The sequence below is a fragment of the Mesocricetus auratus genome, unplaced genomic scaffold, assembly GCF_017639785.1.
Source record: "Mesocricetus auratus isolate SY011 unplaced genomic scaffold, BCM_Maur_2.0 Super-Scaffold_100022, whole genome shotgun sequence".
Taxonomy (NCBI): domain Eukaryota; kingdom Metazoa; phylum Chordata; class Mammalia; order Rodentia; family Cricetidae; genus Mesocricetus; species Mesocricetus auratus.
In genome coordinates, this window is record NW_024429203.1 from 19,278,516 (window position 1) to 19,519,416 (window position 240,901).

General features: G+C 45.3%; 3 protein-coding genes and 4 non-coding genes across 7 annotated transcripts; all 7 read left to right on the forward strand.

Moving 5' to 3' along the window:
- Positions 1-35,086: 35,086 nt before the first annotated feature.
- On the forward strand, positions 35,087-139,939 carry LOC101826251 (CXADR like membrane protein). Its single transcript, XM_040729747.1, has 7 exons — positions 35,087-35,448; positions 115,214-115,371; positions 127,553-127,754; positions 128,628-128,795; positions 130,568-130,690; positions 135,480-135,621; positions 136,749-139,939. Exons 1-7 carry the CDS (start codon positions 35,424-35,426, stop codon positions 137,047-137,049), a joined length of 1,119 nt encoding a protein of 372 aa, XP_040585681.1. The 5' UTR covers positions 35,087-35,423; the 3' UTR covers positions 137,050-139,939.
- Positions 139,940-149,781: 9,842 nt separating this feature from the next.
- On the forward strand, positions 149,782-153,909 carry Hspa8 (heat shock protein family A (Hsp70) member 8). Its single transcript, XM_040730192.1, has 9 exons — positions 149,782-149,935; positions 150,538-150,747; positions 150,991-151,196; positions 151,287-151,439; positions 151,524-152,079; positions 152,300-152,502; positions 152,707-152,905; positions 152,989-153,221; positions 153,467-153,909. The coding sequence occupies exons 2-9, from the start codon at positions 150,543-150,545 to the stop codon at positions 153,650-153,652; spliced, it is 1,941 nt and encodes a 646-aa protein (XP_040586126.1). The 5' UTR covers positions 149,782-149,935; positions 150,538-150,542; the 3' UTR covers positions 153,653-153,909.
- Positions 152,146-152,231, forward strand: LOC121133576. The gene has a single exon (XR_005870459.1). It is a non-coding gene; the product is annotated as a small nucleolar RNA SNORD14 (small nucleolar RNA).
- LOC121133575 lies at positions 152,547-152,634 on the forward strand. Its single transcript, XR_005870458.1, has one exon. It is a non-coding gene; the product is annotated as a small nucleolar RNA SNORD14 (small nucleolar RNA).
- Positions 153,288-153,373, forward strand: LOC121133577. Its single transcript, XR_005870460.1, has one exon. It is a non-coding gene; the product is annotated as a small nucleolar RNA SNORD14 (small nucleolar RNA).
- A 31,773-nt stretch (positions 153,910-185,682) lies between the features above and the next one.
- Positions 185,683-185,843, forward strand: LOC121133590. The gene has a single exon (XR_005870472.1). It is a non-coding gene; the product is annotated as a U1 spliceosomal RNA (small nuclear RNA).
- Positions 185,844-221,475: 35,632 nt separating this feature from the next.
- Positions 221,476-226,200, forward strand: Bsx (brain specific homeobox). Its single transcript, XM_005069397.3, has 3 exons — positions 221,476-221,883; positions 223,795-223,991; positions 224,943-226,200. The coding sequence occupies exons 1-3, from the start codon at positions 221,622-221,624 to the stop codon at positions 225,180-225,182; spliced, it is 699 nt and encodes a 232-aa protein (XP_005069454.1). The 5' UTR covers positions 221,476-221,621; the 3' UTR covers positions 225,183-226,200.
- Positions 226,201-240,901: the final 14,701 nt, after the last annotated feature.

A 240,901-nucleotide genomic window follows, 5' to 3' on the forward strand; every position in this document is an offset into this window, starting at 1 on the left:
TGAGTAGCGCATCAGAATTGCACATAGCTAATGCTATATTCATATTCCAGCCAAGCAATCTGCCCTGCCTGCCCCATCTCACTAGAATATGGAATATCTCTTTTGTGGAATATCTCTTTTGGGTCTCCCCACTCCACCTCTTCATCAGCCTGGAGACAAAGCTGTGTCCTTCCCAAAACTCCCCTGCCCACCAAGAGGTGTTCTAGGTTCCTCTTCTCCTCCCAGAACACCCCAAACTAGCATCATGGGATGCCAGCACAAGTTCCCCCCTAGACTGCAAGTTCCTCAAAGTCACTCCAACCTTCACAATTTCTGGCCTTTAGCTCAAGGTCCTTTCTCAGTAGTTGTTCCCAGGCTGAGTTTTGATCTTTCAAATACAGTTACCATAAAGAGTCCCATAAAACAAATGTGTGTTTTGTGTAATACCCACTTACATAGTCACAACCAATATCCCAAACATTTTTCTTAGGCATTCCAGCTCCCTTTTGGTCTCCGCCAGCTCAGGCTCCCCTAGCACAGTACCAGAGACTTGGGAAGCTTGTCTGCAACAAAAATGTACTGGTTCTGCAGCTGAAGCCTGAGATCAGTCTGAAAAGATGGTCAGGCTTCGGCCTCTGCAGGTCACAGCCTGCTGTCGTCTGCATGGACCCCATGTGGTAGGAAGCATCTGCCTAAGAACACCCTGGGGTCCTTCTTATACAGACACTCACTGAGATCACCTCCCCATCATCCATTTCCTAATATGATCATCTTGAAGGTTAGGATTTTCTTTTTTATGCATCCCAAGCCAAGGATGGCCTTGACCTTCTGATATCCCTGTATTTACCTGTCTCGTTCTGGGATTAGAGATATGAATCACCACACCTGCTTTTTGCAGTATCGAGGACTGAACCTGAGGACTTGTGCATGCCAAGTGAGTGCTCTATCAACTGAGCTGTATCTTCAGCTTAAGAATTTTCAACATGAATTTGGGGTGCCACAAACACCCAGCTGATACACTCCTCTCAAACTTGGTTATAATTACCCTTCCAACTCCCACTCATTAAGTTCATTTAGAAAAAAAAGTGGGTTTAATTCCTCTCCCTTAGAGACAGTGAACTCTCTTCTTTGTTATTCATATTTGTTTGTTAGAGACCAAAAATTCTAAGAAAGGACTGAATCATAAATTTGGCAGAGGCCCTTGATCCTAATATACGTTTGACAAATGAGTAAATTGAATTATCTTTTGACCTCATACTACACACAGCTCTGCTGTTTGTTTAAGAGACGAGCATTCATTCATTCATTCATTCACCCATTGACTAAATTGCTAATGCACACAAAGTCATTTGTTACCAACTGGGACATGAAAAGGAAACCTATTAACTTAACCTTCAGAAGGCAAGCATTTAGGGCTGGGGATTTTAGCTCAGTGGCAGAGTGCTTGCCTGGCAAACTTGAGGTCCTAGGTTCAGTCCTCAGTATCACTCATGTACACAAAGGCTTATGCCTTTAAACCAAAGAAAGACATACTCAACTGAAAATAAAGGGTGTCCTTTGACCGTTCCCATCTGGTCAGATAGGGGAGATTTCACAGAGGGAAGGACTTTGTACAAGGCCATAAGGATCAGGAATCTTTAGAAACTTGGCAAAGCAGGCAACAGAAGGACATTCCAGATGGAGCAAAGAATCTAAGCAAAAGCAGAAAGTAGGAAAGCCTGGGGCGTGTACTTGGAACAGAGCAAAGTTCATTTTGCTGGGACACGAAGTCAGGGATGAAGAAGGTAGAGAGGGCAGGGAAGTGTCTGTGCAATCTGGAAGATGAAGCAATCCCAAAGTGACCAGGACAGAGATATCAAGCTAATGGAAGAATTCCCCTAATTTACATACTCATCAATTGTCGTCTGAGCCAACCAATGATGACTTTGGCCCTGTGGCATGCATGAGCTGCTTCATATTTTCTAACTGTCGTTACTTCCTAACAGACACTTTTTTTTAATCTAGCAAACATTTCACTACTGGAAATGTCACCCATATTATATTGAAAGATATCTTTTTTGCAGCCCGATGTATGTTAGGATTTCCTAATTAATGTCTCATTAGGAGTTCCCACAGCATCTTGAGAAAAAAGTGCTCCCTATACTCTCGACCCACCACTAAGTCTTTCCGCACATTCAAAACAAACTCCAGCATCACACTGCAGAACCAACGTCTCTAGGAACTTGGCCTCCCCTGTTGCAATTGGAGACAATATTTCAGATATGAAAAGAGAAAGGAAGTATTTGAATAGGGAAGCGTTGTTATCACCACTAGACTACAGAAACATCCTATGTGGGCTTGGGGGAGTTTTCTTGCCTCTCTAAGCCTTGGGCTTTTCTTCTATAAATAGTCGTGGTAGAGGTGGGTGTGTCTGGGCCACAGAAGGTTGCTATAACCCACCTTTAAAGAGTATTATAAAGCTCTATAAGACAAGTATAAGTTTATATGGTTTTCAATGAATGATAACTTATTGTCAAGTTTTTAGTGTATCTTAGAGTATGTCTTAGTATATGTGCATATTTACACATGTGGACATCTATGCACAGCCATATAGATTAAAAGTGTGTGTGGTCTTGTTTTATTTGTTAACAATGTCCTAAGGAACAATTCCTAAGGAGACCAGTACCACAGGACAAATGAGGCATTCACCGAAGGCCAGACAGCAAACTGATGATGGCTTGGGTTAGAACAAGTCACCCCTTTCCCTTATCCCTGATTCATTTTAACATAGCACAGTACCCAAGTTCTCTTCAAAACCATGTGTGTAGAAATGTAAGGGAAAATCAGGAAAGGAGTGGGTAGGATCCTATGACAGAGAAGGTAAGAAATGCAGCAGTCAACTCTCCTTCGGGAAACTTTTTGCCAACTAAGTCTGTCTAGGGCTTCTACTCCTTTCCCGTGTAACCCACCCTCTTCATCAGCTACCAGGCATATTTCTCTCCTCTTTTCTGGGCACCTTTGAATATTTAGAAAGTTCCTTCAAACGTGGGTTTCCTCACTTGAGTTCACTCTTCTAAGTAAAGTGGCTGAGGCTTCCTCAAGGCCAAGGTGCATATATTTTTTTGTGGGTTTTTTTTTTTGTTTTTTTGTTTTTTTTTTTTGAGACAGGGTTTCTCTGTATTGTTTTGGAGGCTGTCCTGGAACTCGCTCTGTAGACCAGGCTGGCCTCGAACTCACAGAGATCCGCCTGCCTCTGCCTCCTGAGTGCTGGGATTAAAGGTGTGCGCCACCAACAATCCTTTGTTCCCCTATCTCCCACGACCTTGTGGGCAACTGTGACATATTCACAGTGCACATTGACAGGCTTCTGGGAGTCAGGTTTGAGGATCAAGGCACACTTGTCTAGTCACATTGGGATTGACTGGGGGCAGAACTGACAATGAGGAGAAGACACGGGGGACAGGAAGTGGGACAGGACCCTGAGTAGAGCAAGAGTAAGTAGGTCATACCATACGCAGTCTAAGAGAACAGCCAGGGGCCTCTCGGGAGCTGAAAGTGTGTCTACAGGGTCCTTGTCCTTAGGCCAGCAATTCTGCTGACAGCTGCTCCAGCTGGCTTCCTGCCTCCTTTCTTCCCAAGCTGAGATTTGGGTCAAGAAGAGTAAAAACAGGAAGACCTGGATGTCTCAGAGCACAGAGGCAAATATATCCAGGGGAAGAACAAGAAAGGACAAAAAGGGGAAACCAAGTCAGACATCTATGGCTAGAAGATTGAACCAAGTTGTCCCCATTGTTAAGAGTGGCCCACCCAAGTAAGCACCTGTCCGGTGGTGAAAACTGGGGTCTACACTGGATGATCTTTTCTGACAACACTGTGATTCAAGAAGCTGTAACCAGCCTGGCTGGCGCGAAAATACAATAGAGACTAAATATAAATATCAAGTTGGACCTGACTTGGGACACAGGTTGTGACCTCCAAGTCTGATAACAAAACCATGAGGATGAATTAGAAATGTTACATTCGGCAGCTAACAAAATATTAGCTGAAGGAAATCAAGTTATAGCCTTAAGAGATTTGTGCTTGAACTTTCGAACTTGGCCTTTTTTTTTTCTTAGCTTGACTTTGGATAAAGGAGAAGGTCAGAGAAGGTGACAGAGACCTTTCCACTCAACATGACCCCTGACAGTGCCACTTGAGCCCATTTCTTAAGCAGCATCTAGGAAAAGATGGAGCCCTGAAACCGCTTTTGTGTCTTGTCAGGCCGGTACCCGGCAAGGACACAGGCAGAGCAGGAGCACTAGAACCTCCCTAAAACCCCACCTTCCTGGTGAGAAAGAGGCTCAAATTAAAGTGTTATCTTGTCTGAAAAAAAAAAGTGTCAAGAGCTGCTGTGCCCTCTCCCAGCAATCCCAGGCAGCTTATGTATTTTCGGTTTGAGGTGTTAAATATTGCCAGAGAGAAGCCATTCTGTGGACATTCAGGTCAAATGCCACTATGTCTTTTTAACTCTTTAAAATTCTAGCCTAACAGAAGTTGGCTACATTGGTAGAGTACTTAACTAACATGTACAAAGACCCGGGTTCAATCCCATAAAACCAGAGATGGAGGTGGGAGATCAGAGGCTCGGGAACTTTCCTCAGCTGCATGACCAATTTGTAGCCAGCCTGGCTATATGAGTCTGTGAATGAATGAATGAATGAATGAATGAATGAATGAATGAATGAGTGATTCTAGCCCAATTAGGATGGTGCTAAACTGAGACCCTAAAATTGACATAAACCTTTTCTAGAACCTTAGGGTAATGAGAAGGGGTGTCTACCTAGATAATGGATTCCAAAAGGTTTTTACCTATCATTCACAGGGGGTTGGTTCCTTCTAACACAGAAGTAGGCAAGGAATGGCTGGCTATTCAGGAGGCTAAAGGTAGCCCAGAATTAGCCTCTGGACCTGCAACATTCCAACCTCTACAGCTCATTGCAGTTTTAATCAGTCAGTCTTTGTAGACACAGCTTCTCCCCCCCTCCCTCCCTCCCCTCCTCTTTCCTTCCCTTCCTCCCTCTCTCTCTCCCTCCCTCTCTCTGATGTAATCACCAACATATTTTAAACTTGCCTTGATTTATGATTTGTTTTTTTCTGTAAAACTATAAACCTGGGCCACGGTCACGCAAAATGGCTTCAGAATAATCTGTCTCTTATTCTTTTCAGGAAAGAACTGTGGGCTTCTGCATGGACGCTAGCTATAAAAAGATCCTTGCTAGTTTGACTTGGTGCCTGGGACTTGGCATCTGAGCCACTCAGGGGGGGTGAAGGACGAGGGTCACACACTGGAGTCCTGCCTGGGCTACTTAAGTTAAAGGTTGATCTGAGCAGTTTAATGTACCTCTTCTTCAAAAAGAAAACAAAGGATTTTTCAAGAAAGAGAAAAGGGGGCTCAGTGACAGCATGCTCGCCTAACATGCAGGAGTCCCTAGGTTCGATTTCCAGCACCGAAACCAAAACAAAATAAAAATGACCAACCAAACAAAGGAACCCAACAACAAAACACTCTTTCTTTACTGTGTAATTTCCATGGAGCTTCAAAACTGCTGCTAAAGGTTCCTCCCTTCTCTCATTTTCCAGTCTCTTCTCACATTTAGACTGCAAGCCTCGTTAGTCAAGGATAACCTTCCTTGCTCGGTCCCTCCTAAGAGATTTCTTTTTCAGATTTTTAAAGAAAGAAGAAATGAATCCCTTCTGCTTCCTTACAGAGCAGGTCTCAGTGGATTGTTTAAAACCTTAACCTTGGCATTAAAAGCCAACTCTTCAGTAGCTCCTGTCTCCCTCAAATTAGTAATGATCTATTGCACCAGGAAAAGATAAATAAAATCATCCCTTCTGTGTTAGCCGAACACCAACTGTTAGGCACCGGAAGACCTATATTGTCTGGCTCCCTCACCTCTGCACACAGTATCTGACAGAACATCATGAAAAGGGGGTTCACTTAGCTTCTGTTTCAGAGATGTGTCAGTTCATAATGGTGGGGAGGGTTTGGTGGTGTGGGAGCAGACAGGAAGCAGAAAAAGGGGAATACTGAAAGGATCGCCCCCAATTATGTCATTATATCATGAATCCATTAAGGGATCAGTCCATTCATTAGGTAACAGCTCTGTGATATCATCTCTGAAAACTGTCACAGAAATGCCCAGAGGAGGGTTTTACTATTCCTCTTGGTATCTCACAATAAACCCCAACACCCCAGAAGGCACAGGAAGGTCACTTGTTAGCACCTAACTATCTCCAGTGCCTATGTTAGAAACAGACAATGAACACACAAAGGAATACACAACATAAAAGCAGCTCAGCTAGGTAATTCTTCATGCAAAAGGTGTGTGCCAAGGTTCAAACCCAGCTAGCAAGCATACCAGGGCCAATATCTCCTGTCTTTTATCTCTGCTGAGAGTGGTGACTGCATCTCATCCCGGTGGTGGGAGCTTGACTTCACAATCTAACTATAATTGGCTAATCATGCAAAGTGGGAAGTTCAGGGAACACAAATTCTTGCCAAACTTTAGGCTAGGGTGAGATGTTAGTAAGAGGGTGAAAACTCTCAGTTAGCTACCTCATACATGGTTAAGAATCGAACTCAGCAAATGTCATGGTACAAACAACACACAGAAGATATAAATAACCATTTTATAATATCAATAATAGATACCTGAAAGTAAACTTAAGAATTATGTAAAGTGAATAAAATTTTAAAATGCTAAAATTAAATGGAGGAAACCTTCACTGAATGCAAAAACATACCATGAAAATAGCGAATTATTAAGAAATTTGTTCTCCCAGCACATTTATACATTTAATACCCTCCCAATGAAATACCAACACTGACTTTTTAATTCATCAAGCTAATTACAGAGTATAAATATTCTAGAAATGTTTCCAAAGAGATTATATAAGGGCTGTTGAGATGCCTCAGCACATAAACACACTGACAAGCCAGCCATCTCAGTTTAGTCCCCAGACTCCACCCACAGTGGAAGGAGAGACCCGTCTCCCCAAAATTGTCTTCTGCCCCCATACAAGCACCATAGAATCCATGTATCTACATGCACATACGCGCGCGCGCACACACACATGCACATGCGCACGCACACACACATGCATAGTAATGACAAATTGGAAAGAAATATGAGGGTACTAGCTTTATAAGATACTAAGTATATGTTTGCATGTGAAATATGGGACTAAATTTACCATTAGAAACCCAAAGAGCACTTTTATAATCCCATTTAGGGCCAGGCATGGTGGAATTTATCTGTAATCCCAGCATGTGAGAGTCAGAGGCAAAAGAATCAGAAGTTCAAGACCACTTTGGGTTTTGTTTGTTTGTTTGTTTGTTTGTTTGTTTTGGTTCGTGTGTCTTTTGTTTTTGAAATAGAGACTCACTATGTAGACTCAGGTAGCCTGGAATTTATGAAGATACTCCTGCCTTTGCCTCCCAAGTACTGGGATTAAAGTGCTTGGGGTACCACCATGCCTGGTCTGCATACTTTTCTGGTTTGGTTTGGTTTAGTTTTTTGAGACAGAATTTCACTGGTCTGGAACTTGCCAAGAAAGCTGGACTGGCTGGCCAGAGAGCCCTGGGGATCCTTCTGTCTGCCTCCCCAGCACTGAGAATACAGGCTTTCACAATACCTGATGTGAAAGGGGGCATATGCCAGGGCGTAAATGTGGAGGCCAAGGGACAACCTGCAGGAATTGGCTCTCTCTTTCCACCACTCGGCTGCCGGGACCGAACTCACATTATCAAGGTTGGTGGCAGGTGCCTTTACCAGCTGAGCTCTGCCACCAGCCCTTTAGAACAGTTTTAAAGGAAGGGTTTTGGTATGAAAATGAGAAAACACTGATCTTCCCCCTGCTTCCTTTCCAAGTCTTGGAACACTGTGTTTTACAGGCGGAAGAACCACTTCCTATTTGTGTGGTTAGAGGTTGTTTAACCTCTGTAAGTTTCAGCACCTGGTTAGTAAATGAGAATTATAAATAACTCTTGCTCTATTTAGTTCATCGGGTTGCAATGATTACTTCATAAGAGGTGTGTCTGACAGTTTTATACACTGTTAAATCCTACACAAAACTGTGCAAATATTTAGTAATGCAATGTAGTTTGGGGAATTGAATTCTGAAATTGACTCTTTCCTTCTCTCTCCATGTTTCTCAGTCTTTCTGTCTCTATCTCTATCTATCTATCTATCTCTATCTCTCAGAAGAGGGGATTATGAGACAGAATCCTGTGTATCCCAGGCTAACCTTGAACTTGCTACAAAGTTAAGGATAACCTTGAACTTCTGATCTACCTGCCTCTACTTCCTGAGGGCTGTAATCACAGGCATGCACTACACCCCACCTCTCCAGCTGTGAGAATTGGTTCCCTTTCTCAGAGGAAACTTCCTGGGGAAATGACCTTGGATTGCATCATGAGAAGAAGACATACCTTATGTTTATCAGCAGGTAAGACATTGTCCCAAGCATAAATGACAGTTTGGACAAAGGCCTGAAGAGAGGGAAAGATTAGCCCATCTCAGGAGAGCAGAGGAATGCTGACTCCACAGGCTGTGAGAGCTCAAGCTGACAAGTCAGGTGAGAAGAGACTTCAAAACTGTATGCATGGATCATCAGGACGTCACCTGTCAAATTTCACCCAAATGGATGTAGGGAGAAACTATGCCATTACCTTTAGAAAAGTTTTTAAACTCTTGTGTTCATCTTTTTTTCTTTTTTTCTTTTTTTTTTTGGTTTTTATGAAACAGGGTTTCTCTGTATTGTTTTGGAGGTTGTCGGTCCAGCCTGGCCTCGAACTCACAGAGATCCGCCTGCTTCTGCCTCCCGAGTGCTGGATTAAAGGCGTGCACCACCACCGCCTGGCTTCTTGTGTTCATCTTTACAAATCCATAAAAAATACATCTTTATCATACACAAACTAACGATTTCTTCCTCAAATGAAAAAAAGAAATTCTTCAATAAACTGAACTCCATCAGGACATTCCATATTTTTTTTCTGTGGTTCCCAAAGCCCAAAAATCAAAAGCGTAGTAAGTTTAGCATTTGGTAGAATATCGTTTCTGCCATCTCGATGATAAAGGCCACTACACAGAAGACTCTGCACTCTCCAGAGACCCTCTTCTGACTTCGGGAAGAAGGCTCTGGGGTTGGGTTCCACAAGAGGACATTCCCTGCATAGAATTCCATTCCAGTCTGGTCCTTCCCTGTCTTCTCTGCAGCTTTCTCTTGTGCACGCCCCGCCAAGCGCGCCTTCAGCCTGCCCCCTGCCTGCCTCTCACAGGACTAACTGGCTTAGGGGCACTCATGACTGCTTGAGTTTTTCCAAAACGAATTCTTTCGCCACTTTCGTGTTTCTGCTCCACAGATTGGGTGTGGGGGTGGTGCTATGGGGGATGGGCAGTGCACGGGAGGGCGGGTTCCAAAGATGATTGCCAGAAGGCAGGGTTCAAGACCAAAGAGCAGACTCTGGAGCTTGTGACCTAAAGACCACCCAGGCTCAGAGGTTCCCATGCTGGTGACAGCTCTCACCTATTGAGCTGTGTGTCTCTTGGGGAACATGATAGGCTGCTGAAGGTAGGGTGTGCTCTGCTGAGTCAGCATGAAGTCCTTCCCTTCTCTACAGGTCTAGGAATTAGCTCTCTGTGCAGGGCCTGGGATTAGAGTCTGCATGTATACCTCAAAAACTTAGTGACCAAACTTGGGATGATGGTGTACTCCAGGAATTCCAGCTCTCAGGAAGCAGCTGCAAGGGGATCATGTGTTCTGGACCAGCCTGATTTGCATAGCAATACCTGTCTCAAAACACAGAGGATAAGGGAGCCTGGTGCATTTTGAAGAAGCAACTTGAAGAGCCTTGTCCTTTATGTTCAAAATGAGAAACAGAGGGAAGTCTGAGCCTATCCCATCTTTGGAACTTGTTTTATTACCTGCTAAGGGGCTACTAGAGTATGAAAAGATCACAGGGCAAGGTTGGGTTGATCATCTTTTGCCTGAGAATGGTGAGGATGGAGGAGGGGAAGCCAGGAAGATGAAGCAGACTTGGGCCAACCCGTTGCAGCTAACAATTTGAAGTAGGGCGATGGGAACCCCGGGGGGCCTGTTTTACAATCCTTTCTATAGTTTTGCTTACATTTGAAAATGTGCAAGATTCCAAACAAATTCCTGCGCTTGTAGAGTTTATGTTCTCCATAAAAAGAGGCCGGGCTGGGGTGTAGCTCAGTGGCAGAGCATCGTCGTGGCACAGTGGAGAGGCAGTAGGCTTTGCTCTGGCCTAGCAGTGGAAGACTCTGTGGCCAGACTGTCTTCCCCTCCGAGATAACTCTCAGTGGTCTGGGATCAGCTCTTCACATTGCTGTCTCATCTCCGATTTCAGAAAAAGAAAGCTAAGCTCTCATCAATCAGCCTCGTAGCAACAACAGGGCCAATTCTGAGCAGTGACAGTGTTGTGCACCTCTGAACTAAGTAACCTGAATGGGACAGAAAATAAAAAAGCAACAGCAGAAATCCGCAGGCCCTATCTCAGACATAAAGACTAGGGAATCAGGGAGAAAGAGTTACCCTAAGGCCAGGTCACAGAGTCCTGGGTGAGAATTTCTGTCAGGCTTAGACTCAACAAGTTGAAAGATTACCATCTGCCTCTGCCTCTCTGCCTCTCTGCCTCTCTGCCTCTCTGCCTCTCTGCCTCTCTGCCTCTGCCTCTGCCTCTGCGATGCTGGGATTAAAGATGTGTACCACCACACCTGGCTAAAAGAAAGTTTTGGCTCTAAAATTGGGTGTAACTGTTGTGGTTTGACTAAGAATGACCCCCATAGACTGTTGTGTGTGAATGCTAGGTCCATGGAGAGTGGCACTATTAGGTCCATGGAGAGTGGCACTATTAGGAGATGAGGCCTTGTTAGAGGAAGTGTGTCACTGTGGGGGTGGGCCTTGAGGTCTTAGTAGTTTTTCTTTCTGCTGCCTGTGGATCAAGATGTAGGACCGTTAACTCATTTTCCAGCACCATGTCTGCCTACATGCCATCACGTCCTATCATGAGGATAATGGAGTAAACCTCTGAAACTTTTCATCAGGCTAAGGCCCATCCAGTGGGACGGTGCCAACCCACATTCAGGCTGAGTGTTCCCATGCCAACTAAACCATATGAAGTCCCTGACCAGAGGCCTGTCTCCATGACAGTCACAGCAGCCCGAGGTCTGTCTCCATGACAGTCACACAGCCCGAGGTCTGTCTCCATGACAGTCACAGCAGCCCGAGGTCTGTCTCCATGACAGTCACACAGCCCGAGGTCTGTCTCCATGACAGTCACACAGCCCGAGGTCTGTCTCCATGACAGTCACACAGCCCGAGGTCTGTCTCCATGACAGTCACACAGCCCGAGGTCTGTCTCCATGACAGTCACACAGCCCGAGGTCTGTCTCCATGACAGTCACACAGCCCGAGGTCTGTCTCCATGACAGTCACAGCAGCCCGAGGTCTGTCTCCATGACAGTCACACAGCCCGAGGTCTGTCTCCATGACAGTCACACAGCCCGAGGTCTGTCTCCATGACAGTCACACAGCCCGAGGTCTGTCTCCATGACACTGACAGTCACAGCAGCCCGAGGTCTGACTCCATCACAGTCACAGCAGCCAGAGGTCTGACTCCATCTCACTGACAGTCACACCAGCTTTACTGCGTCCTGCTTACTCCTGAGTTTCCTGTTTCTTCTTCTAGTGTGAGCTGTAGATCCACCTTGCTTCCTGTTCCTAATGTAGATAGCTAACTGTCCAAATTCAGGCTAATACACCAGGGTGCACTTTGCTCCCCTCCCTAGTACATTTCTAACACAAAGTCACAGTCACTTTCTCTTATTTCTGTGTTTTGTCTGATAGAGTCACCAGGGAAGCCTTCAGGGAAAAGCTAACTCTAGAACTGGCCTTGAAAGGTGGGCAAAATCTTTTGGGTTTTTTGTTTGTTTGTTTTTGTTTTGTTTTGTTTTCTGAGACAGTAGCCCTCTGTAGCCCTAGCTGTCCTGGAACTCACCTAGTAGACAAGGCTGGCCTTGAACTTGCAGAGATAACCCTCCTACCTCTATCTCCTTCGTGCTGAGATTATAGACATGCACCACCACTGCCCACCCAGCTTGGTTTACAACCTTAATGCTGGAATAAGAAGTTGCCTTTTGGCAACTTTGCTTGAAGTCAAAGCTAAGATGGACTTTCTATCTGTCCTATGCCCCAAGTAGCTCTGTAATCAATCAACAAATAATAATTAAGCATGCCTTTACATGTCCTTAAAAGAATACTCACACATGTCTTGCTTGCAGGCATAGTCTCTGGGCTGCACTTTCTTAACTCTCACCCAGAACACTGAGAGTTTAAGACTATTAAGCACCTGTTTCTCCTGTCATTTTCTTTCTTTCCACTTCGACCATGTACTTGGGCATTTTGAGAAAAAAACTGAGTCTACACACTGAGGTATAGCAAGCTTTCTTGTAGGACTGTCTTTGAACCACCAGTCCCGAAATTACAACACAAGGACTTCTTATTAATTATGAAAGTTTGGACTTTAGTTTAGGCTTGTTCCACCAGCTCTTATAACTTAAATTATCTCATTTCTAGCAATCTACGTCCTGTTGGGTGATTTTTTACTTCTCTGTGCCTCATTGGCATCTCTCTTCTTCCCAGAGTCCTGTCTTTCCCTGGAAGTCCCCCTATTCTCTCCTGTCTAACTATTGGACATTCAGCTCTTTATTGAAGCAATCAGAAGGCTCCTCAGACAGAGACACACTTCACAGTGTACAAAAAGATTATCCCACGACACTGAGGTCCTCCCCAGGTCAAACAAATATCATAGCTCCCTTACTCACTGAGCAGAGCTCACACATAGACCTCAATCCTTCTTCTCAAACTCACTCTACTGGGTTCATATCCACCTGTATTTTATGATCTCCCAAACATTAACACTCCACCTTTAAAATCCCTTCTATTCCTATCCCTCCTCACCCCCATCTGGCCTCTGGGTCTCTGTCCTTGCCATTTCCTGTCTCTGGACATCTAACATTTCTCCGTCTTGCACTAAAATTGACCCCATCCTTTAAGACCCCCTTCTTGAGTCACCTTCTCCATGAAGACTTCAATAATGACTCTAGCCAAACGTGACAGCACACTCTTCACCCAAGCACCATCCTTCCCTCCGTCCTTTATTTCTTTCCTCCCTCTCTGTCTTTATCTCTTTCAGTTCTGCTTGATTTGTTGTCGTTGTTGTTGTGGTGGTTGTTGTTGAGTGGTGTGTGTGGTGTGTGTGTGTGTGTGTGTGTGTGTGTGTGTGTGTGTGTGTGCTCTTCACTCTGGCGTAGCTAGCATGTCATTCTCTGAGTTACATTTTCAGCATGAGTGTACTTTCTTAAGACATTTCATATGTGCCCTTCCTGCTAAGGCTACTTCTATGTCTCAGATCCTTTGTTAGAGATTGAGTGATTTGGGCTATCTTTCTTATTCTACCTTAAATCCTCTAGTCTAACACTTTGGACAAAGAAGCTGCTTTAAAATCCAAGAGTTGGTGAACTAAATAAATGAAGAAATAGATTATATGGGAGTGAGGAAGGTATATATGCAGTTGTACATCTGCTTCTGTATTTAATAATACCTATTATTATTTTCTTGGGTTTTTTATTTTTTTATTTATTTTTAAGTTTAAATTTAGATTAGAAACAAGGTTGCTTCACAAGTCAGTTCCAGGTCCCTCTCCATTTCCCTCCCCTCCTCCCGTGCCCTTCCCCAACCCCCCCCCAATATCCCCTCATTTCCCCAGGGAGGGTGAGGCCCTCCATGGGGGTGTCCACAGTCTGTCATTTCATCCAGGGCAGGGCCCAGACCCCCCCCCCCAAGAGTACAGGGTGAGAGTGCACCTCACATTGTTGGATGGGAATCCAAAGTCCATGTGTATACTCGGGATGAATACTGATCTACTGCCCAAGGCTCAATAGATTACCTAGGCCTCCTCACTGACACCCCCATTCAGGGAGTCTAGATCAGTCCCATGCTGGATTCCCAGGCTGATGCCTGGGATTCAAGAGTTAACCTTTGTCAGGTCAGCTGTTTCTGGGTGTTAAACCAGCCCAGTCTTAATCCCTTTTTTCTGCTGAATAGTAAGTACTCCATTGTGTAAATGTACCACATTTTCTCTATCCACTCTTCGGTTGAGGGGCATCTAGGTTGCTTCCAAGTTCTGGCTATTACAAATAATGCTGCTATGAACATAGTGGAACAGACATCCTTGTTGTATGAATGGGCATCTTTTGGATATATGCCTAAGAGTAGAATTGCTGGGTCTTGTGATAGGTTTATTCCCATTTTTCTGAGGAATCAACATACTGATTTCCAAAGTGGCTGAACAAGTTGGCACTCCCACCAGCAATGGAGGAATGTTCCCCTTTCACCACATCCTCTCCAGCATAAATTTTCATTGGTGTTTTTGATTTTAGCCATTCTGACAGGAGTGAGATGGTATCTCAGAGTTGTTTTGATTTGCATTTCCTGGATGGCTAAGGCTGTTGAGCACTTTCTCAAGTGCCTCTCAGCCATTTTAGACTCCTCTATTGAAATTTCTCTATTTAGTTCTGCAGCCCACTTTTTAATTGGATCCTTTGGCGTTTTGGAGACTTGCTTCTTGAGTTCTTTGTAAATTTTGGAGATCAACCCTCTGTCAGATGTGGGGTTAGTGAATATTTTTTCCCATTCTGTGGGCTGCCTTTTTGTCTTGCTGACTGTGTCCTTTGTCTTACAGAAGCTTCTCAGTTTCAGTAGGTCCCATTTATTAATTGTTGATCTCACTGTCTGTGCTACTGGTATTATGTTCAGGAAGCTGTCTCCTGTACCAATTTGTTCAAGGATACCACCCACTTTCTCTTCTAAGAGGTTCAGTGTGGCTGGATTTATTATTAAATACAGAAAAATATCCATTCTCATTGGTAAATTTAAGTAACTACTGTCCTGGGATCGCAGAGTCCCCCAAACTCTGAGAGCCCCCAGCCCTCTTGTGCGATCCTACCACTATAGAGGTGAGGCTAACATAGCCAAGGTCTCCAAAATTTATCGACATCTCCAAAGCAATTTTGAGTATCATCCCTGGGAATGAGCAGTCTTAAGCAAGTGCTAGAGTTCTGTGCCCAGCCTGTAACTGATGAGGCCATAGAATAGGTTGCAGCCCCAGATCCATGGGCAGCACTGTGGGTCACAATGATAGATTGCCTCAAGGAGCAGAGCAACGAGTTGGAGGCACTGAAGTCCCGACTCCTGTTAAAACATCTACCTACCTTTAGCACTTCTATGGCTTTGAGACTGGGGGGGGCAGGGGGCAGGGACATCACTTCTGTCTAGATTGCCTTCAAGTTTACATGCAGCTAGAAACACCCAGATGAAGTTCCCCCTTTGTGACATATTCTCCCAGGGAAGTCTAGAGGATAATGATGTCTCTGGCATTTTAAAGTTTATTAGCAGTGCAAGCTGAGGGAAATGCGGGCATGGTGTTGATCTCTGCTCAGTGACAGCTGTCCAGAAAAATTAGATGAAACAGCAGGGGGGATAAAAACTGAAAGACAGGAAGAAAAACAAAAAGAAAACAAGAAGCAGACGGAGCAGAAAGGAAATGATTTCATGAAGGTCCTCCTACAGTTGAGAATTTCCTAAATGGAAGGCCCTATATGAGATCCTATCTGATTAAGAAGAAATGGGAGTAACCAACCAATATCTGATTTGATTTAAGGCCCACTCCACAAGATTGAACCCATACACAACACTCCTTGGGTAGCCAAGGACCTGAGACTAGAATGGCCAGGGATCAGGTGAAAGGCAAATACTACTATTTTGTCAAAGGAACGTAGCAATAAATGACTTCTAATGGCATTCTGCTATACTCATAGATCAGTGCCTTGCTTGGCCATCATCGAAAAGCTCCTTCCTGTAGCACATGGGAACAAATACAGAGACCCACAGCTAGACATTATGCTGAGAGTGAGAGACCTTGAACCGCTCATCCCTAAATGGAATCAAATCCCTCCCCTCCATCAAATCCCTTCCCTCAGAGCTCAGGAAACTGAAAAAAAAAAAGGAGGCGGAAAGAATATATGGAGGACATCAAGGAATCAAGGCCTTCTAGATACTACAGGGCTGGCGCATGTAGGAACGCAGAGACGGAGCCAGCACATACAGTGCCTACACAGGTCTGCACCAGATGGGCTCCTAGAGCTGAAAGAAGTGAACGCACCTGTATCCCTAACACAAAAGGTATCTCAGTTATCCAGCTGATAGCCACTTGCAAATTAAAAACTTAGTTTTCTACAAGGGAGTCTCACTAGGGAAACAAACTACTCTTAGCAGTAGGCTCCATGACCAATAGTAGATGTTCAATAGAAAGCAAACTCAAAGATATCTTTGCGGGTTAGTTGTCTCATACTGTTGAATCGGGGCTTTTTTTTTTAACCTCACAGGTCCCTTGTGCATATATTATGGCTTCTAGTTTTATTTTTTATGGGATTCTTGTGGGTGAAAATAGGTGTATTTCTGTGTGTGTGTATATATATATATATATATATGTGTGGTTGTTTTTTTTTTAAAGCTTTTGTTTGGCTCTTTTCCTTCTGTTTGTTTATTTTGTCCTATTTGAATTGTTTTGTTTTCATTTTATCTCATTATACTTTATTTGTTTATTGTTATCCCTGACATGCCTATTTGTTTTCTAAGGAGAGACAGAAAGGAGATGAATTCAGATGGTAGGGAGGTAGGGAGGAGCTTCAAGGAGTCGGGGGAGGGGAAAACCACATTTAGAATATATTGTATGAAAAAATGTATTTTCAATAAAATAAAAACAGGTTTACAGAAACATGCTAGACAATAAAAGGTGATTTAAAAATTATCAAAAAAGAAGAAAAAACAAAAGAAATGAACGGCCAAATAGTGGGTTTTTTAAAAATCCACTTTAATCCCAGCACTCAGAAGTAGAGGCAAATGGATCTCTGAGTTTGAGGCCAGCCTGGTCTACAAAACAAGTTTCAGGACAACCAGGGTTAACAAACAGAGATCCTGTCTCAGAAAGAAGAAGGAGAAGGAGAAGGAGAAGAGGAGGAGGAGGAGGAGGAAGAGGAAGAAGAAGAAGACAAGGAGGGGGGAAAGAGAGAGGACAAGGGGAAGATAAGAGAGGAGAGGACAGATAGCTTGGCATTGGTGGCGCACACCTTTAATCCCAGCAGAGGCAGGCAAATCTCTGTGAGTTCAAAGCCAGCCTGGTCTACAGAGTGAGTTCCAGGACAACCTCCAAAGCCACAGAGAAACCCTGTCTCAGAAAAGAGAGTGTGGGGAGAAGAAAGGAGCAGAAAGGAGAGGAGAGGAAAAGAGAGGAGGGGAGGGGAGGGGAAAGGAGGGGAGGAGATTGAAACAAGTGCAAGAGAGCAATGGACTATGAAGTGGGAAGCAGTTGCTTCTAGAAGACTGTATTTGAGACAAGCCCTAGCTACATGAGACCCACCCCCACACACACACTTCAATAATAAAAATAAAAACAATACAACTCAAATATAGGAGGTCTGGGGTGATGGCTCAGTGGGTAAGATTCAGGCATAGCTGCATATATCTAAAACAGCTCCTTACGGTGGAGACAGACTCTAGGAGTGCAGAGGCTAACAAGTCTAGATGAAACTGAACTTCAGATTCAGTGAGAGACCTTCTCAAGGGAATGAATAGGAGAGTGATAGAGTGGACACCAAACAAGACATCATACCTACATACCACATGCACACGCGCGCACACACACACACATATACACACACACAAACATACCACACCACACATACACACATATATGCTCCATACACAACACACACACACACAAACATACCACACCACACATGCACACATATATGCTCCATACACACCACACACACACACAAACATACCACACCACACATGCACACATATATGCTCCATACACACCACACACACCCTCTACACTACACATCACACTACACTACACACACACACACACACACACACACACACACACACACACACACCAATTCCGTAGGAATTAAATATGAAGCTTAAAAGAGCTAGAATTACAGGCATCACTCTGGTATGTTTTCAGTAGAAACACTGCAATGACAGAGGATGTGGTGGCAAACACTCATGTGAAGCCTGCTGGAGTGAGCAGAGAAACCGCAACAGCAGTAGCAATAATGGCCAGCATTTGATGTTATGCTTTTATACTAATAGACTAAGAACTCTTGGAAACAAATGGTATTACCTCATTTTACAATCCAGGGACCAGACAGACAGCAATGTGTCCAGGTTCCTGTAAGAACACAGGCCATCTTAGTTCACACAGCTTCTCAATGATGTCATGCTGCCCCAGTGTCAAACAGCAATGCACCCCTTGGTGGAAAGAGAAGAAAGGAAGAAAGAGGATGGGCGTGGGAGTGGGTCCATCAGACAGGAACAAAGAGGAAGAGGAAGGGAAGAAAGAGGAAGGAACATCAGAGGCTAAACAAGGAGCTAGAAATGGAGGGAAGAGGAGGGAGGGAAGGAGTAACAAGGAGAGAGAGGGATGAGCGAGAAGAGGAGGAAAGAACTGAGAAGGAGAAAGAAGACAGAAAAGGGAGGAAGAAAATGAAAGGGGAGAAGGAGGAAAAACTCATCTGCAGTGAGCAGAAAAATCCTAAGGACTTCAGAAGCCAACCATTCTACATCACAGTTAGTAGACTGAGATAGACTCAGGCTGGGTATGAGCTCAACACTCAGGAGTCTAAGGCTGGGGAATGGTAAGTATCAGGCCATCCTGGGCTAAACAGCAAGACCTGTGGCAAATAAGCAATAAAATATGTCCTTTAAGCAGGGTGGTGGTGGCGCACACCTTTAAGCAGGGTGGTGGTGGTGCACCTTTAAGCAGGGTGGTGGTGGTGCACCTTTAAGCAGGGTGGTGGTGGTGCACCTTTAAGCAGGGTGGTGGTGGTGCACACCTTTAATCCCAGCACTCCAGAGGCAGGCAAATCTCTGTGAGTTCAACCATGGTCTACAGAGTGAGTTCCAGGACAGCCAGAGCAACAGAGTAACCCTGTCTTGAAAAACCAAAATGAAATAAAATAATGTCCTTTACTGAGAAATATTGCAATCTTTACCCTTTTAATCTTGAAATTCAATCCAAGAATAATTCCTTGGCAATAATTGCATGGAATCAGGACTTTTTGAAAAAAGGGAAAACTTACCTATAAATTGTCTTCCAGTATGTTAAAAAATTCTCATAATCACTAATGTAGCAACTAATGAAAATGGAATTACATACCTTTGTAGAAATGCTTGTTAATTAGTCAAGCACTCACTTCAGTTTCATGAGAATTTCTTCATTGTGAAACTGATTAGGTCTTCTACATGTGTTGGTCTCTCACCCAAGGGGATAAACAGTATTGGTTGCCAGGGTTTCACTAGGTCAGCAGAGCCCAGCTGATGACTGCATGAGGATGCTTAAGGTTACCATGGAAATGCTGTCAGCCACCCACTCCTCAAGCCATCTTCACACATCTGCACAATGAAAGCAAGCATTTGTGTCCACCGGTGGAGCTAATGGCATCTCTCAGAGGCCTCTTTGGAGACTCCCTCCCCACTGGTGATCTTGCAGAGCTGCTGAGAAACAGAGCAGCAGATGGGACACTGAGTGACACTAGGCACAGAAAACGAGCGCCAGAAAGGATCTAGAGACATAACGTGATTACTAGTGTCCAACACAGCCAACCTGAGCACACCCAAGGCCAGGCTGCAGTCAAAGGCTACACTGAACAGCCCTCCTTTGCTTTTGGGGTTGCTATGACAGCCAGGAATTTGCAAACCAAAGCAGACCTGGAAAAGAATTTTGTCCTTGGCCCCAAAAGTTTGTATTTCCAAATTGTTTGCTGAGGGTTCCTGCTGTCCCCTTTGATACCTACCAGATGGAGGGCTGGCTAAAACTGGGACCTGGAAACCTCCCAGCAGAAAGGTTATTTCAATCTGAAATAAGTGAAACTTTGTAAGATGGGACGTAGGTGTGATAGGAGGGACTGCTTGGCAAGAGAAGTCGGAAACTATTACAATATGTCCCATAGAGAACCTCATCGTCTTCTCGAAGAATCTTCTGTATCCATCTAGAGGACTGTGGCTTGCTAAACACATCCACATAAATTGTCTAATTGGATTTCTTCATCTGCTGGGTGAAGCTATTTCAGTAGATATTATAATACTAGCCAACTGACAAGGAAAATTAAATCAAGTAAGAACAAGATTGAACTGCTAATAAGCCACAGAACAAAGACTTGACTCTGGCTTTTCTGCCTTGATGTCCTACTCTTTGAATTCTACCACAATGTGGGCTGGGGATTAGCTCCATCTGTAGAATGCTTGCTTACCACACGTGAAGCCCTGGGAGCCACCTGCAGCATCACACAGACTGGGCATGGTGGTACAGGACTGTAATCTCAAGACTGGGGAGGGAGGAGGCAGGAGCATGGAAGGTTAGAAGACCAATGCCATCCTTGGCTACATAGAAAGTCTGAGACCAGCCTGACCTTAATGATTCTGTATCTGACCTGGATGGTTAGAACTCGGTTCTGGTTTGTTTTTGTTTGTGTGTTTTGTTTTGTTTTGTTTTGAAGAATGCAATGTAGATAAATTTGGGGGGTTGTGGTTGTTAATGTCATTGTAGTTCTGAAATCGAATCTACTCTAACTTAAACTGATTTTAAATTCACTGTATAGCTAAGGATGACCTTTTGAAATCTGGATACTCCTGCCTCCACCTCTCACATGCTGTGATCATGTCTTCTTACTGTGGTACAATACACAAAAATTTCCAGTTGAGATTTTTCTTTTTTGTGGCAATGAGGATGGAACTCAGGGTCTCACACATACATTCTACCACTGTTACACCCCTAGCCCAAAGCAAAGAAGCTTATTGTTCAATGACAGTAAGCACATTTGTTGTTTTATGATCACTATCATCCATTGCCAGCATTTTCCTTTTTTTGTTTTTAAGATTTATTTATTTATTATGAATACAACATCCTGCCTCCATGTTTGTCTGCACACCAGAAGAGGGCACCAGATCTCATTGCAGATGGTTGTGAGCCACCATGTGGTTGCTGGGAATTGAACTCAGGACCTCTGGAAGAGCAGTCAGTGCTCTTAACCTCTGAGCCATCTCTCCAGCCCCTTTTTTCGTTTCTTTCTTTTTTTTTTTTTTTTTTTTTTTTTTTTGGTTTTACGAGACAGGGTTTCTCTGTATTGTTTTGGAGGCTATCGGTCCAGCCCAGCCTCGAACTCACAGAAATCCGCCTGCCTCTGCCTCCCGAGTGCTGGAATTAAAGGCGTGTGCCATCACCGCCCGGCTTTTTTTGTTTTTTTGAGACAGGGAAGAACTTTTCTTTTTTCAAATGGAAATTCTGTACCTCCTAAGCACTGTATTCATTACTTTCTCATTACTGTGAGCAAAGTCCTGACAAGAAGCAAGGTTAGGAGAGAAAGAGTTTATTTTGGCTCATGGTTTAAGAAGGGAAACAGTCTATCATGGTAGGAAACCATGGAAGCAAGCTGGGAGGCGGCTGCTCATGCTGTCACAATCAGGAAGCATAGAGATCACAACTGGTACTCCCTTTCCCCATTGGCTGGTGCTGCCCACATTCATGGTGGATCTTTTCTTCCCAGTTGAACCTTTCTGGTAATGCCCTCACAGACACAGCCAGAGGTGTGTTTCCATGGTGATTCTAATTCCAAGCAAGTTGACAATCAGGGGTACCCATCACAAACAAGAACCCCCGAAGTCTCTGCAGCTCAGTCTCCCGAAGCCACCACTCAGCTTTTTGTCCCTATGGATGCAATTATTCTACATACTTCTTAAAAACGGAATTGCATAGCACTTGTCCTTTAGGAATGGCTTGTATCCTTTAGCACAATGACTTCCAGGTTCATTCCTGTTGTCACGAGCCTCAGGCCTTTCTTCCTTTGTCATGCTGAATAATGTTCTATGTATGGGACTGGGGTGTTGTTAGGATGCAATATATGGTACTCAGTGTTATCATTAGAGTGCTTCCGCCCCACAAGTAGCCCTGGGTTCAACCCCCAGCACTACAATGATAGCTAATAATAGGCATTGAAAACACACTCATTTCATTGTATAGATAAACACGTTGTGTGAATCCATTCACCAGTTGATGGACACTTGAATAGCTTCCGCTTTGGGGACCATTGTAAGCAGTGCTGTTTTGAACATGGATACGGAAGCATCTCTTTGAGATCCTGTTTCCAATTACTGGAGGAATACATTCAGAAGTCCATTTTCAATTTTTAAAGGAAATGCAGTATTTCCTTCCATAATGACTGTACCATTTTGCATTCTAACCAATACCACACAAGGGTCTCAATTATGCCAACACCTGCTATTGCCTGTCTCTCTCTCTCTCTGTCTCTCTCTGTCTCTCTCTCTCTCTCTCTCTCTGTGTGTGTGTGTGTGTGTGTGTGTGTGTGTGCGTGTGTGTGTGATCTTAATGGGAATACAGAAGGATGATTTTTTTTATTTATTATGTATATAGTATTCTGCCTGTATGTACCCATGCAGGCCAAAAGAGAGTACCAGATCTCATTACAGATGGTTGTGAGCCACTATGTGGTTGCTGGGAATTGAACTCAGGACCTCTGGAATAGTAGCTAGTGCTCTTAATCTCTGAGCCATCTCCCCAGGCCCAGATGGATTTTTTAAATACATACTTATTTAGGTTGGCTTATTCATAGGGTCTAGAATATGGACTTAATTTTTCTTTTGTTTTGTTTTTGAGACAGGGTTTCTCTGTGTAGTCCTGGCTGTCCTGAAACTCACTTTGGAGACCAGACTGGCCTCAAACTTTCAGAGATCTGCCTTCCAAATGCTGGGATTAAAGGCCTGCGCCTCCACTGCCCAGCTTAGAAAATGGTCTTAATGAAGCCTCTTGATCTACTAGTTCCTGATTCATCCAGTAATCTCCTGAAGATCCACTGGTTACCAGGGGAAGCAGCACAGTAGCTGTGCTGAGGGACAATGAACCCAAAGCACTGAATTCTCCCGTAAGAAGTTCATGGCTTTCCTGTGAGCATGAATTCACTGCGCAGCTGGGAGACCTCTCCAGGCTCCTGAACCACGCACGTGCACACAGGTGCTCTTCCCAAAGGACTGCAGAGTTGTGGAATGAAAGGAGTCTGTAGAGTGTCCTCTTCCTTGGCTTCAGAGGGACAGTTTAGATTAGATCTTTAAAAGACATCAGAAGAAAGTGCTCTAGGAATGGAAGATGTAATTACATCCGATTACCTCCAGAGCTGTGATTGCATGACCTGGCCAGGACATTTGAATTCCCAATATGTGGTTTGGAATAGCGGGGAGGTTCAGGCTGTTTTAAGGTGAGACTGGAAACTCTGTCTTGGTGTCCCAACCTTGCACAATTCAAGTAATTACCGTCAGCGCCAGTAAGCAGTGTCTATCCACATCTCTTCGTTCTTCCCCTGGGTAGGAGAGGTCAGCTCTGAGTCCTGAACCCAGCTCAGTTTCCTCTGTTTATCTTCTGTGTCTAGCCCAGGTGCACACCAAACGCTTGTGAGCTGAGTGATTATCTGCTGCAGCTGAGTAACACGAGGAAGAACGGTGGCCTCCATCTGGGTTCTGCCCCACCCACAGCGTGTTCCTTGTCATGCTTAGCCCACTCCCATAAAGAACGGAGACTTACAAGGCAATGGCTTCCTTGCTTTCCTTAGATAGATAAACAAGACACAGAGATTCATAATTTGTTCAAGCTGGCTCAGTAAGGGTGATGCCTGGAAGGGCCCATTTTGGTTGGCTAACATCCACCCACCGCCATTGGCTGTCTGTTGAGCACTGTTGGTTTTGGACCCAGCTGTCATTTACCTTCCCCCAGCTCCTAGGAATGGTACTTCTGGGGAAGACGCAAGGGCCTGGTTCTGAGTCACAAGTCTCTCTGCTTGCGGGGGTTGGGAAATGTCCCTCCCCATCTCCCGTCTCCTGAGCTTGGCCACTGCACCCATCAGTCTTGTCAATGAGCAGCTGCAAACAGCTGCTGACAGCTCAGAGCATCTCAGTCACAGACCATAAGCTTCTCACAGGCTGGACACCAAGACCTATCCAGGCTCTGCGTGTGCAGTATCCTCCTCAGTCTTGTCGGGTGGTTTCAGCCTGATCCAATACTAGGGAGAGGGAGAAAAACAATCCCAGCTCTTCCGCCAGCCCAATCACACCTGCGCCTGCCAGAGGCCACCATCTAGTTTTTTATTCTCATTCCTGGTCCACTGGAAAGAGGCAGAGCCATTCTGTGAGATATCTGTCCACACTCAGGAAGAGAAAAGCACTCATGACTAGGTAGTTTGGCTGTGCCTCCAACTGGAGCCTAATCCTGAGCTAGAACTTCCCTTGGGTGACTCTCCAGCTACAAAATGAGGAAGTTGGATGGAAAGGCATCCCCCCTGAACAGCTGCATAGCTGCGGAGTGAATGTGGACTTGGGCTGGAACTCATTTTTCAGGCCCTCATGCTGGCAGGAACCTCACTGATCTTCCCTGCCGCAGCTGGGAAGATAAAAACCTTTTCTGTCTCCCAGGTTGGTAATTTCTGTTCTCTTCCAGGTGCCTACATAGCAACAGAGAGAAATGGTGTTAGAGTCTTAGGGGGAAAAAAATCAACCGGTCACAGTTCAGTTACAGAATGAGGGTGGCCATGGATCCCACCCTCCAGGTGGCCTTTGCCTTGGAGGAGATGCCACTCAGAAACCACAGCAGGTCAGTGGGAGACAGTTGCAAGAGCTTGCAACTAGAAGTCAGAGGAAGGTACTTAGTGCCTCCACGCTGTCAGCTAGCTGGGTGGCCCTGGAACTGCAGCTGTCCCCTCTGACAGTGAAATAAGGTTCTTAGGTCAGGTCTCTCTGATATTCCTGTTATCCTGAGAATCTGAGGCCTGGTGCCCGAGCTTAGCTCTGCCATGTATGTCCTGGGGACAATTCTGGGCAAAATCAACTAGAAGGAAGCCTTTCTTTCCTTTCATGGCCAACTCCAAGATGCAGATCAAGAAGAAAGGAACAACACAAGGACACTCTTTTCAAACACTTTTTTAAAACTTTATTATTTCTTTTTTACCTCACATGCGTTGGTGTTCTACTTGTATGTATATCTGTATGAGGGTGTTGGATCTTCTGGAACTGGAGTTGCAGGCAGTTGTGAGCTGCCATGTGGGTACTGGGAATTGAACTCAGGGCCTCTGGAAGAGTAGTCAGTGCTCTTAACTGCTGAGCCATCTCTCCAGCCCCTTAAAACACTTTTTAAAAATAACTATTTTTTAAGATCAGGTTTCTCTTTGTAGCTCAGGCTAGCCTTGAATTCACGAGGCTTCTGGGACTACAGCGTGCACCACCATGCTCTGTTTAGGAATATTCTTCTGTATCCCTTTGGCTGTGTGCTTCTTAGGAGGTCACCAGACTCTACTTGTTTGGAAAGGAAGGAGAAGGTGCCGCCCTCTCTTCTGAAGAGTGAAAGGATCCTCGGCTAGTAGGAGCTAAAGGCAGGAGGACATAGACTGTTGCACTCCTTTGGAGGAAGAAGGGAGCTAAGAGGTCCAAGCACCTTCTGGGACCCTTCCTTATACACTCAACAGCCAAATGAGAAATGCTACTGTGAAATCACACAGGCAGAACGGGGTGAGGGGTTGTGCTCAGGTGAGGGACAATGGATTAGAGCAGTGGTTCTCAGCCTTCCTAACACTGCAAACCTTTAGTACAGTTCCTTGTGCTGTGGTGACCCCCACCTTTACCATTATTTCAGTGCTACTTCATAACTATAATTTTGTTACCGTTATCAAGTGTAATGCAAATATCTGATATGGAGGATATTCTGATACGTGATCCCCGTGAAAAGGTCATTTGACTCTGAAGGGGCCATGACCCACAGGTTGGGAACTTCGGGATCAGATGTTTTTCTCGATGCTGTGATGAGATACCTGCCCAAAGCTGCTTAAGGAAGGCTTTGCTTTGGCGCACAGATTGAGGATAGAATCCATCATGGCAAGGAAGGAGCGCGAGTCATCTCCTTGGAAGCAAGAGAACACTGGTACTCAGCTAGCTTTCTCCTTTTTATTCAGCCGGGGGCCCCATTTTATCGGAATGTGATACCCACGTTCGGGATGAGTCTTGCGTCTTCAGGTTAACCTTTTGGGAAAGACCCTCATATAAGCACTGAGGTGCGTTTCCAAAGCGATTCCAACCCAACCGTGCTGATAATGAAGACTGACTATCAGAGGCACTTTGGATTGTCAAAGGCACTTTCAGTTCCATAGGAACGAGAAGGGGAAGGACAGAAGTGCTGGAAAGCCCCGAGAGTGCGCACTGCTCCAGGAGAAGGATAGCAAGGGCTCCAACTATGAGTCAGCTCCTCCTGAGTCGCCCATGCCCCCCTCAAAGCCCCACCAGGCAGAGGGGATAGACTTTGAGTCCTGGGTGTTGCTTAACAGACTGGTTAAGATCTTTTCTGCATGAACAAATATCCTCTGAGAAACTGCAGGCCCACAAAGTCCCTATCTCTTCAGACGACCCCACGGTTGGGAGATTGGGGCTTCCTCCACGAGTTGGGAGAATACTACAGGATCCAGACACTCTTACTTCTTCCTTGTCCTGGCTCTTCAGGAAGAAACCAGACACCTTGTATCCCAGGGCGAGGAGAACACTTCATTACTTAGGCTGTCTTAGCATGCAGCCTTCAGGCGTAGCCTCCATTAAAGTTACCCTGGCAAAACCTGGAAAGCCAGCTGGGGCCTCTTACTGTCTAGCCATAAAAAGAAACACACTGAATAGCCAAGTTGAGAAGCATCCTTGTAGGACAGGAAAGAATATATAAAGATAACCCTGTTTGAGTAGAAAAGGGAAATGAGACAGAAATTGGCTCTGTTTACTGCACAGAATGGAATTCTATGAACTCCACTTCAGCTTTAGTTGGAACAAATATTTACCGAGTCCCGTATGTGTTAGACACTGCAGCAGGCGCCTTCACCACAAAGTCATTTCTTCGCCATAGCGATGCTCGGGAGAAGACAGGAAGGTGCAGTGAGTCAAGGGACCTGTTCATAGCTACCAAACCTGCTGCCTCCAACCCAGAACCCTTCCTGTCACCCCCTGGCTCCAATCTCCCAAACAGCCTCATGAGTTTGCACCTCATCTGTGAGGATACCATGCAGGTGGATCCAGACCCACAAAGGCACTGAAAGATATATACATTGGTGCTGCAGATATCTCAGCTGCACACATTGTCCAGCGTGTGCAAAGCTCTGAATGTCTTCCTCAGTACTGGGTGGGAGGTGTGTGGTCGGTCCATGGTTCCCAGTGGGATGGGAAAATACAGAATTCTCTGTCTTTCCACTGTGTCCTTCTCACCTGCAATCTATAGGCATTCTTTTCTTTTTTACAATCAGCCTAAATGGTTTACAGGGTATGAATTTCACAAGCATCACTATGTTAATAATAACAGTGGAGTTTGAAAGTGTTGCGCCTTCTCCAAGCTTCACGGCATGATGAGTCGTCAGCAGTGTGGTGCAATTTGTGACCCCTTTCCAACTCTTGAAACTTGGTGTCAGTTCACCTTCTCTATGTAGGTGGGCTTGGTGATCCACTGGGTGTCGGGATTTCTTCCAGGTCGCTTTATGGAATTGATAGACAAGGACAACCTCAAATAATTTGTATGAGGAATCTACCAGCCCAGTAAGAATTCAGGACTCAAAGTCCCACAGTGGCTATTCCCTCCACAACAGACTGAATGGAGGGAAGGCTTTGGGAAAACTTTAGCTAACTGGTTAGCACTGCGGCACACAGGCTGACCGTAAGTGGCATCCGTAGGACCTGGTTGTTTGCTGGCACCACAGTGCACAAGAGTCTTGGATAGCCATAACCTTGCTTGGTCTTTGTTTTCCAGCCTGTATACTTTATCCTGCTGGGTGGTGTGTTCTCTGATGCCAGCGGGAGATCCAAAAAGAAAGCTCTTCTTAGTCAGATTGCTTCCAGATGTCTGTGTGTACACCCAGCTCGGTTCACCTGGTGGATTTTGTGATGGAAAGGAATTTACAGGCTTTTCTCCAAGACTTTTGTCCTTGACACTAAGAGCAGGTTCCTACTATGAGCTCCACTCTCTCATTTCATGGACTGGTTTTTACATCATCTCTCTTAATTCACACCACACTCTTGAGAGCAAGGACAACTTTTCTTTAGTCACCATTGATTTTTAGTGCTTGGCCCATACTAGGCATATAACGGATTTGCTGAGGGTTTTTTTTTTCTGTTGTTGTGTTGTTTTCAGTAGGCATATTCTTTGCCACTGAGTTACACCCTCAACTCTGAATTATTGATTGAAAGAAAACAAACAAGAATATCGACAACCATGATTGTCTTCCTTCAATGCTATCATCTCTCAAAGTTATTGAGTCATTTATCCTTAGCCTGACAAGCTGACTTTCTCAACTTCCCCAGTTTGTCAGGTTCAGTCCAAAGGCAATGAGGTCTAAGAGGTTTGGCTCATCTGACTTTACATCTTGCCTTAATTCTTTGCTACCCATGGCGTGCAGTTGGTTTCATTCTCCAAACCCAGCCTCCTCACTGTAATGTGATATTGTGGAGCACATTGATGGTTGTCATTCATCGTAGCACATAGAAAGCCTAATACAGTGGCTAATGCCTGCAGTCCCAGGACATGGGAGGCAGAGAAAGGAGGACTGTCATGAGTTTAAGGCCACCCTGTGTTATATAACATATTCTGAATTAGCCAGGGCTAGTCGCAAGACCCTGTCTCAAAACAAAATAAGCTTGGCATACAGAGCACTCTAGCAGGTCTCCTACCCTCACTTTTGGTGCCTCTTCCGTCTTCCTCACCCTCTCTCATACATGGTAATTATTAGACACGTTGCCCTATCTAGTCTCTCTTCCCTGTACCTTCTGTTTCCCTGTGTTCTTGCTATCAAGAGTTAAATGTAATACATTCTCCCATCCAAGTACTAACCAGGCCCGAACCTGCTTAGCTTTTGAGCTCAGACAAGATCAGGCATGTTCAGGGCGGTATGGCTGTAGACTAAATGTAATACATTCTAACAAGCTCCTGGGTCACCTCTAAGGCATCATGCACCACACTCAACCCCATCCAAGCCCCAGGACTTTCCTAGGATGGCACTCTCTGGCATCCCGGAGAACAAGAATAAGAGTAAAAGATGTGTGTCTCTGCTTTGTTTTGAGGTAGGGTCTCACTCTATAGCCCAACCTCAAACTCGCAACAATCTCCCCTATACAGAGATTATAAGTACATGCCACCACAAACAGCTAAGCAACAAGTGTTTCCTTCCTTCTTCATTCCCTTTATTCTTTTCTTCCTTTTTCTTGGTCTTCCTTCTCCTCCTTTCCTCCTCCTCCTCCTTCTTGGAGGGCAGGATCTCATTCATGTAGCCAACACTGACCTCAAACTTGTCATGTAGCTGAAGATGACCTTGAATTTCTAATCCTCCTGTCTCCTATTCCTGGAGCTCCTGAATTGCAGGTGTGCACCACCATGCTTGCTTAATGTGGGATGCTGAATTGGACCCTAGGCTTCTTGCATGAGATATATCTCCAGCTAATCGATTTTTGAAGCTATATACTCATATCACTTTACAAAATCTGGAGACATCTGGTCTTTGAGAGTGCATACTTGTAATGCAAACACTCAGGAAGTGAAGGTAAGAAGATCAGAAGTTTAAGACGTAAGTGGAGTTTCTTGTCCCACCAGGTTCCACGGCCCTTCTCAGCCCCAAATAATTATAAAATTGTTGGCTGATGGCTAGGGATTCTTATTGGCTATCTCTCTCTTAATTACTAACCCATAACTACTAATCTATGTATTTCTACCTGGCCTTATCTTACCAGAAAACACCTGGTCTCTACATGGCATCTCTCTACAGGCTCTATCCTCCTGGTCTCTACATGGCATCTCTTTGTGACGCCTCTCTGCCTACCTTTCCCATAATTTTCCTTGTCTCCTAGTCCTGCCTATCTTCCTGCCTCTATTGACCAAACGGTGTTTTATTCATCAACCAATAAGAGAAACATATACACATAAGGACATTCCTAACCAGGCTGTGGTGGCGTACGCCTTTAATCCCAGCACTCAGGAGGCAGAGGCAGGAGGATCTCTGTGAGTTCAAGGCCAGCCTGGTCTACAAGAGCTAGTTCCAGGACAGGCTCCAATGTCACAGAGAAACCCTGTCTCAAAAAAAAAAAAGAAAAAAAAAAGACATCATTTAGGTCTTCCTAGCTATATATCAAGTTTAAAGTTCAGCCTGGTCTACATGAGACCTTGACTCAAAAGAAACAAAACCAAAACCAAACAGAAAACCAAAACAGCGAGACAGCGTCTAATGTTCACATGAAAGCCTGGAGTGGTAAGATGGATGGTCATGAGGGAGATGCTGCTAAGGTTCTCCATTGCTCACCAACCTTGTGGTCCTCAAGGCATTTCCTGTTAACATGGTTTTGATGAGGAGATGCTGAACAAATTCCAGAGCACTTCGCCTGGCATTCAGAAGCATTCACAATCTTACTTCAGTACCATGTTCCGGGGCATTTTGCTTCAACACTCAATTTTCCTTTCATTTTTCTCTTCAGTCAGTGTGTCTAGATGTGTAGACTCCATGTCTTTGACCAGGAATTCCCACCCAAGATCCTTGCCAGGTCCTCTCTCTAACTCAGTTCTACTTATCCTGGAGACCGAGGCATTGTTCTTCAAACACACAGCGCTTTTCTTTCTTGGAATGCCTAACATTTGTTTGTTTTTATTGCCAGAGTTAACTTGGAAACTTAGTTTCTTGTGTGGTTGTTGAATCTGAATTTCACATGTTGAAGTGTCTCTCCCACTGGACTTGATGGTCCACTAAAGGTAAGAGTGTCACATACATCCTTGGATTCTCCCAAAGGACCCAGCACAGGTAGGCAGTGGAAAACTATTATTACAAACTGTCTCCAGAAGTTCTACTTTGGATTTAGGTCAGTCATCTCCTGGAGTAGGAGAACCCCACCCAAGAAAGATGGATCAGCTTCCTAGTGACCATAGATTTGGACCTGGGGAAAGTGAGCGCTAAAGATCACGTGTCCGTATGATCTAATTAGCCCAGCTGATGACTAACAAGCTAGGGCCCAAGGCATCTTGATGCCCTCAGCTTGGGTGATGCGGATGCAGACACACATCTGCTGGACTTACGCATCTGTCTGCAGGCACACGTCCCTCCAGCCGGGGCAGCAATCAGGAGAAAGGTAGCAGTGGATCGGAAGTGGTGCTCTAGAAGCATACGAAACGCCCCTTTCCTAAAGAGCAACAAAGAGGAGGGACCCAGTAAAGGGCATCCAGGGACTTTTCTACTGTTTCCACTACTTTCCGGTATGTCTGAAATGATGTCAAGCCTTCCTAAAAACTGTGAATCAGAAGCAACAAGAAAGTATCTTTCCTATAGTGCCCTTCCTACCTCCCTCGGCTTTTATAAAGAATTCACTTCTCAACACATTCATATACAATCTAGAGTTATGGATACACCCTATTGGTTAAGGGGTTAGAAGGTGAAAATTTTGCCTGCTAGGGTGCCACATGCCTTTAATCCTAGCACTCTGGAGGCAACTGCAGGGAGGCTGTCTATGAATTTGTTATCAGCCTGACTACATTGTGAGTTCCAGGCTAACTGAGACTGTCATTCAGTCAGTCTCTGTCTCAGACACCACTACCACCACCCCCAAAAATTACTCCAGAATCAAAGAAACCTTTTAATATTTCATAATGTCTGTGGCTCCAGTTACCACCAAAGACCAAATGAATGCCCAGGGTCTCGTCAGTCAACTGAGACTATGTTGGTGTCCGAGGGCCAAGCTGCCACCAGGGACAAACTGATTTAAATGGCTTGTGCTGTCACCCTGGACCATGGTGATGTCTCCGCCATGAACTGCAGCCAAGGGCCATGTATAGACCCATAGTCCTACAGCAGCCAGGGTCTCAGTTGATGTCCATGGCTCCTATTAGCACCAAGGACCATGTGGATACCTGGGGTCTGGTCAGCCACCTGAGACCATGTTGGTATCCTAGGGCCAGTTGTTGCCAGGGCCATGCTGATCTGGTGGCCATAGTGATATCCAGGACCATCTGCTGCTGAAGGACCATGCTCCTTCAGCATATCACCACAGGAAGCTATAGGAAACATGCGTGTGGAAATCTGAGAGCTGCAATGAGCCAGCATTACACTTTACTGGCCCTGGGAAAGCTGGGCCCACTCTTCACTGACCCTTGCAGCAGAGGAGCTGGCTCTGTCCTTCACAGGAGAGTTGGTCCCACACTCAGGAGAGCTGGCCCACCCCTCGACACAGGCATGGGAGAGCCCGCCCTGATGGCATGGGGCTAGAAGAGCTGGCTCCTCCCCTGTGACCAAGGTAGGCAGTCCCAGAGGCCCCAGAATGACCAGCTCAGCTACCATCCAGAGCCACAGCCCGGACTCACATCCAGAGTCTTGAGTTGGCCCACCCCAGCATCTACCCCGTCGATGACCTGCTGGAATGTGTGATGGGACTGGCCCTGTGGAACCATAGCCACAGGATCTCTATGAGTTGGGGCAACATACATCTGAGAGGAATTTTGTTGAGGGTCCAGTATTGACGGTGTACTAGAAGTCAGAGGCCTTGAACCCGATCAACAACTCACTGCAATGAACATTTACAAGTAAAGCAGAGTGGATAAAGCTGTGTGACACACATGCATCCCAGTGACACTGAGATGTAGGGAGAGGTCTTAGAGAGGTAGGAAAGATGGAGGAGCGAAGTGATTTTTTTTTGTTTTGTTTTTCACTTTTTACATTTTCATTTGTGGGGGACGCTATGAGGGTGAGGGGTCTAGGAAATGAGTGGTGTTGGGGTTCGTGATGTGAAATTCCAAAAGAATCAATTAGAAATGTGTTAGAAAAGTAGTACATCTAAGCTATCGATTATTGGGAATGACAGGGTGTTAACATTTTTCAAGTCAGAGAAGAAAGATAATTTTCCCTCCCAAGAGACAATTTTCTACCCTTTAAAACAGAGTTAGAAGCCTAGATTGGATTCTCAGGACAGAGTCTGGGGAAGGAGAAGAAGGAGGATTAGAGGAAGGAAGGGTTGAGGCTAATATCCCCAAATCCCAACAACAACCCAGGCTTTTGACAACAATTCTAAGTAACATAAGAGTTGTGCAGTCTCTCCTGGACTCTGCTTTCCCCATCTGTGAAATGGGACTGACTTTCAGTAAGCCGGTCCTAAGGGAGCCAGAGAGGAGGGATCAGCCCCCAAGAGGTGGGTGTTAGCTGCTCAGCTGAACACTGCCTCTTCTGGTCCCAGCTCTCAATTTAGGTGGTGGGACTAAGGGTGAGTGGCAGCAAGCCTCAGCCAGTCCTCCAGGGACAGAAATGGGCTGGGACTAGAGAGGTCTGATCTAGCACTGAAAAGAGCCAGCGGAGAGCTCTGAGCCCTTGAGACCTGAGCAGCTCCCTCGTCCCTTCTCTAGTCCTTTTCCACAGGAGGTTAAGCAGCAAGGGTGACTAGAGTCTCCTCTGTGGGCCCACCTTGCCCTCCTGCCCTCTGCCCACCTCCTACGCAGTGTTCCTGGGACAGGAAGGGGAGATTTACTCCACGCAGTCTCACTGGCAAGAGGAACAGAGGCAAACACGGTGCTCTCCCTCAATCATCTTCGGTGTTCTGGAGCTGAAGTTTAAATAGAGCCTGTGCTGTTCTTGTCTAAGCAGTTCCCAGATGAGTTGTGGGCCTGCCCATCACTGAGTTTCTGTCTCTGCAGCAAGGTGGTCTGACAAATAGAAAATTCTTTTCCAGGAGAAAAGTTTGCTCCTAGCATTGGGCTTTTTCTTCTCCCAACATGAGATTCAGCTTTCCAGGACTTAATTGCCTGACAGCCAGGTTGCAGGATTCGCATGTGTTATCATTTCTTTATCCCTGCAAGGCTGGATACATCTAGCTCAAGGCTGGCTGGGAAACTCACCAAATAGCCCAGGGTGGATGTGAACTCTGGGCTATCCTCCTGCCTCGGTCTCCCAAGTGCTCGGATACAGGTCTGCATCACCATGATGCTTCTTAAGGCACCACCATTTCCTTGAACCCGGGATTGCCACTTCTCTGTGAGAGGGGCTGGCTCAACCGTGTGCAGATTTCACAGCAGGTAACTGTAAACAGCAAAGACAAGGGACAGACACAAAGCCCCACATGTGACAAACGGCGAACAGGCAAAGGGTCCAAACGGGAAGGCCAGAAAAACGGTTTTAATGATCTGCTACGGTACAAACCCACTGTCCTCATGGTGGCCCTGGTGACTTCATACCAACCTAACCAGACCTGGGAAGGGACAGGAGAGGAGAAATGAGAGGCTGGAGAAACCAGAAAGGAGAGGAAGAAAGGAGACAAGGATAAGTAAGAACGGGAACAAAATCTGGTGTGGTGGTGCACTCAGAGGCAGGTAGATCTTTGTGAGCTTTGTGAGTTCGAGATCAGCCTCATCTACATAGACAGCCTTCCAGGCCAACAAAGAACTACGTGGTGAGACCCTGTCTCTCCCCGCCCCATCCTCCCCTCCCCCGCAAAAATATGAATGGATGTGTGTGTGTGTGTGAGAGAGAGAGAGAGAGAGAGAGAGAGAGAGAGAGAGAGAGAGAGAGAGAGAGAGAGAGAGAGAGAGAGAGAGAGAGAGCATTGTGAGGGAGAAAACATATACAAAAGAGTAGAGAGATCAAGGAGAGAAAAGAAGGAATCGAGAAGGCCGCATCCACCGGTTCTTGGCCGAAGTGCTGCAGATTCTCTCCTGTACCGCATCAGTTGGCACCGAGCGCCCCCCTCGATCACCCCGGGCCGCGGCCCTCCCTCCCGGGTGGGAGGTAAAGCAGCCCCAGCAGCTAACCCCAAACGCAGAGAGGGAGGGCGGGAGCGAAGGGAAGGGAGGGCGAGGGGAGGGATGGAGGGAGGGGCTGCGGTAGGAGGCAGCCGTGTGGTTCCAGCTCAATTTTTTTTTTTCTCTTTCTCCAGTCGGTTTTCTTTCCAAACAGGGAAAAGTGTTCCACGAAGCGGTAGCGCCTTGCCGCCTCGCCTTCTCCTCCCTGACCCTGGGCCCGGCCCCCGTCCCGGCGCGAGCTGGTAGAGCCAGGGCTAGAAGCCCTCGGTGCCCCGGGAGCGCAGCGCGCTAGGGACCCGGGCGCGGGGCCGGCGCCCGCACATGGCTGCAGCCCCCCGCGCGCACCCCAAGGCGCCGCGCCCTGCTAGCAGAAGGTCCGTCTGCTGCGCTCGGTCGCCCTGCAGCCAGGCAGCGCTGAGCCGAGAAGTGCCCGTGTCCGGGGATCGGGATGTCCCTCTTCTTCCTCTGGCTAGGTGAGTGCTTTAGGGAGGGCGGGAGTTTGGATGGCCCTGGGCAAACGCCACCCTGCGTTTGGGTGGAGACCCGCCTTCAGCACTGTGGTCCCTGCAGTCCCGGAGTGCCGCAACCACTCGGTCCCTGCCTCCGCGCCACCGAGGGGCGCATCTGGCAGCGGAGGACCGCCCAGTCGGCCATCGAAATGTCTCACACATCTGGGCCCTCCAGCCAGCTACGGGGTGGGGGCGTTTCCTGGTGGAGTTTGGCGGAGAACCGTTTGGTGTGGAGGGTACTTTTCAGCGCGTGGTTTGGTTTCAGGAGTACCAGGGGAAAGTGGAGAGCTGGGGAGGAAAGGTTCATCCAGGGTTTTCTGTGCCAGGTTTTGAGGGTGGGGGGAGCTTTTTGTTTCAAACAGGCGCCTCTGAGCGCTCAGATTAGAAACAGATGTGTTGAAGGGGGATGAGGCGGGGGAGAGGGAGGAGAGAAGGAAGGAGAAAGGGGTAGAGAGGGAAACAGAGCGGGGTGCAAGGAGCACCAAGAAGCCAGGTGACCGCAGAAGATGCAGGCTGAATGAGACCCCGAGAAGGAGAGAAAGGAAAAGCCAGAGAAGCAGAGAGAACGGAAGGCAGGAATGTGAAGCCAAGCCTGGGCAAAGGGAGCCTGGAGTCCTTGAAACCGATGCAGCAAAGGAGGCAACGGAGGGAAAGGGCAGACTCTGCCCCCTCCTGAACCTGGCTGGGGCAAAAAGAGCCCTTCTGGGTGGTCCTTACTTAGACAGTCGCTCCCAGGAGGGTCTCCTGAGGCGGGGATGCCCTAAGGCACAGACTGGCGTGCCTGGGCTGGACCCTGGCAGCTTTGTGGACCAGGGCACAGAAGGGATGTGTGGAAAGAGCTGGAGGAGATCCGTAAACCTGTGACAGACCAGGCCAGGAAGGCAGCAAGACAACTGAGCAAAGTTCAAGTATGTGCTGGGAAGCAAGGATCTGTGCACCTGGAGTTCAAACCCAAAGTTAGCTGGAGTTCAGAAATCTTAGAGTAGGCCAGGTGTGGTGGACCTGAGGATGGAGAACTAGCCCGTGGGCCTGAACTGACTAGCCAGGTGACCCTGGGCAGCTTATTACCTGGGGCTTTGTTTCCTTAGCTCTCCTCCTAGAAAATGAGATAGTTTTAGGGTGTTTCCAGGCTCGAGAGCCAGTATCTCCAGGAGTTGAATGGATGGAGGCTGGAGACCAGAAGAACCAGCAGAGGTGAGGGAGAGCTAAAGAGCCACCTGGCGTGGTGACCAGACCTTGCAGACATTCTCTGAAAACTTACACAATGGTTGGCATGCCTGTGTACCGCCCTCAGGCTGGTAACCACTAAGGTAGAGGAAGAGGAGAGCCCAAGGAGGGAAGGGGAGGGGCTCTTTTCTAAGCTCTTTGAGATACTGGCCAATTGTTGCAGCACAGCTGGCATAACTAGATGGCACCTTTGTCAGCCTTCCAGGGTCACACCTCCAAGCAACCAAAACTCAGATGTGCATTAGAATCAAACTCAGAGAACTATCATTCGAGTCCTTTGTCACTGGGCACTTTAATGTGGATGATTTTGTCAACGCCTCTGTTCTTCCCACCAGCCCTGCTGGACACCTGTTAGGTCTAAACTCATCTTGCAGATGAAATCAAGGTGCTCAGGGTTCAGGTAACTCCATCGAAGCCACAATGAGCAGAAGTGGGATTTGAAGGTGCATGAGGTGCCACGCTGAGTGACTTTCTTTGATTCACGTGGTTGGAGTCAGCTGTTCGGCCCGGATCTGACCCTGGATGGTGGTCATTCAGTTTAGGAGAAAGGAGGGTCTGACTAAGACAGAGGTCAGAGGATATGACCTGTTCACTGTTTCTTCTTCATTTGTTTTTACATTTTACATTAGATTTACTTATGTTGTGTGTATGAGTGTTTTGTCCACATGTGCATTATGTGTACCATGTATGTGCCTGGTGCCCATGGAGGTCTGAAGAGGGCATCAGATCCTCTGGGGCTGGAGTTATGGACAGTTGTAAACTGCCACATGGGTGCTGGGAACCGAGCCCAGTCCTCTGCAAGAGCAACAGGTGCTGTCAACCATCAGGCCAGTCCTCATTCTTTCTTTACGGAGCTCTTACTAGGTGCAATCATTTCTTTAGTGAGAAAAATAAGCTGCAGAGTTGATTCCCCACTTGATTTCTTTCTTGGGTCTGTCTTACAACTAAAGGCCAGGGAGAAGAGAAAGGAGGGTAGTTGACTGGGATTCTCATAATTGAGTCTTTATCTATGCCTGCTCTTTCCCTCATCTGGCTATTAGCAGATTCAGACTTGTGATGTCCTGGATCTAAGTTGCTTAAACTATTCAAATCAGAGACAGGCATTGAAAAAGTGATTTTAAGGGAACCCCTCTCCAGATGACATCCCACCTTGGGTCACAAGCACACAGGGAAAACAATTGTGCTGGTTGGATCTGCTCTTCTTTGCAAAATGGCTTTGAGCCTTGGTATGTTGAGGACTCTTCACCAAAGCCAAAATTGAAATCCAGACTTGCCTGAAAAAGAAAATCCTCTCTTATTCTACTGGTCCTTTAAAGGGGGATTTTTTTTCATGCTGTTTTCTCTCATGGGTGGCTGCTTTGGAGCCTCTTTTTTTTTTTTTTTTTTTTTTTTGGTTTTACGAGACAGGGTTTCTCGGTATTGTTTTGGAGGCTGTCGGTATTGTTTTGGAGGCTGTCGATATTGTTTTGGAGGCTGTCGGTTGGAGCCTCTTTTTGTAGAAAAGGTACAGACTGGCAGGAGAGCTAGGAGAGATGGGAGAGTTTAGTATTCTGAGCAAGGGTGGGCCAGTTGGCTTCTTGCTTTTTTTTTTTTGAACCTGCTAGTGAGTGAGGCCAAGGACCCCACCTCTTTGCTGTGAAGATAGGCAGTGGTCTCCATGGAACAGAGAAGAAAGGCCCTAGCCCCTCTGATAGCATCCTGAGCCATCTCCTGCTACTCAGGTCTGCTTTATTTTTGTTTGGCTGGTTTTGTTTTTTCCCCTGTTAATGTCTCTCCTGGCTCTCCTGTTATAATTGTCATGTTTGCATCCCAAATGGTCTGCACCTTCCATCTACACTCTGCTGTGTCTTGTTGGGTAGCTGATAGGAAACAAAGAGCCTGGGTTGGAGAGTGGAGCGCTCTCTGGGTTATGGTTCCATCTCTCTTATGACTGTAAAGAGGGGGTGGGTGGAGGATTGTTCATTCAAATTTTTTCTATGATTCTATGACCTTTTGTTCCCCCTAAGTCTTTAGTAGTCCTCACTTCTTTTTCTTTTCTTTTTTTTTTTTCATTTTAAAAACTTAACTTTTATGTTAGCATGTAAGAAAGCCATTGTGGTTGGCCTCTCTCTCTCTCTTCCCCCCCTCCCTCTCCCCCTCCCTCTGTGTGTGTGTGTGTGTGTGTGTGTGTGTATTGCTGAGAATCAAACCTAGAGACACATCCTCATCCAGTATCCATTGTTTTTAATACTGCGTATAAACACTTCATTCAGAGAGGACAGGGGAGGAGCTTGGCTCCCCAGCAATGAACTTAAGGAAGGCATGCATAGTCCATGCGTGTGTAGTGCAATGATAGATCCGAGCGGGACCACATGTCATTCCCTATCTTCCCACATTAGTGATGATGGTCGCAATGGCATTATGATCCCAGTGGACTCGTGTCTTGTCCGGACTTATTTATGTCTTATGCTCAGCTGTGCAACACGTGAACGTATTTCATCGAAGTACCTAATGATGGTGAGCGATTGGACAAATGTCTTGAAACATAGAGACCGAGATTGTCACAGCTGGGGGGGGGGGGGGGGATTTAAGCTACTACCCAATTCCCTGATTCTTAAAATTTTGAATTCAGACCCCTCAGAGAATCTAATGAAAACGACTTCTTAGAACAACAGTTCTCAAACTGTGGGTCATGACTCCTTTGGCAGTCACATACCAGATATTCCACATATCAGAGAGTCATGACAGTAGCAAAATTACAGTTTTTTTTGTTGTTTTTTTGGTTTTTACGAGACAGGGTTTCTCTGTATTGTTTTGGAGGCTATCGGTCCAGCCGGGCCTTGAACTCACAGAGATCCGCCTGCCTCTGCCTCCCGAGTGCTGGAATTAAAGGCGTGCGCCACCACCGCCCGGCCAAAATTACAGTTATTAATAACAACAAAAATAATGTATGGTTGAGGGTCACCACAACATGAAGAACTGTATTAAAGGGTCGCAGCATTCAGTAGGTTGAAAACAATTGTCTTAGAGGAAGACACATGTACATACATCAGATTTTCCAATGATCTCCAAGGGTTTGCTGACTTCCAGGTAGCCTGTCTTGGAACCCAAACTCATCCTTTATCTAAATCTACATATTCTTTTATGATGAAGAAGGAACGAAAGTTCTGAGAGAGTTGGCTAAAGTTATCCAGTTGGCTTAGTAGAAGAGGCAACACTGATACCCAGATTCTATGATGTGTCCTGTCACACATTTGTGAGGTAGAAAGTTTCTTCCCTCCTCTTTCATCTTGTGCAGTTAAGCTTCAAGATCACAGTTGGCCTTCCAGTGTTTCAGTCAGATGAGCTAAATGCTGAGTAATTGGCATGGTTTTTCATGTTGAGAAATTGCTTGAGAAAAATAGGGCAGATGTCGAAATATTTCAGTTTAACCATCATAGCTGGAAATCTTGGAAACTTTCTGAAGTGCCATGTTTGATGTGTTCAGAAAAGGAAGAATTAATGGCCAGAGTTCCAAACATGTGGTTGTGCGCACACAAGGAACAGGAAGGGATGTCAGTTGCTCCCATTCCTTCCTAAGTTTGCCGTGTTATTCCAGGCTTATTATACACACCCCGCCCCAAGTCTTCAGTTTCCTCCTAACATTCCTCTAAAACAGAATGCTGGACTAAGCTCATCTCTGGGCTATCTCCTGCAGTTCTCTGAGGCTTTTAATTCTGGAAAGGATGTGGTTACCACCACATTTGCTTGGTTTTTGTTGTTTTGGTTTCAGGTACTGCCCAAGTGTAGCAATTGGTGGCCAGTTAAGAGTCAATTAAGTACTAGGGACAAAGCAGTCTGTGACTTTCATCCCACAAATTCCCTGAAGTTCTGAGAGTCAGGGAATATCTTTCAAGGTCAGAGTGATGATCAGATCCTTGTGCCTGGGGACTTCATAACCCAAATACTTACCAAGAGGACTTTGTCCTAGGCAAAATTACCTACAAAAAAGCCCAAAGAAGAGATGCCCAGGAAAGACCTGTTTTGAGGGTTTGTTGTACAAAACTATTTATAAGCCTTAAACCCTTCTGGAAAAAAAACAACAACAAAAACAAAAACCACATCTATTTGTGGGGCAGGGAGAGAATGTGGTTGGCCATGGGGAGCATGCAGAGTTCACAGGACAACCCACAGGAGGTGGTTTTCTCTTTCTGCCACATGGGTCCCAGGGACTGAACGCAGGTCATCAGGCTTGACTTAGTGCCAAGTTGCTTTACCTCAAGCTGTCTGTTGACTCCCTCCCCACCTCCACTTTATTTTTCTTTATCCATAGTTTACACATAATAAAGTGTAAATAAAGCTCTACCATTAAGGTGTAGCACTCAATGGGGTCCTTGCATAGATTAGAATTCATGTTTGGGTTTGCAAATGTCATCCTGTATTTTTAACCTACTTGTGCTACATTAAGTGAGGATTTCTATAAGACATGATACTAGTTAGGAATTCCAAACATTTTTGATGGCTGCTTCTTCGGGACAAGGTCTTACTCTGTAGCCCAGTCTGGCCTCAATTTACAGCAACCATGCTGGAGCCTCTCAAAATCTGGTCACCACCCTTGGCTCAGTTTCCAGCATCTGAACAAGGCTTGGGATTTCGTGACATGGTGGAAAGAGAGGGAAGTGACAGTTGGTGGGTGGGTTCAGGAAAAGAGCTGACGTGAAATTATTCTTCAGGGATGAAGCCAATAGAAGAGAGAGGCTCCCAGCCACAAGAGCCATAACTGGGCCCCGAGGTGGGAAATGGATAGAAAGGGACAGTGTACTGTGTCAGAGCCAAGAGGACATGACTTAAAGTGAAAGGGACTTCCCTCTAAAACTGAGGAGGAGGAGCTCCACTGCAGAAATAGGAGAGAGAGAGAGAGAGAGAGAGAGAGAGAGAGAGAGAGAGAGAGAGAGAGAGAGAGAGAGAGAGAGAGGGCTGTCAGTGATGAGGGGAGACCCAGAGGAGAGCTTCAGAAAAATGTCCCCATCAGCTGCTGGCTGGAAGTTTCGTACCACATGATTTAGTCTGGGGTCCTCTACAGGACAAAGAGCATAGAGGAGCCAGGTACAGCCAGGACCATAAATTAAGGGTTGTTAAACCCTGTAGTAGCACATGGTTTCTCTGTCCCAAAGAAAGAGCTGCAGGGGGATGTGGCCTGATTTCTTCAGGCTGTGAGATCTGGCCACTCAAAGTGACCAGTATCTTAAAGGGACGGGTACAAGGGTTCACGCAAAGTCTGCTTGCATACCTTATATCGTCCTCGAATCGTTCTCCGATTGTAAAGGTCTTATTACTCTATTCTACAATAAATAAACCAAGGCTCTGAGAAGTAAAAAATGAACTTGCAAGAATACCCCAGAAAACAGCTGAGCAGAGACACTAGCCTGGGAGTGGGGATTCCCAAGGCTGAGAGCTTCCCTTTTTCCAGGAGACACACAGCTATTCTACAAGGCTCAGTGCTACCCACTGACAGGGTCTAGATATTGGACCATTTGTCACCCACCCCTTCCCCCACCCCATTCAAAAGGTCTGTTTGGATTGCCAGCTGTTGTTTATGAGTGAGTCGCTGTACACATCCGTGTGCATCTAATTGTCGGCTCTTCCTAACTCACTGGAGGCTCCTCGCTGTCCTCAAGATTGTCGGTGAGGTGGTGTGCCCCACTTTCGGGTCAGGCACCGGAGCCTCCTGTATTACACAAGACCCTGTGGCTATAGGTGTGAAGGCTTGGGAATTCTATGACCTGCTTGTGTACTGCGCTTTCTAGTTGAATCCTGCTTTTAGCAGTTCTGACTTCCTTGTATCCTAAAGAAAGACTGCTGACCTTTAACTCCCCTGGAAAAAAAAAAGGTTTGGTTCTCTGAACTCCAACTGTCTGGATTCTGGAAACATAAAAGTTTATTTCCTTTGGCACCCTACAGACCAAAATGGGGACGAAAGCTGAAATAAACCTTTATTTTGTGAGCGGCAGACGGTTGGATCAGTCTGTGTGTAGCCCCAGCCAATGTCTGGCTGTGATAAGGCTGAAAACCGCTTTGTCTCAGGAGAAGCCGGGGAAGAAAGCTTTCCTTTGGGCCCCTCCTGGGAGGAGAGAATGGAACTGTTCTCCTCAGAATAGTTCCTCGGTCAGTGGAGGCTTTTCTGAAGAGATGGCAAAGCAGGTCTGAAGAGGTCGGGTCATGAAAGCTAGCTGTGGAGGAGAAAGAGGATGAGGAGGGAGGAGGAAGAAGGAGGAAGGGGAGGAGGGGAAGAGGGAGCTTAGAAATAGCAGAGTGGAAAGCTAAACTGGCCTGGTGTCAGCAGGGGGCCTCTCTGCACTGTCCTCAAGGATGGCCACAGCTACCCATCAGTGTCCTTTTAGCATCTTTGATGTTCATGTCCATCATAGGTCCTTCTTTATTCACATCCTCTCCCTCACAAACAATTACAGAAGTAAGTACCATCCCTGAGATTCCTATCATATGGAAGACCAGGTTCTACCACCTAAGCACTGAACGGTGGAGGAGACATTCAGAAACACATAGGAAAGAGCGAGCATGGGGAATGTGAGGTGACCCCTGGGGGTCCTGAGAAGTCAGAACTGTGTGGCTGCGTGGGAGTCAGGGTCTCCTCTGATGCCGGTGATCTCCGGTCTCTCACTACACTTCCGCATTATCAAGGTTGGTGCTAAGAAAGCAGCTGGCAGGCTGGTAGGGTGACCCATCAACATCAGAAAGGCTGGATTAATCAGTGTGCGTCCTTGGCACCCTGCCAGGTGCTCCCTGGAGGGATTGAATCTCCCAGCATCCTCTGTGTCCTTGCCTACTGAAACGTATGGTGTCATTCTTCATCCCTTGTGGGATGTTAAGCAGAGAAAGTCGGAGAAGACAGGTATCAATCAGTAAGCCGAGGTGTGTTCATTGAGACTGGTGGACTCCTCGGCTGGGCTCCTAGGTGGTTTTCCTCTACATGGAAAACCAACAGGATTAAGCGCAGAAGGAATTCTCTGTTCTCAAAGAAATCCATTGCGCAGAAGAGAGCTTCAGCCCCTGACATATTCTGATTTCTCTTCTGGGGGATGGAAGGGAGCAGGAAAAATCAAATCCCTAACAGCGAAATTGTTTTGTGACTTCATTGTTTAAATTTAGGCTTGGGTTTGAGGGGGATCGTTCAGACTTGGAGCGGCGTGCCTTCTAACCGAACCCCTGTCACTTCTCATTACTTCCAATGACAATTCCAATTATTTGCAATCACTCTTCAGGGGAAGAACAGAGGGAAGGCACATAATTCCACGTGGACCAGCCAAGGAACAACTGCTGTGAGAGCCAGGCCTTTGGGGTCCCAGATCCTGACTTGATGCTGGCCTGGGGCACTTCATAATTGTATGACTTTGAGCAAATTACTTCACCTCCCTAACCTCGGTTTTCTCAACAGCCATTGCATGTAGTGACAATGTCATAGCATTCTTTTTGGTGTGTGTGGAAACTAAATGAAGTAATGCATTTCCAGTCTTAGCTCCCTGCCTGCTACATAATCAGCAGTTAATGAATGTCTGCTGTCATTATGGCGACTGTCTTTGCTCAGAGAGTGTCATCCCATGGGGTATTGGGTGGGTGGCCTGCTTGAAGTCAGTTGACACCAGGCCATTAGAGCCAGCCTGCAATGACCAGTGCTGTTCCCTTATCCCACTGGCAAGTCCTTTAGTGTCCTTTGGGAGGTATCATCCCGCTCTAGGACCTCACAAGGCTCATAGACCCATCTGTGCCCCATCTGTCTGCTGTTTCTCCAGGAGAATAATTCTGTGTATTCCGTAGCTATGGTCAAGATGGTCCTTCCTTGACTGCTTAGCTTCCTGTCTGCAGGTCCCTGAAGCAGTAGCATGGCCTGTAAATCTTTTCCCATCACCTCTACTGCACCCTCCATCATGCCCGTCTGTGTGGGATAGCCCAACCACGAGTTGGCTCATTTTGTTGTTTTCACCATCTAGTAATGCTTTATGGAGAAACTACCATCACTAGCCATCGTGTTAGGGATGCATGCAGGTAGTCTATTGTGTAACAACCTCTGGGGTGGTTATTCTTCTTTTCTGTTAGGAAGTGAGATGTGCAGGTTACACTTGCAGGTGACACTGGACTGCTTGAGTACATGTGGTGGTAGGGTGCTTTCTTTCAGTGTTGATACAGAAGGACGAGAACAAAAAGGCAGGCCTGGGAGATACTCAGGAGGGCAAGCGCTTACTCTGCAAGCCTGAGGGGCTTGGGGTGGATCCCCAGCACCCATGCAAAAGCCAGTGTGGCAGTGCGCTTCTCTAACCCCAGTGCAGGTGGAGCCCCAGGTCCAGCCAGCCAGCCAGCCCCAACCGTGAACTCAAGACTCACCGGCAGACCATGTCTCAAAAAGTAAGCGGAAAGTGATAAATACATCTGAGGTTGATGTCTGGCCTGCACACATGTGTGTATGTATGCCTTCCAGCACACACAAACAATTAAAGAAAGAAAGAAAAGACTGAAGAGGCAGCTTGGGTAGCATATGCTACCTAATGACGGGCAATTCAGTGTCTGGTTAAGCATCAGACATGGCACTTATACAAATAAGATGGCTAGGAGATACGTCCTAAGGATCCCTGTTGTGTCATCTATCCTTGTCTGTATCCTTCCACGGTGCACAACTGACTGATACACAAACGGGTGACAGTTCGGGGTCTGACCTCACACAAAGCCACAGTTCCTTTGTTCTCAGCTGGTCGTGTACTCACCAAAATTAGACTCCAAAGAGCCCAACACTCAGACCCAAGACGTGCTGAATTATAGTTCCTTTTTTAAGTTTGGGGTAGGGGGGGACAACAACGACAGGAAAACTGCTAGGTGAGAAGAAAAACCTGCTTTTTGCCACTGACCCAAACGGCAAAGCAAAGTGTGATTTTTTTTTCTCCCTACAAAAGGCAACTAGGCTGGTGTCCCAGATTCCCACAGGCCAAGAATTCCCGCTCAGAACACATTCTGGAGCCAGGCTGGTGGAGACTGGGTTGTTCTCTGAGGCCTGGTCCCCATCTGCTTTCCTCTGGGGGGAGTTCTATCTTCCATTCTGTAGCCAACAGGCAGGAGCAGCAGGCTTTGCCTGCCTCCCTCCGCTCTCCGCAGAGAGGCCGGAAACCAGGCCACCTTCTCTGCCCCACCTTGTTCCCAGAGCTCTGAAATTCCCCAGGCCCCAAGGAATCCAAGTGACTGTCCCCTGAACACTGACACAATAGCCTAATGGTCTCCTTACCCCCTCCTCTCTCTAGGCTCCAAATGACCTGCTCTTCGGTGTGGGGAGGGCGGTGGCAGGGAAGGGGAGATGGGGGGATCTGTGAAGGTCACCTCCCTTGCACCTGTAACACTGAAGCAGCTCCATGCAGGGCACCCCCCACTGAAGGGCCCTCAGACCATTGTGTGACTTTGCCTTAGGTCCCACACATAACTCACAGAGGCCTTCACCATGATGTCCCTTCTAGCTTCTTCACCGTACACCAAGCTCCTTCTTGGCAAAGCCTTGCCTGACCCCCAGTCAGAGAGCTCTGTACCCTAGAAACACCCTGTTCGTACCTTCTTAGTACCTTGTGTCACAATATAGTAGCCTGCAGGCTCTTGGCTCTGTGGTCATATGGGTCACCGACTCATGTTAGCTACTTGGAGATGAACGGAGCAAGAATGGAGAAACATATGAATGAATGGGGAAAAGAAAGTAACTTAGAGAACTTGAGATGTTTGCTCTCCCAAGCGTCCCTTCACCACCCTTCACCATCAAAACGTCCACAAAGAGGAAACGACAATGAAGGTGCTTTACAAAGATGGCTGGAACGTCTGCGGGGGGGAGGTTGAGCTAGCCTCACCATCAAGACCCCACAGGCCTTGAAGTCTCCATTCCATCCAGTCTCCATTCCATCCCGGAGAGCACTGACTGCGGGAGGGGATCGCTGCAGCTGTCCAGCAGCGGGATGGAGGAGCGCGTAGGGCTTCACAGTCCTCTGTGGACACTTGTCTCCAGAGCCAGGAGCAGTTCAGCGCTTCCAAGTGGTTCATTTCCATTTAATAACTTTCAGGGCATGCGGCTTCTCCTTCCAACAGTGTCTTTAGTGGGCAAGGCCAGCCCAGCAGTGTTGACTCCGATCATCCTGTTTTATTCCTTTTTGGTCCTGTGGGCCAAGTAGCAGAAGGGTTGAGCTTAGGCTCCTAGCTGGTACCCTGGTATATAGAGCTTAGGGTCATCTTCCTCCCTCTTTCTCACTCGTGTGTGTGTGTGTGTGTGTGTGTGTGTGTGTCCATTCATCCATCTGTCTGTCTGTCTGTTTTTGTCTCTGTATTATGTCTGTGTGTGCATATGTGTGTTTGGGGATATGTGTGCTCCTCTATTCATGCATATATAGGAGACAGAAGACAACGCTGGGATGTCTCCCCCTGTCACTTTTCACCTTGTTTTTCATGACAAGGTCTTCACTGAACCCAAAACTGTTTGGGGATAGGCAGCCCCCTCAATCTACCTGTCTCCATCCCCTAGCACAGGGATCACAGAAGGGTGTGAAAACATCCAGCCTTCCCCTGGGGGATGGGAGTCCAAATTCAGAGCCTTATGCTTGCCCAGCAAGCACTGTGCTCACTCAGTCATGTCCGCAGCCCCTTCCTCTTCTGCCTTGGTAGTTAGTCCTCCTCACTTATCACTAACCCTACCAGGCTTTCACTGAGGCAGAACGAGCAGAAGAAACACAAGTCAGGCAGTGATCGCCAAAGGCTGGGGTGGAGCTTTAGGAAGGAGTACATGCCCTCCTGCACACCTGTGATCCTTGTGAGAACACCGGGAGGCAGAGAGTGTCAGCATCCATTACACAGATAAGGATCAGTGAAGCCAATTGTCCTGATGCAACATAGTGAGTAGTGAAATCAAAACAAATCTCGCAGCTCCCAGACCATTGCTTGTCCCATTTCACAAGACCATGGGCAGTTGCTCTTCCGATGATATCTCCTCTCCACGCAGCTCATCAAATGGCCCTTCAGGGAGCTTCCTCTGAGAGGCAAGCTTTAGGCTTCCCCTCTGCTCCCTGCAGACTTCCTGTTTAATGGGTAGATTCACCAGCTTCTCTAGTCTGCTCAGGACTGTGGGATTTCTCAGGAGGTGGGGTGTAGGATTGTCAGGGCTGAAACTCGGACAGCGTTGAGAGAGCCACTCAGAATGGGGGCCTCAGACCACAGTACTGGTTTTCCAGGCAAGCTTGATAGACCTGAAGATCCACACACATCCGCCCCCAATGAGAATCTGCATTTTAGCAAGTTTCCCATGAAGTTTAAGGGAGAAAAAAAGACATCTGAGACCCTCTAGAGAAAAGCTCACAGCACCTGTGGCACTGAGGAATTGGAGGTTCACATAGAGATTATATGAGCATTGCTGTGGCCACAAAAACAAGACCTTATGTCCACACACAGAGGAAGGAAGGAGTCCCTCATTTGACCCAGGTGGAAAGAAATCCCAGGGACACCTAGTGTCGTGGGAGGTGAAGGGAGAAGTGGTTAAGTTTTTCTACCGCACCATCTGGGGTTTGGTACCTCTGATGACTCTCATCCTGAAAGTATGCTCACCTTCTAAAAGTATTGCCTTCCTTGGTCCCCCGAGCCTATCCCTTGGACATGAGTGGAGGCTGGACCATGACAACTAACAGCAGATGAGCAACGTGTACAGCAGGCATAGAGATGGGAAGAAAAGCATAGAGGAACCAGGGAAGGATTGGACCCCAGACGGAGTGATGAGGCTGTAAAAGCTGTCCAAGCCGGGCAGAGGTGTCTCACGCCTTTAATGCCAACACTGAGCGGGAGGGGAGGGTAGAGGCAGTCGGATCTCTCTGTGAGTCTGAGACCAGCCTGGTCTACAGAGTGAGTTCCAGGACAGACTCCAAAGCTACACACACACACACACACACACACACACACACACACACAGAGACAGAGACAGAGAGACAGAGACAGAGACAGAGACAGAGAGAGAGAGAGAGCGCTATCCAAGCCTACACATGTTCCTCTTACTACACGTCTAGCTCCACTATAACAAGAAGCTATCAACAATGACACAGCCTGTTCTCCCCTCGGGTGATTACCTGGCTTGGGTATAAACAGAGGGAATAGAATTGGGTTCAGGTGAAGGACTTTAATAATTTCTCTGGGTTCTGACCAAACATGGGCGGAACAGCTGTTCAAGTCTCCTCAGAGATAGTGGGTGTCATCTTCTGTTCATCTTAAAAGAAACAAAACCATTTATGAACTTTTTGTGTATATGTTATGGGGCACACTAGAGGGACCAACGTGAGGTCGGGGGATAACCTGTAGGGATTGGTTCTCTCCTTCTACCATGTGGGTCCTGAGATCAAACACAAGTCTTCGGGCTTTGCTGCAAGTTCCTTTACCTACCTGGCCCCTGTTCATCTTTTCATTTTACTCCAAGATCTAGTTCGACAATCAGTGTTGGCATAACAAGCACCAAAAACAAAGGTGGGAAAAGACATCTGTATTTCTGGTATTGCCAAGCTGACTCGCACTAAAACAAGCAATAACCCACACTTGTCAACTTCTCTCGGGGTTCCAAGTTACGTGCCCAGTGGGCAGCTAGAAAGGAGGACAGCCTGGGGGTGGGGGTGGGGAGGTGACTGGCAGGTTCCGAGACAGATGTGTTTGTTCACAGCTCAGTCAGAGCTGTTTGAGCCTAAGCTGATCTTTGCAGTGATATGAATCCTGCCAGGACACCAAGAAATCAAGCTGTCACTTCTCTCGGAGGGAGAATGTCTCTAACCTCAGTTTGGTTTACATGACAGCTTTTTCCGTGCATGTTTTTGCCTTCGGCCGGAGGTGGATCCTTTGAGAGGGTACAATTTTTTCAATCAGGTGGCGACTCTCTGTGCTGGGTCCTGCGGGTGGATACCGGAACCACACATAATTCAAGACTGGGGTCAGGGGACCAGGTTGACAGAGGAAACTAAACGCGGTGGACAGCGTCACACAGAGAGCTAAAATGTTCAGAACAGACAAGGATGGGACTAGGGGTTTTGCACAAGGATGGTTAAGAAGATGGAAGATTCTTCTGCTAGCAGAGAGTACGTAGTATGAGGAGAGAGCACAGTCACATGAGGGCACTGCATGGGGGCGTGGACGCAGGGGCGGGGTGTTGCAGCGTGGAGCGTGGACGCAGGGGCGGGGTGTTGCAGGGTGGAGCGTGGAGCATCAGAGAGCCTGGAGCAGAGGGTAGAGGGAGGGACACGTGGGAGGGGAGGCTGTTGTGACATCCTGGTCTGACTCTGGAAATAGCACACATTTGTAGCTCACAGACTGGGGAGGGGCGGGCACCTCAGGTCGTGCTGGGGAGTGTTGGTACACACTGTGGCGTAAATGGGGTTTTTCTCCCAATGGTTCCAGGGCTAGATGTTTGGTCCCTTGTGTGGCGATGTTCAGAGGTGATGAGACCTTCAATGGTTGCTGTCCTTGGAAGGGAGGAAGGTAGTTATTGAGGGACTCTGGAAGATTCCTACAGCAGAGACATGCTAGAAGAGTGATCCTGCTTCCTGCCTCACTAAGTGCTCTCTCTCTCTCTCTCTCTCTCTCTCTCTCTCTCTCTCTCTCTCTCTCTCTCTCTCTCTCTCTCTCTCTCGCATTCACTCCCGCAATGGCACAACCTGCCATGAGAACAAAACCAGAGGAGCTGCTCAACCTTGGACTTCAGGAAATTCACTTATAAATAAACTTCTTTTGTTTGCATATTAACCAGCATTACCGTTTTGTTATAGCAATGGAAACTGACAAAGCTACAGGGATTGGAAGGGAGAATGGCTAGATCCCTTCCCAGGCTGCAGAGCGCTGCAGAGCTCCAGCGTGTTCTTTAATAGGAGAGCTGCAGCCCAATGCCTTCTGTCCACTCTAGGTGAGAGCCAGGGCTCTCGCTGTTGGAGTTAGAGCCGCAGCCCCTGTATGCTGTCACCTGTATGTTGGTAGCCTGTGCCTCTGCCCTGCCTTTGCTCTCTGAGACTTACCTTCACTAGGGACAGAGCCCTCACAGGTTCCCCAACCTGCTAAGGCCTCTACCCGCAATGATGCCATAGTGGCTTCCGCCTCGGGGTCTCTCCACCCCCGACTCCCCGCCTTCAGGAATGTTCTTTCCCCAGATGGTTTACAAGGCTGGCTGGCTGCCTTTCAGGTTTGAGGGCACACATTGCCTCACTGAGACCTTCCCTGAACTCCCTCTGCAGACTCACCAGAATGCCTGCTTGCTTAAGCATCACTGTCACTTTGCCTGCTGTATTTTCTCCCTGACGTTCTCCGCATTCTCGAATATCTTTTTTCACGCCGTTTCCCGTGTCTTAGCCCATTCGGGCTGCTGTAGCAAACTGCCGTAGATTGGTAGCCCATAAAGAACGAAAATGTATTTCTCAGTGTGTTACAGGCTAAGATCAGGCTCCTGGCAGGCTCAGTGTCTGGGGAGGCCCATCTTGTAAATTGTCAGTTGCCGCTTTCTTTCTGTGTCCTCGTTCACGTAGTGGAACAAAGGGACTGCACACCTTGGGACCTAATTACCTCCATAGGCTCTTGGCCAGAATCATCGCACACAGCGCTGAGATTTCCACATGGGAACCTCACAAACATCTGTCTGTAGTAAGGCACTTTTGTCTAGTGTCAATTTCTCTTTCCTGGAGCTGAGGACCGAACCTAGGGTCTTGTGCTTGCTAGACAAGCGTTCTAACACTGAGCTAGGTCCCCAGCCCCTTAGTGTCCATTTCTACCACAGCCTAGACGCTATCTCTATCTTTTCCTCTATACCCCCTGAGCCTAGAGCAGTATCTGACAGAAATACTCCACATATATGTGGTGGGAACACAGGTGCTCTTGTTTGCACGGCTCATAGCAATCTGGTTCAGAATTGGAAAGTCACTAGATAAGCCTGCAATGTTCTCAATGTGTGATTTCCCTTGAACCTTACGCACATCTATTGAGCAGGTACCATCGGGATCCCATCTGGTAGACAAAGCTGCTTTAACACAGGGTTAGTCAGTCAGATGTTAGTCAGTCAGTCAGTTAGATGCTGAAGAGCTGGCGAGTAAGCTGTCATGTCATGACAGAAACCCAGGCCATCTGTCTCACTGATGCATGTTAAGGGTAGCCTGCTGAGACCTCTTCCAAGACTGCCTGTCCCACCGTCTACCCAACTTCTCTGTCCTCCATTTGAGCACACAAGAAAGATCTCAGGACCTTGAGACAGCTCTCAGTAAGGTGGTGGTAGCACACACCTTTAATCCCAGCACTTGGAAGGCAAAGGCAGGCAGATCTCTGCGAATTCAAAGACAGCCTGGTCTACAGAGCGAGTTCCAGGATAGGCTCCAAAGTTACACAAGGAAACCCTGTCTCAAAAAACAAACAAATAAAAAACAAGCAAACAAAGACTGTTGTCAGCGTGAGGAATGACTTTCTTCTCAGATTGGGAGTCCCCTTTCCCAGCAACTGCCACCAATTGAGGCCACCGAGATTTATCACCTTGCAAGTGAAGACAGATTTTAAACCTTTATGACAGGCCCTATGTCTGCCATGTCCGTGTGTGTCATCTCATGTAAAACAACTTCCTGAAGTATGCAGTGTCCATGAACCTTTAGCAAATGTGGAACGGAAGCACAGAGCAGATTGTCCTTTCTGTTCCATCATTCCTCACATCCTCCTCCTATCCAGAAACCCTCTAAGTCTCACTGCGTGGCTCTGGCTGTCCTGGAACTCCCTATACAGACAGGAGTGGCCTCAAACTCATAGAGATCCACCTGCCTTTGCCTCCCAAGTCAGAAACCCCTTAAATAGCTAAAGAAGACTTTTTTGTTTGTCTTCTTCCCTCTCTTCTCATTCTCCTTGACACTTTTCTCCCTGATTTTCACAATCATAGTACCAGCCATCATTAACTCGGGTCACGTTACGTGCCAGCACCCAATATGAAGACCGAATTAATGTCTTATCAGAATTCTGAAGTAGTGGCATTTTGCAAAAAAGCCACTGGGGAAACTCAGAGAAGTCATGTTGCCAGGTGTGCTCAGGGACAGGAAGCTAGGCATGAGCTGGGGTCTCTCTGAGTGAAATGAAAAAGGCACTAAAGTGAAGTGGGAATCCTCGAGGGGGAAAACGCAAACCTGGGTGTCCAGTGTCGGAGCGTCTTAATTATACTGTCGGGTTTGGCCTCCTTCAAAGAGTGGCGTAGAAATGCCGTTCTTCCCTGGGGCCCAGTGTGTATCAGAATCACTGAGGGTATCCCTCTGTGGAAGACGTTTGATAATAACTCAAAGTGGTTTTGGAAAACAGCTTCGTGGAGATGTAATAGGCATACAATATACTACATGTATTTCAAGTATACAGTTGGATAAATTTGGATGTGTGTACACAGTCATGAAACCATCACAACGATGGAGTTGTAAACACCAAAGTCCAAAAAGCATGGGATGGATTTTTGAGGTTCTTGTCTTCTTTTGTTTGGTTGTTTGGTTGGTTCATTGGTTGGTTTCTGGTCTTTTTAGGTTTGGGTTTAGAGTCTTTTCGAGACAGTGTCTCACTGTGTAGTCCTGGCTGTCCTGGAACTCGTCATGTAAACCAGGCTGATCTTGAACTCATACCTATCAGCCTTTGCCTCCCAAGTGCTAGAATCAAAGGTGTGCACCACCATGTTGGCTGAGGTCTCATCTTCATCTGAGGGATGGGAGAAGGATTCAGGAAGGTGGGTGAAGGCCTGTCTCTGACCCTGCCTGAGCCTTGGGGAAAGGTAAGCTGAAGCTCAGCTACAGTCCTGGTTCTGCAGCACCTTCCTGTCAGCTTCCCTTAGTGTTGTTGCTTTATATTTACTTTATGTGTGTGGATGTTTACATGAATTCATGTGTACCACGTCTGTGCAGTATTCATGGAGACCAGCAAGGGCATCTGATTCCCAGGATCTGGAGTTATAGATGGTTGTGAGTGCCACATGGGTGCTGAGAATAGAACCTAGGTCTTCAGCAGGGGCAGCAAGAACTCTTAACTGGGGAGCCGTTTCTGCATCCTTCCTTTCGGGTTGAGACTGGTTTTCTGTTTTATTTTCATCTCAGGGCCACAGGCCACACTTCCAGTCTCGCTTGGCTTCCTTGGATCCCTCGTGACCCTTCTTCTGAGTTCAAGAATAAATTTACCATCACACTCTTTCACTGGAGGTTAAGGGAAATGGAGCCCAAGCGGGATAGAGCCTTAGCTTATAGTCTCCTCTTTCCAGGATCCTCATTTAGGTGATGCAGAATGACATACCAGGGCCTCCCAGCAGACGCCCAGGTGACAGGACATCGCATCACTTGTCCCAGGGAGATGTGAACAAATAAATGTCTGTTCACCTGAGATAGGGCACCAGTGATAAACCAAAGAAAAGATTCCACCCAAGCCTAGCTTAGTGATCCAGTGAGATTACGAGGCTTACTTAATAGGAGGGTGGGTGGAGGGTATCATACAGGAATATAGGTGATCTCCAAACAGATGCATTTCTGAACAGTCCCATTCCAACATAGGGGAAGATCCTATCTTAAAATGGCTTAGATGGGGTTTTTGATTTCAGTTCATTTTCCACTTCCTGTGTCCTCTAGAACCTTCCAGACCACAGGCAGCTGGGGCCGAATTGCAGACAGCTGGGTGGAGGAGTGCTGGAAGGAATGAGTAGAGTGTGACTAGTCTTAGATGAGGTCTGATACTGCCCCTGTCCTCCTTCTGTGGAGGTGTGGGGGGGGCCTCCTGAGGCTGATCACAGTTGCTCTGGCGGAGATGGCCACAGACATACGTGGAGCAGACAGACAGCTTTTATCAGCATAGGGGGGTACTGGGTTGATGCCCACTTCCTACCCTCCCCTACACTGCTTCCCCTCACTTCAAACCCCAAATGTGCTACACCAAAAGAAGGAAAAACACCCTAACACACTAAGGCTGTCAAGGGAGGGCTCCGAATTCAAAGCTTAGGCTTGCTCTTAGACAGCCTTAATGGCCTAAACGCCATCTTTCCCCAGGGGTCTCCCTCTCTCCCCCCTGCCGAAAGATCTCCAACTAAATTCCTTCTTTAGGTCCGAATTTCAAGTGTAATTCTTCACAAGCATGGCTTTTTTCACCTGCTGGGCTGTGAGCTCTCTGAAGGCTCGGTCCATCTCTCTGACACTTAAAGCTCACTGGGTGCGGAACAAGTGAACGACCCACTCACGCGTCCTCAGCGTCGGGGAAGGGCTTGACCTAAGGGTCTCACAAAGCTGCCACGCAGCACAGTGGTTCTCATGTGTGTGACACGGAGCCAAGGAGGCACTTACACTGTCTTCTCCCAAAGGCTGTTTACTGCACTTGGTGTTTCTGGCCACTTCTGGTGGAGCTGCCCTGCGGGGGATGTGGCTTCCATCTCTCCCCATCCCCCGCAGGTGCTGAGAGCAGGTACTTCTCAGGGAGATGGGGGCAAGGGTCCGGGGAACTCCGCAGTTGGGGTGCCATTGGTTCTTTCTTGGCCTTGGACAGAACTCCAAAAAACACCTAGTTTGCTGGCTGTCGGCATCTCTTTCACCTCCCAGACACAGCCATTCCTTGTGAGTACCTGTGGAAAGACCCACATAGTCTTACATTGCTCAAAAAGAAATCTAGTTACTAGATTTTATTTGAAGCAGAGTCCTGCCTGGGTTGTGTTTCTCAGACTTATATTTCAGGGGGTCCATAAAGTTTCAAAAATAAATGTGGGCACAAGGCTGTGTGTGATGGTGCACACCTTTAATTCCCACACTTTGGAGGCAGGTAGGCAGATCTCTTGAATTCAAGGTCAATCTGATCTATAAAGTGAGTTCCAGGACATCCACGGTGACACAGAGCAACCTGTCTCAAAAAATGTGGGCACAAGCTGGGCGGTGGTGGCGCATGCCTTTAATCCCAGCACTCAGAGGCAGAGGCAGGCGGATCTCTGTGAGTTCAAAACCAACCTGTTCCTAGTTCCAGGCCAGCCTCCAAAGCTACACCGAGAAACCCTGCCTGGAAGAAACAAAATCAAAAACAAAATGTGGGCACAAAATCAGAACCTCACTGTTAAAATATTGCTATTGATGTAAACAAAACCATAAATCGGCATTCTTTTATTAAATTCACTCCTTAAAAAACATGGCATTCCAACCAGCATAGAAAGGCGGCAGGCCATACATGAGCAGCTTTTTTTGTGTGCAACAGCTAGCATTTATTAAGTGCTCACTGTATGCCAGGTGCCACTCCAAGTATTTTACGATATTCTTTCATCTTCCATGTACACGCATGGCGCTGTCTTTATATTTTTCTCCCCTGTGACACTATGAGACTATGCGATGCAGCTATGTGATACTATTTCATCTGGACCAGCTGGACCAGTTTATACCCTACTGTCAGCATCACAAAATGATCTTTTAGGTAACTCACTGCTGGAGGATCCAAAAATCTTATGAAATTTTCTACCTGAAGACAGAAATCAGGATGTGACCCTTCAGAGTGACTTACTCTGGATCCAGATGACAAACATCTGCCTTTGAAGTTCTCTTTGATGTATGTGGCCCATCAAGTTCCGCCCCTAGAAGACTCCGCATGCTTTGCGGTCTTTGGTGACAAATGCAATGCCCCCAAGCAAATCGGAGTCCAGCCAAAGTGAAAATATTTCCAGCCGCCTTTGAGAGGTATGGAAACCGAAGGCAAAGCTACTGCAGTAGAAAGCCCTCTGCCCGCTTCTCCCTGCCTGTACTTTCCAAAAGGTAACATCCTGCTATCATCTTTCACAGTGAACACAAACCAGATGGCTCCAGCCAAGGGGGGAATCGTGGGGCTGAGTGAGGAAATATGAATTAAATAACTCTCAGGAACTAATCTTTAAAAATCCTAAACTTTCCCCTGATGTCTAGACCAAAGGCGACTCTCAAGGGCTTTAAACAGAAAGACTCGAAAGGGCTTTGGGTGCTGCCTGTGGACAGAGGATTCTTCAGAAGACACACGCACAAGAATGAGGCTGTGCACTCCCCAGAGACGGACACTTCTTCCGGAGGAGGCAGCAAGCGGGAGATTGTGTTTATTTTTCAGTGCTTACCAAAACAGCTCAAGGAGACCCAATGTCAGGGATGTGGAATATCGCGCTACAGGGACAGTGCTGGTGCACACAGATGACAAAGGGGCCATATATATGCAAAACGGAATGAGTGTGGCTTGTCCCGACCATCTTGGCCGACATCTTCCCTCCCGGTTGGTTATCTTATTTCTGTCAAAAGAAAAGATGAAAACAATCACAGTTTTCTATGATGCATGCTATTGCAGAAAGCACTGCCTAACTACTTCCTATCCCTGGAGCGTGACAAGCGAAAGGTCACATGAGGTGACATATGTGGTAAGAAGAACACTCAAATATGTGCAAATATGGGAACTCCAGTGTTACACAGTAGGAAGTCAAAGCTCTGAGAGGTAACAGCGTTTGACCAGTCTCAAACTATTGTATATCTGACTGCCAAGCCTTTGCTCCTCCCCTTTGTCACTCAGTTCTCCAAATGAGATAACACATAAAAAATGTAACCAGCCAGGCATGCGACGGTTCCCTTGTAGTTATCATGTGCAACCTTCCTTCTGGCACGTGTGAAAGAAAGATCATCCCGCATCTTCTTACGTGCGTGAACACATTCATAGAGAACTACTAGCATCACTGTTACAGTCTGGCCCACATAAAGCTGCATAAAGAACAGGCCAAAGGTGCTAAAAAAAATGGTTCAACTGTGAAGAGCATGCATTGCTCTTCCAGAGGACCTGAGTTCAATTCTCAGCACCCACATCCAGTGACACACAACCCCTCATAACTCCAGCTCCAGAGGGATCCCACACCTCTGTCTCTTCAGGTAAAATTATGTGCACATGCTCACCCTGTCCCCTAGCTAAAATTTTAAAATAAAATGAAAGCAAGCAAGGAAGGAAGGAAGGAAAGAAGGAAATGCTAGAACCAGGGATTTTCCAAGAGAAGCTGGGTTGTTGTGTGATGTTCCCCACCATGAAGCAGTCTGCATCTGACACTAACTTGTCCCCTAGGTGTCCTCCATAGAGGGATATGCGGCTTATTCTTAAGTGGTTAAAATCTACCACTCTGTCCCAGGAGGGAAAAACAAACCATGCCTGCCTTGTTGATAATTATTCTAGAAAAGTTTGGGGAAATACTGTGGGCTTTGAAGCTCCTGGCCCAGATCCCGGGGGAAATTGTGGGCATTGATCATGTTCTCTGAAGAACTGACATGCAAAATGGTGAGGAGACACAGTCCTTTTGGACTGTATCTCCAGAAATATGGATGAGGGAGAGATGTCAAACTGTACAAAACTTTTAAACGTTTAAAAGTCTGATTCGGCAATTTAAAAAACATAATTTTGGCCCATTGATTCCATTGTTAGAAACTTACATTAACGGCATGATCTAACATGATGGCCACAAGACTGGAAAATGTAGTAGGGGAAGAATCTGATCTATCATGCATGAGGATCTACAGCATGTTTAAAAACAGAAAACTTTACGTGACCCAAAAGCTTATATACAAAAAAGCAGCAATGCAAAATACCAGCATGAACTGAAAACTCCCAAGTAGGAAAGAGGTTCAGTGACAGCTGGTCCCCAACCCAAATCCCTGAGTAGGGTGTTTCCAGGAAAACAGATAAGAGAGAAATTCTGCAATGTGGAAAACTGCTCATGACACAATGCTGATTAATAAGAAGACCCCAAGACTGGAGGGCAGGAAACCTGTTACTCTGGATGAGAAATACAATATGAAAGAAATTTAAAGACTGGAAGGATATGTGCAGGGAAAAGTTAAGAATAAATGTAGTTGATTATTATTTTGTTTGTTATTTGTCCTTATTATCCAAGTTATTTAATAATTGCTGAGTGTCTATGTGCCTCTCCTCCTCAAATACTTTTCTTTTGCTTGAATTAGTACAACCACCCTCTGTCCCCTGGGCCCACCCTTCCTAGTGCTACTTGTCGTGCAGAGGAAAGTCCTCTTGGCTCAGTGATCAGACTGTCCATGGTCTCAGTGGACTGGCTGCCTGTTGCCTCCAGAGTAGGAGGTACAGTACCACCTTATTCAGTACTTGCTGTTCACCACACAGGCCAGACCCTTTCATGTCTGGTCTTCAACAAGTTCTTCCCTCTACTGAGAGCACCCTTTAATCTCCCACCCACCCGAGTGCATGCATGCGTGCGTGCGTGCGTGCATGTGTGCATGTGTGTGTGTGTCTGCATGTGCACAGAGGAACTTGCATATAGTTCAGAAAGTTGGTGTCAATGTCTTCGTCGATTGCTCTGTACCTTACATTTTGACACATGGTCATCACTGAACGTGGAGTGCACCAATTTAGCTGGTCAGTGAGCTTCCAGATCCTGTTTCCCTGCTTCCCCGGTATGGGATTAAAGGGTAATCATGCTCAGCTTTTCATGTGGGTGCTGGGGATTAGAACTCAGACCCTCATGCTTGCACAGCAGACACTTTACCAACTGAGTCATCCCCCCAGCCTCCTTCCCCCTCTTTTTATACCTCAAAGATGATTACTTGTCCCCTTTAGGGACAAGGTCAGGCGTTAGCCTCCCTGGGAAACCTTACTAATCATTCCCAAGCAGAGTGGTTACTGCTTGCTGTGCTTCCCAAAGAAGACTTGTTCATCAGGCTGTTTCAGCAACCCCCGTAACTGGTGAACATCCCCATGTCTTATATTGGGAGGAGGAAGTTTGACTCATTCCTCTCACTATGTCTGGTGCCTGAAATGGACCACTGACCTGGAACCAGGGTGGCATCAGGCAGCACCAGGGAGATGGCCTATAAGGTGACAATGAACCTTCAGACCCCATGTCAGAGAACAAGAAAAACAAAGATTTGAGGTTAGCAAAACTGGTCTGCTGGTGGGGTTGGGGGATGGGGGTGGGGTGGCGGCTTCCACGGGGCTTGAACAATATAAAGGATGGAGGGGGCAGGGATTCCCCTACCATGGGGTACAAACTCCCCATCTAATAGAGGTCAGACACTGCCTCTCGGACCCTGGGAGATGGACAAGCTGATCTCAGTCAGGCTGAAGATGCAGCATTAGGCTCTGCTTCCTGCTGGAGCCCCTCTGATTCTGCTGTAGGCCTGGCAGGTGTCCATGTCAGCTGCACTTCCAAGCTCAGATCTGCAATTTGAACCTACGGCCCTGCACACAAAGAAGCTGATTTCAGAGTAGACCCAACTGCTCACAAAACACAGTGGGGTACTTGGCTCCACAACACTCATTAGCATCTTAAGTTCACATAAATATATATGAGGCCTGTGGGTTCCCCTGGGAGTCCCAGAGTCCCTCATAGTCAAAGAGAATATCCTTCCCTTTGTACCTCCCCCCTGAACCTCTGAAGTCCAGCTGTGTCTGGGAAGCCCCAGGGTTGTAAGGATAGTCCCCAGCAGGGGCCCAGCAGCTCATTTTCAGAGTGCAAAAATTAGACACATGATCTTTTGGGGAGACAGAGTTCCATGTTCTCCCTCCCTTTCTTATGGTGGGCCTTCGTTGTAAAGGTCTCTGGAGACCAGGGAGTTTCCCCATTATCATCTCGGATGCCTGATCTTGAAGGATGCATGGAGGCAGCATAGCCCTCACTAGATTCTGTAGTGTGGATGGCAGGAGCAGGGGAGAGGCAGGGGAGGAGCAGGGCAGGGGCAGGGGAGGAGCAGGGGAGAGGCAGGGGAGGAGCGGGGGAGAGGCAGGGGAGGAGCAGGGCAGGGGCAGGGAAGGAGCAGGGCAGGGGCAGGGGAGGAGCAGGGCAAGGGCAGGGGGTTGGAGAGATGAGGAGGATCAGAACTTTATGTCCTCAAAATACTTCTGGTCTAATGGGAGATATAAATCAGAGAGGAACACAATGTTAAAAAGTGTGGTCCAGCGTCGACACCAGAAAATTGTAAATGGGAACACAGTTAGCAGTTCATGAACCTTGCAAATTTCACCAGGATGGGGCAGGGCCAGAAGGAAGTGTCTCTGGGTCTGAGCTCATCCCAGAGGGCTCCCTGGAAGAGGAGTGCTTGGAGAGAAAGAGTGGATTTGAACGGCACTGACTACAAACAAATGACCTGCGTGGGCGGTGCAGGACCGCTGAGTGAAGAGAAGAAAAACAGTCAACCCCCAAGTTCCAGACCCTAACAACCCTTCCTCTAACACAAGTAGCTCTGTGATTTCCACTCCTGGAAAGCAAGGATCTCAGAGAAAACTCCTAAAGAAAGATATCAAATCCACTGTATGGAGAGGGTCCATCTTACGGCTGCCCCTGGGCGCTGTCTACTGAAGCCAAGGTACCCCGGCCCCAATGTCCGTTTGACATTACAGCATCGTCGGAGCCATATTGTGCGCCTCCCTCTGCTAGGGGCTTTCTAGGGAAAGTGCGCAAAAGTCAGTAGACAGGGCGTAGGGTGGGGGGTGGGGCAAGGAAACGAGCCATAGGTGTGTATTTTCAGCTGAACTGTTCTCGGATCTGATGCTGCTGAAGGAAAAGGTTTCCCCAGCCCCAATTTCGTTGCTGACCTCAGCAAGTTGGCAGCTTGCAATCATTTTTACAAAGTACTTGCTGGGGCTGGAGAGACGGCTCAGCAGTTGACACTGCTTTTGCAAAGGACCTGAGTTCAGATCCCAGCACCCACATTGTGCCCAACTGCCTTTAACTCCAGCTCCAGGGGATCTGATGCCTTCTTCTGGACTGCAGGCATGTGCATACATACATACATGCATAGACACACACATGCACATAATTAAAAATAAAATATACATACAAAGGGATCTTCTAAATTCAGAGCATCAGGTTTTTATCAGCTGTCAAACAAAAAGGAATAAAAATATCTCGTTGAACTGATCAGTAAGGTTATTGATGAGGGAACCAGGCACAGTGGCCCCTGCTTTTAAACTTAGCACTTGGGAGGCAGAATCAGGCACATCTCTGAGTTTCAGGCCACCTAGGGCTACATAATTAGACCCTGTCTCAAAAAAGCCCATAATTAATTAAGTTAAAATTTAAAAGATTAGCCGGGCGGTGGTGGCGCACGCCTTTAATTCCAGCACTTGGGAGGCAGAGGCAGGCGGATCTCTGTGAGTTCGAGGCCAGGCTGGACCGATAGCCTCCGAAACAATACAGAGAAACCCTGTCTCATAAAAACCAAAAAAAAAAAAAAAAGAAAGAAAAAAATGTAAAAGATTACTGGCGAGGGTTACAAGATAGTTCAGTGGGTAAGGTTGCCACCAAGCTTGGCAGCCTGAGTTTGATCCCAGGACCCACATGGTAGAAGGAGAGAACCGCCTCCCGCAGGTTGTGCCCTGACCTCCATGTGTACTGTGACACGCGCACGCGCGTGTACACACACACACACACGTATGCAAAATAAGGAAATGTAATTTTTAAATTTTTAAAAGGATTGTTGATGGACTGGAGAGATGGCGCAGTGGTTGCAATCCCAGCCGCTGACAACTCCAACTCCAGTTCCGGGGGACTGGACAGCCTCTTCCTGCCTCAGGCGCTGCCAGCACATGGTGCACAGACTTAAAGGCAGGCAAAACACACATATACTAAAAACAAATCAATTATGGGCTAGAGATCCAACGCCCAATTCTGACTTCCACAGGCACTAGGAACATCTGCGGTGAACATACATACATGCAGGCAAAATACTCGTATACATAAAATAAGTAGATACATCTAAGTTAAATAATTTCAAAAGGTTTTAGAAATTGTTATCGATGGCAGTAGCTACCACTTTCTGAGTTTTTTCTGTGGGTCACGTACAGTGGAATTGCTATATGTTCATTACCCTCAAAGTGCTTAGCACCAAGCTTGGCCCACAGTAATGTGAGCTGTAACGATCACCGTCCTCGGACCCAGAAGTCCCTATCAGTCCTGAACAGGTCTGACTTAGCAGATCATGAAAACCGTACTGACCCGTTTCTGAAAGTCAGACAGACCTAAAAGCAGGAAAGTTTACCACTTTTACTGACCTGCTCTCCCACACTGGGGGAAAGGTCACTGTCCTCTGAGTGCAAAACCAGCCTGCTCTCGTCCTGTTTAAACAAGGCCCGGAGGCAGGCAGGCAGCCTGTGGTTGAGGAGGAAGGAACCACGGCTATTTGGGATTCCTCACAGAATCTGGGCTATTGAAGCTGTCAGGCCGATACACAAGTTCTGTCAGGCTCATAGCTCTTGGCATTCTGGCTGCCTCCCCTGGATGACCATTTATAGTCAACCCCACTGAAGAAAGCGGAACCCTGGCATTGGGCAAAGAGATGAAGTTGGAGAAGAGGCACCTGGTGCCTGGGGAGGCGGGCAGTAACTACGAAAAACCTTCTTACACCCAAAATCCTATTTTACAAAATGTGGGCCCAGCTGCTCCCCCTTTGGGCCCTGGGGGCAAGAACAAGCCAGTTGCAGACCTGATATTTTTACACAAGGAGGCACATCCTGCCTTGTCTGTTGATATTGTTGCACTCAGGGTCCAAACCATGACAGGATCCTGGAAAGTGGAAGGAATGGAAGGGCCAAGCTTAAAAATAATCTTAGCGAGTTCGAGGCCGGGCTGGTCCAACAGCCTCCAAAACAATACAGAGAAACCCTGTCTCGTAAAAACCAATAATAATAATAATAATAATAATAATAATAATAATCTTAGCATATGTTAATCATACATAATAATAGGTTTCATTGTGGCATTTTCTTACATGTACATAATGTATTTTCATCATATCCATCCCTTTTCCCCTTCCCACAAGTCACTTCCCTCTTCTACTTGGTGTGTGTGTGTGTGTGTGTGTGTGTGTGTGTGTGTGTGTGTGTGTGTGTGTGTGTGTTAGAGATGCTGTGATGGTCTGAATGAGAATGGTACCATTGCATGTTTGGTTCTGAGTTAGCAGAAGTGTTTAGGAAGGATTAAGAGGAACGGCATTGTTGGAGTAGTATGGCCTTGTTGGAGGAGGTGTGTCACCAGGAGTGGGCTTTGAACATTCAAAAAACCAAGCTTTTTAGAAGGCAGTTTGGAGGGCTGGTGAGATGGCTCAGAGGTTAAGAGCACTCACTGCTCTTTCAGAGGTCCTGAGTTCAATTCCCAGCCACCTTATGGAGGCTCACAACCATCTGTAGTGGGGGTCTGATGCCCTCTTCTGGCATAAATGTGTACATGCAGATAGAGCACTCTTAAACACATAAAACAATTAAATAAACCTTTAAAATATAAAAAAAGAAGAAGAATATAAAAAAGAAGGTTGTTTGGAGTTAGAGAGATAGCTCAATGGTTAGGAGCACTGGCTGCTCTTCAAGATGACCAGGGTTCAATTCCCAGTATTCACATGGCAGTGTATGACTGTCTATAACACCTGTTCCAGGGAACCCAAAACCCTCACACAGATTTACATGTGGGCAAAACACCAATGTACATAAAATAAAAATAAAACAATTCCTAGCACCCAGCACCCACATGGTGGTTTACCACCAGTAACTCTAGCTCCCCAGAATCTGATGGCATCTTCTGACCTCTGAGGGCGGTACACATACATACACATAGGCAAGACACACATAAAACGAGATAAATAAATCTGAAAAGGAAAAGGGAGAAGGCAGTGGCAGCGGTGGTTTGATAGGCAGGCACATCTTGCCAGTTTAGTAAACCAATAGCAGTAACTTCCCCACTGGCCCGTGACTATGTCAGAAGTTCTATCAGGATTTTGGCATGTGGCAAATACACATGGGTTTGTGGTAAGGAATTCGGACTTTATGCCCCTTAATAATTTCTTCCATTTCTCTTTAAATGTAATTCAAGACTGTTCTATACATATAGGAAGTAGCAAACCTGCAGCAGAGCTTGGAGAGGAGAAAGACAGATAGGCAGTGTTAAACAGTCTGATGTGACCACTGGCTGGGAAACATGCTCTATGCTTTGCATCATTTCCATTTACAAGGATTCGAGAGCACGGGGTTGCAGGGACTCTGGGTTGACCCTGTGCTCTTGGGCTTCTAGGATGACAAAAGATTAAGGGGAGAGTTTGAAACTCCCTGGAGACCTGGGGTTGAGTAAAAAGAACAAATGGAAACTGGGTGGTGGTGGCACATGCCTGTGATTCCAGCACTTGGCATTTAGAGGTCCGGGAGAGGTCCAGCTGGGCTACACTGACTACAAACTGAGATCCTGTTTCAAGAAATAGTAACTGGGGGTGAAACAGCATAGAGTGCTCCCTGACCATCTTCAAAGCTCTGGGTTTGATCTCCAGTAATGAAAACAAAAAGGACAACAAACCACTGTTGGATAAAAGAAACAAAACAGTAGATGTCTGGATTTCTAACAAGGTAGGAAACGTCAAATAATGCTACTAAGAGGAGGAAGGCTTGCTGGCTGCAGAGGCCACAGGGAATCAGTACCTCAGGACTATCACACAGGGCCCCTGTGCCCCTGCTAGAATACAGAATAACAGTCAGCTCTTTGTTAGTTGTGAGCCACACGTCTAGGACTGGGGTGAAGTACAGCCAAGGGCAAGGATGGGTAAGTACCAGATCCTGGGTTTGTACACATCAAGGGGGCTTTATACACATCTTTTCTAAGGCTGAGAAGTTCCGTTAGTTTTATTCTTATTTTACATGTGAATAAGAAAGGCTCCAGGAAAAGCTCAAGGTTTCAGATTGGTCACATACGGAGCTGGACTGCAGACATCTTGCTACAGTCTAGCTGTTTTTAGAAGTCTGTTTATACCAAGGTTAGACCCTTGCTAAGGTCATGCCCTCCTGGGAGATGCCATGTCCTCAAGAGGATGGTGACAGACCAGAAGTTGCTCTGGGGGCTTTGGGCGGTCCTCTCACAAGCTAGTACAAAAGAGAGAAGCTGTCTCTATTTTTGAAGAGGTGTTGGGTTTTGTTAGTACACCCTGTCTCATGCCTAGCATTGAGCGATGCTGTCAACATCACATTTTTATAGTTGCTTTTTCTAGAACTTTGGAGCGATCATGACCCTGTGTTATGACATCCTTTCTTTCTCAGCCAAATGATAATATATTCATGTTGCAAAATTCCCTAGTTGGGACTGGAGAGATGGCTCAGTGGTGGGAAGCACTGATTGCTCTTCCAGAGGACCCGGATTGAATTCCTAGCATCCTCATGGCATCCATCTCACAACTGTCAATAACTTCCGCTGCAGGGGATCTAACATTGTCACATGCAGGAAAAACACCAACCCACACAAAATAAAAATAAATAAATCACCGGATGTGGTAACAGATGCCTTTAATCCCATCAGTCAGGGAGGTAGAGGCAGGTAGATCTCTGTGAGTTCCAGGACAGCCTGGTCTACAAAGTGAGTTCCAGGACAGCCAGGGATACACCAAATATCTCGAAAAACCAATAATAATATAACAACACTAATAATAACAATAAATAAATCATTTTTTTAAATCCCCTAGTTAACTTCAAGTCCAAGGAGCCTGTGGTCACTTTTATTGACTTTTAAGGAATTTATTATCATGTTTTAAAAGCCCCTTACTACAAATATGACTTAATTTAGTGATCCAAATTTATTGTGCAGTTACTATATTAAATTGCTGACGCTGTGTTCAACCTTGGGACTGGCATGCAGGCAAAGGTGTCTCTTCTCCGAAGAGGCAGATTCTAAGCAAGAATGATACGGCACATGTCAAAGCGCCAGTGTTTCATGGGCAGTGCTGAGGGATGTACTCTTATCTACATCAGCTTTTTGTTCATGACAAATGCAATCAGTGAGTTACCTCTACTTCTAATGTTTTATCTGGAATACTGAAACCCACGGGAGTCTGTTGAGGGCAGTGAACAAACAAGTAAGATGGTCCAGAGGAAGGATCAGCTGCAGCTAAGAACAGAATTTTGAGATAGGGTCTCAGGTGTTCTTGCTGGCCTTGACTTTAACAGGTAGCTGTCAGTGGCTTGAACTCTGACTCCTCCTGGGGCCAGTTCCTGAGTGCCCGCCTCTGAGCTTGTGCTAGGGATCAAACCCAGGGCTTCACACATGTTAGGGAAGTACCATCCTTCCTACCGCCAGAACTCCACCCCTAGCTCAAGCACAATTCTTTTTTTTTTTTATTTAACTTTATTTTTATGTGCATTGGTGTGAAGGTATCAGACCCCCCTGGAACTGGAGTTATAGACAGTTGTGAGCTACCATGTGGGTGCTGGGAATTGAACCCCGGTCCTCTGGGAGAGCAGCCAGTACCCTTAACCTCTGAGCCATCACTCCAGCCCCTCAAGCACATTTCTTAATTGGCACATTAGTATTTGTTTGTCTAGAATTATTTCAGAGCAAACACTGAAAGCATGGCAGAATGTGTTACCACACTACTATCAATGTTAGCAAAGAAACAATGGATAGGTTAATTTGGACTATATATATCTATATATTGTAACAAATATATGTGTATTTTATATATGTGTGTAAGTTTTGGACAATATTGTCATTTCTCTGTTTGACAGAAGAATTCTATACACCATACAGTGTGAATAAAGTAGCTTTATTGAACAATAGTCTGGCATAAAGATACAAAATTAAGCATAAATACCCTTATCCATTTTGGCTATTGGTCTCCGAACTCGTCAACCAGCCATTAGTCTGGCCTTCCAAACTTTAAAACAAATTATTGTGATCCTCCAAGTCCTTACACCTAGACTTGGAAATAGCTGACACTCTCTCCTATTCCTTGCACACGCAGTAGGCTATCAATCCCCAATAGCCAGATGGGACTGTTTATTTTGCTATGCATCACTTAGGGATTCAGTAAAAATGCAAGTTTGAATTCAACTGAATCCGGATGGTACCAGAGGTTTTGCAGTCTCCCATGCTCCCCAGATGAGGCTGGTGCTACTGGTTATAGGACCACACTTGAAGTAGCAAGCTGTAGATGAAAACACAAAGTGTATAGGCCAGACTCAGTCTCCTAAGAGGTCTTCCTACATACCCCTGTTTCCGCTTCATCCTATGTGTGTCTGCAAAATGACTCTCCCTATATCATAATTTTTCTCATGTTTCCCCCCTATGCCTCCCCCCACCCCCACCAAATTATCAGTCGTGAGCTGACTAGCAAGCTGGACTGAAATTCCTACAACTGAAGATAAGATGGCCTTCCCTTCATTAGGGTTAGGAACTTCATGACCTTTCTTCATCCCGCTGATACCCCTTCCTGCTTCCAACTGTAGCTCTGACCCCTTCTTCCTCCCGAGCTCAGCCTTTCTCCCTTCAGCACCGGTACTGCTCTCAGCAGCTCGGGATGATCTTGCCTATCTGGAAGGTTCCAACGCCCTTTGCCTGAATGTGGTTACTTATGTACACTTTCGTCCTCCCTGTGGGCTCTTAAGCTGCTTCCTCTCACTCAATAAAACCCACAGCACCTCTGCAGTGCTTGCTCCCAGCAAGCTTTCAATTAATTCATCCCAGGTGCCTGATTTCCCCAGAACCTCTTAATGGCTCTATGTTCTATTTACATTACTTATCTTCCTGTTTGGGATGTGCTTTAAACCACCCCAAATCCTTTTTCGGAAGTCACTGAACAATGAATCATCAATGGTCAGCTGTAAAAGTGGAAAGTTGGGTAATGTTTGTTGAATGAATCCATGAATGCCCTCAAGCCCTTGAAAACCAGGCTGCTGTCTGCTCTTCTTGCTCTTCCCTGCCTCTGGCCCTTTTGTTCATCTTTCCTTCTGCGTGGATTTTCCCAAAACTCTAGTGTGAGCCCTAGCTCCTCTGCAAACTTCTCCTGGGTAGAGCTGTTCTGTAGCATCTAGTAGCATCTGAATTGATATCGTTAAACTGCAAGCTTCTCCATGTCAGGGGCCATGTTCTCTGCATCTCTGAATTTGACAGCATGACGGCCCCCTATGCTGGCTCCATAGCCACATATTCTGCACAGCCTTGTGAATATTCCGGTGCCAAAATCTCCGCCTTGCACAGCAGTTCACTCTCAAATATGAGCTTGCAGATATCCTAGTGCCTGCAGGGTCACAGGCTGCTGACACCCGCTCCCAGCAAGACTGAAGCCAAGAGTTCACAGGCAGAACAAGTTCCCAGATGATCTGGGCTCTGAAAACTGCTCTCAGAAGACAGCTGCATTGAGGGATGAGATCCAGTCATTCATATAAGACAGACGGATAGAAAGAAAATCAGAGTGTCTCACTTGCAGGCTGAGCTCGATGAGTCTGGCACATGGCAAAGGTTTGATAAATATTTAATGGGTTAAATTACTTGCTCTACCTTTCTCAGTGCCACCTCCCCAGACAGATGACAAGTCCTTTACAGTTGGAGATTCGGAGTGCCGCTTTTGCAGATGCCAGCGGGAGAGCCCAGGTAGAGACTTTCACTTGAACTCTGGAACTGCCTCCCCTGATGCCTGTGTGGTGTTTCTGGTGGAGGAAAGGAAACCTAACCCCAACTGTTTCAGAGAGTCAGGATGGGGAGGAGAGGCGAGGGGGAAGCAAAAGAAGAGGCATGAATCAGGACCCGGACGATCTACCCACCTTAGGAAATGAGTGAGTCAAAGGCTGACCTTGGACATGAGCTATGCAGAATCATTCCACATGCTGCAGCCTTTGCTCCCAAGAATCTCGAATTACATAGCTGCCACACGCTCTGATTTTCTCTCGAAAAATAATATAGAGCGTGTGGGAGCTAGCCTCTGGGAAGTCACAAAAAGTGTGGCAAAGACAGACAACAAACAGCTTCTCCTCGTCAATAATTGACCTTCTTAGGAAAGACACTAAATTCACAGAATATAATTGGATTATTGTAAACAGTTCTTAGCACCAATTTCTACCTCTTAGTTCTCCACACATTTAGAAAAAATTCCTAACTATAATAACAATGTGCAAAAGTGTTCCCTTTGCAAAAATAAGTTCACCCCATCACAAATCTGGTAGATGTAAGAAAGATGGTGAATTCATCCTATCCCTTGTTGAGCTAGATACCAAAGAACAGATTTGAAAGCAGCCATTATCAACAGGCTGAGTGTGCGGCAAAGGATGACTTCGTCACAGTCTTGCAGACTCAGCATCACAGCTACGCTCCGAAACCACCCTCCTGTGTGCACACCTGGGCATCTCACCACCATCTCAGCAAACACTTACCTCATCGCCTTGTAATTATTTGGTCTCTGGTCCCCTATTCTGTTAAGTGTGAGAAAAATATCTCCAGATTGAAGCTGCAAAGAGCCAACATAATTTTAAACTGATGTAGCACACTGACTCGAAGCATCCCTTGACTCTGTCCCAACAAGGGATTTGTTCTCATTCAGATGCAAACTGGTATAGACACTTCCCTCACCTGCCTGGAGGACATCAATGGCTCCTTTAGCACAAGGATATTTACTCTTCTCAACCAATGCCTCTCTGGTCCTAGCTCCCTCTTGGTGTCAGGTGCAAGTTCTCTTCTTGATAGTCTGTGGCTCCTCCTTCACAATGGTCTGTAGGCTCTCGTGCTGTTTGTTGGTAATCTGGTCTGCACACATTCTTGGATATCCACAAGCTGATACCTTTGCATGGAAGGTAAAGATATAATTCTCAGAGCTAGAGAGATGACTCAGTGATTAAGAGCACTGCCTACTCTACCAAAAGTCCTGAGTTCAATTCCCAGTAACCACATGGAGGCTAACAACCATCTGTAATGAGATCTGGTGCTCGACCCTGACATATAGGCATACATGTAGGCAAAACACTGTATAGAGAATAAATTAAAAACACACACACACATATACATACATACATGTGTGTTTCTCAGGGAGAATGGAAAGACCATGCAAAAATTGTTTTGATCATTTTTAATAGCACACATGCACATTCAAATTTAAACACATTCATGTCTTTAACGTTTGACAGATCTTGAGTCTTCCCCACCTTTTCCAAATGTCTTAGACTAAGCCGCAAAGCAACTGCTTCACAAACTTCTTGAGACTGTCTTTTATTTGTATCTCAGTACCTCACAGAATATCTGACTCCTAAAAGGAGGCTCAATGAATTAGCCATGAACCATCCAATATTCACCACTAATACTCACTAGTCCCTAGTGCTGCACAGTGTGAGGCCCATTGTGTGCAATCTTCTGTAATGCCCATGCTACCTCTGTATTGCTAACACTCACCCTGGGGTGGGAAGGATGAAGCCACTTGCTGGCTTCTAACAACTGGAAGGAATAAAGCAGATTTCAAAACCAGATCTGCCTTATCCCAAATCCCCCGTGCTTCGTTGAGCAAAGTATGAGAACAACAATTGAATTTAGAGGTTGTAAATATCTGAGCAGGCTCTTGGCTTCGTGATTTATTGCAAAATTAAAGCTGTTCACCCAACAGCAGAATGCACATGAGGAACAAACGAGGAGTTCTTTTAAAAGGAAGCAGTGAGGCCTCGGCAAGAGGTGAGTCCAGCAGGGCTGCAAAGCCCTCAGACCGAGGCAGAATTGTCCGGGGCCAAGTGTACATTCTAGCAGTGAAAAGCAACATACAAGTCTTCCATAGCCCCCTTTAGTTCACATACTAGGAAAGCTCAGGAAGATGGATTATGAGATACAATCTCAAAATTATTGGGGGGAAGGGGGCTGTGTAACAGCCCTAGATGTCCTGAAACTCACTCTATGGACCAGGTTGACCTTAAACTCACAAAGATCCGCCTGCCTCTGCCTCCCGAGTGCTGGGATTAAAGGCGTGTGCCAACACTGCCTGGCTCAAAATTATTTTTTTAGGGGCTGAATAAGCTCCGGATAAGTACTGCCTGCGCTCTGTCACATGTCAGCATATGAGGTGTAGGTTTCTGAAAATAAAAAGCAGGCCAGAAGGATGTTAGGAGAGGTCTTAAGGGAAGAGAGACACAAAGAATTAAAGAGTATTGGAGTACAGGTGACAAGAAAGTAGAAAATGGGGCTGTTTGGGGGGAAGAACCAGAGAGAGGTGGGCAAGAGGATTGGGAGAGGGCAGTGAGGGAGAGAATACATTCATAGCAAACTACAAAGACATGTCTGGACGAAAGTGCCAGAATAAACCTCTTGCCTTGCATGCTAATTCAAAAGCCAATATTTTTAAAAGGAATGTATATGATAGTGCTGGGCATGTAACTCAATGGCAAAGCTTGTACCTAGCATGCAGGAGGTCCCCGAATTCCATCCCCACTAGCATACTTACATACACACACGCAAACCTTCTGAGTCTACAGAGTCTACATCCTCTCCCATTGTTACTGCTCTTAAGCATTCTTCTAAGAGAGAAGCATTTTATCAAGATTGCAGCATTATGTTATCTAGGCACGCTGAATGTTAGCTAGCTAACTCATTAAAAGGGATTGCTTTCTTTGATTGATGAGACGGCAGGCTATAATTGGAAGGGCACTTAGAGGCTGAGAAACAGTACGTGCCTTGCCTGCGATCCCACGGCGGCCCGGTGCCTGATGTGAGAGCCCCACTCCAACCCTGCAGTCTGTGGCACTCTCCATTGCACCTTCTTCCTGTCCTGCCAAGAGCTGGCTGGACATCAGTACTTGAACCAGGCAGTGTACTTAGATTGCAGACTGAGTGGTCTATGCAAGAGCCTGAGAGACCAGACCTGGGAGTTTTGTGCAAAAGAGACCAAGGAGGAAGAAGCCAAGATCAACGCACTTAACTAGGAAGGAACATGGAGCAGTACTGCAGGGTCTCATAAGAAAATGCCCCTCACCCCCCTCCGCCACTAGGGGGTAACAGAATACTCCGAACTCAAAATATAAAGACGAAACAAACAAACCCAGTATGGTGGCACATATCTATAACACCAGCACTTGAGAGGCTAAGACAAGAGAATATTAAGCCTGGGTTACATAAAGTTCAAAGCCAGTCTGTGCTACATAGTGAGGCCTCTTCTCACGAAATCAAACAACGGACAGTGAGAGAGACATGTCTCTGTGGATAAAGTCGCTTGCCTCCAAACCTAATGATCTGTGTTTGACCACTGGAGTCCCCGTGGTGGAAGGAAAGAATGGACTCCCCCAAGTTATCCTGTGATGTCCACACTCCAGCATGCACACACACACACACACACACATTGGGATGGAGAGCGTAAACATATAAAAATAGATGAAAACAACCAGACAAGAGAACATAAATAGAGTCCTAGGCTGTGCTTCTCTTTTATTTTTATTTTCCGTTTTTCGAGGCAGGATTTCATGTAGAACTAGAAATATCGGCATAGACCAGGTTGGCCTTGAACTCACAGAGATCTCCTGCCTCTGCCTCCCAAGTGCTGGAATTAGAGGAGTGTGCCTTATTGTTTTGTGCCGTGAACATGTGGGAGATTAGCATAACTTCTCATCCTTCTCTCCTTTATTCACGATATAAAGAGGTGGTCTAGGGTGAGTTTTTAGGTCTGACATTCTGGGATTCTCTTGGACTTGATTTATTTGAAGTGATGTCCTGGGGCCTGTTGAGAGCATCCCACTCTGCTGTGGCTACTCTGTGCCAAGTTATCTCCCCAGGTTCTTCTGCATTTTATTTTGGAAGCCAGAGCCAGATGATGAATTGGTGCCAGCCACAGAACATCTGTAACTCCTCCAGTCCCCCAGGACTGGATGCATCCTTGAGGGTTTCTTCTCCTAAAGCTGGTCATGAGCCTCAGCCATTTAATAGAAATCTCAACAAACATGTACTAGCAGAGGAGCAAACTGAAGTCCCAGGAACAAAGTATCCCAGTGGGCTACACGAGGAGACTATCCCTTCAGACCCATTTGTGCTGTTGGGGATGCTTCACAAAACTTTTTGGAGAAGAGGAATACCACTTATTAGTTTGTTGTTTTTTATCTGTGAGAAGGCATATGACTGGGCATTTCTCTAACACATAACCAACAAGAAGCATTGTATGTGAGCCTCTTTATCTGTGGGATGGAGCGTGCCGAGAAGCATTATAAGCAATGTCTTCAAGCTATAAGCCATACATTTTGTGTTCTACCCGTGGCAAATGCTGTCCCCTCCCCCGCCCATTTCTTTCATCAGTTAAAAGATTGCTGCATGTGAAAATGTTTTCCCTAACACAGTGGTTTAAACCAGAAATCACTGATGAGTTCCGTTTCCTGGGATCCGGAACTCAGAAGGGTCTTAGCTCGGTGGGTTGTGGATTAGGATCATCCTGAGGATGTGTGTGGTCAAGGTCAGACTCCGTTCATCTAGAAGCTTGGTTAGGACTGAAGGGTCTGCCTCTGGGTTAGTCTGCTCAGACTGTCATAGCAAATCACCCCAGGCTAGGTGGCTTAAAGAACAGACATGTTTTCTCAGAGTTCTATAAGCTCTAAGTGGATATCAAGATGTCAGCAAATTTGCTGTGTGGTGAGGGCACTCCCTCTTCCGAGTGTAAATACGGGGAGAGCTGTCTATTTGCTCTTCTTATAAAGACATTCCTTTGGCTGGGCCAAGCCCCCTCATTATGATTTCATTTTCCCTCAGTTACTTCCTTAGAGGCTCCATTTTCAAATATAGCTACAGTTGGGACTGCAACTTCAGAGTATGAACTGGGGCAGGGAACACAAACCCTCCTCAGTCTACTGCTTCCTAGACAACATACTTAGAGGATGCTCATGTATGCAGGAGGTATGTGAGGCTCTCCATGACTGTTTCATTTTCTTTGTGTTGTGATACCTGACTCCCCACAAAGGGAGCAGTCCAAAAAAACAGGGTAAAAGCCACCGTGTGCTATACGACCCAGCTTTGAAAGTTAAACACCATCATTTCTGAAGAAAGAAACACTCCTGGCTAAAAAGGTCTGTCTTCCTCGGTAGAAGAAGTGACTACAGATGGTCGTGATGCCAGGGAGCCATCTTGGAGGCCAGTCCCACACCATTGTGAAAGATCAAAATGACTCCAAAACCAGCAGACCTGGAAATAGAAGAAGACTCTAGTTCTATGGCTTTTAAGCCATAAAAAACTAAACCTGTCTGAGACTGTTTCTCCATTGCTAGGACAGTAATGACCTCTGTTTAAATGGCTGTTAAGTATTAAATGGGAAAATAGACTTGGTATGTCACAAACAGTTGTCACCAGGTAAATGCTCTTTCCCACCTCCAAACTTGTCTCACCCATCACTAGCCCTGTCTGCAGCATTTGCTCTGGCTTCATGCCCCTTTCTCTGTAACAACAGTACAGGGATTCTAGAGAGTCAGTTAGAAAGAACGTACATATCACTTAATCTAATACTCAACACATTTTTAACCATCAAGTCTTTTTCTGTTATTTGTTTCCAAGAAGCTCCATATTTTAAAAATACTTTTGACCACCAAACGAATTATGGTAATTACATACTCATCTCCCATTCTCTCCATTAAGGTGTTTATCACGGCCCATTAGAAAATCGCATCAGTGATCTCTGGTGCCTCCCTGATGAGTCGCGATTCTCCTAGTGAAAAAGTGATTATTTTAGAGAACCAAAAGGGTGAAATGATTTATTCATTCACCCAGCTTAGTTTGTAATAGAACTGGGGCTCTAACCCGGTCCCCCTCATTCCAAAGCCATGGCCTCTCCTTAATTCTAATTGGTTGCCATGCTTATTTGTTATATGGCCATGGTCTGTTTTATGTATTTGACATAAGAGATGTAAAGTCCCTTCTCATCTAACGCTGCAGATCTCCGAGACAAATTATCCACCTTCTCAGTCTGTGTCTGCACGGTCTACACAATTGGACTCGGCCCTCAAACATGCAAGCCTGGTTCTGTAAATACCATGAAGCAGGCCAATTTGGCCTCCGTGTAAGGGATCTCCCAGCAGTCAGTCTAGTTATTAGTTTGAATTTAGGATAGGGGGTAAAGTCTGTGTCTTCAGGTTGTCTGGACCACACTCTCATCACAAGGGGGAAAAAAATCAGCTTCTCACTGGCTCATAGAAGTTCCATGAGGATGGGGGTGAAAAGCCATCCTGTGGAGCCTCCTTTGTGGAGGAGAGCTGAGGGGGCTTATGTTTGCTTAGATCCTGCTTCGCCATGGTGAACAATGGCTGAGGAGAAGGCTCCTTGTTTATCTTGGACTGGCCTTCAGCTTCAGGTGGGAAGGTCAGCATTGTGATAGATCGGTGTTTAATCCCATTGCTTCTCCAAAAAGGGTCAGAAAAGAATCAAGTAAAGAAAAGCCGGAGAATTAAAGCAAATCTCTCCAGGCTGAAGATGCAAAACATTGGTGTTTAATAAACAAGTTAAGTGGGCTAGTTAAAGTCAATACTTCATAATTAGTTTTATGTTGTTTTTCTATGTGTGAGGTCCCCAGTCAGTTCAGAGTAGAATTTCTCCTTACGCTCCAGCCTGCCTTAGTTTTATTAAAGGGCACAAGGACTGAGGATTTTGAATTTTCCATTCATGGTCCAAATATTAACTGAGAGAGGTAAGTCACTGGGGGTGGATACTGTCCTGGTAACAGGACTCAGAGTTTGCTGCCGGTAGGAAAGAAAAGGAAGTTCAGAGAGAAAGATCAGATAAAGTTGCAGTTGAGCCCTGTCCCACAGAAACACATCGGAAACTCTGATTTGTTCCAACCCTGCAGGCTGTTTGTGCCTGGGGAGAGGAGAGTTCAGTGTTCCAGATGACTGGCAAGCTTGAATGTCATTGCTCACTGCCATGCAAGCCCTGAAACCTTGGGAGCTCCATGAAAGGCAGTCCAGAGTGACGCTTTAATGTCAATTACACTTAATGTCACTGCACTGTAGTCTCTCAGTCAGATATGTTTCATGACAAGAGATTCTGATTCTTAGATTAAGAAGAGAAAAAGAAGAAAAGAAAAGAAAACTTTATAAATAATAGTAATGAACTGCTTTTGAGGGTAACTCCATATCAGCCCAGTGACTAAAATGTTCCTCGACATGTCTCCGTATCAGGCATTTTTTAAAGATTTATTTATTATGCTGGGCATTGGTGACGCACACCTTTAATCCCAGCACTTGAGAGGCAGAGGCAGGCGGATCTGTGTGAGTTCGAGGCCAGCCTAGTCTACAGAACGAGTTCCAGGACAGCCTCCAAAACAATACAGAGGAACCCTATTTCAAAAAACCAAAAAATAGATTTATTTATTAGGTATACAGGGTTTTGCCAGCATGTATGTCTGCACACCAGTAGAGGGTACCAGATCTCATTACAGATGGTTGTGGTCACAACGTGGTTGCTGGGAATTGAACTCAGGACCTCTGGAAGAGCAGCCAGTGCTAGTGTTCTTAACCTCTGAGCCATCTCTCCAGCCTGCCCTCCCCCAGTCAGGCATTCCTTATACAACCTCTGTGCTTAATATCTTTTACTGCAGAGTGTGGCTGGGGCATATGTTACATGCAACATAAAAATATACAGGGGCGTGCTGGGCAGTAGTGGTACACACCTTTAATCTCAACACTCAGGAGGGAGAGGCAGGCAGATCTCTGAGTTTGAGGTCAGCCTGGTCTACAGAGTGAGCTCCAGGACAGGCTTCAAAGCTACACAAAGAAACCCTGTCTCGGAAAACACACACACACACACACACACACACACACACACACACACACACACGGGGTAATATGGAAGCCAAAGGAAAACAAGACCAGGTACTTGGTATATATTTTCCTAATCTGAGTTATAAAGCAAATCAGAATTAGATGACCTCGCAGGGTACATTTATCTGTTTGGGTTGTCATATCAAAGTGGCATCAACTGAGTGATGTAAAGAATAGGAGTTTATATTCTCACAATCATGAAAGCTCTAAGTCTGGGATCAAAGTGTTTAGATGGCTTCTCCCATGGTCTGTAGATGCTTTCTCTCATGATCTCTTCTCTTCATCATTTTGTGTCCCAAGCACCTTTATGTATTTGTCTGTAATATTGGAGCATTCCTTTGTGAAGGAGAACATCATGAGAAAATGAATAGAAATTATAAGGGTAGAGGGCTGGGCTGCAGTCAGATTTTCTCTTCCAAGCTGGGTAGTGAAACAAACAATAATGTTCACATCCAGGCCCGTGCCATTGTTAAGAGTTTCATAAACATATCCTCGTTTACATTACTAGAATATCACCTTAATAACCTCATATTAAAAGAGCTTATATTTGAAGGAAATCAATGGGGTGTGGTGTTTTGCAGCAAGTTCTAACCTGGACTGGAGTCTCCAAATAGTAGCAATACCAATAGACTTTATCTCTACATACAGCCACATTCTGAAGTCTGATACAAGGACTCTGAGAGCACACGGCGCAATCCCCACATGTGAAAAGCTATGCACACCCATCAATGGAGCCTCTGTATCACGTGCTTAGCATGTGGTGCTATGGGAGGGAACTCAGATGGGAGGGAAAACTGCCAGTCACTGGCGTGTCTGAAGAAGGCTTAACTGACCAATGGGAACCGAGTTAGCTAAAGAGGGGTGTGAGGGTGGAGAAGAAAGAAGTGGAAGCTTCCAGGTGGAAGGGCTGAGACAGAAAATGTGCTGGTCTGTGTCTAAGAAGACATGTTCAGAGGCTGGCTAGTGTAGCTTTGTAAGATTGGAGCATTTACTTTGAATAAGAGAACAGCTTGAGAAAGTGATAGACCAAAGAGCTATCTTTGGGCTGCTGACACACTTTCTCTACAAACCTAGGGTTACAGTAAAACAAAAAACAGTAATGTGTACGTACGGTCCTGTGCAATTATTAAGATTTTTCATAAACATTATCTCATTTTCATGGCTCTAATATTCAATGAAGTCATCAGGGCCTCATTCCAACCGTTATATGATGGTTATTATTTGAGATTAAACTGGAAGGGATTTAAATGGCTCAGTCAGCAGACTTTTAAGGGCTACCATCATGGTGGTGTTTAGGAGAAACAATCTGATAGGCATTAATTACGAAGGACATTCTGGAAGGGGAAGAGGCAAGAGAACGAGAGTCATTTATGATTAAGCCAGGAGTGAGCTGAGAAAAGGGGCAAAGGAGATGGTACTCAAGTTGGGAAACTTCCAGCAGACATAAGATATGCGATAGCTGATGTTAGTTAGTAGATATGCCATAAATGAGGATTGCATGAAAGAAGCAAGGTGGCCCTGGACAGGCTTACGCATTTGGTTCCCAGTAGATTTCTGTATCTGGGTATAACTTAATTGACAAGATTCTCCCCCCCCCCATAGGGCCAGTAGAAAGATCAACTTTGTATCCGTTATACACTTACAGGCACTTGATGTATTGCACTGTAATTGTGGATCTGTCTATCTGTCCTATTGCAGTATGTGTTCCTCAACTAGAAAGGTGGCAGTATATTACTTATCCTTGTACACCTCACAGATAGTAAAATGCTTCCAAAGTTAGGTGTTCAATAAACACCTTTGGAATTCATGAATACATGAATGAGAGCAAGCAGCCAGGGAAACCAACACAGGAACTGGGTTGAAATTGAAACCTGAAAGAAAAGAGGCATCTTATTTATTTTTTTATCGGTTATTTCTTTTTAGTTTTTCAAGACAGGATTTTTCTGTCTATCCCTGGTTGTCCTGGAACTCACTCTGTAGACCAGGCTAGCCTCGAACTCACAGAGATCCACCTGCTTCTGCCTTCCAAGTGCTGGGATTGAAAGTGTGTGCCTCCACCTCCCCATTGAAAAGAGGCATTTTACAATACATGAGTGAATTGGATGGGAAATATAGAACCAAGTCTGACTAGAGGCAAGTCAACAGATCTAAGACTGCAAGAGGCAGGGCCATGGGGATGGAGAAAGACCAGAGTCAGAGGTGTTCAGAACCTATAGGACCAGGGGCAGGACCAAACGCAAAGGAAGAAATGGGTCAAGCACTCGTCCCTAGTTCTGACTCAGGAACTGGGTCAGAAAACGGACAAAGGGTTAGAATGTACTAGAGTTACTAGGACCAGGGGCAGGACCAAACGCAAAGGAAGAAATGGGTCAAGCACTCGTCCCTAGTTCTGACTCAGGAACTGGGTCAGAAAACGGACAAAGGGTTAGAATGTACTAGAGTTACAAAAGATACCCCTCGATCAGGTTCAGAATGCAGGCAGCACAGCACCAAATGTGAAGTGCCTGAGATATTCCAGAGAGATACTCTACCTGGATATCCTGACACTAAGAGGAAAGAGATCTGGAGTAGGAAGTTATCAACATCCTTGTATATGGAGAGCTTGGAGGCGACGAAACCTCAGGATAAGTGTGGAGGAGAAAGGAATCTGCAACCAATCTTCATGATCCACATCCAAGAGAAAAAAGAACTGGGGGAAGAGCAGGGGAGAGTAGATGTGAAAGTGGGCAGGTCGCCGGGCGGTGGTGGTGCATGCCTTTAATCCCAGCACTCCGGAGGCAGAGGCAGGTGGATCTCTGTGAGTTCGAGACCAGCCTGGTCTACAAGAGATAGTTCCAGGACAGCCTCCAAAGCCATAGAGAAACCCTGTCTCGAAAAACCAAAAAAAAAAAAAGAAGAAAGAAAGAAAGTGGGTGGGTCGGGGCTGGAGGCATGGCTTAATGGTTGGGAACAGCAAATGCTCTTCCAGAGGACCCAGGTTCAATTCCCAGCACCTACATAGCAGCTCACAACTGTCTTTAACTCCAGGATCTACCACCCTCCTACAAATGTCCACACAGGAAATACACCAGTGCACACAAAATAAAAATAAATAAATAATTTTTTTAAAAAGTAGGTGGGTCTACTCCTGGTGGCCTGAGATCATATTTCTGTCTGAGCTGTGTCTGCTTCTCAAAAACTTAAGGTTCTTAATTTAGAGGAATAAGGAAATACATGAGCCAGTGTTGACTGAGTGCATACATTGGTCAAGCACTAAACAAACACTCTTCTTAAGTAATTTCATTTATTCTTCATAACCATGCTATTAGTACATGATCTGTGTGTGAGTGTGTTTGTGTGTGTGTGTTGGGGGATGGGGCTCTCGTAGCACAGGCTGGCCTCAATCTCACTATATAGCTGAGGCAAACCTTAAACTGCCTTACTTCCCAAGTGCTAAGATTAAAGATAGACCACACATAGTTTTTGCATGATGTTTTTGACAGAATATCATTCAGACATAAAAATATACAAAATGTGGCACGGATGGCCTGTAGACATGATGCTAGGTGACATAAGCCTGTCATTAAAAGATAAAATCAGTGAATGTGATTATATTACTTATATTAGGAGTCTAAAATAGTCAAACTCATAGAAGCAGAGAAGAGAATAGTGCGTGGCAGGAACCGAGGGGCTGGGGTGTCGCACATAAAGCACTGAATTGTTTTCAGTAAACATTACATAGATGCCTGCTCCCAGGCCGAAGGGGAAGTGGGTTTCTGCTCAAGGTCTGGTGTCCCCACACTGGGGAAATGAGAAGTTGCTAATCAACAGGTGCATTGACTTAATCCTACATTTCTAACTTTAAGTGTTGAAGATATTTCAACTTATAATTAACATAAAAATATTATCGGGATCTTTTACACTACTTTTCTTTCTTTTTTTTTCTTTTTCTTTTTTTTTTTTTTTTTTTTTGGTTTTTCAGGACAGTGTTTTTCTCTGTATTGCTTTGGAGGCTGTCCTGGAACTAGCTCTTGTAGACCAGAGATCCACCTGCCTCTGCCTCCCCAGTGCTGGAATTAAAGGCATGCGCCACCAACCACCCAGCTATACTACTTTTCTTATAGTTTCTATGTTATTTTTACTTTGTCTCTCAGTTCAGGCAGCCACATTTCAAGTGCTTAATAGCCACGAGTGTCTTAGTCCTAGGAGTTCTAGTCTGGGAAAGCCTGGGAATGGGACGACAGTCAGACCGTGTGATGGAGACAAACCCTGGACAATCAGGCAGTGAGGCAGAAATGGGTCCGTTGCTGCTGCTAACAAGGGTGGACAGCCAGGGCCCAGGACAAAGACTAGCCGTATTCACTCATCTCACAGGGGGAGAGTCAGGACTGAGCTCCACGTGCTTTGAGTCTATAGCCAATGGCCTCTTCCACCACATAAGGACAGCAAGATGAGGATCCTGGCCTTGGGAAGCGTGCTTAAAAAAAAGAAATGGGGGCTAGCAGTGTGATCCGATGGAACCCTGCAGAACCCAGCTAGGTGAGCGGCCTGGCTCACAGAAGGGACTGCGAAGACCATCCCCTGGCTTCAGAAGGTTTGTTTTTATTTTATGAGTATCTCACCTGCATGCATGGATATGCAGTGTCTGTGGCCTGGCACCTATGGAAGCCAGAAGAGGGTTCAGATCCCCTGGAACTTGAGTTACAAGCAATTACAAGCTGCTGTACTTTTAACCACTAAGCTGTCTCTTCAGCCCCCTCTACTTGTTTCTTGATGTGTCTCCCCTACAACGGTGCAGGGACTCCAGTGAGGGAAGAGAACCAAAGATAAACGTGCAATAGTAGACTGCTGTGTCTTAGTTAGGATTACAATTGCTATGAAACACCATGGCCAAAAGCAAGTTGGGGAGGAAAGGGCTTATTTGGCTTTTACTTCCACATCATAGTCTACTGTCGGAGGAAACCAGAGAAGGAACTCAAACAGGTCAGGAACCTGAAGGCAGGAGCTGATGCAGAGGCCATGGAGGCTGCTGCTTACTGGCTTGTTCCCCATGGCTTGCTCACCTGCTTTCTTATAGAACCCAAAACCACCAGCCCAGGGAGGCACTACCCACATGGACCGGCTGCCACACCAATCACTAATTAAGAAAATCTACGGGCTTGCCTGCAGGCCAATCTGATAGAGGCATTTTTCTCAGTTGAGGTTCACTCCTAACTTGCAGCAAGTTGGCATGAAACTAGCCAGCTCCGCTCATTTTAAAAATTTGATCCATGAGGGTTGAGTGTTATCCTCAGCTATATAGTAAGTTTGAGGGTAGACTAGGCTAAAATAACACGCTGTTTCAAAGAAGAGATGAGAGGAGAAAAGAAGAAAAGAAAAAAGAGACAAAAGAAGATCTATCTTTTCAAGAACATCATTTCCAACTGTTCCTAGCTCACTTTCAGGATTCCCAGGGCTCTGGAAGCTTGCCTATAGATTGTGTCCACTCCCTCTGAACTACAGATGTAGAAATCAATTCCCAAAAAGGGGAGTTGATTGTAATACCATACAAGTTGCCAAATAACAAAACCAACTGTAGAACCTAGACCCTCTAAGTTACTGTCAGCCCCCGTTCCTTTATTTTTGACATCTGATAGTACAATCACTTTTTGAACCTCTTCTCTGAGGTGGTTCCTTCTGAGTTAGGAACTATGTGGTACTCAGGTTTGCAAAACTTTTCTGTAATGGACACTCTGATAAGTCTCCCAGCTTTGAAGACTAAATCAGTACTGTTGCAAAGACTTGGTTCTGATGAATTGCATAAAAGCAGTCATAGACCACAATGAACTTAAATTTCATATAATTTCCCGAGTTCAAAGCAGGTCAAATGAATCCACAGTAAGAAAAGTTGGAATGTTGATTCAGAAGATGACTAAGACCCAACACAGAGAGGATTTCTGGTCCTGGGATGTTCCACATCTTGGTGTTTTACATAAGTGTTGGCTAGACCTTTGTAGACAAACATGAATGAATGTCATGTCATTTCCATGTGCCAGGAAACACTTTCGTCCTCTGTCTCCCAGCTGTGAAGGGCTGGGGACATTTGCTTAGTGTGTGCAAGGCCTTGGGTTGACCCCAGCACTGCAGCACGCGCGCACACACACACACACACACACACACACCATTCTCAGCGTCACATCATACAAAGTGTGCAGTGGGGCTGGTGGAAAGAGATGTTGCTATTTTGGTCCCCTAGAAACCCCATAGTCCATCCCTCTATCCCACCTGCCCCTCCTTCTGATGATAAATGAGAAACTCTATCGCAGTGTTGAAAGTCTTTATTATAGTATGGAAAAGTCCAAATCCGTCAAAAACTGGGGCTAGAGAGAAGACTCTGTGGTTAACAGCATTCACTGCTGTCATAGAGCACCCAGGTTCAGTTCTCAGCACCCACTGGGTGCGCATGATCATCTGTAACTCTGGATGCTGGGGATCTGACGCCTTCTTCCGATTCCCAAGAGCGCTAGGCATGCACACAAGCAAAAATAAAATGAATAATTATTTTTTAAGTTTACTAGGAGTTAGAGTGAACTGCAAACAGTACACATACTAATGTCCATTTAGTTAATGTACAGGCTTACTGTGATCTGAGTACATAATAGTACATAAAAAGGAAAGGAACATGACTGACTGCTCCTAGGTATAGTGGAGGAGAAAGTTTATCGTAGATATGTGGGAGAGCATAGCCAGAGGCAGGGACATCTGGGAGAGTCCAGAGTGGACAGGACCCTGAGCCATTTGGGAAGAGGGGGAGGGGAAGGGAGAGTATGGTAGGGCAAAGGATTTGCTAGCTGGAAGGCATACCAGGCATACCAGAGGCAGAACAGGTAGGGACTGAGGGGGGCAGGAAAAACCTGGGGGCCAGTGTACTGCTTCGATGTATTAAATTGGCAGTCCAGCCGTTTGTCCCAGGTTTGAAACCTAATAGCGACCACACAGGAAAGCGTATAGAATGTATTTCTACAAATGACAGTTATGGGCTGAAGAGTTGACCCAGTGGTTAAGAGCACTTGTTGTTGCATGGGACCCAGGTTCAGTTCCTAGAACCCACATGGAGGCTCACCACCTCCTTGAGCACCAAGCACAAATGTGGTGCACAGATATACATGCAGGCAAAACACGCACACACATAAAATCCAAAAATCAATTGCCAGGCGACGGTGGCTCCCACCTTTAATTCCAGCCCCCAAGAAGCAGAGACAAGCAGATTTCTGAGTTAGAGGCCAGGCTGATCTACAGAGTGAGGCCAGGACAGCCAAGGGCACACTTATTTGAGAGGCTTGAAGGAACTAACAAGAAAAGTCTCAGAGTGTTTTATATAAATAAATAATGCATTTGTGCATTTTTCCTATGAGTTTGAAACCTTCAAACAGGCTTAACGTACGTGTGTGTGTGCGCGCGCGCAGGTATGTAGTGGCTAACCTCGATTAATGTACCTCAGAACCACAAATAAATCATTCGCTTTGCTGTGTCCTGGGAGGGGAATTAGGGCCTCTTTCACATCTGAGAAATCAAGAGGTTGCCTGATGCTGCCCAGGCAACTTGGAATCGGAGACCCGGAGCCTTGGGGGTTTCTAGTCATTTTGTTACGGGGGAGGAGTTCCTGCCAGAATGCTTTTGACTTAATTCTCTCAGCGGGTCTAGCTAGAAACCCAAGGGACAAAAGAAATGCAAGAGGCCACAGCAGCAGCCGCCGCCGCGGGTCCCTGGTGTCTGCTCCCAGCTGTCGCAGACCTCCGGCACATGTGGTTTCAATCACCCAGCCTGGCGCCTTCCGCCCGCGCAGAAGCCCTGAAGCTCCCAGGGTTCTGCGACTTCTTTGTTTGGGAGGAACCCAGCCCAGCCCGGGTGGCCGCCCCTGGAGGTGGCTCTGAGCTCCGCCTTGCTGGTCTATAAAACTGCGGTGGTGGCAAAGCAGTAGGGGGCGGCAGGCTGAAGGCTGCAGACTGCAGGCTGCAGACAACGTGGAGAAGCCGGGCTGCTGCCCTCTGGGTCTCCGGGGAGAGCCGGGTCGGCGCCCTCTCTGCAGATGCTGGCCAAAGCAAACACACAGCAGATGACCCTAGCGGGCCCTGGAGAGACCGCTGGTTCTTAGCAGATGGCCATCTCCCCAGCCTGCGAGGATACCCTAGCCTGTCTCTCACCCGGTCTCGCTCTTCGTTCCTTGCTCTGAGTGGGGTACAATTTTGTGAACTATGGAAAGAGCTTTCTAGTTTGATTTTCTTGAGGATTTGAATAGAAACGCACAAGGGGTTCAGGAAGGTGGACACTGACCGTTGACTTACTCGGTTTGGAAGGAAGACAAAGCCTGACAGCCAATGTTGGCCGCCTTATCACACTGGGAGCCAAAAGCTGTTCACCAGCCTGTAAACCGGGTCCCTTTACTGTAAGTTACTAAAATAACCCTTTGGGCTTAGGTTGCACACGTTATTTCTTGAAAGCAGTAACCTGGGCTGCGGCCGTGAAATGTTAGGCTGGAAGCAGAAATTTGCTGCAGGCAATCATCTTCTTTCACAATCCCATACCAGGTCTGCGATCCTGATATATCTGTTGCCTGGGAAACGGAGGTCTCCCTTTGCGTTCTTAGTCTCATTAATAAAAGAATTTTAAAACGGACTCAGACGGAATTTCGAGGACAATTTTATTAAAGCTTGAGAGAAAAACAAGGCAGGTAAACTGAAAGGGAGGAGGGGAGATGGAGAAGGAGCCTTTTAAGTTAGCCGAAGTCAGAGAAAGTAAGAAAGCCTAGCATGTTCAGGATTTGGTCTAGTATGGAGGGAGTGGGCTAAGAAAAAAGGGGAGCATGCTTAGTGTGGAGCCAGGGTCTGCTCTGTCTGGGACGTTCACTGTGGATCTTTAGCCTTGACCGTAACACCTACAGTAAATGGGCTTTCTAAAGCGAGGTTGGCATTTTTTACAGAGATAACAAAAATTTTTTGAAGCTTCAATTTTTAATTGTGTGTATATGCATAGCTGCCCACAAAGACCAGGAGAGGCCATTGAAGCCCTGGATATTTTGTCACAGGTGATTGTGAGCCACCCAAAGTGGGTGCTAGGAACTGTCCTCTGCCAGAGAAACAAGGTTTCTTACCCACTGAACTGTGTCTCCAGCCCCAGCCATAAATTATTTTTCAGGATGTCTATATGAACATTTCAAAGATGTTTGCTCATCTTCGAAGGTATTTAATTGTTGTTGAGATAATTAAGACACAAAGAAAATTTCACAGGATCAAAACCAGTCCGTTGTTCATTGTCATCCTTGGATATATTGCAGCTGGTCTCCAAGACACCAACCCCTCCCTGGGTAGCATCCATGACACTGCTGACCACTCCCATGCTCGCTTCGAACATAAAGCCCTCCTGCTTTAAACCCACACTGGCTCCCCTGGGCCTGTGTACCAAGAATGACCTAATCCCCTCGGTATGTTATTGCAAAAGAAAAAAATTATTCATAACACTTTTTGGATGTGGGAAGGATGACTTTTCAAAGAAAGAATAGAAGAAGAAAAGATTTCCTTCTACCCCTCCAGGTTTTCAGCCAGACTCTGTAACAAAAGACAGATGACCAAGAGAAAAGCATATAAATTTAATGTCTTCCCTGACATCAGAACATTGGCAAGGAAATGAAGACTCAAAGAAATGATTCAACCTGAGTGTTTTTACAGTGGATTTAATGAGGCGTGGAAAGTCGTGGAGAGAAGGGAATGAACCTAGTGAGGAGTCACAGACTCCACAGTATCACCCAGCCCCTTCTTCCTCCAGAGAGAGAGGACATCTCTCCCAGGACCTGCCACCGGGGAAGATCGCGGGGTCCTTGTGCTTTTCCCTTGGATCCTTTCAGCATAAAACAGTCAATGTGTGGAAACGCCATCTTTTGGGGCAGTTTGTCCTAAAGCCCAATCGGTGGTCACTACAACAGGGTTTTGTAGGAGCGGAGAGAGAGATGAAACACAGAAAGAAGGGATTTGCAGCCGTGGGGCGGGGGAGGGGGGAGAGCGGAGGATAGGAACACTAAGAATGGTGCAATAATTCTTTGCTAAAACTAATGAGAGCAGACCAGAGGGGTAAGATGGATGGTCAAGAGTGGGATGAGTCGCCGGGCGTTGGTGGCGCACGCCTTTAATCCCAGCACTCGGGAGGCAGAGGCAGGCGGATCTCTGTGAGTTCGAGGCCAGCCTGGTCTACAGAGCGAGTTCCAGGACAGCCTCCAAAGCCACAGAGAAACCCTGTCTCGAAAAACCAAAAAAAAAAAAAAAAAAGAGTGGGATGAGTCACTGAAATGGCTCAGGAGGGTTCTTGCTGAAGTAAGTGAGGCAACATGGCACCCCAGGTTGAGAAGAAACAAAGGGCACTTGGAATATTCTAGACATGGCTCAGTCAAGGAAAAAGTTTGTCACCACCTAGATCTGGCCCTGTTCTACCTTTCAGCGGGATTTCTAGTCATAACATCCTGTCCCTCCTCCAATGACGTCACTGGAAATGCCTCATCTTTTCAAAAACATCTTTCCCCGGTTACCCTAAGAGCTCTGGTATTCCTTTAGAGTAATTATGACCTAGGGAGTCAGAGAATTAGGAAACATTGGGGAAATTATTATTTAGGAACTAGCTATCTCTATGTGGACCCCAAATAGCTTTCCTTTGTTAATTCCCAGAGTAACCGTTCATTTGTGAGACCTTAACAGAGCTCCTGTGTATCCACAAAGTGGGCCTGGGTGAAGAAATGACCTAGAGAAACAGAACCGTAACTAGCCATTTGTGCTAATAGAAGCTCTGCCCAGCACTTGGGTTCAACCCTGCTTCTTTTTAAAAATATATTTGTCTGAAGGGGCTGGAGAGATGGCTCAGTGGCCAAGAGCACTAGTTGTTCTTCCAAAGGACCTGGGTTCGATTTCCAGCGCCCACATGGCAGCTCACAACTTTCTGTAACTTCAGTTCCAGAGATCTTGCACCCTCCCACGGATATACATGCAGGTAAAACCTCAATATATATATGTGTGTGTGTGTGTGTGTGTGTGTGTGTGTGTGTATATAAATGAATTTAAAAGTGTATTTGCTTGTACACTATTTATGTTTTGGATATGTGTAGGTAGGTACCTGAGTGCCAAGGTACACACATGCAGGTCAGAGAACAATTCTCTGGAGCTGGTTGTCTCCTTATACCTTTATGTAGGTTCCAGGATGGCTTGAACTCAGCACTCTAGACCTATGCCAGTTGAGATATCTCATTGCCTCCATTTTGTACTTTTGTAAGTGTGTTTCTGTGGTGGTACAGGGACTTGAACTCAGGGCTTCATGCATATTAGGCAAGCATTCTACTGCTGAGTTATATCCAGAAACCCTGTTATTCTTTTCTCCCCTCCCCCCACCCAGAGTCTCCTGTTTTATCCCCCTGGGCTACAAAAAAAGATGGCCTGTCGCCTCTCATGACTGTGCTGTTGCAGGGAGCCCAGTCCCAGTGAGCCACATGACTGTGATGAAAAACAGCTCCCCCTCTCTAGTCCATATGCCGCTGTGCTCACGTGTTCTGTAGGTTAGATGTGAATGCACTAGAAATTTCCAATGTTTTCAATTGATGGGATAATGTGTCAAAATGTAGCTTTATTATAAGTCAAGAAGCTGTTTCGTATGGATACAGTGCTCTGTGCTTCAAACAGTGTTATTATAGTTAATCTTATGACAGCCATGCTATTTTGTTCAGTGGCACCAGTTCAAAATGGGCTTTGGTCATGAAGGATCTTAGTAACTGACAGTCAACACTTCAATTTGGCCCCAGCCAATTCAGGTCACCCTGGGATTTCTAAGTTTTTTTGTTTGTTTAGTTGGTTTGTTTTGTTTTCAAGACAGGGTTTCTCTGTGTGGCCCTGGCTGTCCTGGAACTCGATCTGTAGACCAGGTTAGCCTCTAACTCACAGAGATCTACCTGCCTCTGCCTCCCAAGTACTGGGATTAAAGGCATGCGCCACCACTACCTGGCATTCTTTTTTTTTAATCTTTGTGTGTGTGTGTGTGTGTGTGTGTGTGTGTGTGTGTGTGTGTGTGTGTGTGTGTGTGTGTGTTGAGAGAGGCTCTCATGTAGCCCAGGCTAGCCTTGAACTCACTGCATAGGGAAAGCTGACCTTGACTTCCCGATCCTCTCAACTGTATCTCCTAAATGTAGCATGTACCACCGTGCCCAGCTATTCCTAGTCTTAAAGCATCACATTAAACTAAGAAGGATTTAAAAATCACCTGTAAAACTCAAAATGTTCTTTCCCATATTTTTCCCCTACCCCTGTGACTTCTGGGAAATATTTCTCTCAATGGAACTCATGGGAAAAGTAAACTATAGTGTATACTCCTTACCTTGGAGGGAGAAGAACAAAGACGTAATAGGTGAAGTTATTCCACCGAAGGAAAATGATTGCCTCAAATGATCTACTCTGGAGTGATGCATAATATTTTTTAAATTCTCCTGGGGAAGGAAAACAAAGATGCCCCCCCATGGTTTACACCATTCGTGAGTGTGTACACATCCAGGTACCTGACCCTATTTAGAAGCAGCTTCCAGTGAGGTTTTAGACTGGCGAACCATTTCCCATCCCTTTTCAACAGCTCGACCCTCATTCCAGAATGCTCATTCTTCATGATCTGCCTTATGCAGGAAGCAGAGCGATGCAGTTAGCTGTGGTGGTTGCAAGGAGCTATTCTGTCCAACGCTTACAGACATCCGCGGGCGGAACTCCAAGGGGGAAAAGACTTCTCCCTCTTGACTTTTCTAGTTGCTGCTCTTTTTTCCTCTCTGCGTCTTTGTCTCTGCTCTGCCCACTGTGTTCATATGTGTGAAGGTGTGTGTGCGTGCGTTCATGGAGGCCAGAGGGCCATCTTGGGTGTTGTTCCTCTGGTGTCTGTACAGTTTTTTTGTTTGAGACAGAGTCTCCTACTGGAGTAGACCTTACCAACTAGGCTGGCTGGCCAGTGATTTACCTCTTTCTACCGGCCCTTATCAGTTTATAAATAGACACTACCACACCCTGTTATTTTGCATAAGGTATTTTCTACCAGCCCTCATCAGTTTACAAATAAGCACCCCACACCCTGCTGTTTTTCTGTTTTGGAGGCTCAGACTCAAGTCCTTAGCAAGGCAAGCAATTTACCAGCTGAGCGATCTTCTCCAGCCCCAGGTTTCTTTTTAATTCACACGGCTTGGATGATAAACAATTTTGCCTCTTTTTTTAATTTGGCTAAACCCTGCCCAGAGAGCAGAACAGAACTCCGGATCCTTGATTCCCAGGGACCACTTCTCAGGGAGTTAGAGGGTTTCTGTTGGTTGTGGGTGAAGATGATGACACTGACCCTTGTCCACAAGAAAACAGATTATATTCCTTGAACTATCCTGCAGCACAGACCCCAGAATTTCACGTTTCTGAGAGAGAAGAACCACGCTGTGAAGACCTTCCAGTTTCTCAGCCTCACCCCTACTCTCTCCTTCTCTCCCCTTTAGCATTTTAGTCCTTGACGGCATCTACATTCCTGGGAATGGAGAATTACACCCATCCCTGCTTTAGGAGACTTTTCTTAGAGCGGGTAGGCTTCCCTGTGGCTTAGTGGTTTTGAATGCTAAACACAGCAAGAGACGAAATCCAGGCCTTGGCTCTATAAGTTATATTTATTTCTCTAGTATTTCAGGGCTGGAACTTCCAAGAAAGAAAGAAAAAAATTAGTGTTTGGTTAAAAGGAATGGGTAGGAGGATTAAACGGGAAAGTAACAGCTTCTAAAAGCAAAGACAATGCCTTGGGAGGAAGAGGCCTGGGTTCTAGTCCCAGCTTTTCTATCAACTTGCACAGATTTACCTTGCCAATCAGCTCTCTAGTTTATAAGGTGATCTGGTTGGGTAACAGCTAGCGACCCAGACTCCAAGCAACACAGATCTTGTATTAAAATGTCAGCTGTACCACCCAGCTATATCTGTTTAGCCAGTTTTTCATCTCTAAACCTTAGTATTAGTGTCTGTAAAATGGTAATGAAAGCTTACCTCTCTTGTAGGGTTGTTGTAAGGATTAAGTAATATTCCTGGAGGTTCTAACAAGAACTCCATAAAGCTAGTCATCAGTGTAGAAATTTCAATAGGAGTCTCGCCATTTCTGTACACCTTAAGATTTGGTGTTTTCAAAAGATCCAAAAAATTTTTTTGATTTTTTTCCCACCCATTTTGTTGTTTGCTTTTTAAGAAATTCCTTTCTGGCTGGAGAGATGGCTAAGAGGTTAAGAGCATTGGCTGTTCTTCCAGAAGTCCTGAGTTTAATTCCCAGCAACCAAATGGTGGCTCACAACCATCTATAGTGGGATCTGATGCCCTCTTCTGGCATAAAGGCATTCATGCAGATAGAGCACTGATACACGAAATAAATCTTTTAAAAAATGAAATTCCTTTCTTGGTTTAGTAATTTTTAAAAGATTAATGTATTTAATTATGAATGTGTGTGTATATCTATATGAGTATGTGCACATGAGTGCAGCTGCCCTTGGAGTCCAGAAGAAGGTGTTGGATTGCATGGAGTTCGAGTTACAGGTGGTTTTGCTCACTAAGTACGGGTGCTGGAAACCAAACTCCAGTCCTTAGGAAGAGCAGGTGGTCTATTAACCGCTAAGCCTTGTCTCAAGCCCTCTGAAAAGTTTTTGGAGACAATGAACTTGGTTTGCACTTGTCAGTTTTCTTTCTTTTATTTTAGTTTTGAGACAGGGCTGTGCGAAACTTGTTATGTAGTCCTTGCTGGCCTCAAACTCACAGAGATCAGCCATATTCCGCCTCCTGAGTCCTGAGATTAACGTGTGTGCCAGTACCCCCGGCTGTTAAATGCTTTTTCATCCTCTGAGAAATGGTGGCTTCTCTTCTTTAGCCCACAAATGTGGGGAATTACAGCAATCAGGGTTTATTGTGTTCTGGGTTTTGTTTGGGGTTTGGGTTTTGGGTGGTTAGAGAAAGTTCAGACTCTGAGGATGAAACTCATGTGACCCCAAGCATCATTCTCAGTGTCAGCTGCTTGAGCAGATCATATTAATATTCGATTGCTTCTATGTTCATGAAGGACACTGGTCTGAAACTTTCTCTTTTTTTAAGGTTTATTTATTTATTATGTATACAGCGTTCTGTCTGCATGTCAGAAGAGGGCAAATCTCATTATAGATGTTTGCGAGCCACCATGTGGTTGCTGGGAATTGAACTCAGGACTTCTGGAAGAGCAGCAAGTGCTCTTAACCTCTGGGCCATCTCTCCAGTCTCTGATACGTTCCTTTTTCTACGTCTGGTATCTTCAGCTTTAGGTTTAGAGTTGTAGTGATTGGAACATGTTGTGAAACGTTCCCAGAATTGGTTTCTTGGGCCACAGAGATGGCTCAGTAGTTAAGAGCGATCCCTGCTCTCCCAAAGGTTCAATTCCCAGCACCCACGAGGCAGCTCAAAATTGCCACTAACTCCAGTTCTAAGAGATACAATGCCCTTTCCTGACATCAGTGGGCCTTGCTTGCACTAGGTACGTAACATACATGCAGGCAAAATACCCATGCACATAAAATAATAAAATAAAAATAATTTTAAAAAGAGGATTGGTTTCTAGTTCCTGGCTAGTTGTACTCTGTGTCTAAAGGCTGAAGAGAATACCTGCCCATTAGCTCTCTCTCTCCTGTGTGCTGAGGCTTACTCTGCTCTATGGAAAATAAGTGACTATTCTGGAAGCGGGACAGTGTCAGATATAGTACTAAAAGGTCTTGATGAACTAGGAATGTAGCTCAGTCTAATGTTTGTCCAGCATGTGTAAAGTCTGGTTTTTATCCCCCAGTACAGGAAAAAATAATTACTGTATTCAAAGATAGAAATATATATTCACAACTTCCTATACTTTTCACATTCACACAGATAATATTTGATTATATTTAATCTATCGTATTCAATATAATTAAATACTTGTAATTAAGTATTCTTTTATTCCTAGGTGTCTTCTTCAATTATAAGTTTTATAATAGATCTGTTTTCTTTGCTATTATCTTCATAATCTACCTCAAGAATAGAAAGATGGTATTTAATTAATTCATGAGGAGATGAATGAATAAAATAATTAATGTTTTCAGATGAGTTTTCCAGGCAATTTGCATGTCCCTCTGAAAATTAATCAGATCATCTTATATTTATTGAATGCCTATGATGGTAAGAATTGTATAAATACAAAAGTGCATTTGAGAAATATTCTGGCCTTGGGAGGGGTTAGAAAAATATGACATAAGCCACAAATTTCTTTTTCTTCTTTCTCATTCATTCATTCACTCATTTTTTTGTGTATGTGTATATATCTGTTTGTGAACATTTGCATGTGTGTACAGGTACCCTTGGAGGTCAGAAGTGGCAGATCCCCTTAAACTAGAGTTACAGGAGGATATGAGACCCTTGAGCCAACTGAGCCAACCAACATGGATGCTAAGAATTGAACTTAGGCCTTCTGTAAGAATAGTAAGCACTCTTAACCACAGAGCCATTTCTTCAGTCCCAAGGATGCGTTTCTTTTAAATACACACACATTTTTTATTCTTCTCTCTTTCTCTCTCTCTATATATATGTATATATATATATATATGTACATAAAACTGCACATGTGACCATCAGAGGACAATTTGTGGGAGCTGGTTCTCTTTAGCCATGTGGGTTAAACTTAGGTCCTCAGGCTTGGCAGCAAATGCTTTTACTCACTGAGTCATTTTGCTGACCCATTTCTCTATTTTGTATTTTTTTAAAACAAGAAATTGAGCTAGGTGTGGTTGGCATAAGCCTTTAATCCCAGCAGAGGCAGAGGTAAGTGGATCTCTAAGGTCAAGACTAGCCTGGTTTACTAAGCAAAGTTCCAGAATAGCCAGAGATACACACACACAAAAAAAATCCTGGCTAGAGAAAGAAAGAGGCTAGAGGGGGGGGATTGTTTTTACTTACTGACCATTCAAAAAAGGACACTCCAGGAGAATATTGATTATACAATGTCTTACTCACTGCTTTATTTCTATAAAGAGACACCACGACCAAGGCAACTCTTATAACAGAATTCAACTGTGTGCTGGCTTACAGTTTCAGAGAGTTAGTTCGTTATCATCTTGGAGGGGTCTCGGCAGCTCTAGAGCAGCAGCTGAGAACCACACCCTGATCTATAGAAGGAGGGAGAAAGACTGGGCCTGGCATGGGCTTTTGAAACCTCAAATCCTACCCCCAACAACACATCTATTTTAACAAGGCCGCACTTGCTAATCCTTCTAATCCTTTCAAACAGTTCCACTCCCTGGTGACTAAATTTTCAAATATATGGGCCTATGGGGGGGGGTGTTCTTATTCAAATCACCACACACAGATTACATCATCACTCTGTAAATCTAAGTGGTCCTATCTAACTTCTCACTACTTGTCTTTGTTGTTGCTTGAGACAGGGCTTTCACTGTGTAGCCCAGACTGGCCCAGAAGTCTTGATCTTTCTGTATCTGCCATTATGCCAGCTCTGAGCATCCCTTTTGAGAAGGACATAATGAAAAGAATATCCATTTTGTTTATTACTAGGACTTTTACACATTTAAAAACTTTTACTGGTAACCTGACATTTATCCAATAAACATTTATCAAACGAATAAATAAATGATGGACATAAAAGGACATGACCAAATATCTAAAAAGTGGTAGAAAGAACCTAGGTGTGGTGATGCACACACAAGTACTTGAGTTGTAGAAGCAGGAGGATCATGAGTTCAAGGCCAGCCTGGGCTATCTGATTAGTCAAAACACGCATGCATGCATGTGTGCATGCGTGCATGCACACACACACACAGAGAGGGAGAGAGGGGGAAGGGAGAGAGAGAGAGAGAGAGAGAGAGAGAGAGAGAGAGAGAGAGAGAGGGAGGGAGGGAGAGAAAGGAGACTAAAAACAAGGGTATAGGGGCCATCGCTTTAGCTTATTACAGAGCTACAACCCAGAGGAGTAGAGTTCTGGCCATTCTAACACCAGTGGCCAAACAGGCCTGTCTGCTGTGTGAAATCTATCCGGATCTCCTGTCATCTCAGTTCACTCACCTGTGACTCTGAAAATCCCACCTGGAGCTATAAGAGGGGTTACAGTAGCAAGAGGGCAGACATAGATGTCTACCTGTGTCTGCAGTCATCTCAAGCAGGGGTAAACTAGTCAGCTGGAAAACTGTAGATGAAAACAACAGAGGCTTCCTGTTAAACTAAAAATAACAGTGTGTGTGTGTGTGTGTGTGTGTGTGTGTGTGTGTCTGTGAGAGAGAGTGAAAGAGAGAGAGAGACTGCTCCCTCCTTTTTCTAAAAGGTTCTCTTCCTAAGTCCCCCTCAAATGGCTACCCTTTCCTCCTTTCTCCTTTTTCCCCTCGTGATCCGACCAAACACCCAGCCCTCACTCCTGCCACCACCTGGTGAGTCACAGCTGCCCTTCACCTGTCACTCATCCTGCCTTCTAAAAAACGCCACACTCCTTTGCAGGGAAGTCTTGCTCCCTCCCCTGATTTCACCATTCATTCATTACCATTTCCGGCAGGCTCCTGTGGCCCACAAAGAGGTTCCAGTCAAACAAGGTTTATGACTTCTCTCATAAGCCTCACAACTCTATTGGCTGCTCCAGAGGGCAGGGAGAAGGGAATCACATGTCAATCAATCTTAACAGAACCCCTGAATGATGCTGGAAAGCAACATAAGGTCTAGTTACTCACTCACTGGCTGATTCAGGAACTAAGGGCTGCAGCATCTGCCTGCGTATCCCTGTGTCCCTTCATAGGCCTTACCACCAATTTCTCATGTACAGGAATACCAGATATCTTCTAGAATTTTTCAGAGTTCATGCTCCAGAAAGGTCACAGCCGAAGGCAAATGTGATATGCCCAGAAAAGCTGATTACAAGACTAAGAACCATAGTGGGTTTTTAAAGACTACAGAGAAAAAAAATGAAAGATTTAAACAAATATTTTTCCTAAGCAGACCTCAGTCTCTAGAAGGGTTTCCAAGCTGCAGACACAGCAAAAGAGAAGAGAGCTGAGAAAGCGCTGTGCTGGGCAGAACGAGGCTTTGCTTACACTGCAGTGATGACTGGCTCATCCAGAGAATTTCTTTACTTCCTGAAGGATTGATGACCTTCATTCATTTTCCCCAGTCTGAACCCAAAATACCTTAAGCTCAGAGAGCCTGCCGAACTGAAAAAAAGAAAGGAAGGGGAAGTGAGAGCAGCAGGGGAAAGAAGTGAGAGAAAAGGAAAATCTAAAACCCACAGTTTTTCCTCCTGTGGTTTCTTGAGTGAAAATGACAGTATGTTGGTGAGACCATGGGTCAAATCTCAGCATGGGGTGAGGAGATCGCAAAGCTAGGCACAGTAGTTCTGTGTGTCTGTATCTCTGTGTGCTTAGGAGATTGAGGCAAAAAGATCATTTGAACCCAGGAGTTCAAGACTAGTCTGGGCATCCTAGTGAGGCCTGTCTTATAATTAAATAAGTGTAGGAGGATAGGGCAGGAGGATGATCAGTTGGAGGCCAACATGAGCTATAATAGCAAAACTCTGTCTTGAAAAAAACAAAATGGACAGACTGACTGACTGACTGACTGACTGGGAATGTAATTGGCAGATTTCTCATTCTGGTTGAGACTTGCTTTCAATCCTTCCAGTACCTTCTCTCAGGCAGGTTCTGCAAAGAAGCAGAGCCTAACAGGAAATGAGCTCTTTCTCCTCTTGTCTCACACTGGGCAAAGGGTGTTGCAACAGGAATGGTTCCCAGCCTAAGTGTGACCACCCAGGATCCAACGGGAGCTGCTGAGCACAAGGACCAGCTGTCCTTTTCTCCAAGGACTGTCCTCTGTGGTGCAGAGTTGGGCAGCACTACCGCAAGCAATCTGGCAGCAGAGGGACTGAACTCAGCAAAGTTGACAGTCACACAGGAAATGGGAGGATAAAAAGTCACAGATTCCAGTTTCAGATGTTCTCAAAATCGAAAGAGAGGAGATGCCTAGGTGCTCTCCTCTCCAAATCACTTACTATAGGTAGCAATGGATTGACATAAGTACTTTGTTGTTTCTTCTCTCAACCTCCATTAAGACGAAAACAAAGGAACGAAATAAACGTGAGTCCACAAGGAGGAGAGAATGGGGAAGCAACTGAAAGTAGAGGAGAATGCCAAGTGTTCCTGATGAGGGCATAGGAGACAGAAGCAGTGATGCTGGAGGTCAGTGGATGAAGACACAGTACTTATGGGAACAGGCCAGGCCATCATAGGCTGCAATCTACCTAGACACAGCAGAGAGAGCTGAGGCCTAGGGCCCGCAGCTGGGAGTGGAAGATTTGCTTTTAAAGGGGGTAGTTAAACGGAGTGTGGTGGTACATTTCCATAATCCAGGGTTTAGGTGACAGAGGTGGGAGGATCAGGAGTTTAAAGTCACCCTGGGCCATGAGAGACCTTGTCTCAAAAGGGTATGGGCTACTTAGACTTCCTGTTTCTGCACCTTCCACATAGACGTCTCAAATCCTCTGTTATCCCAGAAGTGAAGTTTAGGAAGTCAGACTCAGGAGCGTCAGGCGCAGTGCAAAGCAAGCCAGGGTCTGTAGACTTTTCCTCTGAGGCTGCTCTATGCATTCTCTGGTCAGACATCATGGACAGTCCTCACCCATCTCTTGCTGACAAACACCTGACTTAAGAACTCTCTGGGCAGCCGGGCGTTGGTGGCGCACGCCTTTAATCCCAGCACTCGGGAGGCAGAGGCAGGTGGATCTCTGTGAGTTCGAGACCAGCCTGGACTACCAAGCGAGTTCCAGGACAGCCTCCAAAAAGCCACAGAGAAACCCTGTCTCGAAAAACCGAAAAAAAAAAAAAAAAAGAACTCTCTGGGCACAGCGTCACATGCCAGTAATCTGAGCATTTGAGAGGCAGAGGTAGGAGCTTCAGGATCTCAAGGCCATCCTCAGGCACCTGACAAATTCAAGTCTACCCTATGCTTCATGAGGCCCTGGCTAAACAAAAAGAAGAAAGAACTCTGAACAAATGCACAGCCTCAGAGGAAGACAGCCCCCCAACACACACACACACACACACACACACACACACACACACATACTCACTCACACACACACACACTCACCATGTACAGACATCGCCATTTGGAAGTTCTACAATAAAAAAATGAAAGGTCTACTGAGCCCAGTATGAACCAAGCCCCATGTATTCACAGCACCACCAAACTGGTTTTTACTGTCTCTTCCCAAGACTTCTGAGTAAAGAGGAAAACAGAAAGAGACATGCAAGGAATGCTAGTTAATATCCCAGAGACATAAATGGGATGAATCCTTAATGAACAGGATGTTGTTTAGGAGGAATAAGAACACAATAGCAATATTTACTGAACATTTATTATGTACCGAAAGTGTAGTTAAACTAACTGAATTCCCATAATATGTATAATATGTTTTTTTTTTTGAGATAGCATCTCTCTATAGCCCTGGCTGACCTCAAACTCACAAAGATCCACCTGTTGGGATTAAAGGTGCACGGCTTTAGTTTTTATTTAATGTCCATAGATTCTGTACACTCATTTCCTCCATCTTGTAGCTGAGAAAACTAAGATATGAAGATAAAGAGGAATGTACTGAAAGTAATGTGACCAGGAAAAGAACAGGTCTGTTATTTGAATATCCAGCTTTCTTATAATGCTTCCGGAGAGAGCTGGCAGGAAGATCCTTGGAACAGCTCAATGGAACAGCAGGAGAGAAAAGACACAAAAATTAGAGGACCTGTCCAGGAGGCCTGACATCTAAAGGAGAACTACACAAAGAAGTTGTGCACAATTGTTTTCTAAATAACACAATACTATTTCCTCATACATGAAGCAAGTCTTCGTGATAAACAGCTTGACAACAAATGAATTAAAAGAGAAAGAGAGGGAGGGAGGGAAGGAGGAAGGAAGGAAGGAAGGAAGGCCAGAAGGCGGTGATAAGAGCCTAAAACTTGCTGCCTCCCGTGATTCTGCGCCTGTGGTGAGACAGAATGTCATGGCAGTAAAAGCTCATGACACAGGCTGCTCATCTCATGAGGGACAATGTGGAGGGAGGTGGGGAGTCCTGTTTCAAGCCTGTAGGGACGGCACTACTCTCATACCCACATTCAGGAAGTTCTGCTCTATTGAGGAAGATTAACCTACACAGGATAGGGATGTCGTATGATATTTTATTAGGGGAGAAATCAGTTACATAAGAAGCCGAGAACCCAAGGTTAGTGGTCTGCTGCTCTCTGAGACACAACCAGAACCCCCAAGAGAGAGCGAGTCCCCTCCTCTCAGCTCTTTAACCCCTCCATCTTCTACATACCTGTGACCACGCCCAAAAGGGCATGGTGAGCGCCACAGGTACCTAAGCTCTTTCTCTACACCTCTCTAAAAAGTTCTCACCGACTCATCTCGAGTTGTGTTTTATCATCTCCTGGGATTTCTCCACCCAACCAAGTTGGCAATCAGCACTAAGTATCAACCTCACTAACGGAGCAATGCTGTCTGAAATTTGAGCAAAATCTATGTCCAACTGAACAGTCTGCACGTAGCCAAACTGTAAACCCAGTGTGACACATAGAATGCACATGAACTTGCGTGAGTTTCCTGTAGAAGGGAAACGAGGGACAGGTGTGAAAAGGAGTTTTGCTTTTTACTGTGTTCCTTGTGTCCTATTTGAATGTTTACTTACCATATGCTTACATTCAAAAACAAACCCTTTTAAGGGATGCTACTAATTAGCTAGGTGGGAGAGACTCATCATGGATGATAAAACACATGGGTGATTTCCATGTGGGTGATTTCTCGTTCTTGGCTGTCCTTCCACCGCTGGCATGAAGGAAGGCAGGTCAGCCCAAACTGGTTTTCGGCTCTGATGGAATTGCAAAGACATCCTCCTGGCAAGACAAACTCAAGACTCACAGTTAGATCACGGGAAGAAGAAGCATGAGAGGAGAAGGAACAGATGAGCATCAAGTAGCCCTTTGAGTCATTTGGGTGTGGGTGAGTAACAGGAAGAAAGGAAAGAACCGGGACCACATGCCTGTATGAACCCTCCCCTCCCCGGCCGTGACACCAGAATTGGGAATCCAAGGCTGGGGTTGTTGTACCACCTTAACGTGAGAAGCTGATGTCCAACGTGAGAGAGGCTGCTTACCAAGACACCGTCATTAAGTGGCACACCGACCAAGACATAGATTCTACTAGACATTATTATTATTCTGCCTCTGGGAGAAAAGAAGTTCTAAGAATTTTCTTTGTTGGGGGGCAGGGGAGCTAAATCTGACTACAGCTCTGCTTACATCAGTGGTTCTCAGCCTGTGGGTCGAGACCTCTTTCACAGGGGTCAAATATTAGATATTTATATTACAATTCGTGACAGTAGCAAAATTACAGTTATGAAGTAGCAACAAAGATAATTTTATGGCTGGGGGTCACCACAACATGAGGAGTTGTATTAAAGGGTCAGCATTAGGAAGGTTGAGAACCTCTGGCTTACACACTTAAGGCAAGATGTTTATTAAAGCGTGCTAAAAGGTGTGAGAGATTGCTCCCTGAATCGGAGTAGGTGACCGAGTGTGGGTCCCATCACCCATGTTTGGTGGTTCACAACTGCCTTTAACTCCAGATCCCATCCAGAGCTGACTCCACCTTCTGGCCTCCACAGACACCAGAACACACAACACACAAATAAAAAATCCATTGAATCTTTAAGAATTCATCTAATATAGAACTTAATATTTTCTTTTTCTTATTTTTTTGTGTGTATGGGTGAGTCTCAGGCATATTTTCAAGTTTGGTGCCAGAGACAGTTGTGAGGACTCCATGTGGTTGCTAGAAATTGAACCTGACTCCTCTGAAAAAAAAAAACAGCCTGTGTTCTTAATGGATGACATAGCTCTTTAGCCCCTATATGACTTATTTTTAAGCAATTGAAAAGGTCTGTGTTAGGGAAGGTACTGTTGCATCTGGTAGCTTCTCATGAACTCATTAATAGAAATATGTTCTAGAGATAGAGAGATGGCTCAGAGGTCAAGAGCACTAGCTGCTCTTCCAAAGGTCCTGAGTTCAATCCCCGTCCCCCCCCCCCCACTGCAGCCATATGGTAGCTCACAAACATCTATAATGAGATTTGGTGCCCTCTTCTGGCCTGTAGGCATACTTATACATAATAAATAAATAAATCTATTTTTTAAAGTATGTTCTAACTGTTCCTCCCAAATACTCAGAAACTAACAATTTTGGCCTTTTAGAGAACTATGAACAGATTTTAAAATGTTGCCTACAAATGTTGTACAGGAAGTTTCTGTTTCGTTCCATTTGCCATAATCTCTGAAGATAGTTTTGGGCTTTCACCTTATAAAACTTTCCTGATGACACAATTCAGAAAGATATACAACAGGAATGACATGAACAGTGCTGTAGTTGATGTCACTTATAGAACACAGATTTCATGTCACACTGCTAGAGTTAAAATTTTGATTCTAATAGTTATTACCACTGAGATCTTTAAGCAACTTAGCCTTCCAAGTCTTAGATTTTTTGAGTCTTAAATTTTGCTCTGTAAAATGAGATAATCCCTGTTTTATAGGATTCTGAATAAGTGACTTTGTGTGTGTGTGTGTGTGTGTGTGTGTGTGTGTGTGTGTGTGTGTGTACCTTAGCTGTCTAGACTTTAATGCACAGATTAGTTCTTTCTTTTTATTTTTGCTTTTGGACAATCAATGTTGCTCTGTGTAAACCTGTTTGTTCTGAAACTCTGTAGACCAGGATGGCTTCTAACTCAGAGATCTGCCTGCCTCTGCTTCTCTAGTGCTGGGATTAAAGGCGTGCGCCCATGCCTGGGCCAGAGTAGTTCTTTCTTATTTCTGTACTTCATATAAACAGAACCGTGTGTTGAGTATTTCTGTTATGACCACCTTTCAATTGGCATGAAATTTACTTTGTGTTATTTTGGAAGGTCTGCTGTAAAATGACATGTTTAATCATAGTATCTAATCCATTCCAAATACTAGTGATGATGTGTGAGCTCATTTGTAAGTACGAAAGGGAGCCTCAGCAGAGAAAGATCGAGAAACATCTCTGAATAGAACCAAGAGTAGAAGAGAATATAGAAAAGTTTTGAGAAAACTCTGGAACTGTGGCTCTCAGTCTGTGACTCATGACCCTTTGGGATTGCATATCAGATATTTACATTATGATTCATAACAGTAGCAAAGGTGGCAAATGGGCTCAGTGGGTAAAGGCACTCGATGATAAACGGGGCTGTCTGAATTCCATCCCTGAGACCCACATGGTTGAAGCAGAGAACATCTCTACCCATTGTCCTGTGACCTCTGCGTGTGTAGCATGGCACATTCGCATGTGGCTGCACACATACACACACAAAATCAAAACAGATTTTAGATTATCAGTTAGTATTAAGCAACATTTCTACACAGGTAGCAAATTTGTATTGTCATTTTTTAATCATACCGGGTGGGATTTCCCCATGAGCAGAAAAAACAGCTCCCCTGGTTCACTTTGTTTATGCCCTGCCTTTGATGTCCCTTCTTAGAAAGTGACTGAGGGGCTGGGCAGTGGTGGCACACGCCTTTAGTCCCAGAGACAGGTGGATCTCTGAAAGTTCGAAGTCAGACTTGTCTATAGAGTGAGTTTCAGGACAGACTCCAAAGCTACAGAGAAACCCTGTCTCAAAAAAAATGAGGAGAGAGAGAGAGAGAGAGAGAGAGAGAGAGAGAGAGAGAGAGAGAGAGAGAGAGAGAGAGAGAGACTGAGACTGAGGAAGGAGACAGTCACCTGTTGGTTGCTAGCTTTGATAAGAGACTGAACTGAGGCTCTCATACACCCATGGATTTCAGACATCACCATCCTCTCTGTTTTTCATTGTCATGGGCCCCTAACAATCCACTATCACTCTCTGAGTAAGTGCCTATTTTTAAGTTCCCTCTTCTGTTCAGATCTCTACTGTCAGTAATAAAAGATTTAGATTTAGAAAGTGCCTTAGCATTTGGAATGAGACAGAGGCTGTAAATAGATATGCTGATGAAATAAGCCAACGTGAGATCTAGATCTCTGAAAGTGTCACTCATAATCAGAAACACATGCTCTCGCTGATCTGTGGATTGGCACAGGCACGAGTGCAGAGGACTCTGGACAGGTGTGTGCATGTATGTGTCTCTGCACACGTGCCCCCAGAGTGCACGCACAGAGGATGAGGGTGCTGCTGAAGGAAGGATCTCAAGGACTGCTATGTTTCTGTGTGCCGTGGTCTTTGTGGGCCAGATGATATCCTTCCTTTGACCATTGTTATATGAGAAGTGAGGATAAAACCTCCTCAAGCTGGGTGTGGTCGCACACACTAGACATCCCAGCACTTGAAGAGCTCAGGCAGAAAGAACGCCTGAGTCTGAAGCCAAACAAAGAGAAAAATAGCCAATTCCTAGACAGACGGTCAGCCTCCAGTCTGAAGTGGCAAAGCCTGTATGCTATTGGTCTTTCCCCTTCCCATCATCACACTGAGAACTTGTCAGACTGAAGGGTCAGATGTGTCTGTGCTTGGGTCGTCTTGGTGACCTAGGTACACCAAGCAGTCAGACTGCTATTCACAGCCTATGGCATGCCATCACCTGTCACTTAGAACTCCAGCGAGTTCAAGGTCCAGAGCAGATCCAGTCTTTACTGTGTTTCTCCTCTGGATTCTCAGAGCACCCCCGACCCTCACATGATGCTCATCACACACTGTGTTGAACTAGATTTGGTACCTGCATGCTTTTCGATGAGACTGTGGTCTTTTCGTAAACAAAATATGATGCTCCACCCCTGGCAGTACGTAACACAGTCACAAGAATACCACTTGTATTTGTGAACAAGGATGTCCTCTTGGCCACTCGCCTTTGGATGCCAACTACTCGTCAGAGACCTTGTCAGTTTGTGGCACCCAGAGAAGCCAGGGATTAGGTGTTCATCTAAGGAAATGAAAAATCAGTGTGCCTGAGTGTGATGAGATACCATAATAAAATGCTGGATACTCAGCACTGCCATGACTTCAGGACAGTTTCACTGTGGTTTTTGTCCTCAGAAATAATCTTTGTATGTGAACAGTTTGGCACATCTTTGATGAAGACTAGCTTGATTCACTGGTCTAAAGCTGCAACAGTGACGTAGATGACCTTCCATATGCCTGCTCTAGTTTGAGGTTCTAGATTTCAAATAACCGGCATACTCCAGGACTTTGTAGGCAGGGTAGATTATTGATCTAGAAAAGAGTCTAAACTTCAAGGATGAAAGGGCCTTGAAATACCGACATCTCGGCATCATTAGTCATCAAAGACAGATTTTTGTTGGACTTTATTTTTTGATTTTTAATTTATGTTATTTGTGTGTGTGTGTGTGTGTGTGTGTGTGTGTGTGTGTGTGTGTGTGCATGCCTGTGCCTAGAGAGACCAGAAGAGTTCCTTTGGAGCCAAAGTTACAAGCATTGGTGAGCACCAGACATGGGTGCTGGGTCCCAAATGCTGGTCGTCATAATTGTGCAGCAAGTGCTCTTAACTGCTCAGCCATGTCTCTAGCCAATTCTTCAGTCTTGTTTTTGTTTTGTTTTGAGATAGGGTCTCACTCACTTTGTAGACAGGTTGGCCTTTACTTTTGCAATCCCTGTGCTTCTGTCTCCCAAACGAAGGTATCACAGGCTCTGACATGGACTGTGGGTTCTGTTGCTGTTGTTTGGGTTTTGTTGTTGTTGTTATTTGTTGGTTTGACACAGGGTTTCTATGCATAGTTCTGTCTACTCTGGAACTTACTCTGTAGATCAGGCTGGCCTTGAACTCAGATCTGCCTCCCAAGTGCTGGGATGAAAGGTGTGTGCCACCACTGCCCAATTTGGTGGGACAACTTACCCTCTTCACCTGTTTTATTTACTGCCCTGAGACAGTACTTCACATCATCTGAGTAATTGTTTCGGTTTTTTTTCTTCTCATAATGTATTCTGCAATTAAAATAAGTATTTTTGGACTTAGACAAACAAAGCAAATGTCTGTTTCAGTTAAAAGAATAAAGTGGTAAAAGTTTTTTAAAAACCTGGTTGGAGATATGACTCAGTGTGGGAACACTGGTTCCTCTTACAGAGGACCTGGCTTCAAGCACCCACATGGTGGCTTATAAGTGGCTATAATTCTAGCTCAGCCACTCAACACTCTCTTCTCAGGCCACCTTGGGCGCGAAGCATGCCTGTGATATGCCAACACACTTGCAGGCAAAACACTCAGAAACATACACACAAAAAAAACTTTTTTAAATTTTAAAGTTATTAGAACCATTGTTAATTTCTAATTCCTAGGTAAAATTCTCAGAAAGACCTGCAAATTATTTTCTAAGGTTTCCATTTGTTGCATGGGCCCTTGAGTACTAAGTGCAAGTACTTTTAGCACAAAACACCAAATGCTGCAAAGTGATGATCAAGTTAAGTCCAGGATAGTCTAATACTCTGCCAATTGGGAGCTTTGTTAGTGGAAACCAAGGTGGGGCCCTGTTAAAAGAAGCTTTTTCTTGTGAGAATCCTTCCCGCCAGCCTGGTTCTAGAGCCGCATCAGTCCCAAATAAACACACAGGAGACTATATTAATTATAAAGCTGTTGGCCTTGCTTGTTTCTTACTGGCTAGCTCTGACTTAAGTAATTATCCCATAATTGTTAATCTAAGTATTTCTCTTACCAGCGAATAGCTCCGGGCTTCCTACCTCCATGGCATTACATCTTGACTCTCCTGTGTTTCTCCTTCCCAGAGTCCTCCTGGACTCCTAGTCCCTCCTATCTAGGTTTCCTATTGGCTCAACAGTACTTTATTTACAAATGCACAGGACTTCCCCCAACAGGGCCCTTGTTAATTCTCCCTGAGTGAATTCTGTCTCCGTGTGGACTAAAACCTCTACAGAGCAGAAAGGAATGCAGTAACCCTGTAGACCGGTTCTTTTACACTCTTCCCAAGAACACGCTGAGGAAGTGAAGGAAGCAAGGAGACAAAACTAGGGCTTTGTGTAAACTGGGAGATCTCAGTGTGGTGATGGAATACACCCTCATACAACAGCACACATTTTGTACTCTGCATGGCATAAACACATCAAGTCAATAAATGCTTCACAATGAGAAATGTCTTGAATATTCAGTTGAACATTCATGTGTATGGATTCCCTTTGCAGCCCCTGCATAAGCCTATGTGAATGAAAACTGTATTACTCTGCAGCTCATTCTGCTGTCAGACGGTATGAGTAACAAGTCTCCCAACATGGTAACCCCAGGGTAGCTCGCTGGTAGAGTGCTTGCTTAGCATGTGCCAGGCCCTGGGTTCGTTCCCCAGCCCTACAAAACAAAAGGCCAGCAGTCACAACATATTAAGCTCAGATGCTGCCACACCTATTGTGAGAGAATCACATGATTGTGTAGGTAATGTGTGATTACAGAAAATAGATCTCCCAATCCCTTATTTTATGGCTGAATCAGTTATGCCACAAGGATATAATTCTGCCCCAAGGAACAATATACACAACAGGCTTATAATGCACTTGATTTTTTTAATCCCAAAGAAGCCCTTTTTCTCACATGAAAAATTCACTAATATAAACGGCATAAGCTTTTATTTTAAAAGATATGTTAGGGCTGAAGAGACAGCTCAGCAGACATAGTGCCTGCCACTCAAGCATGAGGACCTGAGTTCAATCCTTTGCATCTGTGCAGAAAAAGTGGGGTTCGGTGGCGAGCACTTGTAATTCCAGTGCTGGAGGGGTGAAAACTGGCAGGTTCCTGGGGCTTATTAATCAGCCAGTCTAGCCTACTTGGTGAGTTCCAGGCCACTGAGAGACTGGGGGAAGGAGGGAGAAAAGGGGTTGATTTCTGACCTCCACGCACACTCAAAATCCATGAACACACAGATGTAGAAATTCAGATTGAGTATGGTAAAAAAAATTATAACCATAGATATTGGTTCATAAAGTGGTACCACTGAACGCTAGCATTGGATAATGTGCAATTGAACTTCCATGAAAATAGCTCATGGACATTCATGAACCGTGGGGCCGTGATAAATTTAGAGGCTAAGAACTCAAAAGGTTGAGGTCTAGCGGCACCCTACGGTGTGTACACTTGTCTGCAGTTTCAGGCTAGTCACCTTAGTCACTGGTCTTTCTGATCTGGAGTCAGGAGGTAAGGCAAACTACAGACAGATCAGCAAGTCACACAGATTGACACAAGAAATATGAGGAGCCCTCCTGACACATCAGGCGCTGCCCCCGCCTCCCCACGCAGGAAACTTGGTTTTGTTTGTAAACTCTCCTTCTGGTTTCGGGGATTAGACCTAGGGCCTTATGCATGCTAGACAAGGGACCTACCTCTGAACTCTTTTTACTCTTTGTTGTGACACAACCTCACTAAATTGCCCAGTAACTTGCTGGCCTTGAGCTCACTCTACAGTTCAAGCAGACCTTGAATTTGTGAGCCTCCTGCTTCAGCTTCCCCAGTCACTGGCATCACAGGTCTGGGCCTCCAAGCCTGGCTCTTTTACAACCTTTTAAATGTTAGAAGGAAAGAAAGGGGGGGGGAGGGAGGGAGGGAAGGAGGAAGGAAGGAAGGAAGGAAGGAAGGAAGGAAGGAAGGAAGAAAGAAAGAAAGAAAGAAAGAAAGAAAGAAAGAAAGAAAGAAAGAAAGAAAGGGAGCAGTATCTAAATGTTGGGAGGCAGCTGTCTCGTCGCCCTGTAGTATTCCGTCCTGCTGACCTTCGTCTATAACTGTACCAACTATTCTGTATGTTTCTCTAACTTTATCATTCCCTGGACACACTCCTCTGGTGGCAATTTGTGTTTGTTTTTGTTTTTTAACTAAAGTCTCCTCCAGCTCTTAACACCTGGCACTGCTCACAGATGTGCTCAATGTGCTACCGTGGCTCATGCAAGGTACAACGGGGCTGTCATTCCTCTGTTTGAAACATCAAACCACCGTGAGTGCAGCCCTGGACTTAACTCACAACTAGTAGCCAGTCAAATTCCTATTTGATTCCGGGCTCCAACCCTGTACTTGTGTCTGGCTGTAACTTTCAACATATCTCTATTAAATTTCTCCTTGTGTTTGGCTCAGAATCCCAGCTAGCAAGACAATTATGTACCTCCAGAGTGCCCAGTTGGGTTAACTTGTCTACCTAGCTTGGTGTATATATGTTTAATGGAAATGATCTTTTCCTACTAATATTGCAAGGTAAAGGCAATGATCTTAGGGCCAGGGGGTGATCAGAAGTGAGCGATCCCCACAGTGTTTCCTATAAACTGCATGGCCACAACTATGTGGCCTCAGTTATCTCTAAAGAGAAGTGATAGCATTAGCTCACTGTTTAGTCATGGGCCTCACTTGGGATAAGACATTTGAGTGAGATGAGTTAACTGTTAAATTAATGGAAGGTGTCATTAGCCGTCAGCTCCAAGGGCTTTAGGGAACAAGAGACCCCCACCTCTGTATCCCCAGTACCATCAGCACTTGGTAGAGGAAGAGAATGGTGGGAGTTTTTAATGTGGGTGGACACATTAAACCACATATTGAGACAGTCTGTCACAGAGGACCATCTGTCTTCATCTTTTCTTTCTTTCATTTGCCCCCCCCCCCCCCATTTTGAGACATAGTCTCACTATAGTCTCACTATATTGCCTTTGCTGGCCTAGAATTCACTCTGTAGATGAGGCTGCCTTCAAACTCAGCGATCCACCTGTCTCTGCCTCCAAGTGCTGGGATTAGAGGTGTGCACTACCACCCCTGGCATAAGTCTGCATCCTTAATCAGCCTTCGTTGCATCTGAAAACTTAGGGCTGGGGATGCGCCTTTGGTACAGCATGTGCCCAGCGTGTAGAAGGCCCAGCACTTTGATCCCTGCACTGAAGGAACAAAACAGAATAAAAACTTCTCCCGTTGCTCTTTAAATCAACGCTGGGCTCTCCCTTCCCCCTCGTGCACTCTTCCTCTAGCTTCCCCTCCTTCCCTCCCTTTACCCCCCCCCTGCCATCTTCTTCCCATCACCCTTTCCTTATCTCCCTTCCCCTCCCTTCCTTCCTCCTTCCTACTGTTTCTTTAAAACCAGCCTATGTCTAGGTATGAAGAGGAGTCTGTGTCCTGTCCAAAGCATGTGGTTTGGTGCTTGTGCTCACCTCATTCACTGTCTTAGAGAGCCCTGGAACAAAAATCCTGGGGGTGAGGGATACCCTAACCATACATCATCCCGGCTTCTAGATGTTTGAAATTCCACTGGCAAGCTTCGGGCTTCATTCCTTTAGCTTTAGACTTCGTTTAAATATCAAATATGCTCGCATTCGAGAAGCCATTTAAACATGTATCTGGTGGTTAGCAATTCTTCTCTCTCTAATAATTTATTTCCTGTACACTGGTGTTTTGTCTGCATGTATGTCTTTGTGAGGGGTCAGATCTTGGAGCTACAGACACTTGTGAGCTGCCATGTGGGTGCTGGGAGTTGAACCCAGGTCCTCTGGGTTCAAAAAGTCAATGCTCTTAAGTGCTGAGCCATCTCTCCAGCCCTTTGTTCCTGTTCTTCTGAAGATCTTCATAAAGAGACCCTGGGTTGGCCTGGGCACAAGGCTGGGAAGGAACCATATGCTTCACTTCATGGAAGAGGAACCTCACTCGCTGGCAGTGAGGCTGCCATTGGGAGACTGGTAGACGAGGCCAGGAGCCCCACCCCTCCCTACCCTACACCCCACCTTATGCTCCCTCCATCTGCAGCTAAGGCATCCTATCTCCCCAGAACTATCTCCTTCCAAATACCTCACAGTCCCGCTGTGTTTCTTCAGCGCCTGTTCTGTTTCTCCTTGTCTTTTACAATGTAATGTGACAGTCATTAATAACAACCACTGTTGGTTGAGTGTGCACTGTGTTCGATCCTTGACAACAGACATGTGCAATCCTTCCAACACCCTTTGGATGATGGTGCCTTTTTATCTTCATTTTACGGAGAATAAAAGGCTGAGGGAGGTCAGAGGAACTCTCTGAATCCAGGTCTGATCCCAAAGCTCACTCTTGCTGTAGCATTATGGTGTCTCATGAAGGGCATACAGTGTTCCAGAAAAGTCTGGATGTCTCACTCGTGCAAGTGAGACATCCAGACCTCACCCTACAGAACTCTGCAGACTGGGCTTGTGTCACTCTGAGTCTTAAGTCTTGGTATAAGCAATGAGAGAAGATGAGAAGGCTTCCGAGTCCCTTTTTATTTTTATTGCTTTGTGTTTGTTCTTTCTCCGTGCGTTGTTTTGTTTTTAGATAGGATAGAGTCACTGCAGCCCGGGCTAACCTTGAAGTCACAATTCTCACAGTGTTTCTCTTGTCTCGGGCTTGCAAGTACTGGAATGGCACTTCCTTTTACTTTTCTAACTATATGTGGTGCTTTCATTTTCCTAAGGCTTATTCGTGCATTCTGGGTAAAGAAAATATGGGGAAACTCCTCCTACTCAGGTTTAGTGAATGCTGAATGTCCCAGAACCACTGAGAAAAGAATTAATCACTTAATTGAAGAAAGGGCATCTACCTTACTGCCACCACCAGAGGGCACTCCACTGTACACTACACAGTGTGTATGAACAGACTTCAGTCCTTGCCATGGAGTAAATAACCTACTGTGATATTCTAATTTTGTAAACTCTGACCTACACAGGCTGATAAATAACTCAGATCATAACCCCTACACCAAGCACCGTGACTTTCCTAGAGCCTAATGTGACAATACATTCAGGGATCATGTCTATAGTTCAATTGCCCAGAGCCTGGGGACATGTGGCGAGCCTGCACTCACCAGGCATTGGCAAAGTGGGAAAGTCCTATTAAGGAAAAGGAAGTTGGAGACGGTTCTTAGTCACTGGACTGTCCATTATGCCTTATATAGTATACTCAATAAATTATAAGAGAGAGAAAAGGAGCCGGGCGTTGGTGGTGCACGCCTTTAATCCCAGCACTCAGGAGGCAGAGGCAGGCGGATCTCTGTGAGTTCAAGACCAGCCTGGACTACCAAGCGAGTTCCAGGACAGCCTCCAAAGCCACAGAGAAACCCTGTCTCGAAAAACCAAAAAACAGAGAGAGAGAGAAAAGGAATATGGTTTTTGTTTAAACATTTTCCTCTTGCCTGGTCTTTTTGAAGGAGGTCTGGAATAATGGTCAAGAGAATCTAATGAAACTCAAGGTTTTAGAAAGCAAACCCTTAACTGAACACAGTCCTCTAAGAAGCAGCCCCTTCCTCACTAGGGAGGAGCAGGGAGGCAGGTGTTTTTAGGCAATTCCTTTGGTGGTTCCAGGCTGGGGGGCTGCTGATAACACTAGGCTCTGAGGTTAATTTCCCCTAGCACCTGGTTAAGTGCAGGACTGCCTGTAAAAGCCCCACTGGGAAAAGCCCACGGCACCCGCCCGGGAAAGCATTGTGCATATATACACAGGAAGCCCTCCTTTCCAAAGCCCGCCTCCAACACCTTCCCACAGATAAATGCTATCCGGCAAATGTCAGAAATTCTCCCCGTTCCCCCACCCCTGTCTCTCACTAGCTTAGCTAGGCTGCAATTTCTTCTTAAGTTTAGCCATCTGTAAGGAGCTTTTTTTTCCCCCAAAGATGAGCCCTGTTGCCCAGGGGATCCTATAAGTGGTTGGACTGCCATTTCCTCTCACCCACCAGATGGCAGACACATGCCAAGCAGCTCCCACAAATACTACCAAGGCCCCTGCTCGCTCAGACTGTAGAATCAACATATGGTAATTATTATTGTAAGATGACAAAAAGGTCACAGAAATCTGCAGAGATCCTGGTGGCATCTTGGAGTCTGAGGGCTTTGAGGTTCAAGGACCACAACAGATCTGTGGGCTCTGTTTGATGATCTCAGCCTCGCTTAAGTCATTTGTATTCACGAAGGCACCCTCTTGGTGCCGCTGTGTTTAATTCTGGATGTGTTTATAAATAGAAGCTAGCGTTCTGTCAGAGCGCCACCCACCACCGTGTTCCGGTCCTCTGGGGACAGCAGCCAAATCTGAGCCTTTGTTTCCCTCTAGTGGCCTCTTTCGGCAAGTCTCACAGCATAGCCTTTGCGTTTATTTATTCTGCTTATAGCAAGGGCCTACTGGATGCTCTTGGGTGGTGTCAGGTTCTCTAGCTTTGTGTGAGGCTGGAACAACTCTGCTAGTTTCAGAAGAAATGAAAGTCGGTGATTCCTCCTCCAAGCTCATCTCGGAACAACGCAGTCAGGCCAGTTTCTCAGCTTTCCTGGGGGCTGCTGTCTGGGGACTGGAGGCAAACGGACAATGTTATAGAGCCCTTCTGCTCTAAGTTATCCGAGCTCGTAGCAGGATTCTTCTCTCCCGTGCCTTAGTTTGCTGTCAGTAAAATAGGTCTAAATGCTGGCTACCTGCCACGTGTTCAAATCCATAATGCAAAACCAAAAGCAAACCCATGTGGGTTTACCGGAAACCTTCCTCACATATGCAGTGAAAGGAAATTGAAAGTACTGTTTCTAAACGGACTGTGCTGCATATGCTGGGCAACACACAGACTTGTGCAAGGACAAGTGCAGCCCATGGGTTTCATCTCTCATTCTTGTGTTTTGCTCCACATTTGTCCCAACAGCATTAGATGTTTGGGGTACACGTGACAGACAGTAGCAAGAAGAAACAGATGTTGAGCTGTGAGCTGCCTGACATGGGGCTTGGGAACCGAGCTCGAGTCCTCTGGAAGAACAGCCAATGCTCTTCACTGCTGAACCACCTCTCTCGCCTCGTCTTCTTAAAGTTTTTCAACTCAGGTGGCCCCGAACTTTAGATTCTTCTGCCTTAGCCTCCAAGTGCTGGGACTGCAGTCACAGGACACTATACTCAGCCTTTGTCTTCTTTAAAGGCACAGTGTCAGGGCTGGAGAGATGGCTCAGAGGTTAAGAGCACTGGCTGTTCTTCCAAAGGTCCTGAGTTCAATTCCCAGCACCCACATGGTGATTTACAGCCATCTATAATGAGATCTGATGCCCTCGTCAGGCGTGCAGGTGTGCATGCAGACAGAAACATTGTATAGATAATAACTAAAACTTAAAAAAAAAAAAAGCCAAGGTGTCACGGTCATGGCCAAGTTCAAGTGATCTCCTAGCCTCAGCCCCCTGAGCTGGGATTACAGATGTGTGTCAGTGTGACCAGTGACCACAGTACCTTTCATTCACAAACTGCTAAACACTATACGAGGCAGATGATTTACATACCGTGTTTCTAATACTTACAAAGCCCTTGCTATAGTCAGTTGCCCACATGATTTCTCTTCTCTACATTTGCATAATCCTTCTATCATGAATAATTTCCCTTTTTATTACAATGGCATCTGTCATCTTTCCATCCTCCTAACGCAGCTCACTGATTTGAAAAACTGGAAGCTGGAAGGTTCTCTCCAGCTTCAGTGACTCTGCAACTTCAGGAACAAGTGCTGCCTGTAGCTCAATGCAAGGTTTCCATGAGCGCCATCCTTCCAGAAGCCTCTGGTAGTACAAGACAGGTCAAGACATAGTTGACTTACATTGTTCGTTTTAACCGAGGTGCTGGGAACTGAACCTAAGTCCTCTCATGTGCTGAGCAAACACCCTACCACTGAACTATATCCATGAGTCTCCCTTCACTTTTTTTTATATTGGTTTTTTGTTTGGTTTTGTTTTTCTTTTTCAAAACAGAGTTTCTCTGTATAACAGTCCTGGCTCTCCTGGAACTCACTCTGTAGACCAGGCTGGCCTGGAACTCACAAAGATCCACCTGCCTCTGCCTCCCAAGTGCTGGGATTAGAGGCATGTTACACCATGTCCCAGGCAATATTTTTGGCATTTTTCAAGACAGGATCACACCTTGTAGCCTTGGCTGTTCTTGAACTGGTTCTGTAGACCAGGTTGACTTTGAACTCACAGAGATCTGCCTGCTTCTGACTCCCCAGTGCTGGGGTTAAAGATGTGCACCACCTGACCTTGAACCTTTCACCCACCTGCTTTAGCCACCCAAATTTCTAGGATTATAAGCTAGGTCCAGCAATGATATCATAATTGATTTAAAAAAGCAAACAACAACAAAACTAGTAAGGGAAACTGACCATGGTAACTAGTGAGGCAGGAGGGTTGCCATGAGTTTGAGGTTAACCTGGGCTACATAGTACACTCACAGTTAGCCAAGCTACAGTGTGAAACCCTGTCTCAAAAAGAAAAAAAAAACCCTGTGGGCTAAAAAGATGTCTCAGCAGTTAAGAGCACTGGCTGCTCTTCTAGAAGACCTGGGTTCAATTCCCAGCAGACACATAACATGGCAGCCCATAACTGTCTATAATTCCAGTTTCTTTCAGGGGATCCAACACCTTCACACAGACATATCTGCAGGCAAAACATGAATGCACATGAAATAAAAATAAATTATCAGCCGGGTGGTGGTGGTGCATACCTTTAATCCCAGCACTCAGGAGGTGGAGGCAGAGGCAGAGGCAGAAGCAGAGGCAGAGGCAGATGCAGATGCAGGCGGGTCTCTGTGAGTTCGAGACCAGCTTGGTCTACACGAGCTAGTTTCAGGAGAGCCTCCAAAGCCACAGAGAAACTGTGCCTTGAAAAAAATCAAAAAAAAATTATTAAAAAGAAACAAACAAACCATGACCAACCAACAAACCAACCGCACCTGAAAAAGGAAAGAAGCTAGGCATCAATAGGGTGAAATCCAGGATGTCTGAAGCAGCTTTGGCTCTGCTCTTGGGAGGAGCCAGTGGTAGGCAAAGTGCTTCTAGTACTTCCAGCCTAGGATCTCCAAAGCCTTGACCAGCCCCTTCCTTGCCCACGGGAGCTCCCATGGCTTATTTGTGGCGATCTGTCTCGTACATGCTATCACCCAGTGTCTGCATTGCTCATTAGAGGTTTCTCCTCTTTCCAGTGTCTTATTATGTTGGAACGTTGGGGACTCACACTGAAATCAAGAGAGTGGCAGAGGAAAAGGTTACCCTGCCCTGTCACCATCAACTGGGGCTTCCAGAGAAAGACACCCTGGACATTGAATGGCTGCTCACGGATAATGAAGGGAATCAAAAAGTGGTAAGTACCCTCCTAGCTAGATTTGCCCTCCTCTATGCCCTCACATTAGCTTTCTTCAAATCTTTCTCATCTAACAATAACCTGAGCAACTTCACATATACAACTACAGAAAAGGACCTATAATCATAGCACTCAGGAGAAACTCCAGCTTGTAGATAGCCTGGGCTAATAGGAAAATTCTGTCTCCAAAAAGAAAAGGGAAAATAGAAGAGTATTTGGGTTGTGAGGGTATGAGAGTCTTTGGGCTGGGCAGAGCTAGTCCAGAGTCACCTGGCATTGGGGAAGGGAGTCTGTGCCCTTAGCATCTTCATCTAAGAGGGGCTGGTGCAGCAGCTTGCTAGTGGGTAGGGCTCAAAGCCTAGACTGCCTTTCATCCACTTCTCTGAAACTATCATCACCTGCCCAGGCTTCGGCTTCGCTCAGTCATGACTTCCGGGTCCCAAAGATCACAGAATATGACAGCCAACATATGACACGGAGGTTCAAGCACAGAACATGAATGGCAATGCTGTTCACAAATGTGGCTAGTACACAAGACAACTGATGCTGGCTCTGAAGTGAAAGAGAGAGAGAGAGAGAGAGAGAGAGAGAGAGAGAAAGGCGGGCTCAGGACTTCCACACTCAATGTACATAGAGCTGTGATGGGCTTTGGCATCCTGTTCCTCTGGCAGTGCGGACAAAAGCTGTCGTGCTCAGCCTCCTGAGGGTGTCCTGTGCTGCCTGTCATTAGAGAATATGACTAAGTCACCTACAGTTACCATTCTTTCTCCCCTAGTGACTGAGAAAGGCATTGACATGTCTCATCTGAGGTGTATGGCATGTCGCTTCAGAACGTCTGGCCTTGCTGACTCCCCTCCTCTGAACCTGTCATTTGTCCTTAGAACTTACTATGTCAATGAGGAAGTATGTCTTACTTCCTGGGCAAATTTCTCCATAAGCAGAAATGTTACTCAACTTAGGATAAGGTTACATTTCCATAACCCAACAGGAAATGTCACAAACTCAGCACACATTTAATATCCCTATCCACTGAATATCAAAGCGGGACCTATCCTACCTCAAATATATTCCTATCATTTTTGCCTAGAGTTGAGGAAATGGTCTAGCATAATACTTATTTGTGATTAGTAGAGTGACATGTGTCTTACGTGAAATAAGATTTTTGTGGTTTTTTAAAAATGTATGTTAGTATTTGGCCTACATGTAAGTCTGTGTGAGGGAGTCAGATCCACTTGAACTTATGTTATAGACAGTTGTGAGCTGCCATGTGGGTGCTGGGAATTGAACCTGAGAACTTTGGAGAGCAGCCAGTGCTCTTAACCACTGAGCCATCTCTACAGCCCCCATGGAGAGTCTTTTAAACTTGACTTCTTTTTATGGAAATTTGCTTCTTCCTCTGAGTTTTAAAAAACAAACAAAAACAAAAACAAAACAGAAGTTTGTCCTTTCCTCTGAATATCCCTATTGTTAATTTCATAGGATAGTTTGTACTGGGAGAATAAGGTTCCCACTAAAAATACCTCTCAGGATCACACTGGAGTTTAACCCGCTTTCTCGGATGCCTGTATCACCTTGTTGTGTGACACTGCTCGTCATCTTGCTCTCATAGCACGTCCTCCAAAGACGACCTGTTCTCTGCAGAGCAAGGTCACCTTAACCTGAATGTGTTTACTCTGAGAATGTCTTGGTCAGTCATAGACATGCTATTCTCAGCTCCGAACACAGTAAATGAGAGTTCCTAGAATAAAAGCCAAAGAACAAAGACTCTCCTCTGACCAGATCTGAGTCCAGCTCCCCAGTTCCTCACAATCTGGGGTTGCCTTTTCTGACCTGTTAGAACCTGTTAGGAATGGGAGTCCTGCCAAGTCTGTTCAGTAAACTGCTCATGCTGGGTATCTGCCCATCTGCAATATCAAGTTAATTGGCCAACCTTCACTAAAAAGTCCTCGAGAGTTCACAGAGGTAGAAACTCTTACCTCTGATGTTTCTCAATAATTTAAGCCTCCAGCCAGGTAGTAGTGGTGCATGCCTTTAATCCCAGCGCTCAGGAGGCAGAGGCAGTCAGATCTCAGTGAGTTCGAGGCCAGCCTAGTCTATAAAGATAGTTCTCGGGCAGGCTCCCAAGCTACAGAGAAACCCTGTCTCGAAAAACCAAAAAAGAAAAAACAAATTCAAGCTCCCACTTCTCCTTTGAGTCAGACTTCAGCTGACCTCTCTCTCCAACTCATGGCCTGGTGGCAGCAGTCCCTCCTCCAGCCACCATCACTACCCTAGGGGAAGAGATGTTCCCACTGTCTTTAACAAATATGGCTGGATACTTTCTCTTTTGTGGGTGTTTGTGGTTTATCAGCATTCACCCATAGCACCTCCTCATTTTCTCTTTAACAAACGCACATCTGACTTTTACCCAAAAGTTTTATTTGAAGTAAAGGGAAAGAACTGTTGAGTTACGTGGCCAAACAACCGTAAGAATGGGGCAGTTAGTGTGGGTTTATGCAGTCATAATTTCCTAACTTACCCTCAGCTGACGATCGAAGGATGGTCATTTGTTCTGTCATTCAGACCCCAGAGACTTATGTAGTGCTCACTCGATGCCACTCTAGGTGCCAGGATGCAACTGTGAAGAGGCTGTCGTATGCATCACTGCCTCCTGGGAGCTTGCAGTGAAAGACATTCAATAATTTGAAAGGAAAGGAGCTGGGGAGGTAATACCCTTGACGAAGCACTTACCCAGAATGCACAAAGCCCTGGGTTCAACCCACAGCGTCAATAAACTGGATGTGGTAGTGCACACATCATGTAATCCTAGCACTCACGAGGTAGAGATGGGAAGATCGGAAGTTCAAGGTCATCCTCAGCTACGTAAACAGCAGGAGTACTACAGTCTTTGCTACGTGAGACCCGTACTCAATGAGCAAGCAAGGATTTAGTCTTACAAGAAGCTACAGCAATTTCAGCACATGCTGGTTTTTTGTTTGTTTTCTTTTCCCTTCGGAAGGAAAATAAGAATTTTCACCTTTTTACTGAAGGAAGACTTTATGTCTTCTCCTCAGTTTTTACCATTTCTATGTTTTAGTCTGTGAGTCAGGTTCCTGCGCAGCCATCTTAGAACAGCCTGCTGCGAGGTGCCTGAGGAGGGGGCTACCTACGCAGCATGGAGACTGATGAGGGGGCTACCTATGCAGCATGCACAGGCTGGATAAAGGTACAATTTATGGCTCAGGCAGGGTGAGACAGGAAGGCAAAAATTTCCTCACACTATTCACCATGGTGCACAATTTAAGCCATATGTACAGTTTGTTTCTGGAATTTTCTTTTCTTTCTTTCTCTCTTTCTTTCTCTCTTTCTTTCTTTCTTTCTTTCTTTCTTTCTTGTTTGTTTATCTTTTGGGACAGGGTTTCTCTGTGTAGCCCTGACTGTCCTGGGTAGACCAAGTTGGCTTCCAACTCAGAGATCCACCTGCCTCTGCTTCCCAAGTGCTGGGATTAAAGGCTTGCCAAAGCCCTGCCAGGCTATTTCTGAAATTTTCATTCAGTGCTTTTGGGCAGTGATTGGCCACAAGTAATGAAACCCCAGAAAGTGAAACTAGAGATAAGAGGATTGCTACATAAGACCAGAACCACCTTCCAAGACTTGATTGATGGAGGAAGAGGACAAGGACAGCTTCCTATCAAAAAAAAAAAAAAAAAAAGCTGATATAAAACTTGTTTGCTTTTTTGAGAGAGTCTTGCTGTGCAGCCCAGGGTGTCCTCAGACTCATGGCAGTTCTGCTCTGCTTCTAAGAATGCTGGGATTGGGGATGTAGTGATGACTCAGAAGTTAAGTTAAGAGCCCTGGCTACTATTCCAGGGCCCTGAGTTCAATTCCCAGAAACCACATGATGGCTCACAGCCATCTATAATGAGATCTGGCGCCCTCTTCTGGCTTGCAGGCATACATGCAGGCAAAACACTACATACGTTTAAAAAAAAAGAATGCAGAGATCATAGGTATTCATCAATACTACCCAATGCTTTTATTTTTGAGATGGAGCCTCCGTAGCTCAGGCTGACCTTAGATTTGAAACCCTCTTTCCTCAGCCTCCCGAGTGCTAGCATTACAGGCATAGACCACCACCTGCAGCTTTGTTCTGAGTCTCAAAACATTCCTAAAGGAAACACAGCCCCACAGACTGAAAGGCTGGGAAATCCTAAGCAGTTGGAGTGGTAGAGTTAAAGATGGAAACCTGTGGGGACTTCAGTGAAGATCTCCCAGCCATGCTAGGGAATCTAAAACTCTTCCTGTAACAATGTCATGGAGTTATAGAAAGATTTTAAGAGTGTTGCATTTGAAGGCAACACTCTGACACCAGTACATTGATTTAACAGAGTCTAACTAAACCCAAGCATAATTTCACACTATACAATAAAGGTTTCCCTTCCCCCACCTCCTCCTCCCACTTTTCCTCCGCCTCCTCCACTTGACTCATGCTTTAGCAAGTACATGAACAAGCACACACACACACACACACAGAGAGACAGAGAGAGAGAGAGAGAGAGGTAATAAATCTCACTTGTATATCCTTGTATATCTCAGACTGGCCTTACATTCCCATTTCTACCCCTCCACCCCACCCCCAGCTCCTGAAAGCTACGACGACTGCGGGCATTCACCACCACTCCCAGTTTACAATCATTTAAACCACAGTCACATGTACTTGGGAGCCTCAAGACAGAGATAAGAAATAAATAGTGGGTGAAGCGCCAGGGCTTTATACCTTCCTTCGGGGTGCTGAGGGTGGCTGAGAAGAGACGGGAAAGGAAGAGACGGGAAAGGAAGAGACGGGAAAGGCTGAAGTGTGCCGTGGGCTAAGCGGTGACGCAAATCACAACTTTAGCTTCGCGATGCAATCTGAGGAAAGTTTTCATCCCTTGTCTAGGATGCTCAGAGCAGGCAGGGAACATCTGGGGTGAGTAGGCAGTCCCGGGAAGGCGTGTATTTCAGTCTTGGGGGGCATAGCCAAATATTCAAGTACTTTTTTCCTTTGTCCTAAGGTTGGATAAATTTCAAGAGGAAGACTGAGTATCCCCTCCCAAAAGTCAGCTGGCAACATACAACAGAATTTTTCTCTGTGTTTTCAGAGTAAGAAATTAAAACAGGGCTAGAGAGATGGTTTGCAGTTAAGAGCACTGGCTGCTCTTCCAGAGGACCCAGGTTCAATTTCCACATGGTAGCTCACAACTGCTTGTAACTCCAGTTCCGGGGGACCGGACACCGACACCCATGCCAAAAACACCAATGCACATAAAAAGAAAAAGAAAAGAAATTAAGCAGGAATTGTCCAGTTCCCATGGTAACCTCTTACACATCACTCCTTCCTCTTCCCTTTGACTTTGAGCAAGAAAACCCTGATGGAAAACTAACAGAATCCAGGTGACTAAAATGGCTCAGAGGATAAAGGTGCTTGCAGCCAAGCCTGGTGACCTGAGTTCAATCCATGGAAACCACATGATGAAAGGAGAGACCGCATTCCTACAAGCTGCCTTCTGACCTCCACTCACATGCCATGGCATGCCCAACCACACAAATAAATAAAAACGCAACAGACAAGCAATTTTGCAATTGCTTCACAGGCCACAACACAGCAGAGGGACTGTAAGAATGCTGAGCAGATTCATCCATCCCATACAAGTCCTAACAAGTTGACCCAGGTCCTCCTCCGTAAGCACAGCCTCACATCAGCTGTAATTCATATATTTACTTCTTCTGTTTATGTGCCAAAGGGTTGGATTGACTTTCATTGTTCTACCGCAGAAGACACTATACAGTTTACTCTCATCACTACCTTTTTCTACAGTTGAAATAATCAAGCCAGCCAATGACTCAAGTGGGTAAGGGCACTTGTAGTCAAGCACGAAGACCTGAGTTTGATCCCAGGGTAGAAAGAGAGAATCTGCTTCTACAGGTTGTTCTCTGATCTCTATACATACACTGTGGTTTCTGTGCCTACAAGTCATGTGTGCATACATACCTATACACAGACACAGACAGACAGACAGACAGACACACACACAATAAATACAAATAGACAGGTATGATAGTGCACACTTTTCATCCCAGCACCCAGGGGACTAAAGCAGGTAGATTGTTCCAGGACAGTCAGACAGTCAGGGCTGCATAGTAAAACGCTATCTCAAAAAAAAAAAAAAAAAAGGTGGGGATACCATACTAACTGGGGACAGGAAAGGCAATACACAAAAGGCAGCCTATATGGATGTTTTTTGAGCAAAAGTAAGAGAGGCACTTCTGAAGGAGAAGACTGCATGATCATGGCCAACGACACCAGTCAAGCTATGTCAGAGTCAAGTGTACTGGCGGCAACCGGGATCCCAGGGCTTGTGAGGCTGAGGCAGGGGGATCCTGAGTTAGATGCTGATGATAACATTTCTTAGCTACAGCAATGAAAGTCACTGTTGTTCACAGAGAAGCCAATTAGTCCTAATTCTCATGTGAATTGGTTGTGACATCTTCCTGCTTTTGTTTGTTGGTTTGTTTTTTATTCTGAGACAGATTTTCATAGCCTGGAGGTTTCTTTGTAGCCCAGGCTAGCTTCAAACTAATGATCACTCTGCCTTGGCATCCTGAGCTCTGAGATTATAGACGTTTGTTACCGCATCTGTTTCTCACCTTCCTGATTTTCAGTCATTTAAGAAGTAAAATAAAATTTCCTGACATCTCGTGCTCATTTTCCATGTAATGAGTTACAGTTTTACCTCTTTTTCAAAAGTTACCCTTTAGCATTTCCCAACACTCTTTTCTTTTGTGCTGTATAATTCCCAGCATAGTGCCAAGCACACGGTGTATGTGTTTATCTTGTTTTGCTTTAAGACGTGGTAATGCCATGGTCCAGGCTGTCCTCAAACTCATGTACCTCAGCTTCCCAAGTGCTGAGTTTGTGGGTATGAATCACTGCACCTGGGTCGGGGCCTAATTTTAGTAAAGGCATATTGAATGCAGAACTGGTAAGTAGCCTAACTTAAGACCACACTGTATATAAAATCAGACAGCTGCCCAGGGTAGCCTAGACATGCCCAACATATAGAAAGCACATCCAGAAACCTGTCTGCCCATTTCCCAAGTCTTTCACAATTGCTCTTCAAAGGAAAATAGTTAAGAGACTGAAGTGTAACTTGGTGGCACCTGGTGCTCAACATGAATAAGGCCTGGGTTCAATCCTCAGTCCCCAAAAGGATTTTTTTTAATGGTACAAAGAAATACTATGGATGAGAGAAAGTGAAGAAACCCTTCCCTGCCCATCATATTACGGCAGGTTTCATGAGAAGTTACCACTGACTTACACTGCAGAGAATGAACAGGGTTTCTTTATGTGGAGATAGAGAGAAGGGAAAATTACCTAAGTAGAGGATGCAGTGGGCAAGGCCAGGGTGGGCCATACGGAGAACACATACTGATGCCAGGGAAATGGAGCAAGCTGCTGGCCCTCAGCTGCGTGAAATGGACCAAGTGGGAAGGACATTCGGGACAGCAGTGTGCTGGTGATTTTGAAGCCCCTAGGCTGAGTCTGGTCGTCTTTCAAAAGCACTACAGAGCCATTAGAGTTTTGAGCCAAAGGAGTGAATGAGCATTTCACATTAGTAAGATTAACTTGACAGCATTTTGTAGCATAGATTAGATAGGTCAGAAGTACACCACAACCAGGAAGAAGTCAGACGTAGGCAATGGGCTCACTTAGATATAGTCGTGTGCTCCTATATATAGTCTCAATTAGTTGGATGCTGAGGCAGGAGGATTGCTAGACCTTGCCTCCATCTCTCAAATTCTGGGATTACAGGCCTATGCCCATGTCTGCCCCTACAGTACTGGTATCTGAAGGTAAGAGGACAGTACTGAATAAATGCAAATATAAGAGATAGTGTTTAGGGCTGGAGAGACGGCTCAGAGGTTAAGAGCACTGACTGCTCTTCCAGGGGTTCTGAGTTCACAATCATTACAATTCAATCTGGTGCCTTCTTCTGGCATGTAGACAGAACACTGTATATGTGATAAATAAATCTTTTTTAAAAAAAAGATATAGTGTTTAGTTCTCTCCTTTTTTCTCTTTCTTCCCCCAAGAATGTGAGCTAGCTAGCTCTTCAGAGTGGGAGCTGTGCCTTACCTCTCTTTGGTTTCTCTGTGTTGGGCACAGTGTGTGACACAGGAGTTAAGCTTCTCTGTTTAGAAGACAGCTCTGAGGAGTTTGGATAGAATGGAAGAATGATGGACACGTTTCACTGTTAGCTTTGACTTTTCAGGAAAGCCTCTGCTGAGTGGCAGAGCAGCAGCACGGCCCAGCAGAGGCACTTGGGCGAAGCAACTAGGAGCAGCTGTGTCCAGAAGTGCCTGGGAGATCCCCACGTGCTTTCGCGCATGCCAGGGGCCATTCATTCTGTGGGGCTGGAATGCTCTCCTCTTCCTGCCTCTCGTCCCTTATTTAGCCTGCTTATCTTTCAGATTCGAATACCACCAACTTTTCTGGCACATCCTTGCTGCTATGTTCTGAGTAAACCCAAGGAAATGTATTCTGTGTTTATGTTCTCCTTGCTAATCTCACTGGGTTGTGATTGTGAAGGGTTTTGCATCTGAGTGGCTTTTCCATGCCTGGTGGGAAGCAGTCATTCCGTGTTTGCTGATGTATAAACCGAGCAGGCTGGCAGAGCTGCAGTTAGAGGGCTGAGGTTTTGGTAGACTCCATCAGTGTGGCTTTTGTGACTGACAGGAATGACAACTAAGACGATCTAGGGAAAGAGCAAAGACCTGCAGGCTGACAGACAGGCGGACAGCACTGACTGGTAAGGAATTGTTTTCTTTCCTTAGGGAAATCTAAAATGTGTTTTCCCTAACTGGGAAAACAAAGATGCCCAGCTCGTGTGTTTTGTGGGAGAAATGTGATTTTCCTAAGTAAATTTTAAAAAATAATAATGGTTTGTCTATATTTATTTTATGTACATCAGTGTTTTGCCTGTATGTATATGAACATGAAGGTATCAAATCCCCTGGAACTAAGGTTACAAACAGTTGTGAGCCGCCATGTGGGTACCAGGGATTGAACCCACATCCTTTGGAAGAGCAGCCAGTGTTTCTAACTACTGGGCCATCTCTCCAGTCCTCCAAGTAACTTATTCTTATCTTGGGGAAAGCAAAGCTGGAGGGGAAGACAAACCATGACCCTCCATGTCAGGCCTGAATTCTAACCCTTAACCTTTTCAGACCCTTTGACTAGATTTTTCAGTTGTTTAATAGTTTTATCTATTAATTTGTGGGGTATTTTGTTTTTTTTTTTGTTTGTTTGGTTTTGGTTTTTTGGAGACAGGGTTTCTCTGTGGCTTTGGAGCCTGTCCTGGAACTCACTCTGTAGACCAGGCTGCTCTCGAACTCACAGAGATCCACCTGCCTCTGACTCCTGAGTGCTGGGATTAAAGGCATGCGCCACCACCTCCCGGCCTTATTTGCTTGTTTATTCATTTACTTATCCTGAAGTGCGAGTGGGTGTTGGGGGACTGTTGGCTTCATGCCCTGCTGAGATGCAGCTTAGGTGATCTTGTATGTATTTGAGCTATAACCACTTTGCTGACTGAACTATCTTCCCAGCCTTGCGTTCTCAACTTCTGCAAGAACAAAACAGGTTATTGGGACTGACTGGCAAGATAGCTCAACCAGAAGAGCTGATAAACCCAGTTGTTGGAAGCCATGCAGCCTAGTCTCAGCATATGACGACCTGTCTCAGGGGCAAGGTGCTTGTGGAAATGGACTCTCTCTTGACAAGGATCAGTAGTCCTAGGACAGTGTAGGAATTTGCAAATTTTGTGCAACTTGTGGGCTCTTTTCTCTCTCATTATATTGGTGAGTCTTTGGGTAGTTTTTAGTTTTACTTTGTCAGTCACCCATGCAATAGCTGTAATTTTCCCTGGAAACTCTGTTCCTTCTCAAATATTTCCGGGGGGCTGGAGAGATGGCTCAGAGGTTAAGAGCACTGGCTGCTCTTCCAGAGGCCCTGAGTTCAATTCCCATCAACCACATAGTGATTCACAACCATCTGTAATAAGATCTGGTGCCCTCTTCTGGCATGCAGGAATACACCACTGTATGCACAATAAATAAATCTTAAAAAAAAAAAAGATGTGTATCAAATATTTCCCCTTTGCCAGGAGGTGGTAGAACACACCTTTAATCCCAGCACTTGGGAGGCGGAGGTAGGGGGAATCTTTGTGAGTTCAAAGCCACCCTGATTTTCAGAGTTCCAGGACAGCTAGGGCTGTTACACAGAGAAACCTGTCTGGACAAAACAAAAAAGAAAAAAAAATTCCCCCTTAGATTCAATAGGAAGCTAATGTTTCTCAAATCCTTTATCTGGAGTTACTAACTACAACTCCCAATCCTGGGAACTTTCCTGACTCAGTAAAGACAGTTAGGTACACATGAGAAAAACAACAACAACAACACTTGGAATATTAATCCTGTCTCACAGTTCTGCAAAGTAGGGTAGGCATGCATTCACTGAATAGGGAAAAGGCTTCAGGATTACACATAGTGCCAACTGTAATTCCCTGAACTCCAAGCATAGAATCATTGGCAGGATTTGGTATGCTCCAAGAGGAAAAAATACAATGCAAAATGTGGGATGGATAGATCTGTCTTTACCAGACAGGAGCTTATATTGGTGGAAGAAGTGTGGTATAGTGAGGTGGGAACAGAGTATTGGTCAAAGTCTGCCTTTTACAGAGACATTGAGACATGGGACCCTCTTATTTTCTTTAAAGGAACAGTATAAAAGCATATCTTGCAGACATGAAAGAATTCTCTGCGTTTGAATATTGTTGTCCTTAAAGCATTGTGGACACCTTTTTAACTTTGTAACCACAAGTAGCTGCTGGCTGACACAGGTGCTGCCACAGCAGGATGTGTCTGACTGGATATTTAGTTAAGGCCGCAAAAATGCTGAGCTTTATCCAGAATAAGGTTATGCAGGGGGTGGGAAAGTGTATTTGGGGAAGCATAAAGGGGAACAATGGGGGCTTTCACAATGATCACGATGTATTCTTGAAGTCAAAAATAGAAGTCAATAATAAAGCTTCATGTAACCCTAGTAAGAAAAAAAATTGTTTAAGTATAAATAAAGATGGCCTGAGATATTTGGGACCACTTGAGTGCAGTCCACTTGGTGGTCAGAAGTTTTCCTTTTGTCTGTTCTCCATGTCAGGATCTGAACCTGAGGCAAGGCTGTGTGTGGGTCTCTCTCTCTCTGTCTCTCTTTCTCTCTCTATGTGTGTGTTTTTCAAGTTAGGGTTTCTCTGTGTATCTCTGGCTGTCCTGGAATTTGTTTTATAGACCAAGTTGTCCTCTAACTCAGAGATCTTCTTGCCTCTGCCTCCCAAGTACTGGCATTAAAGGCATGCACCATCATGCCTGGCTATTAGACACCCTGTCTCAACAACAGCAATAATGAACTCAGTAGCTACAAAGACCTATGTTTGGACACCAGTTTGTGAAATGAGGATAATAACTACTTATATGGGGAAGGGCCTACTTAAAAAAAATGTGCTAAGAAATATAACATGCCAAAGCAACTAACAGAGAGTGCAGTGCACTTTGAAGAGATCACATTCAAAGAATAGAAAAATGCAGGTGACCATGCTGGGCGGTGGTGGCGCACACCTTTAATGCCAGAACTCGGGAGGCAGAGGCAGGCAGATCTCTGTGAGTTCAAGACCAGCCTGGTCTACAAGAACTAGTTCCAGGACAGCCTCAAAAGCTACAGAGAAACCCTGTCTCAAAAAACCAGGTGACAGAAAAGGTTAGAGAAGAGAAATGAGCATCATTCCATCATGATGCTCATCATTTATCCTCCTCTTTCCCCTCTTTCCCTCCCCCTCCTTCTCTCTTTCCCTCTCTCCTCTCTCTCTCTCCCTCTCCCTCTCCCTCTCTCTCTCTCTCTCTGTCTCTCTGTCTCTCTCTGGACAGGATTCAGGATTTTGTTTTGTAGCCCAGGCAGGCCTGGAACCTGTGATCGATCCTATTTCCTCAGGCTCCCTGGTACTGAGATACTAGATATGCACTACCACACCTGGCCATTTCCTGATCTTGACAGCAGAAGGAGAAGGTGAAGAGTCCCACCTCTTGACTTTACCTCTGTCTGTCTTGCTAGGTTATTACTTATTCCAGTCGTCATGTCTATAATAACTTGACTGAGGAACAGAAGGGCCGCGTGGCCTTTGCTTCCAACTTCCTGGCAGGAGATGCCTCCCTGCAGATCGAACCTCTGAAGCCGAGTGATGAGGGCCGGTACACCTGCAAGGTGAAGAACTCAGGACGCTATGTTTGGAGCCACGTCATCCTAAAAGTCCTAGGTAAAGTAGGACCCAAGATAAATGCCTGCTACTTATGGGGTGTCAAGAGGGCATAGCTAGCTGCAGATGGTAGTAAAATCACCTATTTAATTCTTGCAATGTGCACTTAGATATTACCTGGCCCAGTTCCCACAAAGAAGCATTTAAGCTCTATATTTTAGTCATGATGAGAGAAGAAAACAGAATTATAACTTTTTTAAACCTTATTTTATTGTGTGTGCATGCATGCATGCATGCATGCATGTGTGTGTGTGTGTGTGTGTGTGTGTGTGTGTGTACATGTGTGTGCTACAGCCTTCGTGCAAAGATCAGAGAACAACTTCTTTCTGGACTTGCTCCTTCTCTCTTTCCATTGTTGGTTCTGGGGCCTGAACTCAGGACTCCAGGCTCACACAGCAAGTGCTTTTACCCACTGAGCCATCTCAATGACCCATAATTATGAGTTTCCCATGGTAACTCATTATAAAATTTAAACACCCTCTAATATTGAATGTTTCCTTTGAATATTTGAATCATTACTTCCAAACTACTGATCTTCTGTCCTTGTTTCAATATTAAAGATTATATTTACCATTCCTAAAATTCCCAGTAAATAACATCATCTGTTTTTTTGAGACATGGCATGGGGGTTTTTGAGGCACTGCACGTTCCACCACTGCTGGTAGCCACTGAGGGATGCTGGGGAGAGGGGTCAGGGGAGAGGGTGATCAGGCTTCAGGAGGTGAAGCCTGGCTAGATGGGTTTCAACACAAAACTGAACAGAAGTTGGCAAGATGGATGGCTAAATAAACAGCCTTGCGGGGTGTAGTTCTTCCACTGAATCTGTCACTGGGAGAATCTTTGAATAATCACATTTAATTTTTTTTTTGCCAGTGAAACCATCCAAGCCCAAATGTGAGCTGGAAGGAGAGCTGACAGAGGGCAGCGACCTGACCCTGCAGTGTGAGTCGGCCTCTGGAACTAAGCCCATTGTGTATTACTGGCAGCGAATCCGGGAGAAGGAGGGGGAGGATGAACACCTGCCACCCAGATCTAGAGTTGGTAAGTCATCCTGCTGTCAGTCCTTGGGGCCAAAAATGTCATACAGTGTCCATGACTTCCAAATCTGCGGGGCCAGCAGCTCGCCAGACGCCCTTGACCAGGCTGAGGAATCTCCTTTCTGTGTGACTGTCATTGGTTTGTTTCGCTCTGGTTTGGTTTGATTGGGGGTGTTTGTTTTTAGTTTTTGAGGCAGGGTCTCATATAGCATCCTATCCTAGATTGCTTTTCTGCTGTTGTGATAAAACACTATGACCAAAAGCAGCCAGGAAAGGGAAGGGTTGGTCTTATCATACACTCCCAGGTCACAGTCCATCTTTGAGAAGTCAGCAGGAAGTCAAGACAAGAGCCTGCAGGCAGGCGCTATTAATGAGTTAGGGTTAGGTTAGGGTTAGGAACACTAATTACCCACTTGGTCTCTCTCTATGTACATGCTCAACCAGCTTTCTTACACAACCTGGGCCCTCCCATCTAGGGATGGCGCCACCTGCAGTGACCCGGGCCTTCCTCCCACATCAACCATCAATCAAGACAATCTTTCTCAGACACACCTAGAGCCCAGTGTAATCAGTTGGGGTTTCTTCTTCCCAGGCGTGTCAAAGTGATGATCAAAAACTAACCAGCACAGGTCTACTCTCAACCTTTGACCAAGATCATATGTAGGGTCTTATGTAACCCAGGCTGGCCTTGAACAACTGATCCTTCAGCCTCAACCTCTTAGGTGCTGGAATTACAAGCATATGCTACCACCATGTCCAGTGTGAACCTTTCTTGTTTGTTTTTTCAGACACGCTGTGTCATAAACATTGGCGTAGAACTTGCTACATAGGCAAGGGTGGTCTTGAATTCTGGATTATCCCATTTCTATCAACCAATTGCTGGGGTTATAGGAATTTACCAACATGACTAGTTTACTATCAAGCCTCATGAATTTCATTTCTTTCTTTCTTTCTTTTTTTTTTTTTTTTTTTTTTTTTTTTTTTTGGTTTTTCGAGACAGGGTTTCTCTGTGGCTGTCCTGGAACTCACTTTGTAGACCAGGCTGGCCTCGAACTCACAGAGATCCGCCTGCCTCTGCCTCCCGAGTGCTGGGATTAAAGGCGTGCGCCACCAACGCCCAGCTTGAATTTCATTTCTTTATCTGTAAACTTGAACAACAACAAAACCCTACTTCTTTCTTCAAATGTCATAAAAGTGAAAGGGGGTGGACCTCATAAACTACTCTATCTAAATGAACCAGTTTAGTATTCATTGAATGTTCTCCATCTTTTTTTCCTCTTGGCTCTGCACTGAGGATTGGGCCTAGGACCTTGCACATGCTCCCTATCCCGCCCCCAGAATCTCAGGAAGTTGTTCACAAGTTGCTCACTCTGTAGCCTGTTATACCACGAATGGGCTGTTGGGCAGTGGTGGCATGCCTTTGCTCCCAGCACCCGGAAGGCAGAGGCAGGTAGATCTCTGTGAGTTCAAGGCCAGCCTAGTCTACAAAGCTACACAGAGACGCCGTCTTAAAAAACAAAATAAAATAAAAAAAAAACATTCCCATGCTTCAGCCTCTCACATAGTCATCAGGCCCTTGGTTCCCAATTCTTGATAACTCTTGAGGATACACAACAATTTAAAATAATATTTACCAATTTCCCATGTCTCAAAACAGGATCTTTTCTGCCATTTCATCCCATTAAATATTTGACATCATAGGTCAATGATGCACCACAGTACACAGCATAGGCATGTCATGGAGGAGACTGACCATGGTGCTTTCTGCTTGTACAGATTACAACAACCCTGGCCGAGTGCTGCTGCAGAACCTCACCATGGCCTCCTCTGGGCTCTACCAGTGCACAGCAGGCAATGAGGCTGGAAAAGAGAGCTGTATGGTACGAGTAACTGTGCAGTGTGAGTATCTTGGGGTTGCCTTTCTTTTAGAATGGAGATAAACTCAGCACCTTGGGCATGCTAGGCAGCATTCTACCACAGAGCTTAACCCCCAACTTTCCAAAGGGGATTTTTGTTTGTTTTGTTTAAAATGTTTATTGTTATATTGCAACTTAGCATAAAAATGTTTTAATCATGAGTAAAAATAAGGTCAAGGTCAAAGTCTCTATTTCCAGAAGAGCATGATTCTGACTGGTTGTGTGGTTACCAATGTAAATTAGCCAGTCTGTGGACTATGAAGCTGAGAATCTGGCTCAGTGCACTAGCACTTGCATAGCATGGGTAGCTCCCTCAGCTGGATGCCAGTACCATGCTCCTGTACATCACAACACACACACATACACACACTCACACACACACACACATACACACACACTCACACACATACACACACATACACACACTCACACACACACACACACTCACACACACACACACACACACACACAATTCCCTAGAAGGTGAGGACAGGATAATCTGGAGTTCAAGTCAAGGTCATCCCCCACTACAGGCAAGAAGTTTAAGGCCAATCAGGGCTACATTAGACTCTATCTCAAAAAACCAATATCAAAACAAAAAAGTAAGGAAGTAAGGTTACTTGTTTTGATGGATCCTGTAATCCTAGCACCAGGGAAGCTATGACAGGAGGACAGTGTATTTGATGCCAGCTTGGGCCACCTGGTAATAACTTTTTTTTCTTTTTTGTTGTTGTTGTTTTTTGAGACAGGGTTCTCTGTGTAGCCTTGACTGTCCCGGAACTCGATCTGTAGACCAGGCTGGCCTTGAACTCACAGAAATCTGCCTCTGCCTCTGCCTCTGCCTTTTCTGCCTCCTCTGCCTCTGCCTCTGCCTCTCTGCCTCTCTGCCTCTCTGCCTCTCTGCCTCTCTGCCTCTCTGCCTCTCTGCCTCTCTGCCTCTCTGCCTCTCTGCCTCTGCCTCTGCCTCTGCAGTGCTGGAATTACAGGCATGTGCCACCATCACCCAGTGATAATAACATTTTTTTTAAAGGAAAGGAGAGGAGAGAGTCAGATGTGATGGTGCACTCCTTTAATCCCAACACTTGGGAGGCAGAGGCAGGCAGATTTCTGTGAGTCTGAGGCCAGCCTGGTCTACATAATAAGTTCCAGGACAGACAAAAGAGAGAAGCAATCAACAGTCTTAATCAGTTTTAAGGCTTATAGACCATAAAAATGGCATCCTGCCAACATATCTTCAATGGCACTTTTATCTTGGGGATTGCCAACCACTGTGGGGAAAAAAAGACATCATAAACCAAGCTACAAAATAAAAACAACCTGAATACTTGTATCTATTTCTGCAGAACAAATTACCCTAAATTTAGTGACTTAAAACTTTTGAGTCTCAGTTTTTGTAAGTTGGAAATCCAAGAGTAGCCTAGCTAGGAAGTAGGGGTCACTCTGTCCTCAGGAGAGGGTGCACAGTGCGTCATTGTGCTGCATACATCAGAAGCCGTGGAGGCTGGAGGCTAGCCCTCTACAATGCCTCCCTGTGGCTGTTGGCTGGTGAAAGTTTGAGATCTAGAGACTTGAGAACTGAGAAGTGCAGTGATTCTGTAGAAACAAAGTGTTATGTATATTTTATTTACTGGAAGTGAGCATGAGGTAGCAAGAGTGTTCAGCAGATAAAGGCTCTTGGCACCAAGCCTAATGGCCTGAGTTCTGTGGCCAGGACTGACATGGTGGAAAGAACCAACTCCCTCTAGTTGTCCTGTGGCCTGCACACGAGGTATAGTGGCACGTGCACACCCAGTACCCCCCCCCCACACACACACTACTTTACTAGTTAAAGAAGGAGCTGCTAAGATGTTAAAACTGGTCCAAAGAGCGGTTTGAAACCTTAGATTAGGGACAAAGACACTTTAACTGGGAGATTTGAAGATCACTGGGGTAGGCAGCAAAATAGTTAATGGTCTACAAAATCACAGCCTGTGATCTCTGGGGTCACCTGTTTTACCTGAGTAGGAATCCCGCTTCCTGCTGCACAGAGGTCTGTAAGTTGTCACAGTGTTACAAGGGGTCAGGAACTGGAGTTCTGTCCTTCCAAGTATCCGTCTTATAAATTTAACAAGGTCTTCACAGAAAAACTACAAGCTGCCTGTCATATCAATTGAAAGTCCACCTTTTTTGGTGGGAGTGGGGGGGGTGGGGAGGTGTGGGGTGTACAGGAGAGAGTCCGAGACAGGGTTTCTCTGTAGCTTTGAAACCTGTCCTGTAATTCCCTCTTGTAGAAGAGACTGTCCTCAAACTCAAAGATATCCAACTGCTTCTGCCTCCTGTGTGAAGGTCCACCTTTTTATCTGAAGCTATCATGTCAGCGAAAATAAATAAATAAACAACAAACAAGCAAATAAATAAATAAAATAACTAATAAGTACCAGCAGGGTATGGAAGTTTGAACCTACAATCTCAGCAGTTGGGAGGATCCTGGACTCAGAGTTAGTCAGGGCTATAAACCAAGGCCCTGTCTGAAGCACACACACACACACACACACACAAATAATAATACCTGTTCTCAAAAAGGTCATGTATTGCAACAACAGCAATAAAATGGTTCTTTAGCCAGCCCTGGAAGTATATGCCTGTCATCTCAATACTTGGGAAGTGGAGGCAGAAAGATCAGGAGTTCGATGTCATTCTCTTACATAAAGAATTTGAGGCCAGTCTAGGCTACATGAAACAATGACTCAAAAGTCAATTTTTAGCATTACGTTGGTGACACATCCCTTAATGCTAGTACTCAGGAGGCAGAGGCAGGTGGATCTCTGTGAGTTCAAGGCCAACCATGGCTACAGAGTGAGTTCTCTATTATTAAAAAAAATTGTTTAAATAAAAAATAAATGGGGAGGGGGGAACCCAAGTATTTTTTTTGACAGAGTTTCTCTGCGTAACCTAGCTGTCCTGGAGCTAGCTCTGTAGACCAGGCTGGCCTTGAGCTCACAGAGATCCACCTGTCTCTGCCTCCCAAGTGCTGAGACTAAAGTCGTGTGCCACCACCTCCCAGCCTTAAGCACTTTTATATTCTTGGCCAGAGTATAAATTCCAGCACCTTTTATTATAATCTTAGATTTGGAAAGAGAAAATATAATGTAGTCACATTTCAGAGAAGTCTACAAAAACTCTGAATGCATACTGTGATAGAATATTAGGTATATGAGTTCTTATAATTGGCGTTCCAAACATAGACCAGTCATTGCTTCTTTCGGCCTCTAAGTCTCAAGATATTTTTTGTTTGTTTGTTTTTCTATTGGTATGGTTTGGTTTTTTTGAGACAGGGTTTCTCTGTGTAGCTTTGGAAGCTGTCCTGGAACACATGATGGAAGGAGAGATTCGTGCAGTTGTCCTCTGATCTCTGCATACATTTACAAAGGCACACAGGCATATAAAATGAATAAATAAAATGTAATGATAAAATTGGATAAACCCCAGTCTTTCAAGGAAGAACCTAGAGATATCTGAAGTCCAATTTCTTCAAACTAATTTTTTTTGCCAGGTGTACTGGTGCACACCATTAACTTCCCTAGCACTTGGGAAGCAGAGGTAGGAGGATATCAGTAAGTATGAGGACAGCCTAATTTACACAGTGAATTCCAGGTCACCCAAGATTTTGTCTCAGGAGGAAATGGGATAAAAGGCAAATTTTTATAGTAAGAGGCCATTTAGTTTATAAAGATAAGCAGGACAAGGGTAAACAGCACTTTCTGTTGACAACACTTTCCAAATTGAGGTGGTACCCTTGTACCTGCTTCTACACCCATTAAGTCCTGCCTAGCCCACTCACCATCATCTCTAGTTTGCAGTTAGAAGCATCCTAACTGGTATCCTTATTTCATTTCCTTTCCTTGAAACCTTCCATTTTCACTAGAACTGCTAGAGTGTGCTTTCTTTTTTTCTTTCTTTTTTTGGTTTTTCAAGACAGGATTTCACTGTGGCTTTGGAGGCTGTCCTGGAACTCACTCTGTAGATCAGGCTGGTCTCAAACTCACAGAGATCCACCTGCCTCTGCCTCCCGAGTGCTGGGATTAAAGGCATGTGCCACCAACGCCTGGTTTATTTTCCCCTTTCTTGAGTGCAAACTCACCAACAGAAAAACTCTTATCGATCTTTATTGCACCTAGAACTGCCTGCCTTAAGGTGGGCACTTAATATATATTTAGCAAATTCCATATTCAAATGAGACCATATATATTACTAACATGAAAATCAAATTTACCTTGCATTCTGAGGTTGGAAGCCACAAGTAATCTCACTCAGAACTGTATGCTGTAGGTTACATTCTATTTTATTTTACCAGTAGAAAAGGGAAGTTAGAGAAAGGGGTGTGAGCAGAGCTAGGGTTGAAATGTTTTTAAACAGGACACATTAACTTTCCCACCCATTTCATCATATAAAGCAAGCCAGACTTCGTCACTAAAATCTGAGCCAGTTGAGTGTAAAGTCCGTGAGCACCATTATGGAAAAGTGCTGCACTCAGGAGGCAGAGGCAGGTGACTCTCTGTGAGTTCCAGGCCGGCCTCATCTACAGAACCGCTTCCAGGTCAGCCAAGGCTACACTGTGAAACCCTGTCTCAAAGTAAATAAAGGAAAAGAATATGGAAAGGCACAGGCACGTAACGTGAGGGTCATGGAGCATGGTGCTAGGGGCCGTCCTGTCCAGGGCTTCTGTCTTGCGGGTTCATGCATCTCCTAGCTTATGTTTGACTTCACTTCTGTCTGTGCTTCTGAGAAAACAGATGTGCAAAGTATCGGCATGGTAGCAGGAGCAGTGACGGGCATAGTGGCTGGAGCCCTGCTCATTTTCCTCTTGATATGGCTGCTAATCCGCAGGAAAAGCAAGGAGAGATATGAGGAGGAAGAGAGACCTAATGAGATTCGGTAAGCTTCCCTACTTCTCCAAACCCCCTTTTCAGGTCAGTTCCATAGTAACTAGTCAATATACATATCACTCATTCCCTCCGCACTGTGGATCTCTTCAAAGGGTTATTCTGGCAGGTAGGAAATTACAGTCCAGGGATAGAAGGTGTGACTCACTGTATTGAGAAACTGTCCTTGTTCTGGCTTGTTTTCTGTTGCTATGATAAACATCACGACCAACAGCAGCAGTGTGGGGGAAAAAAGGGTTTATTTCCCCTTATAGCTACAGTCCAGTACAAAGGGAAGTCAGGGCAGCAACTGGAGGTGAGATCCCGGGGGGTGGCAACTGACGCAGAGGCTGGGATGGAGGGGGCTGCTTACTGGCTTGCTCCTTGTAGCTTGCTCAGCTGCCTTCTTTTTTTTCATATTTTTTTTATTTTAAATAGCTTGTTTTACATGTCAATCCCAGTTCCCTCTCCCTCCCCTCCTCCCGCACTCCCCCCACCATCCCCCCCATCCTCCCACCCTATTGCCAATTCCTTCTACATAGGGGATATCTAGAGTCTTCTTACATAACCAGCATCATCCACGGAGGGCTGCCCCACCCACAGTGAGCTGTGCTCTCCGACATCACTCATCAATCCAGAAAATGTCCTACAGACTTGCCAAAAGGCCAGGCAGACAGTGACGATTTCTCAGTTGAGGCCCCCTCTTTCCAGGTGACTCTACCTTGACTCAAGCTAACAAGCAACCAGCATAATTCTCAACTTTACTTCTGATTCATTCCCCCTTAAAGGTGGTATATAATAAAGGATGTATAACCTACTGGTCATGAAAGGGTTTAAGTACATAGACCACAAATCAAGACAGTTCTATCCCGACCATCTCACGTTGAGCCATATCCTTCTGGTGCAACTGGCTGGACCTCTGGCTGTCACACAACCAACATCTTCCTAAACTGAGCATTAAGTCTTACAAACCTAGGAAATGCTCAGTCCCTTAACTGGCTGCCTTCCGAGGTTTTTGGCTTGAGGAATTTATTGAAGAAAAATAAAAAAATCTTATGAGGAAGTAACTTTAGTGAGAGTCATCACACCGGTGGCAATACTACAGTTTATCTTTGCTGTCTGTTCATTTTTCCCTTCCAGAGAAGACGCAGAAGCCCCCAGAGCCCGCCTTGTGAAGCCTAGCTCCTCTTCCTCCGGCTCCAGGAGCTCACGCTCTGGCTCTTCCTCCACCCGCTCCACAGGGAATAGCGCCTCGAGAAGCCAGAGGACACTGTCCAGTGAAGCAGCGCCCCCGCAGGGGCTAGCCACCCAGGCGTACAGCTTAATAGGACCAGAAGCAAGAGGTTCTGAACCAAAGAAAGTGCACCACACGACCCTGACCAAAGCAGAAACCACACTCAGCACAATCCCCAGCCAGAGCAAAGCCTTCCAAACTGTCTGAATCACAGTGGACTTGACTTGCGCTTTTCCGGAAGTCAGGATCTTAGCCTAGCCACCTGAGCTCGTTCACCAGCCACACAAGTCCCTCAGTCAGATAAGAACTCACTTAAGTAGCTGCCAACATGGCACAGACCAGTTCTGATGCGCACCTTCCTTACAGGACACCAAAGGATGTGGGCTGGTCATTTCTAAAAGGGCACCTCATTGTGCCTTCAGAGCAGAGGCGGAGGGAAGGAGGGGCCCAAACCTATTTTGCTGCCCAGGACTTGTGAAAATAAGGGAGAGGTGAGGTTGTATACACCTGAAACATCTTACCTAGGAATGTTGCAAGTCACATAGTCAAGAAGAAATGGGAATCTCATAGATCAATTTTCTATTCGTTTCTGCAAATGTATTGGATTAGCGTGATTATTCAGATAGTCAAAACAGAAACCCACAGCCTTATATTACACCTCTCTGCAACATGTACTGGACAACTGCTTCTAAAAACTCACATTAAAAAAAAAAAAGAGGAAACACGATGCTTTTCTACATTGACTTGACTTCATGGATCATGAGGTTTGAACATTAATTTGGGGAGGATTTGAAATAGTGGGAAACAGAAAAATGATTAAGTTTCACTTTCCTTATTTACAACCTTCCTATTTCTATGGAACCCTAAAATAATAACTAAGAAGAGAGTCCAACCAAGATGGGGCATGATTCTGTGAAGAACTTTGCATTTTGATGTTGAGAGGATTGCTAACAGATGTCAAATATATATCCTAGGCAGTTGTGGGTCATTACTCAAATCTGACACCCCAAAGACTGCTCTTCTGGATGTTTCTAGAAGAAACAAGTATTTACTACATGTCACTTAATGAATGTCCCTTGGGAAAGAATCCTCTAGAGAAAGTCTCTTAAGGAAGTTGGAAGATCACCTGCTCCTCTTTCGTAGAACACGTGAAACCAGAATTTCAAGACTGACTGGAATAGAGAGGGAAATTAGCCCTTCCCTCAGTAGGTCAAAGGACATTTAATACTGGCCCAAATATGTGGAGATTCCTGTTCCTTTCATTTCAGAAGAATGTGAATGTGGGACCTTTGCTGATTCTAGACCTTAAATTTCCAGAGGTCATTTCCTAAAGGCATTGAAAATCCAATCCATGCCCCATAACCCCCTACTGAGAGGCTGAACCCAAAAGAACCACAAAGTCTTTCTTCTCAGTCTAAGCCTCCCAGAAAAGCATAGTTGTGGGTTGGGAGGAACAAACCACCATTAGCGAGCAGGTGGTGAGAGAAACAAGGGGGCGGAGAGAGAGGGTTCAGCTAATGTCTTTTTTTGTTGTTGGCATTTGGAAAAGTTAGGAGAAAGAATTCACCAGCAAAACTATCCGAACAACTCATACATGGGAGAAGAATGGTGCCCAAGAAATTTAAAAAGAAAAAACAAAAAGCAGCCAGTCCCCGCTAAGTAACTTGCCTTTTAAACAATTTTGACAAGTAGGGTACCTTCAGCATCTCTGCTAAGCCTGAATTAGCCCTTCAAGGCACAAGGAAAAGTCACCAGGTCACGGTGGGTGGAGCAGAGCATTTCCTTTTGTTGACCAGGGCAAAGGCTGGAGGAAGCAGCAGCTATCGTGATTAAGCAGTCTCTGGAGTGGCCCTCAGATGCTGGCAGGGGAAAGGGTGATGTTCAATATTGCCCCATTTCTCTGGCTTTTTAGCCCTACCTTTAGCTGGCATAAGAGTATCCTCACAGAATATACATATATTTCCTTCTAAAGTGCCTGGGAAATGATGCTTGCATTAAGTTGTCCAGGTTCATTTGGGTGGGCTTCATGCATGCTAAAGTGACGATCCTAACCTGAGTTTTGTCTTCTTTGAAAGAGGTAGAAATAAGAGACATTGGGAGAATAAAACGAATGCCTGTTCATTTGAGAAAATGGGCATATCTGAAATGCTTCTTATACTAACGCTTATTTCGTTGTAAGATTTTTTAAGCCCTTTACTCTGACTACATTTCTATTCTTCCTGGAGGATGGTATCCAGGCAACATGTCTCTTCTGCTATGTAATTCTGAGAATTCTCCTTCTTGGAGTCCCTGAGCCAAACAAGCTTACAATGAAGGCTGCAGCTGGGTTGTTACTAGCAATTTTCTCACTGTTTCCTGGCTTTGAGCATCAGGTTTCCTGTCCATGCTTTCAGAGCAGGAATCAGACCCCTTTGTCTGAAAAGGAAATCCCAATTATTTAAATGTGTTATGGGAGACTAATGCCATTGAATAACCAAAGTCCTTTGAAATTCATTCCCAGTGGAAAACTACAATATATACACAAAACAGGTTGTACTAGGAGCTGAGAAATTCTGAGAGATAAGGCATTGAAGTCTTAGCAATGGCAGTGTCCCTTCCCTTTGAATCAGGCATTCAGGTTTCAATAAGACAGAGTGTGGGCTGAAGATAAGTGAGAGCCACACCTGGCTCCAAACCTTATTCCACTGACACTGTAAACCAAGCTGACTGAATTCTTAATGTGAAACAAACAGAAAAGAAAAAAAACTACAAACAAAAAAACTGATGGACAGAAGCCAAAAAAAATTTATAAGAAGAAAATGCAGATGGAAGAATGTGGACATTCAAAGAGTAATCATTTCAATAAAATATATAAGCCAAACATAAATCTGTAAAATAGTAAAATTAGCGTTTTTGTTGTTATGTTGTATGCAAAGCATTTCAGAATTCTATTCCAAAAGGTATTTATAGTTTGCTTCATTTCTGGTGTTAAGCTGTTTATGTGTCAATCTGCTTTGTTGCCTTGTAAATGGGACAGTACGCGTCACAAAAGCAGTTATTGATTGTAATTCCATTTGTATCAGCAATGAAAAAATAAATAAGGGAAGACAGCACTGTAGGAGAGGCTGGGGCTCATGTAACCTGCACTGGAAATGTGTTTATATACCTTGCTGCCAAAAGGACAGAACTCAGGCCAAATATGATCTAGTCACAAGGTTATTGTTAACCCCAAAGATTCCAGGTGAAAGACCACTGACCCAAATCATCATGGCCAAATTGATTAACGCAAGCAAGGAGTTAAAACAGGCAGGTTCATCAGTATATGAAGTACTTTTTTCCTCTTAAGGCAAGAGGCTCTTAAGGACTTTGTCAAAATCAACAAATAATAATTGTGAAGCAAGTATTTTGTGCCAAGACTAAGTACCAACTAAGGGATGTGAAAAAGAGCAGTAAGCCCTGAGAGTCACAGACATCTGGAAACAACTTCACAGACTGGTGGTACATCCCTGCAATCTTACCACTCCACTGGAGGCAGGATTTCAAGTTCACCCAGACTGGCATACATGAACCCTGTTTCAGAAAGAGAACAACAGAAGTAGCTATCACTTACTGAAACATCATGTATCAGGCACTATTTCTTTAAAGTCAGGGTCTTCTGTAGCCCAGGCTGGCTAAATACTTCTAACCAAGGATAGCCCTAAGGTCTTGACCCTCCTGTCACTACCTCCTAGAGTACTGACATTACAAGCAAATTTCACTATAGTTAGCTCTTCCCTTCCCTGACCCCAAACCTCTAAATATATTATATATTTTATCTCAACTTCATTCTCATATTAACTCTATAGAAAGATGTTTGCATTCTCATTTTAATTATTTATTTACTATTTTATTTTGTTTTTTTTTTTTTTTTGAAACAGGGTTTCTCTGTGTAACCACACTGGCTGCCCTGAAACTTACTCTGTAGTGAATTTAAGGCTGCCCTTAAGTTCATAGAGATGCATCTGTCTCTGCCTCCCAAGTGCTGGGATTAAAGTCATGCACCATCACCAACCGGTGGATTCTTGTTTTAAAAATAAGAAAACTAGGTGTTGGAAAGAGGTCTCGGCAGTTAAAAGCACTGCTGCTTTGGCAGAGGACTGGAGTTTGGGGTTCCCAGCACTCACTCTCGTGGCGGCTCACAATTGTCTGTAACTCCAGTTCTAGGGGATCCAATGCCCTTTTCTGACCTCCTCAGGTTTCTGCATGTATACTGTACATATACACTCATGCAAATACACACAGATACACATAAAAGTAAATAAAAAAAACATATAGAAAGGCTGAGAGATGTTGAAACAGGCCTCAAATCCCAGCTTTCAGGAGGCAGAGGCAGACAGCTTTCTGTGAGTTTAAGGTCAACCTGATCTTCAGAATGAATTCTAGGACAGGTCAGACTGTACAGAAAAACCCTGTCTGGAAAAACAAAATAAAAATAAATAAGAAAACAAAAGCACAGAGAGTTTAAGTCAGTCACATAGCTCAAATTTAAACACAGTATGTCAGTGTGGTAGCAGACATGGAATCCCAGCACTCAGGAGACTGAGGCAGGAGGATTACAAGTAACAACCTGAGCAATATAGCTAGGGCTCATCTCAAGAATAATAATACATCCGGGCATTGGTGGCACACACCTTTAATCCCAGCACTGGGAGGCAGAGGCAGGCGGATCTCTGTAAGTTCGAGGCCAGTCTCGTCTACAGAACATGTTCCAGGACAGCCTCCAAAACAATAAAGGGAAACCCTGTCTTGAAAAACAAAAAACAAACAAAATAATAATACAGGGTACCCAGCCAATACACCACTGTGTTCCATCAGAACTGATACGTCTTGACTAGCGGCTCTTATCCCTAAAATCCTATAACTTTACCCCAAACTGTGAATTCTGTCTTCCTTCTCTCATCCCTACTCTCTTCACTCCACACAATGAAGATCATTCATGCAGTATAAAGTAATCATGGGGGTAGATGAAATAATGCATACCATTTTCAGAGAATGCTGAGCATACAGTATCTTTGAACACATTGAAATTCAGTTGACAATAATAATATTAATTTTATTAAAAATGTTTATAGACCTCAAACATTTGAGGGACTCCAAAATTAGAAGCCATTATGTTCACAGCTGAGTGTGGTAACATATACCCATAATCTCATCACTTGGAAAGTTGATGGTAAGTGAACCACTGAGAGTTTGAGGCCAGCCTGAACTACATAGTGTGTTCTGATTCTGGAGAGATGGTTCAGCAGTTAGGAACACTGGTTGTTCTTCCAGAGGATACAGGTTTGATTCCTGGCACCCACAAGGTGGCTGGCTCACAACTCTCTGTCATTTTAGTTCCAGGAGATCTGAAACCCTCTTCTGGCCTTCTTAGGCACTGTTAGTGTGCTACACAAATATACATACAGACAGAGCCCATACAAATAAAAATAGAGCTGGACATGGCAGCACACATCTTTAATCCCAGTACTTGAAAGGCTGAGGCAAACTGATCCCTACAAGCTCAAGGCAAGCCTGGTCCCTATAGCAAGCTCCAGGCCAGCCAAAGCTACAAAGTAAAGCTGTATGTAGCTACAAAGCTGCATAGAGCCTACCTCTAAAATAAATAAATAAATAAATAAAGCTAAAAAAAAAATTGAGTTCAGTCAGCATAGGCTATACAATAAGTCCCTGTCTCAAAACATAATAAAACAAAGTACTCATCTAAGAATTGTGTTTATAACTATTTAAGGCTAATTTTCCTCTCTGTTGCTCCTGTGTGTGCCCGCCAGTCAGAATTGAAACCCATGGCTTAACAAAACTAGGCAAAGGCTCTACCACTGACATGCATTATCAACTCTCCCTATTTATATCTCATTTTTGTCACCATTCCTGGATAGAGAAACCAGAAACATTTTTACAATCAGTTTAACCACTAACCACCTTTGACAACAATTTCAATTTATATTAAAAACAACAACAAAACCCCAGCCCTTGGGAGACCTTGGAAAGCTGTTCTATCTGAATTTAAGTCCAGTCTAGTCTACATAGGAAGTTCCAGACCAAACAGTGCTTCATGGTGAGACCTCTAAAACCCAATAATAGTAACAATAACAACAATTAATGGAGAAGATGGTTCGTGCAATAACATCTCTTTTCCACACTACAGGATTAAACAAGGATGTTTTGCATGGAATTTGAAGCCAGGCATGGTAGCTTCTACCTTTAATTCCAACACTTAGAGTTCAAGTTCATCCTCAGCTACATAGTGAGGCCAACCTGAGCAACATAAGACTCTGTCTCAAAACAAACAAACAAAAAAACCACATACTGCAGTTTTCAGTCATGCCACTGGTTCCAAGAGGGGCTATTTTTGATGAAATTTGCATGTAAGTTCACCATTCTTTGATCCTGAATAATCATTTCCTTCCTTCCTTCCTTCCTTCTTGTGTGTGTGTGTGTGTGTGTGTGTGTGTGTGTGTGTGTGTGTGTGTGTGTGTGTGTGTGTTTCAAGACAGGGTTTCTCTGTGGCTTTGGAGGCTGTCCTGGAACTAACTCTTGTAGACCAGGCTGGTCACGAACTCACCGAGATCCGCCTGCCTCTGCCTCCCCAGTGCTGGGATTAAAGGTGTGCGCCACCATCAACCGGCTTCAAAAATATTTTTAAAGTGAGATATTATGAGGGTTGGAAAGGTGGCTCAGTGGTTAAGAGCGCTGACTGCTCTTCCACAGGACCCTTGTTCAATTCCCAGCACCCACACGGCAGCTCACAATGTCTGTAATTCCAGTTCCAGGGGACTTGACACCCAAGACAAAACACCAATGCACATTAAAATTAAATAACACAGAGCTAGTTCCAGGACAGCCTCCAAAACAATACAGAGAAACCCTGTCTTGAAAAACCAAACAAATAAATAAATAATTAATAAAATTTCATTAAAAATGAGATAGTATGGATAAACTTGAGTAGGCAAGGTGGCTCCTTGGGTAAAAGAGCTTGCCGTGCAAGCTTAACACCTGAGTTCAGGGCCTTGTGGTCATGGTGCACACCTCTGTAAGTTCAAGGTTTACAGAGTGAGTTCCAGGACAGTCAAGGTTACACAGAGAAACCCTGTCTCCAAAAACCAAAAAATAAGCCAGCCTGAGTTCAATCTTTGGAACTCAAAGATAGAAAGAGAGAAGTTAGCCTGCTCTACATAATGAATTTCAGGCCAGCCAAGGCTACATAGTGAGACAGACACTCTAGAGAGAGAGAGAGAGAGAGAGAGAGAGAGAGAGAGAGAGAGAGAGAGAGAGAGAGAGAGAGTGTGTGTGTGTGTGTGTGTGTGTGTGTGTGTGTAGATTGTACTCCATCCACAAAGCTGTCCTGATGTCTACCTACATACATATCATGCGAAATTTTGGTTGCCTAAAACAAGCTGCACATGGGGTGGTATCCTGCAGCTTTAATCCCAGCACTCAAGAGGCAGAGGCAGCTGTGACCTGTGAGCTGATGATGTCAGTCTGGTCTACAGAAGGAGTTCCAGGCCAGCCAAAGCTACCTAGTGAGATCTTGTTTCAAAGCGAAAACAAGACAACAAAGTCTGTGCAAAATAGTTGACATTTGAGTCACATAAGTTGACACAGTGTGTACTGGGTTCTTGCCCCACACACAGAACCTGTGGTAGGAGTTACGAGCAGAACTCTACAGTTATACAGCAGGCCGGTTTTAGTGTTCAGTGTGGATAAATATTTGTTTTCCTTAATTTCTCCTGTGTAGTGTAATGAGAGAAAATGTTAGGATGACTCACAAGTATGTCTTCATGTTTAAGTGAAGTAATTTATACTTTGCTACAGTTAAAAAAAGCAAAATACTAATATCAGTTTGGATCATTCTGGTTTCAATTTTCCTAAAGGAATGCAGTAAACACATTTAAGTCTTGGGCAATTAGGCCACACACTGGAGTTTTCAGTCATGCCACTGGTTCCAAGAGGGGCTATTTTTGATGGAATCTGCATGTAAGTTCACCATTCTTTGATCCTGAATAATCATTTTCTCTCTTCCTTCCTTCGGGTGTGTGTGTGTGTGTGTGTGTGTGTGTGTGTGTGTGTGTGTGTGTGTGTGTGTGTGTTTTGAGATAGGGTTTCTCTGTGACTTTGGAGGCTGTCCTGGAAATAGCTCTTGTACACCAGGCTGGTCTTGAACTCACAGATATCTGCCTGCCTCTGCCTCACGAGTGCTGGGATTAAAGGCACCAATTGGTTATCTGTCTGTCTCTCTCTCTTTCCTTCCTTCCTTTCTCCTTTCTTCCCTCTTCTCCCTCCTGCCCTCCTTTCCTCCTCTCTTCTCTTTTTCTTTTTCTCCCCTGAGGCAAGATTGAGAGCCTCAATTCTAGGTTGGCCTCAGGCTCACAGCAAGCTTCTTGCCTCTGCCTCCCCAGTTTGGGGACTGCATACAGGACCATACCCAGAGGAACAATCTTTGCTGTTGCTGTTGTTTTTTCCAGACAAGGTTTCTCTGTGTAACAACTCTAGCTGCCCAGGCCTAGAACTCACACAGATCCACCTGTCTCTTCCCAAGTACTGGGGTTAAAGGTGTGAGCCACCACCACCCAGCTAGCTGAATAATCTTTAAACCTTCTTATTTGGGGTCTTGTTTGTTTGTATTAAAACAGAATCTCAATGTAGCCTTGGCTAGCCTAGAATTTACTTTGTAGGCCAGGCTGGCATCAAAGAGATCCACCTGTCTCCGCCCAAGTACTGGTGTATTAAAGGCGTGTGCCACAGCTCCCGGCCCTAGAAGTACACACTTTAAACTAGGTCCCAAGGCATGCATTTGTTTAATTCCAGTTCAGGGAGATGGAACCACATGCATGTTTGTGAGGTCTAGGCCATCTGGGACTACATGTAGTTCCAGGCCAGCTAAATAGGGAGACTCTGTGTTAAGAAAATGTTTACTTAGAAGCTCCCACACTATGTGATTCTTTTTTTATGCCATTAAAATAAAAGAAATAAAGTTCTATCCATTTTATTTAGCCTCCAAAGCTCTGAAGGCTTTGCACTGTAGGAAGAGAAACAGAAGGTTTGTAATCACAGAACTCAGGAGGCCAAGACAGGAGGATTGCTGAGTTTGAGACCACCATGGGCTACATACTAAGTACCAAGCCAACATGGTAAGACTGTGAACAGAGAGAGGGGAGCTGAAATTATCTCTGTCGCCATACCAGAAAGTGCCTGGAATTTCAATTCTGATGTACCTCCAAAGTCGATGCTCCCAAACACTGCTCTCCAAAGCAAGACTGTGTGTGCCACACTGTTAAGGCATTCCAGGGGCTAACATCTCATAGACTCCAGGATTCTGAGAGGCTCTGAAAGCTACACAGTTCAATCTTCATTTAAATGTGATTTGTTTGCCTTTGCTATCAATGCTGGGATTTTAGGTAGTGGAGAACAAAATGTTTTAGAAAGACAGATACTCCTGCCAGACTGAGTTAAATTCCTGATTCCAGGAAAACATGCTCTTCATAAAGGACTTACTTCATTCCTCTCCAGAAGAGAAGAGGGAACACAAGAAACAGGGCCTGGTGCAGAGCCCTTTCCTGCCTGGGGTGCCAGGGAATCTCCATGGTCTTCAGCCACACAAAAGCACAAACCGTGGTCTTGTGTGCTGGCTGCTCTGCTGGCCTCAGCAGGCTTCAGGAGGAAAGACAAAGCTTACAGAAGGACATTCTCAGTGGAGGAAGCAGAGCTAAAAGGATCCAAGTCAAGATGACGGGGAAGCAAGCCCAATAAACACATTTTAGATGAAAGAAATTCAAAAATCTAAGCTTGTGGTTTGCCAGTTTAATCATTTAACCATGCTGGGCAGTGGTGGTGCACGCCTTTATTCCCAGCACTCAGGAGGCAGAGGCAGGTGGATCTCTGTGAGTTCGAGGCCAGCTTGGTCTACAGAGTGAGTTCCAGGATAGCCAACTGTCTCACAGTGCAACTCTGTCTCCAAAACAAAAGATCCCCATCCCACTTTTATGTCTTTTGTTTTTACTTTGGGATCCACTGAACTTAATCAAGGCTGCCTTTGTGGACAAAGTGTGGTGTTATCCATTGGAGCATAGCTTATTCACCAGCGGTTGCCCACTGAAGACTTCCTCTCTACCAGCAACATTCAAACCATTTGCTCCCTGGGTGAGGCAGGGCCCTTGAGCCCCTCCCCCATCTATGACTGACTGTTCAGAGGATCAGGCTTGTGCAGACCCTATGCAGGTAACGGCAGCCACTGACATCATGAGTGCACCAGCCATGTCATGCCCGGAAGCATTTCATGGTCCTCTGCCCCATCCTGCTCTTACTTCCTTCTACCCCATCTTCCCGAAGGTTTCCTGAGTCTTGGAGGAGGTGTTATGAGGTCCCTTTAAGAGTGAGCACCCAAGGGGTGGTGCATGCCTTTAACCCCAGCAGGCCAACCGTTGCTTGTTCTTAGCAGTTTGACCAGCCTCGAGTCTCTGCATTAACCACCATTGCCTCCTGAGGGAAGCTGCTTTGGCAAGGCTGAGGCAGCAGCATCTGTAACTCCCTGCCCGCCCCCCTCTCTTGATAACTGAGATTACAGGTTGGCTCCAGCAGCATCTGTAACTCCCTGCCCCCCCCTCTTGATAACTGAGATTATAGGTTGGCTCCAGCAGCATTTGTAACTCCCTGCCCCCCCCTCTTGATAACTGAGATTACAGGTTGGCTCCAGCAGCATTTGTAACTCCCTGCCCCCCCCTCTTGATAACTGAGATTACAGGTTGGCTCCAGAGCTGCCTTGGCTGGAATTGTCATCTGATAAGGGGAAGACTGGAGCCACTAGGATTGCACCAGGGGCTTAGTAAAAGTCGTCTCCCCCTCCCCCTCCCCCGTGAATGGGGCTCCTAGGGAGATTCCTGGAAACGGAGGGCATTAAGCAGGTGTTGATTTAGCTGGAATTCTTGTTTTTCCACAGGCACAAAGGCTTCATCTGGATTCCTGGGTGGGGAGGGGCTTCTTCTTCTCCCCTCTCTCCCGCCCTCAGGATTCCCTTTCTTCCTATGCGGCCTCGCTTTTCTCTCTTATTTTGAGACAGGGTTTCAGTAAGTTGCTCAGGCTAGCCTTTTCCACTCCAGGCAGGCCTGAGCTTTCTTCCCGTTTCAGCCTCTGAGGGAGCCAGGGTCGCAGGCGCTCACCACCCCCACCCGACCTCCCGAGAAGTACACTTGGGAAACAGACTCAGGCTCTTCATCTTTAAGCTTATTACTACAAATTGACTGGCGGTCTCATATTCCAACCTGGCTAGCAGAACTTGAGATCCTCCACTCCCTGCGTGCTGACTAAAGTGTGAGCCACCACACCCAGTCACACTGTAGCTTAAAAAAAAGCGGACGGGGGCGAGTCCAAGATAAACGAGTTGTCATGCCTTGGTGCCTTGCGTTTCTAATATGGGGGCGAGTATTAGAAATGCCGTTTACTTTGCATTTAAAGAGCCTTTTACGTTCACATGAAAAGCATTGTATTAAAACGATCTTCTTGGACAGCAACAAAAAGTACATCCCTCCAGGGACTACAAGCCAACGTTCTTCCCAAGATACAAATACGGAAAACAAAATTATTCCTCTATTACTGTCTCAGTAATTACTGGCTTTGATGAGGACAAAGCCCCCCTCCCCCAGTCTTCCGACTTTCTCGCGTGGTCGGGAGGGCTTTCAATTCAAACATCTGAAGTAAAAGTTGCTACGGTATTCTTTTAGAAAACCTAATAAATAGCGGCCCTGCCCTTTGAAAGGACACGTGGAAAGTGCTGGAGAGACGGCCTTAAGAGACAAGGCCCCGAACGAACGCCCTGCCCCCATGGCTTGCAGTTTCATAGTCCAAGCACTGTCACGTTTTCAAGGACTCCACGTGGTCGAGCGTTCAATTTTTTGGTATAAGTCAAGTCAGGGGAGACATTACCTCATGTTACTGAAAATAAAAGGTCGAGATCGCTGCATCAAGGACATAGGGCTGCCGGAAACGAGGGTTGCCAGTGCCTAGCTCACCCTCAGGGGGGGAAAAAAAACCCTTTTGCACATTTTTCTTTCCCCCACAAATGGCGAGGTCTGGTGGGGCAGGGAGGGGACGGTGGCCACGCTGTCCTAGCCCGGAGGTGGGGAGGGGCGCTCGGCTCTGGGGTCAGCCAGGACAAGGCCATTTCCTTCACTGCGGGTCGCTACCGAGCACCCTGGGGACCTGTGCAAGTCAGGCACGTCCAGCACCCTGGGGACATGTACAAGTCAGGCACCGGGGGCTGCGGACTGACGGGTTCCATTTCTCAGAGGGACCGCGCGGCGGCCGAGCCATCTCCAAACGCGGCACTCTCAGAACCAGCTCCCCTCGCGGGACCCACGCGTGCCAGGCTCAGACGCCGTGGGTGCGCGGAAGCCTGAGGCCGCTACCCCGCCGCGGGGAGGGACAAGGACCGAGGGCCGCGTGGGGGAGGGGCGCAACAACCTTCGCGGCCATTTTGTCCTCGTCCCACTTCCGTCTTCTCTTCCCGATCGCGCCCCCCCACCTCAGGCTCGTCTCTCGGGCGGCCCGGGGTCCCCAGGGGCCCAGACAGCGGAGAACACGGCTCTCATTGGTCCGCCCCGAGTCCGCCCGCCTCCCTGCGTCTGCTTCCTTCCGCTCCCTCCCGCACGCGCTGACCGGGCGCGCATGCGTACACTCTGCCGCCCGCCTCCCCTCCCCCGCCGGCCCTGAGTGACAGAGGACTCCCGCGCGCGGGCTCTCGGCGCCCCGCCCTCCCCTGTCCCCCCCAGGGCCGATCGGAGAGCGGGGGCGAGCATGAAAGTTCCAGAACACTGCGGTCGTGCGTCATCGCCAGGCGGGGCGGGGCGAGGGCGGGTCCTAGGAGAGCGTCCTGGGCGCTCATTGGTGCGGGCAGAAGAGCCCCAGCGTCCATTGGCTAAGGAGCCATGATGGGCAACGCGATAGGGCGGGAACCTTCTGGAAGGTTCTGAGACAGGGTATAAGAGACAGTGAGGCGGGCGGAAACCGGTCTCATTGAACGCGGAGGCAGCTTGCGGGGGATTCCTGTGGTCTCGTCGCCAGCGCAGCCGGGCCTACAAGCGAGGTGAGGCCTGGGCTTTGGGTGGCCGGCTTCCCGCCGAGGCCCGGTGGGGCATGGGGGCGGCGGGCGCGGCTCAGGTCGCTCTCTCCGGGGACCCGGGCTGCAGCTGGCGGGGGACGGGCTTAGGCAGGGCGGCGCCGCCATGACCCTGAGTTCCGCGTGGCGGGGGAGGGGTGCCGCAGCGGCCCGCGCCGCTTCCTCTATCCCGTCTGCGGCTTCCTTTATCCGGTCTGCGGACTAGACGAGGGGGCTTCGCACGGTAGCTGCAGGGGGTGCTGCTGGGGGTGTCTCAGCAGGCGAGCCTGGCGCCCGCAGTGCGCGGTCCTGGCGGCGGCGGCGGGCGAGGGGGGGCTGGGCGCTCCGAGTTGAGGCCACGTGCTCAGCCATTGTCGCAGACCTTCAGGGACAGATGGTTCCTTCAGCCGGGGGCGGGCTCTGCCCGGGTTGGCACGGCCACCGGACTGCAGCACAGCACACGCAGTGTTGCTCTCTGAGCCTAATGCGTGGCCTCAGGTGATAGGTCTGGGCGGATGAGGCCGCACCGACTGCGGTCTGGATGCCGGGGGGTGGCTGCTTAGCCGTCTTCGTGTTCCCTTCTCTTTCAGCAACCATGTCTAAGGGACCTGCAGTTGGTATTGATCTTGGCACCACCTACTCCTGTGTGGGTGTCTTCCAGCATGGGAAGGTGGAGATTATTGCCAATGACCAGGGTAACCGAACCACGCCAAGCTATGTAGCTTTCACGGACACAGAACGATTAATTGGAGATGCTGCGAAGAATCAGGTCGCAATGAACCCCACCAACACAGTTTTTGGTAAGTAGCCACTTTTTTTTTAAGTAGAAGCTTTCTAGACTACTGTACCTTGAAATTGATGTAACTAGAAACTGGCAGTATTGTATTAAATATGGGACATGCCCCGGAGCTTAGCCTCACCTAACCCGGATGTCCTGCTTTCCTACCTCCGACCACTCCCTTTAGGTGCTAAAGTACAATTTTCATCAGCTCTCCCACGACCTCGGATTTAATGGAGTGTAATGAAATACGTTTGTTTTGCAGATGCCAAACGGCTGATTGGTCGTAGGTTTGACGATGCCGTTGTCCAGTCTGATATGAAGCACTGGCCCTTCATGGTGGTGAATGATGCAGGCAGGCCCAAGGTCCAAGTAGAGTACAAAGGAGAGGCAAAAAGTTTCTACCCAGAGGAGGTGTCCTCTATGGTTCTGACCAAGATGAAGGAGATTGCAGAAGCCTATCTTGGAAAGGTGGGTTTTAATTGCTGTCAATCCGGGCTGACTTTGACCTCAAGCATTGTTAAATTGCTAAGCTAACAATTGTGTAATTGTATTTTCTAGACTGTTACCAATGCTGTGGTCACCGTGCCGGCCTACTTCAATGATTCTCAGCGACAGGCAACAAAAGATGCTGGGACTATTGCTGGCCTCAATGTGCTTCGAATTATCAATGAACCAACTGCTGCTGCTATTGCTTATGGGCTAGACAAGAAGGTACGTGTTGGCAAGCACAAGTTTCGCTTAAGACTAATTTGTACACCAGAGATGTGAGCTAAGAGTATTTTTTTTTCATGACAGGTTGGAGCTGAAAGGAATGTTCTCATTTTTGACTTGGGAGGTGGTACTTTTGATGTGTCAATCCTCACTATTGAGGATGGAATTTTTGAAGTCAAATCAACAGCTGGAGACACCCACTTGGGTGGAGAAGATTTTGATAACAGAATGGTCAACCATTTCATTGCTGAGTTTAAGCGAAAGCACAAGAAGGACATCAGCGAGAACAAGAGAGCTGTCAGGCGCCTGCGTACTGCCTGTGAACGGGCAAAGCGCACCCTCTCCTCCAGCACCCAGGCCAGTATTGAGATTGATTCTCTCTATGAGGGAATTGATTTCTATACCTCCATTACCCGTGCTCGATTCGAAGAATTGAATGCTGACCTGTTCCGAGGCACTCTGGACCCTGTAGAAAAGGCCCTTCGAGATGCTAAACTAGACAAGTCACAGATCCATGACATTGTCCTGGTGGGTGGTTCTACCAGAATCCCCAAGATTCAGAAGCTTCTGCAGGACTTCTTCAATGGGAAAGAACTGAACAAGAGCATTAACCCCGATGAAGCTGTTGCTTATGGTGCAGGTAAATAAGACCCGTATATATTTCCAGTCCCAACAAGTACCTCTTAAAAGAGGGTCCTAAAGAGATTCGCTATGATGATGGATTCCAAAACCATTCGTAGTTTCCACCAGAAATGCTGTGTTGGCTAGTTCCTTCCTTGGATGTCTGAGCGAATGAAGTGTGTTGAAGTGCTTGGGACTTGGTAGAGAGTTGTTTCTAACATTTCTTCTCCCCTTTACAGCTGTTCAGGCCGCCATTCTGTCTGGTGACAAGTCTGAGAATGTTCAGGATTTGCTGCTGTTGGATGTCACTCCTCTTTCCCTTGGTATTGAAACGGCTGGTGGAGTCATGACAGTCCTCATCAAGCGCAATACCACCATTCCTACTAAGCAGACACAGACTTTCACTACATACTCTGACAATCAGCCCGGTGTGCTCATTCAGGTGTGTTACAATTTTTTTGTGTAGAAGTCCCAGGGAATGAAGTCTCGCTATGATGATGGATTCCAAAACCATTCGTAGTTTCCACCAGAAATGCTCTGTGTTGGCTAGTTCCTTCCTTGGATGTCTGAGCGAATGAACTCTTCCCTATTTGAGGTCTTAAACTCAAGAATGTTTGTCTGATTTCTTACTATCTCTTTCCTCAAGGTCTATGAAGGTGAAAGGGCCATGACCAAGGATAACAACCTGCTTGGAAAGTTTGAACTTACAGGCATCCCTCCAGCACCCCGTGGTGTTCCTCAGATTGAAGTCACTTTTGACATTGATGCCAATGGCATCCTTAATGTCTCTGCTGTAGATAAGAGCACTGGCAAGGAGAACAAGATCACCATCACCAATGACAAGGGTAAGGACATAACTGCCTCTGACTCACCCCTTAAAAGCATTCTGATAAGTTTTAAGACTAACTCATGATTTGTGACTTAACAGGCCGCTTGAGCAAGGAGGATATTGAACGCATGGTCCAGGAAGCTGAGAAGTACAAAGCTGAAGATGAGAAGCAGAGAGATAAGGTTTCTTCCAAGAATTCACTGGAGTCCTATGCTTTCAACATGAAAGCAACAGTTGAAGATGAGAAACTTCAAGGCAAGATCAATGATGAGGACAAACAGAAGATCCTGGACAAGTGTAATGAGATCATCAGTTGGCTGGATAAGAATCAGGTAGGTGTTCTGTTGGCAATAAGGGGAAACGGTAGATGCTCATTAAGACTAGACTGGGAGTAGGAGTCACTGTGATGAATGGTCCAAAACATTCGCGGTTTCCACCAGAATGTAAGCAGTGTTGGCAGTTCCTTCCTTGGATGTCTGAGTGACTAAAGCTAAGGAATAGATTCCTTAGCTTAATTTGCAGCCTTACAGAAAAGTTGTTTGCAGACCTTTTAGTAATTTGTTTTTTTTTTCTACAGACTGCAGAAAAGGAAGAATTTGAACACCAGCAGAAGGAACTGGAGAAAGTCTGCAACCCCATCATTACCAAGCTGTACCAGAGTGCTGGTGGCATGCCTGGAGGAATGCCTGGGGGCTTCCCTGGTGGTGGAGCTCCTCCATCTGGTGGTGCTTCTTCAGGGCCTACCATTGAAGAGGTGGATTAAGTCAGTCCAAGCAGAGGTGTAGCATTGTTCCACAGGAAAACATTTGAAGGACCCAAATTTAGCAAAGTTTCATGGCAGTTTTTAAATTTAAACTGCTAACAATAAATTACTGGGCATTCTCAATACTTGAACATGGAACATGTGCACGGGATAAAAAAAAAAACATTGCACTTTATAAGCACTGTATCCTAAATGGAAAATGCAATGTCTAATAAGGTGGAAAATGGAATGTCTAAATAAAACTATTTAAATTGGCACCATACAGTTGTCCTGAGTATCTTTAGAACAAGAGGTGGTTTTTGAGATGGGATTCAGCTGTGTATACCTGCTGACATGGAACCAATTCCTGAATGGTGCCACCCTACATGGCACAATACTAGTACCATGTGGTTTTCAGTTTAGCCTTGGTCTGGTAAGAATTTACCTTTACTTCCAAGCAAAGGGTTGGTCTGATCTTAGTTTCAACCTGCAACTTTACATGAAAACAAAGCTAAAGGTGCAGAGCTCTACCTGGGGTGGTGATTTTTCGGTAATTTCTCTAAGCAAAGACATAAAATTGGTGTCAATGCTTATTAATCACAGGATATGTAACAACTTTAGTTCCCATATCTACCTAGTTTTACAGTTATTGAGGTTTGAGCTGCCACCTAGTGGCCAGCCTTATTTCCTGAATGGCAATGGCACAGTAAAGGTGCTCAACTGTAATGAGTGCCTGTATCGTTTGCTAGTTAATGCAGCTTCTTGCAGTCTGGTGCCACAAATGACATGGAGGTCTTTGTTTGGCCCATTAGTGTTAAACCTTAGGGATGGGGTTGCAGGTATGTAGTCCACATACTTGGGTTGAACCAGGACATTGCGTACATGCTAGGAAAAGGTGCATCTACAGCCTAAAGTGTTGTGTGCTAATTTTCAGTTGCTTTTATTTTGTTTTCTTGGCTCATGGATCTTTTTCCTGGTTCCCTGGCAGTAGTACATAATGTATTCCTATAGTGAAATTCTTTGAAGCCACAGGTTAAAAACCTGTGATAGTGCTTCAGATTTTACATACTATGTTAACTTAGATCCAATGTTAACCTGAAATAGCATGGTGGTGCTTGCTGTTCTGGCTGTTAGATAATAGTATTTTAAATTTGCATATGGGCACACAGCTGGAGGTCAGAATTTCCAGACAGATTGGTAATCTTAGGGGCATTGTTTCTGATGAAATGGAGCAATGCGTGGGGACTGTTGTGGCAAGACCTGTCATGATTTTGTGCATACATATTTTAAGATGTCTTTGTCCAGCAGATGGCAGTAGTTAATTAGAAAGCAACTGGTGAAATATTTTTCTCTTGGTTTGTTTTTAAGGCAGGATGTCTCTGTCCTGGTACTATAGACCAAGCTGCCCTCAAACTTGGGTCTGCCTAGCTCTGCCTCCTGATGGGATGAAAGACATGAGTCCCCATGCCTAGCAGGAGCTATTTTTGGATGCTGTTTGCTTGTTGCCTTACTGGCAGCATGACTAAGGACAGGTTAATAGACTGAGCCAGCCCCAAACCTCCATATTCATGTCCAACCACAGTGAGCAAGTCCCTTGCTAGGGATGGGTAGGGTAGAGGATTTAGTGTGAATGCAGGAAGATTAGAGAGTATTGAAGCAAGGTGGGTAGCAAAGGCTCAGTGGCTAAGAATATGTTCCTGTCTCATCCCTAGATCCTAAACTACTTAGGAGCTGACCTTTAGGAACTGAGGCTGGGTGGAAATGCTTGCCCAGTAGGATTCACTCCTTGGCACCAAATAAAACTTAGTGTGACACATGACTGTAGTGTAGTACACTTGGGAGTTGGAAACAAAGATCAGAAGTTCAGAATTGTCTGGTTGTATAGTGACTTAAACATCAACCTTGACTATAACAAGTCTCTAAGATGTACTATGCATACAATATTCTATCTGCATATATGCCTGCAGGCCAGAAGAGGGCACTAGGTCTCATTACAGATAGTCGGGAGCCATTATGTGGTTCCTGGGAATTGAACTCAGGACCTCTGGAAGACCAGCCAGTGCTCTTAAACTCTGAGCCATCTCTTCAAGACAATTTTTTTTTTTTTTTGAAACAGGGTTTCTCTGGCTTTGGAGCCTGTCCTGGAACTAGCTGTTGTAGGCCAGGCTGGTCACGAACTCAGATCACCTGCCTCTGCCTGGGATTAAAGATGTGGGCCACCACCGCCTGGCCCAAGACAATTTTTTTTTAAAGATTCATTTATTACATATACAGTGTTCTGCCTACATGCCAGAAGAGGACACCAGATTGAATTGTAGATGGTTGTGAGCCACCATGTGGTTGCTGGGAATTGAACTCAGGACCCCTAGAAGAGCAGTCAGTGCTCTTAACCTCTGAGCCATCTCTCCAGCCCCCCCAAGACAATTTTTAACAGCTCATATACCATCTGTTTTACTTTTGTGTGTATGTACACAGAATGACATCAAAAAATTTAGTCAACAAAACCTTGTATCATTGTTTTTGGTTCTTAGTCTCAAATCCCTTTAGCCATCCGTTTTGAACATTTTGCAGATATGGAAGCATGTAACACAGTAGTCTTTTGTTACTTTAACATTTAACACCAAGTGGCTGTAGGGGTGGGTAAGCAGAGAGAACAAATGTGAGAGAACTGTCAAAGTATTGGAATGATGGAAGACTAGAAAGGAAAGTGTTGGTATTTACAATTATCTAGGGCTAGGGGAGGTGCCTCAGGCCTGTAATCCAGCATTTAGGAAGGATTTGCAAGAGGAATACAAGTCTGAGGCTGTATTGGTATGCCATATGTTTTGACATAGTTTCCACTTCAGGTAGGAAATACTAGACTTGAAAAGAAGGCCAGCTACAAGTAAGAAACCAATTGAACTTTAGGAAGTTCAACAGAAGCTTTTTCTGTTGGGTTAGTATTTCTCCTGTCCTGTGCAGAGACCTGCGGTGCCCTCTAAAGGTGTGCAATGCTGAGCAAATTACTTTCCTGAAACTACCTGAGAAGTGAAGGCTGGAGTACTCGACCTTAGGATCATCAGGAGAATGAAGTGAACCAGTCAGTATGTGCAAAACATCGAGCCCTGCCGCTGACTTGGGAGAGGGTCAGTAAATGGGGCTATCATTAGCTATGAGTAAACCACTATTTCCCAAGGGTGCCATAAAATGCACCAAACACACATAGATAGCTTAAAACAACAGATTTATTGTCTTCAGACAGAGACTGGAAGTCTGAGTCAACGTTTGAGCAAGAGTCATACCTGCCAGGGAGGGGAATCTCCTGAATGTCTGTCCAGTCACCTGGCTGTCATACTGTGCTTGTCAATGTGTAAACTTAGCTTTTGAGAAGCACGACCCTAACCATTCGCTTTCCAGATACTCTGTAAGGATCCAACATTCAAATTCAGAAAGTCACTCTCTGAGGTTAGCATTCAGGGGCAGTTCAACCCACAGCCATCACATTCCTGGTTGTCAGGGGGAAAAGTATCTTCTCCCCAGTTCTTGTGTAAAAATAGAAAATGAACCTAGGACAAATCCAAATACCTGTTCTTTAGTGAGAGCAAGGAAATGCCTTTCACCACTGCTGCCCCCACAGCAGGCCATCAGCTGGAGAGCTCTTCTCTCTTCCTCCTTCATCATCCCTCCATTGTCCCTCCGGAATCCCAAACAATGCCTAATTCTATTATTTCTAGTGATTTCCCCGTGGATGGCAGTTTATTTCTGTCATCAAGTCTCTGATGAAATCTATAGCCATGAAATGTTTAGGCCAATCCCAGCAAATCGTGTATAGTGTTAACATGTCACAAGCTGCCCGCGGCCTGCATTAGGTGGTAATTTGGAAGCGAGAGAAGTGATAATATAAGACTGGGTTTCCTTTGTGAGCTCGCATTAATGCTGTAGCTGGTGATGTCAATTGACAGCCCATCGATTTGGGCTAATAGTGCATGGAGGGGGCAGGATTGGGGCAAGGCAGGGAATAAAGGCTATTGACATCCAGTCACCAGGATCCCGGCAGCTTTTAATCTATTATTGCCCTCTTTTAATGCAACCTTCCTGTCAACTGCATTTCCTTCTACTGGCTCTGCCTGCTGAGCTGAACTGTGCGGCCAGTGGGGTGCCACCCCCAGAGTGGCTCAGAGTTCCCCAGTATTGATTCTTTGATGCTCTGGGGTGTGAATTATAATTATTTCATTAAGCCCTTTAATGGGTATCAACCATGAACCTTCCCCAGCCCAGGCCGAGGAGGCCAGGGCGAGGTTCACATCATTAATCCATGTTCATCTCGTTGCCACCAATTGTCCAACTCTCGGCCCTTAACTTATTATTTTTTTCTCCTATTATCATGTCTAAGGTTTTAGCTGGAAGCTGGTCGATTTACTCCCAGAGAGGAACTGGAAAGAGGAACTGGCTGATTTGGGGAGACTTGAGGGGAGGCCACAACAGAGCAGACTGCAGAGCTGGTTATCCACACTAAGGGACTAGTGTAGCACACTTCAGACCAGCTCTAGTTGGCTTGTGCAGGCAGATGACACAGAAGATCTTGAGACAAAGCAAGAGAGCTTGTAACCCCTTAAGTCTGAGTCCTGTGTAGTGGTTTAGGACTATTCCACCCCCTTGCTTAAGTCATTCATCATCTGTTAGGAGACCAGTCTGTGGGTTCAAGGAATGCCTCATGCCTGCAAGCAACTTAGACTCCAGGAAGGGGGAGAGGAATAAAGACGAGGATGAATAGCAGACACGGCTAAGTGTTGAGGGAGCCATGGAACCCAATAGAAGGGACACTGGACCCACACCTGGATGAAGGAGGCCTTCATGGAGGAGCCAGCACCTAAGCCAACCCTAAGGGATGAGTAGGGAAAGCAGGAAGGAAGGAAGGAAGCAAGGAAGGAAGCAAGGAAGGAAGGCACGTGAGTCAGTGGCAACAGTAGCTGCCAGGATCTGAAAATGAAGATGTGCAGACACATGACCTTGAGTGACCTTGGCGTTCCCACCCACCCCATTTTCAGCAGTCCTGGATCAAACCTAGGGAATCATATACATGGAAAGCAAATGGCCTACCACAGAACTCCAGCCGACTTCATCTTGTAACCCACCCCATTCTGATGGTGAGTGTTAATAGAAACCTTAGGAAGGTTCAAAACTCCTGGGGTGGCATTTCTATGCTTTCTTCAGATAGGTGAATTTCACATTTTCTCCCACCTGGCTGTCCTGGAAATCACTCTGTAGATCAGGCTAGCCTGGAACTCAAGGAGATTCACCTGCCTCTGCCTCCCGAGTGTTGGCATTAAAGGCATGTGCCAATACCACCTGGCTGTGGGCATTTTTTTTGGTTTTTCGAGACAGGGTTTCTCTGTGGCTTTGAACTAGCTCTTGTAGACCAGGCTGGTCTCGAACTCATGAAGATATATGCCTGCCTCTGCCTCCGGAGTGCTGGGATTAAAGGCATGCGTCACCAACGCCCAGCTTGTGGGTATTTTTTTAAAGATGTATTTATTTATTGTGTATACAGTGTTCCACCTGCATGTATACCTGCAGGCCAGAAGAGGGCACCAGATCTCATTATAGGTGGTTGTGAGCCAACATGTGGTTGCTGGGAATTGAACTCAGGACCCCTGGAAGAGCAGTCAGTGATCTTAACCTCTGAGCCATCTCTCCAGTCCTGGGTAATATTTTTAAAACACATCTATAATCTCTTGCTTTATGTTTTCCCAATAAAGTTACTATCTAATCGTGTCCCTGAAATATGAACTAGCCTTGGGCACTGGCTTATAACAGATACAAGGTAGACAAAATGACTCTGGAGACCCTCCAGATATAGATTATCAAAGCCCTGTGCCTCCCACCTGGTTCTCTAGATATTCTCTGTAGGAGTCTAAAGCTGCCCGGCAGAAAGTCTGCTTTTGGTGAGCCCTCCTTTGGACAGACCACCCAGGCAGAAAGATATATAAGCAGCCTCTGGGCTCCAGGCACAGGAAGGAGGAGGAGGAGGAGGAGGAGGAGGAGGAGGAGGAGGAGGAGGAGGAGGAGGAGGAGGAGGAGGAGGAGGAGGAGGAGGAGGAGGAGGAGGAGGAGGGAGAGGAGGAAGAGGAGAAGGAGGAGGAGGAGGAGGAGGAAGAGGAGGAGGAGGAAGAAGACGAATTAAACAGTTGTCTCTCATGAGAGGCCACACAGATGAGCACAGCCACCCCTAGGCCCAGAAGCAAACTAAATGTTGCTGGAGATCCAGGTTTTCAGCCCTGTTTGAGGGTAGTCTCAGTACTGTTTGTCACACAGTTAGTTTGGTTCTTCACATTGTATGTGGTTAAATTGGATCATCAGGTTACTTATAGAAAGCCTTAAAATAATAGTATGAGCTTCCTTTCCCTAATTTCTTCTCAAGTTTTTTTTTTTTTTTTTTTGTTATGTATACAGTGTTCTGCCTGCTGGCCAGAAGAGGGCACCAGATCTCGTTACAGATGGTTGTGAGCCACCATGTGGTTGGGGGGAATTGAACTCAGGACCTCTGGAAGAGCAGCCAGTGCTCATAACCTCTGAGCCATCTCTCCAGCCCCCGTCTTCTCAAGTTTTTCAAAACACGATTTCAATCTGCTTTTTCATATAAATATTAAAAATTCTCGCCAGGCGTTGGTGGCGCACACCTTTAATCCCAGCACTCGGGAGGCAGAGGCAGGCGGATCTCTGTGAGTTCGAGACCAGTCTGGTCTACAAGAGCTAGTTCCAGGACAGCCTCCAAAACAATACAGAGAAACCCTGTCTCGAAAAACCAAAAAAAAAAAAATTCTCCTAAGGTTTATTTATTTTTGATTTAATGTGTATTTGGTGTTTTGCCTGTTATATGTCTGTGTACCATGTGTACGCTGTGCCAAATGGAAGCCACAAGAGGTTCAGCTGCCCTGGAACTGGAGTTACAGGTGGCTATTAGCCCCACGTGGGTGCTGAGAATTGAACTCAGACCCTCTTGAAGAGCAACAACAGCTCCTAATCTCTGAGCCATCTCTTCAGCCCCTCATTATGTTAATTTATTGGTGGATAGTTTATTTTTGTTGTTTTTTGACAGAGGGTCTCATGGAACCCAGGATGGCCTTGAATTCACTCTGTAACTGAAGCTGGCTTTGAACTCCTGATTCTCTGGCTCCACCCCTCAGGTGCTGAGATTACATGTCTGTGCTGCCATGTCTGGCAGTCAGCTCAATTTCTGGTAAAACGGCAGGCTGACTTGAGATGGGAATGTTATTGATTCTATAGATCAAACTCAGTAAAACTGGCAGTCTGAAGAATATGCTATATCTCTCCATTACGTAGGGCTTCAATAAATCTGTCAATAGTAGTTTAAGATGAAGAACTCTTGTGTTTTATTTCTTAAATTTATTCCTAATCATATTGATTCTTTTCTTTTTGATAAATAACTCAAAGGTTGAGCTTGAACTAGTACCCTCCCATCTCAGCCCCCTGAGAGTTAGGATTATAGGTGTGAGCCACCACACCAGGCTGATTATATTGTGTTTGGTGCTATTGTAAATGGAATTGTTTTCAAATCTCTTTTTCTAATTATTTTTTCCTTTTATAGCATCCAATTTAAATACTGACTACATATTGTATGAACTTGCTACATTCAATTATCAATCCTAATAGTTGCTTAAGAAACTTTCCTATCTGCTATATATTGTGACCTTCAGGGTTTTCCATAGGTGCTGTTGCATGAATGGAGAGTTGGTATATCCTCAATTTAAAGTACATTTGTTGTGCACGGCAACATACCCAAGACAAAATTGCAACAGAGACAATGATGAAGCAAAGGGACACTAATTTAAGTAAATGAAGGGTCACCATTAAAGGAAATTCCTGGAGCTGGAGCTGGAAAGATGGCTCAGTAGTTAAGAGCACTTTTCCAGAGGACCTAGGTTCAGTTTTCAGCACCCACATGGTGGCTCACAACCATCTGTGACTCCAGCTCCAGGATGATCTGACTCCTTCCTCTGGCCTCTGAAGGCACTGATTATGCATATGTACAGGCAAAACACCAATACATATAAATATAAGTAAATATATTTAAAGAAAAATTAAAAGTATATTTAAAAATAGGAGTAATTTAAAGAAAACCCCTGACATGGAAATGTTGAGAAATAAATCTTACAGGTGAAACTAGTTCTCATCAAATGTCTGGAAGAGTCAGAAATCACTTGGGTTTGCCTGCACACCAGAAGAGGGTACCAGATCTCATTATAGATGGCTGTGGGCCACCACGTCGTGGTTGCTGGGAATTGAACTCAGGACCTCTGGAAGAGCAACCGGGGTTCTTAACCTCTGAGACATCTCTCTAGCCCTTCTGCCCCCTTTTCAATAGATTATTTAGCTTCTAATTCTAGAAGCTAAAAAAACATGTCAAACACATTTGCTTGGCATCTGATAATGACTTTCCTTCTGGGTCAAGACAGTTCCACCAAACCCCTCCTGTGTTCCCCTCTCAACAGGTCACTTGAGAATGCTATCAAAAACTGTTAGCACAGGAATGCCTATCTTGTTATCATATCAAAGAAACCGAGGCTTAGAATGGGTGAGGAGCTTGCTCCAGGTTCAGGTAGCTGAATTCAATAGGCTTCTTGACTGGCTTTGAAAAAAAGCTGTTTTGGGTTCAATACAAAAACTACAATTTGCAGCAACGGGAACAGTCACAGTCAGTTTGACAAAGCACCTGGCATTACAAAAGGCATCTTGGTATTGTGCTGACTCCAGGACATAGGAATACGTCCCCTTAGACTCCTTGTCCTGGGAACTTGCCACAGGGAAATCAATAAAAGGTTTTGAAAGCTGGGAAGGGGGGGCATGGGGAGGTTGGATAGCTATTTTCAAATAAGGTGAAGAGTGTGAATATATCCAGTTTGACTCTAGTTAGAACTGACATCTGTGTTTGTTTGTTTTTTGAACAGGGTCTCAAGTAGCTCTTGCTCATCTGGAACTCAAAAAGATCCTTCTGCCTCTGCCTCCTGAGTGCTGAGATTAAAGGTGTGCTTGACTAAGTCCAGTTAAAATATTTGTTCAAGCCGGGTGTTGGTGGCACACACCTTTAATCCCAGCACTCAGGAGGCAGAGGCAGGAGGATCTCTGTGAATTCGAGGCCAGCCTGGTCTACAGAGCGAGTTCCAGGACAGCCTCCAAAACAATACACAGAAACCCTGTCTTGGAAAAACAAAAACAAACAAACAAAAAACAAAAACATTTGTTCAAAGCAAAAAGGGGGAGGGAGGTGGAGAGATGTCTCAGGTTAGGAGCACTGACTGCTCTCCAGAGGATCGGGGTTCAATTCCCAGCACCCGCATGGCAGCTCACAACTGTCTGTAACTCCAGTTCCAGGGGACCTAGCACCTTCACACAGACTTACATGTAGGCAAAACACCAATGCATATAAAATAATAGATAAAAATTTAAAAAATCTGCTTCTTAAGTTACCATTACCCAAGTAACCTCCTCCACAATTTTCATTTCTTCAGCACCCACTTAGCCAGGTAATTCTCCATACTGAAATGTGTGGTGTGGCTTCCAGTAGTTGGTTGGTTTGTTTTGTTTTGGTGACAGGGTTCTGGCTGGCCTGGAACTCTATATGGAAGACAGGTTGGTATCATACTTTCAATCCTCCTGCCTCTGCTTCCCAAGGGCTGAGTTTATAAGTTTATACCACCAATCCCTGACTCTTTGTTTCTGGTTTTTGTTTGTTTAAATTTTATGTGTATGGATGTTTTGCCTCCATGTGTGTATGTGTACCACATGCTGGCGTCCACAGAGGGTGACAGAAGAGGGTGACAGACTCTTGGAACCGGAGCTATGAGTCATCACGTGGGTGCTGGGAAATGAACCCGGGTCCCCTGGAAGAGCAGGTGCTCTTACCCACTGAGCCATCCTCCAGGTCCAGTTTGTGTTTGAGACAGAGGCTCACCATGTAACACAACTGGCCTGGAACTTGCTATATTACCTCCAACCCTCAGAGACCTCCTGCCTGGGATTAAATGTGTGCACTCCCGAGCCTGGTGGTTTCTGTTTTTGTTTTTGTTTTTATTTATTTATTTTTTGTTTTTCGAGACAGGGTTTCTCTGTGGCTTTGGAGGCTGTCCTGGAACTAGCTCTTGTAGACCAGGCTGGCCTCGAACTCACAGAGATCCGCCTGCCTCTGCCTCCCGAGTGCTGGGATTAAAGGCGTGCGCCACCAACGCCCGGCTTGTTTTTGTTTTTAAACTGGACTCTGACACTCTGACAGAATTACTATTAAGGAATTTTTTTTTGTTTTTCTTTCTTTTCTTTTCCTGTCTTTTTTTTTTTGAGACAGGGTTTCTCTGTGTAGTTTTGGAGCCTATCCTGGCACTTGCTCTATAGAGCAGGCTGGTCTCAAACTCACAGGGATCCTCCTGTCTCTGCCTTCCAAGTGGGGGACTAAAGGCATGTGCTACCACCGCTCAGCCTATTAAGGAAGTTTTTATTGCTGCATATTTATACAGGCTAAATTTTTTTTCTAAAAATTTAGCAAGACTTAGAAGGTTACGAAGCCTTCATCTATGCAAGATGGAATCTGAATTTTCAGATCTGAAAATATCTTTAGAAATCTTTTATTGTTCTATTATTTTGCTGAAGTTCAGAGAATTAACTGGCTTCTTGAAAGATATTCTCTTTCATATAACCCTATTTCCCTCCTCATTCCCTCTGTCTTCCTCTCTCTCTCCCTCCTCTCTTTCTCTCTCTCTTTCAAGATAGCCTCTCATGTAGTCTAGGACAACTTTGAACTATATAATACTCTGCTTTTAACAACTAAGTGTTGATATTACAGGCATGCACTACCATAGCCACCCTTAAAATATTTAATTATGGTAAAATACATATAAATTTCCATTTTAATATTCTTCTTCTGGGACAGTCTCACTATGTTGCTCAGGCTGGCCTCTCTCTCTCTCTCTCTCTCTCTCTCTCTCTCTCTCTCTCTCTCTCTCTGTGTATGTCTGTGTGTAAATTTGCACATGTGTGTGAGCATGCAGAGGCCAGAGAACACCCATAAGTGTTGATCCCCAGGCACTGTACACCACCTTTTTTGAGACATGGTCTCCCACTGACCTGGAACTCACCAGCAGGCTAGGATGACTGGCCAGCAAGCCCCAGGGATCTTCCTTTGTCACCTCCCTAGTGTGCTAGGGTTACAAATACATGCCACCACACCTGGCTTTTTTCACATGGATTTCATGGATTGGAATTAGATCCTTATGCTTGCATGGGAAGCACCAACTGAGTTATTGCCTCAGCCCTGGTCTTGAACTCTTGATCCTCTTAAATCAGCCTCCCAGGTGTGGGGGCTGCAGGTATGAGCCAGCATAGCCAGTGTCCATTTTAATATTTTTCGAGGGCCTGCCATTCAGGTCAAATACATTCACACCCTTGTGCAGCCCATCTCTAGACTGTTTTTACTTGGCAAAACGGAAATGCTGCTTTTAAACGTACCTCATTTTCCTTCCCCAGCCTTTGGCAATTACTAGTCCCCTTCCATTTCTATGAGTTTTACTACTCCAGATATCTCATATATTATATGAAGTATACTTGCATAACAAACTAACTTCAGATTCTTTTGTGGTACTAGAGTAAGCAGATACCACTGAACTATGACATCAGCCCTTTGTGTGTGTATGTGTGAGAGTGTAGTGATGCTCTCATGGAGGTAGAAGGATAAAGGATAACTTTATGGTGGAGTTGGTTCTCTCTTTTCACCTACATATGGGCTCCAGGGATCTAATCCAGGTCATCCGGTTTGTGCAGCAAGGGCTCTACCCACTGAACCATCTAACTGTCTTTTTTTTCTGATTTCTCAAGACAGGGTTTCTTTGTGTAGCTTGGCTGTCCTGGAACTAGCTCTTGTATACCATCTGGTCTCCAACTCACAGAGATCCACCTGCCTCTGCCTTCTGAGTGCTGGGACTAAAGTCGTGTGCTAACATAGCCAGCTCATCTTGCTGTCTTATGTTTTATTTTGAGACAGACTCTCACTAAGGTGCTTAGGCTGGCCTTGAGCTGTCATCCTCCTGCCTCAGCCTCCCAAGTAGCTGGGGTTAAAGACACACATCACTAGGTCCACCTAAATTTTACATTAATAATCTTATTTGAATGTAGTAATAACTTTAAATGTTAGAAGGAAGGGCAGAGCCTCTAAGGAAGAGGTCTGGACCATTTATTTTCATTTTAGGTTCTCAAAACACTAAGAAATGCCAAAGATTACAAAAAAATTGTGGCTTTTTTTTTTTTTTTTTTGGTTTTTCGAGACTAGGTTTCTCTGTGGCATTGGAGGCTGTCCTGGAACTCACTCTGTAGACCAGGCTGGCCTCAAACTCACAGAGATCCACCTGCCTCTGCCTCCCGAGTGCTGGGATTAAAGGTGTGCGCCACCAACGCCCGGCTAAAAATTGTGGCTTTAATAACATTTGCAATGGGGCATGGAGAGATGGTTCAGCGGTTAAGAGCATTGATTGCTCTTCCAGAGGTCCTGAGTTCAATTCTCAGCAACCACATGGTGGCTCACAACCATCTGTAATGAGATCTGGTGCCCTCTTCTGTCATGCAGGCATACATGCAGGTAGAACACTGTAAAAATAAATAAATAAACAAACAAACAAATGTTTAAGGGGAAAAAAAGTTTACACTTGCCAGGCAGTCGTGGTGCATGCCTTTAATCCCAGCATTTGGGAGGCAGAGGCAGACTTATCTCTGTGAGTTCGAAACCAGTCTGGTCTACAGTTCCAGAACTGGCTCCATAGCTACTGACCTTGTCTTGAAAAAGCAAAACAAAACAAACAAACAAGCAAAAAAACCAAAAACACATTTACACTTAATGAATGTATGCTTTTAAAAATGCAAGCTGGGAGCCGGGCGTTGGTGGCGCACGCCTTTAATCCCAGCACTCGGGAGGCAGAGGCAGGTGGATCTCTGTGAGTTCGAGGCCAGCCTGGTCTACAGAGTGAGTTTCAGGACAGCCTCCAAAGCTACAGAGAAACCCTGTCTCGAAAAACAAAAAACAAAACAAAACAAAACAAAAAAAATGCAAGCTGGGTGTGGTGGTTCACACCTGGGATCCTAGCATTCAGGAGGCAGATGCCAGAAGATTGTTAAGGGTTTGTGGGCAGGGCTGAAGCTCAGTGGTTAAAAGCACTGCCTGCCCTTCCAAAGGACTTAGGTTCAATTCCCAGCACCCACATGGTAACTCACAACTGTCTGTAACTCCAGTTCCAGAGGATTTGACACCCTCATGCAGACACACATGCAGGCAAATAAATAAATAAAAATAAATATTAAAAAAAAGAATATGTGGAAAGCCTGGTCTACACAGTGGATTCCAGGCCAGTGTAGACTATAGCGTCAGACCCTGACTCAAACAAACCATAAAAAACTTAAACTTAGGTTTTTGACTCCAAGCTTAAAGAATGGCTATATTATTCGCTACTGAGCAGGGCTGTCCTTTCTGGGTGTCTGACACAGAATATCCACTCGACCCCATCCCCACCCTCACCCCCGATCTCAGCACGTATTTTCAGCTATGAGTGCACTTCTCACACAAGCGGAATGACATTATAGCTACAATGGGAGTTGCCCCTGTATCTCCTAAGCATGCTGATCAAGATAGGCGGCCTCGGAGGAGGACGGGCTACCACGGAAGTAGTGAAATCGCCAGTTCTGAGAGTGAGTTTTCGAGAAAAGATCTGACAACAGGATCCAGACTTGCTGCTCGGGAGAATGGGTGCAGAATGAGAAGAGAGCTGCACACGATTATTTCCAGCTCTGGTCCAGGCACTCTCGGCCCACAGGCGTACCTCCGATCTCCGGGGGAAGCGGCGTGGGCTACACGTTCATTCCCACCTTTCATTTGCAGCAGGCCGCCTCTGGTTGTTGGGCATCCACAGCTTAATTTACGCAATCGCGCTCTGGGTTCCCGTGGAAAACAGTCCAGGCGCTGCAGCCGTCCATCAGTATTCTTCCCAGTCCCCTGACAGCTGCTCACTCTGGGCTGGCTCAACCCGTGCTGACCTCATCTTCTCACACAGAGCAGAGGAGGATCTGGGAAAAATTAGTTATATTAGTGACTCCCCGAAACACTCCGTTTACTTGTGATATGACAAATATTTCAGCCATTAGGATCTCTCGGTCTCTTATCATCTTAAATGCACTCACTTACATTCCAAATCACTACTTAATTTAGAAGCCTATCTGTGAGATTGTGACAGGCCTAGAGAAAGGGAGAGACAGACACTCGCTCTGCTCTGGCTGGAATAGAATGAGGCTGGGAAGTTTGATTGAATGTTTCTCGCCAAGACTTATGCTCAGTCAGGTACAATGTAAACACTTAGGAGGAAAGAGACTTACAGGGCATCCTACATTGCAAAGATGGAAACACTCTGCATTGAAGAGGTCGGGCGACATGGTGACCTCAGGCAATGGCTTTATTGCTGGTGTTCCCATGTTCCCTGACCCACCCCCCAAACACACACACATACAGTGACTCATTCAGGGAATGTTCATTGAGTTCCTTGACAGATGCTAGGCAGCGTGATAGATTCTGAGGGTGCAGGGACTGGGAGCCATGTGGCCATTCTTAAAGCTGTTCTCAGCCTGCTATTAACAGCAAACATCTTAGCCCTTGGTGCCAGGTCTGCTAAATACGACCCATGGTGTTTTTTTCTTTGTATCATTACACAGCTCCGAGTCAGCCCACACGTTAATCTCATTCCACAAATGAGAGTAGTCTTCTCCCCGACTACTCCCACTCCCCCATCTTACCATGTAGTCCAGGCAGGCCTTAGCTTTGTAATCCTCCTGCCTCAACCTCCTGAATGCTGGGATTGCAGCCGTGTGCCAACATGTCTGGCTTGTCTGACTCAATTCACAGTATTACACACTGGGTGGTACTGTTGCCCCTGGAAATAGCAACTGAGAAATTCCTCGGCTAGATCCCATCCTGTAGACGTGTGTGTTGTGTGGACAAGCCATGAATGGACTGTGTCAGTGATAAAACTCCCTCAGGGATGAGAGTGAAAGATGGACAGAACTCAGGACACTTGCCATCACTAACTAGTTGTCACACAGATGAAGGTCTTGTTAATGAAATAATCTTTACTTATTCCTTCTTTACTAATTTTGCTTAATTCTGTGTGTGTGTGTATGTATGTGTGTGTAGGTGGGTGTGTATATGTGTGTGTAGGTGGTGTCTGTGACACAGCATGTGTCTAGGGGTCAGGGGACAACTTAGTGGAGTCAGTTCTCTCCTACGTCTTATGTGGGATCTGGCCATTGAAGGAAGTTTGTCTGACTTGTGTGGCAGGCATCTTTATCTGCAGAGCACCCCTCAGGCCCTGGAGGTGTTTGTGAGTGTGTGTTTGCAGGTGTATGTACACATGTGTGTAAGTGGGAGTGAAGGTTTGTGTTAGGGTACTCTAGAGAAACAACTAATAGAATGAGCCTCTCTCTGTCTGTCTCTCTGTCTCTCGGTCTCTGTCTCTGTCTCTCTCTCTCTCTCTCTCTCTATATATATATATAGTATATGCATATATTTATTTATTTATTTATTTATTTATTAGAATGACTTACAGGCTGTGGTCCAGCTAACCCAACAATGACTGCCTATGAACAGAAAGTTCAAGAATCCAGTACTTATTCAGTCCATGAGGCTGAATCCCAAAGAAGTAGGTTCTTATTCCAGTGAAGGAAAGCACTTGCTAGTGAGAGTACAGGCAAGCAGGCAAAGATCCAATGCCTCCTTCTTCCATGTCCTTACGTAGGCTGCCCGCAGAAGGTGTGGCCCAGGCGTGTCTCCCCACCTCAAAGATCCTGACTAGAAGTGGGTCTTCCCACATCACATGATTCAGTTAAGCAAAAATCCCTTACAGGTGTGCCCAGGCATTTTTGCGTTTCAGTTAATTTCAGACATAGTCAAGTTGACAACCAAAATAGCCATCGCAAATTGATGTTGGGTCTCTTTCTCAATTGCTCTTCCCCTTACTATGGAGGTGGGGTCCCTTGTTTAATCTGCAGCTCACCTTTGTGGCTCCTCTGGCTGGCCAGCTTGCTCTAGCTGATTTGGACTGTGCCACTGCCCTCTGGGATCACTGGTGGGATGCAGGCTGGTTCTGAGGATCCGAACTCTGAACCTCACACTTCTTGTTGAACTGCCTTCCCCTACTTTTGCATTAACTGGGTCTATTCCCTTTTGATAATCTGGTTAACCTTTGTCCTCAAGGCTTTAGCATTTTTTTTCTGTTGCATTAAGAGGAAGCAAGGAAGGAGAAATATTTATCTGTTTTTAAACATGACTTCATTAATTAGCTAATTTGTGGTAAATTGTAATCACACATAATTAAGACATTCACAATGGCACATCTTTCAGTGAAATAGTGACATTAAATTAATGTATTTATTACCTTAAACACTTATGATTTATTCTTTCTGTTTACCAGTATCTTGGTGACTTTTATACAGCACCCCCTCCCTGCTGCTCTCTATTTTACTCTTTGTTTACTCTCATATTTTTAATTACTCTTATTTTTGCAATACCAGGGATTACACATGCAATGCAAGTGTTTTGCCACTGAGTGATGGGGGATGTCCTTCTGTATATATGTTTCTCTTATTGTCTGATGAATAAAACACTGATTGACCAGTCTCTAGGCAGGAGTATAGACGGGGCCATCAGATGAGGAGAATTCTGGGGAGAGGATGCAGGGAGGAGCTGCCTGGGAGCCTCCATGTAGCCGCAGAAGGAGTAGCAGGTTGGGGCATTCTCTGGTAAGCCAAGACCACGTGGAAATACTTAGATTAATAGAAATGGGTTAATAATTAATAGAGAGCTAGCCAATAAGAAGCCCAAGCCATTAGCCAAACAGTTTATAATTAATATAAGCCCCTGTGTGTTTATTTGGAACTGAAGGGCAGCAGGACCAGGTGGGACAGAAGCCTCCATCTACAACTGAGTCGTCTACCCAGGCTCCTTTTCTGTTTTATTCTGAGTAAGATGCCAGAATTGGCAATGAACTCCTTTTGTATCCCAGGCTGCCTTGAAACTTGTGATCCTCCTGCCTCAGCCTCCTGAGTAACTGGGATTAAAGAGTAACTGCGTCATCAGGCAGGACTTGTCTTAATTTTTTAGAAGATGGGTTCTTGCTGTAGGATTTAAGAGGACTCCACACACTTCAAGGAAGCTCAAGGAGCTTTGGATGCCATGACCCAGCCCCCTTCCCACAATCCCACCCAACTCACCGCCCAGCCTCTCCCATGGCCCAGATTCTCCCACGGTCCAACCCCGCCCACCGCCCAGTGTCCCCCTCCTTTCCCTGTTCAGGGTGTCTTTCCAAAATGAAAAAGCAAGCTGGGGTCCAGTCTCAAGATCTGAATTCTGATTTTGGCTTTTTGTTTGTTTGAGGCTGGAGTTAACTGGGAAGCCCAGATGGAATGAATTTGCTACCATCCCTCCTTCCCTTTCTGCTGTTGGGATTAATGTTTTTAAAGGGCTACTTAACATTTTTTTTGTTTTACATAGAAAAAACTAGTTTCTAACACCAGTAGAACTACTCTGAAAACATGAAATCACTTTAAATATCACAAAGAATTTGACTAACAATTTGTCCCTCGAATAGGACTTAAACTTGTTTTTGTAGCTTTGTTATTAGCACATATTGCTCTAGCTAGGTGTGGTGTCCAGCATTCAGGAAACTGAGACCAAAGAATCTCCAGCAGGAGGTCAGCCTGTGCTGCAGGGCAAAACCCTGTGCAGAAAAACAGAAGGAGGAGGAGGAGGAGGAGGAGAAGCAGCTCTTGTTGGAAGTCCCTTGAAATAATTTTGTTAGCAGAATACACATCAAATTGATACTTCGCCTTTTTTTTTTTTTTTCCAAGACAGGGTTTCTTTCTTTGTGTAGTCCTGGCTGTTCTGGAACTCACTCTGTAGACCAGGCTGGTCTCTAACTCAGAGATCCACCTGTCTCTGCCTCCTGAGTGCTGGGATCAAAGGCGTGCGCCACCACCACCTGGCTTTTCTTTTTTCTTTAAAAATTTATAATACCGTTATATATATTTTGGCCAGTCCAGTAGATGAAAAGGAGCACTTCAGTATAGTTTTATTTTGATCTCTCTTATTTTCCATGTTTTTGCTGTCCTGGGGGTTTTGAACAAAGGCTCTTGTGCCTGCTAAACAAGTGCTTTACCAATGATTACATCCATAATGCTTTTAAATTTTATTTTGAAACAGGAGAGAGGAAGTGCTCTTCTCTCTGCCTCTGAGTAGCTGGGATTACAGAGTGTACCACCATACTCAGCTTGGAATTGCTCTTACTATTGGTGACACACACAATATATCTCTTCATGGTGTTGCAGCCTTTGCAAGGACCTTTAAATATAATGATGCATAAAAATACCCAGTTTCACACTAACCCACAAGGTAGGGGATTGGTTTCACTAGCACCCCATTAAAGATGCGAACGTAGCAGATTAGAAAGGTGAAGTAATTTGTTCAACAGTACACAACTAATATATGGCTGAAGTCAAGCTGCCTGAGTGTTGGGCCCTGTGAATTCTCCAGGGCTCCATTGTCAGGAAGGCAACTTGGACCTTCTGTGTCTTGAATTTAGGGAGTGCTTGGTGCGCGGGTTCACATCTCTGAGTTCAGATTGCTTCAGAAGGTATGGTTATGACTGGGGATAGACTAAAGGCCAGGCTGTATTTGCAAAGAACAGTATAAGACCAAATACATCACCTAACAGCACCCAGCCCACTGGGGCGTTTTGAATCTCAGTATCAGGACATTGGTGGGCGAGAGAGCTGCAACCTATTTAATTCTGTTAGAGAATCAGTGAGGTGCTTGATGAAGCCATTAACTGGGGTTCGTGTCTCCATTCTATTTATGAGACTCCAGGAGGGCGGATGCTGATGGAAATGTATTGATTTCTTTTCCTGCCTTTACCGAATGGGTCAAAAACATGGTGTAACGCTGCTGGTTCCAATTAAAATCACCTGTTAGCTTACAAAGGTTGGCCCTCTCCTCCCGCCTCTTCCTCCCCCATTTAAAAAGGGTTTAAAAGATTTTCATTTAATTGATTTGCTGTAAAATGCCCTTTACAATTACCCAGATAAACTAGGCGTCACCTGTGGAGTAAGAGCCAATTTGAGCTGTTTATCAAGACCTCGCCTCTGGCCACTTCTCACCCTGGGATCTTGAGTCTCTGTATTGATAGCCTGCATCTGTCAACATTGGGTATTTTTAGTGGGCTGCAGAAAGCTTTTAGGGAGATGGGGACGGTGGGGCTGCATCTTTGAGCAGGTGAAGAAAGCATGATGGCTTTCCCCCCTTTTCTTTTTGGTGGTTGTTGTTTGAATTAAGAACACTTTATTGTTTGGAGAACAAGCTAAGAAAAATCGGTCCCGGACCCAGACGCCTGGAAGTAATCAGAGTTGGCCCACTTAACAACCAGAGAGCGGGCTTCAGGAAATGGCAATTTGAGCGAATGGATAAAACTGAGTAAATAATGTATAGAGTTTTCTCCTGGTGTTGGTTTCATGGGCAGTTGTTGTTCATGTTCAAAGTTAGGGGAGTCTCGTAAGGGCTGTCCCAGAAGTGACACTGGTGTTCTTTTTGCTGATGGGGGAACTAGAAGACACTGGGAGACAGAAGGAGGACACAGAGGCATTAACTCTAGTCACGTGTATTTCTGATGCTGATGTTTAAATCAGCTGCTAGTCCTTGTTAGAGCCATGTTCTTGCTGTAGGAGGATGCAATGTGAGACTTGCCTGAAGAATTAGCAATAAAATTGGTGTCAGAACACAAAATCCAGGCAAATCCAGGAGGACAATTCTGTAGAGTATATATACCTGTAATGTTGATGCTGGCAATGAAAAGTTCTCAAATTGCGGAACTTTTGTAAGCCTTTGAGACACCTGGAGTTGACTAAGAGCGACGTGCAATTTGCTTTTTGACTGTTACGGTTTGATAAGAAGTGTTTCTGGTAAACAAACAGCATCAACAACAAAACCTTCCTTCAAGTGCTGAGGCTTGGTCCCCAGCTTGTGGCACCATCTGGGGAGGCTCTGGGAACCTTAGGGTGTGGGACTACGTTGAGGAAATAGATCCTTGGTGGTGGGTCTCTGCTGGCATCTTGGCATCTTTCGCCTCTTTCTCAATCCTTCCTGGCCCTCCACCACGTGTTTCTACCAAGATGTTCTGTCCACGCACATGGGTCAAGTACCTTTGTATTGAACACTGTGAAATGCTGCAGTAAAATAAAACATTTCCCCCCTGTGAGTTATTTCCAGCAGGCATTCTGCCACAAGCCATGCAGAAGTAACTATTGCTGCAAACACAGGATGGTGAAGAGACAGCACATTACAACCTGGCATGGTGTACATGCTTGTGATCCCAGAACTTGGGAAATGAGGGCAGGAGGATCAGGAGTTCAAGACCAGCCTCACTTAGAAAGTTTGAGCCCAGCCGGGCGTTGGTGGCGCACGCCTTTAATCCCAGCACTCGGGAGGCAGAGGCAGATGGATCTCTGTGAGTTCGAGGCCAGGTTGGACCGACAGCCTCCAAAACAGAGAAACCCTGTCTCGTAAAACCAAAAAAAAAAAAAAAAAAAAAAAAAAGATGGCTACAATATTAAACAACATATAAGTATTAGCAAGGATGCTAAAGAAATTGAAACTTTTATCCATTGTGTGATAGAAATGTAAAATAGTACGGTCACAATGATTTTTCTTTTTTTTCTTTTTTTCTTTTTTTTTTTTTTGAGGCAGGGTTTCTCTGTGGCTTTGGAGGCTGTCCTGGAACTAGCTCTTATAGACCAGGCTGGTCTCAAACTCACAGAGATCCGCCTGCTTCTGCCTCCGAGTGCTGGGATTAAAGGCGTTCGCCACCAATGCCTGGCTTTATGGTCACATTGAAAAGTAGTCTTATGGTGCCTCCAAAATTTTGTAAGGACAGATGACTCAGCAGTCAAGAGTACTTGTTCTTGCAGAGGACCCGGGTTCAGTTCCCAGCATCCACATAATGGCTTATGGCTATTAGTAGGCATAAACAATATCCACACACATAGGCACAGGCAAAATGATCATAAAATAAAATAAAAATATTTTAAAAAATTAGACATGGCTGGGCAGTGGTGGCGCATGCCTTTAATCCCAGCACTCGGGAGGCAGAGGCAGGCCGATCTCTGTGAGTTCGAGGCCAGGCTGGACTGACAGCCTCCAAAACAATACAGAGAAACCCTGTCTCATAAAAACCAAAAAAAAAAAAAATTAGACATGATCTTCCTGGACTGGTGAGATGGGTCAATATAGGTAAAGACACTTGCTACCTAAGTACCTGAGTTTGATCACCAGATCCCCACATGGAAGAATGAGAGACCTGACTCCTGAAAAGTTGCCCTCTGTCTCCCACATTCAATCCATCCTCACAGATTTGTATACCCTCCCTCCCTCCCTCCTCCCTCCCTCTCTCTCCTTCCCTCCCTCCCTCTCTCTCTCTCTCTCTCTCTCTCTCTCTCTCTCTCTCTCTCTCACACACACACACACACACACAGAGGCATGCATGCACATGAAATAAATAAGATGAAAAAATTCTGTATGACCTAGGAGTTGCACATGTAGGCATATTATCAAGAGAACTGAGAAGGTACATCCACACAAAGTGTTAGTCATAACACCCAATCACTTAAATGTCACTCTATAAATGAATGAATTAGAATTGTGATACATCCCAGAGTGAAATCTTAGTCAACCATAAGAATGAATGAAGTACTGGAGTCCATACTGACATGCTGCAATGGCGATGGCCCTAGGAAACGTTATGCTAACTGAAGGAAGCCGTCAGATTACCTCGTCTGATTCCTTTTACACCTGATGTCCATAATAGGTATCTCCACCCCGACAGACAGTGGGTCTGGGATGATTGCAATGACTACAACATTTTATTTTGGGATGACGAAGTGTTCTAAAATTAGCAGGGTGAGGGGAAGCACAGACATGTGTATTCTGAAGGGCGCTGAATTGAGCAGCTGTATGGTGTATGTGTGTGTCTGAAAGGAATCCAGAACATTTCTCCTCTCACAGCTTAGCTCAGTGAAAAGCAAGTTGATTCAGGTTCTAAATAGCTTTCAAATCTGTCGGTGCATCTCTGTGTAACCGGCCACTGTCTCCTGTTCTGGGCACCACAAGAGCCTCAAACTGATTGTCCTGGCTCCCATGGGGCCCTTTGTCAGCCTTACTGACTTGGAACTCATCCTCCCTCCCTTTCTCCTTGCCTGCCTTCTTTTCTTTACTTGTCCTTTGTTTAGGTTTTGGATTTTTAAAATGTGTATGAATGTTCTGCCTGCATGTATATCTGTGAACCACACATGTGCCTTGAGCCCGTGGAGGCCAGTTCCCTCAGACTGGAGTCATGGATGGTGGGGACCACCGAGTAGGTGCTGGGGACAGAACTCAGATCCTCTTCAAGATAAGCCAGTGCTCTAAACCACCAAGCCATCTCTTCAACCCTATTTTGTCTCCCATTTTTGAGATGGGAGCCAAGGCTGCCCTGAACTCCCAGTGATCCCCCTGCATCATCCTCCTATGTGTTGAGATTACAGGTGTGCACCACTCTGCACAGCTTTGTTTCTTTTAGTGTATAATTTAAAAAGATTTATTTATTTTTGTTTTATGTGTATGTGTGTTTTGCCTGAGTGTAAGTATGTGCACCTTGTGTGTGACTGGTGCCCTCCAAAGCCAAAGGAGGGTGTCAGATCCCCTGGAAATGGAGTTACAGATGGTTGTGAGCCACCACGTGGGTGCCGGAAATAGAACCCAGGTCCTCTGAAAGCCACTGCTCTTAACTGTTGTGCCAATTCTCTAGCCCCCCTCCTTTTGTTATTTTTTTATAGTTCAGACTGACTTCAAACTCACCAAGTTGCTAAGAATTATCCCCTTTGACAAAGTCTCACACTGTAGCCATGGCTGACCTAGATCTCTCTATGTAGATCAGGCTGGCCTCTAATTCACAGAGATCCAATTTCCTCTGAGTTGAATACGCTGGAATTAAAGGTAAGAACCACCTTGCCTGATGACCTTGAGTTTTTCATCCTCCTGCCTTCACTTCCTGAGTTCTGGGATTATGGATGTGGGTCACTAGTGGGTCTTAGCTTTTGTGTGCTTGCCTTGGAACTGTGATGGTTTGGTTAACTTTAACTGTCATCCTGACCATGTAGAGTCTTGATGACAGAGTATCTACATTGGGTTGGTCTGTAGGCACATCTGTGGGAACTGCCATAATTAAATAAAATGATGTCAAAAGACGCAGCCTACAGTGGGTGGCATCATTCCTGTCTCGAAAACTCAAAAAAGAAAACAGAAAAAAGAAAAAATTTCCTTGTCAGCCCGGCATGGTGGCTCATGCCTTTAATCCCAACAGTGGGGATGTGTGCCCATATTCCAGCATTAGGGAGGCTGAGGTGGGAGGGCTGTTGTGAGCTTGATGTCATCCTGGGCTACAAAAAAGGCGGTGGGGGAGAGCAAGAAGGATCTGGATACAAGGTGCTTGCCGTTAAAGGATCATACTGTTTCTTTATTCGTTGGGCAGCTGCAGGAGTTATCCGTATGTGTACACATGGGTTTCTGGTTGTGTCTCTGTACCACCGAACCTATCATCTGTCTAATGAAAACCATGACTTTATACTGATGGCTCCAATTCCAACCTGATGTGAATGGTTCATTCTCATCCCCTTAAAACAAACAAACAAACAAATACCCTCTAATTTCTTTCCCCAATAGTATAAAAGTCTTGCTGATTCTTATTCACATTATCTTGACTTTTTTGTTCAACCTTACACAGTATAGTTTCACAGTTTCTAACTTATATTCTGTAACAACCAGATTTTCCAAATAGATACACTGTTGTGTGTGCTTTACTCTTAGAGTATACTGTTAAATAAATAACTGTTCTGAGTTTTACATTAATTCTCCTTTCCACAAATTATTTTATTGTGGTTTTGCTATTAGTTTGTAATAAAACCAATACATGCTTTTTTTTTTTTTGAGGCAGGGTTTCTCTGTATTGCTTTGGAGGTTGTCCTGTCACTTGCTCTGTAGAACAGGTTGGCTTCGAACTCACTGAGATCTGCCTGCCTCTGCCTCCCAAGTGCTGGGATAAAAGGCATGCACCACCAATGCCCGACCAGATACATGCTTTAAAGGTCACTTGTGTATATAAATGTGTGATATGTGTGCATGTTCTCATATGTGTGGGAACATGCGTATGCAAGTGTGTGGATGTATGTGTGTAGGTCAGATGTTGATGTTGGGTGTCTTTCTTAAATTTTCTGCACCTTATGTATTGAGGTAGGGTCTCTCACTTGAAGCCGGAGCGTGGCTGGTGGGTCTGGCCAGCCAACTTGTTCAGGGGGATTCTGTATCTGCTTCCCATGGGCTGGGATTACTTGGCATGTGTGTGGTGGTTGGGAATTTGAACTCGAGGCCTCATGCTACTGTAACAGGTGCTTTGCCAGCTGAACATCTGTACAGCCCCCGTGAGTAGTACTTATTTATTTATTATTTATTTAAGTGGGTAGGTGCATCAGAAGACAGCTTGTGGGAGTTGGCTCTCTTAGTCTATCAGGGGAGTCCTGGGGATTGAACGCAGATAGTCAGGCTTGGCAGAAAGCACTTTTTTTTTGGCTGAGGCATCTTGCAGGCCCTGGAAAGAGACTTTTAAAAAAAGTGTGTTGAAGGTAGGCATGGCAATTCAAACCTGTAATCCTAGTGCTAAGGAGTCAGAGGCAAGAGGACCACCGTGAGTTCATCTAGTGAGTACTCTCAGGCAGGGAAGGGCAGCGTAGGGAGACAGACAGACAGACAGACAGACAGACAGACACAGACAGACAGACACACACACACAGACAGACACACAGACAGACAGACAGACAGACAGACACACACACACACACACACACACACACACACACACACTAAATAGAAGAAGCTCACAAAGCCACACCCTTAACTGAGGCATTGTCTGTAGCAGGTGGCTGTGAGGAGGGAGGGTCTGGTTTTTTTTTTTTTTTCAGGGAAGCGGCTCCTGTTGGGTTGTCCATGCTCCAGTGGATAGCCCTACACCTGTGCGTATATAGGCAGCTTTAGTTGGATATGGTAAGTTAAAAATAGGGCACGAAGGGTATGGAGGATGGTTCAGTGGTTAAGAGCACTGGCTGCTCTTTCAGAGGACCCTGGTTCAATTCCCAGCACCCAAATGGCCACTTACAACTGTCTGTAACTCCAGGTCCAGGGGATCTGGCACTCTCGCACAGGCATACATTCAGGCAAAACACCAGTGCACATAAAATAAATAAACCTTTTTTTAAAAAGGCTCCTCTGCTTTGGCTTCAGACCGATGAGATCTTTTGCGTCTTTGGGGGCTGGGGTAGGGTGGTAGAGGGGTGGCTGGGGGGGGAGGGGTTGTCTCTATGCCTACTGGGAACCACACCTCTATCAAAACACATTTATTCCTTTTGATTTCCACTTGCTGGAGGAGACCACCAGGTGGCGCTCCAGAGTCTTCTGGAGCCGCATCTGAAAATTCAGTGCCTTTGAGTTAGATTGACTTTAAGAAACCATTGTGTCCTGAGAAGACCAGACAGTGTTCTAGTTTCCTTTTAAATTTCATTAAGAGTTCCCTACGGTCTAGGTCATTAAGTAGCCAAATCACAACAGAAGCATTTAGCCTCTGACTTCTGTCTAGAAACCTTAGGGTGCTTCTGTTTTCCATTCTGTAAATTCCCCTTACTTGCTGGCAGTGCGATGGGTTACCAGGCTTCACTCTCTGTGTACCAGGGCTTCTATTAGAGCAACTGCAAAGGAAGCTTCCACAGGTCAGCGAGAGCCTGGCACTAGGCAGAAACTGCAGCCCTTCCTTGGGGAACTGTGAGCCAGAACGAACTCCTTTTCTTATGAGTTGGCATTTAGAGTACTTTATCACAGCAATAGAACAGGTAGCTAACACAACTGTCCTAGTCCACTTTCTGTTGACATGCTAAACACCATGATCAAAAGCAACTTGGGGGAGAGAATGGCTTGCCTGACCTCACAGCCCACTAAGAAGAGCAGTTAGGTCAGGAACTCAATCAAGACCTGATTCTTGAGGCAGCGATGGAAGCAGGAGTCAGGGAAGCTGCTTGCTGGCTTGCTCTCCACAGCTTGCTCAGGTGGTTTTCTTACAGAAATCAGGACCACCTGCCTAAGGGCAGCACTGCTCACCATAGGCTGGGTCCTCCCTCATCATCAATCCAGAAAATGCTCCCACAGACTTGCCTACAGGCCAATCTGATGGAGGCACTTTCTCGATTGACTTCATCTCTCCCCAGGTGACTTAGCTTGTGTCAGGTTTACATAAGATTCCTGATCCTCCTGCTTCATCCCAAACGGTGGAAGGCTGTGCTTGAGTCTGGACAGTTCTGAGTTTCATGTATACCGTGCTTTCCTCAAACATTCATGCTAGTAGTGAGGTTTAATTTATAAATCAGACACAGTAAGAGACTAAAAACTGGAGCAAGGTAAAATACAACCATTGTAACAATATACTGTAATAAAACTGTCAGCATCCCCATTGGGGACTACTATTAAGTAAGATAAGGAACACAAACACCATGGGGCTAATTTGATGACCAACGTGGTTGTCAAGTAACTAATGGACACACAACGTAATGCATGACTACAGCAGCTGCAGGAAGGTCACATCCCTTGTGGCATGCAACAGCTGGGCGTGAAATTTCATCATCTGGCTGTTTGAAATTTATGAATTGCGTATTTCTGAAAATTTCAATTGAGCATTTTTTTTGGATCCAGGATAACTACAGATAACCGAAAGCATGGATAAGGACGGGCTGTCGTGCTCTTGAATATACATACAGTCAAATGACTTCCTTACGGTAACATACATATAGAGGCATGGCACTTTTATTGGGCTCGCAGGGATCCCGGGACTGGACCTCAAAAGTGTGTTGTGGCACGTGTAGCGTGTATTCATATATGTGTGCATGCAGCTGTGTACATGCCTGCCTTTGACCCACCTTCCCCTTCCTTTGCCTGCTTCCTCTGTGTGCACCCGCAGGCAGTCCTACGTGTGAATATGCCTGTGTGTATACATATATGTGGACACACGTTAGTGCCTTTGACCTTCTCTTCCCCTCCATCCTCAGCAGAGCCAGCTTCCTGTGTGTATGCACCTGGACAGAAACCCCTAATGATGAGAAGAGGCGGAAATGGGTTAAAAGTATCCTATTCAAAAGCACTAAATAGGCCTAATTATAGGTGACTGTAAAACTCTAATCAGCCAAGGACTCATTAGCTATTAAAAAGAAGAGGAGAATGTAGACCTGAAATTAAAGGACCCCTCTGACAAATGCACTCAGACACTTGAGAGATAGGAACTTAGGGGCTGGGGAAATGGCTTAGGGAATAAAATGCTTGCCGTGCAAGTGTGAGGGCACCGTAGGAAAAAGCCTGTCTGCAAGCCCAGTTCTCAGGAAGCAGAGGCAGGCACTGCCAGGGACAAATTGCCTTGTGCAGCCAGTAAGCTCCAGGTTCAGTCTAGACCCTGCCTTAGTAAATAAGGTGGGCAATGATCGAGGAAGCCACCTGAAGCCATCTTCTGGCCTCCAGGAATGTGCACAAATGCATACACATATACAACACACACACTCACACACACACACACAAAGAAAAGAAAGGGACTAATATCTTTTAGTTAAACAAGGGTCAGCAAGACAGGAAGGGGAGGAAGCTAATAACCAAAGAAGGGGGGTCCTATAGACATGACCTCCCTGGCTGGGTCTAGTGGCAAAGCCTGTGCTCCCAGTGACTCTGGGGGCTGAGAGGGTAATCACATGTTCAAGGCCACTCAGAACAACTCAGTGAACTCCTGTCTCATGATAAAAGGAGGGCTAGGGAATGTAGTTTAGCACTTTCCTGGCATATGCTAAAGGCCATGGGTTCAATCCCAGGACCACAGACAACAAGCACGTTTCCTCTCTGGGAACCTCTTCCAGGCTCTCTCTGGGGGTGGTGTGTAAGGAAGCAGGTGAAGTAGGAGGGACTTGTTTCTGTTACTCTGCCCCCTTCCATCTCTGAGGTGCTCCTGGACGTCCTCCTCCTAACCCAAACTCTTTCTCTGGGGACCACAAGACTTACCCCAGGAAGGGGACACCTCTTCTGATCCTGACTCAGCTGCCTACTAGCAAGCAGGATGATGTCTGGAAGTGTGCTAGGCAAACGGGGCTAGTAACTTCTGCCTCCCAGAGCTGTGAGCATACAGACTGTCCAATGAGGAAGGACTCTGTAATCAGCGTGCTCCTACAACGCTTAGCATTGGTGATCCAGGTCGTATGCTCCTGCGGATGGGACTCATCTCTAGTCATGTGAGCTTTCAGATTGCTGCCACTCTTTAGTTATATGGTGGGGCTGGAGAGTTATTCTCATCACGGGGCAGATAGTCTTTCTATACTGGCTAGCAAATGGATAAAAGCCTCGGCAATGGGCAATGGGATGGAGCTATGGTAGCCCTGCCAGCAACTTGAATGTTTATTGTCCATGTAGCAGATGCCTGCATAAGCATATATTGTGTTCATGTATGTGGTCCCTACAATGCTCACAGTATGGAGTATATAATCTGTGTTAAGTCTCAGGTTAAGAAGGAACCCAACAGCCTGCTGGGAGAGGGCTGGTAGTGCCTGAGATGCAGTCACACTCCCAGCTGTGGAGTTTAGGTAGTGGATGATAAGTGGCATTTGTTTTGCAAATTTTCTTATGGTTGTGTGTGCATTTGTATGCAAAAGCATGCCTCCTATGAATGTATGAATGCTCATGGAGGCAGCTAGGCTGGCAGAGAAAGTCCCAGAAATCCTGTCTCTGAGCTCTCTAATGTTTGGGGTTATGAGTGAATGTGTCCACACCCAGATTTTTACATAAGTACTGGGGATTCGAACTCAGATCCTCATGCTTGTGCAGCAAGCTCCACTGAGCTCTCTTCCCGACTCATATTTGGGTCTTTGGAAACTTTTAATTATATAGTTCTGAATCTCTTTCTTTCTCTCTCTTTCTTTCGTTGAGACAGCATCTTACTATTAGCCCAAGATGGTTTTTGAACTTGCGTCAATCCTCCTGCCTCAGGGTCCCAAGTGTAGTATTATGCTACAAGACCAGATTCTAATGCTTTGGATCTCAATGTTCCCCAAAGACTAAGGGTGTGGCCAAGAAGTCCTTTCCAGGAGTTGTGCGTGGGCATCCTATATGATTCTTGTTTTGCAGTGGTACCACGTTTGAAAGATTTTGCCTATCAAAGCCAAGCCAGTGAAAACAACAAACAAAAAACCCAAGATACATGCATATGAATGTGGAATATATATATACATATATCATGTAATATATATCATGTAATACATATATGTATATGTAAAAAGTAGTGATCTTTCTTTCTTGTAATGCTAAGTATCAACCCTGAAATTTGTGCACACATGAAGTTGTCAAGGAGCTACACCTTTTTTTTTTTTTTTTGGTTTTACGAGACAGGGCTTCTCTGTTTTGGAGGCTGTCGGTCCAGCCTGGCCTCGAACTCACAGAGATCCGCCTGCCTCTGCCTCCCGAGTGCTGGGATTAAAGACGTGCGCCACCAACGCCCGGCTCCGAGCTATGCCTTTTTTATCCACCAAGTAAGTATTTAATGACTGTTGTGGAATATTTATTTAATATGTGTTACTTTCATTTATCCTGTGGAATAGTTGTTTAATAATGCAAAGATGTGTCACATTTATTTGATTAAATAAAATTAACCTGGGGTCAGGAGGTTGAGTCAGCAACTAGCTGACAGGAAGTAGTAGGGAGGAACCTTGTATAGCTGGTTTCTTAAGTGGGGACTGAATAGAACGACACACTGCTTTGAGGGAGACTAGAACTAGGAGAGAAGGTTAGCTACTTGTTATTCAGCCTCTGTGGATGAGCAGAATTTCACCTCAACTTTTGAATCCTGAGTTCTATAGAGGGATAAAGATCTAGATGAAGTTTCTTTTAGTGGCTGTGATAGAGCCTGAGGGAACAGAATTCTGGACTGGCTATGGATAGCCAATGTGGCCAAACTACTACTGCTAGCTGCGGAGTTGAAATTGCCCATTAAAACAGCAGTTGCTTAAGGGGCAGCTACTGAATTTAGTGAAAAACAACACGTGACTGCTGTGAGTATGGTGTCACATTAGGAGCCTGTGAGTGCACACCAACCAACAAGATACTGCCCGTCTCTAAACAAAACAAAACAACAAACCCCCAAAACCAAACAAACAAAAACACACTGCCTCTCATTTAAGGATTTCCTTAGTTTTCTTTTGAAACCAAAGAAACTCAACATCTCTGCTTAATGGTATCTTGGCTGGAAAACAGAGTAACATCTGTTATTAGGCATTTTGAGATGTTTAAAGGGAAAAGCACGTCTAGTACTGTAAACCTGATAAAAAACTTAAGACTAAGAGAGTCACATGCCCTAGGAGGGAGCTTGGTATTGTTGGTGTGACTTACAGCCAAACTGCCTTCTCAATGCCTGTGTTTATATTCATAGTCTGGTGTTGCTTTCAGCCTGGGTCTGAGGAAGACAATGAATGAATTCAGTCTCACAATTGGAAAAGCACTGAGGATGACTGCTGTGTGCTCAGCCCTAACGGGACATCTGCATTACTCCTTTAGGGCTTAGGGAACATCAAGGAAGAGAGGGCGACAAGACAGTCAGAGGAGTGCTATGAAGCGAGGTATGACTTGGCCATTGCAATCATGAAGGCACAGCAGCTGCACAAGGCCTGAGAGAAAAACAAGGAAAAAGGCATGAAAACAGCAGGAGGCTGTATGGGAAGCAGTGGATCTGGGAGGGGACAAGACGGGGCGTTGGGTGAATATGATTACCATACGTTTGTATGTGCATGAAACTGTCAAAAATTAAAAATGTAATAATTCAATACAGAGCCCTCTGCTGTTCACTTCTACTACAGATGCCCAGTGCCTGGGACTACAAGGTACCAAAGTCTGAGACAAGGCGTGAATACTCACAATGGTGTCTGAGATGCAGCAGTGGGTTTGGGAGGACAGGGAAAACACCTGGGGCACCAGGCTTTGCTCGTTTGAATCTGTTTCCTGGAAATAATAATCTAGTGGTAACAGGCAGAGGAGTCTGGAGTTCAGAGGGATTACACCAGTAGTATTAATTCCTAAGTTAAGAAGGAGGTGAGTGTGTGTTGGTGGTGGGGGGTGCTAAAGAGGTGACTCAGAAGTTGTGAGCATGGCTGCTCTTCTGGAGGTCATGGGTTCAATTACCAGCAACCACATGGAGCTCACAAGCATCTATAATGGGATCTGATGGTCTCTTCTGTCTGGTGACCTCCTCTGTCACGCAGGCATACTTGCAAATAGAGCACTCAAGCAGGTGTGGGATCTGGGGAGATGGCCCAGTGAGTTTGCCACACAAGCAGGAGAACTCAAGTTTGGATCCTCAGCACCGACATAAAAGCCAGACGCAGCAGCATGCACCTGTATTCTCAGAGGTGGGGGGGGGGTAGAGATAGGCAGATTCCCGGAACTCAGTGGCCAAGCCAACCTAGTCAAAATAGTGACTAGTGAAGCAGCTGAGGAAGTCATTAGCCTCTGGCTCCCACAGGTGCCTGGGCAAGTGCACCTGCACACACACTCATACACCACGTACATATGCTCAACACTATGAAAAAGAAAAGAAAAGAAAAGGTGAGCCGGGAGGTGGAGTGCACGCCTTTAATCCCAGCACTTGGGAGGCAGAGGCAGGGGGATCTCAATGAGGCCAGCCTGGTCTACAGAGAGAGTTCCAGGACAGCCAGGGCTACACAGAGAAACTCCATCTCAATAAAACAAAACAACAACAAAAAAGAAAGAAAAAGAAAAACAAAAGAGTGGCAATCAGTTTTTGAGTAGAGGGGGCAACAGAAAGTGACACCAAGAATGGAAAGGAATACTTACCTGGCAGGGGAGATACCATGATCAGGAAGGTGGTTTTCCCAGGACAAGGCTTATCCATTGCACTCGTGATGTGCTGACCCCTGCGATTTCCCCAAATGCAGGAAACTGCATAATTTGTGGTGGTGGTGGGGACTGAATTCGCGCTCTCCCCTGGGGGAAAAAAGAATGGAAAGGAGGGGACTGGGCCTATAGTACAGTGTAGAACAGTTGTCCTGCAGGTACAAGGCCCTGCATTCCTAAGTTGCCCAAATGACATACATCTTAAAATTGATTTGCATGGCCAAGTCGGTGAGGTAGCTCCTCAGCGGTTCCCTCCCTGCCTCTGGTGTTACCTCGTGTGTGTGTGTGTGTGTGTGTGTGTGTGTGTGTGTGTGTGTGTGTGTGTGTGTGGTGACGGCTGCTGTGATAGAATCACGGCTTCACTTGCTTTTTGTTTGCTACGTGCTTATGTGTGTGCATACATCCCTGCCAGAGTGCACCCGTGGAGGTCAGAGAACAAACTGACAGAGTCAGCTCTCTCCTTCCACCATGTGCTTCCTGGGGATCGAACTCAGGCCATCAGGCTTGGCAGCAGGTGCTTGGACCTGCTGAGCCGTCTGGCTGGCCTCAGGCCACAGCTTTAAAATCATCTTGTTGGCTGTCAGTTCTTCGGCTAATATTTATAGAGCACTCAGCATCATGCTCACAGCATCAGCACGACCACCGCTTGTGCCCTTAATTCAGTACAGTAAGTACTAAGGCTCACGTTGTGGTAGGGTTTGGAGGCACAAGAACAGAGGTGAGGGACTCTGGCAGGCTTCCGAGTTCCGTCTACACATGACCTCTGCCTTTCAGATTCTTTGTAGCACAGGGATAGTAATTGCACCTATCTTACAGAAATTCTGCGAGGATTAAACATGTTGATGGGAAAATGCAAAGGGAACAGGGCCTGACTTGCAGTAAGTGATGTTATGTTTAAGACAGAGCTCTTCTGAAGCACAGTCATGTCACCAGATTGATATAGCCCAGCATGATGTAGCAATAAGAGGCAAAGATACAGGGGACAGAGAGAGTTTTAAGGTGGAATGATTCTCCCAGAGACCTCTTCTGTTGTTGGGTCTGATTCTTCTCACCCAGGCAGGGTCACATAGGTTTCTCTCCTCAAACTCTCCTTTGAGAGAATGTCCCAGGCTTTTGGATATCCCCAGAGTGAGCAAGAGGCAGCACTCACATGTAATTCCGAAGGCAACCTTTATCCCCTTCAAGCTCCAAAGATCAGCTAGAAATTAAATCTTTGCCTGGGACAAATGAGACTAGGTTTCTGATGGAGAGAAAAACAAAGACCAGTTTCACTTCTCTCTGGACACAGATATGCATTAGCCCGTGAAACACATGAGCCTTGGTGATACTCTCTTTCTTGTTCATTTAAGGGTAAAAAATTGTCAGCAAGAAATCAATTAGCATCTTCTAGAAGCAGGTCCCAAGCCTCTGGAACCAATTCTTTCATCCCTCCTCTGCATACAAGCAACATCTGTCCCAGGGATCTTGTCCTAATTGGGTCCAACCTGTTATCATTTGCTCACCAGAACCCCGTGAGAGTCCTTCCTTTGTCTCCAGCCCAGAGCAAGGCTATAGGATGACTGGCCAAAGGATGGGGGCGGGGTCAGATGTAGAAATCACATCCATACATCTGAGACACTGATTTGAATGCAACAAAAATAGCTTTTACTTGATTGAGAGTGGTGTATCATACACCCCTGTAAATGATTTATGTGGGCTAACCTCATTACCACAGTAGTCCAAGCTAGGGGCTGTGATTAGTTCCGTTTAGTTCTATTTGAAAACAAGGAACAGTGGTACTAAAAGATTAAGGGCTTGCCCAACGCAACGAACAGAAGGGAAGCCAAGTCCCTGCACTCATAACCACTGTGCTGAACAGGCAGGCCCTGTGTCCCCAGATTCAACCCAGTAAGACAGAAAATGTTCAGTTTTTCTCAACAGTGCTTAGGACAGAATCTAGGGTCTCGTGTGTGTGTGTGTGTGTGTGTGTGTGTGTGTAATGTGTGTTACTGGTTTGTAGAGGTCAGAGGACAACTTTGAGGAGTTGTTTCTCTTTCTTCTACAATGGGATTCAGGGGATGAACTTGGGTCATCAGGCCAATTTGCCAACAGAGCCAGTGCCATTTTGTTAACCCAGAGCCCCATGATCGGATGCATGCTAAGTAAACATGTCACCACTGAGCTATACCCAAAATGATCATACTGAAAATTATTTGGAAAAATTTCACTCATACTAAATACTAAATGTGTTTGAATTTTTCCCCACACCACTTTTAAAATTTTTTCTTTCTTTCTCCCCTTGTCTCCCCCCAATGTTTTTATACATGTGCCTGTGTATACTACTCCCCTGTGGGAGTGCACATGCCATGGTATGCAAATGGAGATCCGAGGATGACTTGTGGGAGTTGGCGCTATGTTCACGGGTCTCAGGGGCCAAACTCAGGTGGTCAGGCTTGGTGGCAAGTGCCTTTACTTGTTGAACCATCTTTCCAACCCTGGCTTATTTAAAAATAAAATTTAAAAATTCTAGCTGGGCTTGGTGGCTCATGCCTTTATTCCCAGCACTTGGGAGGCAGAGGCAGGCAGATCTCTGTGAGTTCCAAGCCAGCATGGTCTACAAAATGAGTTACAGGAGACAGCCAGGGCTATTATACAGAGAAATTCTGTCATGGGAAAAAATCCTAATTAGCATACCAGATGTTAGGAATAATCCTGGCATTTTAAAGTATGATTTGGTTTTCTTGGTTCTTACCCTCTTCTTCTCCCCACCCTATCCCATTGTACCTGACCACTTCCAATGGCCTCGTTTCTTCTTTCATTTTACATGGTCTATTTCTTTCCTCCTTCCTCAACACCTTTCTCCTACCTCATGGTCCCCTCTCTAGTTCCACGGCTTGTGTTCACGCTTTTAGCAACACAATGCAACACACTTGTTTAGCATTTGCATTATATTGGGCACTGTAAGCAATCTAGAGATAATTTCATGGGTGGCACATGCCTGCCATCCCAGCGCCTAGGAGGCTAATGCAGGAAGATTATAAATTAGAGACCAGCCTAGGCTATACAGTGAGTTTCAGGCCAGCTTTGTCTCTAGAAAGAGAGCTTGCTTCAAAACAAGCAAGCAAAGAAGCAAACAACACACATGTAAACCGTACACTAGACTAGAAAACAGGATGCACCCGTGGTTATTGGCTGACAAGCAACTCATGGAGACCCCATGGGGGCTGGGGTCCAACACCAGACAAGTGAAATAAACAAGCAAGGGAGGAGGATACCAAGTAATGAGCAGGGCAGACTGATGTAGCCCATGGTACACCTGCTGCCTGGACAACACTGCAATGGCCCATCAAACCCTCTCTGGGCCTGCCACTGAAAGGCTTCAAGGAAGGCAAGGAAGGAGCTGGGTGTGGTCCAACTGCAGGGACACACATGGAGTCTGGCACCAGACTCTGCAGTTTTGTTACCGGTTCTACAGGCTGATGTCACTTACGTTTCAGAGGAGGTATGCACTTCTGCCTCAGTTTCTTTCCTTTCTTGTGTGTGTGTGTGTGTGTGTGTGTGTGTGTGCAAGAGCATGTGTCTGTACATGCACATGTGGAAGCCAGAGATTGGCTTCTGGTGTCTTGCTCTATTGTTGTCCACCTTAGTTTGGGAGTGAAGGTCTCTCACTGAATCTGGAGTTACCGGGTTGACTGACTAGTAGGCCAGCAACTCCCAGGGATCTGCCTGTCTGCACCTCCCCAGTACTGGGACTACAGAAATGCATCGTGGACCTGGCTTTTACTTGGGTTCTGGGAATCTGAACCCAGTAAGCATCAGCCAGCATCTTATTCACTGAGCCATCTACCCAGATCTGTTTCTTCAGTAGCAAGATGTGGATAGAACATAGAGCTCTCAAAGCAGTGCCTCTACAGATCTAGGGTCCTGCAAGGGTTAGCGATTGTTGTTCCTGTAGGACACATCTTACCGTTAGATATATGTGGATGCATCCTAATAGTCTGCCGCTCTGTGTGTAGGTTGCTGCAAGACCCCATTGCTTATTTTATAATCAATAATAATAACTAATTAATGATTTAAAAGAACAGCATCATTTCTGTCATAATAGTAACAATAGCATAAGCTATAAAATAATAACAGTAGTAACAAGTAGCAAATGGAGAGTCAGGCAAATGTTTATCTGCGCCTTCTCAGTCTTTACACTCGCCCCTGCTTTAGAAAGCTTTGAGGTCTAAGAAGAGTAGGCAGAAAGGGTGTGTTTAGATTTGATGTAATTCTCTGAGTCCTGTAGACAAGAAGCTTAGGAAATAAATATTATCCTTTAGAGACACTTTTTAAACATTTCTTATTGATTCTCTGGGAATTTCACATCATTCACCCCAACCTCACTCATTCCCCAGACCCTCCGCACCCCCCTTCCTCACCTTCGCAGTGTCCTACCCCCAATAGAAAAGTTAGAAAATTAAACCAATACAAAACAAAGCACTTCTCTCCTCCTTCCCTGCCTCTCCACTATCTCTTCATTCATCCTAGGGGCTTTAGGAGCTGCAGTGTGTCATACAGTGTATGCTTTTGTCCAAACAGCTTTACTTGCAAGTGTTGACTGAAATGAGTTGTGGGTCTGCTTCAAGGCCTCTATCTTCTGGTACACCATCAATACGGGACCCTTATCAAAAGTCCTCTCAGATACACTGCTGTTGTCCCAAGCCATGGAGATCCTGCAGCTCGGGTTCCTATGAGTCCCTTCACACGCTCCAGTAGGTCAGTAGATGTTGGGGTGGGCCAACCAAAGCCTTAGATGTGGGCCTGGGTGGTAGCTGAGTTGGTCAGTCCAGGCCTCTGATGGGACTGCCCCCCTCAGGCACGGGGCAGAGCCGGGCCCCTGCATCCACATCAATGGATCAATTCTCCTGTACCTGTGTTGAGGGGTGGGGCCAGTTTACCCGGGACTGGAGTCATCAGGGCCAGCTCTCTCAAAGGGCCTATGAGGAGTGAGTCCAGCCCCCCCCCGCACCCCCCCCCGTGAGGGGCAGTGCTAGATCCCCCAGGGCCAGCGAAGGGTGTGGCTGCATTTGCATCCCCCAACTGCCCACCCCCTGTGGTAACTCGGGCCACAGGTGGCAGTACAGACCCTGGGCTTCTGTGTGGCTTTTGGTGGCAAGATGGGCTACGGACATCAACACAAAACTCTGCTGTAGGACCATGGACCCAGACATGATCAGAGGCAGCAGCGCAGGCCCAGATGTCACTGTGGCCCCAGGTGGCATCGCAGGACAGACAAGCATGGCACAGAGGCATCATGGCTCTCCGACACCACCGTGGTCGCAGGTTGCCTTAGGAATAAAGCTGCCCCGTGTGGGACCTCGGGTGGCAGTCCCAGTCCCGGGTCCCGTACAGAGGGAGATGCACGGTGGACAGACAGGAAACAGAGACCTGTGGAAGCGACTCATATTGAAAGGTTTTTGTTTGTTTGTTTTTCAAAAGTTGTATTGAGGGGGAGGTAAGAAAATAAGGGAAGGAAAGAGAAAAGAGGTAAAGAGATACAGAGACAGAGAGAGGACAGAAGAGAAGTGGTGGGAAAAAGAGAGAGAGGAAGGGAGAGACAGAAGAGTCCTGTCCACCGCTACAGAGGAACAGCAGGAAAGAGAGAGCGGAAGTGGGTGGAGCCTTTCTTTTAAAGAGCCAGGGCGCATACACCTGCCATGCGCAGGTAGGTGAGAGGTGGGACCAGGTTTACCTGGATTCCCACAGGTGGAGCCCAGGCCCCAGGGCGTCTGCATGGCCTTCGACCCTGGCTGTGGTAGGGCCATGGACCCAGACATGACCCTCTCTGTAGCAGCCCAGGCCTGGACATCAGTATGGCCCCATGTTGGAGCTCAGGCCACCCCCATCGGCTTGTTCCTCATCATCTTCGATTTTCCAGTTCTGCCTCTCTGCATAGCACGTAAACTCCTCCTCTTCTCTTTCTTTCCCATTTCCCACTCATCAGATAATGCCACCTGCCTGCCTGCCTGCCTCCTGGTGCCTCAAGGTACTGGGTGGGCCTATGGGTGTCTTCCACTCACCTAGGTTAAGTCAGCTGCACTGGGCAGGCCTGTGGGTATCTTCAGTCAGCCCGCTGGGCCTTAGAAATTCTTGTAGCATTTGTTTTCAGGTAAGAACTTCTTTGACTAGCAAGAGACTGGTGCAGAGAAACCTGGGGCCGAAAATTTGTGTCTTAAAGGATCACATAGCATTTGATATTTCATGAAGGGCTTTCTGGTTGCTCTAGGTCCTTTTGAAACAAGGTGGTCTGTAACTAAACGGTGATCCGACATTTTTTTTTTGTCTTAAATAACCCTCTGCAACCAAACTATAAGGCAAGTGTCACAAAACCCCAAATTGTAAATGAGAAAAGGGACACTCACAGAGGTCAGGTGACTTGCTCACAGTTTCACAGCTAAGGGCAAGTTCAGAACTTTTAAGTCCTTGCCTTCATCATATCCCGTCTAACAGCTGTATCTTCACTGTGGTACCTAGAGTTCTGGCCCGTTATCAGTGGGGATCTGCAAGCCACACTTAAATGATGTGATGACTCTCCAGGTCCTGGCTGTGCAAGCATGAGGACCTGAGTTCTGATTCTCTAGAACCTACGCAGAACCAGATGTGGTCCTGCGTGCCTGTGGTCCCAGCACTCATATCACTGTGAGATGCTCCCTGGGAGCTTGGGGGCCCCCTGGCCTGGTGTGCCCAATGTCAGAGGGCAAAGAACCCCATCTCAGACGAAGTGGGAGGAGAAGACTGACAGCTGAGGGTGTCCTTTGACCTACAAACAAACGTGTGCTGTAACACACACACACACACACACACACACACACACACACACACACACCATGCATTCTGTCATGGGAAGTACCAAGAATATCCTGACTAGACATATTTTGGTTTTGTTTTTTTGTTTTGTTTTTTCGTTTTTGTTTTGTTTTGCTTTTCTGACTTTTCGAGACAGGGTTTCTCAGTGTAACCTTGACAATCCTGGAACTCACAATGTAGTAGACCAGCTTGGCCTTGAACTCACAGAGATCTGCCTGCCTCTGCCTCCCGAGTGAAGAGACAAGACATTCATGAGCTCGCAGTGGAAGGGATGCGAGCGACTGGTTCAGTTGGAAGTGAGGTTTTGTGTACGCAAGACTTGGAGCACACTGAAGCAGAGAAGGTGCACCCGCCCTGCTCAGCCCAACCCCATTCATGTGACACCTGAACTCTCAGTCTTGGGTGCCCCCAGTGCCACAAAGAGTTTCCTTTAATCTTTTACTCCGTGTGTGTGTGTGTGTTTCCCTGAGGGCTAGGAAGTTGATGTCCAACCTCTTCCCAGCATTCTTGTCACTTTAATTTGTTGAGTTTCCTAATTACCTAAATACTGGTCAGCAAGCTGAGTTGGGATATTGGGGTCGGTGTATCATCTCTCTCCTCCATCCCCAGCATTACTCATCCCCATTTCAATTCAAGGGGCCCAGCAGCCTGCATCAGACTGTAGCAGCTCCATTTCCCTCCAAGATTAATAATTATGACATTAGAAGGGTGATCTGTTGCAATTCAGCCTTTCTATTTGCAGGCTGGTGGCTGCATATCAATGGCATGATTAGGCAAATGAAATCAGATTGGCACTGTTAGGAAATATTTACATGGCCAGAATGCATATGCTTCAATCTCATTGTTCCCATTATTAAGCCATTTTATAATCTCATAACATTTAGACTCACACTTTGCATTTCTAATTAACTTGAGGAGCGACTTTGATGGGAATTAATTGCAACTTGTGCATTCTTATACACACAAACTTGCTGAGGAACAAACTCTGGTTGGAAATCATGAAACTCACCCCCAACATGGACTCTGAGCTGACTTCTGCTGTACTCCAGCCTCACTGCCAGTTGGGAAAAGTGGCTGGGGACGTTGGTTTTCATTAACATCGGGCAGCAAATCGCACGCAAGAACAGTCTGAGTGCAAGTGTCCCCATGGAGGCACTGCCTCCTCCTCACAGCCGCTCATAAACAAGCTGTCTGATGTGGGGCAGTGGATTTTAGCCTTGGGGACTTAATGAATCAATAACACCACTAAAATCATAACAGCAGCGCCAACATCTGGAATGCCTGAACTGCTGTTCTTCAAGCTACCGGGTTGCCTTTCTTTTTCTTTTTCTTTTTTCTTTTTTGGTTTTATGAGACAGGGTTTCTCTGTATTGTTTTGGAGGCTGTCGGTCCAGCCCAGCCTCGAACTCACAGAGATCCGCCTGCCTCTGTTCTTTTTCTTTCTTTAATTTTAATCTATTTATTCATTTTGAGTCAAGGTCGTATGCAGCTCAAGCTAGCCTCAAACTGGCTGAAGATGACTTTGATCTCCTACCTGATGAGCCTCCTGCATTTACCTCTCCCATGCTGGGATTATAGCTGTGTACCACCACACCCCAGTATTTCTATCTTCCTAAAACAGGATCCAACCATTCAGACTAAGCTGACTTGGAACATACTATGTGGTTCAGACTGATTTCAAATTGGCCAACCTCATGTTCAACTTACTCAGCCGCATGAGTCCTGAGATTAAAAGTGTGGACCACCACACCAGTTTTGTGTTGTCTCAATTTAAAATTGCTTCTGTATGGAGAGTGCACTGTACATGTCACACCTTAGGGTTGGTCAGTTAATATTTGAATATCTCTAATCAAAACTGGATTGCCCTTGAAGTGTCCGATATCTGCCCTTTAGTGATCTTTATTTCCTTTTATCACAGAGCTTTTTTTTCTAAAAATTAATATGTTAGATTTTTTTTCTGGCCAATATGATGGTGTTTATAGTATATTGAGTAGACATATTGACAAGGCACTTCATTAATGAACAGGAAGTGTGCTCTGAGCATGCCCAGCAGCCCAAACCTTCTACATTAGTGCCCTTAGTCTAAAATTTTTCCTGATCTTGTTTCAAGAGGCTTGCAGAGATGTGGCTGTCTGGTTTGACTAGATGTTTTCTGAACCCAGGGGGAGTGAACCTGGATTGCAAAGTGCTCATTGGAATGAGTAGTTTTCAACTGTGGAGCACTGGGCACACCTTCATCACCTTGAGAGACTGTCCACATGTGGGAAGGTGCTATTGGCATCAGGCGGGTAGAAGCCATAGATGTTATTCAAACTTCTTACAATACCGAAGGCAGCCACAACAAAGAATGGCCCAGGGGCTGGAGAGATGCTTTACTGGCTAAGAGTATTATTGGCTGCTCTTCCAGAGGACCAAAGTTTGATTCCCAGCACCTACATGGTAGCTCACGAACATCTATAATTCCAGTACCCAGGGTTCTGATGTCCTTTTCTATTTTGAGGGCACCAAGTCCAGAGGGTAAGTAAGAGGTATGCAGATATACTTGCAGGCAAAATACTCATATACATAAAAATGAAAAAAATAACACCCCACCCTGAAATGCCATCAGTCCTGAGTGTTGGAAGCAGACAGCTTCAACTTTGTAAGCCACAAAACTGGCTATATAAGGGTTTTACCCAGGATTGCTAAGGTTTGTGTGTGGCCTAGTTAGTGTCTGTCTCTTTTCTTGTAGTTTACACACTGCTGCTGATGCTATCGATAAGGAGATAAGGAGCCTTTCCCTACCTCAGCTGGAGACTGGAAATTACAGTTATCTGTCAAAAAAAAATGTAGTAACTGGACTGCTGAGATGGCTCAGTGACTGAAGGTGTTAGCCAACAATGGTCTGGAATTCACAATTCTCCTGCCTCAGCCTCTCGAGTGTTACGATGTCAGGCTGTGCCATCAGACTTGGTTATTTTCCATAATCTCAATCCAGGTCATGCAAACCTAAGAGGGAGACACCTGTCATAATTTGCCTAAAGATCTTTGAAGTCTTTGCACTCAGTATCTGAGGGATTACAAGAATGAGTGGCCTTCAATAAATCATCTTATCGAGAGTTTTCCAAACGCAGGCATTATAGATCAACAAATTTTCAAACATAATTATTTACTTAAATATTTTACAAGAAAAAGATTCTCAAAAATATTGTTATAATTATTCATATCTGTTTATCGAAGAAAGGTAATTTAATAGTAGAAAACATAAAGAGTGCAGTTGATTTCCTTATTCAGTCCACATGTATTTATGAATTGCCTATCATGTACATGTGTGTTCTGGAGGTTGGTGATAAAACAGAGAACAAGAATGTCCAAAAGTAAAAAAAAAAAAAAATGGAATCTTGAAATTCCCAGGCAAATGGATAGAACTAGAAGAAATCATCCTGAGTGAGGTAACCCAGCCACAAAAAGACAAACATGGTATGTACTCACTCGTATATGGATTTTAGACACAGAGCAAAGTCCCAACCTACAATCCACACCACCAGAGAAGCTAGGAAACAAGGAGGACCCTAAGAGAGACATACAACGACCCCCTGAGAAAAGGAAAGGGACAAGATCTCTTGAGCAAATGGGAGCATGGGGGGAGTGAAGAGGGAATTAGAAAAAAGAGAAGGGGAGAAGAGGAAGGGAGAGGAGGACAGGAGAGAGCAGGAAGATTGAGTCAGGGGAAGAATAGAGGAGAACAAGAAAAGAGATACCATAATAGAGGGACCCATTATAGGTTTAAAGAAAAATTTGGCACTAGGGAAATGTCCAGCGATCTACAAGGTTGACCCCAACTAACAATCTAAGTGATAGTTGAGAAGCTACCTTAAATGCCCTTCTCTGATAATGAGATTGATGACTACTTTATATGCCATCCTAGAGCCTTCATCCAGTAGCTGATGGAAGCAGAAGCAGACAACCACAGCTAAACACTGAGCTGAACTCCAGTTGCAGAGAGGGAGGAGTGATGAGCAAAGGGGTCAAGGCCAGGCTGGAGAAACCCACAGAAATAGCTGACCTGAACAAGGGGTTGCTCATGGACCCCAGACTGATAGCTGGGAAACTAGCATAGGACTGTTCCAGACCCTCTGAACGTGGGTGTCAGTTTGGAGGTCTAGTTAATCTATGGGGCCTCTGGTAGTGGATTATATTTATCCCTAGTACACAAATGGACTTAGGGAGCACAGTCCACATAGAGGGATGCTCTTTCAGCCTAGACACATGGGGGAGGGTCTAGGTCCTGCTCCAAATGATGTGACAGACTTTGAAGATTCAGCATGGAAGGCCTCACCTTCCCTGGGGAGCAGAACGGGGATGGGATAGGAAGTCAGTGGGGGCAGGGGAAGTGGGGAGGGAACTGGGATTGGCATATAAAAGAAGCTTGTTTCTAATTTAAATAAAAAAAAAGGCAGGGCGTTGGTGGTACTTGCCTTTAATTCCAGTACTCGGAGGCAGAGGCAGGCGGATCTCTGTGAGTTCGAGACCAGCCTGGTCTACAGAGCGAGTTCCAGGACAGGCTCCAAAACAATACAGAGAAACCCTGTCTCAAAAAATAAAACAAAATACAAAAAGAAGAAAAGGAAAAAAAAGGAGTTAAAAGAAGAAGAAGAAAAAAGAATGTCCAAAAGTCTTGTCTTTTGGAACTCACAGTGTCCTAACATTAGAATAAAAGGCTAGTCTGGTACGCGCGCACGTGTGTGTGTGTGTGTGTGTGTGTGTGTGTGTGTGTGTGTGTGTATGTGTGTTTATTGAGGGGAGCACAGCTTCAATATCAGCACTCAAGAGACAGAGGTAGTCTGACCTCTGTGAGTTGCAGACCAGCCAGGGATACATAATGTGATCTTGTTTCAAATATAAGATGAAATTTAAAGGAATGTTTCCATTGGCCACACTGTATTCATTTCGTGATTCCAACTTTGTCCTGTGTCTGTCATCACAGGTACAGAACCCAGCAGTCTGGGAACTCAGGCTCTGGCTCATTTGTCTTCTTCTTGGGGTAAAGCATTGAAATTATGGCAGATGGAAGGGAGCTAGAACAAGATGTGAGTGGATGCTGGAGTCTTCTCAGAGCAGTGTTCGTGGCTCAAATAAGAAAAGAGTTAGCATCCGCTGTGCACCGTGGGGCAGCCTGAGCAGACTTCTGTGGGAACAGACTTCTGTGGGAATTACTTTGCATTGAGAAGTTTTTGTATACCTCACTGGTAAGTTAAAAAGTAGTCTAAGAGGTCACCTAGAAAAGCAGAAACAGCTGCAGAACCAAATCCCAGCTCCTCTACTTGTCCTGCATGGATGTATTCATTGGCCAAGCTCAAGTCCTTGTTGTTCAGAACACAGTGGGCCAGATGCTCATTCTCCAAAGCCCCTGCAGGAGCGACCTTATTCTCCTTTCCCCTAGTTATTGGGGTCTTCAAAGTCATCCTTCCCCAAGTCCTCAGCACAAATCATGTACTTCTGTAAGCTTAGTGTAACAGGTGTGCGTGGCAAAAATCTCGTATGTTCAGAATTGCCCACCAGACTTGGGAAAGGAAAAAGAACATCTCAAGATTGGAAAGATTATATTGTGAGAGGGAAGGAGAAGGGGAACCAGGTTAGAGGAAGTTCCGCAGTCTAAGGCTGATGCCTTGGCAGGCACAAAGACTCTCCTTGCACATACATGTTGATCACCACTCTTATGACGTTAATGAAACAGAATCAGCCTAGCTATCCATCAGCAGATGAGCTGATAACAAAGCTGTGGTGTATAAACACAATGTAGTTTTATTCAGCCCTCAAGTTGAATGGAATTGGGAAATTGGCAGGACAATGGATGGACTTGAAAATATTACATTAATATCAAGAACTTTGAGTCTTTAAAGAAAGAAATCAAAGAAGATACCAGAAAATGGAAAGATCTCCCATGCTCTTGGATTGGTAGGATCAACATAATAAAAATGGCAATCTTGCCAAAAGCAGTCTACAGATTCAATGCAATCCCTATCAAAATTCCGGCACAATTCTTCACAGACCTGGAAAGAACATTAATCAACTTTATATGGAAAAACAAAAGGCCCAGGATAGCCAAAACAACCCTATACAATAAAAGAACTTCAGGAGGCATCACCATACCTGACTGCAAGCTCTATTATAGAGCTACAGTCCTGAAAACAGCTTAGTATTGGCACAAAAGTAGGCAGGTAGACCAATGGAACCGAATTGAAAACCCTGATTTTAACTCACACACCTATGAACACTTGATTTTTGACAAAGAAGCTAAAACTATACAATGGGAAAAAGAAAGCATCTTCAACAAATGGTGCTGGCATAACTGGGTACTGGTATGCAGAAGACTGCAGATAGATCCATGTTTATCGCCTTGTACAAAACTTAAGTCCAAATGGTTCAAAGATCTCAACATAAATCCAGCCACACTGAAACTTTTAGAAGAGAAAGTGGGAGAAACTCTTCAACGAGTTGGTACAGGAGACCACTTCCTAAACATAACACCAGTGGCACAAACACTGAGATCGACAATTAACAAATGGGACGTCCTGAAACTAAAAAGCTTCTGTAAGGCGAAGGAAACAGTCAACAAGACAAAAAGGCAGTCCACAGAATGAGAAAAGATATTCACTAACCCCACATCTGACAGAGGGCTAATCTCCAAAATTTACAAAGAACTCAAGAAGCAAGTCTCCAAAACACCAAAGGATCCAATTAAAAGGCGGGGTACAGAACTAAATAGAGAATTCTCAATAGAGGAGGCTAAAATGGCCAAGAGACACTTAAGAAAGTGCTCAACATCCTTAGCCATCAGGGAAATGCAAATCAAAACAACTCTAAGATACCATCTTACTCCTGTCAGAATGGCTAAAATCAAAAACACCGAAGACAATTTATGCTTGATCGGATGTGAGAGAGGGGAACACTCCTCCACTGCTGGTGGGAGTGCCAACTCGTACAGCCACTTTGGAAATCAGTATGGAGATTCCTCAGGAAAATGGGAATTAATCTACCACAAGACCCAGCAATTCCACTCTTAGGCATATATCCAAATGAGGCAAATTCATACAACAAGGGCATCTGCTCCACTGTGTTCATAGCAGCATTATTTGTAATAGCCAGAACCTGGAAGCAACCTAGATGCCCCTCAACTGAAGAGTGGATAGAGAAAATGTGGTAATTTACACAATGGAGTATTACTCAGCAGAAAAAAAAAACAATGGAATCTTGAAATTCGCAGGTAAATGGATAGCACTGGAAGAAACCATCCTGAGTGAGGTAACCCAGTGGCAAAAAGACAAACATGGTATGTACTCACCCATATATGGATTTTAGATATGGATCAGGATAGTGCCAGTCTGCACTTCCACTGATAGAGAGTCTGGGAAACAGGAAAGAACCTAAAAGATATGCATATATGCATAGTACCCAAGAGAAGAGGATTGAGACAAGATCCTCTGAACAGATGGGGAATACGGCGAGGGGTGGGAGGGAGTGGGAGCTGGGAAGAAGAGAGGGGAGAAGAGGAAGAGAGAGTAGGTCATGGGGGAACAGGAAGTTTGAGTGGGGGGTAGAATAGGGGGAAGAGGGAATCATAGGTTAGAAGACAGATCAGGCACCAGAGTGACCTCTAGTGATCTAAAGGGATGACACCAATTGGCAAGCTAAGCAATAGTGGAGAGACCACCTCGAATGCCCATTCCTGATAATGAACTTGATGTCTATAACCATCCGGGAGCCTTCATCCAGTGACTGATGGAAGCAGAGGCAAACACCCACAGTTAAACACTGAACAGAACCCAAGGAACCCAGTGGCAGAAAGAGAGGAATGATGAGCAAGTTGGCAAAGAATGGGCTGGCAAAACCAGCAGAGACAGCTGTTCTGAACAGGGGAGAGCTCTTGGACCCCAGACCGATAGCGGGAAGGCCAGCATGGGACTGATCTGGACCCCCGAATGTGAGATTCAGTGAGAAGGCCTGGGCAACCTATGGGGCCCTGAGCAGGGGATCAGTGTCTGTCCCTGGAATACAAACAGTCATCGTGTGCCCATAGCACAAAGAGGGATGCTCTCTCAGCCTGGACTCTTAGGGGAGTGTCTGGCCCTTACCCTGAGTGAAATGACAGAGTCTAGATATCCCCTATGTGGAAGAAATGGCAATAGGGTGGGAGGCTGGGGGGGGGGGAGTGCGGGAGGAGGGGAGGGAGAGGGAACTGGGATTGACATGTAAAATAAGCTATTTAAAATTAAAGTAAAAAAATTTTAAAAAAGGAAACTATTATATTAAGCTGGGTGTTGGTGGCACACGCCTTTAATCCCAGCACTTGGGAGGCAGAGGCAGGCGGAGCTCTGAGTTTGAGGCCAGCCTGGTCTACAAAGGGAGTTCCAGGATAGCAAGGACTATTTATTACACAGAGAAACCCTTTCTCGAAAAAACTAAAAAAAATCATTATATTAAGCAAGACTCAGAAAGGCAAATATTGTATGCCCTCTCTCATCCGCTGATCTTAGCTTCCAATGGTTAAATATGCGCATCTTGGTGGGAGTGAATAAGTGCAAAGGTCAGGAAAGTAGAGGGGTACAGGAGGCTGCAGTAGAGGGGGTGCTTTAGGGGAGGTGGTGGGGAAGATGATACAGAGTGGAAGGGGGAGAGTGGAGGCAAATGTGATAGCACGGGAGGGAGAGCAGGAAGCAGTGAGTGAGCGTGGGTGGGGTGCGGCAATCTCCTAGGTCATGTGTGGGAAGTCCATATGCAAACCTGTTGTTTTGTAAGTCCATTAAAAATGAACAAGTAAGAAAGAAAGAAGGAAAGTCTGAGAGTGGAATATTCCCCTGTTAGATTACCAAGGCCATCCCGGATAACAAGTCCAGCATCCTTGTCCTAGCTGTAAGGGGTAGGGAATAAATGCCTTGCTCTGCTCTGTGTTAATGGGGGTCAGTTAATTTTGCCTTAGAGCAGCGCTTCTCAACCTGTGGGCCTTGATCCCTTTGTGGGGTGAGGAGGTCGAACAGCCCCTTCACAGGGGTAGCTTATCAGATATTTACACTACAATTCATAACAGTAGCAAAATTACAGTTACGAAGTAGCAACAAAGGTAATTTTTATGGCTGGCAGTCACCACAACCTGAGGGGTTGTATTGTAGGGTCACAGCATTAAGGAAAGGGAATTCTGGCTAGCTAAGATCTTTATAACGCATCAGGTTTTCCCTTTGGCCCCTGGGTAGGGCTGCGTCCACAGAAGACCTGATGGTTCCCATTACCCAGGACTCCCCTTCCTGTTCCCAGGGCTGTGCAAACCCGTGTCCTCCACCTGAACAAGGGGCATGCTTTTCCCACCTCGCCTCTCATGGCCGTGTGTCATGCGTAAGTCTGACCTCGATGACTCATGCAGCTTTTTTACTGACTGTGCTGTGCATTCCCAGTCAACTAATGCTGCTACCAAGAAGGGTAGGTGACAGAACAATGCAATGCCTCGTTGCTAGGTCTTTACGTTTGACATTTAGCACTGTCAAGCAACTTGCTCTGCTTTCAGATGAGGTTTACGTACGTACGTAGCCCAGGCAGACCTCACAAAGTCTCCCGGCTTCTTTGACTACAGGTGTTGGCTCCCACGCCTTGCTCCGTGAAGTATTCTCTTACTTTTTCATTCTTCTTAAAATGTTTTCGTTCTTATTACTACTTATCGTGTGTGTTGATGGCATATGCATACATGTATGTGTGCACAAACATGCTATGGCACATATGTGGAGGTCAGAGGACAACTTCCTAGAGCCAGTTCTTTCCTTCCACCCTTACATGTGTCTTGGGAATCAAGCTGGGGCCATCAGGCTTTCTCTGTAAGTGCTTATAGTCGCTGTGCCATCTCGCTGGTCCTTCTTTTATTCTTTAGGCTAGGGTTAAAAATGAATTGGTGTTCTCAAACCCCATCCATGGTGACTGAAAATGAAATGGGCATTCTAGGAAGCATGGCTGGGAGGGAAATAGCTTCCTTGGAATTCATGCTTGTCGCGGGTCGCCTTCAACATGCAGAGTCGAGGGCTAATCTTTTGCATAGAATTATCATGCTTTTCAGTATGTATGGTATGTATGTTTGGTAGAGTTTTTATTGTCTATAAATGCTGGAGTGAGAAAATACAGTATGTGTTTCTATCTAGCATTGTTCAGACCATACTTGCAATATTATGCTCAACTCAAGGGAAGCATGATTTTTTAAACTATATAGATTCATAAGGTACTAAAACACGTTTGGAGTAATAGTGCAAGATTTGAGGATATGCATTTGGAGAAAAAGAACACAATGTGGTAGAATTTTTTTTTCTTTTTTTGTTTTTTCAAGACAGGGTTTCTCTGCAGCTTTGGAGGCTGTCATGGTACTCACTTTGTAGACCAGGCTGGCCTCAAACTCACAGAGATCTGCCTGCCTAGTGCTAGGATTAAAGGCCACCACTGCCTACCCCCCTGCAGCTGAGTTAGTTGTGTAAGGTTTGGTTCTCTCTCTCTTCCTCCCTCCTTCCTTCTCTGTGTTTTTTTTTAATTTTTAAGTGGGAAGAATATGGAAGAGACCATCTTCCGTGGGCACGCTGTTTGAGAGAGAGAACATGCAAAGATGTGTGTACACATAGGGCAGTTGTGATTTCCATTCAACAATTCCCCCTTTCAGATGCTACTTCAACGGTTTCTGTGTGTTGTCTCAGTTATCCTTTGGGGAAGGAGAAGCCATTTATTTATGTCTCCATTCACAGAGGAGACTGAGGTTCTGAATCACACAGCTAAGGAGAGCTGGGGTGTACAACCTAGCGTGTTGAATGGCCAGCCTCAAAAACTAGGATGTGCCACGTGTGTTTAAACAGAGACTCATTCTGACACTGCACAGGCCGCACAGAAGCCCCTGTCAAAAGGCACAGCCACATACATACCTGCTGCTATCGAATTAAAAAAACAAAACAAAAAACAAAACCAACCAACCAACAAACAAACAAAAAACCAAAGGCCCTGAGTTCAATTCCCAGTTTAAAAAAAGTCCATCTGGGTTGAGGAGACAGCTCAATGAAGGGCAGGGGAAGTCTTGCTGCACAACCTTGAGAACCTGAGTTCAAACCCCCAGCCAAACGCATAGCGCAGGCGTCTGCCATCCCAGTGCTGGTTACAGGGAGACCAGAGGCAGAACCAGGAGAACCCTTAGAAGTTCAAAGGCCAAAAAGAAAACAACAAATAGATCATGTGTCAAGCAAAGTAGAAGCGAGGACCAATGCCCCCTACACACACACACACACACACACACACACACACACACACACACACACACACACACACACACACACACACACACACACACAACACACGCGCGCGCGCGCTGTGGATGTTGGAGCTAGAGAAGGAAAAGCTTAGAGAAGGAAAAGCTTAGCTCCTCCTCTGGTCCAGGGCCCCTCCCCCACCCTCCTTACGGATTTACTTGCCTCAACTCCAAGGGGCTCAGAGCATATGGCAGAGATGGGCCAGAGGTTCACCAGGGGTAGGGTGGGGAAAGGCGCGCGGGGAGGGGGGTGGTGGTGGTGGTAGTTTCTTGTCCAAGATTCATCAAACAATAGAAACAACCTTCGATTGTTAGTTGCTTCGGTACACGAAGCATTCTTTGGCTTACTTGATAGGTGTGTGTTTTGTGTCTGCTCGCGAGCCCGCGGGGTTTCCCTAATGGCTGGTATTGGCAGTGGAGTAGCTGGACTCCTTCCAGCAGGTAGAAGCTTCCAGATGAATGGGGGTGGGTGGCTAAATGAGAGGCCGTTCTTTTCTTAATTTGTCTCAAACAATCACTTAATGGGTACGGGACATTTCCGTGAAATGGGTGAATAGCTTCCGTCCATTTCCCCAAGCCCTCACTGAACTAAAGCCCACTGGCTTTTAAGATCTAGGCAGTAAATAAATAAATAAATAAATAAGAGGGGGGTCCTTATCCTCACACACCAAATCTGTGTGGCAGTAAAGTGCAGGCCCTGACAGGAATTTCAATTATTTAATCAAAAAGAAAATGAAAGAGGTCTTAAGTGTTGCGATTCGGAGACAGCCTTTTCATAGACCAATCTAGCGAGCGCGCACATCGAATATGAAGCAAAATGGAAGGAAATTAAGGCAGCTCCGGCTTAAATCATGTGATTGCAAATAGTAAATTAGTTTCTCGATGTTTTCATTTAAGTGTTTAAGTGGAAGGTTTTATTCCTAATGTAGAGTAGTGACACAGAAGAGAACCCTCGGCCGACTGCAGCTTCCCCATCCTGGCAACAACGATGCATTTGCCCTGGGGAGGGAGAGGGAGGAAGAGGGGCGAAGATGGAGAGAGCTGGGGACGCAGAGCCGCAGTCGCGTTAAGGCGCTTTTGTTTCGAATTGCTACCGAAGTAGCTTTCACAGCAAACTCATTAATCCAGCAGATGAGCAACGTCTGTTGAAAATGTACTAAGCGAAACGCATTTAATTTGGAAGGGAAATCAGGGGCCGCATTAGTCAGAGCATATAAATGGCCACATCAGCCATTCGGCTGTATTTATTTATTTATTTATCTATCTATTTATTTATTTATTTATTGATGTGGAGTCGCTGGATTTGTGCTTCAAGGTTACGGGAAGCTGGTCATCACTAAGCTTGAGATCAAATCAGGCCCTCCGCTGTCAAATGCTTCTGGGTGGCTTAGCCCGGCTGGAAGCCGAGCCGCTGCTGGGCGCCTGGGGTCCCGGAGGAGGTCACCGTAACCTCGCGGGGGAGGGGGGACGGCGAACGGGGAGTACTAATTGGGTTGGACTCAGTTGACCTCCGGCTGGTGCAACAAGTAACCAGGGTCATTCCTTTGTAAATGAGCATCTCTTTGTGTTTGTAATTAGTTTTGATTATTCTTCTAGGAGCTTACAGCCCTGCGCTTTGAGGAGGTCAGGCGCTGCGCTGCGCTCCCGCTATACCAACAGCAAGGGAACTTCCAAAGACAAATTAGGCAATGAGGCCCAGAGTCTCTGAGGGTGAGAATAGCCAGGGCCCCCTCGACAGCTCACGGGTGGGGAGGCCTGCGCTTTTAAAGTGACGACTGCCTTGACTCTTCAGGGACTCCCGGGCTTGACTCTTACAAGTCCATCCGTCCATCGCCCACCTCCTCCAAGAAGTACTCCCTGCCTGTGTCCTGTCAAAAAAACTTTTTTGGTTGTTGTTGTTTTGTTTTGTTTTACAAAAAAGTCAAGACTCCTAGGATGGTTTTGGTCCATGATGATTTCTGAGTGCTATGTGTTGAATACATACTAACGTCTACCATTGTTTAATTTTTGTGATTATTATTTTCAAATCAGAATGTAATAGTTATCAATTCTCTGTCCCAGTGAAGTTGCATTGTATTTCAGAATCTCCGTGTGTGTGTGTGTGTGTGTGTGTGTGTGTGTGTGCATGCCTGCCTCTCTCCCTACTCTCCTTCCCTCCTTTCTTCCCACACCCCACACCGCTGTGGGTTGAACCCAGGGTCTCATTTAAACTAGGCACAATCTGCACTACAACCACTACTGTGCTAGACCTCAGCCCTGGCCCCTCTGTATTTTTTCTTTGTTTATTGTAGCCTTTGGTGGCCTGGAACTCTCTGTGCAGACCAAGTTGGCCTCCAGCTCACAGAGATCTGCCTGCTTCTGACTCCTGAGGGCAGGGATTAATGCAGGTTCAACTTCTCTCCTGTGCCCAATATGGGCCTAGAACTCATGATCCTGAAATTAAGAGTCTCAATCTCAGCTGAGTGGTTGGGGCACACTCCTTTAATCCCAGCACTCAGGAAGCAGAGGAAGGAGGATCTCTGAGTTCGAGGTCAGTATAGTGTATAGAGTGAGTTCCAGGACAACCAGGGCTGCACAGTGAAACCTTGTCTCAAAAAACAAAACAAAACAAACAGACACAAATTCCCCATTCTTAAAAGCATCATTTGTTCGTTTGTTGGTTCAAAGCAGGGTCCGATTTAAGGACCACAGGCAGGTGTCTGACTTTATCTCTTTCTCTTTTTTAAATGACTTTTAATCTTATGTAGTGTGTGTGTGTGTGTGTGTGTGTGTGCGCGCGCACGCGTGCGCGTATAACTTACAGAAGTCAATGCTCCCCCTTCTTAAGGTCAAACTTTGGTCATCAGCCTTGGTGGCAAGCACCTCTACCCACTGAGCCATCTCACCATCCTTGACTTCTGCTCTTAAGTTGCTAGTCCTCACTGTGTTTCTATTTTCCTCATCCCTGACTGGAGAATTGCAGGAATTCCCCAGTGGGGTACTGGACTTCCTGAATCTGTCAGATTGCTTCCATGCAGTTTAGTTTGCCTTGCTTTTCTGTCCTTTTCTTATCCTATAATAACTTGAACTTAGGTCTAACCTCATATCCTATAATAACTTGAACTTAGGTCTAACCCTAGTTTAATTAAGACTAAATATTTCAGTCCAAATACTTTTTTACTTTGTATTTGAGGTGGAGGTCTTCTGGTTTCTGAGGAGCATGTAGTCCAGGCTGGCCTTGAACTCACTCTCCTCTTCAGTACTTGGAGTGCTGGCATGATAGGTGGGTACCGACACACCTGGCTTTGGTGCAAATACTTTAAAGGCATATCATACCTATAGCTGAGCACACTGGTTCTCTCATGCTTGGTGATGCCAAGCTGGGTCTTTGGCTTGAATGGCTAGCAGTAGGTTAGGCTCTCTATTTAACAGCAAAACTTTAGCAGGATGCAAACTTCGCCTTCCCCATCTTACAGCCACAATCACAAATGTCCCAGGAGCTTGGGTTAGAGTTTTCTGTAGGTACATAGTAACACCCAGTAAGTACTGCTTGATGGGTGAAGGAGTAAATGAATACATACGGTTTAAGTGGCTGAATTTTCACAATTAGTGTGATGAGAAATGCTGCAATTCTGGCTGTAACTGATGTCTCTGACAGGGCCACTTACCTCTGGGAGTCACGGAAAGCTGACTCTTCACTAGATGTAGAGACTAGTTTTCAAGGCTCTGCTTTCTTATTATTTTTCAGTGTGACTTTAGACAGATGAATCCCCTCCTCTAGAATATAATTGTACTACAAAGACTACTAAAAGAGACATCTCTAAAGCGCTAAGGTTTTACTAATCTTGGAATTCTAAGATACACACACACACACACACACACAAACACACATACACACATACACACATGCACACATACACACACAAACATACACATACACACAAACACACATACATACAAACACACATACACACAGAGACACATATACACACAAACACACATATACAAACATATGAACACACACGCGCACACACACCCTGGATAGTTGGACCCTACAGATATACTGTTTTGAAGATTACTTTATTATTTATTTATTTATTTATCTGTATATGTATATTTTTATATATGTGAGTGCAAGTGCCCAAGGAGACCAGAGAGGGCATGAAATCCCCTGGGACTGCTTTGTGGCTGCTAGGAATCAAAACCAGGTCCTCTGGAAGAGCAGCCAGTGCTCTTACTTTCTGAGCCATCTCTCCAACTCCAAGCATGTAGACCTTAAGCCCACTTGAATCTGGATTTTTCATGAGTCCTATAGACCAATGATATTTAATAAGCTTAAAGGTTGTCATAGCAACCACCTTCCCCACATCCTGTTACCTGTGATAGCAAGCTAGTCCACCATCCGCAAATTCCATTGCTACCTAGCATTAGCATCTCCATTTTTTCCCTCACACAAAGTAATATCTTCCAGGGTGATGTTTCATTTATGCATTCACTTATCAGTCTTCCAGGGTGATGTTTCATTTATGCATTTACTTATTCACTTATCAGTTCAGTCAGGTACTCTGTATTCACTGAGCCCTGACTGTGTGTAAACACCACACCTGATGTTTGGAATGCAATTGGTCTTCCTTATTTGGAGGTTCCAGACTAGAGAGGGAGACGAAGAGGCAGTTACAGTATATGAAAATAGATATCATAAGTGTGTGATAGACAGAAGTGGCACCTAACTCCCAGAAGCATCATGAAAAGGTTCTAAGATGCAAGATTTTTGGGGGAATTGTGTTAGCTGAAAACCGTATAGATGAAGTGAGAGATGGCTAAACAAATAAATGTTCCTGGTAGAGGTGTAGCATACATTAACTCTTACAGAGGGAGAATGGGGCTGGAGAAATGACTCAGCAGTTAAGAGGGTTTACTGCTTTTCCAGAGGTCATGGGTTCAGTTCCCAGCATCCATATCAGGCAGCCCACAACTGCCTATAACTCCAGATCCAGGGGGTCTGACATCCCCTGGGTTTTGTGGGTACTTTCATGCGTATGATGCACATACTCATGAAGGCATGTATACACACATAAATAAAAATAAATCTTTAAAAAAAATTAAAGACCAGAGATAATGAGGTGTCTTAAAGTTCAGAGCACTGGAAAAATTACCAAATGTTATTGTTTTATTGACAAATATATACAACATACTAAGAGGATTTTCAGCATGAACTGATATAACTAGATTTACATTTTGAATCAACCTACAGGTTAGTAAAGAAGGGATTGAAGAGACAGACAAGAAAAGATTAAAAAACAGAGGTCACATTATATTTGTATTTATATCTAAGCTACTACTATCATAGCTGGCATCCATACAGATTTTTTTGTACAAATGAGTGGTTGGTTGGCTATTAACTGAAGGGGCTTACATCTGGAAACACCAAAAATTAAATGTGTGAATTTACCAATTTCTTTCACCTCCCCCCCCCACACGCGTGCACTTGTGTGTGTGTGTGTGAATACACACGCACAAGGGAACAGAAATGGGGCTGGACCCCTTAGAGATGGTGTTATAGGCATCTGGGGTTGCTTGGTGTGTGTGCTAGGATCCATGCTCCCTTCCTCTGATAGAGCAGCAGCACTCTTAACTGTTGAGCCATCTCCCTAGCTTGAGGATACATTTATAGTGGGCGCAGATCACTTAAAGAACCTTCTTTGTCCCCAGTTGTATCCCTTTTCCTCATAATTATATCTGCTCCTGATGGTCTTCAAATGCACAGCTATACTCCAGAAATATTTGCTGTGGTTTTGCCAATTTCAGTATCCTGCAAGCAAACCGTGTTCCAACCCACCTGTGGGCACCTGCTTACATCATCATTTATGTGAGCTGGAACCAACCCCACTCAACCATTCCAGAGCCTCCCAGTCCTTTTAGGCTCAACTCCATTCTCCACACTCATTATGCCTGACATGCAATTTAAATAAAAATTTAAAACATAAAGCATAAAGCAAGAACAATAATTTATTTCTTCTTTTGTTTTTGGTTTTTTTTTTTGAGACAGGGTTTCTCTGTATTGTTTTGGAGGCTATCCTGGAACTCGCTCTGTAGACAAGGCTGGCCTCGAACTCACAGAGATCCGACTGCCTCTGCTTCCCGAGTGCTGGGATCAAAGGCATGCGCCACCAATGCCCGGCTAATAATTTATTTATTAATATAAACAAAAACACGTTTTAGTGGAAAGAGCCTGGTCTCCGGACATGTATAGACCTGTGTTGAATCCTCTTCTGGCACTGACTAGCTGGAGGCCTTGTAAGGCCTCTCCCTGACCTTCTTGAAATGTGAAACTAAACTAATTGTGTTACATTGCAGCCTGGATTAGTGAGGAAGTATAAAAGCACCAGATGCCTGGAAGAAGATGAAACCTTGGTATTTAGGCTTTATATTTCCAGACAGTTTTTTAAAGCTTTGCATATTCTAACTGTAGCAGTTTCCCCGGAGACATTCCACCAATCGGGAAAGCCCTTTAAGCTCAGGAAGTAAGGAAAAGGAAGTCCCTGAAACTGATCAGATACACTAGGTCCCACCCTGGGCAAGCACTGTCAGGCTGGCTGACCTGCCTAAAAGGGGTTCAGTCCTACTGCGCCTCCTTGAAGAAGCTGGGACCAGCAGAGGCTCAGAGCACCTGGGCTGTCTGAGTGAGACAGCTCCCATTCCGACAAGCTGCCTGTAAGATGTGCAGTGTATTCCAGGGATGGAATGAGCACTAAACTATTATTTTTAATTTGGTAACTGTCAAATAACCCGGCAGCCAGTCAGGGGAGCATTTGCCTTGATTTTGGAAAAGCCCAATACTGTGCACTGGAAAATGCTAAAATTACAGTATGTAAGGTTATCACCCTCATCTATCATGGGTGACAGGATCCGTACTTGTAAGAAAAGGCATGGGTATATTCTCAGAAAACATTTGCAGATAGTCACTGCAGAGAATACAGGGATTTTCAGCTCTCTACCTCCCCATATTATTTTCAATCTGAATCACAAGTCAACTGAATTTGCATCACCTTATGGCGTACAGAGAAACCCTTGATGCTTTTCATTGTTATGATTGCATGTTTGGCGGGCATGTGTCTGGATCTGAAGCAGAGCTAAGCCTTAAATTGGCTCTATATTTCTTTGTTCCTTGTATTTCTCCACCTTGTGTCTCTAAACCGCTTCACCCAGAGCATGGCATATGGTACACATTTAGTAAATGTTCTTTGCCTTATTGGTTTCCCTCCACCGTCCACTCCAGAAGGAAGCAGTCTTGGAGTTGACCTTATAGTCTGCCCTCCCTCATTTCTTTTTTGTTGAGATAGGCTGTCACTGTGCAGCCTAGGCTGGCCTTGAATTCACTATTCTCCCATCTCAGGACCCTAGTGTTTGGATTGTAGGCAAAGACTAACATGTCTCACGGGGCTTGTTTTTACTAGCTACAAAACCCATCAGCATCAGAGTTGCCACCTCTACCCAGCCACCTCCAGCACCATCCCCTGCAGCAATGGCGACGGTGTACCCCTCACATACCAGCTGCGTTCTGAGCACTGAGCAAAATGCTCCTCAAAACCATCCTTTGAGGTGGGTAATATTATCCTCTCAATTCTGTAGATGAAGGTAATAGGGCTTAGAGAGAGCAAGCAAAATTCCCAGCTTCATACTGGTAGTGCACAATGGTGATGCAGCCAATCTCTAGCTAGGTCTGACTGCAAATATTGTTTGGTTGAGCACTGGTAATACTATCCTTGTCATACTGAAGGTAAATAAAATGCGCATGTACACACACACACACACACACACACACACACACCATACATTCCCAAGCCCACAACCCTCCCCACTATTTTAGGCTCTAGCTACTACAGGTTATTTAAAACTAAAGAGGAGCAGGAATTGGAGACCAGTCTCTTAAATCAAGATCTAAGGTTTCAGGTTTTACCTGAGATGAGAAGCAAGTAGACTCTCTTATTGTCTTAGGTGTTTTATTGCTTTGTTTTGTTTTTGTTTTCTTCTCACTTATTTATTTCCATTTTCTGTGCATTTGTGTTTTGTCTGCATGTATGTCTGTATGAAGGTGTCTAGTCCCCTGGAGTTGGAGTTACAGACAGTTGTGAGATGCCATGTGGGTGCTGGGATTGTACCTGGGTCCTTGGGAAGAGCAGCCAGTGCTCTTAACCGCTGAGCCATCTCTCCAATCCCTGGCTTTGGTTTTTTTGAGACAGGGTTTCTCTGCGTAGCCCTGGCACTTGCTCTGTAGACCAGGCTAGCCTCAACCTCACACAGATCACCTGCCTCTGCCTCCCAGTACTGGGATTAAAGGTATATGCTGTCTCTGCCCAGATTTAGGTATCTATTTTTAAATGTGCAATTGGATTTTGTCTGCATGTATAACTGTGTGAGGGTGCCACATTTCCTGGAATTGGAGTTACAAACAGTTGTGAACTGCCATGTGGGTGCTGAGAATTAAATTGGGTCCTTTGGAAGAGTGGTCAAAGTGGCCGGTGCTCTTAACTACTTAGCCATTTCTCTAGCCCCTAGGTGTCTATTTTTAAAAGGTAGTATTATAGTAGAGTCAGAGACTCAGAAGCCAAACTGAGTTCAAATTTTGGCCTACAAACAGTGTAATCTTGGTTAGAGAGATGGCTCAGCAGGTAAAAGCACATGCTAGGTCAACCTGAAGACTTGAGTTCTGCCCCTGGAGCCCAGGAACCCACATAAAATTGAAAGGAGAAAACCAACCCAGTTAAATTGTTCTATGACCTCAACATGCTCCTGGCATGGGTGTCCCACCCAACACACATAATGCATGCATGCTTGTGTGCTCATACACAGCAGCAATAATAATACGTCTTAAAATAAACAAGCCAGCTGGATGGTAGTGGCACACACCTTCAATCTCAGCACTCAGGAGCTAGAGGTAGATGGATCTCTGTGAATTAGAGGCTAGCTTGATCTACAGAGCGAGTTCCAGGGCTGTCAAGGCTACATAAAGACACATTGTCTCAAACAAACATAAATAAATAAATAAAGTAAACAAGCCATGTGCTTACAACCATTCCTAAGAGACTCCCATGCTTCATTATCTGTAAAACAAATAATAATAATGATGCAGAACTGATATATGTTGTAAAATATAAATGCAAGAAACTCATATTATTACCCAAAGAGCTGCTATTGGGACAGTCAAAAGATTTTTTTTTGAGACAGTGTTTCAGGTAGCCCAGACTGGCCTGGCACTCATTATGCAGCTGAAGATGGCTTTGAACTTCTGATCCTCTTACCTCTACCTCTCAAGTGCTGGGATTTTACCACCATGCCTGCTGTAAAACTCTTGTTAGCGGACTCCTTTTTTTTTTTTTTTTTTTTTTTGGTTTTTCGAGGCAGGGTTTCTCTGTATTGTTTTGGAGGCTTTCCTGGAACTTGCTTTGTGGACCAGGATGGCCTCGAACTCGTAGAGATCCGCCTGCCTCTGCCTCCCAAGTGCTGGGATTAAAGGCGTGTGTCACCAACGCCTGGCTGTTAGTGGACTCCTTTAGAAGATAATAATCTCTATACATATGTGTCTGGATGCAGGGGTACATTAGCTCTCTGAAATCACAGCCAATGCATATGAAAGCAGGAGATGAATGACCTTACTAACGAATATAAGTCTAGTTAAACATAATTGTGTCTGAAATTGGGACCAACATAGATGAAATGAAAACCATAATATAAAATGAAATATATTTTGGTTTGGGTATTTCATTACAGTAAAATCATCCTTTTTCTGTGTTTTTACTTTGGCAAATTTAATGCATTTTATGTTTTATATTTAAAATGTCCAAAAGGGGCAGAGGGGAAACAATCTTCACTGAGTTCCCAGTATCTAGGTTGGTCCCCAGAGGCCACTAATGTGAGTATCTTATGCATTTCTCCAAGAGATGCAAGCATAGGTAATCAAGTTTGTTTTCCTCCTCTCCTTGAAAACGGAAGTTAATATTTGGTGCTTGGCTTTTTTCACTTAACCACGTAATACATTTCTATGGGAACTGATAATTCTGACATTATGGGAACTGATAATTCTGACATTATCAAGCAGTTCTTTTTTTTAAAGATTTACTTATTATGTATGCAGCATTCTGTCTGCATATATGCCTGCAGGCCAGAAGAGGGCGCCAGATCTCATTACGGATGGTTGTGAGTCACCATGTAGTTGCTGGGAATTGAACTCAGGACCTCTTGAAGAGCAGCCAGTGTTCTCAACCTCTGAGCCATCTCTCCAGCCCCTACCAAGCTGTTCTTTATCGAAGCATTTATAATCCTTGCATGAATTCAGGAGAATAAGCATCTCCCATGGACTCATCAACAGAATTCTTGAGTTGATTTTGATTTTGAAGATTTGTTTGGTGGGGGACAACAGCACAGCTCAGTGCATAAGGCCCTGACCTTCACACCTGACCATCAGAGTTCCATCTCTGGAATCCATTTGGCTACAGGAGGAAATGGGATGTCATTTGACTGCCACAAGAGAGCTATATTGCTTGCCTCCTTCCCGCAAAATAAATGTTTTTTTTTAAATGGTAGGAGGAAGAATGTTGTCAAACTAACTTTTGTATTTTTAGTTTCATTAAAAATTTTTCTTCTTTCTTTCTTCATTCATTCTTTTCAGAGGTAGAGTCTTACTAAGTAGCTCAGGTTAGCCTCAAATCCATAATCTACCAGTCTCCACTTCTTGAATGTTGGGATTACAAGAGTGTGCTGGCATGACTGGCTAGTATTATTTCTGTTTGCATCGTTTGAAATGTTTGGTGTGTGTGCGTGTGTGCGTGTGTGTGTGTGTGTGTGTGTGTGTGTGTGTGTGTGGTGTGTTGTTTCTTTCCATCCTTTTTCCTTTTTAAAATTATACTCTTTGATTGCAGAGATGGCTTAGAGGTTAATAGTAAATGCTGCTCTTTCAGAGGACCAGAGTTCAGTTCCCATGTCTGGAGGTCCACAGCTGCTGTAACTTCGGGGGATCTGATGTCATACTCCAGCCTTTTAAATACCTCTACTCACATAAACACACACATACATATACACATAATTAAAAATAAAAAATTGTACTCTTGAGCCAGGGGTGGTGGCACATACTAGTAATCTCAGCATGGGGCCTGAGAGTTTGAGGACAATCTTGGCCAATCTTGACCTCAAAGCCAGGCTGGGATACATAGAAGGACACCCATGTCCAAAACAACATAGTGTGTTTGTGTCCATGTACACGTGTGTGCACGTGCATGTACACACACACACACACACACACACACACACACACACACCTGTATCGTCCTAATGACTCACAGGATGAATCACAAGTACTTTCTTCCTGTTTGTGGTTTATCTTTTTTACATTGCTTAAGATTAGTTTTGTTATGTAGATTTTTTAAAAAAAATCAACACAGCTGTCTTACTGCTCTTTTAATGGCCTCCAAATTTTTATGTCACACACAGAAAGCCCTGATTTGTTTTAACTGTATTTACCTATTGACTGATTGATTGATTTAGAGACAGCATTTCTCTAAGTAGCTCTGGCTGTCTTGGAATTCACTATGTAGACCAGGCTGGCCTCAGACTCATTCACTTGCTTCTACCCCTGGAGTCTTGGAATTAAAGGCATGTGCCACCACTTCTGGCTGTGTTTTAATTTTATTGAACAATGCTTTCTCTTCCACTTCCTATTTTAGGATTATGTATCTTTGTGGTCATTAGAAAACAAAATCAATAGTATCCCCTTGGAGTGACAAGGCCTGTATTTCCTTTCTTTATCAAGTATCAACAAGAGTTAAAGGAACAAAAATCAGCTTGGCTTCATGAACACTGTATAACAACTAAGAAATTTTAGTAAAAAACATTCCAAATATATCTACCCCCAGGCATAAATCTCTTTTGGGAAATGTTCATAAGCTCATCTCTGTTCCTAATAACAGAATTTGAAAGGGTCTTACAATTCATAATACCAGAAGCTTTCCAACTATGAAAATGAACACATGTATGAATATATATCATATAAACCCAAATAAATAAGAAGTAAGTATCTTTGGGCTAGAGAGACAGCTCAGCTTTAAGAGCACAAACTTTTTTTTGGAGGGCCAGTTTTGTTCCCAGCACCCACATAGGATGGTTCACTACTGCCTGTAACTCTATCCCAGGAGAATCTGATACTTCTGGCAGCCAGGGGTACTCATAGACATTACTCATACATGGACACATGCTTCCCAAGTGCTGGGATTAAAGGCATGCACCACCACTACCCAGCTAATTAACTCTTTTTTAAAACAAGACCTATATAACTTAGTAATACAGTTAGCAGTTTGTCTTGTGAAAAATTGTTTGCAGAACTCATTTGTATTTTTGAGAAAGGGTCTTATTAAACCAAGGCTGATTTCTCAAGCTTACTAGCTATTAGAGGCTGGCTTTAAAAGTTCCCATTCAACTCAGGAGACAGAGGCAGGCGGATATCTGGGAGTTCAAGACCAGCCTGGTCTACAAGAGCTAGTTCCAGGACAGCCTCCAAAGTCACAGAGAAACCCTGTCTCGAAAAACCAAAAAAAAAAAAAAGAAAAAAAAGAAAAAAAGAAAAACGTTCCCAGTCCAACACCAGGGGGTGGGGGTGGTGCTCACCTTTAATCCTAGCACTCAGGAGATGGAGACAGGTGTATCTTTATGAGTTGGAGACCATCCTAGTCTACAGAGTGAGTTCCAAGACATCCAGGGCTACACAGAGAAACCCTGTCTCAAAAATCTGAAACAACAACAACAACAAAAATTCCAGTCCTCCTGTCATCACCTCCTAAGTGCCTGGATTACAGGCCTGCACCATCATGCCTAGCATAATAGGGTATATTTAAAGGGCTTTTTGTTGTTTGTTTGGTTTTTCAAGAAACGGTTTCTTTGTGTAGTCCTGGCTGTCCTGGAACTAGCTCTGTAGACCAGGGTGACCTCAAATTCAGAGGTTTGCCTGCCTCTGCCTCCCAAAGGTTGAGAATAAAGGCATGCACCACCACTGTCTTTTTTTTTTTAGCTTATCACCCCCTCACCCCCTCACACAGTGGTATATTTGGGCAATCTTTCAATATCTGATGGAGAAATGTAGAGCTACTAATAAGAAAAGAGATAGATTAAAGGCCTATTCTCATCCCATTGTGTATCTTTTAGAGAGTTAAGAAATGACATCATCTCTCTCACATTTGAAACTGAATTGTCTCTTCCAAATTTTCCTTTCTAATAGATCATGAAGCATGTTTTAATTTGAGATAGCCAAAGACAGCATTGAGAACTTCAGAAGAGAAACAGAAGATTTTATAACTTTATAGACCACCCATCCATCAATGAGCAAGCTGGGTGGATTTAGTCCATGCCATATTAGAAAAGCTGGGTTTTCAATAAAACATCTTTGAATGTGTTTCTCATGAGGGTTCACATCCTAGTTTCCTGCACAAAAGCATTTGTTTTGAAGATGCATTTGCTGGAAGCAGCCAGCGACTCCGGTTCTTTTTGTAGACATGTCATCCACTTGGGTAGTGCTTAAAATAAAGTACCCAGCTAGAAGGGAGGCTGGAACAGACAACAAGCAATATAATACAAATTGTTATGAGTAAAGTGTGTTACTCAGATCCCGCTAAAATACATGCCTCCTTTATTTTGAAGGCAACTTGACTAATGGAACCAGTCCTTCCTTTGATCATCAATAGGGCCATCTTTTTGGGAAACCAAGTCCCACCTCAGCTGGCAGTTTTAACTGAGGCTGACATGAAAGAGAGAGGGCCTGTTTAATTATCTATTCCCTGAAAAGCATGCCTTTTCTCTCTTTAAATTAATGATTCTCCTGCTAAAACCCAAGCAAGAATGTCATAGAATCGTAGGTGGGGAGAGAGATGATCATTTGTTCTTTATTATTATTGCTGTTGCTATATTCTTTTCCTCTGGGCAGCATATAGTATCTGGATTGTGTCAGCTTTACAGCTATAGCTTTCTGGTCCTGAGTGACAGATTTTTTTTGACCAAGTGAGTGAGAATGAAACAAAATAAAATGCAATATGGATGCATTTTTGAAATCTTCCAATGGCTTGGAGAAAGGAGCCTTTGTACGGTAGATGTTCAGTGAATTTTCACAATAATTAAACATTGCAGTGAATGAAGGGTAAGTCTTGAGATCTTCTTAGGTTTGTTGCAGCAACTGCTTTTTATTTTTCCCAGGTTTCTGTCTACATTTGAAAGAAGTAAAAGAGGGTGGTGGTGAACTCCAGGGGTGCTGATCATACAAGCCTCAAGCCTAGTGAGGGTACAGGGTACTTGGAAGAGCTAGTGTGACTTGAGATGTGGGGTAAATGCAAAACACACCCTTCGGTTTAGTGGGGGAGCCTTGCACGGTACTTGTAACCTCAGACTCAAGAATTCAAGATCATTTTTGGCTATATATTGAGTTTGAAACCAATCTAGACTACATGAGACCCTGCCTAAAGAACAAATAAGTATTAAGTACGAAAAAGGGTGTAAATAATATATTGATCACATGTTGAATATAATATTTGGGGTATATTGTGATTAAATGCAGTAGGCGAATGTTGCCGTTTTAATTTTTGTTTTTTAAATTAATTAATTTATTTTGAGATGGGATTTCTCTATGTATCTGTGACTGTCCTGGAACCTGCTATATAGACCAGGCAGGTCTCAAACTCACTGATATCTACCGCCTTTACTTCCTTGGTTTTAAAATTTGACAAGTAGAATTTAAAATGGCCTATGTGTGTCACACTATATTATTGATGAACACTGTACTAGGCTTCAGGGATAAGCTAGACAATGACACATCTGTTTGTTTGTTTGTTTGTTTGTTTTCAAGACAGGGTTTCTCTGTGTAACAGTCCTGGCTGTCCATGGTTGTTGTTGTTTTAAAAGGAAATTGTTTCCCTGAAGCTTGTAATCTTTAGATATCTAAAACTTAACCCTGACTTGGTTACCCAGTTACCCAGGCTGCCCTGGGCCTGAGATGGTGGAGTTGGGAGGTAGAGAGAAGCATGTGTAATTGAGCTCCCTATTGCAATACCCACTCCAGGACCTGGGGGCGGGGGTGGGGTGAGGGTGGAAGTGGGGTGGGGAGGAGGGAGGCTGGACACCTTGTGCCCTGCATTCAGGGCACTGTAGGTCTGGGCCAGAGCTGGTTTGGTCACTCTATCCCCCCCCCAGGTTCTGTTCAAGGAGTTTGGCCAATAGGAGAAACTTTACAGCATCCCTTGCACTTCCCTCCCTTTGGTGCACTGGGCTGAGGCCCTATAGGGTCCCCATCTGTGATGTGTCTGTCATGGATAAGGGTGGTGGCGGCACCGAGGATGCCTAAGAGTCCCCAGGTATCTGCTTTGGTCCTGGAGGCTGGAGCAGTACTCATCTAGCCTCCTAGCATTGTTCGCCAGCAGCGCTAACAAGGAAGGGAAAGACGTCAGCGCCCCAGGTCTTGCACCTTTCCCAGGGACCGGGTTTCCTCCTTCGGCTCTTCTTAGGTTTCTATGGCGACCTAAAAAAGTTGGAGGCAGGATGGCCGCGTTTCCAGTCTCTCTCCAAGGGCAGCTGGCTAGCTTGGGGGTGAGCCTCCACATCAGCTTCTGCCCGGGGAGAGCCGAAGCCTGAGCAGAGAACACACCATCTATGTCAGGGTATAAAAGCTGTCTGACACCGAAGGACCCCACTCTTCTTCACCCTTGTGATCCCCAGAGCACTCCAAGAGGTGTACGAGGAAGAGTTCTCTGTGTCACCGTTCAAAAACTGGCACTCAAGGACGTTTCTACTAATCCTGTTCCCCAAATGACATTCAGTCTTTTCTGTTTCCATGGTACAAGCTAGTCCCTGACTCAAGGAAGCTGAAAGCCCGCCCTCCGGAGGCCCGGGTGAGGATCTGTACAGTAGCTAGGAACCTAGCCCAAAGGCTGAAACCCACTAAAGTCTGGTTGTAATGCCCCTGCCCCATAATAGTCTGCCAGCCTTGTGTTTGGAGATGGGGTGACTGATATCCATTTGATACATTCACACGGAGAGTAGAGATGGATGGACTTCCCTTGTGTAGATCATCATCTCAGTGCCCCTTCAACACTTTCCTTCATCTCCCTGAGTACCATAAACCATGACTTGGTCAGGACAAATGGTCAGGGAACTTCTTAAACTCTAGAATCTCCTTTCAGTGTGGTCATCTCCTCTTCTGCCTTCTCTTCCTACTATTACAAACTTCAACACATAAGTCACCTCTCAGACAAAGAGAAACAGTTCTGACTTCATTCACATGCCTTCTTACCAAGACTTTCACTCTCTCCCTGCCTGCTTTCCTCCACTTCCTCTCCTATCTGCTTACCAGTGTGTCCGTGTGGAATAGGACACTTCCACTTCCTGGAGCACTGAAGTTTGGGGCCTAATTGATTCTGGTAATTAATTTGTTCTACCTGCTAGATCAGATGGAAATCCTACTGCAGCGCCCAAGGATTAACACTTGACTTCACAGCACCTCCTCTAATTATCTAATAGCATGGGTTGTGAGGACTCAGTCTCCGTTAAGACACTTTTGCTATTAGCAGTAGTGATTGGAATTGTGATGACGACTAGATATCAACAAATTAGAGCTTAAAAATTGGGAGATGGAAGAGAAGTGGCTTCTTTTAATTTCCCCGAGTTTAACATCAATAATTAGAGCAATTTTCAGAGATGCGAGCCCAAATTACTCCTGCTGTGCTGTAGATGATCACCTTAATTTTAGCAAATTGACTCCAGGGAACTAAATGTGACAGATTAGAAAAAGACAAACAGGAAAAAAAAAAGGATTGGAAAGAAGAGGAAGGAAAGAGACAGGGAGAAAATCTAATGCAGCGATGGGGAAAAGCTGTGGCTTGAACGGGTGGTGTAGCAGAAATAGCCAACAAAACAAAATGTATACTGAATCGAAAAGCAGCATGGAGGGTACAGCAAAGGTGGCTGTGGATAGATTTAAAATGATCAAGTCGTTTGGGTGATAGACATAGACACCCCCTCCCCAACTCTGTCCATTCCCTAAATTCCAGGTAGTCTTCGACCATCATCTTTATTTCCCTCAACAATTCAGCCATCACCCCCTTCAATTTAATCTACCTCTAGCAACTTGATGTAGCCGACAGTCTGCATCTTTATTTCTTCACTTTTCTCCTCCTTTGTTAGCGAGTACTGAAACTCTTAAAAAAATCAAACTGACTCAAATGCTTGAGTAAGTGCTTTATTCCTACGCTATTGGGACTCTTTTGGTATTCTTGTTTGTTAGACAACGGCGAAAAAATTCATTTTCAGTCTTTTAAAAAGACGGAACACAACAGCTCTTGCAGGGGAGGGGCAGAATTTGGGACCAAGAAGCGTGCTAGGAACCGAACGAACCCATTGGGCTCAGCGCTCCCTGCCTGGCCAGGCTCATTCAGCACCGCGGACAGATCACCGCCCCGCCCCGAGCCCACCCCACCCTCCCCCTCTGCCTCCGCAGCCTCGCTATTGGTTCTCCCAGCTCCCCTCTCCAAGCTGCCAATTTTCCAACACAGGCAACCAACCTACCCCGGCGCTGGAGAGGCAAGAAGACAAGCGCCGGGGATAGCCCAGGTCGGTAGAGCAGCGGAGATCTGAGCCTAGGCGATCAGGAGCAGGTGCGGGCTTTCGACTAGGCCAGCTGCGAAGCTGTCTGCCTCCTACACTTTGTCCTGGCCCTCACCCTGTGACAGGCGCTTTACAAGATGAATCTCAACTTCACCTCTCCTCTCCATCCGGCATCTTCTCAGAGGCCCACGTCGTTTTTCATAGAGGACATTCTGCTACACAAGCCTAAGCCGCTGAGAGAGGTGGCCCCTGACCACTTTGCCAGCTCTCTGGCCTCTAGGGTGCCTTTGCTAGACTATGGCTACCCCCTTATGCCCACGCCCACCCTCCTCACCCCTCATGCCCATCACCCTCTGCATAAGGGAGACCATCATCATCCTTATTTCCTGACCACCTCTGGTAAGTAGCAGAAGCCTCTAGGAGGGGGGGGAGAGAGGGTGAGCTGGGTTTTGTTTGTTTGTTTTGTTTTGTGTTAGCACAGCCCCCAGAGACCAGATCTGGAGGGAGACAAGATCTGGCCAGGTGGCCATACTCCTTCTGTAACCGTAGAAGGTTAGGGACACGGCTGAGTGAAGGAGAGCTCCTCTGAGGCATGCCAGTTGAGGGGAACAATTTGTGGTTACTTCACAGTTTTTATAATGGGATGGTGATTGTGCCTGGCCAGAGGCAGCTGAAGTGGATGGATGTGACCACACTCCTGGTGGGCAGTGCTCAGTCTCACTCGACTCCTACAGGCCACTTTGTTCGTTTCTTAACCCCCCCCCCACTTCCTAACCTCTTCCATCACAGAAGGAGGCTCTCAATTATCTTGTCCCAGGGAACCGCAATGAACTTTCCAGTGCAGAAACGGAAAAGGCTTCACTTGGTCTTAAACTAGGTTGGGTCAGGAACATGAGCCGCCAACTCTGCAGAGGACATGGGAGTCAGGGAGGGCTTGTGGGGGTTGTAGGGGAAAGACAATTCAGATTGGCAGGAAGCATTCAGAACAGAAGAGGACTGCAGTTCCCTGAAGAGCCTTCATGCCCAATGTCCAACTTTTAATTCGTGGTCAGTCCGCCTGGCTTTCTTCTGGTCCAGTGGCTAGAGACATTGGAATCAGTTGCTAAAGCATTTCAGATTTACTGTTTGGCAGGGACTGGGGCCTGATAAAGTAAGACTGGGCCTGGAGATGCTGGGAAATATGTAGGTTTTGTTCGTTTGTTTCTCTTGGGCTACACACACACTTTCTTCCCCAGCATTTTCGCTCCAGCCAGAATAGAAAAATTCTTCTAGTCCCGATGCTGAGCACAATAGTAAATTGGCTCCAGTAGGAGCCGAGGGAAGGCAGCAGGATATGTGTGAAATATGGGTGCTGGAATCTAGAAAAAAAAAGATTAAAAGTGGCGGTAAACCCCATTCTCATGCGCTAGCTTAGAGAGGAGATTTTGAGGTTCTCCTTGAGGTCTGCATTGCTCCCTGGCTTCACCACCCGGCTGACGACGACGACGAACTCTTCTTCCGGGCCGGTATTGCTTGAAATCTGGGGTGCTAAAGCAGCTTGATTTTTTCTTTCCCGGGGATTGAGATACACCAGTGTGAGGCCTGCGTGCTTGGAGCGTCTAAAACAGCCAGTAAAGCTGAGAGGGTGGTGAAAAAGGCACTTCAGCTCTCCTGGTTCACGGAATCAGGGGAAAAGCTTAGGATCAGACTACAGAGCAGGGTCTCCAGGGCGACCCTGCCACTGACAAGGAAATGTCAGAGGCCATTGCCACAGTTTCTTTGGATAAGCGTTTGCTTTTTGTTTTTTTCTCTGTTCTGTTTGGTTTCTGGAAGGATAAGGGAGGCCAGGGAAAGGTGCTTTTCAGAGTTGAGAAGGCAAACAAAGTCCTATCTAGTTTATTGCACCAGACTAGCACTGGGTGTTGTAGAGGTCTGGATGGATGCGGGTGGACAGTTCCAGTACCATCGGACTTTTGCAAGAAAACTTTGCAAGGGCCAGCAGATAACTGAATGTGCGCTCTGAGGAAGTCTCTCTGGGAAGATGAATTCTTAAAAAACCATCTGTATCTTTGCTCTATTTTTCTTTTTCTGTTTCATTTTTGCTGTTTATTATTTGTATTTCGTGATGGTCTTCTAGGAAGAGATCTCCAAGGGCTGTTTTGAGACACCTCTTCCCGCTGTCCTAGGGTCATTGGAAGATGGACTCCAGGAGTTTGGGGGCGATAGGAGACAGGTGTTTGGGAACGCTGGGCATCGGAGTGGAGCTGGGAGGCCAACGGTTGCTTCCGGGAGATGTGGATTCTGTCCTTTAGACTGCTCTTGTCTCTGTAGGGGTGCCGGTCCCGGCTCTGTTCCCGCACCCGCAGCACGCAGAGCTGCCGGGGAAGCACTGCCGCCGCCGCAAAGCTCGCACCGTGTTTTCTGACTCGCAGCTCTCCGGCCTGGAGAAAAGGTTCGAAATCCAGCGCTACCTGTCGACTCCAGAGCGCGTGGAACTGGCCACAGCCCTCAGCCTCTCCGAGACTCAGGTTGGCGGAAGCCGGGAGAAGGCCCCCGGATTCTGCGTCCCGCTCTTCTCCCCTCAGCTATGAACAGATCCAGAACCACCGAGTAAAAATGAACCTCTCCCCTGTCCTTCCAAGACCCGACAGAATTTATGCCTAAATTTCACATTAGATTTATCTACCTGACTATGTTGGGGGGAGTTGGTCACGTTGAGTGATTCAGCTGTCACCTCCAAGTCAACAGTTATTTTTATTCCTCTTCCAATCAAGCAGGTGACAGCTGATTTAGAGGGTTCTTATTTCTGGAGTAGCTTAAATATATATATTTTTTGAGAGGGTCTCACCGTGTAGCCGAGGCTAACCGCCCTGTGCGGATTACCAGCTTACCACCAACACTTTGCGCTCCCTTTACTTCACTGCCCTCTGTGTGCTTAATTTAGTTAGTGTCATTCATAGTAAGTCTTCCTAGGAACCCCAGGGCTTGCACACACGGGAGTTTAAGCCTCCCCTCGCGTTTTTATCTTTTGTCCCACCCACCCCCTTAGCCTCTTCCTTTATTCCTTTTCATGATCTTGCCGTGAAATCGTTAGCAGAGACTAATATTGTCTCGAAGGAAAAACAGTCACTTCACTCCATTCTTGTCTTGCGGTCCACGAGTCCTGTTGAAGCCGGGATTTAGTTGTCTGTATCACAGGATCATAAATTGACCTGCCCCCATCCATGCAGCACTTACTCTTATTAATTACTATCCACTTCACTATCCTCGTCACTATTCCGGGACAATCTCTCTTGGAAGCCTTATGTCTCATTCAGCCTAAAACGATGATAATGTGTGACTTTCCCAAAACCGCAAGGCGACCATAGTGTTAGGCCGAAATCAATTCAGTAGACAGAGGGCCTTTCCCCCTAAACTTCACCACTCTCCCAGATTTTGTCTACGGAATGACATGATTTTGTTTGTATCCCCTAAACCAGGTGAAAACGTGGTTCCAGAACCGGCGGATGAAGCATAAAAAGCAGCTGAGGAAAACTCAAGATGAACCCAAAGCCGCAGACGGGCCTGAGAGCCCTGAGGGCAGCCCCCGTGCCCCGGAGGCCGCGGTGGCCGAGGCTCGGCTGAGTCTGCCCTCCGGCGCCTTCGTGCTTACCGAGCCGGAGGATGAGGTGGACATTGGGGACGAAGGCGAGCTCAGCTCAGGGCCGCACGTGCTCTGAGTGACCGGGCTGGGGAGGGAGACCAGGGCGAGGAGGTTGCGGAAGGCCAGACGTGGTCCTTCCCTGGCGGAAAGACTCGCCGAGACGCTAGACTCTGTGCCAGCCGCCTGGGCTGTAAGAAAGACAGACTGCAGCCCATTGGTCAACCTGCAGCCGCCCGCGACTCGCCCCCAAGCCTCCTCCGGGTCCCTATCCTGTCCCCTCCGGGATCACAAGGTGTGATCGTTGGTTCCTGTGCCCGGCGTCTTCAGTGCCCGGGACCTGTCCAGTGTTGCTGCCCAAACTGGCACCTAGACTCGCGGTTCTACAATTCGACGGAGCTTTCCTCCCCGCTGCCAATGCAGTATCCCTCCATTCTCATTTCCCAGCCAGTAGTCCCCTAGTTCTGTCACCCTGTGCCTGCGGCCTCTCTACCGGGACGGTAACTCTCCCTCAAGCAGTACAGCTGACTGCAGAGGAAGGGACCAGGTGGCTGCGGCCAGGAAGGGATCCAGGCAGAGACGCCCGGACCCTTTAAACCCTCAGTGTCCTGACGGAGTTGTCGGCGGCTTTTCACTACTTCTGCTCACACCCCTACCGGAGCCCCACATCTCTAACTCAAGTCCTTAGGCGACCCCCTCCTACGGACTGCGCTTACTGCCATCCTCTGGGGTCATCAGTACGTTCGGTGTTCCGGGCGCTTGCGGCGCTGGTGGCCCCCACAACCTCCCTCCCCACAGAATCGTGGACAGAGAACACCCACAGCGCAATTTCTGCTTCCTGAACTTGTTGCACTCGTGTCCCGCAACCCTTCCAAGTCCCAAAGGCTACTGAGACTTTAAAAGTGTTGTCTTCGGGATGCTTGTGGACAACTTCTTACTTCGCGCGGTGTTTTAGCAAGTCTGGCGACGAACACACTCTACAGCCTTCCGAATTAAAGCAAAAGGCGTTGTGGGCGCGCACCTGTTTGGGGAGGGGGCGGCATTGAAACTGTCACTCGCTGCGCCACTCTTCTCCTTTGTCCCTGGAAGGTCTTCTATTCTCTTACTAGGTCTGCAGTCTCTCTAGATAATAAAGGACTTGCGGGGCAAAAATGGGAAGGAGCGTGCGTTTCCGGAAACGGTTTGTCGCCCGGTTTCGCTGCTAGCAGGTCACTTCCCTTGTCTCAGTCTCCCCCTTCCCCCAGCAATGAACTTGGCTAATGACCTTTACAGGTTCCATCTCCCCGACCCCGACTTTTCTGTTTTTAATCATTTGACTAGTGGAGATTAATGAATCTCATTCAGATGAGAAAGGTCACCGCAAACAGTATCTTGTCTCTGCAAAACGCTGAGGGGACCGGTTCCTTTTGGTATTTGTAATGTGAAACTATGCTAATGAATTGTGTGAAGACACTTAGCGGACGTAGCAGCGGTGGGGGAGGAGACTTCGGTTTCCCGTCTGCCTAGGCTTCTGGTTGTCTTCAGATCAGCCCAGGAAGACTGGAAAGGAGTGAACTTAGCAGGTGCATTCTCACCCTCGGGAGCAGAGATAAATAATTACAAAGACCGCAGTGATTTGAGTTTGGGTTGCATTTAATCTTTTTTTTTTTGTCCCCAACGAGAGGACGAATTTTCAAGATTTCTCTAGGTGAAAGTTCTGAGTCTACGAATATAACAAATGTAGCGATGCTTAAAAACAGTTGGAGGAAGGAGAGCTTTATCTAGTCTGCATCATTTAGGAGGCAAAGCCACCGCTTAAAACACAAACATCGGGAAGCCTTCATACTTTCCCGATTGCCTTCTCCATAGTCAGTCATGGTGTGTGTGTGTGTGTGTGTGTGTGTGTGTGTGTGTGTGTGTGTGTGTGTGTGTGATGAACCACAGGTCAGGAAACTGAGGCTTGACAGAGTTGAAGAATGTATCCATGAAATTTGGGCTAGCTAACTGCTGAAGGTGGACCCAGACAGACTTCTTTTTGTATACTCTTCCCTTTTGTTTATTTACATTCTGGTAACAATGCCTTGGCATGCAATTTGCTCCTATGGCTTTAAGAGAATAGCATCCTCATTTCTTTAGTTTGTGTAGTTGTGGTTAGTGATTCAGATGAGGGCTCAGATTTCTCTTCTTCTGTTGAGATAATGACCAGACTTTTTCAAAGCCAGAGTTCCTCTAGGCAAGCCCCTTACTTGCAAACCGTGTCTTTAGTCTCAGAGCCATTTAAAGGAAGTAGTTTACAGGAAATGCTTTACAGTAACACACACACACAGACAGACACACTTTCACAGTAAAACAAAAACCAACCAATTAATCAAACAAACAAATCAGCAAACATTGGCTTAGAGGAGTGTGATTTGATAATAAGAGAAAGATATCTCCCATAAGAGCATGGAGCCAAGGGGAAAAAAACTCATATTGTTCTAGTCCTGCAGACAACGGCTGCTAACACATTTGGGAAGAATCTTTAAAGAAAGTAATAAAAAAAACCCAACCAAGTGTTGAGAGAGAGAGAGACAGAGAGAGAGAGACACAGAGAGAGAGACAGAGAGAGAGAGACAGAGAGAGAGAGAGACAGAGAGACAGAGAGAACTCTCAAAAGCACTGCATTTATTTTTTTCTGCCTTCAGAAAATGCCAGAACTTACTCCATGGGGAATGGAGTGAGAGCACTTCTTGAGCTTTTGTCTTTAAGAAGCTGGTAAACAGAGAAGCTTTCAGTTTAACAAGAGCTCTTTCTGACTGGGGCACAGTGAGTCCAGAACTTTAGGAACTGGGGTCTGATTCAGGAGCGTTGCCTACTTAGGGAGATGCCACTTCTAGTCACCCTGGTCTTCACTACTGGAATGACTGGGAGGAAAAGAGCTCTGAGTGTAACTGGATTTGTGAACAAGGCAGTTTTCTCACCAACCCCGCCCCAGCTCAGGAATTGTGGTGAATAAAGTGATAGCAAAGTTCTCACAGCTCCTCTCCTCTCCTCTCCTCTCCTCTCCTACCCCCAGTCCTTCCTTTCTTCCAGATCAGTGATATTAAAAGACAGACACAATTTAGACTCAATTGAATGTAACATAGCAGCAATTTTTGCTTTTGACCTTTGAAGCTGATCAAAGCCTCAATGGGCTGAAGAAGTATTTTGTCTGAATGGTCCAGGTTTTGTCTCAACTCAGTTTCTCTTGTTAGTAAAGATCCTACAAAACTATGTTCATTAAGTTATAGAAAGACACATAGACCTGATTTTGAAGAGACAGAAACATCTTTGAGTAGCCAAGGAAGGCAAATAATATCTCATCTAATCCCAAATGGGATCACCCCCTTATTTTTGTTCCCAAGACTCAGTTCCTGAGGGGCTTAATTTCAGAGCTTCTGCAAGAGATCTTTAGTAATATTTCTCAGCTTAGTGTTAGCTGACTATCATGCTAAGAAATACTTAACTTGAATGCATGACATGACTTAGAGAGGATTGGCTCTCTGTGAGGGAGCAGTGTGGAGAGGCCCACTAAACAGGGTTTCCTGGAGCTGAGAGAATCAATCAGTAAATGCATTCAGTCGAGGCAGTGACTCCTAGGTCTTCCTGAACTTGGCTCAACCTACAAAATAATGAATTAATTGAAATACGTAAATGCTATGTTTATTTTACATGTTTTTGCCATCAAACATCAAAGAGAATTTGACAAACTAAAATTTGCAGGAACCCAGATACTTATTGGTGTGTAAAATATAAATAAAGACAGCCTTTTGGCTTGTCAGAGGAAAGCTTTGGGGAGGGGAGAGGAGGAACTAGCTGTGGAAGCTGCAGTTGCGGGGTGCATTTACTCTGCTATGCTAAAGGTGAAACTGTCTCTAAGAGCAAACATGTTGGAACAACAGAATGAGAGTCCACAAGCCACTAAGCATCTCCTCATTAGGAAGATATAGGCAGAGGTTGCAAAATGAGTCCAGAGTACTTTCTAGTGTAGGCTTCTCTATCTGTGAAAAGTTGGGTTAGATGTTCCTCCTCTCAGGAACTGAACCCCCAGAGCTTCATGCATTTTAGGTAGTGAACTCCATCTCCTGCCCTTGTGTGGCTCTTCATCATTAAGCTTTGACGTCCTATCTTCTTTCTACAGGAAAGGAACCGAAAGTTTCATGTTATTTAGATGGTCTGACATTTCATGCAGACTTCAGTTCATGCATCCTAATGTAAACAAATAGTCCCACAGCAATTAGAAGACAAGAGACACAGGAAAGAGGAGTAGAGTGTGTATATTAATTCATTAAGTTCTAACACTTCATCCTAGAAAGTAAACAAAAACGAAGTGTCATTTTACCAAGTTAAGGACAATGTGACTCTCAGGAAGAAACAATCCCTGTTAGAAGAAACATCCAATAACTTTCAAGACCTTCATTTGACAATGTCTGGGAGAAATCAGGTCTCAGATGATCACAATGACACACTGGCAGGATTAAGAGTAGAAACTGCTTCCAGTGACAGCAAGTCTATGGGTACTGTAGCATGTGGAGGAGAGAATTTTTGAAGCAATTTTGGATGTAAGAATTAAAAAGAAGTTGTAGCTGGCAATTGTCTGGTAAAATCTTAGGTCAGCTTTTGGAAACTCTTCTGGCCAAGAGCAATCTGAACCTGGAATGGATTTTCCTGGAAGGTTCTAAGTACCTTCACACTCTGTTCACCAAACCAAGCTTACCGGGCTGTTTCAGAAGATACTCCTGAATCTGATAGGATGAGCTAGGTGCTTGTGTTTACATCTTTCCCTTCTAGTTACCATGAGGCCAGCATCCCAGGCTCAGAGAGATATGTTCAGTGTCATCTAGCTTGCTAGTTTGGGGAGTTGCAGAGATGATGCATCTAGTTGGTTGTAGAAAATGCTAGAAAATATTTACTAATAAGATGGCTCTCATTTGTTCCCTCCAGTGTATTTTGTTTGTTGTTCATTTGAAGTCAAGTAGATCAGGCTGGCCTTGAGCTCATGGTCCTCCTTTGCCAGCCTCCTGAGTGCTAGGATTACAAGCTTGCACCCCATGCGCAGGGTCCTTGTAGTTTTGGTTGTTATTCCTCGCATCCTGTCTCTTAGAGTTTCTAGAGGTATACCAGATAGCCTAGCCACCACGATTTATTTTGTAGCTATCCCTTTCTCTTGTGCCCTCCGAGAGTCACAGACGGAGTTGAGTTGGCCCCATAAAGGAGTTAAGAATGGTGAGCAGAGTGAGCTAAGAGCTATGCCAGTACCTACTATGAGGGCTGGAAGAACATAACAGACTACAGTGCAGAACACATCAGTTATGAAGGCCCTGACACCAGACTACATAGGATCTCAGCCATTCATGTGATTCACATTAAGTAGACACCTGAGCATCACTGTTTCATTCAAAGGGGTTACAATGTCTCAAAGGAGCTGTGTGTGTGTGATTCCATTGCACTTTGTCCTACTTTTTTGGGCTAGGAGAAGACTTTTATTGTCTGAAAGAAGCATTGCCTGGAGGGCTTCATTGAAAATGTCTTGCTGGGGGCTGAAGAGATGACTCAGTAGTTAAGAACACTAACTGTTCTTCTGTAGGACCTGGCTTCAGTTCCCAGCACCCACATGGCAGCTAACAGCTGTCTGTAACTCCAAGGCCAGACACTCTCACTCGGACATACATGATGGCCGAACACCAATGTACATAAAATAAGAATAAATTATTTTAAAAAGGAAAATGGCTTGCTGACATCATGTCTTTTCCCCCTTTACCTATCCTTGCCCCATTCTGCTCTAGGGTTTCAGTTATCTGATTTGGGAATAGATATGGAATAGAGAGAGGGAGCTTCAAATTTGTAGGAAACTTTTTAAGTGACGAAGAATTGCCTATAGTCTTCAACCTACCAAGGAAAATCCCGAATTTATGCTCCAGTTGTATCTTGAAGGTGTATGTCTCCTTGGAACACAAAAACAAACAAACAAACAAAAAACAATCCCCCTCCAAAATCAGAAACAAAACTGGGCATAATGGTCTGTATTTGTAGTCCTAGCACTTGGGAGGTGAAGGCAAGAAGATCGGAAAGAAATTCAAGTTCATCTTTGGCTTGACATAGTGAATAAGAGGCCAGGCTGGGAGATATGAAACTGCCTCAAAAATAAGATAAAATAAGAATGTGGATGGAGGAAGTGATGAGACCAATTTGTTGGGGTGAGAAAGATTGTTCTGCAGGTAAAGCGTGTACCACATAAGCCTGAAGACCTGAGTTCTGTGTCAGGAAGGCACGTGAAGGTAGAAGGAGAGAAACAATTCCACAAAGTTATCCTCTGAAGTCCACATACCCATCATGGTTTGTGCTATCCCCCCTAAATACGTAAAAATAACACATTTTAAGGTCAAGGAACATAGACACACACATTGTGAAATTTTTAGAAGAAATAGCTTTTAAAAATTAATTGAAATATTGATGACTATATATTCAGTTTGGGAACAACTGAATTTCCAGTGTTCATTGTCTCTCTAGAGTCCATATTATAGTTAATAAGATTATGGAGTGTCCTTACCAATAATTTATTCCAATGCAAGCCAAAGAATAGCTCAGTGGTATTTTATCTTTTTTAAGATTGATTTTTATTGTTTTTAAAATTATGTACATTTGTATGGTTATATGCATTCGTAAGTGCTGGTGCTTGTAGCGTTCAGAAGAGGGTGAGGGATATTCTGGAGCTAGAATTACAGGAAATTGTGACCCACCCAACACAGGTGTTGGGAACCAAATTTGGGTCCTCTGTATCAGTATGAATGCTTAACCACTGGGCCATCTCTCCAGCCCGATAGTATTTTTTGGAGACAGGGTTTTGTGTAACTCAGTCTGACCATGAACTTGTTACATAGCTGAAGATGCCTTTGAACTTGTAACCCTCCTGCTTCTACCTCCTCAGTGCCGGGTTACCGGCATGCACCACCACACCCAGTGTGTGCAGTGCTAGAGTCTGAGCCCTGCACCTGAGACAAGCCCTCTACTAAGGGAGTTACAAACACTGGTGCACAGCTAGTCCTCATCCCGCCACCTCAGTGATCGACTTGAGACTTCAAATGGGAATTTATACATTAAAAGCACAACCAAATGATTGAAAACCCAACTCTTCACGCCAGCTCTGCTCTTGTATTTTGCACTTGCTTTAAATTCCTAAGTGCTTTATTTTAAAGAACTGTCCTTTATTATTTATACACATACATTGTTTAAAGAATCAACCAGTTCTATAAGAATTTAATTAAAAAAAAGAAAAAGAGCTATCCCTATCTTCTTCCTCATTTATTCTTTAAAATTTTTTAAAATTGCTGGACGATACATAGAGGGATACTCTCTCAGCCTAGACACACAGGGGAAGGCCTAGGCCCTGCTCCAAAGGATATGACAGACTTTGAAGATCTCCCATGGAAGACCTCACCCTCCCTGGGGAGCAGAAAAGGGATGGGATAGGGGAGGAGGGGAGGGAGAGGGAACTGGGAATGACATGTAAAACAAGCTTGATTCTAATTTAAATAAAAAATAAAGAAAGAAAAAAATTGCCAGGTGGTGGCGGCACATGCCTTTAATTCTAATACTTCAGAGGCAGAGGCAGGCGGATCTAGATGAGTTCAAGGCCAGCCTGATCTACAGAGCAAATGCCAGGACAGGCTCCAAAGCTACACAGAGAAACCCTGTCTTGAAAAACCAAAGAATTTTTTTTAAATTACATTTTAATGATTTAGTATGTGTATGCATGAATGCATGTTCGTGTTCATGTGTGTTAGTGTGCATGCATGTTTGTGTGTGTGTGCGGGTACCATACATACCATAGCATGAGTGTGGAGGACAAAAGACAATTTGTGGGAGTTGGCTCTCTCCTTCCATCATGTGGGGTCGAACATCGGCCATCAGGCTTGGCAGCAAGCACCTTTGCTCCCTGAGCCACCTCACTGACCAACGCCTTCCATTTTCTTTACCGCAGAGACAACTAGCCATCTTTCATCACATGCTGTTGATTTTAGTGTGACTCTACGTTCCTAAGGAATGTCACCAAATTCTTCATTTTTAGTATTTCTGGTTTAAGAATATTGTAGAGCTTTAGACCAGGAAAGATGGAAATGGTTTTCTTCCTTCCCTGCTTCTGCCACACGAGTACTCTCTCCATTTCTCTTCTCAATAATGTAGCATCAGTTACGTCGTTATGACGATATGTATATGCAATTTCCAGTTACACCAGCTAGCCAGTGGCTTTTCCGGAGGTTGAATTATCTCATTGTTTTAAAATTCCCAGTGTACTTGACTCATTGTCTCTTAAGCTTTCCTCTGTCTCCCACTCCTGAGATACTCATGGTTCTGACATCTCACTGCTCTGAGAAATCTTTCTCACAGCCCCTTCTGATGAGCCACTCTATTTTCAGGGTTAAAGCTACTGCATTCTCCATCACCCTGGGAATTCCTTTCATTTCCTCTGTTCTTCTTTCTCTTCCTATCTCCTTTCTTGCTTTGCCCTCTCTTGTTTGGGTTTTGTTTTGTACTCAAGGACCAAACTTCAGTCAAGAGCTCTACCATGGAGCTAACATCCCTTGCTCTGGGAAAAAAAATCTACTGTGTTTTCTGAGAACCGGTGCCTGATGGGTAAAAGTATTGAAATCATCCTTTTCTAAAGAAAATCTTTAGTCTAGTCTCATGGTTATTAGCACTTCTGAGTGGAAATCATTGCTGAGTAATTCTGAATGCTAGACTCCATTGACTCAGCTGCCAGTTGCAATTGTCAATCCAAACCCACCTTCATGCTCGATGGTAGCTGTTTATCTGTATCCTTTCTGGAGGCCACCAGTATCTTCTCTTTGCAGCCAGTGTACCAAAATTCGCTTATACATCATGTTTTGGTTCTGTTTTCACCCAATCTTCTGCACATCTAGAAGGCACTGTCAGTCGGAAAATTCATTTCATCTTTAAGTTAGAAGTGGTTTACTGGAGGTGTTCCTTTTATGACCCTCTCCCTTTTCTCTGTTTGTTCTTTATATGATGTCTGTGCTTTGCATTTTACTCACTAGATTCACTCTCTACATTTCTTAATCTCTTGGCTTTATTTCTAACCCTTCACATTTTCACTTTGATTTCTGGGGAGATTCCTTTGTATTATTTTCTAACCTTACATTTGAGCTGATTTCTGCTGACACATTGTCCTGTCTCTCACTCATATGATCTCTTCTAGGATCCCTGGCTCTCCTTCTCTTTTGAAAGGCGCCCTGTGTAATATACTCAGATGCTTGGAACTTCCAGTATTCTCACCCTATTTAAAATGAAAGACAAGCAACTTGACCTAAGAGAACTTGGATGGGGGAGCTGAACTTTATCATGGACAGTTGAACCCCCGAGGCTAGGATTCTTAGGTCTTTCCCTTCTAAATTTACTTATTTACTTGATGAGAGAGTCTGGTGCAACCTAAGAAGGGTAGATTGCTGAGGATGAGTTTGTACTTCTAGTTCTCTCAATTCAACCTCTGTGGTGCGAACCACATGCCAGTTATGTGGTTCTAGAGATATAATGAGGAGCCTTGTGCATGTTTGGCAGTCACTCCTTCAACTGAGGTATGTTCCTGCCCCCTAAAGTACCTCAATGTGACCCTGAGTTAACAGTTTCCTTTTATCCCCTAGTACTCCGTCCCCACCACTAACACTAAACCCCGGGACTTGCACTACCATCAAGCTACAGCCCCAGGGTGTTCTTGTCACTAGTCAGACTCCCTAGAGAAGAATTTTCTAAACTCTTCCCTGTGAGATGAAGTCTCAACTTCCCGAGAGCCAGGTGAGAGGGGACTAGATGCCTCCATGCAGTGTACCCACGCTTCCTGCTGACGCAGTACGCCCCACCTCCTCAGAGCCAGTTGCTCCTCACTCCATCATCGGAAGGTGAACCATCTATGCCTGGGCCAGGGAAAAGCCATTGCTTGGCTGCATGGAGAATGGAGAATGACATAGGTCTACCTGCTTTTGAACACATCTGTATCCAGTCCTCTCTTACCCCCTCATCTCCATCTCTCTCTCCTCCTCCTTCTTCTATTTTATTGTTCTTTTAAAATATTTATGTTTTAGGTTGTATGTGTGTTTTGCCTGCATGTACATATGTGCGCAACATGTATACAGTGCCCCTCATGGCCAGGAGAGGGCATCAGAGCCCCTGGGACCGGGGTCATAGATGGCTATGAGCCGCTACATGGGTGCTGAGAACCAAACGCAAGACCTTGCAAGAGCAGCGAGCACTCTGAATCCCTGAGCGGTCTCTTTAGCTCCGCAGTTCCGGCTCTGGAGGTGATCCATACCATCAGCTCTTGAGCGCCCTTGCTGTTTACAGAGGTGAGTCAGAATCCCGGATGCTTTTCTCTGTGCTAGCTCAGAGTTTACTACTCTTGGGGTTAGTCAGCTTTTCTGAAAGTGTGGCACTCATCTGTTTTTCCAGCTTCCAGAATTTCATTACTACCCTCGCACCTTCTTAGGGTTCTTGTGCAGCAGTTTCCTTTGAGAGCAAAGCAGTCCATCTTGGAGGGAAGCTCATCCAGATACCAAATGTCTACAGGCAAGCCGGAATAACTCCATGGTGTAAGGAGGAGATGAAACACTCCATCCCGCAGGGAAGTTCCAGAAGATACAAACACCTCAAAACAGCTTCAGAAAGTCCTTGAAACCGAGCAGACTCACTAGGCTCCTCCCTCTCCAAGCATGTGTAGAAGCTGTAAAAACAGCAGAAAATTAGTCCCCGACGAGCTGTGCTGTTTAGATGAAGTTCAGACTGAGAAGCCCGGAGGAAGCAAAGACAAGACGAGCAGATAAACTGCCCAAAAGAAACAAAGACCAGCTAAGCTGCCTGGAAAAGGCTCAGACCAACTGTGCTACCAGGAAAGGACACCCTAAGACTTGCTGAGCTGCCCGTAGGCTGTGCAGTAGTTTCCAGGTTCCCAGCTTTGAGAGATTTCACCCACACAGGGCTGGGCTTTGGTGGTGCAGCTGTTTTTGAGTAATTTCTGCTCCTGTAAATTACCCCTCACCCACACTCCTGTAAATAACCCTGATAAAATTTATTGACTCAACAAATTGGACTTTGGTAGTATCTATACTTTGTTGGTTTTTTATCTGGGATTAAGTGAAAATTTGCTCACGTTTCTCCAGGAAGAGTGTCACACAACTATTTCCTATGATTAATCTTGAAAATGAAGCCAATTTTTTTGTACATTTGTGTGTGTGTTTTCAGTCTACCATCTTTATCTTAAAGTTTCATCGTCTGAAGCTTGATTTTCTTTTTCTTTTTGGCCTTTATTTGAACTGCTGTTAGAATTGAATTGATCTTTTATCTTCATTTTTCAAGAATGAAATGAATTTGTTGAGATATAGGGAGAATCACTTTATCATAAAGTAAATCTAAAGCTGGGGATGTGGGGAAAGACACCATAGCCTGATAACAGGGTGGGAACAGGCTAGCCATGCTCGTTTAGGTGATGTTGACAGTCCTCCAGATGACTAAGATAAAGTACCAAATTAAGATGGGGGATGAATTTGTCACCAAGAACGAGTATACACAGGGCCCAAAGTATTTAGTGTATTTATTCAGTGAATTCCCTTTTTAGTGTAAGAGAACGGAAACACAGAATAGCGCTTCTGACATCACAGTAAGAGATGCATGCCCATGGCGTGGGAGTTATGAGGACAAGAACACAGAACCTAAGCATTGTGTCTGTGGAAGGCTCTGAATAGCTCCAGATGTTTGTAGACATTACAAAGAGTGGGTCAGCATTCAACTCGGTGGGTAAGGGTGCTTGTGGCCAAGCCTGAAGAACTAAGTTCCAAACACACACACACACACACACACACACACACACACACACACACACACACACACAAGTAAAGGCTTTAAAACATTCTTTCAAAGGAAGGCATTTTTGCTACAGTTGGTTCTCTGCATTTGGATGATGAAGTCTGCATCTGTGGATCCAGCCACCAATTGAAAATACTGGAAGAGATGTTTCCTGAGTGCACACAAAGTCTCTATTTTCTTGTCGCTGTTCCCTGAACAGTGCACTCTAACAGTCATTTCCATAGCATTTGCATTGTGTTATACTAGATGTAAAAGTAATTTGGAGCTGATTTAAAGCACATAGGAGGATATATGGGAGCTACATGTAAATAACAAGCCATTTTAATCAAGGGGCTTCATCAGTCTCAGAGTTTTCATATCAGAAAAGTGGGGAGTCCTGATCAGATTCCCCTTGGATTCTGAGGGGTGGCTGTGTTGCCTTTTTCTTGACTTGAGGGTAATTTAAAAATCTAGGCAGGTAGCTGAGTGAAGAGAGGGGAGAAACAGAAGAAAAAGAGAAGGTCAGACAGAGACGAAGACAGACAGACAGACAGACACTCTTGTATATGCAGGCTCTCAGGAGAATGAGATGAACAGGACAGGCGGAATTGGAAGGTGACCAATTAAGACATTAAGTGTTTTGTGACACATGGACGCATCTGTATTTGGCTCTGATAACAAGGCCATCAGCTCATTTTCAGGGGGCTGCTGCCTTCTTCATCTCAATCCTCAGATCAAAGCCGAACTGTCCGCTTGCATTTTTCAGCCAGAATGGGGATGCTAATTTATACTCCTTAATGTGAGATGGTGAGAGACCCCTTCAATTAACTGAATTCTATAGCCGGGAAAATAAAAGGTACACAAAAAAGAGGTGCAGGCTGGAAGAGCCGAAATTCTCATTAAATCAAAAGGTCCAGTATTCATTACCTCGTGCATCTGAGGCTAAACACTAAATATGGGGATCATCAAAGGAGATTTAATGGGTTAAATTGAGACTATAATCTAATTAAAATATTAGACACGGATAAATAGTTCTTTGATATTCATCTAAAGCTTTCATTAAAAAATAGGTGCTTGAGGTTTGTAACATAGGAGATTATCAATTTTAAGTAGGGACAACAAATTTAGGGACCTCATCTGCACCACTTCAAAGTGTCACCATTGTGTGGGTGCAGGGAAAACGGGGATGGGCCTCACTGCCAGGTGACAGAATGAGACTAGGAGGTAGGGTCAGTAGGGCTTTTTGATACTCATTTTGATCACTGCTTGGTTGTCAAAGACTATAGTGAAATATTAAATGGGGAGAGAATTTTCCATAAAGGAAAAAAAAGTGTGGCTCAAATCATTTATTGTAGAACTCTTCACCAAGTTTATTCAGAGTACTCTCCATTTTTCTCTGTGTAGACAGTTTTTTAAAAGGCGATTTTTATTTTGGTACTGTCACATTGGCAGTATGGGTGCCAACTTGAAATCCCTAGCTAGGGAAGGGCTCAGTGGAAGAAGCACTTGTTTGCAAGCTTGAGGACCTGAGTTCAAATCTCCAGCACCCACATAAAAAGTCAAGCATGTCTGCCTGTGCCTGTGACTTCAGCAGTAGGGAGAAGAAACAGGCAGCTACCAAGGGCTCACTGGCAAGGCAGATTAGCCAGAACAATGAGTTTCAGGGTCAGAAGAGAGACCATGTCTCAAGGAAACAAAGCAAAAAGCAACAGATACCCAATGTCTTGCTCTGGCCTTCTGCATGTGAGCATGGATGTGGAGAAAGCTTGGAAATACAACAAAGAATCAACTAAAAAGCAGGCTAGGTGTCCCATGATCATGGCTGGCCTCTACGAACCGACAATTCAATAGAAGAGTCTGTATGAAATCTTAAGAGGAATGTCAAGGTCTTACTAAATAAATTTGCCTAGAATTCTCATATTGCTGTCATCCTCTCAACCTGCTAGAGTGAACTAATAGCAAAGACCATTTATCCAGCTTATTGAAAATTAATTACTTATGTGACCCAGGTTTGCAAAGGGGAAATAAAAAGGTAATGGAGAGGCAGCAAGAGACAGAAACCTGTCTGCCAAATTTTCCTCTCTTCACATTTTCTAAAGAGCACTGTATTGCTTGATAGAGAGCTGAAAAAATACCTATTCGGTCTACACCTTATTCAGTTTTGCAATGTATTGTTTCTATAACATGTTGGGAAGCCCCAGTTTTCTAGTTACTCAGCTGAACAAAATCAAGTCATCAACAGTGAAATATGGGGATGTTTCAGACAGTGACATGATTGAGGGAGCCAGATGAACAGATAAAAAGTCTGTCATTAAAAGCTGTTTGCTTGAGAAATTAATATTTATGTTCTTTCAGTTTCTTTATGAGAAGGATGTACGCTGTTGCTAAAGGAAGTCATTGAGTAGGAAGGGACACTATATTCAGTATGGAAGCTGTGAGGGGACAGTTCTGAATACCACTGGCTTTCAGCCATGCTGAGGGACTTCTCAGTATACTTTTAAAAGTGGAATAAACTACACATAATTTTGAATGTGCTTGTGTGTGTGTGTGTGTGTGTGCATATGAAGGTCAAGGGTGGGTATTGAGTATCTTCCTTGGTTGCTGTTTCCTCATTGAATGTGGAGCTCATTGGCTTTACGGGACTGGCTGTCCATTGAGCTCCAGGGCTCTGTCACCCCAACAGTGCTAGGGTACAGGTGTTTGGGTACTGGAGATCCAAACTCTGACCCTCATTTTAGGACTGAGTTATCTTCCCTGGCCCTAAGTGTAACTTTTCAAAGAGTGCATATGTGGTAGTTTGAATAGGAATGGCCCCCACAGTTCATGTGTTTGAATGCTTGGTCCACAGGGAATGGCACTATTAGGAGTTGTGGCCTTGTTGCAGGAAGTGTGTTACTGTAGAGGCGGCCTTTGAGGCTCATATGCTTAAGCTATTCCCAGTGTGTAACACAGTCTCTCCCTCCTGCCTGTGGATCAAGGCATAGAACTCTCAGCTCCTTCTCCAGCATGATGTCTGTCTCCATGCTGTCATGCTTCCTGCTTCCTGCCATAAAGATAATGGATTAAACCTCTGAAGCTGTAAACTAGCTCCAATTAAATGTTTCCATTTATAAGAGTTTCTGTGGTCATGGTATCTTTTCACAGTTAAAGAAAACACAACAGACACAGCATGTTTCACCTTAATTTTCCCTTTATTGTACAGAAATAGTTGTTTTGTTTGACATTATAGACAATTTTTTATAATCACTGATGTAGTGAGTGAGCACCGTAGACCAAAGAAGAGACTTCACTTTGTTGCTACAGTTTTCAATTCTTTCTTTTCTGGGAAAATAACAAAAGAGGCAGATGGAGTATTTGTGTGCTTCTACCTGTTTCTTCCCGTTGGGAACAGAAACTATGAAACCGTACTGAGTCTAGGGATGGGATGCCCTATGCCTATGAATACTTGAGAGTTGGCTGAAATGCACATTAAGTAACAGTCATCTTAAAAAGGCCATACTGAGGACAGCAATCGTAACTTTTCCTTTAAAATTTCCTATTTTAAAATGCTACTTCTAATGTCACAATAATATATATCAATATATCATGATTATGTATGTGACATATATGTATATACCAATAACATCTTATGGAGATTTAGTTAAGTTTGATATCTGCAGTCTGTCACCCAAATTCAATTTCCTTCCCTGCTATTTTTCAATAAGTAATTAGAAAAGAAACCCCGTATGAGTTGACCGAGTCTGCTATTGTAGGCTGTTTGCTGTCAACTCAGAGTTCTCAATTAGCTCCAGTGTTGTTATAATTACTGGACGTGTTTTCAAACAACTCCCAGTTAATAACTGTTGGGATGAAGAGTCATTTTCTCACTGTAGATGAGACTGTGCACGCTCATGCTTGCTGTGATGTTTTGACAATGATTCATTAACCAATAATAAGCCCCAATTGGACCCA

What these genes read in the sequence shown, in the direction of transcription:
- LOC101826251 (XM_040729747.1), top strand. Translation starts at nt 35,424, where the DNA reads ATGTCCCTCTTCTTCCTCTGGCTAG. An exon ending in CCTCTTCTTCCTCTGGCTAG is followed by an intron (nt 35,449 to 115,213) that starts GTGAGTGCTTTA and finishes TCCTCTTTCCAG; the next exon opens with TGTCTTATTATGTTGGAACG. An exon ending in CGTCATCCTAAAAGTCCTAG is followed by an intron (nt 127,755 to 128,627) that starts GTAAAGTAGGAC and finishes TTTTTTTGCCAG; the next exon opens with TGAAACCATCCAAGCCCAAA.
- Hspa8 (XM_040730192.1), top strand. Translation starts at nt 150,543, where the DNA reads ATGTCTAAGGGACCTGCAGTTGGTATTGATCTTGGCACCACCTACTCC. An exon ending in CTTATGGGCTAGACAAGAAG is followed by an intron (nt 151,440 to 151,523) that starts GTACGTGTTGGC and finishes TTTTCATGACAG; the next exon opens with GTTGGAGCTGAAAGGAATGT. An exon ending in CACCATCACCAATGACAAGG is followed by an intron (nt 152,906 to 152,988) that starts GTAAGGACATAA and finishes GTGACTTAACAG; the next exon opens with GCCGCTTGAGCAAGGAGGAT.
- Bsx (XM_005069397.3), top strand. Translation starts at nt 221,622, where the DNA reads ATGAATCTCAACTTCACCTCTCCTCTCCATCCGGCATCTTCTCAGAGG. An exon ending in TTATTTCCTGACCACCTCTG is followed by an intron (nt 221,884 to 223,794) that starts GTAAGTAGCAGA and finishes TTGTCTCTGTAG; the next exon opens with GGGTGCCGGTCCCGGCTCTG. An exon ending in TCAGCCTCTCCGAGACTCAG is followed by an intron (nt 223,992 to 224,942) that starts GTTGGCGGAAGC and finishes CCCCTAAACCAG; the next exon opens with GTGAAAACGTGGTTCCAGAA.